This window comes from Esox lucius, chromosome 16 (assembly GCF_011004845.1).
Source record: "Esox lucius isolate fEsoLuc1 chromosome 16, fEsoLuc1.pri, whole genome shotgun sequence".
NCBI classification, from domain to species: domain Eukaryota; kingdom Metazoa; phylum Chordata; class Actinopteri; order Esociformes; family Esocidae; genus Esox; species Esox lucius.
Genome location: NC_047584.1, coordinates 25,435,417 through 25,721,285, shown reverse-complemented (window position 1 = coordinate 25,721,285; position 285,869 = coordinate 25,435,417). Strand labels below are relative to the sequence as shown.

At 43.0% G+C, this 285,869-nt stretch overlaps 10 protein-coding genes and 1 long non-coding RNA gene across 21 annotated transcripts in view; 10 read left to right on the top strand and 1 right to left on the bottom strand.

Annotated features, from left to right (window-relative positions):
- Nucleotides 1-43,159: 43,159 nt before the first annotated feature.
- On the top strand, nucleotides 43,160-44,163 carry LOC117592819 (protein mono-ADP-ribosyltransferase PARP4-like). The gene is made up of 4 exons (XM_034286779.1): nucleotides 43,160-43,188; nucleotides 43,381-43,514; nucleotides 43,638-43,779; nucleotides 43,937-44,163. The coding sequence occupies exons 1-4, from the start codon at nucleotides 43,160-43,162 to the stop codon at nucleotides 44,130-44,132; spliced, it is 501 nt and encodes a 166-aa protein (XP_034142670.1). The 3' UTR covers nucleotides 44,133-44,163.
- Nucleotides 44,164-55,527: 11,364 nt separating this feature from the next.
- Nucleotides 55,528-56,463, top strand: LOC109616711 (zona pellucida-like domain-containing protein 1). Its single transcript, XM_020054634.3, has one exon. It carries the CDS (start codon nucleotides 55,528-55,530, stop codon nucleotides 56,461-56,463), a length of 936 nt encoding a protein of 311 aa, XP_019910193.3.
- A 5,267-nt stretch (nucleotides 56,464-61,730) lies between these two features.
- Nucleotides 61,731-65,391, top strand: vtcn1 (V-set domain containing T cell activation inhibitor 1). The gene is made up of 5 exons (XM_020054573.2): nucleotides 61,731-61,810; nucleotides 61,978-62,042; nucleotides 63,320-63,697; nucleotides 63,781-64,032; nucleotides 64,401-65,391. Exons 1-5 carry the CDS (start codon nucleotides 61,779-61,781, stop codon nucleotides 64,520-64,522), a joined length of 849 nt encoding a protein of 282 aa, XP_019910132.2. The 5' UTR covers nucleotides 61,731-61,778; the 3' UTR covers nucleotides 64,523-65,391.
- A 136-nt stretch (nucleotides 65,392-65,527) lies between these two features.
- On the top strand, nucleotides 65,528-70,595 carry trim45 (tripartite motif containing 45). Of its 2 annotated transcripts, XM_010880302.4 has the most exons (7): nucleotides 65,528-66,320; nucleotides 66,562-67,313; nucleotides 68,505-68,634; nucleotides 69,184-69,298; nucleotides 69,400-69,526; nucleotides 69,657-69,698; nucleotides 69,992-70,595. In XM_010880302.4, the coding sequence occupies exons 1-7, from the start codon at nucleotides 65,824-65,826 to the stop codon at nucleotides 70,183-70,185; spliced, it is 1,857 nt and encodes a 618-aa protein (XP_010878604.2). In that variant the 5' UTR covers nucleotides 65,528-65,823; the 3' UTR covers nucleotides 70,186-70,595. The 2 variants fall into 2 exon arrangements, with proteins under 2 accessions (XP_010878604.2, XP_010878605.2); XM_010880303.4 differs by lacking the exon at nucleotides 69,657-69,698 and having other exon boundaries at nucleotides 65,531-66,320; nucleotides 69,992-70,593.
- A 5,362-nt stretch (nucleotides 70,596-75,957) lies between these two features.
- Nucleotides 75,958-149,738, top strand: man1a2 (mannosidase, alpha, class 1A, member 2). The gene is made up of 14 exons (XM_010880301.5): nucleotides 75,958-76,940; nucleotides 79,080-79,551; nucleotides 96,433-96,691; nucleotides 108,012-108,108; nucleotides 120,980-121,098; nucleotides 127,324-127,404; nucleotides 136,154-136,248; nucleotides 136,386-136,509; nucleotides 136,776-136,869; nucleotides 140,387-140,502; nucleotides 140,809-141,028; nucleotides 142,381-142,553; nucleotides 146,864-146,979; nucleotides 147,276-149,738. Exons 2-14 carry the CDS (start codon nucleotides 79,238-79,240, stop codon nucleotides 147,406-147,408), a joined length of 1,941 nt encoding a protein of 646 aa, XP_010878603.1. The 5' UTR covers nucleotides 75,958-76,940; nucleotides 79,080-79,237; the 3' UTR covers nucleotides 147,409-149,738.
- Nucleotides 149,739-160,288: 10,550 nt separating this feature from the next.
- tent5c (terminal nucleotidyltransferase 5C) lies at nucleotides 160,289-167,367 on the top strand. 2 transcript variants are annotated; one of them, XM_010880300.3, is made up of 2 exons: nucleotides 160,289-160,350; nucleotides 161,859-167,367. In XM_010880300.3, the coding sequence occupies exon 2, from the start codon at nucleotides 161,876-161,878 to the stop codon at nucleotides 163,046-163,048; it is 1,173 nt and encodes a 390-aa protein (XP_010878602.1). In that variant the 5' UTR covers nucleotides 160,289-160,350; nucleotides 161,859-161,875; the 3' UTR covers nucleotides 163,049-167,367. The 2 variants fall into 2 exon arrangements, with proteins under 2 accessions (XP_010878602.1, XP_010878601.1); XM_010880299.5 differs by lacking the exon at nucleotides 160,289-160,350 and adding an exon at nucleotides 160,508-160,621.
- Nucleotides 167,368-180,769: 13,402 nt separating this feature from the next.
- gdap2 (ganglioside induced differentiation associated protein 2) lies at nucleotides 180,770-194,807 on the bottom strand. 4 transcript variants are annotated; one of them, XM_010880295.5, is made up of 15 exons: nucleotides 194,703-194,807; nucleotides 192,130-192,330; nucleotides 190,696-190,835; nucleotides 190,368-190,521; nucleotides 189,604-189,692; nucleotides 189,308-189,384; nucleotides 188,888-189,047; nucleotides 187,915-188,065; nucleotides 187,738-187,814; nucleotides 187,213-187,289; nucleotides 186,957-187,096; nucleotides 185,255-185,309; nucleotides 184,483-184,626; nucleotides 182,786-182,827; nucleotides 180,770-182,297 (listed from the first exon to the last, which is right to left on the bottom strand). In XM_010880295.5, exons 2-15 carry the CDS (start codon nucleotides 192,306-192,308, stop codon nucleotides 182,292-182,294), a joined length of 1,491 nt encoding a protein of 496 aa, XP_010878597.1. In that variant the 5' UTR covers nucleotides 192,309-192,330; nucleotides 194,703-194,807; the 3' UTR covers nucleotides 180,770-182,291. The 4 variants fall into 4 exon arrangements, with proteins under 4 accessions (XP_010878597.1, XP_010878596.1, XP_010878598.1 ...); XM_010880294.5 differs by lacking the exon at nucleotides 194,703-194,807 and adding an exon at nucleotides 193,469-193,627; XM_010880296.5 differs by lacking the exons at nucleotides 182,786-182,827; nucleotides 194,703-194,807 and adding an exon at nucleotides 193,469-193,626.
- Nucleotides 194,808-195,208: 401 nt separating this feature from the next.
- On the top strand, nucleotides 195,209-204,308 carry wdr3 (WD repeat domain 3). 6 transcript variants are annotated; one of them, XM_010880285.3, is made up of 24 exons: nucleotides 195,209-195,314; nucleotides 196,127-196,328; nucleotides 196,593-196,802; nucleotides 196,927-197,045; nucleotides 197,221-197,299; nucleotides 197,448-197,543; nucleotides 197,683-197,784; nucleotides 197,953-198,054; nucleotides 198,161-198,258; nucleotides 198,466-198,570; nucleotides 198,974-199,204; nucleotides 199,293-199,386; nucleotides 199,477-199,578; nucleotides 199,692-199,774; nucleotides 200,034-200,229; nucleotides 200,381-200,481; nucleotides 201,279-201,390; nucleotides 201,624-201,758; nucleotides 201,876-201,926; nucleotides 202,004-202,072; nucleotides 202,202-202,345; nucleotides 202,639-202,811; nucleotides 203,779-203,872; nucleotides 203,965-204,308. In XM_010880285.3, exons 2-24 carry the CDS (start codon nucleotides 196,155-196,157, stop codon nucleotides 204,118-204,120), a joined length of 2,826 nt encoding a protein of 941 aa, XP_010878587.2. In that variant the 5' UTR covers nucleotides 195,209-195,314; nucleotides 196,127-196,154; the 3' UTR covers nucleotides 204,121-204,308. The 6 variants fall into 6 exon arrangements, with proteins under 6 accessions (XP_010878587.2, XP_010878594.2, XP_019910650.2 ...); XM_010880292.4 differs by having other exon boundaries at nucleotides 195,236-195,254; XM_020055091.3 differs by having other exon boundaries at nucleotides 195,297-195,314; nucleotides 196,146-196,328.
- Nucleotides 204,309-242,612: 38,304 nt separating this feature from the next.
- LOC105016462 (zona pellucida-like domain-containing protein 1) lies at nucleotides 242,613-243,635 on the top strand. Its single transcript, XM_010880331.2, has one exon. It carries the CDS (start codon nucleotides 242,613-242,615, stop codon nucleotides 243,633-243,635), a length of 1,023 nt encoding a protein of 340 aa, XP_010878633.2.
- Nucleotides 243,636-249,060: 5,425 nt separating this feature from the next.
- Nucleotides 249,061-250,236, top strand: LOC105016461 (zona pellucida-like domain-containing protein 1). The gene has a single exon (XM_029113661.2). It carries the CDS (start codon nucleotides 249,218-249,220, stop codon nucleotides 250,175-250,177), a length of 960 nt encoding a protein of 319 aa, XP_028969494.2. The 5' UTR covers nucleotides 249,061-249,217; the 3' UTR covers nucleotides 250,178-250,236.
- Nucleotides 250,237-283,967: 33,731 nt separating this feature from the next.
- The window catches only part of LOC109616728, an 8,828-nt gene continuing 6,926 nt past the window's right edge, over nucleotides 283,968-285,869 (top strand). Inside the window, exon 1 of the long non-coding RNA XR_002197967.2 lies at nucleotides 283,968-284,407. This is a non-coding gene — a long non-coding RNA (uncharacterized LOC109616728). The remainder of the gene's footprint in view (nucleotides 284,408-285,869) is intronic.

Sequence of the window (285,869 nt, the reverse complement as noted above, 5' to 3'; positions counted from 1 at the left end):
CCGTGTAAGCGGAGTCGGCCTAGAAGAACGACCAACTGACCCCTTGTTAAATAGCTTAGTGGTTGGCGACGCTGTCTACAAAACAACAGGACCGGTCAAAACACATTAGCCTTAGCATTTCTTCAGTACAGACAAAAACCTTCAGTAGCTACGTAATAGGAAGCCTAGAATAAAACAGTTCTGGTGGATATTAGGATTTGTTCAGGATAGGCAAACATTTCGCTGGCTACACGATTCTCTCTCTCACTTTAGGATGACCGTGTTTTCAAACCCCCAAAACTGGGACCCTTGAGTAACTGCACGTCAATGCACGCACACATGCATGTGCTTATGCATGCATGTTGGTCATCATGCGTGCTTCTGGTTGGTAGAGCTGGGGGTCGTTTTGAGCTTTGATGAGAATTGTTGCTTTGCTATGCAGTTCTACATAGTTGTTTGTTTGACTCCGACTCGTATGTGGAAACATTACTGTATTATTCTTTTAATTGTGCTGAAAACCGGGACAGTTTGGTTGTGAATGTCGGAAACCGGGACATTTTGTTGTTTTGCACATATTCGTCGATAAAGTCAGGTATCGTCACCTACATTGATAGATACTGTATCAATGTCATTCACGAATGGCTAATAAGCTGTCAAAACTGCCAGTGGCAAAAGCCATACAGTTCGTAGATGCTATTTCTGGTGGAGGTAAACTTAATAAGAAACATTAGTCAGTTTAACAGAATGTGTAATGGTGTCTAGTGAAATATTACTGGCTAATAAGCTTTTAAAATGGCCAGTGGCAAAAGTCATACAGTTGATTGATGCTATTTGTAGTGGAGGTAAACTTAATAAGAAACGTTACTCAGTTTAACATAATGCTTAATGGTGTCTAGCGATGTAAAGAAACTTGGCGTGATGTTAATGATCTAATGTTGAAATGCTATACCAACTCTTAAATCTACATAGCTCTGATGTGTAGTGGTTAAAGACACTTAGGTCTCTTAGGTGTGAGTCTCGGGTTTGAATCCAGAGAGAGTAAAAGTGATCATCACTTTTAATTGCTGTTCAAAGTTCAAAGGTTTATTTGTCATTTGCAATAACAAGTTACAGCAATGAAATGCTTGGTTTTCCTACTCCTGATAGAGCAGTTAAAAGTAGAAAAATAACAGTAATTATAATAAAAAAGACAACACAATCAGTAATCAGTAATAACACTATACAAAAACATGCATCAGTAATAATAACTATACAACTATACAACCGTAGTGTAATGTAAAAGTGACAGGGGTGCTTGATATAAGTGACAGATCTGTAATGATCCATTTGCTCCTCCTCCTACACCTCTCTGTGTAGAGATCTTGCAGGGATGGCAGGTCAGAACTTGTGATGCACTCTGCTGAACTGATGTGGCCCGGCTGAACTAGGCTTGCCTAGTTTCTTATTATCGTTCTGCATTCAATTCTTTGGCCAAATTTGTCCATGAAATCCCCCAAAATATAGATAAGATCTGCTTAGCACCAAGGATCTCACTTCCGGATTTTATAACGTGCCACCACACGATGAAGTCCAGGACACATTCTTGACATGCTTTTGCAACAACAGCAGCTCTGGAAAGTTACGTGAAACAAATGTATGCTTTTCAGAGTGAAGGGTATTAAAAGCCTAATCTCAAGAGACCATCTGAAGGACTGCCATTCTCTTTCTTGGACTTTAAAGAAATCAACATAAGTATTGCTCAGGCATTCAGAGAATCACAAACGACTATTTTGAAAGCATTTTCATTTTTTATATTTTTTTAATTGCCACCATGACGAATTTTCATGATTTTCCTCAGAAACTTTTATCGCTGCTGAGCAAAGCTGCAAGTTTTTTTGTTATCCTGTCTGTCTTTATTCTTGAGTACATATTAAACTTGAACTTTCTATGCTTCTGCAGGCCTGCATACAAAACAAATGCCATAGGATATCATGGCATACTGTACTTTGTTTGTCCACCTATTATAACAACTTGTGTTATTATGGTGATTGATAAAACCTACCAGAAGAAATCAACTGGCTGCTACAGATGTTGCAAATGGATCGGTTCCAAATGCTGCAAATGGATCGATTCCACATGCTGCACATGCAGCAGATTGAACGATTCCAGTTGCTTAAATTGCTTTTCTAACATTAGCAAATATCTGATGACATTGCTGTCTGTATCACTGTACTGGGTAGGGGCTGTTTTCATTCATGGAGACTGGTATGTGTGTTTTAAAACCAACAATCACCCCAAACATGTGGGTATTCCCTGTAAAACCAACCTGACCGATGAGGAAAGACTTGTCATCACTGACTACAAGACTGACTCAGTTGTAAGTAACAGTAATATCATGTTCATATTATGGTTTTTATCAAACATAATAAACAAATGGTTAATTGCTGTTAAAATGTTCAAAAATATCCAATGGTTGACGCAAAATGCTAATAAATCTCACTGGCATTTATTTACAATGTGAACGTCTTTCTAACAGCTATTTATTGCTCTTGTCAATATTAGTCTGTCTTTCTTTTTCCAGATTTTTGGCTTATTGCTAGTTTCCGGGGGCCTTATTCTCTGGCTCATTGGTGATAGTTGTTTTACCTGCATAAATAGATGGAACTGTACCCATCTTTTTGAACCATATTATCAAAGGTTGTATGAGGAAATTCTGGAAAAGGAGGTGAACAATCATTTGAGCCAAGAACTGTTGAACATGGCGCAAGAGAGAGCCGTTAAAATCTGTGGCCCATATCTTCAGGCCATCAAGGATCAGAAGACGAGCAGCACCCCAGTGGCAAGGACTGAAAATTATTTGGATGGTGTTGATGCATGGACAGCTATTTCATACTCTGATTTCCCAATCTCAGAGGTTGTTGATGCTCTTCCTACTCCTCCAACTCCTTCAACCAGTTCCCTTGGTGTGTAGAAATAACCAGAAATACACAGATGAGCCAAAACATTATGACCAGGTCTGACTAGGTCTGGGTTTTCTTTTAGAAAGGGGTGCCACTTAATTTGGATATATTTAAAATATTCTTTAGGGTTGACAATACTTTTGAAAACTATGTTTGCAGAACAAAATCGTACTCCTTAATAAAATGTTTAGTGTTTTAGAAATAATTGTGTTGATTTAGAAGTATTCGTGTGCCCCCTAATATTTGAGGCAAAATAGGAATCGTTGTTGTGTTTTTTGTTTTTATCATGAAGGGTTATAACTCTTCTTGAGTTGACTGTGTATTTCTTTTCTTTTCAACAGTTCCTAAGAACATGGTTTCACTTTGCCATTATGGAGCCCTGTCTGTAGATTGATGGCAAAGAAATTATTTGAATAAATAATGAAATATATTCATAAATCAGGCAAAATGTGGCCAAAGTGATGGGCCCTAAATAATTGTATAAGGCATGGAACATCATACCTTGTTCTCTCCTCATGGAACTGGGGTTATAAACATATAAATAAAGTGTGTGTGTGAGTGTGTATAAATATATAGATTTCCATCCACAGAAATTTGAACGTAACATGTAAACAGCATGTCTTCCAATGTGTAACGTTGTAGTAGTGCAGGACACAGGCGCAGCGGTTCAGGACAAATGTTCTTTAATCCAAGTTGTATTCCAAGACATAAACGTCACACGAGACAGAGGCGTTTCATGAAACAATGACAAACAAACACTGGGGCAGGAGAAACTTAAATAGGGACATAACAAGGGGCAAATGAGGAACAGGTGACCAGATTAAACGACACAGGTGAAACCAAAAAAACAAAGGCAACCAAATTGAACATAGAAACCAAGAAAATAGAACCGAAAGATATAGAACATAGAAATATAACGACAAGCAACTTGTGCGTCAGCCCCGTTGTTGCTTGCTCCTTGGGGTTTTAGGCCAGGGGTTTTGTAAAATCACTTTGAGACAACAGCTGATATAAAAGGGGCTTTTTAAAATAAATGTAATTGATTGATTGAACAGTGACTTATTACAATCCATTTTGGGATGCATTTTGCTTTCTAAAAGAAAATTATATCCATGCTGTGGCTTTCCTGCTTTCTGCTACCGAATCAGTTGTTCTTCAATGTTAATGTTGTGTGGTTCTGTTTTGTTCCATTTTGATTTCCTTTGTTTTTGAATGTAGCCTGTCTGTTTTCTTCTGATTGTTTTCACCTGTTTGTTGTTAATGCTCATTAGCACCCTATTTAGTTTGCCCAGTTCTTAATTGTCCTTTTGCTCTTTGCCTGGCATCCTGCGTACCAAAACATTAAAGTTATTTTAAAAGCCTGAAACTATAAATCAATTTCATAAGGTGACATTGGTTTTATGTTGAGAAATATTTGTTAGAAAAACACAAAACATTAAATATATTTCTTGCCTAAGCATTAAAGCTGCAACTATAATTTTTGCCACATATTGATAGGCTTTTAAATTAATTTCTATGCAATAAGATGTTGCTCTAAATCCACCTAGACTGACCTTACTGGTCTGCAGTATACCCATTATATACAATGTCTTATAAATGTATTTATTCATTATCTGCTTTTTTTTTGTAATTTCTTTGCTTTATTTGACATGAAAGTTTAAAAACGTATATGTTTTGCATAAAGTGCAGTGTTTCTTTATATCTCTCAATGCTACACCTCCTATTTTTTCCAAATTACTTTGTTCAACTTGTTCATACAAATGTTTGAATGGTACTCTTGAGCTTAATTAAAGTTATGATTTTTTTTCTCAATAGATTTGTATCCATTTCTCATACATGTGTATGTGTGCAAGTGTATTTTGGCCAGACCATATCCCTTTTTAACCATTTCCCTTGCCACTAGAGGCGGGTTGCCTTGCCACTAGTGGCGGGTTGGGGCACCTGCAAGCTGAATTCAGTTTTTTAGCCAAATTAGCTTTTCTCATCCAAACCTGTTTTTTTACACAGTATATATGATATTATATAATAACAATAATAGGAAAAGGAAAAGATGCATAACAAAAATAAAGCGTAGCTTCCATGTGACAACGAAATAGATGTCGATCTCATTTGCAAATATTTTTGGCTCTCCATCATTCTCCATATTGGTCATATAGCTCTTACACAGTTTGTTTTAGGTCAAATGTTCTGTTGAAAAACAAATTAGACCCCCACTTAAGCGCAAACTAGAGGGACTGGTCTATTGCTGCCGAATGCTGTAGTAGTCATGCTGGTTATGTGTGCCTTGAATTCTAAATAAAGTACCCCCACACCTTCACACCACCTCCTCCATGCTTCATTATTGGAACAAAATATCCAGAGATCATCTTCACCAGCTCTGCGTCTAACAAAGACAGCGCTTGGAACCAAAAATATCAAATTTTGACTCTTCAGGCCAAAGGACAGATTTCCACCGGTCTAAAATCAGTTTTTTTAATTAAAAACCCAAACATACACCAACATAGTCAAGGACACTTGTGAGAAGGAATTAAGAATTATATAACCTACTGAAAATGTTTACGTTTAGAGCCAAACAGCTCTGTTTTTAAATACAAGCAAACACAAGCATAATGTCTTGATTGAGTAACATCCTACATTTTTGGGAAATTTCCCAACTCTGTTTCATTTATTATTTTTAGAAGAACAGTGGCAGTTGTCCTAAATTCCCACATTTGTGCATATTTTGGCCACTTCTGTGGTCCTGTTGGCATTAAAACTGCTCTATTAACAACATGGGAAATTACTTAGGTCTCTACTCTCTCTTTATTGGTCTAATAAAGGAATGAGAATTCAAGGAAATCGCCTTGTTTGTCATGTTTTATGTAAACCTGAGCTGGACGCATTTACTGCGGCGACAATGTCTGTTCATTGCAAATGGTGAATAAACAGACATTCTCTTTAAGGGGAGAGTGATAAGTTCTTCCCGACAAGGAGAAAAAACGTGATTTGATAGGATACATTTTTGGAAACAAACTTTAAAACTCCTAATCAATTATTACAAAAGCCCATAATTCCTATCATTGTCCATGAATCGTCCTTTTAGGATTTCTGGATCTCATGATGAGAATGGACACCTTTGACTGCGGTTGTGGACAAAAAATGCTTTGTTGTCCATTTTGACTTTCCTCTCTCTCCACTCGGCCATCTTGATTTTCCTATGTTTTTACTCGGCCAAAAAATCTACCTTCCATCTGTCCCAAGTTCTACTTGTTGTCCACATGCGCAACATCCTCAAAATCCATCTTGCATAGCCTTAATATATTTTGGTGACCCACAAGTAAGACTGAAAGAGACATACACTAGGGGACTGTATCTTTAAGGGAGAGGTGTTAGGGGATTGGAGTTCCAGGATAATGTGGGTGGCCACTGTTGTTCTCACTCGCTGTAGTGTGATATAAAACAGGAAGTGGCGAGTAAAGCTCACTCGACGCATCTCCGCCTCTTGTCTCCTCATTTATTCCACTCCACAATTTCTCCTTTCTGCACATTTTAGTTTCAGGATTTGTTCATATTATCCTTTTCTTTCTTGATGGTGTAACTATTTTAGCTCACAAAGGCCCTCTTGGTGAAATATCCTTCTTCTGGCGCTAATAGTGTCATTGGCACTGGATATACGCGCAAGATGCGCCATCAACCGATCATTGTGTCAGCAACACCCTTCCATTCAAATCAAGCATGGGTCAAAATGTCCCCTGAGGGCGCTTCTAGTAGGTGTCGATGGCTCGGCGCTTCTAGTGTTAACTATCAGAAGGTTTTTGAATCTTCTGTTCTCCACTTGTTCTTACATTTCCAACTGATATTTCCATCCATGTCATTTCAACTGCTCGAACACTACAGCCAATAGACATATTCCACAGGCTAATTACATGTCACGCTTCCATAATGTGCATTTGTAGGCAATATCAACATTGTAAGCAAAACATGATATGTTCCATTGATCTTATTTGATATGGTGATGTGTTTAGGATACAATAAGTTAAAGAGGCCGTTTTTGTGATTTCCTCATCAGTTAATATTAGCTTAAACACATCAAATAAGGAGAGAACCAGGCGCAGGACGCAGTATGAATTCTGTGTTTTATTGTTCAAAGGAAAAGGCCGCCTTAACCCTTGGTAGCCTATGGGGCTTTCGGCCGGATTTCACTAGTGGGACATTTTGGGTCCTAGATTCATTTCTGTAACAGATACAACCTATTATGATGTATCCTTTTAATAGCAACCCCTCTGGCTACAATAAAAACACATAAAAACAGACTTCTGGGTCACTATTTATAAAACTCATCTGTTTGACAGGCAAAAAATTTTTTTCGGAAAACATTTCTGCCATTCAGCATCAAGATTTTTTTTTGGAAGCATTATGAGATTTTGTGTCAATGGTATTTCCTCATACTTTCATGCCTTTACTATCAAATTACACTGTAATTGGGTTGAAAATAATGAAAAATAATACAATAGAAGGTAAAAAATATAGGCACCCCCAAAAAATTTGGTTCTTCTACCTAGAAATAAAACATTATGAAATAAATAAGATTGAATGTAAAATCCCATGTAATAGGTGTAATGACTCAAAACGGCCAGCAGATGGCAGCACTAGATCGCTAGTTACGTTTGGACTTATATATTTTATAAACTCAGAAAAATGACCAACTTCTTCCCAAAAACTCAAGAACATCCCCCTACTATTTTGACTAAATATTAATTTTTATATCTTATATATAATACAAACGATGTATTATGGTTCAAAACATCATATATAGTGATGTACACGCTTGTAATATTTATACTGATGTACAAATGAGCCTTTCTAAGATGAATAGGCAATGTCGTTGCCTGGTGAAAAGTTCTCATAGCAACCCAAACTATACAACTATACAACCCATATTATACACGGAAAACCCCAATTATACACGGAATGCTTCAGGAAAGTGGCTACAAATAATATACCGTTGGAATCGGACGATTATGGAGAATCTATTTTTCGAAATATTTATGCAAATTAGCACTGTCCGCGGGATCGCGGACGTCGACCATATTAAGCCCATTAAGAGTGAACTGAGTACAGCAATAATCTCACTCCGGACATAACTCAATGAAAAGGAACACAGCAAACCGTAAAATGTGGCTTAAGGTACAATGCTACTGGAACAGAACGCTTGCAAACAGAATACAAGGAACAACAATGAGCAAAGACAGGGGAGTCAGAGGGAACAATATACACACATATAATGACCAATGGGAACCAGGTGTGTAGATGGGGACAAAACCAAACCAGGAATGGATAATGACTAGGATTGGGGGCTCTGGCAGTTAAAAGGCCGGTGACATCAACCGCTTTTTTTTAATCTGTTTGGTGGAGTTTCTTATTTGAAGTACATGTACCTATTTGCCAGACCGTGTAAGCGGAGTCGGCCTAGAAGAACGACCAACTGACCCCTTGTTAAATAGCTTAGTGGTTGGCGACGCTGTCTACAAAACAACAGGACCGGTCAAAACACATTAGCCTTAGCATTTCTTCAGTACAGACAAAAACCTTCAGTAGCTACGTAATAGGAAGCCTAGAATAAAACAGTTCTGGTGGATATTAGGATTTGTTCAGGATAGGCAAACATTTCGCTGGCTACACGATTCTCTCTCTCACTTTAGGATGACCGTGTTTTCAAACCCCCAAAACTGGGACCCTTGAGTAACTGCACGTCAATGCACGCACACATGCATGTGCTTATGCATGCATGTTGGTCATCATGCGTGCTTCTGGTTGGTAGAGCTGGGGGTCGTTTTGAGCTTTGATGAGAATTGTTGCTTTGCTATGCAGTTCTACATAGTTGTTTGTTTGACTCCGACTCGTATGTGGAAACATTACTGTATTATTCTTTTAATTGTGCTGAAAACCGGGACAGTTTGGTTGTGAATGTCGGAAACCGGGACATTTTGTTGTTTTGCACATATTCGTCGATAAAGTCAGGTATCGTCACCTACATTGATAGATACTGTATCAATGTCATTCACGAATGGCTAATAAGCTGTCAAAACTGCCAGTGGCAAAAGCCATACAGTTCGTAGATGCTATTTCTGGTGGAGGTAAACTTAATAAGAAACATTAGTCAGTTTAACAGAATGTGTAATGGTGTCTAGTGAAATATTACTGGCTAATAAGCTTTTAAAATGGCCAGTGGCAAAAGTCATACAGTTGATTGATGCTATTTGTAGTGGAGGTAAACTTAATAAGAAACGTTACTCAGTTTAACATAATGCTTAATGGTGTCTAGCGATGTAAAGAAACTTGGCGTGATGTTAATGATCTAATGTTGAAATGCTATACCAACTCTTAAATCTACATAGCTCTGATGTGTAGTGGTTAAAGACACTTAGGTCTCTTAGGTGTGAGTCTCGGGTTTGAATCCAGAGAGAGTAAAAGTGATCATCACTTTTAATTGCTGTTCAAAGTTCAAAGGTTTATTTGTCATTTGCAATAACAAGTTACAGCAATGAAATGCTTGGTTTTCCTACTCCTGATAGAGCAGTTAAAAGTAGAAAAATAACAGTAATTATAATAAAAAAGACAACACAATCAGTAATCAGTAATAACACTATACAAAAACATGCATCAGTAATAATAACTATACAACTATACAACCGTAGTGTAATGTAAAAGTGACAGGGGTGCTTGATATAAGTGACAGATCTGTAATGATCCATTTGCTCCTCCTCCTACACCTCTCTGTGTAGAGATCTTGCAGGGATGGCAGGTCAGAACTTGTGATGCACTCTGCTGAACTGATGTGGCCCGGCTGAACTAGGCTTGCCTAGTTTCTTATTATCGTTCTGCATTCAATTCTTTGGCCAAATTTGTCCATGAAATCCCCCAAAATATAGATAAGATCTGCTTAGCACCAAGGATCTCACTTCCGGATTTTATAACGTGCCACCACACGATGAAGTCCAGGACACATTCTTGACATGCTTTTGCAACAACAGCAGCTCTGGAAAGTTACGTGAAACAAATGTATGCTTTTCAGAGTGAAGGGTATTAAAAGCCTAATCTCAAGAGACCATCTGAAGGACTGCCATTCTCTTTCTTGGACTTTAAAGAAATCAACATAAGTATTGCTCAGGCATTCAGAGAATCACAAACGACTATTTTGAAAGCATTTTCATTTTTTATATTTTTTTAATTGCCACCATGACGAATTTTCATGATTTTCCTCAGAAACTTTTATCGCTGCTGAGCAAAGCTGCAAGTTTTTTTGTTATCCTGTCTGTCTTTATTCTTGAGTACATATTAAACTTGAACTTTCTATGCTTCTGCAGGCCTGCATACAAAACAAATGCCATAGGATATCATGGCATACTGTACTTTGTTTGTCCACCTATTATAACAACTTGTGTTATTATGGTGATTGATAAAACCTACCAGAAGAAATCAACTGGCTGCTACAGATGTTGCAAATGGATCGGTTCCAAATGCTGCAAATGGATCGATTCCACATGCTGCACATGCAGCAGATTGAACGATTCCAGTTGCTTAAATTGCTTTTCTAACATTAGCAAATATCTGATGACATTGCTGTCTGTATCACTGTACTGGGTAGGGGCTGTTTTCATTCATGGAGACTGGTATGTGTGTTTTAAAACCAACAATCACCCCAAACATGTGGGTATTCCCTGTAAAACCAACCTGACCGATGAGGAAAGACTTGTCATCACTGACTACAAGACTGACTCAGTTGTAAGTAACAGTAATATCATGTTCATATTATGGTTTTTATCAAACATAATAAACAAATGGTTAATTGCTGTTAAAATGTTCAAAAATATCCAATGGTTGACGCAAAATGCTAATAAATCTCACTGGCATTTATTTACAATGTGAACGTCTTTCTAACAGCTATTTATTGCTCTTGTCAATATTAGTCTGTCTTTCTTTTTCCAGATTTTTGGCTTATTGCTAGTTTCCGGGGGCCTTATTCTCTGGCTCATTGGTGATAGTTGTTTTACCTGCATAAATAGATGGAACTGTACCCATCTTTTTGAACCATATTATCAAAGGTTGTATGAGGAAATTCTGGAAAAGGAGGTGAACAATCATTTGAGCCAAGAACTGTTGAACATGGATCCAAGGGAGAGCCGTTAAAATCTGTGGCCCATATCTTCAGGCCATCAAGGATCAGAAGACGAGCAGCACCCCAGTGGCAAGGACTGAAAATTATTTGGATGGTGTTGATGCATGGACAGCTATTTCATACTCTGATTTCCCAATCTCAGAGGTTGTTGATGCTCTTCCTACTCCTCCAACTCCTTCAACCAGTTCCCTTGGTGTGTAGAAATAACCAGAAATACACAGATGAGCCAAAACATTATGACCAGGTCTGACTAGGTCTGGGTTTTCTTTTAGAAAGGGGTGCCACTTAATTTGGATATATTTAAAATATTCTTTAGGGTTGACAATACTTTTGAAAACTATGTTTGCAGAACAAAATCGTACTCCTTAATAAAATGTTTAGTGTTTTAGAAATAATTGTGTTGATTTAGAAGTATTCGTGTGCCCCCTAATATTTGAGGCAAAATAGGAATCGTTGTTGTGTTTTTTGTTTTTATCATGAAGGGTTATAACTCTTCTTGAGTTGACTGTGTATTTCTTTTCTTTTCAACAGTTCCTAAGAACATGGTTTCACTTTGCCATTATGGAGCCCTGTCTGTAGATTGATGGCAAAGAAATTATTTGAATAAATAATGAAATATATTCATAAATCAGGCAAAATGTGGCCAAAGTGATGGGCCCTAAATAATTGTATAAGGCATGGAACATCATACCTTGTTCTCTCCTCATGGAACTGGGGTTATAAACATATAAATAAAGTGTGTGTGTGAGTGTGTATAAATATATAGATTTCCATCCACAGAAATTTGAACGTAACATGTAAACAGCATGTCTTCCAATGTGTAACGTTGTAGTAGTGCAGGACACAGGCGCAGCGGTTCAGGACAAATGTTCTTTAATCCAAGTTGTATTCCAAGACATAAACGTCACACGAGACAGAGGCGTTTCATGAAACAATGACAAACAAACACTGGGGCAGGAGAAACTTAAATAGGGACATAACAAGGGGCAAATGAGGAACAGGTGACCAGATTAAACGACACAGGTGAAACCAAAAAAACAAAGGCAACCAAATTGAACATAGAAACCAAGAAAATAGAACCGAAAGATATAGAACATAGAAATATAACGACAAGCAACTTGTGCGTCAGCCCCGTTGTTGCTTGCTCCTTGGGGTTTTAGGCCAGGGGTTTTGTAAAATCACTTTGAGACAACAGCTGATATAAAAGGGGCTTTTTAAAATAAATGTAATTGATTGATTGAACAGTGACTTATTACAATCCATTTTGGGATGCATTTTGCTTTCTAAAAGAAAATTATATCCATGCTGTGGCTTTCCTGCTTTCTGCTACCGAATCAGTTGTTCTTCAATGTTAATGTTGTGTGGTTCTGTTTTGTTCCATTTTGATTTCCTTTGTTTTTGAATGTAGCCTGTCTGTTTTCTTCTGATTGTTTTCACCTGTTTGTTGTTAATGCTCATTAGCACCCTATTTAGTTTGCCCAGTTCTTAATTGTCCTTTTGCTCTTTGCCTGGCATCCTGCGTACCAAAACATTAAAGTTATTTTAAAAGCCTGAAACTATAAATCAATTTCATAAGGTGACATTGGTTTTATGTTGAGAAATATTTGTTAGAAAAACACAAAACATTAAATATATTTCTTGCCTAAGCATTAAAGCTGCAACTATAATTTTTGCCACATATTGATAGGCTTTTAAATTAATTTCTATGCAATAAGATGTTGCTCTAAATCCACCTAGACTGACCTTACTGGTCTGCAGTATACCCATTATATACAATGTCTTATAAATGTATTTATTCATTATCTGCTTTTTTTTTGTAATTTCTTTGCTTTATTTGACATGAAAGTTTAAAAACGTATATGTTTTGCATAAAGTGCAGTGTTTCTTTATATCTCTCAATGCTACACCTCCTATTTTTTCCAAATTACTTTGTTCAACTTGTTCATACAAATGTTTGAATGGTACTCTTGAGCTTAATTAAAGTTATGATTTTTTTCTCAATAGATTTGTATCCATTTCTCATACATGTGTATGTGTGCAAGTGTATTTTGGCCAGACCATATCCCTTTTTAACCATTTCCCTTGCCACTAGAGGCGGGTTGCCTTGCCACTAGTGGCGGGTTGGGGCACCTGCAAGCTGAATTCAGTTTTTTAGCCAAATTAGCTTTTCTCATCCAAACCTGTTTTTTTACACAGTATATATGATATTATATAATAACAATAATAGGAAAAGGAAAAGATGCATAACAAAAATAAAGCGTAGCTTCCATGTGACAACGAAATAGATGTCGATCTCATTTGCAAATATTTTTGGCTCTCCATCATTCTCCATATTGGTCATATAGCTCTTACACAGTTTGTTTTAGGTCAAATGTTCTGTTGAAAAACAAATTAGACCCCCACTTAAGCGCAAACTAGAGGGACTGGTCTATTGCTGCCGAATGCTGTAGTAGTCATGCTGGTTATGTGTGCCTTGAATTCTAAATAAAGTACCCCCACACCTTCACACCACCTCCTCCATGCTTCATTATTGGAACAAAATATCCAGAGATCATCTTCACCAGCTCTGCGTCTAACAAAGACAGCGCTTGGAACCAAAAATATCAAATTTTGACTCTTCAGGCCAAAGGACAGATTTCCACCGGTCTAAAATCAGTTTTTTTAATTAAAAACCCAAACATACACCAACATAGTCAAGGACACTTGTGAGAAGGAATTAAGAATTATATAACCTACTGAAAATGTTTACGTTTAGAGCCAAACAGCTCTGTTTTTAAATACAAGCAAACACAAGCATAATGTCTTGATTGAGTAACATCCTACATTTTTGGGAAATTTCCCAACTCTGTTTCATTTATTATTTTTAGAAGAACAGTGGCAGTTGTCCTAAATTCCCACATTTGTGCATATTTTGGCCACTTCTGTGGTCCTGTTGGCATTAAAACTGCTCTATTAACAACATGGGAAATTACTTAGGTCTCTACTCTCTCTTTATTGGTCTAATAAAGGAATGAGAATTCAAGGAAATCGCCTTGTTTGTCATGTTTTATGTAAACCTGAGCTGGACGCATTTACTGCGGCGACAATGTCTGTTCATTGCAAATGGTGAATAAACAGACATTCTCTTTAAGGGGAGAGTGATAAGTTCTTCCCGACAAGGAGAAAAAACGTGATTTGATAGGATACATTTTTGGAAACAAACTTTAAAACTCCTAATCAATTATTACAAAAGCCCATAATTCCTATCATTGTCCATGAATCGTCCTTTTAGGATTTCTGGATCTCATGATGAGAATGGACACCTTTGACTGCGGTTGTGGACAAAAAATGCTTTGTTGTCCATTTTGACTTTCCTCTCTCTCCACTCGGCCATCTTGATTTTCCTATGTTTTTACTCGGCCAAAAAATCTACCTTCCATCTGTCCCAAGTTCTACTTGTTGTCCACATGCGCAACATCCTCAAAATCCATCTTGCATAGCCTTAATATATTTTGGTGACCCACAAGTAAGACTGAAAGAGACATACACTAGGGGACTGTATCTTTAAGGGAGAGGTGTTAGGGGATTGGAGTTCCAGGATAATGTGGGTGGCCACTGTTGTTCTCACTCGCTGTAGTGTGATATAAAACAGGAAGTGGCGAGTAAAGCTCACTCGACGCATCTCCGCCTCTTGTCTCCTCATTTATTCCACTCCACAATTTCTCCTTTCTGCACATTTTAGTTTCAGGATTTGTTCATATTATCCTTTTCTTTCTTGATGGTGTAACTATTTTAGCTCACAAAGGCCCTCTTGGTGAAATATCCTTCTTCTGGCGCTAATAGTGTCATTGGCACTGGATATACGCGCAAGATGCGCCATCAACCGATCATTGTGTCAGCAACACCCTTCCATTCAAATCAAGCATGGGTCAAAATGTCCCCTGAGGGCGCTTCTAGTAGGTGTCGATGGCTCGGCGCTTCTAGTGTTAACTATCAGAAGGTTTTTGAATCTTCTGTTCTCCACTTGTTCTTACATTTCCAACTGATATTTCCATCCATGTCATTTCAACTGCTCGAACACTACAGCCAATAGACATATTCCACAGGCTAATTACATGTCACGCTTCCATAATGTGCATTTGTAGGCAATATCAACATTGTAAGCAAAACATGATATGTTCCATTGATCTTATTTGATATGGTGATGTGTTTAGGATACAATAAGTTAAAGAGGCCGTTTTTGTGATTTCCTCATCAGTTAATATTAGCTTAAACACATCAAATAAGGAGAGAACCAGGCGCAGGACGCAGTATGAATTCTGTGTTTTATTGTTCAAAGGAAAAGGCCGCCTTAACCCTTGGTAGCCTATGGGGCTTTCGGCCGGATTTCACTAGTGGGACATTTTGGGTCCTAGATTCATTTCTGTAACAGATACAACCTATTATGATGTATCCTTTTAATAGCAACCCCTCTGGCTACAATAAAAACACATAAAAACAGACTTCTGGGTCACTATTTATAAAACTCATCTGTTTGACAGGCAAAAAATTTTTTTCGGAAAACATTTCTGCCATTCAGCATCAAGATTTTTTTTTGGAAGCATTATGAGATTTTGTGTCAATGGTATTTCCTCATACTTTCATGCCTTTACTATCAAATTACACTGTAATTGGGTTGAAAATAATGAAAAATAATACAATAGAAGGTAAAAAATATAGGCACCCCCAAAAAATTTGGTTCTTCTACCTAGAAATAAAACATTATGAAATAAATAAGATTGAATGTAAAATCCCATGTAATAGGTGTAATGACTCAAAACGGCCAGCAGATGGCAGCACTAGATCGCTAGTTACGTTTGGACTTATATATTTTATAAACTCAGAAAAATGACCAACTTCTTCCCAAAAACTCAAGAACATCCCCCTACTATTTTGACTAAATATTAATTTTTATATCTTATATATAATACAAACGATGTATTATGGTTCAAAACATCATATATAGTGATGTACACGCTTGTAATATTTATACTGATGTACAAATGAGCCTTTCTAAGATGAATAGGCAATGTCGTTGCCTGGTGAAAAGTTCTCATAGCAACCCAAACTATACAACTATACAACCCATATTATACACGGAAAACCCCAATTATACACGGAATGCTTCAGGAAAGTGGCTACAAATAATATACCGTTGGAATCGGACGATTATGGAGAATCTATTTTTCGAAATATTTATGCAAATTAGCACTGTCCGCGGGATCGCGGACGTCGACCATATTAAGCCCATTAAGAGTGAACTGAGTACAGCAATAATCTCACTCCGGACATAACTCAATGAAAAGGAACACAGCAAACCGTAAAATGTGGCTTAAGGTACAATGCTACTGGAACAGAACGCTTGCAAACAGAATACAAGGAACAACAATGAGCAAAGACAGGGGAGTCAGAGGGAACAATATACACACATATAATGACCAATGGGAACCAGGTGTGTAGATGGGGACAAAACCAAACCAGGAATGGATAATGACTAGGATTGGGGGCTCTGGCAGTTAAAAGGCCGGTGACATCAACCGCTTTTTTTTAATCTGTTTGGTGGAGTTTCTTATTTGAAGTACATGTACCTATTTGCCAGACCGTGTAAGCGGAGTCGGCCTAGAAGAACGACCAACTGACCCCTTGTTAAATAGCTTAGTGGTTGGCGACGCTGTCTACAAAACAACAGGACCGGTCAAAACACATTAGCCTTAGCATTTCTTCAGTACAGACAAAAACCTTCAGTAGCTACGTAATAGGAAGCCTAGAATAAAACAGTTCTGGTGGATATTAGGATTTGTTCAGGATAGGCAAACATTTCGCTGGCTACACGATTCTCTCTCTCACTTTAGGATGACCGTGTTTTCAAACCCCCAAAACTGGGACCCTTGAGTAACTGCACGTCAATGCACGCACACATGCATGTGCTTATGCATGCATGTTGGTCATCATGCGTGCTTCTGGTTGGTAGAGCTGGGGGTCGTTTTGAGCTTTGATGAGAATTGTTGCTTTGCTATGCAGTTCTACATAGTTGTTTGTTTGACTCCGACTCGTATGTGGAAACATTACTGTATTATTCTTTTAATTGTGCTGAAAACCGGGACAGTTTGGTTGTGAATGTCGGAAACCGGGACATTTTGTTGTTTTGCACATATTCGTCGATAAAGTCAGGTATCGTCACCTACATTGATAGATACTGTATCAATGTCATTCACGAATGGCTAATAAGCTGTCAAAACTGCCAGTGGCAAAAGCCATACAGTTCGTAGATGCTATTTCTGGTGGAGGTAAACTTAATAAGAAACATTAGTCAGTTTAACAGAATGTGTAATGGTGTCTAGTGAAATATTACTGGCTAATAAGCTTTTAAAATGGCCAGTGGCAAAAGTCATACAGTTGATTGATGCTATTTGTAGTGGAGGTAAACTTAATAAGAAACGTTACTCAGTTTAACATAATGCTTAATGGTGTCTAGCGATGTAAAGAAACTTGGCGTGATGTTAATGATCTAATGTTGAAATGCTATACCAACTCTTAAATCTACATAGCTCTGATGTGTAGTGGTTAAAGACACTTAGGTCTCTTAGGTGTGAGTCTCGGGTTTGAATCCAGAGAGAGTAAAAGTGATCATCACTTTTAATTGCTGTTCAAAGTTCAAAGGTTTATTTGTCATTTGCAATAACAAGTTACAGCAATGAAATGCTTGGTTTTCCTACTCCTGATAGAGCAGTTAAAAGTAGAAAAATAACAGTAATTATAATAAAAAAGACAACACAATCAGTAATCAGTAATAACACTATACAAAAACATGCATCAGTAATAATAACTATACAACTATACAACCGTAGTGTAATGTAAAAGTGACAGGGGTGCTTGATATAAGTGACAGATCTGTAATGATCCATTTGCTCCTCCTCCTACACCTCTCTGTGTAGAGATCTTGCAGGGATGGCAGGTCAGAACTTGTGATGCACTCTGCTGAACTGATGTGGCCCGGCTGAACTAGGCTTGCCTAGTTTCTTATTATCGTTCTGCATTCAATTCTTTGGCCAAATTTGTCCATGAAATCCCCCAAAATATAGATAAGATCTGCTTAGCACCAAGGATCTCACTTCCGGATTTTATAACGTGCCACCACACGATGAAGTCCAGGACACATTCTTGACATGCTTTTGCAACAACAGCAGCTCTGGAAAGTTACGTGAAACAAATGTATGCTTTTCAGAGTGAAGGGTATTAAAAGCCTAATCTCAAGAGACCATCTGAAGGACTGCCATTCTCTTTCTTGGACTTTAAAGAAATCAACATAAGTATTGCTCAGGCATTCAGAGAATCACAAACGACTATTTTGAAAGCATTTTCATTTTTTATATTTTTTTAATTGCCACCATGACGAATTTTCATGATTTTCCTCAGAAACTTTTATCGCTGCTGAGCAAAGCTGCAAGTTTTTTTGTTATCCTGTCTGTCTTTATTCTTGAGTACATATTAAACTTGAACTTTCTATGCTTCTGCAGGCCTGCATACAAAACAAATGCCATAGGATATCATGGCATACTGTACTTTGTTTGTCCACCTATTATAACAACTTGTGTTATTATGGTGATTGATAAAACCTACCAGAAGAAATCAACTGGCTGCTACAGATGTTGCAAATGGATCGGTTCCAAATGCTGCAAATGGATCGATTCCACATGCTGCACATGCAGCAGATTGAACGATTCCAGTTGCTTAAATTGCTTTTCTAACATTAGCAAATATCTGATGACATTGCTGTCTGTATCACTGTACTGGGTAGGGGCTGTTTTCATTCATGGAGACTGGTATGTGTGTTTTAAAACCAACAATCACCCCAAACATGTTGGTATTCCCTGTAAAACCAACCTGACCGATGAGGAAAGACTTGTCATCACTGACTACAAGACTGACTCAGTTGTAAGTAACAGTAATATCATGTTCATATTATGGTTTTTATCAAACATAATAAACAAATGGTTAATTGCTGTTAAAATGTTCAAAAATATCCAATGGTTGACGCAAAATGCTAATAAATCTCACTGGCATTTATTTACAATGTGAACGTCTTTCTAACAGCTATTTATTGCTCTTGTCAATATTAGTCTGTCTTTCTTTTTCCAGATTTTTGGCTTATTGCTAGTTTCCGGGGGCCTTATTCTCTGGCTCATTGGTGATAGTTGTTTTACCTGCATAAATAGATGGAACTGTACCCATCTTTTTGAACCATATTATCAAAGGTTGTATGAGGAAATTCTGGAAAAGGAGGTGAACAATCATTTGAGCCAAGAACTGTTGAACATGGCGCAAGAGAGAGCCGTTAAAATCTGTGGCCCATATCTTCAGGCCATCAAGGATCAGAAGACGAGCAGCACCCCAGTGGCAAGGACTGAAAATTATTTGGATGGTGTTGATGCATGGACAGCTATTTCATACTCTGATTTCCCAATCTCAGAGGTTGTTGATGCTCTTCCTACTCCTCCAACTCCTTCAACCAGTTCCCTTGGTGTGTAGAAATAACCAGAAATACACAGATGAGCCAAAACATTATGACCAGGTCTGACTAGGTCTGGGTTTTCTTTTAGAAAGGGGTGCCACTTAATTTGGATATATTTAAAATATTCTTTAGGGTTGACAATACTTTTGAAAACTATGTTTGCAGAACAAAATCGTACTCCTTAATAAAATGTTTAGTGTTTTAGAAATAATTGTGTTGATTTAGAAGTATTCGTGTGCCCCCTAATATTTGAGGCAAAATAGGAATCGTTGTTGTGTTTTTTGTTTTTATCATGAAGGGTTATAACTCTTCTTGAGTTGACTGTGTATTTCTTTTCTTTTCAACAGTTCCTAAGAACATGGTTTCACTTTGCCATTATGGAGCCCTGTCTGTAGATTGATGGCAAAGAAATTATTTGAATAAATAATGAAATATATTCATAAATCAGGCAAAATGTGGCCAAAGTGATGGGCCCTAAATAATTGTATAAGGCATGGAACATCATACCTTGTTCTCTCCTCATGGAACTGGGGTTATAAACATATAAATAAAGTGTGTGTGTGAGTGTGTATAAATATATAGATTTCCATCCACAGAAATTTGAACGTAACATGTAAACAGCATGTCTTCCAATGTGTAACGTTGTAGTAGTGCAGGACACAGGCGCAGCGGTTCAGGACAAATGTTCTTTAATCCAAGTTGTATTCCAAGACATAAACGTCACACGAGACAGAGGCGTTTCATGAAACAATGACAAACAAACACTGGGGCAGGAGAAACTTAAATAGGGACATAACAAGGGGCAAATGAGGAACAGGTGACCAGATTAAACGACACAGGTGAAACCAAAAAAACAAAGGCAACCAAATTGAACATAGAAACCAAGAAAATAGAACCGAAAGATATAGAACATAGAAATATAACGACAAGCAACTTGTGCGTCAGCCCCGTTGTTGCTTGCTCCTTGGGGTTTTAGGCCAGGGGTTTTGTAAAATCACTTTGAGACAACAGCTGATATAAAAGGGGCTTTTTAAAATAAATGTAATTGATTGATTGAACAGTGACTTATTACAATCCATTTTGGGATGCATTTTGCTTTCTAAAAGAAAATTATATCCATGCTGTGGCTTTCCTGCTTTCTGCTACCGAATCAGTTGTTCTTCAATGTTAATGTTGTGTGGTTCTGTTTTGTTCCATTTTGATTTCCTTTGTTTTTGAATGTAGCCTGTCTGTTTTCTTCTGATTGTTTTCACCTGTTTGTTGTTAGTGCTCATTAGCACCCTATTTAGTTTGCCCAGTTCTTAATTGTCCTTTTGCTCTTTGCCTGGCATCCTGCGTACCAAAACATTAAAGTTATTTTAAAAGCCTGAAACTATAAATCAATTTCATAAGGTGACATTGGTTTTATGTTGAGAAATATTTGTTAGAAAAACACAAAACATTAAATATATTTCTTGCCTAAGCATTAAAGCTGCAACTATAATTTTTGCCACATATTGATAGGCTTTTAAATTAATTTCTATGCAATAAGATGTTGCTCTAAATCCACCTAGACTGACCTTACTGGTCTGCAGTATACCCATTATATACAATGTCTTATAAATGTATTTATTCATTATCTGCTTTTTTTTGTAATTTCTTTGCTTTATTTGACATGAAAGTTTAAAAACGTATATGTTTTGCATAAAGTGCAGTGTTTCTTTATATCTCTCAATGCTACACCTCCTATTTTTTCCAAATTACTTTGTTCAACTTGTTCATACAAATGTTTGAATGGTACTCTTGAGCTTAATTAAAGTTATGATTTTTTTTCTCAATAGATTTGTATCCATTTCTCATACATGTGTATGTGTGCAAGTGTATTTTGGCCAGACCATATCCCTTTTTAACCATTTCCCTTGCCACTAGAGGCGGGTTGCCTTGCCACTAGTGGCGGGTTGGGGCACCTGCAAGCTGAATTCAGTTTTTTAGCCAAATTAGCTTTTCTCATCCAAACCTGTTTTTTTACACAGTATATATGATATTATATAATAACAATAATAGGAAAAGGAAAAGATGCATAACAAAAATAAAGCGTAGCTTCCATGTGACAACGAAATAGATGTCGATCTCATTTGCAAATATTTTTGGCTCTCCATCATTCTCCATATTGGTCATATAGCTCTTACACAGTTTGTTTTAGGTCAAATGTTCTGTTGAAAAACAAATTAGACCCCCACTTAAGCGCAAACCAGAGGGACTGGTCTATTGCTGCCGAATGCTGTAGTAGTCATGCTGGTTATGTGTGCCTTGAATTCTAAATAAAGTACCCCCACACCTTCACACCACCTCCTCCATGCTTCATTATTGGAACAAAATATGCAGAGATCATCTTCACCAGCTCTGCGTCTAACAAAGACAGCGCTTGGAACCAAAAATATCAAATTTGGACTCTTCAGGCCAAAGGACAGATTTCCACCGGTCTAAAATCAGTTTTTTTAATTAAAAACCCAAACATACACCAACATAGTCAAGGACACTTGTGAGAAGGAATTAAGAATTATATAACCTACTGAAAATGTTTACGTTTAGAGCCAAACAGCTCTGTTTTTAAATACAAGCAAACACAAGCATAATGTCTTGATTGAGTAACATCCTACATTTTTGGGAAATTTCCCAACTCTGTTTCATTTATTATTTTTAGAAGAACAGTGGCAGTTGTCCTAAATTCCCACATTTGTGCATATTTTGGCCACTTCTGTGGTCCTGTTGGCATTAAAACTGCTCTATTAACAACATGGGAAATTACTTAGGTCTCTACTCTCTCTTTATTGGTCTAATAAAGGAATGAGAATTCAAGGAAATCGCCTTGTTTGTCATGTTTTATGTAAACCTGAGCTGGACGCATTTACTGCGGCGACAATGTCTGTTCATTGCAAATGGTGAATAAACAGACATTCTCTTTAAGGGGAGAGTGATAAGTTCTTCCCGACAAGGAGAAAAAACGTGATTTGATAGGATACATTTTTGGAAACAAACTTTAAAACTCCTAATCAATTATTACAAAAGCCCATAATTCCTATCATTGTCCATGAATCGTCCTTTTAGGATTTCTGGATCTCATGATGAGAATGGACACCTTTGACTGCGGTTGTGGACAAAAAATGCTTTGTTGTCCATTTTGACTTTCCTCTCTCTCCACTCGGCCATCTTGATTTTCCTATGTTTTTACTCGGCCAAAAAATCTACCTTCCATCTGTCCCAAGTTCTACTTGTTGTCCACATGCGCAACATCCTCAAAATCCATCTTGCATAGCCTTAATATATTTTGGTGACCCACAAGTAAGACTGAAAGAGACATACACTAGGGGACTGTATCTTTAAGGGAGAGGTGTTAGGGGATTGGAGTTCCAGGATAATGTGGGTGGCCACTGTTGTTCTCACTCGCTGTAGTGTGATATAAAACAGGAAGTGGCGAGTAAAGCTCACTCGACGCATCTCCGCCTCTTGTCTCCTCATTTATTCCACTCCACAATTTCTCCTTTCTGCACATTTTAGTTTCAGGATTTGTTCATATTATCCTTTTCTTTCTTGATGGTGTAACTATTTTAGCTCACAAAGGCCCTCTTGGTGAAATATCCTTCTTCTGGCGCTAATAGTGTCATTGGCACTGGATATACGCGCAAGATGCGCCATCAACCGATCATTGTGTCAGCAACACCCTTCCATTCAAATCAAGCATGGGTTAATGTCCCCTGAGGATGCTTCTAGTAGGTGTCGGTGGCTCTGCGCTTCTAGTGTTAACTATCAAAAGGTTTTTGAATCTTCTGTTCTCCACTCGTTCGTACATTTCCAACTGATATTTCCATCCATGTCATTTCAACTGCTCGAACAATACAGCCAATAGACATATTCCACAGGCTAATTACATGTCACGCTTCCATAATGTGCATTTGTAGGCAATATCAACATTGTAAGCAAAACATGATATGTTCCATTGATCTTATTTGATATGGTGACGTGTTTAGGATACAATAAGTTAAAGAGGCCGTTTTTGTGATTTCCTCATCAGTTAATATTAGCTTAAACACATCAAATAAGGAGAGAACCAGGCGCAGGATGCAGTATGAATTCTGTGTTTTATTGTTCAAAGGAAAAGGCCGCCTTAAGCCCATGAAGAGTGAACTGAGTACAGCAATAATCTAACTCCGGACATAACTCAATGAAAAGGAACACAGCAAACAGTGAAATGTGGCTTAAGGTACAATGCTACTGGAACAGAACGCTTGCAAACAGAATACAAGGAACAACAATGAGCAAAGACGGGAGTCAGAGGGAACAATATACACACATATAATGACCAATGGGAACCAGGTGTGTAGATGGGGACAAAACCTAACCAGGAATGGATAATGACTAGGATTGGGGGCTCTGGCAGTTAAAAGGCCGGTGACATCAACCGCTTTTTTTTAATCTGTTTGGTGGAGTTTCTTATTTGAAGTACATGTACCTATTTGCCAGACCGTGTAAGCGGAGTCGGCCTAGAAGAACGACCAACTGACCCCTTGTTAAATAGCATAGTGGTTGGCGACGCTGTCTACAAAACAACAAGACCGGTGTTTGACTCCCGTCACAGTCAAAACACATTAGCCTTAGCATTTCTTCAGGACAGACAAAAACCTTCAGTAGCTACATAATAGGAAGCCTAAAATAAAACAGTTCTGGTGGATATTAGGATTTGTTCAGGATAGACAACAATTTCGCGGGCTACACGATTCTCTCTCTCACTTTAGGATGACCGTGTTTTCAAACCCCCAAACTGGGACCCTTGAGTAACTGCACGTCAATGCACGCGCACATGCATGTGCTTATGCATGCATGTTGGTCATCATGCGTGCTTCTGGTTGGTAGAGCTGGGGGTCGCTTGGAGCTTTGATGAGAATTGTTGCTTTGCTATGCAGTTCTACATAGTTGTTTGACTCCGACTCGTATGTGGAAACATTACTGTATTATTATTTTAATTGTGCTGAAATCCGGGACAGTTTGGTTGTGAATGTCGGAAACCGGGACATTTTGTTGTAAAGAAACTTGGCGTGATGTTAATGATCTAGTGGTTAAAGACACTTAGGTCTCTTAGGTGTGAGTCTTGGGTTTGAATCCAGAGAGAGTAAAAGTGATCATCACTTTTAATTGCTGTTAAAAGTTCAAGTTCAAAGGTTTATTTGTAATTTGCAATAACAAGTTACAGCAATGAAATGCTTGGTTTTCCTACTCCCAACAGAACAGTTCAAAGTAGAAAAATAACAGTAATTATAATAAAAAAAACAAGATAACACAATCAGTAATCAGTAATAACAATATACAAAAACATGCATCAGTAATAATAACTATACAACTATACAACCATAGTGCAATGTAAAAGTAACAGGTGTGCTTGATATATGTGACGGATCTGTAATGATCCATTTGCTCCTCCTCCTACACCTCTCTGTGTAGAGATCTTGCAGGGGTGGCAGGTCAGAACTTGTGATGCACTCTGCTGAACTGATGTGGCCCGGCTGAACTAGCCTTGCCTGGTTTCTTATTATCGTTCTGCATTCAATTCTTGTCCATGAAATCCATGAAATGTCCATGAAATCCCCCAAAATGTAGATAAGATCTGCTTAGCACCAAGGATCTCACTTCTGGATTTTATTACATGCCACCACACGATGAAGTCCAAGACACATTCTTGACATGCTTTTGCAACAACAGCAGCTCTGTAAAGTTACATGAAACAAATGTATGCTCTTCAGAGTGAAGGTAATTAAAATCTCAAGAGACCATCTAAAGGACTGCCATTCTCTTTCTTGGACTTCATCATAATTATTGCTCAGGCATTCAGAGAATCACAAAAGACTATTTTGAAAGCGGTGGTGAAGAAAGAGCTGAGCCGCAAGGCGAAGCTCTCGATTTACCGGTCAATCTACGTTCCTACTCTCACCTATGGTCATGAGCTTTGGGTCATGACCGAAAGGACAAGATCCCGGATACAGGCGGCCGAAATGAGCTTTCTCTGCAGGGTGGCTGGGCGATCCCTTAGAGATAGGGTGAGAAGCTCGGTCACCCAGGAGGAGCTCAGAGTAGAGCCGCTGCTCCTCCACATCGAGAGGGGTCAGTTGAGGTGGCTTGGGCATCTGTTTCGGATGCCTCCGGAAGGTGTTCCGGTCCCTTCCGGTTCCTGGGAATCTGTTTCGGATGCCTCGGGAAGGTGTTCCGGTCCCGTCCCACCAGGAGGAAACCCTGGGGAAGACCTAGGACACGCTGGAGGGACTATGTCTCCCGGCTGGCCTGGGAATGCCTCTGTGTCCCTCCGGAAGAGCTGGAGGAAGTGTCTGGGGAGAGGGAAGTCTGGGCATCTCTGCTTAGACTGCTGCCCCCACGACCCGGCCCCGGATGAAGCGGAAGAAGATGATGATGACAAACGACTATTTTGAAAGCATTTTCATTTTTTATATTTTTTTAAGTGCCACCATGACGGATCTTCATGATTTTTGTGGATATACTGATTGTATAAAAGTTGTTAAACTGTTTTGAGCTTTCAGGCAACATATTAAATGTCTGTGGCATGCTGAAACTGAAAGTTGCAAGTAGAAGAACAGGAAATCTAATTTAGACTGTTGCTGGGGAGAGAGACGATTTAGCTTGTGTCTTAGATGAACAGGAAACAGGAAACAGATTGACAACGCACACACATATTGGGGGAATTCAAGCATAAAGGGCAAAGATGATGCTTGTGCTGTATTTACACATATAAGGTATAGAACATAAATTGGACCAATGGCCCACATGCTTGGCATATTCAACCCCCCACTTTTTAGGCGTGTTTGAAGTATAAATAATGCTGTTATGACTGTTCATGTTCAGACATTGTGCGGCAACACTTTTGTCTCCAAAAGCTTTTGTAATAAAATGAAATATGCGGTATGGTAATTGACCTGACTCCTGGTGTGTTATTCTCCTTTCCAATAAACCAACTCGGGGAAGTGTTAGACTTCAACATTTTCCTCAGAAACTTTTATCGCTGCTGACCAAAGCTGCAAGTTTTTTTGTTATCCTGTCTGTCTTTATTCTTGAGTACATATTAAACTTGAACTTTCTATGCTTCTGCAGGCCGGCATACAAAACAAATGCCATAGGATTTCATGGCTTACTGTACTTTGTTTGTCCATCTATTATAACAACTTGCTGCTTCAGACGCTGCAGAAGGAAGTTTTCCAAATGCTTAAATTGCTTGACCAAATATCTGATGACATTGCTGTCTGTATCACTGTACTGGATAGGGGCTGTTTTCATTCATGGAGACTGGTATGTATGCTTTAAAACCAACAATCATCCCAAACATGTGGGTATTCCCTGTAAAACCAACCTGACTGATGAGGAAAGACTTGTCATCACTGACTACAACACTGACTCTGTTGTAAGTAACAGTAATATTATGTTCATATTATGGTTTTTATCAAACATAATAAAAAAATTGTTAATTGCTGTTAAAATGTTCGACAACATCCAATGGTTGACGCAAAATGCTAATAAATCTCACTGGCATTTATTTACAATGTAAATGTCTGTCTAACAGCTATTTATTGATTTTGTCAATATTTAGTCTGTCTTTCTTTTCCTAGATTTTTGCCTTATTGCTAGTTTCTGGGGGCCTTATTCTCTGGCTCATTGTGATAGTTGTTTTACCTGCATTAATAGATGGAACTGTACCCATCTTTGTGAACCATATTATCAAAGGTTGTATGAGGAAATTCTGGAAAAGGAGGTGACCAATCATTTGAGCCAAGAACTGTTGAACATGGCACAAGAGAGAGCTGTTAAAATCTGCCGCCCATACCTTCAGGCCATCAAGGATCAGAAGTCGAGTAGCACCACAGAAGAAAAGACGGCAAAGTATTTGGTTGATGTTGGTGCATGGACAGCTATTTCATACATTGATTTCCCAATCTTAGAGGTTGTTGATGTTCTTCCAACTCCTTCAACCAGTTCTCATGGTGTGGCTGAACATAGAAAATAGACCCCGAAAGATATAGAACAGAGAAATATAACGACCAGCATCTTATGCGTCAGCCCTGTTGTTGCTTGGGGTTTTAGGTTTGGGGTTTGTAAAATCACTTTGAGACAACAGCTGATGTAAAAGGGGCTTTTTAAAATAAATTTGATTGATAGATTCAACAGTGATTTATTACAATCCATTTTGGGATGTATTTTGCTTTCTAAAAGAAAATGATGTCCATGCTGTGGCTAATCGTCCTGCTTTCCGCTACCGAATCAGTTGTTCTTCAATGTTAATGTTATTGTGTGATTCTGTTATGTTCCGTTTTGATTTCCTTTGTTCTTGAATGAAGCCTGTCTGTTTTCTTCTGATTGTTTTCACCTGTTTGTTGTTAGTGCTCGTTAGCACCATATTTAATTTGCCCAGTTCTTAGTTGTCCTTTTACTCTTTGCCTGGCATCCTACGTACCAAAAAATTTAAGTTATTTTAAAACCATGAAACTCTAAATCAATTTCATGAGGTGACATATGTTTTATGTTGAGAAATATTTGTTAGAAAAATAGCAAACATTAAATATGTTTCTTTCTGAAGTATTAAAACTGCAACTATTATTTCTGCCACATATTGATAGGCTTTTAAATTAATTTCTATACAATAAGATGTTGCTCTAAATCCACCTGGACTTTAGCCACTGACCTTACTGGTCTGCCGTATACCCATTATATACAATGTCTTATAAATGTATTTATTTATTATCTGCTTTTTTTGTAATTTCTTCGCTTTGTTTGACATGAAAGTTTAAAAATGTATATGTTTTGCTTAAAGTGCAGTTTTATATCTTTTTATCTCAATGCTACACCTCATAATTTTTTCAAATTACTTTGTTCAACTTGTTCATACAATATTTTTAATGGTACACTTGCACTTAATTAAAGTAATGATTTCCCCCCCCCATTTCTCATAAATGTGTATGTGTGCGAGTGTATTTTGGCCAGACCTTATCCTTTTTTAACCATTTCCCTTTTTTTTACAATGTTTTCCCTCTCGTTCAACAGCTGTGGTAATCATAGACATCATATTTAAAGGCTAGACGTCTCATGGCGCAGTCACTTCCGGCATCACCGGTGGCCATCTTGTCACAGGCAGGCTTCCTGTCGGGCTCTGTGGTACCTAATATAAGGTGAGGGATCAGCACTAACACAAATACTCTTATCTCGCTGAAACCTTGACGGATTTACAAACGGTTTGGTTTCTTACAAACGTTATTAACGTGGCTGTAATTCTGAATGCTTGAAAATGTTGAAATTGCAGCTTTTCTTTTCTAAAAACGTCTAAATCGTGCAGCATAGTTGGATCACAGCTACTTGCGCAAGTTATCAAGGCAGATATCACAAACGAGCTGTTCGATTATAAAGGTTTTACTGACACCAATAACGATTTTATGACAACTAATCTTTTGTCTAAATTACAATATTTGTGGATGTGATTGTAGTTATTTGCTGGCTAATAACAATAATCTTTGATTGAGACCTATGGCAGCTAACGTTACAGCAAAGTGGCACATGATTTACAATCCGGTTGGTTCCTGTGCTGCTTGAAGGACAGCAATATGTCCTGACCTATAGGTTCAGCCAGGACCACTTGGAGCTTCTCTTCAACTCCATCAGAGCATCTGGTAGGGTTCATTATTTATATTTACCGTGTCCGCAGTGTCCGCAAATGCTTGTATTGTTTTCAGTTTGTCGGTCCATATGTTTTTTTTTTTACTTTTGGTAACATGTTTTCTGAAGACACACCCTAACCCTAATACACAATACCTGGAAGTGTCACAAACCATTTTGAGTATTTAGAAAAATGTCTGTTTGACTATTTGTTTGCAGAACTTATCATCACTGATACAGTCTGAATTGTATGATAATGTCATTCAACCTATTTTATGTGGAAAGATCATTCAGGGGTGGCTAGTTCTAATTAGTCTTTTTTTGTAAAAACGTTTTAAGCATAAAACATTTTAAAGCATGTATTGAATATCTGTGTACTATACTTGTATATCTTTTTTAAAATGTATTATTATTCATTTTTTTTAAACGATGGCTGGAATAACAACCCTAATGCCAGCCAGTTCAAGTACATATTTAGGATGTAAAGCTGATGGCCCAGTGTGGGGTTGTTAAACCATACAGAGGCAATGTGATGGCACAGGATGACACAGAGTCCCAACCAGCTGTCATCGACACCTCTACAAGCCTGTCAGCTGTAGATGTGTCCTCTGCAGCAGGAGGAGAAGATCTTCCATCCCCATTTGTTGACATTCCTGCCCTAGTACATGATCACAGCTACCTTCCCGTCCACTTCGATGGTCTTGTGGACAACGCTCATGTACATTTCAGGTGAAGGCTAACTGAAAGTAGATTTTTCCCTATAACCAAAAGTGCCAATAGTCACAATCTGGGGAAAAACAATCTCACGATTGTCCAAAAAGAGAAGTGTTCCCTTAATTTCCCCATGCTTATTAATGATTATTGTTATAAGTTATGATATTACTAACTCAAATGTCAGGATTTGTTGTGCGACAGGCTCTGAAGAAGCTGATGTCTGCCGTGCCAGCCTGGTGACACCGCAGGCTGCATCTGCCATCAAGGACCAGAGCTACCACCTGCTGACTTTAAAAAACATTGGAGGTCTGGTGATTCCATCAGAGGGAACCATGAGGGTCATCAGGGCAGCCCAGTGGGTCATTCGGCAGTCATCAGGCAGTTCAAAGACGATCACAGCCCATCAAACTGCTTGAGGTTGTTTACATTGTCTGAAAAAGGATCGGTTCAGAGGATGTTTGTGTTGGGATAGACAGTATGGGATAGACAGCCACCACTATAGGCTGTTAAATATAATTCTGTCCCTGTTTTTTAAGTTAAGGCTGCACCACATCGCCAGAATTACAATCCTCAGCTTACAGAGCAACAACATTCAACAGAAACCTAATAAAACTGTCCTTTTCAAAGGGCATTAGCCCAAGGTATGTGTTTTCAAGGTACTGTCCTCTTTTACTTCAACAGTAGTGTAGTTCTCTCTACAGCATTTCTTTTTTGGATATTTGTAAAGGGGAATCATGTACCTATTTTTTTTTTTGTGCAAATAAATGTCACTTTTATAATAGTTTAAAAATAGAGACTTGTGTAATGATTCCATATTTTTTGTTGTCATTCTATATCAGAACCCCTGACATACAATCCAAATAGTCTACAAGTAACATCAGTGTTACCTTTCATTTTCATTTCATTATGCTTCTACACGAAGAGGTTGCCACACAGTAAGCATTTTATTGTCAGCATTTTGTCTGACAAAGTCCTATGGGGAGTTTCCATAGGGCATTTTACTATACGCATGACCATACCTTGGCAAATAATGGTCTAAAGTACTCAATTTCATTCTATATTGATCTGCTTTTGCACACAGCTTCACAAGACCTGGTGCTAGGGCTCAGTTGTGTTTCTAAAGTCATATCAAGTGACCTAGAGGGCTGAAATGTGGTCAGTTCAGAGATGCTTGTAGTAATTAAAATTATTTTATAATAGTAATTATAATAGTACAAAAGTTTATATGTCTTGTTGCCATTCTGTAGCCTATTTATTGATTTAACTAAATACCTTGTGTTTGTATATTCATTAAACCTATCTGTTTCTGTTCAAGGATAATTTCATATGGAAGTCCGTGGTTTTAATGGTTCATATGTATGCAGTGTCATAACTTCATCTCTGACGTTTAAAGCAAACCAAACCGTTTGAAAATCGGTAGAAATATTTGAAAGTTATGATTATTTAAAAAGTACATGCACCATAAAGCGCAATGTTACGAGTGGGCGAGCGGCCTGTGGCAAGATGGCCGCCATGTGCGGACGTCGACCTCCATTGGCCAACAGCGCAGACAAGGTATCTAGCCTTTATACATGATGTCTATGGTGGTAATAACTAAGCCCATGTCTGGCCTTAGTGTGGTCACTGCAATGCTTTCTGGGAAGTAGAGCTGCTTCCAGGCTTAGTCAGGGGACCTCTGCACTTCTGCTGACTTAACGGCATGTTCATGGCTAGGGCGAACAGGATCACTGAAATGGTGCATCATGTAATTATCCCCTTTTCTAACCGATGCCATGCTGATGTTATGGTTCTGGATGTGGAATTTTCTTTACGAGAAGAAGAAGCTGAAGCTGGCAATAAAAGAGAATGGGGGCATGATTCCTAATGTCGTCAGGAAGCAGGTCAGGAGACAAAAAACACTTCAGTGTCACAGGCATGAGTTACATTAGGAATAAAAAATCTCCATTAATATCCTGGTTGAAGCATAACTGCCATCCTGGGAATACCAGTTGTACAATGTGTCTCAGTACTGTCTGAGCAGGGGGAAGAATGGCCAGACAAAGGTTGCCTTGCCACTTTGCAGTCTAGTTATGGGTTGAGGCACCTGCAAGCTGAATTCTGTTTATTAGACAAATAAACTTTTTTCTCATCCTAACCTGTTTTTTACACAGTATTTATGATATTATATAATAACAATAATAGGAGAAGGAAAAGATGCATAGCAAAAATAAAGCGTAGCTTCCATGTGACAACGACATAGATGTCGATCTCATTTGCAAACGTTTTTGGCTACATATTTAATGAATGTAATCAATTAATGAAAGTCTTCATTTACTTTAAAGGGATGGATATGTTTTGTGAACTGTAATTGCAATAGGCTATGAAGGATTAAATGTGCCACATTATAAAATGAAACAATATAGAAATTAAAAGAATAATTTATACACATTAGTATTTCCATTGGGTATGTACATTGTAAATAAATGTATTGAAGGGGTTCTTAGATATGCTGAGCACTTGTTGGCTGCTTTATCTTCACTCCACAGTCCAACTCATCCCAAACCATCTCAGTAGGGTTGAGATCAGGTGATCGTGGAGGCTAGTTCATCTGATGCAGCTCTCCATCTTTCTCCATATTGGTCATATAGGTCTTACACAGCCTGAAGTTTTGTTTTATAAAAAATGTTCTGTTGAAAAACAAATTAGACCCCCATTTAAGCGCAAACCAGATGGACTGGCATATTGCTGCCTAATGCTGTAGTAGTCATGCTGGTCATGTGTGCCTTGAATTCTAAATAAATCACCAACTGTGTCACCAGCAAAGTACCCCCACACCTTTACACCACCTCCTCCATGCTTCATTATTGGAACAAAATATGCAGAGATCATCTTCACCAGCTCTGCGTCTAACAAAGAAGGTGCTTAGAACTCTTATAATAATAATAATACATTTTATTTATATAGCGCTTTTCTTAGACTCAAAGTCACTTTACAATGAAGGTAGATTATAAAAACAAAACAAACAAAACAAGACAAGATTCAGACACAGATGAGAAGGGAGGGGGGCGTGGGGCTACGGATAGGCAGAGGTGAAGAGATGGGTCTTGAGGTAGGACTGGAAGATGGTGAGGGACTCAGAGGTGTGGATCTCTTGGGGGAGGGAGTTCCAGAGCCTGGGAGCTGCCCTGGAGAAGGCTCTGTCCCCAAAACTGTGGAGGTTGGATTTATGGATGGAGAGGAGACCAGCTGAGGAGGATCTGAGGGACCGTGAGGGTTGGTACGGGGAGAGGTGGTCAGTGAGGTATGAGGGGGCCAGACGGTGGAGGGCTTTGTAGGTGAGGACCAGGATTTTGTAGGTGATCCAGCGGGAGATAGGAAGCCAGTGGAGTTGTTTTAGGACTGGAGAGATGTGGTGCCAGGATTTGGAGCAGGTGATGAGTCGGGCTGCTGCGTTTTGGACCAGTTGGAGTTGGTTGATGTTGGTAGAGCTGATGCTGAGGAGAAGTGAGTTGCAGTAGTCCAGTCGGGAGGAGATGAAAGCGTGAATGAGTCTTTCAGCAGCGGGAGGTGTGAGAGAGGGTCTGATTTTGGCGATGTTGCAGAGGTGAAAGAAGGAGGTTTTAATGACTTGACGGATGTGAGTCTCAAGGGAGAGGGTAGAATCAAAGATAACGCAGAGGATGCGGGCCTGGGGAGATGGGGAGACAATGGTGCCATCGATGGTGAGAGTGCGGTTATTGGTTTGGCTGAGTGTGGATTTGGAGGCTATGAGGAGAAATTCTGTTTTGAGGCTGTTGAGTTTGAGGAAGTTGTGTTGCATCCAGGTTTTAATAGCTGACAGACAGGAGTTGATGTGGGAGAGGGGAGGATTGTGGGGGGATTTGGTGCTGAGGTAGATTTGGGTGTCATCGGCATAGCAGTGGAAGTTCAGGTTAAAGTGGCGGAGTATCTGACCAAGAGGGAGGATGTAGATGATGAAGAGGAGTGGGCCGAGTACGGAGCCTTGGGGAACACCTTGAGTGACTGTGGCTGTGGCAGAGGTGTGGTTATGGAGAGAGATGAAATTGGATCTGTTGGATAGGTAGGAGTGGAGCCAGCTGAGTGCAGTACCTTCGATACCGAGGTCTTTGAGTCTGGTGAGCAGGATGTTATGGCTAACGGTATCGGAGGCTGCACTCAGGTCGAGGAGGATGAGGATGTTGAGGGAACCGGTGTCAGCAGAGGTGAGGAGGTTGTTTAGGACTTTGGGGAGAGTGGTTTCAGTGCTGTGGAGGTGGCAAAAGCCAAATTGGGGGGGATCTAATTGGTTATTAGCATGAAGATGGGTTTGTAGTTGTGTGGCGACTATGCGTTCCAGGGTTTTAGACAGAAATGGGAGGTTGGATATAGTTGTTGAGGGAGGTGGGATCCAGACCGGGTTTTTTAAGGATTGGGGTGACAGCGCCAGTTTTGAAGGCTGAGGGGACAGTTCCAAGGGACAGTGAGGAGTTGAAGAGGTTAGTGAGGTAGGGGCATAGGACTGGGAGGCAGGACTTCATGAGTGGAGTAGGGAGGGGGTCAAGGGAGCAGGTAGTGGGTTTGGAAGAGCTGATGAGTTTGGAGATTTCAGGAGTGACCGGGTCAAACTGGGAGAGGAGGCAGTGAAGAGGAGGGGTCGAGAGGTCAGGAGAGATGGGGAGTGGAGGGTCCATGGTGGGTGCTGGAGTAGATACTGAGAGGTGAGATACAGGGGATAGAGATTGGTAGATTATGTAGATTTTGTCAGCAAGAAAGTGGAGGAATGAGTTGCAGAGATCCGGAGTAGAGGTCATTAGGGTGTCCGAGGCTTGATGAGGTTGTTCATTATGGAGAAGAGGGTTCTGGGGGTTTGGCAAGGGTCGGTGAAGATGGTGGAAAGGTAGGCAGATTTGGCAGCAATGAGGGCGTCTTTGTAGGCAGTGAGACGGAGTTTATAGGCTTCATGATGGAGTGTGAGGGATGATTTCTTTGTCAGACATTCAAGTTGGCGGCCAGTTTGTTTCATTTTCCGGAGTGCAGGTGTGTACCAGGGTGAAGAGGTGTTAAAAGTGACAGTTTTTTGTTTTGATGGGGGCCAGTGTGTTGAGGGAGGTAGACAAGGTGGAGTTGAGGTGGTTCATGAGATCATCAGGTGAGGTGAGGGTTGAGTCCAGGTGGAGAGTGGTGGAGAGCAGGTCAGAGAGATGGAGGGGATCAATTGATTTAAGGTTGTGGAAGGTGATTTCTCTGAGGAGGCGGGGGCGTGGGTTGGAGAAGGGATGGTGAAACGTATCAGTTTGTGATCAGAGAGAGGAAAGAGGCATGGATGGAGGTCGAGCACCGGTTGGTTACTGGAGCAGACCAGGTCGAGGATGTGTCCTTTTTCATGGGTGGGGAATGTGACATGTTGGGTGAGAGAGAAGTTATCCAGTAAAATGGGGAATCCTGATGAGAGCTTACAGGTGAGGGAGTCACTGAGGAGCAGCAGATGAGGAGAGAAAGATGAGGCTAGTGTGAGGAGTTCAGTAACATCAGAGAGGAAGGAGGGATTTGGTTTAGGTGGCCGGTAGATGAGGATGACTGTCATGGAGGAAAGAGCTTTGAAGGCTAGATATTTAAATGATAATACTGAGGGGAGGGTGAGTTCTGTGATCCGAAAGTTTTGATTGATGATAACAGCGAGGCCACTTCCACGGCAGGAGGGGCGGGGTTTACAGATGTAGTTGTAGCCAGGAGGGGATGCTTGGTTGAGGGAGAAGAAGTCATTGGGTTGTTGCCAGGTTTCAGTGAGCAGAAGGAAGTCCAGAGTATTGTCTAGGATTAGTTCATGGAGGGCAGGGGCTTTATTGTTGAGCGATCGGGTGTTGAGGAGGGCAAAGTTGGCATGGTGAGAGGGTGGTGAGAAGGGGGCAGGCTGGAGAGATCTGAGGTTGTCCTGGTTAGCAGTGCGTGTGGTCGGTGGGGTGTGGGGGTATTGCGTTTGCTGGGGGACAGTGAGCGGATTTAGGATTAGCCGCCACGCGTTTGGTGAACGGGGGCAGCCAGCTATCGGCTAACCGACGAGGCGACGGTCCGGTCGAGGAGCACAGGTGGCTTCGGTAACCAGCTGAGAAGCTGTCCAGAGGTAACGAGGCTGTCCAGAGGTAGGGGTACAGCGAACACAAACAAACAGGAACAAGAGAGTAGAGAGTAGCAGACGGAGGAGCGGCGAATAAGCTGCGCCAGCGTCCTCTCATGTCCTCTTCAGGCCAAAGGACAGATTTCCACCGGTCTAAAATCTGTTTCTCGTGTCTCTTGGCCTAGGCAAGTCTCTTCTTATTGGTGTCCTTCAGTAGTGGTTTTCTTTGCAGCAATTTGACCATGAAGGCCTGATTCCTGCTTCCTGCTCTAAACAGTTGATGTTGATATGTATCTATTACTAGAACTATGTGCTGCATTTATTTTGAATGCAATCTGAGGTGCAGTTCATTGCTGATTTCTGAGGCCGGTAAATTAAAAGAACTAATTCTCTGCAGAGGTAATTCAGGATCTTCCGTTCCAGTGGCAGTCCTCATGAAAGCTAATTTAATCAAAAGGCATGATTGCTTTTTGCGACTGCACTTGAAGAAACTTTTAAAGTTCTAAAATATTTCCAGTCTGACCTTCATCTCTAAAAGTAATAGCAGTCTGTAATTTCTCTTTGTTTATTTGAGCTGTTCTTGCCAAAATATGGCCTATTACAGTGCAGATTCAATAATGGTCTTCTGTAAACCCACCCTATCTGGTAACAACACAACTGATTGACTGAAATGCAGTAGGAAGGAAGTAAATGCCACAAATTAAGGTGCCCCTCTTAATTCAAATGCATTTCAGGTGACTACCTCATGAAGCTGGTTGAGAGAATGTAAAGTGTGAAAAGCTGTCATCAAGGCAAACGGCAGCTAGTGATGGCGAGGTGAGGCTTCATGTTGGTATCTTGAGAAACACAAATAAACTGTACCAACAGTTTGTATCCATGTTTGGCACAGTTTCTTAAAACAATAAAACAATGATTTAGTATGTCTAGAAATCCCCCAAAATGTAGACAAGATCTGTTTAGCACCAAGGATCTCACCCTCGGATTCTATAACATGCTACCACACAATGATAACAATATGCATTCTTGACATGCTTATGCCACAACAGCAACTTTGGTTGAAGTGAAGTGAAACAAATGTATGCTTTTCAATGTTAGGTTGGGCTTTTTTGCTGGAAAAAGATATCCCCAAAAAAGAGCTGGCTGTCAGTGAACTTGCAGTCTGTGTAGAGCCGGCCAAGAAGAGCGAGTGTCTCTGAGTGAATGAGTAACTGACTACTCATTGGTAAATAGCGTAGTTGTTAGAGATGCAATCTGCCACAGTGGAGTCTCTGTATTTTATCCCGCCAGGAACCAAACAAATTAGTATTAGTTGAGGATAAACTAAAACTTCACTGGTTACGAGCTTCAGAAACAACATATAGCAAGCCAAAAGCAAAACAGTTTATAGTTATGTTGTGATGGATGAACTGCAACCGAAAATAAGGATGTGACACCATTTAGCTACTGGGTGGCTTAGTGGTCAAAGCAGGCTTTGAGTTTGCTGCCAGCCGAGTCTCTATTAGGGATATCTTTGTGCCAGACCGATTGCACTATGTCTCCTGTTGCGATGGACAAACTGCAATCAACAAATCTAACATCATAAATCGCATGAAGTGTTTGGGTCTGAGAAGGGTCTAGCTGCAGACGAGCAATGTTAGCCTGGGCATTGTGGGCTGGTGGGTGGGGCTTGGGCAAATAAATGAAAACCAATCCTGTGAATAGAAAATATAAGCCATAACAAATGTTAATGTAGTTTTAACTATGCAAAAATGTTGAGCTCTGAGCTCGGCTCTTTTAATCATAATTAATGAATCATCAAATCATATCATATATTCCCTCCTGCTTGAACTTCATTATAGTATGTCAGTGCAAAATTACACAACGAGAGAAAGCAGAACAACGACAAATGAAGCCCCAGGACGGCGGCCATAAGTCCAGGACAGACAAAGAAATAAACATTGGTACTAGGGATTGACCTGGAATACTTTTGATAATGTGTTGCATAATGTATTTATAAAAAAATCCAAAGTTAACATGTTAAGCACTCAAACATACACCAACATAGTCAAAGAGACTTGTGAGAAGGAATTAAAAATCATATAACCTTCTGACAAATTTTCCATTTAGAGCCAAACAGCTCTCAAATGTGTTTTTAAATCAGTACCTTCCTACAGTTTTGGGAAATTTCCTTTAATGTATTTATAAACTCCTGTAGTTTTGTGGCACTTTCCTAACTAAATAATTGGTTTCCCTGTAGGGCAGTGTTTCTCATCCCTGCTCCTGGACACCCGACTGCCCTGCATGTTTTAAATCGCTCCCTGCTCTGTCACACCTAATTCAAATGATCTGCTCATTAAGTCCTTCATGTGCTTCATCAGGTTTGTTTGGGCAGGGAGAGACCTAAAACATGCAGGGCAGGGGGGCATCCAGGAGCAGGGTTGAGAAACATTGGGGGAAAACTGAAACTGTTTGACCTATTTGTAAAGGAGAAGAACTCCTACCCAGGTTGCAGTCTTTTACCTGCTGCAACCACATGAGTGATTGTATTATCATGTCCACAGCACCCAATATTAGCATTTTCAAAGGCAATGGCCAAACCACCTTGTGAAAAATACAACCATAATGTCTTGATTGAGTAACATCAAAAATTTTGGGGAAATTTCCCAACTCTGTTTCATTTATTATGTTTTAGAAGAACAGTCCTAAATCCTAAATTCCCACATTTGTGCATATTTTGGCCACTTCTGTGGTCCTTTTGCTATTAAAACTGCTCTATTAACAACATGGGAAATGACTTAGGTCTTCTCTCTCTCTTTATTGGTTTAATAAAGGAATGAGAATTCAAGGAAATCGCCTTGTTTGCCATGTTTTATGTAAACCTGAGCTGGACGCATTTACTGCGGTGACAATGTCTGTTCATTGCAAATGGTGAATAAACAGACATTGTCTTTAAGGGGAGAGTGATCAGTTCTTCCCGACAAGGAGAAAAAACGTGATTTGATAGGATACATTTTTGGTAACAAACTCCTAATCAATTATTACAAAAGCCCACAATTCCTATCATTGTCCATGAATCGTCCTTCTAGGATTTCTGGATCTCATGATGAGAATGGACACCTTTGACTGCGGTTGCTCGGCATGTGGACAAAAATGCTTTGTTGTCCATTTTGACTTATCTTTCTCTCCACTCGGCCATCTTGATTTTCCTATGTTTTTACTCGGCCAAAAAATCAACCTTCCGTCTGTCCCAACTCCTTCTTGTTGTCCACATGCGCAACATCCTCAAAATCCACCTTGCTTAGCCTTAACATATTGTGGTGACCCACAAGTAAGAGTGAAAGAGACATTCACCAGGGGACTGTACCTTTAAGGGAGAGGTGTTAAGGGAGAGATTCGAGTTCCAGGTTAACATGGGTGGCCGCTGTTGTTCTCACTCGCTGTACAGTGTGATATAAAAAAGGAAGTGGAGAGTAAAGCTGACTGATTCTGATAATTTGGAAACAAGAAAGGAAATGTTTCCCTCTGAAAACCTCAAATCAAAGCATCACTTCCTCATTAACTACCCATCAATGATTCGAAAACTCATTCGGCTGTGGACAATGAGGTTTGAAAGCAAACACTCCTACTTTGTCTAAGGAGGATGTGTGAGGAGGACACAAAACTATAAGAACGTTTGTCAGATACTGGCAAACCACCACCAACTCCTCCAAACATAGAAATGCTTTTCTCCTTCAACATTTGGTAGGTTTGGTCAAAGATTTCTCATACACATATAATAAACGCACAAACACACACACACAGCCAGTAGTCTCTCTGGCACACACTAAAGCAATTCTCTGTCTTTCCTTCTTTACAGGATTGATAGGTGTCTGCGACTGGCGTTCCAGCTTTTCTTGGAGCTGGCGTTCCAGCTTTTCTTGGAGCTGGCGTTCCAGTATTTATTTATACTAGAAAAATAAATACATTCATTTTCTATCCTTGTCATCCTTGACCTTACATCATTTACTGTTGGTCAATTCTGTTCTTATCTAGTTTTGGTTCAATTGATGTAATTCTGCATCATGAATGTCCTCTAAAAAGGAACAGACAATTTATGATTATTGATTATTGGATGTACATTATGACTACTTGACAGGTGAAGTGAAAAACACTGATAATCTTGTTATCATGGCACTTGGGTGAGATATATTGTGCAGCAAGTAAACATTCTGCCCTCAAAGTTGATATGTTAGAAGCAGGAAAAATGGGCAAAGGATCTGAACGACTTTGACAGGGGCCAAATTGAGATGATAACTGGGTCAGAGCATTTCCAAAACTGCAGCCCTTGTGGGTTGTTCCCGGTTTGCAGTAGTCAGTACCTATCAAAGTGGTCCAAAGAAGGAAAAGCGGTGAACCGGCGACAGGGTCATGGGCGGCCAAGGCTCATTAATGCATTGGAACGAAGGCTGGCCCGTGTGGTCCGATCCAACAGACGAGCTCCTGAAGCTCAAATTGTTGAAAAAGTTAATGCTGGTACTGATAGATAGGTGTCAGAACACCTAGGCACGTGAGCATCAGAACTGCACCACGGAGCAATGGAAGCAGGTGGCCTGGTCTGATTAATCACGTTTTCTTTTACATCAAATGGATGGCTGGGTGTGTGTGCGTCTCTTACCTGGAGAACATATGGCACAAGGAAGCACTATGGGAAGGACGCAAGCCGGCAGAGATGCTTTGGGCAATGTTCTGCTGGGAAACCTTGGGTCCTTCCATTCATGTGGATGTTATTTTTACATGTACCACCCACCTGAGCATTGTTTCAGACCATGTGCACCCTTTCATGGCAACGGTATTCCCTGATGACATTGGCCTCTTTCAGCAGGATAATGCACCATGCCACAAAACAAAAATGGTTCAGGAATGGTTTAACTTTTTTACTGTGTTGCAATTAACTAGCCATCTACAGTAATTGGGTTCTGATTTAACGTGTTAAATGTTAATTTTTGATATGCACATTGCGTGCTATATACTACGTTTCTGGTTAGCACAAAAACAGAATTGGCCACTTCTCACAACAAAGCTTGCGCTGGCCCATAAATCTCTGCTTTTCAAACCCTCCCTTTTTCACCACAATCACTTCTACTTGTGGCCCGGCCAACTTAGGCTTGCCAAGTTTTTCTTTCTTGTTTCTACAGCAAAGCTTTCAGGCCAAATTATTGTTTCATTTTTCTGACCTTCTGAAGAGACCATCTGAAGGACTGCCATTCTCTTTCTTGGACTTTAAAGAAATCATTGTAATTATTGCTCAGGCATTCAGAGAATCACAAACGACTATTTTGAAAGCATTTTTATTTTTTATATTTTTTTAAGTGCCACCATGACGAATTTTCATGATTTTCCTCAGAAACTTTTATCCCTGCTGACCAAAGCTGCAAGTGTTTTTGTTATCCTGTCTGTCTTTATTCTTGAGTACATATTAAACTTGAACTTTCTATGCTTCTGCAGGCATGCATACAAAACAAATGCCATAGGATTTCATGGCATACTGTACTTTGTTTGTCCACCTATTATAACAACTTGCGTTATTTTGGTGATTGATAAAACCTACCAGAAGAAAGCAACTGGCTGCTGCAGATGGATCGGTTCCAGATACTTAAATTGCTTTTCTAACATTACCAAATCTCTGATGACATTGCTGTCTGTATCACTGTACTGGATAGGGGCTGTTTTCATTCATGGAGACTGGTATGTATGCTTTAAAACCAACAATCATCCCAAACATGTGGGTATTCCCTGTAAAACCAACCTGACCGATGAGGAAAGACTTGTCATCACTGACTACAAGACTGACTCAGTTGTAAGTAACAGTAATAATATATTCATATTATGGTTTTTATCAAACATAATTAAAAAATTGTTAATTGCTGTTAAAATGTTGACACAAAATGCTAATTAATCTCACTGGCATTTATTTACGATGTGAACGTCTGTCTAATAGCTATTTATTGTTCTGGTCAATATTTAATCTGTCTTTCTTTTCCCAGATTTATGGCTTATTGCTAGTTTCTGGGGGCCTTATTCTCTGGCTCATTGGTGATAGTTGTTTTACCTGCATGAATAAAAGGAACTGTACCCATCTTTGTGAACCATATTATCAAAAGTTGTATGAGGAAATTCTGGAAAAGGAGGTGAACAATCATTTGAGCCAAGAACTGTTGAACATGGCGCAAGAGAGAGCCGTTAAAATCTGTCGCCCATACCTTCAGGCCATCAAGGATCAGATGTCGAGCAGCACCCCAGTGGCAAGGACTGAAGATTATTTGGATGGTGTTGATGCATGGACAGCTATTTCATACATTGATTTCCCAATGTTAGAGGGTCAGACCCGATCTGAATCGGTTGTTGATGTTCTTTCTACTCCTCCAACTCCTCCAACTCCTTCAACCAGTTCTCTTGGTGTGGTGAAATGGCCAGAAATCTTCGCCCTCCAGCACTTAGTAAGTACATTGGCATTTTACTTTATTCAAGCTTAATTTGCACAGAAACATACACTGATGAGCCAAAACATTATGACCAGGTCTGACTAGGTCTGAGTTAATTAGATGGTAAGCGAACAATCAGTTCTCATTGTCAATGTGTTGGATGCTGGAGAAATGGGCAGAAGTAAAGACCTGAGCGACTTTGACATGATTCAAATGATCCCTGTCCACCGTAGAAAGCACCTTCAATGGGTGTCGGAACTGGACCTTGCAACAGTGGAAGAAGGTTGCCTGGTCCGATGAGTCGTGTACGTGTGCACCTACCAAAACATAGTTTCAGACCAGGTATACCCCATTCATGGAAATGGTATTCCCTGAAGGCAGTGGCCTCTTTCAGCAGGATAATGCGCCCTCCACACTGCACACATGAAGATGAAGAGTTGAAGGTGTTGCCCTGACCTCCAAATTCCCCAGGTCTGTGGGATTTGCTGGACCAACAAGTCTGATCCCCAACGGCTTCACCTCGCAACCCATAGGACTTGAAGGATCTCCTGCTAATGTATTGGTGCTAGATACCACAGGACACCTTCAGGAGTTCATGCCTTGGCAGTTTGGCACTGTTTTGGCAACATGCCGAGGACTTACAGCATATTAGGAAGGTGATCAAAATTTTTTGGCTCATCAGCTTATGTTTATATTACAATATATTTATATTTGTGTATGTTCAGATGACAAGCAGGTCAATAAATGCATGTGGGCTGTGCCTAGAGTCTTTAAACAGAATCCAGATCAGCCGACATTTCATTCCATTATTTTTGCTTGTGGGTTCTACCAATCTGCCGTACCAACAGCGGGGAGAGGGGTTTGTTACATTTCTTCCAGGAAGGTTACTGGGAGTGTTCTGCCAGCTTGGGTTCCCTCATCGGTGTGGATTTGGATTACTTTGCAAACGTCTTCTTGAAGGAGAAAGGCATCGAATCTCTAGGTAAGCTACTGTGGAGGCTAATTATAGAGGACACCAGGTCTGAGACCCGGTTTCAGGTTCTCTGAGAAAAATGACCAAAACATTTGGTGTGCTTGCGGCGTGTCGTCCGTGTGTGTGTGCCAGGGGTGAGGGCCCATGCTGACATCCTCAGGCTCGTGGCCAGCCTGCTGGTACTGCAGCTGATGAGGGTGAGGGGGCACGAGGTGGGGAAGCTGCTCCTAAGCCTGTTCCGTGTGGACCTGGATCACTCACCACCTCAGCCCAGGTGCGTCTCAATGGTCCTCCACATGTGGTGACTCAGTCTCACCTGTCCACAGTGGAGGACATGTCAGTGTTGTTCAAGTGTCTGGTTTTGTTTGGTCCATTGATCTGTGTGTTTCCCGTTTGTGCCTACGCAATGTTTCCTGTGTGTGTTCTTCCAGGAATGACCACTGGGAGGCAGTAAAGAGGGCTGTGGACTGGGTGAGTTGGGCAGACAGGGAGTATCCGTGTGTGTGCAGCAGGCTGGAATTTGGCTTGGATTGGGAGTCGTCCACACGCCAGCTGCTGGGCATCGACCCCCCCAGATTCCCTCATATCCTGGGGTGTGACAGCCCAATGATAACCTCAATGTCATGATAACCAATGTCAGACTTTTAGAAAGGGGTGCCACTTTATTTGGATATATTTAAAATATTCTTTAGGGTTGCCAATACTTTTGAAAACTATGTTTTGCAGAACAAAATCGTACTCCTTAATAAAATGTTTAGTGTTTTAGAAATAATTGTGTTGATTTAGAAGTATTCGTGTGCCCCCTAATATTTGAGGCAAAAATCGGAATCGTTGTTGTGTTTTTTGTTTTTATCATGAAGGGTTTTAATTCTTCTTGAGTTGACTGTGTATTTTCTTTATTTTCAACAGTTCCTAAGAACATGTTTTCACTGTGAGCACTGTCTGTAGATTGATGGCAAATCAATTAAGGGTTTTAATTCTTCTTGAGTTGACTGTGTATTTTCTTTATTTTCAACAGTTCCTAATAACATGTTTTCACTGTGAGCACTGTCTGTAGATTGATGGCAAAGAAATTATTTGAATAAATAATGAAATATATACATAAATCAGGCAAAATGTGGACAAAGTGATGGGGCCTAAATAATTTTATAAGGCATGGAACATCATACCTTGTTCTCTCCTCATGGAACAGGGGTTATAAACACAAAAATAAAGTGTGTGAGTGTGTATAAATATTTAGGTTTCCATCAAAACAAATTGGAACGTAACATGTAAACAGCATGTCTTCCAATGTGTAACGTTGTAGTAGTGCAGGACACAGGCGCAGCGGTTCAGGACAAATGTTCTTTAATCCAAGTTGTATTCCAAGACATAAACGTCACACGAGACAGAGGTGTTTCATGAAACAATGACAAACAAACACTGGGGCAGGAGAAACTTAAATAGGGACATAACAAGGGGCAAATGAGGAACAGGTGACCAGATTAAACGACACAGGTAAAACCAAAAATCCAAAGAAAACCAAGAAAATAGAACCGAATAAAACAAGGACAACTATGCATGCCTGCATACAAAACAAATGCCATGGGATTTCATGGCATACTGTACTTTGTAACCCTGAAAAAACCATGAAACTCTAAATCAATTTCATAAGGTGACATTGGTTTGTATACAAAACATGAAATATGTTTCTTGCCAAAGTATTTAAGCTGCAACTATTATTTTTGCCACATATTGATAGGCTTTTAAATTCATTTCTATACAATAAGATGTTGCTCAAAATCCACCTGGACTTTATCCACTGACCTTACTGGTCTGCAGTATACCCATTATATACAATGCTTTATAAATGTATTTATTTATTATCTGCTTTTTTTTATTTAATTGCTTTGCTTTATTTGATATGAAAGTTTAAAAACGTATATGTTTTGCTTAAAGTGCAGTGTTTCTTTATATCTCTCAATGCTACACCTCATATTTTTTCAACTTGTTCATACACATTTTTAATGGTACTCTTGCACTTAAATAAACTTTTTTTCTTTTTTTATTCTCATAAATGTGTATGTGTGCGAGTGTATTTTGGCCAGACCATATCCTTTTTTAACCATTTCCCTTTTTTCCCCCTCGTTCAACAGCTGTGACTTAATGGCATGTTCATGGCCAGGGCGAACAGGATCACTGAAATGGTGCATCCTGTAATTATCCCCTTTTCTAACCGACGCCATGCTGATGTTATGGTTCCAGAGCTAGAATTTTCCTTACAAGAAGAAGAAGAAGCTGAAGCTGGCAGTAAGAGAGAATGGGGGCATGATTCCTTAAGTCGTCAGAAAGCAGGTCAGGAGACAAAAAACACTTCAGTGTCACAGGCATGAGTTACATTAGGAATAAAAAATCTCCATTAATATCCTGGTTGTAGTATAACTGCCATCCTGGGAATACCAGTTGTACAATGTGTCTCAGTACTGTCTGGGCAGGGGGAAGAATGGCCAGACAAAGGTTGCCTTGCCACTTTGCAGTCTAGTTGCGGGTTGAGGCAACTGCAAGCTGAATTCAGTTTTTTTAGCCAAATAAGCTTTTCTCATCCAAGCCGTTTTTAATGTATAAATACGGTGTAGAATGAATTCAGGTTTACAAATTCTTGTTTCTGTGCAGTGTGGAGACCCCAATCCTTCAACCTCTCTCTTCCCCTTCAGACCTCCTTCTCAGTCTGGTATGAAGCAAACCTTTCCTGTTTCCGTCAGGTACAACCCAAACCTTTCCCGTTTCAGTGAGGTACAACCCTGCCACACAACTGTGCTTCATGTTGAAAATATATACGACCTTATACAATAATTTAAGCCAAAACAATTTAGAACTGAGGCAGGTCAATAGGCTGAGTAACAACCTATTTCATATTTCATAATATACGGTAGCTTTAAAACTGGATTTCTTTATTGTCCATTTCAGACACTTTCTTTCTGTGCAGTCTTGTAAGTGTGTATATTTTGCATAGAAAGATTTTTATCTACACAAAATCCGAACAAGGCATCATCATCTTTGAGCTTTCTCCTCTGACTCAAACACAATAGGGGGTGTCTCCTTAATTGAAGAACGTGATATGCTGTTTATTCAGTTCATATCTATTTTATTTCCTGGAAGGGAGTGTTTGTATGGAGATTAATTGTACATACATGATACTTAATAACATCAAACACAAAAACAAGTTGGCTACAGTATAAAGGAACAGAAGTGATTCCCATGGGAGGCCAGTACCAAAAAATATGAACATTTATGAACTCACAAATGTAAGTTGTTCTGTGTATGAGCATCTGCTAAATGTCTTCAGTGGCTTGCACATTTACAATTTAAGTCATTTAGCAGGTTTGTAAGTGCATACATTCATATTCTTTTTCGTACCACTAAGCGATTTAAATGAAGGAGAGCTTGTTGTTAATGGTGGTTGTGATGTATTTTTAGACCTTTCCTTGCTCAATGATCTTAATTAATCTCCAGAGTGAGAAAAAATTATCTTATCTCATAAAACCCTCTGTGATCACATTCCAGTCTGTACAGATCAATCTGTGTAGGCAGATTTGATTTGGTGAGCACACTGTTGTCACATCTGTTGATGAATTCTTGTCACGCACATGAGGTTTCTGCAGGGCTCGATATAGACAATTGCTACAGTAAGCTGGCAAATGGGAGGATATTGATGTTTGAATGCAAATATCCCTGGATCAGGTGAATGACAGACACCTGATTTTTGGGTGTCTCCCTCATGTAGAAACCAAACCTATCCTGTTTCAGTTGGGTAAAAATCTAACCGTCCCCATTTCAGTTAGGTAAAAACCAAACCGTCCCCATTTCAGTTAGGTAAAAACCAAACCGTCCCCATTTCATTTAGGTAAAAACCAAACTGTCCCCATTTCTGTTAGGTAAAAACCAAACTGTCCCCATTTCAGACAGGTAAAAACCAAACCGTCCCCATTTCAGACAGGTAAAAACCAAACCGTCCCCATTTCAGTCAGGTAAAAACCAAACCATCCCCATTTCAGTCAGGTAAAAACCATCCCCATTTCAGTTAGGCAAAAACCAAACCGTCCCCATTTCAGTCAAGAACAAACCAAACCGTCTCCAATTCAGTCAAGAACAAACCAAACCGTCCCCATTTCAGTCAAGAACAAACCAAACCGTCTCCAATTCAGTCAGGTAAAAACCAAACCGTCCCCAATTCAGTCAAGAACAAACCAAACCTTTCCCATCTCATTCAAGTAAAAACCAAACCCTTCCCGTTTCAGTCAGGTAAAAACCAAACATTTTTCAAATTGAAATATTCTATTACACAATAATATTTCTAGGCACCGTAAGGACATGTTTTTTCTTCGTAATCTATATTTATATTTAATCTATAATGAATTACTTAGTAGGGATAATACAACTACTTCATCACTGTGAGTTTTAGACTCAACGCTATATACAGCTCTGGCAAAAATTAAGAGACCACTGCACCTTTTTCTTTTCTTTCCAAAATTTTTGAAAAGGAAAGTTTTGAGTGAGGAACAGAAGTGTTCAATTTGCAGTGGTCTCTTAAATTTAGCCCTTGTGTTCCTCACTCAAAACCTTCCTTTTTGACCTTTTTGGAAAGGAAAGAGAAAGGTGCCATGGTCGCTTAATATTTTCAGACCTGTATGTGTGCTTTTAAGTGTGTCTTTTAGTTGTGTATATTTCCCATGGAAAGCTTCTTAGCTTCAAATACAACAAACAGACAAAAGTCTTTATCATCTTTAAGAGTCTTCTGACACAATCACAATAGGGCTGTTCAATTAATATAAGAACCTGATATGTTGGCTATGGGTGTCTCCATCTGTTCCCACCACGTTGACTTATTTGTGCCTTTATCACCTGAAAGATATTCTAAGAGATATTGTCACCCCGCTGAGCTGCAACAGCATCTCACAGGAAGTGGGGGTGTTTGTGGAGGTTCCGATCACCAGCCTCACTCTCAATGACATAGGTGTTCTGTGTGGGGGTCTGTGTGTTTGACTGTGTGTGTCTGTGTTGGGGTCTGTGTGGGGTCTGTGTGGGGGTCTGTGTGTGTGTGTATCTGTGTAGTGGTCTGTTTATTCACTACAGTTGTTGTATAGGTGAGCAGAGCTTAAGGACTGCTGCGGCAGGTCGTGGGGGGGAACCAGACACTGAGGTTGCCTCTTTCATGGAGGAGATCTACACACTCCTGCCACTTAAAACTGATTTATCGCTCACCTCCGTTCAAACTAAACTCATATCATCATACAAGCCAAACACACATCAGTGATTGAAATATTGAGCCTGACTGACATGATATGTTACCATTTGTCTGTCTCGGGGGTCTGTTGCTGCCCAGGGTTGGAGTGGAGCATCATGGTATTGAGACAGTGCCGGATTATGGACAGGGCAAATGGGGTCTGGGCCCAAGGACATCTGACCATTAGGGGCCTTGGGCTACAAGGCACACAGAGGGCACTAATGTTCAGAAGCCCCTGGGACAAGATACTATGAATGCAAAATGTTGAGTGATAGACCAATAGCCCTTGAATATGGGGATCCTTCAGCCCACCAAGTGGCCCCTGACTACCAGGGTTCCACCTCAACCCATTTCAGACCAGGGCCCCGAGCTCTGACTCAAATCTTACCAGTACTCCTCCATAAACCATACTAAGGCCCCTGCTCCACAACCCCTACCAGGGTCCCTCCACAAGCCTATACAGGGGCCCCTCAGTCCCACCACAACCAATACCAGGGCCTCTAACTACCAGCGTGTCTTAGATATTAGCTTTATTCAATATTGTGTATTTTATATTATATGCAGTATATTTATATTAGATACTTCCATGAATGTCAGCCAATAATAATAATCAGCCAGAAAAGGAACCAGGTAAGCCTAGATCAGGCGGCCCGCGATTTGAAGGGATAAATGTTGTTGGGCCTGGCTGGTTTTGATCTGCGGTTTGTATGTGGCTTTAACCATTACGCTATTTAAACAGCAGGTAGTATTGGACGTGATAATTGTCTACTGCCATAGTGTTGTAGTGGTGGTTTTTACAAACATTACATCTAGCTTTTAAGAATGAACCCATTGATCTCAAACGAAAATGTTGGTGGAGATAGTTTTAAAATGCAGACACCAAGATCAGTATAAGAAAGATTAGGCTAGAACATAGGCAATATGCTAAAATGACTTTTTAGCTAGCTTAGGCTTGTTGTGCAACGGATGTAAAAGTATCGAGTGGATAAATATTTCTGAGGGACAAAAATTGTCTGAGAGGGGAATTGAACCGGGGTCAAAACATTAATAATAAGTAAAAATGTCAGTGACAATCCCACAAAACCACAGAGCTCTAGATAGTCCCTAAATACAACTTTTATGGCAATAAAGCTGATTCAGATTTTACCTCAGCCATTACATTTTTGCTGAAATAACATGGACAACAGAACATTTATTAATGGAACTAAAGTGTACCCTTGTACAAAGATTACTGTACAGTTGCGTCTCAAAAAATTTGAATATTTTGGAAAAATGATCTTTTTCTTCAGTAATTCAAATCAAAAAGTGACACTCTTTTGGGACCTGGATTTCCAAATGAAATGCAAACTGTATTTTCATCTAAAAATAGGACTTTGGAACACTGCGCAATGGTCCAGTTATTTTTCTCCTTCGCACAGTTAAGATGCCTCTGACATTGTCTCTGGTTCAGGAGTGGCTTGACACCATTTCCTGGACACGTCTGTGTGTGGTGGCTCTTGATGCACTGACTCAAGCCTCAGTCCACTCTTCGTGAATCTCCCCAAAATTCTTGAATCGGCTTTGCTTGACAATTTTCTCAAGGCTGCAGTCATCCCTGTTGCTTGTGCAACTTGTCCTACCACACTTCTTCCTTACAGTCAAATTTCCATGAATATGCTTTACGGAAAAAAAATCCACGATATTCTACTTTTTTTAGATGCACCTGTATAACGACTGTCATGGCACATGCTGTGAGCGGCCGTTACAGTTAGGTAATTCCATATGTTTTTAATTTTCTTTTAAATTATTTGAACTAGTATAAAGTTAACATCAAAATTGTTTTAAGATACACTTTTCATTGATAATTTTCCATATTGATATTGTCTTTTAGGACCTATGTAGTTTTCCCCAAACAATTAGGGAAATTTATTTTAAATTGCAATAATTGCCTTCAGTCTTTTCCAAAAGATGAGAGTGTTGTTTTAAGTGTTATGAAAGGACCGAAGCACGGCCCTTCGAAACTGAGTGGGACGGTGGAAAGGAACAAGTCCAAAGTCAAATCTCCATCCTCTCAGGTTTATTTATGTGTTGCCGGCAATCATTCAAAACTCAAAAACACTTCCCCAAATGGGGATGGCTCATATAAGGGCAAACAAAAAATGACACCCTGCCACAGCACTTCCGGCTCAGGGGGCCAAACGAGCTGAGTCCCGGCGTGCCTTACTCATCCATTGGGCATTCTCCACCAGCTCACTGACTGCACCTGATTTATAGTGGCAAGGAGACAGGTAATAACTTCCCCAGGTGTCCCCCATTTGCCCTGATGTCCCTTCACTACTACTTTCGGAGAAGCCACTGCTGGGTCTTAAGCCCCGTCCCATGCCTGTCCTGTCACAGTATATAAGCATTGCTAATTTTGTGTTTGTGTGTGTAATATATTTTCTTTTTGTTTACAAAAAAATATATATATTCTTATTTTCCAACATATGCTTACCTTTACCTTTGGTGCTTGGCTTGTAGATGTCAGAGTAAAAGTCCAACCTGTCAGGGACATACACGTTGCTATCTGAAAGCATAAACATTGTACAGTGGGGAGAACAAGTATTTGATACACTGCCGATTTTGCAGGTTTTCCCACTTACAAAGCATGTAGAAGTCTGTAATTTTTATCATAGGTACTCTTCAACTGTGAGTGACGGAATCTAAAACAAAAATCCCGAAAATCACATTGTATGATTTTTAAGTAATTAATTTGCATTTTATTGCATGACATAAGTATTTGATACATCAGAAAAGGAGAACTTAATATTTGGTACAGAAACATTTGTTTGCAATTACAGAGATCATACGTTTCCTGTAGTTCTTGACCAGGTTTGCAAACACTGCAGCAGGGATTTTGGCCTACTTCTCCATACAGACCTTCTGCAGATCCTTCAGGTTTCGAGGCTGTCGCTGGACAATATGGACTTTCAGCTCCCTCCAAAGATTTTCTAATGGGTTCAGGTCTGGAGACTGGCTAGGCCACTCCAGGACCTTGAAATGCTTCTTAGGGAGCCCCTCCTTAGTTGCCCTGGCTGTGTGTTTCGGGTCGTTGTCATGCTGGAAGACCCAGCCAGGACCCATCTTCAATGCTCTTACTGAGGGAAGGAGGTTGTTGGCCAAGATCTCGCGATACATGGCCCCATCCATCCTTCCCTCAATACGGTGCAGTCGTCCTGTCCCCTCTGCAGAAAAGCATCCCCATATAATGAAGTTTCCATATCATGCTTCACGGTTGGGATGGTGTTCTTGGGGTTGTACTCATCCTTCTTCTTCCTCCAAACACGTCAAGTGGAGTTTAGACCAAAAAGCTCTATTTTTGTCTCATCAGACCACATCACCTTCTCCCATTCTTACTCTGGAACATCCGGATGGTCATTAGTAAACTTCAGACGGGCCTGGTCATGCGGTGGCTTGAGCAGGGGGACCTTGCGTGCACTGCAGGATTTTAATCCATGACGGCGTAGTGTGTTACTAATGGTTTTCTTTGAGACTGTGGTCCCAGCTCTCTTCAGGTCATTGACCAGGTCCTGGCGTTTAATTCTGGGCTGATCCCTCACCTTCCTCATGATCATTGATGCCCCACGAGGTCAGATCTTGCATGGAGCCCCAGACCGAGGGAGGTTGACCGTCATCTTGAACTTCTTCCATTTTCTAATAATTGTGCCAACAGTTGTTGCCTTCTCACCAAGCTGCTTGCCTATTGTCCTGTAGCCCATCCCAGCCTTGTGCAGGTCTACAATTTTATCCCTGATATCCTTACACAGCTCTCTGGTCTTGGCCATTGTGGAGAGGTTGGAGACTGTTTGATTGAGTGTGTGGACAGGTGTCTTTTATACAGATAACGAGTTCATACAGGTGCAGTTAATAAAGGTAATGAGTGGAGAACAGGAGGGCTTCTTAAAGAAAAACTAACAGGTCTGTGAGAGCCGGAATTCTTACTGGTTGGTAGGTGATCAAATACTTATGTCATGCAATAAAATGCAAATTCATTATTTAAAAATCATACAATATGATTTTCTGGATTTTTGTTTTAGATTCCGTCTCTCACAGTTGAAGTGTACCTATTATAAAAATTATAGACCTCTATATGCTTTGTAAGTAGGAAAACCTGCAAAATAGGCAGTGCATCAAATACTTGTTCTCCCCACTGTATATATCCATTTAGATAGAATTATTTTAAATATCTCTCTCTGAAAGGAAAATCAGTTGTGAGGAGCCTTTGTTAGGATGGGGAGGCATTGAGTCAAAAAAAAATGTATGTTGCCTTTGACAATTCCGTTATTTGTACTTGCTTAAATGACAGGAGGTTTGGCAATAAATGATACTAACATTCTTGAATCTTTGTAAATATACTATGTATAATGAGTGTACAGATTACTAAATGTTACATCTATCAGCCAGGAGATTGCAATCCATTGTTCAGATACAAACAAAGCCAAATCTTCAACCTACCTTAGCAATTACTAAGTTAACATCATTGGAAGCAACGTTAAAAGTTTTAAATGAACTGAGATTAACTAACATTCTAATGAAAATTGAAATAATGATACCTACATTCCCATTCACGCTTGGTTAGCGTTTACTTGCAGGTCAGGACATAAACAACTGTAAATCATCTTACAAACAAAGCAGATGACCTTTCCTTTATTTGATTATCATTAATTGATGAATGACTGCTATTTTATGTTCTCATGAAAAACATCAGCAAGCATTTGTTTGGAGTAATGAGGGCATCTAAGGTTGATACTACAAAGGATTCAGCATTTACTTCATGAAACATTATATTAGCAGGACATTGAAACCGATATTTTAAAGAACATTGACAAAAGAAATGGGTCATTTCCCTTGCTTTATTTGTAAAGAAAAGGTGTATTGGGTTTCATGATTTGACCTTAGAATTGGTTGGGGAACCCTCAACACAATATACAGCAGTTGTTTGTCAATGTAGGGTGACATTGACATTTTCTCTTTTCTTTTCCTTATGATGTTCATGAGTTCTCTCTATATAAGACTCCTCGCTTCTAACGCTTCCTGACTAGAAAGTCACACTATTTAACATAGTAACTAGTTTTCTGGTACCCCCATCCCCAATACACTATATAATTATCTTCTTCATATCCAAAGATTATCCTTGCCATTATGAGTCCATAGTCCATTTTTGGATGTGTGTTTCCAAAATTACTTAATCAATATAACAATTCTGTAGTTTTGGTGTAAACTGTCTGTGTGGTGTATAAAGTCCATCCCTGAGAGGACGTCATCCCTCCCCCCTCTTGAGAAGTTCTCCCAAGAATGAGACTTCTTACACATTCTTTAAGATTGTGATGTTTTTCTGTATTCCCATCAGACAGATCTCTGTATTAAGAAAGTAATTCCTTCATTCCTTCCGGGTGTTCTGCTTGCTTAAAGGACTGAGGTCATCTTTGGACATGTTTTAGGAATTAAAAAATTTGATCATACGGTCACTCTCAAATTTTACGCAGCTGTTTGTCACCAATCTCAAAATATGTATGTTTTTTACAGAGAAAAGTTAGTATGCAATACAGTTACACCTCAAGCTTACTTTAGCCAACACCATTTCAACATTAATGGGAGAGGTAGCTGCAACCTTGCAATGTTGAAGGTTTTTAATAAAGTGAGATCAGCTGAAGGACTGTTTGTAAAAGGTCCCTGAAAATTGGGTAAAATGTTATAAAATGTCATATGCTATGTGCAGATACCCTGTGTCATCAAAATCATGTTTTTGATGATATGAAATTATACAATGTGGCAAAAACGATATGAAATAATATGAGAAAATAAAATAAGCAACGTTAATGTTACTAATTCTACTCACAGGTTCTCCATATGCAGATACTGTATAAAAATCATGTTACATATACTGCTCAGAATGAGGGGTTTAAAAAATATTGGTTATTCAAGTCCCAGACTGCAACTTTAAGCAGTTTATTGCCGACATATTCATTAACTTTTTGTTAGCATTCATGTGCAAACCATGACAATGGCAACGGTAAGTTACCATACAAACAAAGCTGTTGACCTTTTCCATTGTTAATCATAATTACATGATTTACAATTGGGCCATTTTGTGCTCTCTTAGGACCACATTTAAGTCATGAAAAACCTCAGAAGGGAGTGTTGTGGGGAAGAATGAGGCCACCAAAGGTTACGTTTACAAAGGACTCAGCACTTTATGAAACATCACACTAGCAGTCCAAGTCCTTTTAAAAACACATTTTAAAGGACATCCACAAAAGAAATAGGTCATTTTGACAGCTTTATTTTTTAAACAAAAGGCGTGCTGGGTTTCATGATATGCCCTTAGCTTTGGTGTGCGGCATCCTCAACACAATGTACAGGAATTGTTTGAATCTGCAGAATGACATTAACCCTCTTTCTATCCAATCTATAGCAGGCGTCCAAGCAATAAAAGCACCTAAACACACCTGAAGTGAATCAAAAGGAGACAAACCAGCAAAGGAAACATTTGCATGTGACAGTCAAGATATGAACACAGGAAGCAATGAAAAAATGCATCTTCTCACCTTTTTCCTTCTGGCCATGATGGTCACAGAGACTAGTCAACTAACATTAAGCGACTGCGGACAAAATGCAAGACTTCCACAATACACTGACATCTCAGTAAATTGTGGGAGTTACTACATTGACCTGGCTATCCTCATCTGTCCTGCTATATACAGTGGCTACAACGAGTCACTACTTATCCTCAACAACATCATGAATGACCCAACCTGCAAGGGAACCGTGGATGTGAGTGTGACACCGCCTGTCTTGAGGTTCAAACTGTCCCTCAACAATACCAATTCTTGTGGCAGCATCGTCAGAACATTCAGCGCTCCGGGTACAGGGGTGTTCTCTGACTTCTCCAATATCCAGACTGTCAACATCAGCGGTATTGTCCGATCATCTGACCCCACCATAGGGACAGTAACCTACAACGCTGACCTGAAGTATTTCTATTCCTGCGCCTATCCTTTAGAATACCTGATCAACAACACCCAGATCTCTGTGTCGGCGGCCTCCATTGCAGTCAAAGACAACAATGGTAGTTTCATCAGCACTTTGAGCCTTGCACTCTACGGTGATGTCAACTACACTTCACCCTTGGCAATTCCGGCAAAGGGTCTTGATCTGAGGACCCCAATTTATACGCAAGTCCAGGCTACCAACCTGACCTCCCAGTACTATGTGTTGTTGGACAGATGCTACGCCTCAGTTTCTGCTTTACCTGCTAACTCCACTTACTTCAACCTGTTTGTGCCTTGCAACGTTAATCCAATGACCACTATACTTGAAAATGGACAGAGTCAACATGCCCGCTTCTACTTCCCGGCCTTTCGCTTCATGGAGCAACAGAATCAGCTGATATCGACCTACTACATCCACTGCATTGTTCGTCTCTGTGAGGTGAGCACGTGCAGTGCATTCAAGCAATGTAGCAGAAGAAGAAGAAGTGTTGATCCTTCTATCCAAGCTGGAGCGACAGACTACCAAACCATCTCCTCCCCTCCCATTACCACCAAAACGGAGAGTCTTGTAGCATCGAAAGAACTCGCTGACAGCAACAGCTCTAACTCCACCTCAGGTCTTGGGGTGGCTGTGGGCGTCCTGGGTATCTTTGCTTCTTTTTTCTCTCAAATGATTAACAAATGATATGCATTTTGCAGGGCTTTCAATTCATTTGGATATTCTCATTTCAATTTCATTTAGGTTTTTACTAGTTTAATCTAAGTGAGTGTGCAATTACTGTCTAAGGCTGTAAACTGCAGGCATGTAGAATAACAACGCTTAAATGTCCTTATCCTTCCTGCTGAGATAACCCTATGCAGTCTAGGCCTAATACTCAGTTTACACTATAAGCTCCTGAAAGAGGAATGACCAGAGGTGTATTTCCAGAAAGATGGCTCAACAAATTCAGGGTTCCCTGAACACACAACTTCTCTCAAACAGGTGATGCAGTTCCAAAATATTGGTTCCAGAATGGCTGGTTCTTGTTCAAATCATTAGGCTGGTTCTTGTTCGGATTTTCTGTGAAGGGGCAGGCCATAGTGACAAAAGAAAATCTGATTAGTGGATAAGCTGCGTGTTTTATTTAAGATCAATTTAATGTGTACTGTAGAAGGTTTGGTTAAGGACATTTGTTGCCAAGGTTTCTGATAAGCCTGTATTTCAGGATTTATTTATGAGCTGAACATACACCTCAAATTCTGGTTTGACAGTGCTTGCTAATATATTAATCCACCTTTCTGGAATAGACCTCTGGCGTTAATTTTGCTGAAAAAAAACCTTCAAAAAACTGTCATTGGTTGTCAGTGTTTAATCGGCTGTTGGAGAAGGCAAAGAAAACGCTCCAAATATTCCAAACAGTGTATTTATGGCTGAGGGGAAATTAGGTAAGTGGAGTCAAAGGGTTAGTTAAGCATCCCTCCATTTCCTAGATGACTGAGATAAAATGCATATTTAGGTAGATTGGCTGGGGCTTTGGGTCAGTTTATCATAAGTGTATTTACTAGTGTTCAGATGCATGCATTGCCGGCTTTGCCACTGCAGGCTTTCTTTGTGTGTTACAAGTGTAATTGTGAGGGCAACAAATATTTTCCCTTTAAAGTAGACATTATAAAGACATTAAAGCATTTACCACATTTTTGTTTTGCTTATTTCTTTAAGCCCTTTGTCTAGATTGAACAGTTACAGTATGTACAATCTGGCAATCTTACACCTAGAAATGTGATATTCCTCTATGTTTTTAAACATTTTTGAACAATCACAAACAATTACATGTAGTTTTATTTTCAATCCATCTGTGATTGTTTTAAACTGTATTGTTAATACTGTATATATAATGTGTTTACCAATTTTCAACGTAATTCATATTTTATTTACAACCCCATTTCAAAAAAGGTTGGGATGCTGGGTAAAATACAAAACAAAAACAGTAGAATGCAATGATGTGCAAAACATTTATCCCTGTATTTAATTGAAAAATATTACAAAGACAACATACAAATGTTGAAACTGAGAAATGTTATTGGTTTTAGAAGAATACACCTCTTCATTTAACAATACTCTGTAAGCATTTGGGAACTGATGGGACCAATTGTAGTGAAAAGTGAAATGTTGTCCCATTCTTGCTTGATACAGGATTGCAGCTGCTCAACTGTTCGGTGTCTCCTTTGTCATATTTTTCATTTCATAATTAACTTCATGTTTTCAATGGGTGACAGATCAGTTTAGCACCCAGACTATTTTACTACAGAGCCATGCTGTTGTAATATGTGCAGAATGAGGTTTGGCATTGTCTTGCTGAAATAAGCAATCCCTTCCCTGAAAAGATATTGTCTGGATGCTGGTTGCTCTGAAACCTGTATATTGCTTAGCATTAAAGGTGCCTTCACAGATGTGCAAGTCACCCATATGATCACGGATGTTGGCTTTTGAACTGTGAGCTGACCAGACGGATGGTCCCCCTCTTCTTTAGCCTGGATTACGTGCTGTCCTTGATTCCCAAAAATAATTTAAGATTTTTGATTTATCAGACCACAGGACTGTTTTCCACTTACTGCCTCAGTCCATCTTTAATTAGCTCAGGCCCAGAGAAGGTGGCTGCTTGTTTATATATGGTTTCTTTTTTGAATGGTAAAGTTTTAACTTGGATTTGTGGACGCAACAATGTACTGAGCCCATGCAGTGATGTTCACTACAGAATTGTGTCTGTTTTTAATGCTGCCTGAGGGCCCGAAGATCACAGAAATCCAATATTGGTTTTTGGCCTTATGCCTTGTGTACAGCGATTTTTCTGAATCTTTAAATTATATTATGGACCAAAGATTATGAGATCCCCAAATTCTTTGGAATTTTACATGGAGAAACGTTATTTTTAAATTAAACGTTATTTTACGTTACACTATATGCCTGTGAAGTCTTTCACAGTGGTGAACCCCTCCCCATCTTTACTTCTGAAAGACTCATTGGGATGCTCTTTTTTTACCCAATCATGTTACTGACCTGTTGCGTTGCCAATTAACCTATTAGTTGTGAGATGTTCCACCATGTTTTTTTAGCATTACACAACTTTTCTAGTCTGGGGTTGCCCCTGTTCCAGCTTTTGTGAAACGTGTTGCTGGCATCAAATTTAAAGTGGGCATATTTTTTTCAAGAAACAATAACATATCTCAGTTTCAACATTTGATATATTGTCTTTGTACTATTTTCTATTGAATATATGGTTTAAATTAATTGCACATCATTACATTATTTTTTTCTTTTTTACATTTTACACAGCATCCCAACTTTTTGGGAAATGGAGTTGTACAGAGTATCCAGACCCCTTTCTCCACATTTTGTTTGGTTATACACTTAATTTATAATTAAAATAATTGCTTCCTACACACCATTCCCCATAAAAAAATATATGTTTTTAGATTTATATGTAAATATATTGAAAATAAAAAACTTTAATATCTCATGTACGTAAGTATTCAGATCCTTTTTTCAGTACTTTGTAGAATTGCCTTTGGCAGTGATCACAGCTTTGATTCTTCATGAGTTTGCCTCTACCAGCTTCACACATCAGCAAGGGCAGTTTCTACCATTCTATCTGGTAGATTCTCTCAAAATCTGTCAAACTGGATGGTGAGCGTCTGTGAAATGCCATCTTCAGGTCTCAGCACAAATGTTCCAGGGGCTTAAAGTCCAGGTTTTGGACTGGGCCACTCTAGTACATTAGAATTATTCCACTCCAGCATTATCTTGGCTGTGTGCTTCAGGTCGCTGTCCTTCTGAAAATTTAATTTTGCTCCATTTGTGGTCCAGTGCGCTCTGAGTCCGGTTTTCCTCAGGGAGCTCTGTATTCAGCTCCATTCATCCTTCCTTCAATCCTGACCAGTTTCTCAGTCCTTGCTGCTGATAAACATCTCCATAGCCTGATGCTCCCACCTCCATGTTTCACAGAAACTGGATTAGGCAGGTGATGAGTGGTATCTTGTCATTGTTTTGAACTTGGACTTCAGGCCTAATAATTAGATTTTGGTCTCATCAGACCAGATCATATTTATCCTCATGCCATTAAGGCCTGATTGATGGGGTTCTGCAGAGATAGTTGTCCTTCTGGTAGGTTCTCCTACATTCACAACTTTTAAGTTCTGTTAGAGTGGCCATTGGGTTCTTGGTTACCTACCTGATGCATGCCCTTCTTGCCTGACGGCCAGCTCTAGGGAAGAGTCTTGGTATTTCCAAACTTTTCCCATTTCACAAGTATAGAGCCTCCTGGGACCTTTCAGTCCTTTAGCAATTTTTCTACAATGCCTAACAATTCTATCTTGGAAGTCTACAGTTTTTGTTGGACTTAGTTTTTGCTCTGACCTTATATAGACAGATGGGAGCCTATTTAAATCCAATCAATTGAATTTGCCACAGGTGGACTCCAGTCAGTAATTAGAGACATATCAAGGATGATCATTTTCAAAGGGATCTGAATACTTTCTGAAAGCACTGTATGTTCATGTTTATTTATATATTTATTAACTGGGTGTTTTGAATCCTGAATGCTGATTGGCTGATAGCTGTGGTAGTGTACATGTAAGCAAACAGGCAGGAGGGGTGTGGTAAATGGCCAATATACCATGGCTTAGTGCTGTCATCAGGCACTCTGCAAAGCATTGTGCCTAAGAACACCTCTTAGCGGTTGTATGTCGGGCATGCCCCACACCCCCTCGTGCCTTATTGGTTATGTATATAAAGTATCAGTCAAAACTTTGGCACATATACTTATTCTAGGGTATCTATTTATTTTTACTATTTTACACATTATAGAATAATAGTGAAGACATCAAAACTATGAAATAACACATCATCATACAATTATACAGTAACCAAAACATTTTTAAACAAAATCAAAATACATTTCTTACTGCAGATTCTTCAAAGTAGACACCCTTTCCCTTGATGACAGGTTTGAGCACTGTGCATTCCTTCAGTCGACTTCATGAGTCATTCAGGACGTTTAGGCTGCTTCCTTAATGGGCTGAATTTAAATAATTTGAACTTAAATGTGAAACAACCAAACATATGATGTTGTACGAATCAGTCTAAAGCCAAGCACAAAACAATTAGAGACCAGTTGAGGGAGGTAAACAGCAGTTGGGCCAAGATTTAGGAGTCCCCTGTTAATGGCATGATTCAAGGGGAGCCTGTTTATTTCATGAAAGTGGTCTTTGCTCAATAGCAAAACCGATCTGTTAACACCTTCGAACCTGCCAGACCCTGCGAACCCAGAACAAATGTCTAAAGTAGGCCCATCACATGTACTATGCATGTATGACATCCTACTGACAGTCACATTCCCCTTTAACATGTTACCCGACCAAACCTTTAAACTTCTCCAAGGGAACAAGGTTGTGGGGTTTCAAGCTGGTCCATGAAGGACTCCAAGATCATGGGGCTAAATAATTAATATACCTATTTTCATGATCTAGTATTTTTCTAGGAGTGAAACCCGCAACTGGTATTTATTTTCGGTCCTCAAAACAACAGCAATACGGTGGTAGCTGGCCCAGTAGATCACAGTATACCAACATTGTAGCTGACCTTGTCCGTTCCTCATTAAGTCAAAAGACATAAGACATGAGTAAAAAGTTTTTTGCAGTTCTTGTGGTTCTTTCAAATCAAACCAAGTGGTGCCTTCAGAGATTAATTTGTGTTAACAACCAAATAAAATAATTCAGAAATGAATAATAATCAGTCATTGTAATTAATAGGCATCATTTCCAGTGAATAAGTGAGTATAAGTGCAATGTAAACACCCCCCCAGTGACAATATTGACACACCTAGTGCTCCTCCCTCTCTTGGGTTCGGGTTAAAAGGCATGAGTGGGTAGACAACACATGTAGATACTACTAGTGGACTCTGGTCAGGAAGGCCACTGGGACTATCTTAACAATCTTCAGTAAGACTAAGATATCAAAGAGCTATGGCATCCCTCGGGCAGATAATCTTTTGGTGGTGAGGTTCAGTTGATTTAAAAAGAAAAACTGGTGGTTGTTTCTTGAGGCCCTCAACAGCTGTGCTCTGTATCAACAATGATATGAATTTGTCTTTGTATATTGTAAAGTTCAATTGACTTGGAACTTTTTTGCTAGATAGTGCTTCTTTCCCCTCTCCATTTGCAGCTTGATGGTCAGTATTTTTGTTACTGCTGGACTCCTCGTCTTCATTTTGTCAGTGTCATTTTCAGGTAAGTACTGAGCATAACAGTCGCTGGTGCCATCATCACTCACAAGGGCAAGACATGTCTTTGTAAACATGTAACATGTTAATCCTATGTGAGAGTGTGGGTGTTCATTTCTGTGTGCTGCTGCGTGTGTGTCCTTATAACGCATCTGGGGGTGAGTAATGTATGGACAGTACAACACTGTTTCCAAAAAAGTTGGGATGCAGCACAAAATGCAAACAAAAACAGAATGCAATGAGGTGCAAATCATTCATCCCTATTTTTAGTTGAAAATAGTACAAAGACAACATATCAAATGTTGAATCTGAGAAATGTTATAATTTTTGGAAAAATAAATGCCCATTTTTTATTTGATGCCAGCGACATGTTCCAAAGAAATTGGGACAGGGGCATGTTTACCACTGTGTTGCATCACCTCTTCTTTTAGAAATACTCTGTAAGCTTTTGGAACTGAGAAGACCAACTGCTGTAGTTTTGAAAGTGAAATGTTTTCCTATTCTTGCTTGATACAGGATTTCAGTTGCTCAACAGTTTGGGGTCTCCTTTATTGTATTTTTCAGTTCACAATGCGCATTTATGTTTTCAATTGGTGTTTTTAATGCAGTTTTTAATGCAGAGGGCCCGAAGGTCACAGACATCCAATATTGGTTTTTGGCTTTGTCCTTGTGTACAGAGATTTCTCTGAATCTCTTAATGGTATTATGTACCGTAAATGATGAGATCTCCAAACTCAAAATTTTATGTTGAGAAAAGTTATTCTTAAATTGTTGCACCATTTGCCCATGCAGTCTCTCCTCACTTCTGACAGACCCATCCTCTCTGGAATGATCTCTTCATACCAAATCATGTTACTGAACTGTTGCCAATTTACCTAATTTGTTGTGTGATATTCCTCCAGGTTTATTTTTTTGAATCACACAACTTTTCCAGTCTTTTGTTGCCTCTGTCCCACCTTTTTTTAAACATGTTGCTGGCATTAAATTCAAAGTGGACATATATTTTTAAAGATGAAATAAAATAAAAATACTATTTTCTATATAATATAGGGTTTAAATGAGTTGCACATCATTGCATTCTGTTTTTATTGACATTTTAGGCAGTGTCCCAACTTTTTTTGGAAACAGGGTTATATAAGGAGCAACCAGTATTTGGTTTATCTACAATTTTTTCACCACATTACTGTGTGTAAGAATTGTCTGCATGAAATGCTCATAATATCTCAATGTATGATAACCAATAGCACAGTTTGTTGCTTTGTTTTACCATGTGCTGCCCTCTAGTTAAGGGTTCCCAGGTATCCCAGGACATTGTGGACAGCAGTGACAAATGGCCCATCGGGAACCTGGGAGAGGATGTCATTCTAAGCTGTAGATTCAGGACTTCCACTAGCGACATGGAATTGACCAGTCGTGTCTCAATCATCTGGAATATGGAGGGGCGAAGTGAGGTGGTTTATGAATATGATAAAGGGACAGTCCAGCTGACAGGGCAGGACCCCCGGTTTAAAAAGAGAACACTGCTGTTCTCAGACGCCATAGGTAGCGGTAATGCCTCCCTGTTGCTGAGAAACGTGAACCTGAGAGACAGTGGGGTGTACCAATGCAGTGTGACTGCCCCCAGAGGCTCAGGGACTGCCATTGTTAACCTCAGAGTTGCAGGTAAGGAGCTCCCTCTTAATCGTTTTATGTATTTGTAGAACTATATGTAAAGTTGCCTACTCTGAAAATGTATTTTACTTTAGCTTACTCCGCCCCAACGTTGGAGCTGATGAACACCACCCTGACTGCAGTGGCTGCCAGATGGTTCCCCAAACCAAATGTCACCTGGTTGAATGCCAATGACACAGTCCTGAACAAAAGTATCACTAGTTTCTTCAACGACTCCATCGGGATAAACAAACTAATCAGCTCGCTGCAAGTCACACAGTTGGGAAATTACACCTGCATCATCCAAAACCAGTTGGTGAAGGCTGTCTCCCTAGCAACCATCACAGGTCCTGTAAACACCTTTCAGGGCAAATATACTATTCATACTGAACAAATACAAAGTTGAGAACTGGATGTTAACTGACTCTCAGTTTTAAAAAAAAGTTTACATACAGTAACCAGTCAAAAGTTTGGACACACATTAACCCGGGTGTGTTCAAACCTTTGACTGGTACTGTAAATTTAAATCAATCTGGACACACCCTCAGCAACCTATATTACCATGACGACGCAGTGAACCATGACAGCTAAATACAAAGACTCAACTGAAAAGGCATTTAACCCTACCAGAGATTAGGAACGTTGGTAATGTGTGACAGACAGCATGCATACTGTGTGGTCTGGAACGTAAATGTGTGTTTCCTTTTTAATGCAGATAATGAGACATCCTCCAGGACATCCTTCTCTTTTGTTGCCGCTGTGGCACCACGTGTGCTACTTCCTGAATGGCATGTGATTGGTGCTACCGCTAGTGTCTCTCTCTGGATCTACCTGTGAACCTGATGAACACGCATGCAGTCCACAGAAAATGCTCCCAACATAGTTTCCATTTTTACTCACATTATCGCGGTTTGCGTGAACTGGCATGGAGACTCCTCACTAGCCTTGGGCTCCCTGGAGTCTGATGTGTTGGATTAAGAAGTGGCAACAAACTGTGTGTGTGTGTGTGTGTGTGTGAGAGAGAGAGAGCTCCAGGACAGTGTGTACCAATGGGTCACCACAAAAATTGTGAAACCAGACAAATCTGTCTCTGGTTCACACTAGGAAAAATGTGATGTCCGGCATCAAGTTTCAGTTTAGGGTCAAACTTAGGGTTTCATTTTGAACCTTTATTTATACAGATAAACAACTGAGATCCAGGTATCTTTCACTGTTGAGCTCTGTAATACAGCAATAAAAACACATATTCAAGGAAAATATCAAGTACACACGCTAGATAAATGATCATACTTGTGAGTAAATAATGAATTTATCTGACATTTAAATAACACTGGAAGTGTTCCATGAGAGTGCGGTATGGTATTCAAAAGCAGTTTTACCCAGTTCAGATTAAGCCCCTGGTATCCCCAAGACTAGCCCGCCTTGAGTGTGTTTGATTATTGCTGTTTTTTCCATACATTTTCCAGGGTCAGGTGGTTATATAAAAACACTGACCAATGCCTGACCCTTCTCGAGGTCAGAGAGACCCAGCCAACCGAAGTATATACGAGACAACATTGTGTGAGAAAAGAACAATCGGAGTAAGTTTCTTGCTCAAGGCAACGATAACCGATTGACCATTCGACTGCCCACATTTCTTTTTTATGTGTTCACCAAGAATATATTAAACTTGGAATTATTTACAATGAAAATGTGGGAATTTGAGCCTACTCGGTCTTTGAAATTGTTTGGGGCTGCATATATTCTATCTGTAGTCGGGCTTGGGGGGCGTTCTCGGGATAAAATCAGCTTAGACCACGCCTGGGGAACCATAGGGTGTTTTTCATTGGACTGAAGAAGAGGGTTTCATGTTTCCATGAAAGAGAGAAACGAAGCGTTTTCCCGAAAAGTTGAGGGCGTAAGAACTGTCTGAAGTTAAAGAACTATAGTCTAGGCATACATGCAGTTGTATTTTCAAGTTATATATGACGAGGCTTCCTGTTGCCTGTAACGAATACGGTATTTGCACATTGGAGTAAGTTACGTTTTATCGATTTCGAAAACCGGAGTCGTTTGTTCTGTAGATTGTCGGTGAATCCTTCAACAGGAACTATCAACGAAGTGTTTTTAAACAAAGTAACAAGACTGTAAAAAATAGCATGTCAGTCTGTGCCAAAAAGTTGGATAAGGACGATTTAGAGTCCTCACCAACTCCGACCACAAACTCAATGTCTAAAAACGGAGATAACGGGGACATCGTGGTTAATACCAGGGCGGAGTGCAGCGTTTGTAAACGTTTATATCGCGATCCTAAGATTCTGCCATGTTTACACACCTTCTGCGCAGACTGCGTCCGGCAACTGGAACCGTTTTCCGTGTTGTCACGCGTGAACAATAGCAAAGCTGCTCCTTCAGAACGCGAGCCGCGCTCTTCTGCGGTCACCGTGCTCTGTCCGGAGTGTGACTCCGAGGTGGATATCCCGTTATCCGGGGTGGACGGTCTGACCACTGACCACTTGGCCCTGGATGAAGTTTTCTTTCAGACGTTGATGACCGAGAACAATGTGTTATGCGACCTGTGCAGCGACGGGGACGCAGAGAAGCGTTGCGAGGTGTGCTGTGTCAACCTCTGCGAGTTTTGTTGCCAAGCACACAGGTGAGTGTCAAAAAACCAATTTGTAACCCATGACCTGTCTTTCAACTTCGTTACAATTTAAATAACATTATGGTGGGATCCCGTTAAAAGAAGCATATCCCAGTCACAAATAGACTGTATTCTTACATTTGTACCATATAAGGACAAAATCAAGACGATGGACGGACATAAAGAAAGGCAGGTAGGCCACATGTTATATAATTACATGGGACCTATGACCATCACCTTATTTCGTCCCCAGGAGACAGAAGAGGACGTCGTCTCATACCGTCCAGTGTTTGGAAAGCCTGAAGACCCAGGGTCGTCTCTCTCGGCCCGTTCTCTGCTCCCTCCACCCAGGCCAGGAGCTGCGTCTGTTCTGTGAGTCCTGCGACCTGCCCATCTGTCTGGAGTGTGCCGCCACTTACCACCGCGACCACCGCTGCCGTTCGACACGTGACGTGATTGCCCGCCACGGGGACCGTATCCGGGAGATGGTTACCGGGCGCCTGCGGCCAAGGCTGGTCCGACTGGAGGAGTCGCTGCGAAAGGTCGACCAATCCCAGGACGCGTTGCAGGCCAGGGTGGACGCGGTGGCGGACGAGGTGCGCTCCTTTGCACGGGGCTACGCCTGCGCTGTGGAGTCCCACTGCTTGTCGCTGCTACGGCGCCTAGAGGAGCTACGCGTTCAGCGCAGGAACCAACTCCACCTACAGGGGGCGCAGCTGCAGCAGGCCCTGACGGACGCCCGTGGCGGGGTGGAGTTTGCCGAGCGGCTGCTGACGCGCGGGTCAGACGCGGAAATCCTCAGCGCAAAGGGCGTGACCCTCCGCAGGCTGACCGCCTTGGTGGAGAGCGGCTATGACCCCAACCTAGCAACCGTTGCACCTGACGACGGGAGCAGTATCTGCTTCCTGCCACAGGAGGGTGCGGGGGAGTTGGGGGGCTACCCCGTGGTGGGAGTGATTCACTTCAAGAGCCTGGAGCTCAGCAGGTGCACCATCGAGGGGGAAGGTGAGAACAAAGCTCCATCCCGGGAAAAGCCTTTGGCCTCCTGGGCCTTTTCTTCCAACCAGTCCCTGTTTCAGAGGCCCTCCTCTTGTCTCTTAAGAGACCATGTAGTCTGTCTTTGACCATCTGGGGTCATAGTAACATCCTAAAAAGTATTTTTATAGCTTGACTTGACCCCCACCCTCAAACAGTCCTTAGGCCATGCAACCATACAAGGGATAACGATCAGGTAGCATTCCTGGTTACTATGGAAACATTTGAAGTGGCAGGTATTTTGCTGGCGCCTGTCTTTCGGTTGTGGGATAAACACACTTCTCTGTGGCAGCAGTCCATCAACAGTGACAGTCCATAGGGATATTCCCCTGGTGGCACATTTACCTGTTGATCAGGCTGAGCCGGACATCAGCAGATGGAGGCTTTGAGGAAACCATCTGTCTCTGTGTCAATGTAAACTGCCCCTAGTCTTATTTGTTTACAGGTATTGATGGATGTCAATCCATTGTGTGGGTAAGTGTGCTTAGGCATTAGGTGTATTCATTCAGCCAAACCAAAAAGTAAAACATGTCACCAAACGGTTTGAAACGGGGAGCTTACCTGAATTTGTCCGATAGAACATCTATTTATAGAAAAAAAATATATTTAAACATTTTGTTTGGTGGGAATGAATGCACATCTGTTCTTGCAGAGTGTTTGTGATAATGGTGGAGAAAGAAACCCTGCAGCCCGTGGCGTATATATATTTTATACTTTCTCAGTTTTTTAGCCTGAGGATTAGGCTGTTGTAGGATCAGTGTCCATGTCTAACATCTATATACAAAGCTGGAGATTACACAAGTCTTTATCCCCATTAGGAAATAAAAGATTGAACCATCCTTTTGAGACGCATTTGGAAATGTGTACCCATGTTCCTGTGTCTGAAAACAACATAGGCTTTGGTCCACTGTATCAGAGGACAGGTGAAACAGTGAACGGAGTGTTAACTGCAACATCTGCAGTGTCACAGCCCTTATGCTGTGCTTTAACTGAACCACACACACACTTAACCTAGGGTATATGTGTTTATGTAAAGATGGTGTAAAGTGTTACCTTAAATGGTCTTTCACACTAAGCAAACCATTTGTGCCAGCTCTGAGAGTGCGTGTGTGTGTATGAGGGAGAGATAAAGGTTGACACTGACCTCTGACCTGTCCCCAGGCCTGCAGCAAGGCCGGGAGGGCCAGAGAGGGGAGTTCAACCTGGTGTGTAGAGACTCCGCGGGCGAGCCGATGGGTCGAGGAGGGGAAGCTGTCCTGGTCAGCATGGTCCACAAGGAGAAGAAAGACTGGTGAGGAACCATCCGATCTGGAGCACATACATCTACCACGTTGTCTTTGGACATGGTTCCATTCCCAGTACCAAAAAATCAGATGAAGCTTTTCATGCTACTGGTGATTTGTTATTTAGTCAGGATCAGCTGAGGTGATGCTATTGTGAGTCATAACTTCGGCTGAACTACATCATAATACATCTATAAGAAAGCAGTCATAAGTTCTGTCGTGCTTTGTTTTAAATGTATCATAATCTCTTATGTTGTAACTAAAAATATACTTGCGTTGTGGCAAGGTACAACAGGCCTAAATGAAAGATGTTAATCTGCTTTTGCTATTTAGGCGTCCTCAAATATAACCATTTTACTAATGTATATATAATTGAACGTACTACCATCACAACGTCATGAATTCGAATCGCCTCGGGAAAGTTACATCCATATTTTCAAAGCACTGTTTCAGGACGTTATGAATGCAAAGAGTCATATTTGTGTTTCTATTCAACTGGTGAGAATTGACGGTGCTATGAGCGAGAAACGGGCCTTGATTCCTCTTGTCATCTGCAGCAGAGTGGAGGCGACGGTGGTGGATAACGGCGATGGCTCCTACGCTGTGTCTTTCACTCCCGTGGAGCCAGGGCTCTACTCTGTGTGGGTGTGCATCAAGGCCCAACATGTTAAGGTGCTGCGCCGTGTTTTACCGCGACAGTCGTGATACGTTCGCCATACCAGCACGCGCGCGCTTGCTTAGCTAATGGCCTGGCAATCCCTTTAAACCTGTAGGGTTCCCCGTTCGTCCTGAATGTGAAGAGGAAGGTCCGGCGGCACCGCGGAACTTTCCACTGTTGTTCCTTCTGTTCCAGTGGGGGTTCTAAAGAGGCCCGCTGTGGCTGCCCCGGTTCCATGCCAGGTGGGTACAGCAGCAGAGAAAATACTTGACTGGGTGTGTTGGACAGGGGAGGTAGATTAAACTGTAATTATTATACAATTAACGGTGAGATCTCATCTGCTACTGAGGCACTGCTTGGTATGTCCTCCAGGTGGGGTTGTAGAGTTAACCAGACCACACGGCCAGTCTTTAGGTTGGTGCAGAATACAAGCTTTTTCTGGTTACACTTACTGTACAGTTCTGTGTCTGTTACCCTTGTATAAGTATTTGTGTTGGCTTTCCACTGTGACATCAGGATATTGGCTCCTGAAATGTTTTCCCAAATGAAATGAAAGACACACGTTCATGGTAGATATGCTTTACACCTTGTAGTCCTTTCTGAAAATATCTGGTTGAAATAGTAATGCTCTTGTTGTGTGTGTGTGTGTGTGTGTGTGTGTGTGTGTGTGTGTGTGTGTGTGTGTGTGTGTGTGTGTGTGTGTGTAGGAGGCTTCCAGGGTTGTGGTCACGGCCATAAGGGCCACCCAGGTAAGCCCCACTGGTCGTGCTGTGGAAGCGTGGAGGAGGCCTCAGAGTGCCTGCCCCAGAGTGTGATAACTGCAGTGGGGGGAACGGTAACAACAGCCGGAGGGAGAGGGTCAAGCTCGCCCAGGGGCCATCTCAGGACAGTGGAGATCTGAGGGACTGGAGGCGGATACTCCTATACATCACTGTCATATAGGGGTCTATGACTATCAACCCTTTTCTGGTAATTAACAAAGTAATTACCAGAAAAGCGGGGCCGTAAGGAATTTATCACAAAAACAAAACTTTGAAGGGAGCAATATTACCTAAAACCGTTACTGATCTGTAATTTCTGTTGTTTTGCCTGTACATGTTCATTGGCATCACCAAGTAAACACCTGTGCCTTAATGTATTTGAAACATCAATGTCTTAAATCATAAATAAATAACACAAGTGTCACCTTATTCTGTATCCGAACCATGTCAAAAGTTTTGAGTGTCTTTAAAAAAAAATAAAAAAATATGTTAAAGCATTTCCTATTTTACTGGAAATGGAAGTGGTGAAAGACAGTGGGCCCAACTTGAACCCATACTGCTGCAGTACATGAGCACCAGTACACAAGCTTAAGAGATCTGGGCCACACTTTAGAGGCTCACATCCTGAGTGCGACGATTACATGCATAGATCGTAATACCATAAGTAATTTCTTTGGGCTACACAAAAGATACTGTGGACAGGAGGGTTTGAGGGCTGCCCCAAAGGGACTGTGTTGTCTGTGATTGACCAGCTGATGTTAGGTCGGGTGCCTGTGAGCTAAATCAGGGATGTTTGTTGGGGAGATGCGCTCTATCGCATGTCTGTGAATGCTTTTGATGTTAAGTGAGCATTGTGAGGAGAGCAAGGCTTGTAATCAGTTCTGTTCCCCTCTTAGCCACTTGATGGCAGGAGTGGGCTAATTATCTCCCCTTCAGCCCATACGTACATACTTTAAACAGTGATCAGCAATGGACTATTCACATCCTTGTCAGCCTGTACATACAGACTTTTTTAGTTACTGTACCACAGATTGAATATTGCTCTGCCCAAAAAATGCTTGTCTTGCTCAAGAATGGATTGTTCACTTTGTTTCCCAGGCTTGGCGGCCATGAGGGTTGTGAACACTTAGCTGTAATCAATGAACTGCATTCTCACCCAGGTATTCTTCTCATCCAGGCAGGCCCTGCTCCAGGATGGAATGACTGAGGGGGCATTTTTCTTTATAAAGGAGGGGGCATGTCTAATTCATGTCTAATAAATTTTTTATAAAGGGGGGGCATGGATTCTATCTGGTGGGGGGGGGGGGGCAATGCCCCCTTTTACCCCCTGGTGGAGCCGGGCCTGCATCCAGGTGGGTGAGTGCAGTGTGTGGAGTGCAAGAGGGTTATGTCATCTGTGGATGTTAAAGTGGTATGCTAATCGGAGTGGGTCCGGCATGCTAGATGATGGCGTCACTGTGAACCAGGCCTTTCAAGGATTATGTGACTACAGACATGAGTGTAGCCCTGGTTGGAAACCACTGCATTACACAGCAGCTCCTTGGACAATCGTTATTAGTGGGCAGAATGCCTAATGGAGCGCAATTCCTATTTAATTACACTGTATTGGAAATTACCGTTCACCAGATATCCTGTTAAAGATGCAGTCTGGGACTTTTGCGATTAACCAAATCATTTTTTAAAGTTCCCTGTTTTGGGCTGGATGTTAAATATGTTGTTTGTGTGTGCATAATCTATAAAGATTGTTAAAGATGACGACAAGGCTGAAAGAGAAGCACCTCCGCTACCTGATCTGTCTGAACAACTGCCGGGACTTAACAACAGATGACACACGCATTGCCTTTTCAAACCACAGTTAACCTGAACCACCATAGTCTCAGGACTGGCAACGTGGACCAATGAGAGAAGAGGTTAAACCCATTATTGAGAAGATAAGCTACGTGTCTTACAAGCTTAAGAACATTGACAACATGATTGAAACATAATGCAAAATAAACTCTGTTGGTCACTCATTTCTCTCCCTTGTCTTTATCCTTGTTTTTATATTTCTCTCACAGGAAGACTACTGTACCTGCATCATTTACTGACTCTCTCTTTTTCTTAGTGTACTGAGTTGTGACCATCCCTCTTGCCTTTCATCAATCCTCGGTGTGGTGAAGACTTCATCGCTACCCTTCACCTGTCATCAACAGGTAAAATCCTTTTGTGACTAGCTGACATTTTACCCGGGTAGGCTCCCATTTTCAGGTCTCCAAGAGGTAAGCTGCAATGTCATCCATCATGGCAGAGGTTGAAAAACAGCAGTGGCTCCCAACCTTTTTCAGTTACTGTACCCCCAAAAAGATTTTGCACTGCTTGGAGTACCCCTGAAGTACCCCCTCATGTTCATTTCACTAGTAAGTCTATGGTGTCATGAGTGTTTTCATGTACCCCCTGTGGAGGGGCTAAGTACCCCCAGGGGTCCTAGTACCCCTGGTTGGGAACCACTGAAATACAGGGTAGGTTTAAAGAACATCAACCCAGACTTCTTTGGTAGTATTAATGTGTAGCTACAGAATCTGTGTCATCTGTTCATGTCCATGAGAAACTTTGAGTAATTCAGTTTCATTTGTTTAAAGTAGTTCAGTCTCAATCATTAATGTTATTTGCAGAATCCAATTTCATGGCCAACTTGCATTCATGCATTCCTTTTAGACAAAACAGATCCAGGACTCAGCCCTGTAGAGGTAACTGAGCTAGGGGAATCCACTGCATTGTAACAATTCTTCTCCACTGCGCTGAGATTCTTTTCTCTCTCTCTGTGTGTGTGTGTGTGTGTGTGTGTGTCCGTCCCTGTCGGCATGTGTGACCGTAATTGTGACTCCGGCTTGCCATCAGTCTGAACACATTGCAACATGATTTCAGACAGGAGCCAGGGCCATATCCATTACACCAGTGTAGTCACATCACTCTTAATGAACCCTACATTGCACATTAGAAGTCAATAATGTGAACTTTGGACATACAGGACTGAATCCTGGTCTTGTCCACATTGATATTGCGCTCACACTTTTTTGACTGTTGTTGACGATCAAAAGATTAATTGTGATCTGTTTGTGATCAAGATCTCCAGTACTGTCTGTAGTACAGTAATTAACTATTGTTAATCTAGTCATGTTCAGTTAGTACACCCACCCGTCCTGTCAAGTTAGTACACCTGCCTGTCAAGTTAGTACACCTGCCTGTCAAGTTGGTGCACCCGCCCGTCATGTCTAGTTGGTGCACCCGCCCGTCATGTCAAGTTGGTGCACCCGCCCGTCATGTCAAGTTGGTGCACCCGCCCGTCATGTCAAGTTGGTGCACCCGCCCGTCATGTCAAGTTGGTGCACCCGCCCGTCATGTCTAGTTGGTGCACCCGCCCGTCATGTCTAGTTGGTGCACCCGCCCGTCATGTCTAGTTGGTGCACCCGCCCGTCATGTCTAGTTGGTGCACCCGCCCGTCATGTCTAGTTGGTGCACCCGCCCGTCATGTCTAGTTGGTGCACCCGCCCGTCATGTCTAGTTGGTGCACCCGCCCGTCATGTCTAGTTGGTGCACCCGCCCGTCATGTCTAGTTGGTGCACCCGCCCGTCATGTCTAGTTGGTGCACCCGCCCGTCATGTCTAGTTGGTACACCTGCATACGATTGACAGACCCACTCTGTCGCAGTACGGCAGCTCCTCTTGCCCTTGTCCCAGCCCTTATCCCCACGGTGGTGTGTTTCTGCCGTCGTAATTCACCCTCCTGTTCACGCAGCGCTCCAAAGACAGATGCTGTTTCATTATGTTACCTGCTGGAGTATAGCGTTTCATTTGCTGCACCAAGGCCTCATCTTTCTAAACCTCAATCCTCCTTACCACTAACTTTCTCTCATTTGTTCTCTCAAGATTTCATTTCTCCCAATCTTTTTCTCTCTTGAAGTGTTTGTAATGAGCACTTTGTCTTTGCTGCATTGTTCTATGGGGCTTGAAGTTCACCATGATTCCTCTCCTGGCCAACGAACCGTACCCCTGTTACATTGATAACCAGAGGTGCGGTGAAGTAACCCCCCCCCGGCTCAGTATAAACACGTAAGCTCGTCTATGTTAACTCACCTTTTTCATTCCTGTGTCTTTGTAGGCAGGTAGCCACCCGCACAGACTGTCAAATGTACAGCTTGAGAGCCAGAATGACACGTTGTGTCTCTGAAGAGGACACCAAAGTGTTCACGGCACAGTCTGTGCCACAGCACTGCACCATTAAATCACTGAGGTGTGACATAAGTCTGCCCAGCGGTCCAGCAGTGCAGACTGTTGAGTGGGCCCTGAGCTAATGGCAGCTCACAGACCCATTGTCAGACAGAATGGTGCTCCGTCCCCCTTTCTAGACGGGTTCACTTTATGATGTGCCAAGAAGCGCTCACTCTGGCTACTCTCCAACTTACTGTAAAAAGGACAGACAAGAAAATCCCATTACCAAAAATGTATACACCAACTAGACAGTGTTTTATGTGGAACACTGAAGGTATACTTTTGGTCATAGAAAACATTGGTCCTAAAATATATTTTGTAAAAAGTAACACGTTGATTGTAAGCTGCCAGAAGATTATTAATTGTGCATTTTCTCCCCATGCATGGCAAATAGAGTGCCCTAGATTAAAAAACAGTGCATTTTAATGATCAATGATGTTGCGTTCTCTAAATGTCTGTCATTTACATTTGACATTTTAGTAATTTAGCCGACACTTTTATCCATAGGGACTTACAGTAAATGCATTAATCTTTTAAATAGCTAGATGGGACAACCAGACAACCCAATAATAGTAAGTACACCTTACCCAATGAAGCTGGTGGCAAAGAGCTTGACGGAAACACATAAATAATTGCAAGCATTAGTTCACAAGGCAAAGTTGTGTGGGGGGGGGGGGTTTATGTAAATGATGGTTTACATCAAAAAACTGCCACGTGGCCATAATTCTTCGTGAACCTCATGTTGCAGGCCCTGTGTAGCTCAGTTGACAGAGCATGGCACTTACAATGCTGAGGCATTGGGGGGGGGAGTATTCAGTCATTGTTGTACGTCGCTCTGTATAGGAACGTCTGCTAAATTACTTAAATGTGAATGTAATACGTTAACAACCAAGTAACAATGTGGCAGAAGATACAGCTGGGAAATTCACCTATTGTTCTATCACCTTGGAATTTACTACTATTTTTGTTTGCAGTCAAAGATCTTCCGGTACAACTTGATTATACTTCCTGTCTAGATGTTGTGAAGGATATGTATTCATGTCATGGGAACCATCCCATGAGATTTAGCATGCTATCAATGAATTGGGGCAATGAAATGGGGCAATATGTGGAATTATTGCATTGTAATATCAGACAGGCCTAATAATAACTGCAGTAAGGTGTGTTTGTCTTTTTATATTTAGTGTACTTTGATGTTTATTGTATTAAATGTAGCCAATTAATGCTTATAGTCTATTCCCTTGTAGAGGTATTTGTTTATATTTATTACATTGTTTATATTGGTTTGTGTGTTGTCTTCTAATCCAGCAAATTAATGTCTTTGGCTAGGTTGTCATTGAAAATGAGAATTGGTTCGCTAATCAATTACCATGATTCCATGATACTTTTTACATTTGTGCCACTGAAACATCATGTCGTGAGGAGCAGTTTTGTTTGTATATTTCAGGAGTATTCAACTCTTACCCTAGGAGTGCAGAAGCCTCCGGGTTTTCTGTACCTGAAGTCCCTGATTAGAGGGTTGCATGTTTTTTCTTATTCACTACACCGTTCAGCAGATGGCGGCAAATTACCAATAGGCGTAGTCTGCCATTAAACCTCAGAGGAGGAAGAAGAAGAAGAGTCTGGAGATTTAGGGGAGGAGCCATGGTTTGTTCGTTGCACCAGCATCAACCATAGAAATAGAGTCCAATCCGTTCTGTGTTTATGGTATATCCAAGCCACTCTATTTCTATGGTATCTATCAACATCCCTGGACGCAGGGCTAGCTGTCTAGTTATAGCTGTCCACAACTAGATGTATTGAGACGAAAGAATGAAGACATGAGATTTCAAAACCCGTCTATGTGGAAACGATTTAATAGAACGCCTGTCTGTCACGGATTTACTCAGACATTATTAAGGCGATGCAGCAGCGGCGTAACAGCATCGGAGCGGAGCGCCTCAGCCAGTAGCTAGCTGGCTGGCTGGCTATTCAACTTGCTAACAACAGTAGCTAGCCAGATGCCTTTACAGAAAAGGCGCCGTCTTTTAGCACGCGAACTCATTTCCAGACCTCAAACACTCGGAGACGTCGTTAATGTTACAATATTGCGGTTGCGCGTTTAGTTTCGTGTTTAATCGGCAACTGGTAGGTAGTTCGTTTCGCAATTTAGCCAGTTAGCTAATTGTGCTAGTCAAGCCAGTCAATTCAGCGGATGAACTTGGTATTCTGAGGAGACGCTGCGCGACATAAGGCGCAGGCCCGGTCGAGGAAGCTGAGAAAATATACCATATACATCCAGTAGATAGCAAAATACCGATTTTAACCACGGAACAAAACATTACACCAACGCCTTTGCTACTGATATGGTCACCGGGAATGTAACCTAGATCATAATGTCTTAGCCGCAGTTACAGTACAACCACACAGATGCGACAATCTTGGATTTTCATTTGTCACTGAAAGCCTGCGCGTCCTGCTTATTTAACATATATACTATTAGTTAGCTTTTTAACTACGAAGGTAGTATTAACACACGATTGACTGTATTCGTTGTTATTTTGTCGAGTTTGGTACTGTCGTTTTCCCCCCCATCTGATCGTATAGTGTAACTGTCCGGATCACAACCAAAGAACATGATGGATCAACATGCCAAAAGGTTTTGCACGGTAAGACTGAGGTTTCTTCAACCATACGACTTATAGCCTGGCTAACACCTGACTGAGTGTAAGTTGTAACATGGTTACGCTAATAAACTACATGTATAGGTGTGACTATGCTTGCAATTATTGACATTAGTACCTACATCAGTTAGATACTGTAAAACAATGTGTCTGGCACTAGGTTTTTGGTAGCCAACTTATGTGGCCGTATCACTAACAAGTGGAGGTGAAGTGTGTGCGTGCAATGAGGTTATTGGCGTGGTGTGATGGTATCACGCGCTCAAGCAGGTGTTTTTGCGATCTACGTTGCTAGCCCTGTGATGACCACATTTTGGTAGCTAACCCATGTTAGCCATCTTACCCGGGAGATTATTTTTCCAGGCTGATTTGATATGCATGGCATTAGTTACGTTTACACAGGCAGCCCTGTTCTGGTGTTTTGTCCACGAATCGCTAATTTGAACATAACATTAAATCTACATCATCGGCTCCTTTTCAGGACTGAGCTGATAGAAAAAAATCAATTAGTGAAAAAGATCAGAATTGGGCTGCCTGTGTAAACGCCGTTTTCCCCGTCACACATTGCGAAGCATTTCCTTCCCGTAATTGCTTTCAATCTGCATTCTGTAGGATAATCCTTTAGTCAAGGATCTCAAATAGAGATCCGCAACTTGTAATCCTTGGTACTGAGTTGCCTTATCGGTAGTAAGAGTCAAGCAGGTGTCTAGGTTTTATACATTTTATTTCTTGTTGATATACATATGTATTTTTTTTATCTGTCTTTATATGACTGACTGTTAAATGGAATATCGTGGAAAGAATATTAATAAAGGAGTGTGCCTGCCATTAAGTTAATGGTTCTTAAACAAGTTCTGGTAGAAATAGTGAATAACTACTGGAAAAGGTATGCTCATCATTTGATTAGGTCGCATAGCTTTAGCTGTGTTGGAGTTGTCTTAGTATCTCCAGATGGAATGGTTCAATAGTTACTGTTGTTTTTTTTAAATATTTTTTAATGCTAATTAATTTCATTATAGTTAATACATGTTTTTGTTAAGCGACAGAACCTTTGAAAATCTGTTTATCTTAAGATTCAATAATGCAAATTATACCATCTGTTGTACATTTATCTAGATATTGTGGATGAACGTTTTAATGGATAGCCTTAACATATGAAAATATGTTGGTTTAAAGAATTGAACGTTGGCTGCACGTGTACTGTACGGGCTCATTCAGCAAAAACTCTTACCTCAAATGCAGCATTAATGCATGAAAATATTATTGCCGACCTTTTTGCCTTTTGCAAAGAATGTGCTTTGTTTCGACGTTAAATGGTAAAACTGAAAGGAAGCTAGTAGTTTTGATCAGAAATATTCCCATTTAACTCTAACGTCATTGGAATGCGTTGGGATTATGAGTGTTTAGGATTGGATGGGTAAAATCATTAAAATAAGGCTTGAAAAAAGTTTTGTAAAATTGTTTCTACAATACATTTCTACAAGCCTGCTGGCATTCAAGAAAATTTTAACTTTTGCATAGCTCAAACATTTAAAACATTGTCAAGAATGGCAGACACGTGTGTTATGAAGCATTGATCTCCGATTTGCACCTCCCATGGTGGAAGGTTGATGATCATTGGGGGAAACTGAACTGTTATGAGCATGTTGAAGTTGGCTTCCCAAGCACAATACGTCTCATTTTCCATTAGCCTATGATAAGGAATGGTAACTGTTCCACTGACACACATTAGCTAACCTGGGACAAATGTAATAAACAGAAAAGTTTAGTTTTATTTTAGGCTGAAGACATGGTATTATTGGCATAATCTAGATTTGCCCATAGTTACAGCCAAACTTGGCTGTCTAATATTTTCCCTCTCCCCCAACGCAGTAATGGGCGCTTTCTCAATGTGCTTTCTCTAACTTAATGATTGCCTGGCAAGTTGGCCGGCTGTAATAATACAATCTGAAAAGTATTTTTTTTTTTTCTTCAATGTGTGCTACTCAAATTAGCTAATATGAGTAGCGCACATTGAAGCTAGCTCAGCAGCAGTTCATTATTATGAAGGATTTGGTTGCTTTCAACAAAGACCCACTAACAATGTGTTCTCTGCTCTTTCTTAATTACTCTCTCCTTGAATTTCAGAATAAAAGTCACTCAGTTGCCGTCACCCCGTCACTTCACTGAGGGTCCCCCGATACTTCATTTCTGGAAACGTGCCGGCTGCAGGGATGAGATAATAAAGCGGCAGACAACGCAGCCGTGACATTTGTCCGACCCCGAGTAACCTTCCACAGTCCGCCATGACCACGCCGGCTCTACTGCCGCTGTCTGGCCGCCGGATCCCCAACCTGTCGCCCGGCGCCTCCTCTTTCCCGCACCACAGAGCCACCCTGAGGCTCTCGGAGAAGTTCATCCTGCTCCTCATCCTCAGTGCCTTTATCACCTTGTGCTTCGGGGCTTTCTTCTTCCTCCCGGACAACTCGAAGCACAAGCGCTTCGACCTGGGCCTGGAGGATGTGCTCATCCCCCACATCGAGGCGCCCAAGGGGGCTAAGCATCCCGGTGGACAGGTGGTCATTCACGGTCAGGGGGGCCACGACGAGCACCGGCACAGGTGAGAGGCTGAGGCCGGCACACCTGTCTGAGGGATAATGCCTCTGGTTTACACTGGATTTAAATGCACTGGATGACAGTTCACGCCGAATCAGTTTGCTCTCGGCCACATTTTTACTTTTTATCTAAACATGCAACCTCTTTTCCCCTCTGCTCCATTGTGTAGACCTCAACCACTTAGTGGGGTTTATGGAATATTAACCCCTTCTCTTTAATGTAACCTTTCTTATACAGGTGAGAAACACTTAGGGGTTAGGGATGATCACTAAAACCTGCACTCTGAGAGCTTCCTCTAACCTTTATTTTAATTCACCATTCTTAATTTCATAGACCATGCATCTTCTCTCCTCATTTCCTCTTCAAAATGTGTTTCTTGGAGAAGGTCAGAGGGGATGGGACCAGAAGTGTGCTATTGAGATCTTTCCATTGATTCTCATGCCTGGCCTTTGGTTAATAGCTTTGTGGGCAGTTGGTATATCCCTGACATTTTACTGGAGTTGATGTGATCCTGGTTTTCTTGGGGAGGAAAAACTGGAGCACATTGTAAAAAGATGTTGCAATCGCGGCCTGACTTCAGCTGTCTACGGACTGGGCTCAACTCATAGAACTGGTGAATACACCACACGCACACATGCACACACTCACTTACTCTCAGCATGAAGAGCAGAAGCGTGGTGTTTATTCCTAATTCTTTCAGTGGGCTCTGCAGGGAACCTGCTAGGGTGGATAAGTGTCTCACACAGAATTAAAGTAGGGCATTACTAGCATTATACGATTTTAGTAACTGGCTTGCCTCTTATGTAATGTGTGTCACCCATTTTAGACCGCTAATGATTCGTTTAACCTGTATGTTACCACAGAAAGCCGTCCCTGTTTGCTGCAGGTTGTCTAATGGAGAGGTGGGTCAGGTGGATTTGTCCCTACAGGTGCAAACATCAGTGGAAACAGTCATTAGTTGTGGAGCCCAATAAGTGCTAAACGCTTTTTTTCCCCCCTCTTCCTCTCGCTCAGCTGGAACCTCTCAGTGCTCACCCCCCCCCCCCCCCCCCCTCCCTGTTCTGTTTGTCAGAACTTGCCAAAGATTGTGGTGGAGTGCCCCAAATAATGTTTATTGTTGTTTGATGTCTGTGATGAGAAATAAGTGGTGCAAGTCAGTGTGACAAACTGCGGGAGTCTGTCACCATTTTGGATTTCTTAAATTGAAAGTTTTTAGCAATGTTTCCGTTTCTGACAGTAGATGGGTGAGTTTGCAACCGAAGAGGGTGAATGGAGGTCTCAGAATGAATTGGTACTTTTGGGACTTACTTGGTCCCTGGGACATGCCTAGGGGAGTTTGATCATTGGAGGGGGTGGGATATGTGTTCATCTTCATCTACGTGAAGATTATTGCACGAATACTCCCATAACCACGTTTTGCTGTTTAGCTAGACATCTGGCTTGGCACTCCATGTTCTCTACTCTGTTGGATGTCTTTTTTCTTTCTGAGGGGTGTCTGATTTTGTGCCAGCAATATTGAATTGAAAAAGTCCTTGGATGAGTTAAATGTAATTTACTTACCGCTTGAAATGATTTCAGTATACTTTAATCATACTCATGAATCGATACCTCTATTTGTATTTATTTCAGTCAGTGAGCTTGTTCGTGATTTATTTATTACAAGGATTGAGTTGAATGTTATAAAGATGAGTTGAGGAATCATGTCGGCCTTGATGCGTTTTCAGACAGCCAGCATAAAACTGCAATTCCCTGCCGGGGACTAATTTGCCAGCTGTGTGGTCCTTCTGTTTTGGGCTACATTGTGACAATTCACCACGCAGGCTACATTTTCCAGTGCGGTCAACAGCGATGGCGTCACTCCAATAATGGGACAGATTTCTATTTTCTCATCTTAGACTGAGGCTGGTTGAGCGGTTGTCAGGTGGCCGAGAACCACTGACATCACCACGTTGTCCCACCTGTCGAGGCTTTATTGAAAAACTGGGCAAGCTGCCCGTCATGCGCTGCCAATGAACATCTGTACTGACGCATTTTACATTGTTTAGATGTGCTGCTCGGTACCGTATGTTTTCAGGCAGTTTGTTTTTATATCCGTCGACACATCTAGTCATCTGCCCTATTCTGTGTTCAGTAAATTACTTTGAGAGAGTAATAATGTGTTTCTGAGTAGCCCTCAAGTTGTTCATAACATCGAGGTCAAACCATTGCACAAGACAACAATTATTCAGTTATTGGAATAAGCAACATATTCTTCTCCCATGTCAAGTGTCATCATGCATGAGTCACTCTTTCCAGGGTTTTGAATCAATTTCACGATTTGAAAATGTCCCTCCAAACCGAGTCTGTGTGCTGCTCTCCTGTAGTCGATGCATCAGTCTCTGCCAGAGGAAACCCAATGACTGGGCTGCGGTTGAAATAAGCCACAGGTAAAATGTAATCACATAAACTGCCTCATCCCCCAGAATGGATCGCCAATGATCAGGTTATTACCATGGCACTAGTTAACCCCTTCACGTGTTCTGGTCTGGTCATTTGGACGTAGAGGCTTTCCACGCTGATCGTTTTACCTGGACGTTTGTGCTGGTGTGGAATGAGTGGTGTCATGACATACTTAAGTCCATGTATGAACAGAGTCAGAAAACTGTTGATGGGAAGCAATTTAAATGCCTTTTTGAGGCACTGGTGCCATAACAATTTTACAGGCCCCAGCAACAGCACTTATTCATTGGAGAGGGCCATGTTAGCTACCAGGTAAACAACATGGTGAGTTATACCATGTCAACAGGCGAAAGGGCGTGTGTGTTGAGCGTCACGGCATACCTCTGGCCCAGGGAGAGTCTCGTTTTATAGTGGGAATGGAAAGGTGTTTACACATTATGTAAATGTTATTTAAATGAAGTACAGTTGTTGTAGTCTAAACACGTTCTTAGTCTGTTAGCTGAGTAGATGAGGCATTGTCCTCCCTCTCATTTGGCATTGCAGGCTAGGGCCTCTGAATCATAGTTAAGGCTGACACACCAGTTTGCTGATTTATCATATTTAGTGTGTGTGAACACTTTAATACACATGCATACTCATGAACACTGGATGTAATGATTCACAAATAGGTATTGATCCATGGTTCCAGTCTTTAAGATATGGGAGCATTGCTCTACAGGGGCACCAATCAATCCAAATCTACAGTGAATTGGTCCTAAAATCAATTTATATAGTTGTATGAATTATTTTTTTTTAAATACCTTTAATCTTTTAACTTAACTGCCTCTTCTGTCAGTAGGCAAATATCCATTTAAACAAATATCCATTTATTGATCTCCAAGTCAGATAACAATTGTGGCAATGAAAGCCTATTCCCCTGATCAATTATATTTGTTCCTGGGCGCCAACAGCATTCCAGTGCTTGTAAATGGATTTCCCAATTTAAAAACATAGGCTAAAGTCATTAAGGTGTTGTGAAGACTACAGCCTTTTGGGAGCCTTACTTCCTAGTCCCATTGTGTTCCCACTCCTGAAGGTGGGCTTGCCGAACAATGGCAGCTTCTGATAATTCCAAGATACAAGAGCAGGATGACAAACGTGTTTGGTCTTTAACATGGGGTCATACAGCCCTATTAACTTAAGTGAAAAATCACAGGAGATGATTTGAGGCAGCGAGACTGGCGAGCAATGGGCGCTGAAAGACTTCGCTCCTGTTCCAGCCAACTGAGTGCAGAAGGGGAATGTTTGTGCTACAATACATTCAACTTTGTACAATTCTTACTGGAGAGGGAAATTGAAATTCCTATTGATTCTGGGTATTGCGGTTTGCTTACAACGACAAGATTTTGAAGGCACGTGACAAATTAATGGACTTTTAATATGAGCATTAGCAGAATTTCCCTTTTAACATGTTGTTTTCATCCGATCAGCTACCAATGTGTCATTTCCCCTTTTGTTTTGTCTCTAAGCTGTGCCGGATGTCTTTGCTCCTCGTGCAGTGCACAGCTGCACGCTCGCAGACAGTTTGAACGCTGGCGGCGCTACGTGTTGTGCCAAGGCAGCTTAGTCACTGGGTTGCATCCATGGTGAGAGGCTGTCGTTTCTCAGGGATCTCTCATGGTGAGCACGGCAGGCCTCTACAGCGGACATTACTTGTTATTATTTTAAAATAATATAACCGTCAGTAATAATCATCAATAATGATATATTAAGTTGTGATCATGATTTATTCAGCGTCTGTTGCATTTTCCGTAGCTTTTTTTTTAATGCTCTGAGTTTACATATGTGTATATGTGAACTGACTTATTAATAACAACATTATGACCTTATTTACACTACGTTAGTTGGCTATGGATGAATGAGACTTGCAGACAGATTTGCGATGAAGATAAATATTGTGTGAAAAGGTTGAAATCGTGATTGTCGCGCGCTACCTTCCCGAGGTTCTGTTACTCTTTCCAGACAGACACTCCCCACGGCAACTGAGGTCCATAGACATGGTCTCGCGTAGTGTGTATAAGAGTGGAATGATCAGTGACATATGAACTCCTGCTCAGAAAATTACCTGATCAGAAATGGGTAACTTTTGTTGTTGGGAAGCCACAAAAAAATAAATAAAAACACATCTGGACAAGTGTTGTTTAAACAATGTCTAAACGCGCTCTATGTAAATGTTCAGCTTGAGTGGAGCGTTTTGGGTCCTTCCAACAGATGGAGCGACAGTCCAGTGGGATCCATATAGTTTGAGAGCCGAGGGGGCCCCTCTGATGTTGTCAAACTTCAGAGATTCCAATCGCTGATGTGCAGAACTTCTTTGGTGGATGTAAAATGGCACAAATAACGTTTGCTCTTCAAAATAATTTCCACCTTGTTTACATTGTTTCATATTAGCTTTTCTCCTTCATTTGTTTGTGTGTGGTCCTTTAGATGGCTCCACATCGATGGGGACAATGTAAATGTTAACATATTGTTTTCAGATTCAATACTTCAACATTCCTGCAGTTCCTATCTGAAAGTGATATGTTAGTAAATGCTAGCTGGCATTAAGTTTTTGCCTGGAATGTAATGGTGATGCCTTGTAAACATGGTGATCTTCACACTGATCTTGTGAATTACTGCTAAGATTGTTTTCTGCAGATTTAGGTAGACTAGCTTATTAGCTAGTCCAAGTTAGTAGCTATTTTGGTCAGGAACCTAATTCACTACAGTTAACCGCAATGCATTTATCTGTGTTATAATTGAGCACCACAGTGTTTCCAAAAGTTTTGAATTGACTATTAACCTTTATAGCTTGCCAGCTGCCTAGGTGTGTTTACAAAACAGAGAGCATGATGAATAAACAGTGTGTGCAATGTTATTATGTCTGTGAGTGCATGGAAACTGCTGATAGTGACAGCTTTGTAGTAGCATTGGTTTAGTTGTATTAGGTACAGTAGCTAGGTGTGCACATGATCATTATAAAATGCGTTCATGTTATTTGGAAAGTATTCAGCACCAGTCACTTTCTCCACATTTTGTTACATTCCAGCCATATTCTAAATTAGATTCAATATTTTTCATCAATGTATACACAACAACCCATAATGATAAATCAAGAACAGGTTTTCAATTTCTTTTGTCTAATGTATAAAAATAAAAAAAATCCACATTAACTTAGTCAGATGCCCTTTGCTATGCCACACCGTGAGGTACGGTGAATCCACCGATCAGGCCTTTATGGTAGAGTGGCCAGACTTGAGCCACTCCTCAGTAAAGGAAAAACACCCCACTTCAAGCTTACAGTTTGCCTAAATGCACCCTCAGACCATGATTAAAGAGATTCTCTGGTCTGATGAAACCAAGATTGAACTATTTGGCCTGAAAGCCAAGTGTCACGTCTGGAGAAAACCAAGCAGTGCTCATCACCTGGCCACTACCATCTATACGTTGAAGCATGGGGTGGCAGCATAATGCTGTGGGGATTTTTTTCAGCACCAGGGTCTGGGATACTAATCAGGATTGATGGAAAAATGAACCGTGCAAATTACATACAGATCCTTGATTGAAAACCTGCTCCAGGGTGCTCTGGACCTAAGACTGGAGTGAAGGTTCACCTTCCAACAGTACAACAACCTTAAGCGCACAGCCAAGACATCGCAGGAGTGGCTTCTGGACAACTCTGAATATCCTTCAGTAGTCCAGCCAGAGCCCGGGATTGAAACCGATCAAACATCTCTGGAGAGACATGAAAATGGCTGTGAAGTGATGTCCCCCATCCAACCTGACAGTTTGAGAGGACCTGCGGAGAAGAATAGGAGATAATCCTCAAGTACAGGTGTGCTCAGCTTGTAGCGTCACACCTAAGGACTGAAGGCCATAATCGCTACCAAAGGTGCTTTATGCTAAATACTTATACTCTTATATAATAATGTAAAAAGTATTTTCTTCTTAATATAATGTATTTTTATTTTATAAAGGTTTTCTTTTTCATTATGGGGTATTGTGTGCAGATTAAATGTAGTAGCCCCCCCCCCATTAATTTTAGAATAAGGCTGTAATGTAACAAAATATGGAAGTGTCGGGGTCTGAATAATTTCCGAATGCCCTGTAGGAGGTTTAGTCTAGCTGGCTGTCCATGAATAATGTACATGGTGTGGGAACAGCTGGGCATCTGCTTTCACTTATGACCCAAAAAGATCTCATGATCCTAGTTGTCCTTACTCTCCTCCGGGCTCCTAAGGCTCTGGAGTCAAACATAAGCTCTGTCTATACAACTGGTGTTTGCGATCAGTTAGCTACTTTATTACACATTTGATGCAATTCTACTCATCCCCATTGGGATGACCGTAGACATTCTTTTTAGTCTTGCTGGCATTTTCCAATGCCATGTTTGTATTGTGTCTACGGGTCATAAAACAAATTTATTTAAAGGTAACAAATGAATCTTCATGGCATTTCAATGGGTAAACCAACCCCAGACACACGTGATTACATTTGGGGAAAGCCTATTGTGTATTGGTAAAGTATGTTGTCTCACCAGGATTTTGCTTTCCAAGTAGTCTACAAAACCTAAAAATCTTAATGGTGATTGGGGTTAACACTCACGTTTCATAATGCTTTTAAAACAATGACTTGCTCTCCAGATTGCAGAATCAGCAAGTACTTACCTGGAACACATTCATCCATCCATTGTCATAAAGTATATATTTTGTTAACTTGTGCATATTGAGACGAGCTCGTCGCTCAATGGATATTCATGTACAATTTTTTTTTTTACCAGAGGCAAATTCCCGTGGACAAGCAGCGTTGGTGTTGAGTTACTTAAATATCTACAGAGATAGCAAAATTTTGCCGTCTTTGATAGCATATTACTTTGATATTCTAGCGCGTTATCTAGCAGAATGAAATGATGTGATAACTGGAAAACCTGTGCAGTTAGCTTTTCATCATGATCTACCAAAGCTCTGCATTTACTGATAACTGGCTGCCATTAGTCAAACAAATTAGACTGGAGTCCTAATGTCACTTGTACTTTAAATGGGACTTGGCCATCCTGATATATTTGGTTGTAAACATGTTTGAAAGAGGTTGACTACTAGACAAAGCCCTAGAGAAAAACATGCCTCGAACACAAGAAGCCATTAATACTGGGCACATTGCTGAAAAGCCACACACACACGCACCACATACACCGTCCCAGACCGGGTCTGGTCAGCTCAGATCCCCTTGAAGAGGAGGGGCGAATGCGGGAGGTGGTACTCCAGGTTTCTGCTCATTGCTTAGAGTGATGACAGCGTGTCAGAGCAGAGCTGGGTACTGTAGGGTGGGTGAGTGACGCCATTCGGTACGTCAGCGCCTGTTTGAGTTTGTCTCTGTCAGCGTACGGCGGTCTCCGCTCCCTAATGGCCATGACCAGGCTCACTTGAGAGAGACTCGTTTTGTGTGTCTGACTGGAACGCAAGGCTCTCTCGAACACGTGGTCGGGAAAGCGGTGGATACCGCGGCTGGCAGGGGCAGCACTTAAGCCTGGCAATCCGACAGGAGCTGCAGTCTACAGTCCATTAGTGCTAGGCAAGAAAACAAAGCAAATGATTACAGAGCTTGATTTTGATTTGATAACACAACGGGTTATTTTGTTTTTGTCCAAATAAGCGCTATAAAGTCAGCAAAATGGAGGAGGAGGTTTGAATCACGGAATCCAGGAATTTTGCTAGTAAACCAACTCAATGATTGGTTCATGATATTGACATATTATTCACTAATGATTCTTTTTTTTTTTTACTAGCTTACAGATCTTGACAAAGCATTATGGTCCACATAAAAAAATACTTGTGTCTAGTAATACTTTGATCAAGTTGTCAATGTTTAGTGATCATTAGTGACATGCAGATGTTAACTGGCATGTCATTAATTAGCATTTCAGAAATGTCAGTGGAGATATTAATGTTTTCCGACATTTGGTTAGCGACGTGGCTAAGAAATACGACCCCTAATATCGGCCACCTTACTCTTTTGTTCAAAAACGTTTTATTTCCTTTTTATTTGTGTTACAAATCATAGTCTTCTCTCAAGTGTTTACTATGACGCTTTTCTACAGCATGGTACCGGCTGACCTGTACTCGCCTCGCTTTGGGAGCTTTTCCACCGCTTAGTACCAGCTCGACTCGGCTCTACACACTTCGCCTTTTTTCTTTTCCACTGGCCAAAAATTAGGATATTACCTAGTACCAAATACTTGTTCTATCCCCTGCTCCGTCGAAGTTCCAAGCGAACTGAGGCAAAACCTTAAAGGTGACGTGAAAACACAGAAGACTTCTGATTGGACAGGGGTGACTCAAACCGTTCAGCAAAACAAGCTAGCAAACGAACGAATGGTACCTTTGGTCGTGCGTTCCTTAGGCGACTCCTCGCCGAATAGGCACACTCTGGAAGAGTTGTTTCGCGCCTGGTCGGAATGTTATGACTTCTTTTGCGCGTGGCGAGGACGTCTGTAGAATAATACTCGTTCAGATCGTCTGCATAGAACGTTATTGTTGGCTACGATTACAGTGCTACAGTGATTACGAGCTAAATACCCTTACGAACGGTGTTGTGTGGCGGGGAGGATTTCTTTCGGTAAATTGAACGCAGCGGAAACAGCGGTCAGATGTAAACTGTTTTAGTAGTGGAATGTTTCGTAGGGATATCAAGTTGTCGATATGTTGCTAACTAGCAGCAAGATCATGTTAAGAGTTGGATGTTGTAATCTGGCTGATGATTAGTCCAATGTGAACGATTCTGCCCAGTCCTTATTCTGCATCGGTTAGGCTCCAGGGATTGATAGGCCTAATGCCTGTTGTTAAATATCACACCTGCCTGCATTAATTTACCGATATGTTATTGGGCTCATTTCTTGGAGAGGAATTTGTTTGAGATGGATGTCTGGCAGCGTTTTATTTTAATTTCTTTTGAGTAATTTTAGTTGTTTAAGCCTCGACACAAATTAAGTGAAAGCCTTGGGCCTTTATGTTTAAACAAGAATAGTCACTCAACTGCAATGCCATTAAATACCTCCCTGCCGTGCAGTGTATTAATTAAGAGGGTAGGCTGTGATGTGTTCTTAAATATAGGCTAGTACTGTTCCTAAATGGCACAACTGACTGATGGCATCGACCGATATGCCGTTGTGCTGCTTTTCTTTGGGAGGTACATCCTTTGTATGCGACGTGAGGGCCTTAACGTCGGGTGCTCAGATGACCAGCTGGAACAGTGGCTGAGCAGCCAGGGGAGGATGTCATTACACACCCGGTGACTGCGGAGCCGAGAGGGCATCAGCTCGTTACACTGTGGCTTGCTCTACGGCACGCCAAGTGGGTCATGGGGGAAATGGGGTCAGGAAGTCTACGGCCGGAAGCGGCTTTGAGGAACACACGGTGAAGCAGGAGAAAAGCGAAGTGGAGGGTGGGGAGGTGTCGCACGACGACGGGTGAAAACCGCTTTGCCTCACGACCACGTTATTCACGATCTCTGTCAGACCTTTCTACTTAAAGGCAAGAGAAAGCGAGGCTTGTGCTTCAGTCAGTGCTGTTGTTCTCAGGAGGGCCCTTTCTCTTGAGTGCAGTTTGACACGGAGCAAATTCCAACCAATGACTTGCCACTGTTCTGGCCTAGATCAATGGGTTTCATCAGAGAGCTGTGTGGAAACAACGATTTTTCTGAGCACCAAGATGCGAAATTTGAGTTGTCACTTGGATGAAGGATTTTTCTTTGTGTATTATCTTAATGCCATTGGTTTGGGCTCCTCCGGATTGTAAAGCCATTATGTCATCTTAATCTTGTTTGACACACCAAAGTGGACTTGATAACCTTGAACACAGTGGACATTCTCCACCTTGTGGTATTTTTAACAGCTCCTCCATCTGCTTGGAATTCATGTATTCCTCAGTGAGGAGGAAACTGTTCCAAATGAGTGGAGCGTGGGCGTGATTTCCTGAGCAAATGACTTGTTCTCAAAGTAAACATGATCAGGAACCAGAGAAGATGGCTGCACTCCCAAGACCCCGGCGCAATGAGAGGGGTAGATGTGTGATGGGGGGGTGGTAGGTGTGAATCAGCCATCAAACCCTCGGAGCCGCCAGACATCATTGATGCTGTGGCGCGGGTGATTTTAAGCGGCGCAGGACATCAATGGACAATGTAATTTCCGCGGGTGAGGCTCACCTGTGTGGCAGGGGAAGCGTTTCATGGCGTTACGTTGTTCGTGTCAACCTCCAAAACCAGCGCCTCTGCGTTTGGAGATGGTGCTGCCTTTCACTCTCTCAGCGTCTTCCTGTACCTCCGTCCCTCCCTCCCTCCCTCCCTCCCTCTGCTTGTTGGTTTTGTCAACGCCAGCTCGACACGCCGCTGTGAAATAAATCTCTGTTTGTCGATTTTACTCCCCGCCACCTTGGAAATGCTGAAGAGGAAAGTGGGAGGAGAGGGGGAGAGAACTGTAGGCTTAACCGTTCGTCCCCAATCCTCATTTATAGACCATATGGCTGGTCGAGGGCTGGATGACCACGAGGAAACATTCTAAACCCACCGTGCATCCGGGCTGATGTCATCTGGGCCTTGACAGATGGAAGGATGGAACATGACCAAATAACACTGTGGGATGAGGGCACAAAGGATCATACGGGCCATTATTGGGGTGGGGTGGGGGGCTGGTTGGAGGATATGGGGATTAAGGACTCAAATTACTTAGTCCTAATGAGGTGCTGTAGTACTGCATACTGTTTTCTTCTTCTGTTTGTTTGTTTTCTAATAGCACAAATTCATGATGTTGTTAAATTGCTTTTCCGGGCGTCTTTTTAGGTTCCAGGAAATGGAAGCTGGAGAATGTGAGACTTCCATCCGTGGCTGTTTTTTTTATTTTTTTGAAAGGATCCATGTTATCGCATCTCTGGCTCATCTGCTAAATACTGCATTGGAACCTCAGGCTCTTATGAGACCCTTCTCACTTCCTCTGGTTGGCTTTCGTCTGCCAGAGAATGAGCACTGATCAAAGCCTAATGGTCATGCTGAGTAGTGCCATAGAGGATGCTCTCACTCTCTCTCTCACTCTCTCTCACTCTCTCATTCTCACTAGGGCAGCTAAGTAGTCTGCTGTTCTCCACAGTAAGTCATACTGCCGTGGGCGTCTGTACCACAGACCTCAGAGAGGCAGAGAAATAGTGCCATCCCGGGGAATGAGTGCTCCCCCCCTGTCTAAAAAGTTATTTGGCCTTGGGGAATAGAACCAGTGGCCCAGCTCTCCTGACTACCGTGTTTAGATTTGGGGAAATATACGATTTTGACCAACAAAGATGGTAAAACCTGGAAAATAGGATTTCTTCATATTAAGGGATTAGGTTGAGTGGAAAAAAAAAACTTTAGTTTAGCTGGCATAATTAGGATTTTATTACTTTTTATTGCTGTTTAGGGGTTAGGACTAGGTGAAGTTTAGACAATGTTTAGGTTATTGAGGTTCGTTTTAGGGCTAAGGGATAGGGAACACAGATTTCTGGGTTAGAGTTCAGGTTTGAAGTTTCTCAAGATTAGAAGAACGTGTGTCAACTGATTAGGTAAAGCTGGAGAACTAAGGACCTACATGAACTTACTGAAGCTGTGGAGAAGCCACCAGTTCCTCGTTGCCTCTTCTCTCCCTATTGTTTTTGTTGAAACATCCTCTCTGAAACGCAGCTGGGTTTTTTTGGCCAGCGTTATTAGGCAATTTTATTGAGGGTGTAGACTTGACAAACTTGTCTCGTGGACCGGTTTCAAGTGTTCTTGCGTTACCATGGATACACTCTGCCTCTGTGAGTCCAGTCACTGTTTCCATGGTTAGGGTTATTTTCAGAAGAACGTTCAGCGTTCCAATGTTGCCATTGCTGATGATGGCTGTTTTCACAGATCGAGCACCAGGCGCCCCTGGAACGTGTGATGCTATTGGAATAGGCTAATGATGAAACCAGGAAGTGATTATGATGTTGCACATGACTGGAGGCACTAATCAGGAAGGTGGGCGCAATTTCTCTGGTCTCATGTAGGGAAGGAAATGTTGGGGTGGGGGGGCATTACTTGGGCTTGGGCTCACGTCTTTGTCAAGATAATTGAGTCAGGCAGTTGTTGACATGCTCTTAATTGCCTGTTTGACATTATGAGCCTCGCATGAAATCGCTGTGACGCTGGAGCGACTTTGAGAATGGCTCTGAGGAGGAGAGAGGGGGAGAGAAAGTAGCGAGCCAGAGAGAGAGTAGCAAATAGAAAGTGTTGAAAGAGAGAGAGAGAGAGAGAGGGAAAGAAAAAGAGCGCAAGAAAGAGCTAGGTAGCAGCAGATTTTAGGATGATTCCATTACTGCAATGGTGTTTGTGCAGCCATTAGGCCCGGTGCTGTGTGTTAACATGTTGCAGTAATATTGGTGTAGTCTATCGTCATCCTGGTCTTCTCATGGGTCCGTCCCCAAGATACTTGAGAGAACGTTGTGGGCTGAAAATACCCTCTCTCGTTTCACGCTGCCTGACGTGATACACACAAAAACACAATCCACTACTAAATATCATGTTTTACTGCCTATTTGTGAGGCCGTTCTTAAAGATGAATATGATTCAAGCCCACGTTTTTTTCCCACAAAGAAAACGCAGTAACAAAATACCCTAAAGCCCAAATAGACTAAACATTTAGGTATACACGTGCAGATCTCGTTGTTGTTTAAAATACATTTCAATCGGGTGAAGTCTACAGACAGACACACGCGTTGTTTGTGTATGAATGTTTTAATACCGGCGTTATGTAAGTAGTGATATAAGACCTGTTATTTTAGGGATTCGTGTGGTTATAGACGATTATGGGGCAACAGATGGCCTTAGGGTTGGAGTTTTGGGCAGGTAGAAAAAAAGTTTCTGGTTCAGATCCTTGACCCAACTAGGTGGAAAATCTCTCATTGTGCTCTTGAGTAAGGTGCTTAACGCTAACTGCTCGTGTAAGTTGCTCTGACAGCATCTGCTTAGTGAGTGTAATGCAAACATTGAGATCGAGCGTCTGTTGGTCCAAATGCCTGTCCGTCTAGTTCACCTTGACGTATCGGGGAATTGAACCAGCGACCTTTCATGTCCTGACAACCGTATAGGTTCCACAATGTGGGTCTTTCCCCTCTCCATGTCCTAAATATCAGCAGCACACTTCTTATGTAACGCTGGCATCAAAAGATTCATGCATATTCATGTCAGCGCTTGCGTCCGTTTGCAGACTTTAATTGATAGGAAATGTTTTTACACGATAGTGAGGATTGTGTGTGTGTGTTTAGAACTGACTCCACTGCGAGAGCAGACAGGTGTGGTGCGGTTGTATCGGCTGTTACCGGTGCGGTTGTATCGGCTGTTACCGGTGCGGTTGTATCGGCTGTTACCGGTGCGGTTGTATCGGCTGTTACCGGTGCGGTTGTATCGGCTGTTACCGGTGCGGTTGTATCGGCTGTTACCGGTGCGGTTGTATCGGCTGTTACCGGTGCGGTTGTATCGGCTGTTACCGTGATCACTGAGTCCGTCCTCATGGTCTCATTCTCCTTGTTCCCATCTTAGGGGCCAATTCTAATATTCCATCCAAAACCCAATGCAGCTTATCTATTGACCCAGACTTACCAACTGGCGTATGTGTTTTCTTCATTACAGCATAGGCGATCGTAGCAGATATCATAGCCGATATTACCCCAAAGAGTGCTTAGCAAATGCTCTGTGTGATGAGCATACCCTCTTCATCCCCTCACTTAGATTGGACATTTTAAGCCATTACGTTAACCGTGTCAGGCCTCTAACTGTACGACAGTGATGAGCCGGGGTGGGGATTGTCTTTGTCTTTTAGGCGCGCTACACGTCATCGTTGGACCTTCATATAGACCTTTTGAGCAGTGTCAGGGCACCCATCTGCACTGTGTGGAGAGGGTGTATGAAGCCAGAAGGGTCGGTTGCCACTCAACCAGGATGTCCCGCTCTTCATTTCAATTCAGTTCGACATGTCATGAATCCAGCATTTAAACTGTGTAATATTTATAACTCCAACTGTTCCTACTGTATTGTTGAGTATCAGTTAAGTCTTTGGCATTTCTACATTCTATTGAAAACATTCCTAAAGCAAATTAGTTCCTTTGGGTTTTTTCTTATTTTTTTTTACACATTTTAATCAAAATAGAGAGCAGAGTATTCAACAATTTATAGGAGGAACACTTTAGTTCCGAGAGATACTCAAATATATTCTTACTTGTCTGTTTAGTTAGACCTCAGTTTTAAAAAAAATTCAGGGTTTCTTCCTGGTATGTAAATTTCCTGTTATGGGTGTCGGGAAGACTTTCACAGTGATGACGTTTTAGCTGGCGATTAACAACAATAAGGTGACTGAAAGTTGTTTGTCTATTAACAAATAATGTTGCAATATCACAACACTCCATTGCAAAACAAATCTAAAATGGGTTTAAACAATCTGAAATTAAGAAGCAAATTACTTTCTGTAAATTATCTGCACCTGTAACTTTCCACAGAGCTGTCAACCGCTCCGCTGAACTCCTGGTTTATAACTGATTGAAACTGACTTCATTCGCATGGTTTTCCTTGACTGTTCTAAAAAGTGTCATATAACCCCCTTATTCATATAGGAAACATGATTTTGCAATCTAAATATTATGCAAAAAGATTGTCATAAAGATAATTGCGATCTGGCTCAAATAATTGCGATCAGGCAATTATGTAATAATTGTGACAGCAATAGGCGCCGGTATGTAAATGTCCCGGTATGTAAATGTCCCGGTATGGGCGCCGGTATGTAAATGTCCCGGTATGGGCGCCGGTATGTAAATGTCCCGGTATGGGCGCCGGTATGTAAATGTCCCGGTATGGTCGCCGGTATGTAAATGTCCCGGTATGGGCGCCGGTATGTAAATGTCCCGGTATGGGCGCCGGTATGTAAAGGTCCCGGTATGGGCGCCGGTATGTAAATGTATGCCTTCACTACTGTAAGTCTCTCTGAATAACAATGTCTGACATTGATGTTAAATGTACATTACAATGTAATGTGCATATTGCTGAACTCCCCAATCCCCTCTCTAGTCACACCATCCCCTCTTCATCCCCTCTTCTTCCCCCATCTACTCTTCATCCCCTCTTCTTCCCCCATCTACTCTTCATCCCCTCTTCTTCCCCCATCTACTCTTCATCCCCTCTTCTTCCCCCATCTACTCTTCATCCCCTCTTCTTCCCCCATCTACTCTTCATCCCCTCTTCTTCCCCCATCTACTCTTCATCGCCCTTCCTCTGCATCCTTCTATCTGGGTTGTACAGCTGTCTGCTCTGTTCTGACCCGAGGGCTCATTGTGAGGGAATTAAGCCGTAATGGTGAATGTCGTCAAAGCACGTTTCCATTCCCTCATTCAATTCCTGACCCCGTTTTGGTTATCTTTCATCTCTCTCACCCTTTATCTCCCTTTTGCTTTCTACCCTGTCTTCTGTCATGACACCCCTGGGTCTGTTAGTCCCTAACCCTCCCTCCTGTTCTCGCTCTTTCCCTCTCCTCCCCCATCTCTCCTCTTTTTCCATCTCTTCCCTCTCCTCCTCTCTCTCTTCCTCTCCTCCCCCTCCTGTTCTCTCCCTCTCTCTCTTTCCCTCTCCTCCCTCCTTCTCCTACCCCCCGTCTCTTGATGCTGTAGGGTCAGGTTGTACTCTCTATTGTTTGTCTGTATGGCAGCTGTTCTAATGCACATTGACATGGCTGGCGTCTGTCCTGTTCACTCTATCTCTCTCCCTTTTATCTCTCTATCTCTCTCACACACACACACACACACACACACACACACACACACACACACCCCTGGCTCTCATGGTTCAGCCGTCAGGTACACAGGCTATATCTCCAGAGTCCCTACAGCTAAGCCAACACGCACACAACACGGGTCATTTGGTCCTAGAAAGCTGGTCTCTGTCCATAGTTGTTGGCTTATTTCACATGATTATTTTTTTTTCTTCTGATGGCACCGTTTGTGATTTTAGAATTGATAAGGATCAGGGATCGGCAAGGAGATTCAGGTTCCACTACCCCAGGTTCCACTAGATGGATGTTCCTAATAAACTGGCCACTGGTTGTAGAGACACTGTTTTGAGAACCAGAGAAAAGAGATGTTTTCTCATGCAAGAGAACAGTGGTTGAAAGATGTAATTGTCATGGTTGCAGCTGCCTGTCTGGAAGAAAGTCCTGCAGACAATGTTTCAATCCTTTTAATTGGCACATCACATCGCTCCTCTGCCATTTTAATTAACTTTGTCGTACAGTGGCATTGTTTGGTTATTCCTGCCTGGTGTCTGTTAACTTCCTACTTCCTGTCTGAGGCTATTCAGTTCCTGGTGATTTCCTGACGTGCGTGCTGACCTCCCGACTGTGCCCCGTTAGGGAGGAGGAGGAGAGCTTGCGGCATAAAATCCGTGCTGACCACGAGCGTGCCCTGCAGGAGGCCAAGGAGAAGCTGAAGAAGTCCCGGGACGAGCTGCGGGCCGAGATCCAAACGGAGAAGAGCAAGGTGGTGCAGGAGCTGAAGAAGAAGGACGGGCCCAAGCCGCTGCCCCCGGTCCCTATGCCCAAGGTGGTCGGGGTCAACGATGGGGACCCTGGGGAGCCGGACGTCAAGGAGAAACGGGACAAGATCCGAGAGGTGAGACGGTGTGGTGGTGGTGGTGGTGGTGGTGGTGGGGGGGGGGGGGTGCATTTGGGTTGATAAGACATCAGTATAAGGGCAGCGTCCAAAACATATGCTGCACCCCTTAACACGGCCCGCGGGCCTTGTGGTGAGGGAGACCGGTTGGGGAGACGCGTCCGGTGACGTCCGGAATCTCTGTCTGATAGTTCAGCCGCTACGTCCGTGGTGCCGGATGACAACTTACAATTCAAGGTGATAGATCAGAGATCCCCTCCCGGATGAGGGGATCTCATAGGTGTACAGCGGCAGCCGCCTGATTGCTTTGTGATTGTGAGCGCGAGCGTCGTATCTCTCTAAACGCCCCCGCGACCGCCACCGAGCGCAGTGTTTTCTTCACGCTACGTGTGTTGTGCTGCTGCGGAATGCGTTGGTGAAATGTGGCGAGACGCGTCGTCAATCTCCTCAGTCGGTGCTTGTGTGTGTTGCACTCACGACCGGTTTAACCCATCCTGGCCAATTTCCTCCATGGGTCTCTCCTCCATTTGTTTTATTGGGTGTCATTTTCGTGGCCCTCCACTGAGCAGCCCGTCTGCCTGTATTTTGTCATGTTGGTTCTTCTACTGTGGTGTCTCACTAGGTTCTTGAACCTCCTGAACACCATCGGGTCCCAAGAGCATGTCGATGTTATACATTGCCTGACCTTGGAGCCCAGGTCCCCCAGGGGTACAGACTGCTGGTCAAGTCGTACACTCGTACTATGATTGTAGAGTCATTGCTATACTTGACTCCAGAAATAAGCCCGAACGTCACGCCGCACCAGAAGAAGTGATTGACTGACTTGTTTCTTTGTGGTGGTCTGCACTGTGCTGACAGTTTCAATATCACATAAGCTGAGCGGTCTTTGTGTGTCAGTATTCTATAGAATAACTTTAGTTTAACTTCACGTTTGTATCTGAATATTGCTACAGGGCCTTCAGAAGGTAGGGAGGCACTGTGTTTCAGATCAGATGCAATGCAATTAAATCAGCCAGCTGATTTGAATTGTACACACCATAGCTGTCAAACCCTGCTGACCTTAAATGAATGGTATATTTTATGGTTTATTTTAGTCGTTTTGCACAATGCTTGGTTTTTGATTGCTAGCAGACCGAACAACTCAATCCTGTATCCAGTGTTGCTGTCGGACTGCAATGAGTTGACCATACTTTTGCCCAGAGCAGACGTTTCCGTAAGCATTTGTTAATTGCCTGTGTGACATTTCACAATGTTATTTTAATTTTTTTTCTCGGGTATTTAATCTGGCCAGGGACAAAGATTAGCTGAGGACAAGCTGGCTTTTAGCATCAGTAGCTACATACAGTGAACCAAGCAAACAAGCCAGGAGGAGGATACAGCAGTGTTGCCTGAACTGCCTGCAGAAGCAGGAGACTCACCACTGTTTACAGGCCTTTAAAATGCTATTTTCTCTGTACTACCCTAACTGTAAATCGAGCCGCACAAGCGCATTAAAAAATTACCTAATTCGGGAGAAAATCTCCCAATCTGGCAACACTTCGAATATGGAAAAGGTTTCTTCCAACCACAATATGTCTCTCGCCAAAACCGCTACAGTATTTCACTGATCATTTCTGTATAAGTACAATCATGTTTTACCATGCCGACATACAGAAACGGGGTTTTGGAATTTCTGATTTTTCTTCCACTGAATAGATGTGGACCATATATTTGGCAGCATGTTGTCACTACATCTGTTATTTATAGTTTTGTAGTTTACAATTTTTGCGATTGCCTGCCACATATAGTTCATATGGACTATAAAAATAAATTGGAATGCATTGCGTTCTCTTGATTAATCACCCAGCCTTAGACGATCACCTGAATGCTAGCCCTTTATCCCCTTTTGGCTGGAAACAAGGGCATTATTAAATGCAGTGGTCCTTTCACAAAAATAAATGATAGTTGATATTGAAAGGTCTTTAAATGGTAATTGCCATAGCAATTCAGTGTTTTATAAGAAACATTTAAAAGGAGAATTGAAAAGGTAAATAAAAACCATGAAATAAGTATGGCATTTCATTTTTCGGAATGATTTGTTACCAAAATAATTCCTTGATCAGAAATTCTGTAGTTATAAGAGTTGAGCAAGCTCTGATACTGTAGCTCTGCTTGTAGCTCTGTGTTCCCCATGGAGCTAGCTGGGTACTGTGACAGTAAAGCAAAGATAAATCAATAGCCAAAGCAGGGCTTTAAAATGGGATCTAAATTGTGGCTTGTACAGAGATGGATGGGCCCATAAAGACAGCACTCGGATGGAGATGTGGAATCTGTGGCGATGAGGATGAGGGCCCCCTCCTTCCTTCCTTTCCTCTTTCCTGCCCCCCCCCACCCCCCCCCCCCCACCCCCCGTGCAGGGCAGATGGCCTGGGGTGATCTTAATGGGATCCATACCACATGCACACAGCAAGAGAGAGGGAGTCTGTACGTGTGTGTTTGTGCACATGCGCATGTGTGTAAATATCCCACCTGTCCTCTGACTGGGTTAAGCTCCCTCTCTCAGCATGGCCGTCTGCCGTGCACCCCACGCTGGTTATAGCACCGGGATAATGACACTGATGGGGAACGGGGCTTATTAATATACCGTGTAGATCTGTCCTTGAGGAGGACCGTTCCTCGTTCCAGAGAACCCCTTTGTTATTGGTGAAACTGAGAATTAGGCGTCTGCACGCGGTAAACGTGAGCGGCTAGGCCCGTTTCCTCCATCAAGCACAACTCCGCTGTGCCACAGCTCCATCGTTTCAGAATATGTCCAAGGTTCTGCTTCTGTTCTCCTGGTACTGGCATACATCTTGTTCTACCCTACGTCCTCATAAGAGGAGTGCTGTCCGGTGACGAGTATCCATGATTCAGGACGGTGTATGGTTTTATCTGTCGTCGCCATGGTGGTCCCAGATCGGTTTCGCAACAGCGTCCTCTTCAAGGGCCTCATGATTTAGAGAGAAGATTTTAAATACTGCCATTACGATTGAGTTGTTCAGTCACTTGGGTGTGAACTGGATATACATGTGGATAACAGGGTAAAATTAGGCTGAGTGAGTAAAACTAGGTAAACAATGAGGTGCTTTTGTAACGTGTGCCACTTTCTGATGGTTTGGAGGTGCAGCCCGTGTCTGAAACAGTGTAGTCGGGTGTTTTTTACTATGCAAAGGCTTTTGCTGTTTGCTTCGTTGCCAGCCAGCCCGGTTCCGGTGCCCTCGGATCGGACCCTCCTCTGAATATGTACAGCTTGTCCAAGTGTGGACTTGGTTGGCTGCGTGATTCCATGGCCGTTTTGCTGGCGCCGAGCGCGTCTCTGAACGGGCTGAGAAGACTTGTCATATAATCAGTCTGGTTGGTGCTGGGTTTGATTAGCGCTGGGTTGGAGAGTGTGACAGGAACTGGCACAGGACAAGACAGACCCCACAATGCCGCTCACCTCGGGGCTGCTGCCTCGCTCGAGTGCCTCGGTGTCGTTGTCTCTGTGTGATGACACGGTGTTCAAACAGATTTGATTTTCTTTTTAAAAAAGGAGCCAGGGAAATAATTTCTCCTGGCCGGATTAGAGAGGTGAACGGCAAAAACCGAGTGAGATTTTCTTCAGTTCCATGTCGTCATCTTCCTGGCTTACCGCGCTGTGTGCCTGCAGCACTGCCTGCATCCAGGGGTTTGACTGCTTCACGAGGGTTTTTCTAAAAACGACTCTGTGTGATGCTAATGAGGGCGTTTGATCGGCGGCTGCACACACGAGAGAACGCCTTTGTAACGTTGTGTATATTGTACTTCTGTTTTCCTAACCTAGGCAATCTGGTTATTGTAATATAGTGATACAGGCACTGTCTTTTCACAGAAATGTGATTATTCTGTGGGAATAGGATTGGGCACCGTGCCTGGTGTGTGAGGGGATGCCTTTCAATGACAGGTCTGTCCAACGCGGTTATTCGAAATTATCTCCCAGGAACCATCTGCAACCGGCCCGGCCTCTGATCCATGGTCCTCGTGCCCCGCGTTAGGAGTTGTTTAGTTTTGGCATGAAGAGACAGGAGAGGAGTGTCTCTGTTCCGGGTGTTGGCCGGGCTCTGAGATCTATAGAGGTCAGAATGGGGATGTGGTGTGTTGGCCAGCGCTACTGGGACCCTGGGGGGGGGGTAAGACCGGGGGCAGCACAGGTCCAGTGCCAAAATTGTGGCTGAGCATATGCCCAGCATGGGGAGAGAGGAAGATGGGGTCCAGGGAGGGCTATAGTGGTATACACCCACAGTAGCCAAGGTCAGGGAGACGCTGAGATAAGGAGGTAGAGGGAGGCAAGGAGATGAACACAGAATACCAAAGAAAAGTCAGTGTTCAGTAAAGACATAATGCCATGGGTAATGGGCCCTGAGAGCATTAGAGGATGGCCATCCTTCTGAAAGCAAACGATTCTCAACCGAGATATATCTCCTTAATTTTACATATCAACTACAATATTATACAAGACTGCTACCGCAATGTGTTGACCTGGCTGTTGGCGTTCTGACAGACGGGTGACCTTTGAACTCCCTAGTCACTGGGCATCCGTGTCCTAACAATGTGACTGGCTCTGAGACCATGAGGAGGATGTGAGAGGCAGCAGCTGTATCACTGTCAGAACTCCAAGCTAAGAGCTTTCAAAGGCGCCCATCTGAGCCACTGTACTGTCTTCTTTTAAAAAGGTTCTGTCACTTGGTCCGACCATAAATGCATTTTGATGTTGAAATTTCACTGCCGCCGTGCGTCTTGTGACGAGCCCCATCCGTCCATCTTGGAGCCCCCCCCCCCCCGCCTCTCAAGCTAGGCTGATTTCCCCCACGATGGCTGCAGCCGGTGTCATGGTCCGTCCCACTCCCTCAGCAGCCCGTCTGTTTCGTTCGGTAACGCGGCAGGTTGGTGAGGTTTCTCTTCACAAATCACCCAGGGGTGGTGGTTTAAGGCAGGCTGTGCGTCCCGACACCCTGGGAGCTGTGCGGGTCTCGGGTGCCTGGGGCCTCGGGGTCTGGCTGCCGTTGTGTCAGGACAGAGGTCGTCGTGTGCTAGATTGCCCCAGACAGTGGACCGAGGCAGAGGACCTCCTGATGTTATAGGACCTCCTGATGTTATAGGACCTCCTGATGTTATAGGACCTCCTGATGTTATAGGACCTCCTGATGTTATAGGACCTCCTGATGTTATAGGACCTCCTGATGTTATAGGCTTGACCATCCCTGTCCTCGTCCTATGCTCTGCAGGATCAGGAAGTACTCCCATAAACAACAGTCTGACCTGTATGTGTGGGTGTTATTCATATTGGTAGGCATCATTCAGCTGGTTCAGGCAAGGTCCTGTTCAGTCACAATGAGTCATGCATGCCCCCGTCACTCACTATCTCCCTGCTCTTGTTTCTCTTTGTCTTGCTGTTGCATACAATCCCCTCCTTTTAGTTTTCTCCTGCTCTATCTGCTTAGATACTCTATTTGAGTGCTTGGCATTCTCTCTCGCTGTCTCTCATAATTTCCCTATTACTTTGCCTCTGCTTCGTTCCCGGCCCATTTTGCTCCTCCAGGAAGTGGTCCAAGAGAAGTGATTTACCCTAAAAGGATGTAACCCTCACGGTTCTCTGCGAGGCACGTTGTGGAAATGTCATCCGCCGAAATGTCTTCATGTTAACGCGGCCAAGAACTGAACACAGAGCAGACAACGTCACGCTTCTCCACCACCTCCTCCCCAAAGAATGTTTTTAAACTGAAATGAGATTCACAACACCGTGATTATGAAATGACAAGGTCCTTATAAGCACATGATGAAACCCATTTTCCTTCCACATCAGTGTGTGCATACATCAGGAGAACTGGGGATGGATATCTTGTCAGGCATTCAGCAGCAATCTTAATATAATGTGCTGTTGGTAAGATGCACACATTTCAAGCCTTGTTTATATCTTGTTCCAATATGTGTCTTTTGTCCTGATTGTACCCACATTTTCAGACGGTTGTATATGATGAAATGATGCTTTTGGCTCTGATCTCAAGTGTAAATGGACAAGACCAGGAAGGAGGATACATTTAAGAGACAGGTATCAACCGGTTTTGTGTGGAGAATAGACAGAGACCGAGCTGTAGGGCAGGGTGGGCCGTATAATGTGATATGATTAATAAATCTACAGAGGTGATATCTACATCGCTCCATATTGAAATGTAGAGAGAGGGGCTAATCCACAATCTGCCATGATTCTAGGAAGATAGAGATAGCTAATATTAACCTCTTCTGTATTAAAGGCGAGTGTCGGTCCATACCACAGATAGTGGGTAGAAATGTCCTTGTGTGGATATGAATTATTTCAACATGAGCCTCGGCAGCTCATGATCTCCGCTTGTGAGACAAAAATAATGATTTCTGTCGAAGGTTTTTTTCCGGACCGCATAAGCGGAGATGGCAAAGAGGAGCGAATGTCTCTCACTGAGTGACTGACTGACTGACTACCCATTGTTAAATAGCGTAGTGGTTAGAGACGCCATCTGGGCGACCGGTATTCGATCCTCACCTCTGACCGAACATGTATTTGTTCAGGATAGACAAAAACTTTGCTGGATACACGCTTCAGTGGCTACGTTATAGTAAGCCTAAAATAAAACTATTTAGGGTTATATTGTGACTATTTCTGGTGGCTTTTCGAAGTTAGCGTTCATGCATGCTTTTTGGGGTAATATGGACCACAACCCCTTGCACAGTGAAAGAAGAGGGGTTTCCACAATGCTCGTGCCTTTTCACTAGACGGAAAAATCTGTTATCGTCACCTATATAGATAGTTATTTTATCAATGTCATCCACGAATGAAAGAAAAACAAACGTTCTTGTGCCATGAAATGAAATGGCTTTGGCAGTGTAAAGTTAATCGTCAGTCTCGCTAGTAATTCCTCAGTTCTTATGACTATTCCAAGTAATAAGTTTGTAGATACTTTTACTGGCTAAAGCTGTTAAAACAGCCAGTGGCAAAAGCCATACAGTTCATATTTGTGGTGGATGTAAACTTAATAAGAAACATTGGTCTGTTTAACACAATGTTTAATTGTGTCTAGCTAAATATTTAAATTTGGTGTGATTATTAATGCATGACAAAATGATTTAATGTCCAGCTGCAATTTTATGTTGAAGGTAGTATGTCCTCATTGGTCCCTACAGTAATCTCTTTATAATTTAATGCATTGAATGAATCAACCCTGTTATACCTGTTGGTTTGGTTGTAAGCTAATGTAGGGAACTAGTTTAGATAACCGTAGAGTTTCGACTAATTGGTTTAATAATGCAGAACACTGTGCACATGTCTAGCTTAGTGGCCTAGTGCACACAGCCTGTCACATAGGTGACCCTGGTTCAAATCCAATGAGGGCAACTACATTTATTCCTGGTTAATCGCAGGCCGGGCCGACCTAGGCTTGACTCTTTCCTTTTCTTGTTTGTCCATTACAACTTAAAGATACAATCTGGGATTTTTGACCACTGGTTTTAAAAGTGCTGGTGTTGAGCCAGAACAGGTCCTTGATTGTGTACTGTCATGTTCTCATGTCATGTCAAAGTGCATCAATACCACTCGCATTCAAACTTGGAATTTCATGGCTAACCTGGTCCTACACATCTACTTATAGAGAATGTGCATGAACAACATATTACACTTCCAAAATGGGAGTTTAAAAGAAATAATGAATCAGGAAAAGCGTCCGACTGCATGTTTTACTGTAAACCCGCTGTCATGTTGCTGGAGCCTAACTCATCGTCTTCAGTTCAACAGCGCTAGAACCGTCAGGTTGGCCATAGGTCAGAGCTTGATCAACAGAGAAGTCTGTCTTATGGTTGGTCTCCATCTCTGAGTAGCCTGGCTTTCGTTTTACGGACCCTGGGAAGCCCACCGCAAGCTGTCTTTTGGTGCTTGCCTCGCCCAGCCCGGGCAGCAGTAGGACAGACAGGATGGCTGCTAACGGCCGAGAAATGCCAACAGTGGAGAGAACCAATGAAGCGCAAAATGAACATTTGGGAGGGTGAGACAGATGCTGACAGAGGAGGTGGGGGGGGGGGGGGGTCGATATGGGCTCTGTAGCTACTAGACTATTGGAGCAGCACTCCTCAGGACGTCTTTTACTGCAGCGTTCTGAACAATTTGGGAGCAGGCTGGAAATTAGCTGTTGAGAATGTTATCATGTAAACAGGTAGGACACGCATTACTGGCTGGATATTTAAGTGCTAATGTGAGCTTGCCAAAGGCAACAATCAGTGGTTCACAGGTCTCCAATCGACGTGCGTTGATTGTGATGGTGACTAATCCGGATAAAGACAACAGGCATTAAAAGGTTGTTCGACTTGACACAGCAGGCAGAACGGCTGTATCATTGCAGTGTGCCGATTTCCACTCGTTTTGCTGATGCGCGTTGTTCCTTTTCTGTCGCGGTGTGACCTGTGAATCCCTCCTCAGGGCTCCCCTGAGCCAAGGCTTAGCTAAGCTGGTGAAGAATGTGGACGTCTGAGAGCTGAAACCAGACGGCACCAGAGCCAACCCAAACCCCTTCTCCCTTTTCAAAGCTTTTAAATGCTTGCCATGCCAATAAACACACAACCCTCTGGCCCACGTCCTAAACGGCGACCTTTTCTCTTAACGGCGCACTTCATTCGACCAGGGGCCCATTGGCAGTAATGTTCCAGGATAGGGAATAGGGCTACATTTGGGACATATCGGTTGTGTGCTGAGGGAGGCAATGTTACCTGTGGAAGCGGAGCCTGCTGGGACGTAGCATCCCGTCACCTGTCTTGGGTCCCCGAATCAGCCGATGACAGCCAGTTCGTTCACGGCTGTGGGACAGCAGGGTGTTTATAGACACGACGCGGCTTGGCGTCCTGCATGTAGCAAGAAGCTGTCAGTGAGTCATGTTGTGCGCCATGAAATGACCAATTAGTGTACACAGGGAAATGTAAATGTGTACTTTGTTTGTGTGTGTCCTATATTCCAACACGTACGGTCCTGTCGGCATTAACAAAAGAAACGTCCGGTTGGAGGTCATCCCCCATCCTTAGGGAGCAAATGGTTAACTAATGCTTATTTTGGGTTCCTGTGTTTGGAGAGTTTGTCATGGTGGAACCCCACAAAGCCAACAACACAATGAAAAGCCTAGCTCTCTGTTAAATTGGCTTGGCCCTTCCCTTTCCTCGGTGCAGCTGTGAGAAGTTAGGGAGTGGAGGGGAGGCTGGGAAAAGAACGGAGAGCAGAAAAAAAGGTGGCGGCTCTGGGTCCTACTTGGGAGGAAAATCCAGTCTCCCGTTTTTTATGATGTACTCCGACAGGGTGAGGAAATGTCGTCTTCTGGGAAAGCTAATCCCACCCGACTGGGGTATGATTTAGGATGAGAACAAGGAAATGGGGCCTGACAGAGATCGTTGCAGCTTGTTTGGGGCAGGCGTTAAGACAGACAATTTAGGAATTAAAATATAGTTTATACTGTACCTTTTACAAGAACAAATTTAGCTGAACAGTTTATGTTGTATGTTAGAGTATTATTCTACCTATATTGTCTTATATTCTAATGAGCCAAATCTCCCCCTTTGATAAAAGGGGACTGCTCTCTCTCAAACTACTGTCTTCAGACTACATTTAGCCTAGAGAGGCCCAGCCTATAGACTATATTTGTTCCAGAATTTAAATGGGTTTCGGGATAGTAGTATTCTGATAGTATTGTTATTGAATGTATGTATGTTTTGTTACCATTTAACTCAGTTAAGGAACAAGAGAACATCTGTGTTTAGATTCTCTGTCAGGAAGTCACGCTCTGTCAACCTCAGGAATGTGTTATCGATCATTGGGCATGGGGTTTGTCGTGGACGAGTGGTCTCTGAGTCACAGGATGAATGGGTTGTTCTAGATAGACACAGCTATCTTACATATATCAATGAGAACAACCATCTAATAACAATGATGTACAGAACATTCACGAAGACAACTATACTGTAATTCCAGTGAATAACTGAATCTATCGCTCCCTTGACACCAACTGGTACTCTATTTTTCCACTATATTAAACTTACAGGACGTTTGTCAAAAATATGTCAAAGATTAACAGGCTTAGCAGATCTTGTTTTGTTTTACGAAATAGTATCAGTCTTACTGTTTTGATAAAATAGTAAGCCTTTTTGTGATTTCTTTTTGAAGTTGCTAGCGACTTAAGATAAATGGAACTACATTGCAATCCCAAATTCTAAACATTCAATAATAAAAAGAAAATCACATGTGAACCCAGATTTCGCCTACAAAAACACCATTAATATTGCTATTGGCTGATACAGCCTACTAGGACTGATGGTCAAATATAACCTCTGGTAAGTAACATTTTCTTGTATTATGTCAGAAAACCGTTATATTGCTTTTCGATCACAAAATGTGTGGTGCCATGGCTGGCCGGTGCTATGACACGTCTGTCTAAAATTACATTGCAAGACTGAGGTTGGGGATTTTGTGGTGTCCGGTGGGGGTTTGACAGAAAACTGCAGGAACGTGAGGAGGACCTTTTAGATGAGGTATTGGGGAAGCATCTCTGCCTGTCCTGCTTGGGGTTTCTCTTGGATCTGGGTCACCTCCCCTTTCCCTCAACGCCAACGTGTTCACGTCAAAGCTTGTCTCACAATCTGGCCTTGCCCTCGTTTATTTTCCTCTCCCTCACTTCGTTTTATCCCTTCATTCTCAGTACAGCTCTCGAGGCTTCTGGAAAGGTCAGGTTCAGAACGCGGCCTCGTTTTCGTCCACGAGATGACAGTCTAGTGAGCGCCACTGGATTGTCGAGGAAAACCGTGATGGGAAAAACATTAGAGAAGGAGCCCCGATGGCTGGAGTTTTACAACACTGGCTGAATTGACATGGTCACACGTCACCTGTAAACACAAACTCTCTGTCACGTCCTGTCCGCTACGCCGTGGGGAGATGTGCGGTCAGGGACCTGCTGGCCTTTGACCCGGAACCCAAGTGCTGGAGGACCAGATGTGGTTATGGCCACACCAGGGTCTGGGGCTTGGTGGTGTTTGTGGCTGGGGTATAGGTTGCCGCGGGGATGTCACTCCGTAGCGTTGTTTGCCCAGGAAAACGGGTGCTGTGTCCTCAGCATCTTACAAGAAGGGAAAATAACAAATTAGACATGGTTTTGTGCGATTGTTAGTTTGTGGGCGTGGGAATCTTTGCGCTCGTCTTTGTTCTGTCGTATGCTGTGCATGCATGACGTTTTTTATGGGCCAAATGATGTTTTGTGTTTGAGACTAAACAGCGCTGTGTGTTTTGTAGATGATGAAGCATGCATGGGACAGCTACAGGCAGTACGGATGGGGACACAATGAGCTGAAACCTCTGGCCAAGAAAGGACATTCCACCAATATCTTTGGTAAGTGTGACATCCTTATTCATGACACACACGCGCGCACACACTCACCTATCCTTTTTATATACACAACCACTCAGAAATACACCGTCATAACATCCATGATCACGTAGTCGTAACCTGTCAAAGCCCATGTCTCTGGCGTTCTGTAGCCGTTGATGTGTCCTTTCTGAGCAGCTTGCTGAGAACTTGGACTGCGGCTTATTTGCGGTTCGTGTGCTTGACTGTGTGATACTGTCGCATTCATTCTGCATTGACCACGACCGCTGGAGCGAATTGTCCATAAGCCTGTGGCGCTTTTTTGGACAAGGTTGCACTGCCGCGGCCGGTCTTCCTTCTCCGGTGGGTCTCTGTGGCTGGATTACCACCGCGGGACACTCCGTCGTCTGCCCGCTTCGTCGTCTGCCGCTTCTCTCCAACCGCTGGCGTTATTTCGTTATGCTTCAGAGGAACATGTTGGAAGAGCCTTTCAGACTCCCTGAGTCTCCCCCCCCCCCCCCGTCCCCCTCCCAATCATCGTCTCCTCCCCACAATGAGTCATGTCCCCGCAGAACAGGCGGTCTGCATATCGTCTCTGCCTCTCTCTGCAGGGCCTTTGTCTGCCAAACAAAGAGCAGAGATACGTTTGTTTTGTCTACACTACACCCACTATGGTAATGCTCCAGGCCTGGATTGGTAACAGGAGACGTGTGTGTCCATTGTCCTCGTGGCACCACCAGTCTTTGTCCCAGGACCTGTTATACGGTTCAAAGAAACCCTGGGAAATGATTCTGCTCTGACGGTGAAATTGCTATAGGGAGCCTATCGCCCACCTTCCGTTAACCTGCGCCCGCCAGAGCAGCTAGCCAACTGGTTGCCCGAATGTACAACCTCAGGGGCGCTAGTAATGGGGAACTGGGATTTGTTAACTCTGTGGCAAATTTGGGATTACCTTCATTTGTCCCAGCGGATGACGAAGCACACATGGACACATTTTAAAGTCTTTGCTTGAATAAGTACAACAGAGAAATATATTACTAGTCATGTTTTTTTTTCCCCTTGTGGATTTTAGTGACACTTTTTTTTGTTTTTTTTCTGTGTCATGAATGTGATTCATCATGATAAGCCCTGCCTGATCACAAAGAGAATACGATTTTATATATATAGAGATATCTCTATCTCCCAGGAATGCCTCAACCTGATTTTGTGTAAATGCTACTGGAATGAAAGAGGCTTGGAGAATAGACACAGAGGAAAGCCTCCTGATTAGCAGTAGACTGATTTGGGTCAGTTAATAAACCTAGCCTATATTAATAATCGTAATCCATGCTCGCACGCGAGGGGGTCTAGCAGTGGAACAGTTAACAGTAGAGGTTGACACAGGATAGAAAATTTGATATAGTATTTTTCCTCCAGTTCTTTCCCTGGTACTGTTCAGTGCTCATCTGATCATCGGTGACCGCCCCCACTTCGGTCATCTGCTCTTTCAAAGATGTCAGTGCACAGTACAGGTCAGTCATGACCAAACCATCCCGCCATCTGAACACTTTCTGTCCACGTACTGTGGCTCATAGCAACTGGCCATCTGTCCCACTGAGTCTAATGAGACCATGTCCCCAAAATCAGTCCACCCTCCAAACTGTTGACTGAATAGCTTCACTGTAGTGCCATCAACCTCTGCTCGTTTCCATGCATACTGTCCAGAAAGCTCACTCAAATCCCGTTATCTTATGCTCGCCACTCGTTATGTTTAATTACATTTCCACTTAGTTCCTATTTTCTGTGTTCTGTGACGTCATGTTGCCGTCCATGGGCGGCGCTAGTAAACCAGGTAACCTTCTGGAGATTTTAATGTACTTTATTGATGCAATTGATTCTGATGCCACAGATTTCCTATATCCTTATACCTTTTCTCTCCTATTCCAATCAAAATCACGCCGTCCCACTTATTTTAGAGCACCAAAATACAACCCCCCCCCCCCCCCCTCCCCATAGCTATGGTTCTGTGTAAAAGCGCCCCTGCGAGTTACCATAGCAACAGATCCGTTGAGGGTTGCTTTTGGGAAAACGGAGAGCGGAAGGATACGTCCGTTTTTCGGGGGAGCAGGGCAAACATTTTCAATAGTGTCCTCCTAAAGGGGGGGGGGGACGACAACCACGACGACATGTTGTCAACCACTACTTTACAGTGTTTCCAGCCAAGATGGCTGATCAGTACTACCCGGCCGGAACCACTCCTTGCATCACAGCAGATTCATTGTCTGTGGTCCTAAGACAGAGGGCCAGGTGAGGACGAGTCCCAACACCCACCGGGCCTGTATCGGGTTTCTGTGGGCTTGGTGTTTACCTCGCTGGGGTCCCAGTGGTTTGGCCCTCCTACACACTCTCAGGGGCATGACTGAAGCATGGACGCTAACAGGAGCTCACGGCTCAGTCCCGTAAACCGAGCGTAGTTTTGAGGGAAACATTTGACCTGCAACGGGGGTCAGACGTTGGGTAGTGCCGGGCAGTGGCGACATGGTGGTCCTGTTCGCTGAGACGGAACGGAGAGCTGGTTGCTCTGAGCTGTGTACACACGGACTCTCTGCCGTTCACAGGGAACGGCTCTCTGGGGGAGACGGCATCGGCATGCGTTGATCAGCTCTGTAAACTAGACGGAAAATCACACCGATGCCCAGGCCGTCCCACGGGAGGGTTAGACCAGGAGAACATGATACTCAATACGATATCAACATTCTCGTCACGTTTCGAACCGTTTGCGGCATTGATGTGGCCATAAAAGCGATTGTTAATTGATGTTGTTGGTGACCTTTGGTTGACTCTGGTGCGAGTGGGATTGTTTGCAGTGTTTCAAGTGTACTTTGCATTTGCCAACTCAATAATGCACTGACAGCCTTTCTTTCATTGGCGTACAGTACATGTCTTCTTGTGTTGCCCTCTCCAGAGGATATTATGCAACTGAACTACATCTCATTCCAAAAACGATGCAGCCTCTCTTTACCTTCCATTCACTCTGCTTTGTAGACCTGATAGGCTGATGTGTGACATGACCTCACATTGAGCGATACCCTTGTTGCATTGTGGGATGGGATGAGTGCGGATACCTGATATGGACACCTGCCTGCCCTTCCTATAACCCCAGGCAGCACAGCAGGGCTCCCATTGTGTTATGGTCCCACAGTGGGATTCGGGATATCTTCCAGCGCCCCCGCCCTCTGCGACTGGCTCCCTGCTCTCTGCTCGGGTCAGCTCCCAGAGCTGTTGCCATAGCGATTAAAAGGGCAGCTGAGTTCAGGTTTGTTTGGGCGCTTGATCGTCCCTCAGACCCGAGCTGCAGATTAAACGGGCTTTGATTGCCATGCCTGCTAATCAATTGCTACACCACAGACCTGCTGGCCGTCAGTCCCTTTTCCTGCTTAATATATAACTGCAACGGTTTGCCTAACTCACAGTGATCTGTGGTGGTTTGGGGGTCACAGTATGGTGATTCGTGGTGTTTTGGGGGTCACAGTATAGTGATCCTTGGTGGTTTGGGGGTCACAGTATGGTGATCCGTGGTGGTTTGGGGGTCACAGTATAGTGATCCTTGGTGGTTTGGGGTCACAGTATGGTGATCCGTGGTGGTTTGGGGGTCACAGTATGGTGATCCGTGGTGGTTTGGGGGTCACAGTATGGTGAGCCGTGGTGGTTTGGGGGTCACAGTATGGTGATCCGTGGTGGTTTGGGGGTCACAGTATGGTGATCCGTGGTGGTTTGGGGGTCACAGTATGGTGATCTGTGGTGGTTTGGGGGTCACTGTACGGTGATCCGTGGTGGTTTGGGGGTCACTGTACGGTGATCCGTGGTGGTTTGGGGGTCACGGTTTGTTCCGGTTTTGGTTCCGCGCAAAAAAAGTAATTGTTTTTTATAGCAAAATGTAATTCAGGGAAGAATATGTAATGCCTGATGAGAACACAAAGTACAATATCTAAACATGGCACCAACAGTGTTTTACAGGCATATAATGTGGTTACTGTCTGTTTGCTGAAATGGGTAGCGGCGGGACATTCATAATGGGTCTTGAGCACCTTAGAAACCTCTACTCTCAACCATAGAACGCGGGTGCGTATACGCGGCTCTATCGCCCACCCGTTGCTCTTGTAATTCCTTTAGCCCAATCAGACTGCTTCAGGGCTGTTGATATTTTTATTAGCCCTTTTGGGTGGGAAATCATCACAGTGTAGCTAGCCATTTGTCTGTAAAAATATATGCATTCGTGTTCACGTGTGAACCTTAAAGAGAGTGCCCTGTACCTCACGGTTCTACGTTTATGTACCATCACGGCCCTATCTGCCTGTTAGCACTTGGTTCTCCTACATCAACAGTCCTTTGGAGTAGGGCGACTTAATTGATTATTAATGCTTATTTTTTTAATGTTATTCTTTAAACCTTTGGGGGGCCATCTCGTGGTGGACAGCTTCCCTTTCCTGTTCCTCAGGTTGCAGTCTGTTTGTTAGTTAGTTGGTTGTGTTTCAGCATGTTGGTTGTGTCTTCGTGTGATCGGTTCCCCCGATTGGTATAGCCCACTGGTGCATTCTGGGAAGCGCTGTGGATCGGGGCCATGGCAACGTGCCCATGGGAGAGGTCTGATTCACTCCCACAGCATGGCGGGGAGAAGAGCCTGACAATATACATACCATCGCTTTCCAGAGGGATCGAGTGGGGGAAACATGGAGGGGAGCAGAGCAGGGAGAGATGTGGAGGGATTATGAAGCAATATGAGATGGATGGATGGAGGAAATAAACTGAGGTGTGTCTGTCTGTGGTCAGACGGACTATAAAATGGGAGTATAATTCCCCTGTGTCCACTACAGAGAGGATTGTTCATCATACGCTATGAGTCAACTTGACAACATATTTCCAGATAGGTCAAACAGCTGGTTTGGGGGAACCTTGGGTTACATTTGAACCATAAGCAACGAGAACTGCATGTATTGTAGAGTTGCAGAAAAAATTCCATATGCAGAAAAAATATATGGAGCTCAACTTTTATTTCTAATTTTTTTTAAAGGATCATCTTAAATAACCTAATTCACGAAAATAAAACATGAATGCCTCATGGCAAAATATGTAGAATTGCATGAAATTATGCCCTCCATTTTCCTAAACAATCCTAGGAAGATCTGTAGGTTATGAAAGACTTGAGTGTCCTAAACCATTTCTCCCGTGGCTGGAAACACGAGCAGCTGTTAAAATTGACCAGCAAGGATTCCTCCAATCGTGACTCCGGGGATGTGCGATTGACACAGCTAAGCCCCTCCCCCAGGGCTATATCCTCCTCTCTTCCTCAATATTCATAAGTTCATTACAATGTTCCGTTTTCCATCAGGCCCCCACCCTCCGAAGCACTGATAACATCTCCAATTACATATATACTCTTCTGCTGATTGTCGAATTGTGTTCCCCGGGAGGGTAATATCCTCCTAATGAACAAAGTCATTTCCTTGTTGGATGGCCGTGTTATGTCGCTGCTCTTGGCGGAAATCACTCCGCAATGAAGACGTCCGCCGTTTCAGTCTTCCGGCTTCCAAGGCCTGCCGTGCCTGTCTGACCAGCGCTGCGCTGGGCTCGGCTGGGCTCTGTGGTGCTACGAAAGATCTCTGGGCCGGATTTCTTTAATAACTGGTTTTGACTTTGTAATGGGGACTGGAGGGTCTGGAGACAGTCATCTCTGGTGGGGGGGGTGAGGAAGCAGGTTGAAGCCCATCCTGGTGGTGGTGAAACTGGTTTGGGCAGGTGCCAGCCTGCATCACATTCTCTAAGTGCAGGGAAACTCCCCAAGTCAATACCAGGCACTCAGAAATGAGCAGACACCTCCAGTAAGCCTGCGCTCCCATGACTCTACACCCCAGGGAGTCGACTGTGTGATGCACTTCTCATTTATTCATGTCTTGGTTTGTTTGTGCATTTGTGTGAGCATGTTTGGGAGATTTCCTATTAGGCAGTTCAGAAAGCCTGTGGCGCCCCTAGTCCCTGTGTCACTGATTCTCAACTCCAGGCCTTGGGGTTCAGAGAACCTCTAATTAGGGAGTGATTTCGACCTGGGACACCCAGGTGAATGCGGTTACCTACCAGGTAGAATGGGAAAACCTGCAGTACTCTGAGTCCCTTGGTGGTGAATGGTGTGAATGAACCCTGTAGTGTATCCCTGGTTTTGGGCGCTGATTGAAAGCGATACAGTAGATAGGGAATAAGGGCCTTGGATATCACTTCAGACACAGCAGGGAGATGTCGCATTTCACTCTGTCTCACTTCATTCCTTCCTCCCTATTCCAAGCCTTTCACTCAGATTAAACTTTTAACAGCCAGACCGATGCCAGATTGGAACGGCAGGCAGAAGAGCAGATAGGTTTGCCTGTTGCAAAGTCCATGAGGAATGCATACTAGCCCTTCAAAACAACCACGGGAAAGGGTTGAGAACAGTTTCAAACAATCCACTTTAATGGGAGCCTAAAACTGAGCACAAAACATTTGTCCCCTTGAGGTTTGTGACAACATAGATATTTACCACTAATCCGAGAAGGACCACATCCAGGCTTTTCCAGTGGGGGCTAGTCAAGCCAAGTAGGCAGAAGTGGGCAGAGCCAATCATGTGTTAGCGAGGTCCTTCAGTTGCATTCTTGCATTGTTTTGCCATATGTCTGCTAGTGAACACCTACTCTGACGTGCGTGTGTGCAGTTACACAGTGGTACTGGTGATTGATGAGAAGCCTGTATGCTTACAGGATCAAACACCTGTAATGAAAGGAGGGCCCAGACGAAAATGTTTTTTTTCTGAGATTATACTGCTCTTTTGACCAATCACTTTACTCATTTTTCCAAAGGCACACCCAATGTGTTTTAATAAAACCATCAAAATGCACTGAGCTTGGCAAAGCCCCCTGTTGGATACAGCCTCTCTGAGAAACACACATGACTTGAGGGAGCCTAAGATCCTTTTACAGGAAGAAAAGCTGTTTCCGACCCCATTCAGAATCTGCGGTAATGATCCCAAAGTTGCTGTTCATGGCACTCGAGCACGCAATTGTTGCGGTTAACAGGATATTTATTTTCCAAACACAACATACAGAAACAAACCCAGTTTTACATTAGAATTCTTAGCTAAAGGTTCCTTATTTTAAGCCCTTAATGTCAGTAAAAGCTGGAGGGCGCACCAAGCAGGATCATATGGCCTACATGTGGCAGATGTTCCGGGATCAAAACCCATATCCTAACCTGCATTTGCGCTGCACGCTATCTCTTTGGAGGTAAGTGTCTGTTCCCAGCTGGGCCTACGCTGCTCTTCCTCGCAAATATCATGAGAAACCTCAGAGATTTGAGTGACGTCTTCATCCCGGGAATATTGATGGCAGTGCAATTTTCCTGGCATCTATAGATGTGTACAGTCTGTAAACGCAACAGTCCTGTCTAACATTTTGAAATGACCCATGCATTTGTGTAGCCTGTTATTGTTGTGGCAAAGATTTGTCTGTAGCAGATTGCTGGAATGTATTTTATATGGATAATGTAAACCGGCGTCTAATCCGGTTTTGCCAGGAACGTTCGGGTCACTAATCTGAACATGCACACCTTTGCCAATGCAGATGGCTAGTATGTCTTTGGTTCTGAACAGGCACAGCATATCCAATCATATATATACACTGCACTGCTACAGAAATATGGTCAACCAAGAGCCTATAAACCAAACAACCTGCTAGTTTGAATAAATGGGATCAGCCCTTATTGAGATTAAAGTTTAATCTGTAAGACAATCTGCATAATGTCAATCCAGATCCGCTTTCTCTCTGCTGGCCATAATGCATCGTTTGATCAGCGTGTTTGAAAGAGTGGACGTTTCAGATTTATTCATCTGTTGAGCAATATGGATCCTTATGGAGCCTAATACTATGAGCTACTGAACCGGCCACTTGGAGTCAGTTCCTCCCAACACGAGGTAGCTTTGAAATCCTTAGCATTTTCTTTTTAAATATTTATATGAGTGGAAACTACTGCAGGGCGCCCCTTGAGGATGGTCCAGGACTTATTGTACAGGAGGGAGGGATTTTAGGGAGTGGAACAAGGAGCTGCTCCCCACAGTGTACGCGTCCCTAACACGATGCCTCCCTCACATTCCCCCATCCAGCAATTCATCAAAGTGCTGCAGCTCAGCAAATATTCATCAGGCCACTTATAGTGACTGGCAGGTCTCACAACACAGCCCACAGTCCCATCGCTAACTCCAACTGTCTGGAGATGGGCCATGTCGGGGGGTGGGGGGGATTGAGGGAGTGTAGCACGAATTGTCTGTAAACCAAGAAAACTAATTGTTTTATGTAGGGGGGCCGACAGAGCTGGGGGAGGCGTGTCTCACCTTTTATAACCCTGAGAACTGTGTGTATTACTTGGCTGAACAGCGAGCGGAGATGACCATAAACATGAAGTCCAGTTAACGGACTAGTTGTCTGGGTGTGAATGAAAAGTCAGTGTGTCAGCAACTGTGTCATCTAACACACACACACACACATGCACCTTTCTGTCGTTTCACATACGGGCGCACACACACCGTTAATTCCAAATCTCGAAGTTCAGCCCACACACTCCAGTGAGTTCAGGGTTAAACTCAACACATATAAGTAATGGGTTGCACTGTAAAGTGAGAGAGATGAAAGGGTTTTTGTGACTAAAGCTCTGCACTAGTGCGAAGGATGTATGGCTTACTCAAAGTATAGGCTCAGTCTTTCTGATTTAACCTGTCCACCTGTGAATTGATTAGCCTATGTTCAAACACGACTGGCAAATATAGGTGAAAAGGTCACTGCCCATTATTTTTCCAAATAAATCTGAATTTCCGTAGCAGGCTCTTGGAAGGCAATTCCATTAAGCGAAACGACTGATCTAGCCTGGTTTCACCTTTCCCAAGTCCTTGAGCTTGAAGTTAGGCACTGATAAATTGACATAATCACTTTTTATGATTAGACTACACACTGCATACAGTGCCAGTCTACTGGTGTTTGAAGAATCTGGTGACCTTTCCTTTCTTCAGCTAGGCTGTCCTGAAGTCTCTACACGCAGTTCTCGTTGTCTGACTTTGTCAACGCCCTTTTGTGTATTCCCTAAACTTTTCCTATATTTTGCCACTCTGGCCCAGGAGGCGTGAAGTAATCTGTTGAAACGTTACACAAGATATGTTAATCTGAAAGGAGCCTGATGCAGTTAAAGGAACAGAAATTGGGCATTACAAAGGCTTCTGTTGAGAGATGTAGCGTGCAAAAGAAAGCCAGAAGGCAATTAGTCCCCCTGGTTAGCAGTTCAAAGCACACATGATCCCCGCTTTAGTCATGCATATCAGTAATTGGGAGTTTCTTTTTTCTACTTCTTTACAAAGATATAGAGCATATGCAGTGACTTCGATTTAAGTCACTCCAGCCCTCTTAAGAGTTATCAGATGACTTATCAGAAATGATGTCCTGAGACGTGGGCAGAAAAGGCAAACGGCAAACGCTTTTCACTGTTGATATTTTTGACTCTGGGTACAGCAAAAGACAGTAGCTGTCTGTAAATCCTATTTGGGCTTCCCAGTCCTACTGCGACGTTAGGGAACTTCTGGTTCGTCCGTTGACAGCGCCTGGTGTGTTAGCCCTGTGGGGTTCGTGTAAGTCGCTCCGGATAAGAGCGTCAGCTAAATTACTGAAATGTGAAAATGGCCATTTGGACGGTGGACCGATTTTGATAAGCAAGCTCTAAGACTTGCAGCTCAGCTCAGTCAGTATGGTGACTAAGACCCGTTTGCCGGTCAGAATACACGTAGAGCCGGGTCCTCAGCAGAAGGCCCGGTCGGTACCTCCACCTCGGCTAACCGTCTGCCATGGGACGGGCTGCCCCAACCCCCCTTCATCCTGACCGACGTGCTGTTCGCTGAGGAGAGGGAGGGGTCATGACGTGGGTGATGGAGTGAGGGGATGGATGGAGAAGGGAAAGATGGCGGAAAGGAATGATGGAAGAGGGGAAAGGGAAAATACCAATACCCCCCGCCCCCCCCACGCATACTGTACATCAGCCAATTGATGACATGAAGTGTGAATAATGAATCCATCAGGCTCGGTGCCATGTGTGGATTCATACTGTAGCACTAGGAAGTCTGTCCCCTGATGTAACTGGCAGAGGGCGGGGGGGGGGGGGTGGGGTGGGTGGTGAGAGAGTGTGGGTGATTATTCCTTAAATAATCTGAATTCTGTTCAGTTTGTTTCACATGTCTTTGAAGGGGTAGGCAGCATTCATTTGTACTCACATTGCAAGTAACACTGCTGTTTGGTCATATGTTTTGTAATTTAGTAGTGTCACAGCCTGGTTCCCTATTAAGTCCCAAAATATGTTTGGGGGTTTTGTTCAGATGGTACTTACTTTGGTACATCTTCAGAACTACCCACAATGCAGAAATGTCACATGAATCAGGGAACTCGTTAAGCGAAGCACTACACAGCTGGCTAATATTAGCCTTTTTGCCACATCCAATGTTGTTCAGCAAACTCCACACATTTACCTTTGCGCGATGGCGTCAGCATGGATCACTTTGACTTTAAAAACCGGTAGTAATCCTGGATTTGATTTGAGAATGCGTGAGCAGAAACCCCATACCTACCTACTGTAAAATATGCTAGTGGTTCTTTAGTGTCTTGTATTTGAATCCACTGGTCTTGCTGAGGCAGTTAAGCATTATGACTTTCATCTAGTACTGAGATATTCTGATTGTGTCAGCCATCTTCCCGCTACAGTTGAAAACGGGATTCATCCACGAGGACATTTCTCCAGAGGACCAGCGGCCATCCAAGGCTGTTAGGACCCCTAACTGCAGGCCGGTCAAGACGTGTTTCTGACAGTGTATGCAGAGATTCTTCAGTTCTAACCCTCAGTTCTATCAGTAGTAGGACTGTCACGATTCATAGAGTAAAAATTCCATTAGAAAACTCCCATGGTTCCTTGCGCGTGCACATAACTGATCTTCACAGCGTTCGCTGCTGAGAAAAGCCAGTGGGAATGCGACCATCGTTAATCGGACTTGTCTGAGAGCGGTTTCTTTTGCTCTTGGGTTTGAGCTTGACCCTTATCTCTGGTGGACAGTCCAGCAGTCTGGATGTCGGTTACATATTTGAGGCATCCGTGTAACTTAAGATGTGTGGTGTGTTGTGTTCTGTGCCAACTGTTGGGACAATGGCAATGTGTGCTTCATACAAAATGCCTTGGAATAACCTATGATCGTCTCTTGTCGAATGTCTCCTTAATCTAATATTTTTGTGTGGCTTGTCGCATACAACAGATTGCATGTGTCTGAGTTTCAGAATTCCAAAGCATCCAGGGCATGATGGCTTGTCTGTAGGACTCCTGGGGTTAAAATAGTATCCTGTTTAAATGCCAATCTTGCTCCATTGATTTGTGGGGCCTTTTAAAATCATCTCTGTGGGGAACTGAATCAGAAATCCAGACATTAAAGCGCTGTTGATATACAGGCTTGATTTGATCTCTGTAAAAAAAATCAACTTAATATATTGAACTTGGTAGAACATTTATTAATTTGACAGAGTTATCGTAAGTCATTAACAAGTTGTATCAGTGATTCATGTTTTCTGGCTTTTTGAAAAGTCTCTGTCAGAAATGAAAACAGCTTTCCCAAAGAATGTTTGAATGAAATGGAGTTGTAATGGTGATCTTCAGCAGACTGCAGTCACACAACCGCTACTGAAATGCCCCTAACCAGCCAAATGCAGGATTACAACACCCAAAATAACTCCTGGTGGGATTTTAAATGTTGTTTTGGACTTACAGCGTTTTATTTTCTGAATGAAGAAATCTTGGAAAATACTTCACTTGAAAAATAAAAAGGAGTGAACAGAATTTATGATCAAAAAGACATCAGCATCAAGCAAAAAAAAAAAAAAAAAAAGACAATCGTTCTGTATATATTCAATATAGAGACTTAGCAGGGCTTAGATTTTGGGATGTAGGGAGTGGAGGGTGTGGTGACAGGCTGGATTCTCTACTGCTCCTGGTTTTTCTGATACCAGCTGGGTCAATGGGTCCAGATCTCAGTCGGGCCGGAGTCTCAGCCAACCTCGTCAGTGTATTTTTAGAGTGATTTAGGGCCCCTGTCAACAATGATAACAACACCGCAGCAGAACCATGGTCTGGCTGATCCTCATGCCGTTGTCACAGAAATACTGAGAAGACCCGACCTGGACTCGACGCCTACTGAATGTGAACACCAACATCTAATGAGCCCAATAATCAGCCTAGTTAAGGCCGTCTTATTAACCAGAGGTATGAACTCAACACTAGTATCAAAGAGTGTTCACTAATAAACAGAACTTCAGTGTTGGAGCTGAGCTCTTTAGTGTTAGAGTGTAGTGCTAGATAGAACCTGCAGTTAAGAAGCTCTGCTGTCGGTTAAAGGGATTTCTAATGGCCTGCGTCAGCCCGTTGGCCTGTGCTGCCCTTGACGGTGAGTGGGGAGGCCAGGGACTGATTTTGTTTGTCAGTCATGTTTTAATCAAGATCCTGCTGGCCGTAGATGCGGTGTACTGTAGTGAAGGTGATCTGGTGATCTAGTGATCTCCCCCTGACTGGAAAATGGCGAAACCCCCTCAGTGCAGTTACCCTGTCCACACTGGAGCGGGTTACATCCATCTAAAGCTTCATCTCTGCACGGTGCCGAATCTCCAGGTCTTGCATTGACAGACCAGCACAGTGGTCGTGTGACCCCGACAGGGACATGCAGGAGTGTTTCACGCCCACGCGGGTCATTTCCTGTCCAGATGGCAAGAGGTCTGTTTGGTGGCGCCACTGGTAATACAGCGAGAGCCTAACCCAGCGTGTCTCTGTCTAGGTAATTCCCAGATGGGGGCCACCATCGTGGACGCCTTGGACACTCTCTACATGATGGGCCTCCACGACGAGTTCAAGGACGGACAGGAGTGGATCGAGCACAACCTGGACTTCAGTGTGGTGAGTACAGCACAAAGATGTTTAGTTAATGTACTCCTGTAGTAACAAGCACTATGCACTTGGCCACCTTGCATTCGTTGGCAGTCTTCAGTGCCATAATAAACCCACCTCCAGAGAACGTTGAACCTGCAGACAGCATGCTTGATCCCAACGGCACCTAGAAATCTAATAACAGCCACACAGCCCCAGGGAGGGAGGGGGAGGGGGGGGGGGGGGGGGGGGGGTGGGGAGGGGGAGGGGGAGGGGGGCGCCTAGAGAGTATTTTTCTTCCTTGCAGCAGATAGGAGCTGCACTTTGCAGACTGTCGAGGCTAGAGACAGAATGGTGTTTTATCTCTGTCCATTAGTGTAGCCTGTTGATACATCAGAGAACAGGCGTTGTTTAGCGTTGCTGTGATGGGAGGCAGGCAGAAATGGACACATACTGGTAACCAGGAGACAGGAGTGGGAGTCATGGTAACGATGTGGGCAGGGCAAGCGTTGCTGACTGTGCTGATGAGGAACACTGAACCATGCAGGCAGAGAAAATGGCCCAGAAACCAGACGGGAGACTGGGCTGATCGTGTTGCCATTAAGATGCTCTACACAGACACCAGGCAGCTTCTCTGCCAGAGCGTCTCCACGTCGGTGTTGGTTCTCTGCTTTACCAAACCATAACCCAGGTTAGGGTTCTGACGCCCCAGTTTAGGGTACCGACTTGCCAGGTTTGGGTGCTGACAGCCCAGGGAGTGGACATTGGGCAATATGTGTGTTTCTGACAGGCCGACGCTGTGACCGATCTGGTCACCTCTGGGGAGAGGAGGACAAGACATGGATGAGGGGAGATGGATGAGGAGTGACATGATGGGAGAGGATGAGAGACATGCAAGGATGCGAGATGGAATGACAAGAAGATGAGAGATGGAGAGATTGATGAGGGGATGCGGGGAGGGAGGATGAGAGAGGCCAAGATAATTTTAGTGATCTGCTGAGTGGGCAATGAGTGCTGTTTAAGGCATGACTTGTTTGTGTGGTATCGGTAACACTTCAACTTTCACTAGATAACATACGAAGATTTAGGTATTTGCGATTAAGCCCATAAGCTGTCATGGATGTTAAGCCCGTCTCTCAGTATTCCCTGATCTCCCTCCCTTTCTCACGCCTCTGATAAAAATAGCATTTCCCAAATGACATAGAAATTGTTTCACGTTTCTCAAAATAGTTATGAAGTGGTGTTTTGTAGCTTGCAGTGGCTCCAAACTATGTAATTTGAATCTCCCTTACTTAGGCTTCACTTAAAATGAAAGGATTGTTTGAGCTATATGTTTACATCAAACCCATGGCTGCTCTCTATTATTGCTTCTTTCTTCCAGGCTAAAATGAGAGTATAGTTACTGACTATATTAAAGACATCACTCTATGTCAAACTTAATCATGGGCTTATGGTTTAGAGAGGGAGAGGTTGTGTCTGTGAGAAAGATTGTGTGCTCATGTACGTGCAATGTATGTGCACGATGTGTGCGCACGTGCCGGCGCGCGTGCATGCACTCATGCTTGTGTTAAAGCCTCCACTAATGAATGATTAAATAGCTGCCATGTTGGCTTGTCCTTTGTAGTTAGTCAGTGTTAGTTGGATTGCTCCTGGAAGGCCTGTACTAAAGCGTTCTGCAATGATGGATGACTCTCAATGCAGTCAAAATTAATTGTCACACTTTAAGGACGGCTGAATTAATGGAGTCTGTTAACCAATGCTGGGATCGGAATTAATAAACCTTAGTTTTAAGTAAGATTTGATCTGAATCGATAGCAAGTTTGGACATGAATGAGTACATGATTTCCCCCTCAGATGAGATTAACCTGATTTAATGTGGAAGAACATATCCCATTTCACAATTTCAAATGGTTTCAAAAGAAAAATTCTGACAGGTTTTAAATGTTAAATTAAGTATTTTATGTATAAAACATGAAAAGCCAAAAGTAAAAGTAGTGGAAACATCGCTGGGGTGAGGAAAGGACATTCTGACTATTTAAGTAGGAAAGTATTCAGCCCCCTTAATTTACAGTTGATTAAATATCATATGTTGTCATAAATCTACACACACTTATCCCATAATGTAAAAGTGAAAGCATGTGTGTGTTTCTTTTAAAATATAATTTTGAAAAAGAGCCTCCAAATTCAATAGATTGCACATGATTTAGAAATCCACTTGTCTATATGAGGTTGGTCAGTGCAGGTCAGAAAAACAACAAGCTTGCTTCTAGTGCAGAGTAGGTCCATCATTGTGAAATCGCGAATTTTGTCATCCCTGATCTTTAGTGCTGTGCCAATACAACGATTTAATGGAGTTTCTTTTTCCTTACCTTTATTGTATCGATATTCTGATGTCTAGAATTGATGTTAATTTTTTATGCTGTCGACTGCCGTCTTTTAAGTGCTGTAGCTATCGCTGAACGGGCGTTTCTTTAACAATAATAGTTGTGTATATATCACAATCTACCTAATAAAAGCCTGTTACTGTATTCCCATGGATGTCGTCATGAATAAGAAACCAGAAAAGGGTATGCTGTTATGTAACTTTTTTTAAATTAATAGCCTTACTCAAAATGCTAGTGCTAAAGCGGCCTCGACTTTTTGCGTTTAAAGAGATTGTTTCTGTGTTGTTTGGTGATACGAGGTTAGAAACCTCCTTGCTCTTTGAAAGTGTAGAGAAATTTGATAAAAACAAAAACATAGAAATACATGGTTATTATATCAGCATTATTTAAACTTCATTTATCTCAACAAAAGTGATAATGATGTTGACGTCAATAAGAAATAAACTGTGGCTTTAAGTTTTGTTGTCTATATTTTATGCTGTGAAATGTTGGTAATAACTTTTAGATGACAACAGCAACCCTGTCGCGATAACTTGATAGACAAGCACATCAGCTGTGGAGTTTGAATGGTTGCTTGCTCAGTCTTGTAATGGAAAGCATTGTAGTAGCTGAGTAGCCGGCTGACTAGCAGGTTGTTTTCTCACATTTCTTCCAATTTAATTCAAATGTGGAAAATGCCGTTGCTAACTAGACAACTAATTGTCCGGTTTGTTTCCTCTGTCAGACTAAAACAAAGTTGTCTGCCCGCAAATGTTTAGCTTGTGCAGCAACAAGCTATCACTTTCATTAACTAGCCAAGAAGCAGTAATGTTGTGCTTCGCTGACAACTTGATCACAATGATTTCCTCATCTGCCACATACTTCCCTTATTTATAAAAAATCATATGTCTTGAGATTTGCCATGTGCTAGCTCAATCTCGTTGCAGTATATTGTTTTTATGCTAACGCAGACGGTTCTTTCATTTGATTGTAAATGGGAGATAAAATATTATTCCAAGTTACATTAATGGGTTGTCAAATTAAAGAAGAGTATGTGCTCTTTAAAACAAAGTTAACTTGTAATTGTAATTTAGTTTTGGTTTTTGTGCTATGTCAGTGATCATCAGCTGCATTCTAGAATTCTATTGGGGTCTAAAGGGGGACTACATTTAGAAGTTAGGGATTCATTAGGAGTTGCTAATGGGGATTAGTTAAAGATTGTCCTTTCAAGTATATAGCCCAATAATATTTAAGGTTTTCTTTAGCACTTCAATAAGTATCATGATTCAGTTGGTGATATTGTGATGAATCGGTATGTATTGAATCGTGACATGTGTATGTTGATATAAATCGTATCACAAGGTATTTGCCAATACCCACCCCTACTGATTCTAGAGCTGGTTACCTGGTCGAACTGAGAAAACTGACATGAATCACCATGGTCAGGGAGGTGATGAAGAACCCAATGACCAACAAATGTTGTGCTGTTTGTGTGGGTCGCCCATATATACCCTTCAGCAATTTTACCATCACCTAAACGTGTTCCCATGTGCCCCCAAGTTAGTATTTATGTTCATGAGTACAACTGGGAAACTGCCTTTTTAATAGCTGCGGTCTTTTTTTTAACTGGCACCTACATTTCACTGCAGGCTTTAAAATGGGTGTTTTATGGCAGTTTAAACCGGTAGTGGATGCTGGGGGGGGTGGATGGATGCAGACGGGGGCGAGATGGATGCTGATGAGGGCACGGCATAAGCTCAAAAAACTCCTACAATCATAATTCTGAGCTGGACATCCGAGGTGCACCAAAATGCCCCCCAACTCTCTCTCCCCTCCTCTGTTTCCACCATTTCTCCTCTCCCCCCCTCCTCTGTTTCCACCATTTCTCCTCTCCCCCCCTCCTCTGTTTCCACCATTTCTCCTCTCTCCCCTCCTCCGTTTCCACCATTTCTCCTCTCTCCCCTCCTCCGTTTCCACCCTTTCTCCTCTCTCCCCTCCTCCGTTTCCACCCTTTCTCCTCTCTCCCCTCCTCTGTTTCCACCATTTCTCCTCTCCCCCCCTCCTCTGTTTCCACCATTTCTCCTCTCCCCCCCTCCTCTGTTTCCACCATTTCTCCTCTCCCCCCCTCCTCTGTTTCCACCATTTCTCCTCCCTCCATTTCTCCTCTCCCCGGTAGACAGTGTAATTTACAGCTCATTGAGGTTGTTACAGGGAGAACATGGAAGTTATTACACAGGCAACAAGGCAGTGTCTGCTGTGGTCCTGGGGAAAGGACATTGTTTCTCTGTATCCGTCAGACTCATGAATTTGATGTCACAGTGTGGGTCCGAATGATAGGCTTGTTAAATTCAAGAATGTACATTGATAGACTGGAACTGTCGCACCAGTGGACAATCTGACTGAATGCATATATTTTGCCTATGTTTTTCCCCATTTTTGAAAGTATCCGAATATTTTTTTACTGCTGGACGGTACACCAGGGCCTTAACAACTAGTAGAGCCTATCTGTGTGTCAAATATGCAGAACGTCTTTTTTTAACAGACATTCATCCACTGATCAGCCATAACATTATGACCACCTGGCTAATATTGTGTAGATCCCCCTGTTGCCGCCAAAACAGTCCTGACTCGTCGAGGCATGGACTCCACTATTTCTCTGAAGATGTGCTGTGGTATCTCGCACCAAGACGTTAGCAGCAGATCCTTTGAGTCCTGTAAGTTGCGAGGTGGGGCCTCCATGGATCGGACCTGTTTGTCCAGCACATCCCACAGATGCTCGATTGGATTGAGATCTGGGGATCTTCGGACGCCAAGTCAACACCTTGAACTCGTTGTTGTGTTCCTCAAACCATTCCTGAACCATTTTTGCTGTGTGGCACGGCACATTATCCTGCTGAAAGAGGCCAATGCCATCAGGGAATAGCGTTGCCATGAAAGGGTGCACATGGTCTGCTACAATGCTCAGGTAGGTGGTACATGTCAAAATAACATCCAAGGACCCAAGGTTTCCCAGCAGGACATTGCCCAAACCACCACTCTGCCTCCGTCGGCTTGCTTTATTGCCATAGTGCATTCTGGTGCCGTGTGTTCTCCAGGTAAGCAATGCACACGCACCTGGCCATCCATTTGATGTGAAAGGAAACATGATTCATCAGACCAGGCCACCTTCTTCCATTGCTCCGTGGCCCAGTTCTGATGCTCACGTGTCCATTGTAGTTGGTTTCAGCAGTGGACGGGTCAGCATGGGCACCCTGACTGGTCTGCGGCTACGCAGCCTCATATGCAACAAACTATGATCCACTGTGTGTTCTGAAACATTTCTATCTGTACCAGCATTAACTTTTTCCGTAATTTGAGCTACAGTAGCTCGTCTGTTGGATCGGACCACACGGGCCAGCCTTTGCTCCCAAAGTGCATCAATTCAACTAGGCCACCCATGACCCTGTCGCCAGTTCACCGCTTTTCCTTCCTTGGACCACTTTTTGATAGGTACTGACCACTACAGACTGGGAACACCCCACAATGGCTGCAGTTCTGGAGATGATCTGACCCAGTCATCTAGCAATCACAATTTGGCCCTTGTCAAAGTCTCTCAGATACTTATGCTTGCCCATTTTTCCTGCTTCTAACACATCAACTTTGAGGACAGAATGTTCACTCGCTGCGTAATATATTCCACCCACTGACAGGTGCCACGGTAATGAGATTATCAGTGTTATTCACTTAACCTGTCAGTGGTCATAATGTTATGGCCGATCGGTGTACGTCCACACACTAGAGTTCCGTGTTGGTGGTATATCTGTTGTGGTTTTGGCAGTGGCAGCCCGGTGTAGACCCCCTCTGTCTCCATCTCCCCCTTTTCTGAGTCCCCTCTCTTCTCCTGTTTCTTCAGAACGCTGAGGTGTCGGTCTTCGAGGTCAACATCCGCTTCATCGGAGGACTGCTGGCCGCCTATTACCTCTCTGGACAGGAGGTAACTACTCACCTGGGATTTGTGTGTGTGTGTGTGTGTGTGTGTGTGTGTGTGTGTGTGTGTGAGACGCTGGGGATGTTTTAATCCTTCAGTGTGTGTGTGTGTGTGAGACGCTGGGGATATTTCTGTGCATGCGTGTTTGCGTGCGTGTTTGCGTGCGTGCTCATGCACAGGTATTTGACAGGGTCCTGATGAAGCACCAGTTTGGTCTGCCCGACAGAATGCCAAAGAGGTAGAGAGGCTGAGTGAAATAACAAATGGGGTCAGATTACGAATTCAGAGATGGTGAAGGAGAGGAGAGGAGAGGGGGATGGAGTGGTTACAGATCCATCTTTCATTAGCCAGGCTTGGGGAATGATGAGGCCCACAGGTCAGAGAAGGTCTCCCAGGAAATGACACTCCATTCAGGTGCACCATGTTAATGACACGCGCAGACACACACACACGCTCCCATGAACATTTTCTACCATCTAGCTGTAATAAAAACCACCACAAATCCTGTGGCCATTCCTCTCTTTCTCCCCCCCTCCACCCTGTAGTATCAGACCCCCCCCCCTCCACCCTGTAGTATCAGACACCCCCCCCTCCACCCTGTAGTATCAGACACCCCCCCCCCTCCACCCTGTAGTATCAGACACCCCCCCCCCCTCCACCCTGTAGTATCAGACACCCCCCCTCCACCCTGTAGTATCAGACACCCCCACCCCCCCTTCACCCTGTAGTATCAGACACCCCCCCCCCTCCACCCTGTAGTATCAGACACCACCCCCCCCCTCCACCCTGTAGTATCAGACACCACCCCCCCCCTCCACCCTGTAGTATCAGACACCCCCCCCCCCTCCACCCTGTAGTATCAGACCCCCCCCCCCCTCCACCCTGTAGTATCAGACACCCCCCCCCCTCCACCCTGTAGTATCAGACACCCCCCCCCCCTCCACCCTGTAGTATCAGACACCCCCCCCCCCTCCACCCTGTAGTATCAGACACCCCCCCCCCTCCACCCCGTAGTATCAGACACCACCCCCCCCCCTCCACCCTGTAGTATCAGACACCCCCCCCCCCCTCCACCCTGTAGTATCAGACACCCCCCCCCCCCTCCACCCTGTAGTATCAGACACCCCCCCCCTCCACCCTGTAGTATCAGACACCACCCCCCCCTCCACCCTGTAGTATCAGACACCCCCCCCTCCACCCTGTAGTATCAGACACCCCCCCCCCTCCACCCTGTAGTATCAGACACCCCCCCCCTCCACCCTGTAGTATCAGACACCCCCCCCCCCTCCACCCTGTAGTATCAGACACCCCCCCCCCTCCACCCTGTAGTATCAGACACCCCCCCCCCCTCCACCCTGTAGTATCAGACACCCCCCCCCCCTCCACCCTGTAGTATCAGACACCCCCCCCCCCCTCCACCCTGTAGTATCAGACACCCCCCCCCCCTCCACCCTGTAGTATCAGACACCCCCCCCCCCCCCCCTCCACCCTGTAGTATCAGACACCACCCCCCCCCTCCACCCTGTAGTATCAGACACCACCCCCCCCCTCCACCCTGTAGTATCAGACACCCCCCCCCCCTCCACCCTGTAGTATCAGACACCACCCCCCCCCTCCACCCTGTAGTATCAGACACCCCCCCCCCTCCACCCTGTAGTATCAGACACCCCCCCCCCTCCACCCTGTAGTATCAGACACCCCCCCCCCCTCCACCCTGTAGTATCAGACACCCCCCCCCCCTCCACCCTGTAGTATCAGACACCCCCCCCCCCCTCCACCCCGTAGTATCAGACACCACCCCCCCCCCTCCACCCCGTAGTATCAGACACCACCCCCCCCCCTCCACCCTGTAGTATCAGACACCACCCCCCCCCCTCCACCCTGTAGTATCAGACACCACCCCCCCCCTCCACCCTGTAGTATCAGACACCACCCCCCCCCTCCACCCTGTAGTATCAGACACCCCCCCCCCCCCTCCACCCTGTAGTATCAGACACCCCCCCCCCTCCACCCTGTAGTATCAGACACCACCCCCCCCCTCCACCCTGTAGTATCAGACACCCCCCCCCCTCCACCCTGTAGTATCAGACACCACCACCACCCCCCCCCCACCCTGAACTGTCAGACACCCCCCTGTCCCTGCTCCTATTAAGAGTGTATGTGGTGGAATTGAACTCCAGCCATGCGTCTCAGCCTCTCTGTCAGCCCCAAACTCATCTAATGGGAATATATCCCTGGTCGTGGTCTCTGCTCCCTCTTAATGTTCATCTCTCCTCCTTTACTTCAATCGCTTAACTTTCACTGTTCTGGTAGCCTCTCTGACATCATTCTCACCTCAACATCTCTGAATGAACAGGGCTAATGTTACCCCGGCTGGAGGAGTGTTGGGATGAGGAATCAGAGCTGCTGAGGAGTTGGGGATGAGGAAACAGATTTGGGGAGTGGGAGATGAATCAAATATTGAGTGGCGGATGAGGAATCGGTCTTGTCGGGGATGAGGAGTCAGGGATGAGGAATCAGACATGTCGCGGAGTGGGGGATGGGAGGGCTCAGAACGTTTCTTCCATTGTTATTTCCTCTATGAGAGCCCTATATTGCCTGTCCTATGGCGTGCACGTGCACGCACGCTTTCGTGCGTGCGCGTCAGTCTGAGGAGAACTAGCCCTGCCACACTGATGGATGATGTTTACTTCTCTGTCCCTTTATCCCTCCACTCTGTCCCTGTCCTCTTTCTCATTTTCCCTCTACTCTCTTTTCCTCCATTGCCAATTTTACCACTTTATTTTTTATATCGCAATATCCCCCACACTGCTCCTCTAATTCTTCTTCAACTACTCCGTTCCCTTGCTTTTTACAACCTCTTCTACCCCTCTCCTTTTATTTCTCTTCGAAAAGGTGCTAGGGCCTCTGGGATATGTATTTTAAAGGAAAGGTGTTACTAGTGCCGTTGGGATATGTAGTTTAGGTGAAGGGTGTTAGTGCCTCTGGGATTTGTATTTCTGGTGAAAGGGTGTTAGTGCCTCTGGGATATGTATTTCAGGTGCAGGGTATTAGTGCCTCTGGGATATGTATTTCAGGTGCAGGGTGTTAGTGCCTCTGGGATATGTATTTCAGGTGAAGTGTGTTACTGCCTATCGGATATATAGTTGAGGTGAAGGGTACTTGTGCCTCTGGGATATGTAGTTAAGATGAAAGCAGCTGGAGCTCTGCTGTTGTGAGACCAGCAGTACAATAGAGCCAACAGCCTTTACAGAGTAATAACCTCTCCTCAGGGAGAGAGAGAATCCTTGAAGGGGGAGAGAAAGAGGGACAAGAGAGAATATATGAAGGAGAGGGAGACGGAATGAGAGAGAGTGAGAGAGAACAAGAGACTTAACAAGGCAGAGCAAGGGATAGAGGAAACGAGGTAGAGCAAGAGAACGTGAGACAAACGCAGAGGAAGCTTATTGCAGAGACGGGCGAGGGGTTTTTAATGTTAGATAATGAGCTGAGTTTGGGAGAGCTGCAGATGCTGGCACACTGGACACGGTCTGCTGGAGTCACCCTGCAGGGAGAGAACGGAGGGAGCCGTGGATGTCATGATACACAGCAAATGACCCAGACCACTATGCCGTCATTCTTGCTGGTCTCTAACCTGTGTCCGCGGTACATGTCTTTTCTCCCTCCCTCCAGCCTTTTCTGACTGGTTTACGTAGTCTGCTGTGCTCTACTTTTGCTGTGTGTTTTCTATTGAAGTGCTGTGGTCCGAGGCTCTGTCTGTCTCGCAGGGCAGTGCTTGACTCACTCTCATGTTGTCAAACATGGAGACCATCAAAGGCAGAACACTACTCCCTCTGTTACACTGACTGACTGTCACTGCACCTGCAGGCCAAGAGAGATAGCGGACGATGTTGGAGGCAGTGTGAGGGGAGAGCTGGTTGAGATAGGGGAAGAGGAGTGGCGCATTGAAAATGTAAAAGCACTGAACGGTACAAATATGGATATTTCTGACACATTTTGGTACAATAGTAGCAGTATAACGGTTTGGGGATTTATGGTGTTCAATCAGTAACATTTTGAGAACATCTACACACTCACTTTTGGTACTCTCAAAACCAATATGAAGGCAAAATAACTTTCTGTAGACCTCCGAATTTAATTGAAGCCAAGTTCTGGGCAAGGTTATAAAAAGTTCCCAGAAAAGCAGTGGGCTCCATCATCCTGAAAGGAACTCAAAGGCCAATCTCGATTGAGCTTCTGGGTTTCTCTGTAGAGATTGGAGAACCTGCCAGAGGGACAACCATCTCTGCAGCACTCTATCAGTCATGCCTTTATGGTAGTGGCTAGACAAAAGCTACTCCTTAGAAAAAGGCATACGACAAACCATCTGGAGGATTTGGGTGTTCTCAGGTCTGATGAGACAGAAATCATACTATTAGTGCCAAGCACTATGTCTCACAAAAACAAGGTAGCGCTCATTACTTGTCTAATACCATCCCTACAGTGAAGCATGGTGGCGGGAGCTTCATACCATCCCTACAGTGAAGCTTGGTGGCGGGAGCTTCATACCGTCCCTACAGTGAAGCGTGGTGGCGGGAGCTTCATACCGTCCCTACAGTGAAGCGTGGTGGCGGGAGCTTCATACCGTCCCTACAGTGAAGCGTGGTGGCGGGAGCTTCATACCGTCCCTACAGTGAAGCGTGGTGGCGGGAGCTTCATACCGTCCCTACAGTGAAGCGTGGTGGCGGGAGCTTCATACCGTCCCTACAGTGAAGCGTGGTGGCGGGAGCTTCATACCGTCCCTACAGTGGAGCATGGTGGCGGGAGCTTCATACCGTCCCTACAGTGAAGCGTGGTGGCGGGAGCTTCATACCATCCCTACAGTGAAGCATGGTGTTGAAAGCCTCATGCCATCCCTACAGTGAAGCATGGTGGTTGGAGCCTCATGCTATGGGGATACTGCTATGCAGCAGGGACTGGGAGACTGGTCGAAATTGAGGAAAGGACAAATGGAGCCAGATACACAGGTCCTTGAATAACCACCCAAAGCACGCAACCAAGAAAATGCTGGAGCGGGTTTGGGACAAGCCTGTGAATGTCCTTGAGTGGCCCAATCATAATCCGGAACTTGAACCCCATTGAAAAACTGTGGGGAGGCCTGAAGATCAATGTTCAGCAACACTCCCCATTCAATCTGATAGTTAGAGAGGACCTGCAAGGAAAAATGTGCGAAACTGACCAAATTTGCCTTTGGAATTCTCTAGAAAATTGCTAGTATCAATCATAAAGATAGTGGTGACCAAAATATTGTTTGTTAGAACTATTAATAACTAATGATTTACCTAAATAAATGTGACTCCATTTGTATCAATTAATATGTTCATACCATAACATGATTTGGTGTAGCACGAGATGCACTCTTGATGTCAGGATTTGTGCATTGTAATGTAAATCTATGAGTAATGTACATCTATAAGATCTATTAAAAATTGTGACTAAAGAAATAAATGGCTGAACCTGGCAAATATCTAGCTTCAGAATCACATTTTTGGGGTAAAACGACCGGAAGCATAGCGGGCAAAATTTGCTCATACATTTGCCGTAGACAATTAAGTTATATTGGAGTGGACTGCACCAATATTACGAGGAATGCATGTCTCTATATTTCAAAGTAATTCCATTCATTACTGTTACACAATCAAGTTTCAGTTCATCACACTGAGTTTAATGGACCAATTCCTCATCAATCTAAACCAACAAATTGTCCAAGGTTAAAACACTGCAGTAGTGTGCGCACATTGCCAGGAGTTACAGAAAATCGTAGCAACCATAGCAACAAATTGACATTACTTCATCTTGGCCAACACAATGGGGAAAAAAGGACTGGCTCTCAAATTTGTGAGTACAATTAGCACATCTTCATGCTATTTGATCTTGTGCTTAAAAGTAGTCTTGCCCTCCGGTAGAGATTTACCTGTGTCATGTACGATATAATGAAACACATGGATTAATTACTACCTTTTTGGGACATAACATCCAAACTACAACCTAATTACCTCAGTAACTGTGAACAATGGTCCAGATGTACTGGTGCCGTGATACATATTACCGCACAGGTTGGATTAGCCAGACGCCTATTCAGGATATCTTACATCTGTTTGTCACCTCGTTATTCAAGATGTCATTCATCGGTTTGTTACCTCGTTATTCAGGGTGTCTTTCATCTGTGTTCGTTACTTAGTTATTCAGGGTGTCTTTCGCCTGTGTTTGTAACCTTGTTATTCAGGGTGTCTTTCGCCTGTGTTTGTAACCTTGTTATTCAGGGTGTCTTTCGCCTGTGTTTGTAACCTTGTTATTCAGGGTGTCTTTCGCCTGTGTTTGTAACCTTGTTATTCAGGGTGTCTTTCGCCTGTGTTTGTAACCTTGTTATTCAGGGTGTCTTTCGCCTGTGTTTGTAACCTTGTTATTCAGGGTGTCTTTCGCCTGTGTTTGTAACCTTGTTATTCAGGGTGTCTTTCGCCTGGGTTTGTAACCTTGTTATTCAGGGTGTCTTTCGCCTGGGTTTGTAACCTTGTTACTCAGGGTGTCTTTCGCCTGGGTTTGTAACCTTGTTACTCAGGGTGTCTTTCGCCTGTGTTTGTAACCTTGTTATTCAGGGTGTCTTTCGCCTGTGTTTGTAACCTTGTTATTCAGGGTGTCTTTCGCCTGTGTTTGTAACCTTGTTATTCAGGGTGTCTTTCGCCTGTGTTTGTAACCTTGTTATTCAGGGTGTCTTTCGCCTGTGTTTGTAACCTTGTTATTCAGGGTGTCTTTCGCCTGTGTTTGTAACCTTGTTATTCAGGGTGTCTTTCGCCTGTGTTTGTAACCTTGTTATTCAGGGTGTCTTTCGCCTGTGTTTGTAACCTTGTTATTCACACTTTTACACCTCAGGTAAAATGGCAGCTCGATTGTTTTATTTTTCAATGCCCTTGTGGTTACATCCCAGAGGACAAGTGGCTTTCATGAACTCACTGAGGACTGATACAATAAAATATAATAGATGATAAGTAACAAAGGACTGACAAAGGAACAGCAAGTCAAACGGATGACTAGCAGGGTGAAGTAGAAAACCGCGTAAACCCCACAGACAAACGCCGTGAATTGACTAAATCCCGTCTCTGTCTCGGGTCCTTGAGGGCCTTCTTCTTAAACAGTCCCATTCACCAGATTTCACAGTGTACCTCCTAATCCTGTTATGGTGCTCTTACACATAAACAGTCGCGTGCTCTGGGGAAGGGGGAGATGAAAGTGCGTGTGCGTGCGCGTGTGAGATCCTGTGGGCGTGTCCCAGTGAGAGCAGGGCTCATATCCTCATATGTGTAATAACAGGATCAGCCCCTGATTTAGAGGATCGGTTGGAGCGGCAGCAGATTACAGTACCACAAGCAGGCCAGGGCCACCACTTCCAATCTGCAGTCTGGGAATACTGCCGACCCGCCTGGCCCGTTGACCTGGCCTCACATCTACTCCTGATGGAGAGACTGAGAGCCTGTTCATCCCCAAATTGCCCCGGTTCCTCCCTTGCTTGCTTGGTCTATAGGACGGAGGGAGCGATCGAGAGAGTGAAAGACACAGGAGGATTTGAGTGTGAGGTGGTGTGTGCTGTCTTTGTTGAACTCCAACTTTGCCCCTCTCCAAGGCTGGAGTACATGTGGAGTAAAAGAGGCATTCAGGCAGTAAGTGCCGTTGAACACCAGCTCTGCTCCAAGGAACTATTTTCTAGGTCCTTTGAACCGTAGCCCCTTAAAAAAATAAAAATAAAAAGGAAGCGAGTATCAGGCTGTGCCTTGGTTTTGAAAAGATCTATTTGTTATGATAGGTAGTTGAAATATGAGCAGAGAGACAAAAATGGGTGTGTGTGTGTGTGCGTTGAAATGTTCCCTCAGTCTCTGATTGGCGTGTACAGTAATGCATATTAATGGCCTCGGGCTGAAGCTGTCTTGGGGCAGGCTGGATGCGATGGAAACATCAGCAGTACAACAATGAATCAGTGGCTGTTTCTCAATATGCTAACTATCCTGCTCCAAGCATGCACATTTGAGTGTGGCTGGGTCGGGGTACCAGTCTAAAGAGCACGGAGGGCACTTCCCAGATACATACTGCACTTGTACACATCTCAGAGCACTGTTTGATGCAGGCTTCAATTGAAATATTTCCAGAATTGTTGATGTAATGTGAGGCAACCACAGCTGCACATAGCACTCATTTACATGTTGAATATAATTTGGACATATTTACCAGTCTGGAGTACGCGCTGTGGTGTTTTTTTTAAATACTGGTTAACTGTCGCGGTGCTAACACAGTGGGGGGGGGGGGGGGGGGGGGGTGGGATTGCTTCTTGAAGATGGTCCTGGGAGAACTCACTTGGAGCGTTCAAGCAAGGTTGGAGCAATGTAGGGGGAGATACAACCACAGACTTCCAGAGGGTGGGGGAGGGAGAGAGGGCTATGGAAGAGATACAAAAGAAAGCGATGGAAGGAGTAAGAGGTCGTGTGTGTGTGTGTGTGTGTGTGTGTGTGTGTGTGTGTGTGTGTGTGTGTGTCCACCACCTCAGTATTCTCAACCACACCCGTCATCCTGCTCAGATGCTTTGCACACACGTTCACGTGACCACCGTCTCTGTACTGTGTAAACCGTTCTTGTCTTCCCTGTTTTCTGATCAAGCCCCCGGTAAATCCATTTTCTCCGCGTTACCCCGTGACGCTGTCATTCTCCCCTCTCTCTCTCTGTCCCTTAGGTGTTTAAGGTGAAGGCGGTCCAGCTGGCCGAGAAGCTGCTGCCGGCCTTTAACACCCCCACCGGCATCCCCTGGGCCATGGTCAACCTCAAGAGGTCAGACCACATTACATCCACTCTAACCCCCCACCCCATCGCCATCCCTTTCCCTGTCCACGCCTGCGGCGATGGGTTGTCAGCACCGTTCTCTCCTGATCGATTCTAAAGTGTCTCCTTTCCCTCCCTGTGTGTAGCGGCGTCGGCCGTAACTGGGGCTGGGCGTCGGCTGGCAGTAGCATCCTGGCGGAGTTCGGAACCCTCCACATGGAGTTTGTCCACCTCACCTACCTCACCGGGAACCCTGCTTACTACCAGAAGGTGGGGGGCGCCGATTGGCTCTTGGATAGGAAATGACTGTCCTTTTTTTGATTGAAACTGTACAGGATTGGTTCGTTCGGGGACAAGCCCCCCCTAATAGGAATCCAACTGGATTGGTTCCTGTGCCAAATGTTACGCCGAAAATCTCACCGGATGTTTTCTAAATCATGGCGTTTTGACCAGGGTGGGCCTACGATAGGAAAGGAGGGAAACTCGAGATGATTTGCTTCCTAACCCCGCGCGTCTTCCTTTTTTAACCCCGTAAGGTGATGCACATACGGAAGCTCCTGGCCAAAATGGACCGGCCCAACGGGCTGTACCCCAACTACCTGAACCCACGCACCGGGCGCTGGGGCCAACGTAAGTTTCTGCCGTCTGTCTCATAGGCAGATACGCTGAAATGTGTGTGTGTGTGTGTGTGTGTGTGTGTGTGTGTGAGGTCTGTGGGCTGCTACGCTGCATGAATGATCGGGTGTTTGGTGGGTGTTATTTGAAGCTTTAATAAATATGTATAATTAAAAGCTGTTGGCGGGGCGTCTTAACGAATTACCCTGAAAAAGAGAGAGGCCAAATTACTGTCTCCGTCTGTTACTGCTCAGTCGGACCATACACACGCTAAAGAGAAACACAAAGAAATTGTAACTGTAACGACGATAGAAGGTCATTTGGTACCTGCTCTGCTGTAGAAGTGAGTTCCTCATATCTAGTCCAGGCCAGCGTGTGCGTGGGGTTGCGTCTTCCTGCCTAATGAGGAGGGAAGCCGCTCAGCTCTCCACACACACTGAGAACAAGGAGGAAGACCGAGGGGGACGGCTGTTGTTACCACACTATATAAAGTGTTTGTTCTGCTTTGGTGAATGCGTTTTGATTGAAGAGGCGTTGCAAGGGATTGGATACCACCTGCACCTTGTTGTATTATTTTTTTTTTAAACCAACTATTTTGGATTTGATGTGTGGCACTTATGGTACATGAGTAATCAGCCATCTGTAGTCTTCCCAGTGGAAAAGGAATCTTAAAATTTTTAAAAGACAATTCACTACACAAGATGACTGTTGTCAGCCCCATCGGAACACACTGTGCTAAGTGGTTGTTGTATTCTTTCTGTTTTTGGGGTGTAAGTCTGAAGGATTCACAAGGTGTGCTGGGATCCATGTGTCCTTCCGAACCGCAACACTACTTTTAAACACCGTTTGGCTTTTATTCTTGTTCATTACGGAAACATCAGCATACCTCTGAGCTTGACCCAGTGTGACGTCATTTCATTCTGTTATAAATGTGAGTTTTTGCTAGATGTCCTGGTTATTTTTGTTTAGTTTTACAGTGTAAAACTGATCTGATCTGCCAGTATAAGCCATTCATGTAGATGGATCCACAATCCAGAATGTATTAAATGGTTTATAGTACCCATACCTTTTGATATAAGAATTAGCTGGTTAAATGTCCTGTAAGTAGTCACATTTGTGGTTTTTGTCTGTGAAAGTTTTTTGTGTGAGTGATTGCTTAAATAAGTAACTATGAAACAAGCCATGTTGCAAGCTAGGTGTTTTTTTTGGGTGAAGTTAATGTTATGGTTGTTCTGCAAAGCACGCTTTTGTCATTCTACGATCACCGATAGGTGTAAGGGGATATTGGTCATTTTTAATGAGGTCTGCCATTGTGACTAAACATCGGATTTTTTTGGGGGGGGGGGGGGGGGGTGTCGTGAATGGAATTGAAAGGGACATTCTGTATTGATAAACAGGCCAGATCTTGCCCGGGGGCCACCAGTTTAATAACTCCTGTCTAGAGCCCCACCCCTTTGCCTAACTGAACGATTATTGGACAGTTGTTATCAAATCAGCCTTTTGACATTATGCAGTTGGCCGGTACCATCCCACTCAAACAGACTGAAATTACAGGTGTTTTATTGTTTTTTTCAAGCAGCTTTTACACAAGAAGGGCGTTGTTGTCGTTTGAGCTATTGAAGGGTGTTATTTCGACATCAGATCTATATAAGAGTGTCTTTGTTTACATATTTCATGCGCACGTTCTCTCCTGTGTGCTGTATTTCGGTACTCCCCTGTTCCCCATTCAAACTGAAGTTCTCTTGTGTGTTAAAACGCATGTTAATTCTAGCGAAACACACCTCTCTCCTCCTCTACAGTGCAAATGTCATATAATGTATTCCCGGCGCACACACTCGGCCACTTATGTATGTATGTGTGTGTGTACGTACGCACACACATACTCTATGACCTCTACAATGTCTACCCCCCAACCAGCTTTTTGTTATTTCTTCTATTCTCGACCTCTCCATCCCACCATATGAGAATGAATTATTCATTGCAACTTCTCCCTCTCTCCTTCCCTCCATTTTGCCAGGGGCATGCCAATCCCACACAGCCATTTGCATAGAAAACATCTTTTACTTTGTGTCTGTGAAAGTCTCCTCAGCTCATCTGTCTCGCACTCTGTCTCTCGCTCCGGGCACACCTTTGAGTGTGTGTGTGTGTGTGTGTGTGTGTGGAAGAGAAGATGGGAAGTTTCAGTAACAGCCGTGATCCGTGTGTGTGTGACCGTACGTGGAGTACACGGTAGTGTTGGTGGTTGACCATTGTAGAACATGTGAAAGGTGTCTCTTGGTATTAAAAATCAACTTGTGGACGGTGACAAACGCACTGTCTATTGAAGTCTTAAATCCCAGCCGCCAACCGTACCTCAGCTCTCCCCGGACTAACGTGTAACGCACCACTAAACACTGGCTAAAGACATGCCCGTTTCTTTCAGTCATCCATCCAGTGCTGGACAGGACACGCTGCGCTAATGAGCCCAGCTGGCACATTCGATCGCTATTAGCCATATGCATTTAGCGGTTAGCTGCAGCTATGGACTGGCCTCGGGAGCGGTGTTCTGCACAGCGTTGCTGGCCCCTGGTGGCGGTCGGCGTGGCCTGTGACGTGTCCTCCCATGCATTAAGGATTGCGTTCTTCTGTCTCGTGGTGTTAACAACTGAAGTGGGCCCCATTGGAAAGGTAGTGCGGAATGCCGGGATAATGACGGGAGACCTGCTGCTGTCACTGATCATCGGACACATGGGGAAAAGTTTCCTGGGACACCTGAAACCTGTGCGGTAGCTACCTGAATGTGCGCAAAAGAAACTTGACTAAACGATTCGAGCCAAAACGTTGAATTTGGCAGAATGAATACACCCAAGCGTTGGTTGGGTTCAGTGTTGGTTGAAGCTGTTTACTGAGATATAGGATAACTAGCAAGCTCTCTTGGCCTCAGAGCCAAATAGCCAAAGGGAGGCTGCAACACCATATAATGCCTTAAGCCCCTTCTGGCTTAATCACTGAAGCTAAACAGGGTCAGGTCTCGTGGGGAGAAAACAATAGTCTTTCTGAGAGTTTTTACTTAAACTAGCACATTGTTTAACTCTCTGGCTAGTCTGAGAGATTGCGCAAGTGTGTTTGTGTGTTTGTGTGTGTGTCTCCATCTGTGTCCAATCGCTGAGTGGGAATTGGCGGCCCCTGCTCGTGTCGCCTTAAATAGGCCAACTATAAAGGCTGAATCAACTTTTACTGGGATATTGGGGGGTATTAAGGAGTACATGAGGAGAGGATGAACAAAACCAAATTCATCCTGTCTCTGCCACAGTACTATAAGGGGGGAGAAATCCTCTCTATTGTTGTTCCTTCCAGTACCTTGAAATCCCACTCTGAAGTGTTGGCTCTAGTTGGGGTTTTGAAGAAAAAAAAACACGATCCAATGAATAATTCTGTACCCCCCTCCCTTTTGTCCCGCTTTCTTTTTCCCCTCTCCGTCTGTGTCTCATCTCCCCGCCTCTGTCTCCCCTCAATCCTCCTTCCCTCGTTCTCTGCCTCTCTCACCGTCTAGACCATACATCAGTCGGAGGTCTGGGGGACAGTTTCTACGAATACCTGCTGAAGGCCTGGCTGATGTCAGACCGGACCGACACAGAGGCCCGGAAGACGTACGATGACGCTATCGAGGTGTGGGCCGGCTTTATGAGTTCTCCATGGAGACTGCTGTGATTGACACCCCCCCCCCCCCCCTTAAATATAAACAGCGTAGCTGTATACCCCTGAGACTTAACAAGACTCGTTCTGTACATCCATCACTACTGATTTCAATATTTTCCACTTAGTCAGTGAGGGATTTATTTACCAGGAGGCTGACTGGCTGGTTATTGTTGGTGATTGATCATCTGCAGTTGGAACCCGGTTCCCTCTTCAGGGACTAACGTCCTGTCCCGTCTCTCCTCTCTATACACACCATGTCGTGGTCGTCGTCCCCAGGCTATCGAGCGCCACCTGATCCGAAAGTCCAACGGAGGCCTGACGTTCATCGGTGAGTGGAAGAACGGCCACCTGGAGAGGAAGATGGGTCACCTGACCTGCTTCGCCGGGGGGATGTTTGCTCTGGGCGCCGACGGCTCGCCAGACGACAAGGCCGGACACTATTTGCAGCTTGGGGCCGAGATCGCGCACACCTGTCATGAGTCCTACGACCGCACTGGTGAGACCGACTCGCACGCACACACCTTGGCATCTGAGAAAGCGAGGGTGTACATCGGAACTGTGGTTATTTGGTTGTCATAGTTTTTATTTGTCCCTCAGTATATCTCAGTGGTGAGTCAGATTTTGCGTGAGTTCAGGATATTGTGTTGGTGTTTTTAAGAGCGATGTTACTATGGAAACTGACAGAACTTCCTGGAGTAAAGTTTGACAGCAGTAACATTTGATGATTTTATCCAGCCGTCTGAGTTTGAGGTTGTTCAGTTTCCACACATACTGACGAGGCGTGCAGAACAAATTGGTCTGTTACTTGATCACTGGGGTCTGTCACTACAGCGCTTATTACATTCCAACTGTTATGGAGCCAACCAGACAGCCAGCTGTTAACACATTTCTGGCCATGTCTAAAGGTCCTAGTCTGGCCTAATTCTTCTCTAACCGTGGAAACTAAGAGTAGCCTTCTTGGTCCACCAGCCCAAGTAGATTCATGTTAACGCTGGTGAACATTATACATGTATACACAAAACTAAAAAACAATGCCGAAAATATTTCTCAATCTAAACAAAAGGCCTCATGGACAACCAACAACCCAGCAGGCGTACGACTCCCCCGGTTAGAACGATGAATCACCACTTAATTGGTAACACCTGTCCTTATCAAGGTTCGGCGGCTCAGTTCTTAGACCTGGTGTCTACTGCCCCCTGGGGGAACGGAGGGTGGAAGCGTTGCGGTGAGGTGTCTGAACTAGGGTGTGCTGACCTTGTCATCTCTTATTGTGCCTTATCTTTTGTCACATTTGATGCTCGTAATTGGATTTACTCTTGATCAGAATTATTGTGCTCAGTGCACTTTGAGTGCTGGCCAAGCCTGTCACCCAAAAACAAGTTGCTGTTCCTTCACTCCTTCACTCAGCTTTTAAAGTGAAAAAATTGTTGACAGAAAACGGAAGTAAAACAAAATCTGTGAACTTTGTCTTTATGTCCTTACTGTTTGAGGTGTATGCATCTGTTCCCAGGTAAAATTGGTCGTGGGTTTTAAAATGCCGAATAAAATGAGTGAATCATTGTGAAGAATGATGGGGGAACGTTTTTTTTTATTGTAATCCAATCTTGGAAGCAGGCTAAACCTGCCTTTCTGACAGACAGCTAATCTAGGGAAGAACAAACACATCTGGAAGATTCTCTATGTCCCTTTTAGTCCTTTACTCAGAATACACAGCGTGTCCAAATCTGTCTAAACTGTTCTTGGTGGTATTGCCAAAAATCTTTATTTGGCATTGAATGGACTGTTTATCTTCTGCGAAACCAGGCAAATGTACAGATATTGAATATTGCCCCCCCCCCCTCTCCACAGTGTTGAAGCTGGGTCCGGAGGCCTTTAAGTTTGACAGTGGTCTGGAGGCTGTGGCGGTCCGTCAGAATGAGAAGTACTACATCCTGAGGCCAGAGGTCATCGAGACCTACTGGTACATGTGGAGGTTCACCCACGACCCCAAATACAGGCAGTGGGGCTGGGAGGCAGCACAGGTGAGCCCCTGGGATACCTAACCTCAGCACATCCAAAAAGTGTTTCACCCAATGATCCGTACCCATCTCTGTTCACATCTGAATGACTTGAACAGTGTCTGGGCCCATTCTGACAAAGGAACGTGTGAACGCACAACTGTCTAGTGCCCTTCTGAAGAACAAAGAACCGTTTTCTCATTATTTCTCCAGTTACCATTCTCTGTTTGCCTGATCTGTTCTGCAATGGCCAAGTTGCAGAGGCTTTCTGGGTTGCTAAAATTGAGGAATGTTAGCCTAATTTTAGTAAGTGACAAAACAAGCAGTGTATAGTCTAGAGAATCACTGCACCATCCAAACCGCTTTGAAGTTTATTGGTAATAGTGACATTCTTATTTTTTTTGGGCTGTTTGAAGCTGATATGCAGAATAACACCAAAAATGAATCTCATGGATGGGAAACATTAAAGCCTACAGAGCAGGTCTACCACTTATGAGACAAGCTTTCAATGAGAATGATAGATCTGTAAGCATGGGTTTGTTTGGGCAGCCCATGTCTAATAAATAAAATATGCAATGCCGAGGAAATCCTGTAATCCAGACAAATGGAAGTTAACTTAGTAATAAATCAACTAATTCTATTTCATTAAAGCACATTAACAAAACAAATTAGTGATTTATTTTCTTTTAACTTTGTAAAGTGATAATGTGGAAACACCCTGTACTCTTTAGTCATTAGTATTTATACTAATTATAAATCCCTCTTCTGGTAGGTCAAAAGGCTTTCCTTAAAAACCTTCCCATTAAAGATTTAACTACCTATGCCTACCTGGTAGAATTATGTGACGGTCATCGATTTATTTGTGATTCATCACATGCCCCGGTGAAACATTTTCTCAAGACAGTTTTTATTTTGTTGGAAGTGATTCCCAAGAGGAAAATGAGCATGTTGGCACTCTGAAGGACATTTCAGGCAGTCACTCAGAGTACCTACAAACTTTAAATAATGCACTACCTCTGCAAGTAAAGGAGCGAAACTTAACTCGTGTCAAACGCGTTCGCCTGAACCAGGCACAGGGCGTGAAGTCCCGCCAAGGAGAACAAGCACTTACTAGCCCTGTTTCTCTCAAAAGGTCACTCCCTTCCCAGAACAAAATGAACAAATTGAAATGGTCTCTGATGGGCACTGAACATGACACAGCAGTTTCATCTGAGGCGTGGTTTCAGAACAGGATCACCCGTAATGCTTAACGTTGTGACCTTTGTGACATTCTCACACTGGCGTCAGGATGGACGGGGTGGTGCGAGGGCTGTCCTGTTCAATAACGGTGTACCAGCAAAAGTCGTGTTCAGTCCCACCAGAACGGCTGAGATTCGCAAGCGGGCTGGAGTGGGTTTCCAACATTGCCATATAAGCAGGGTACTCCCACTAGACCCCCCCACCGTGCTGATTCCCCCGTTGATTACTAGGTGGAGAATATTGATGCACTCATAGTGAAACTCTGTTACATTGATTTGGGCATCAGAGTTGATTTCAACTGGGCAGATGCAGGGAGGCGATGTAAAAGTCACACTACATCGGTGTAAAAGTCACACTACATCGGTGTAAAAGCCACACTACATCGGTGTAAAAGTCACACTACATCGGTTGGTTAACCCACCAGTGAGGAGATGCAGTCCTCGGCCTTAAATAGATGAATAACTCACTCCGTCATCCATAACCCTCGTCACATCGTCCGATGTTCCGTCCAGACTATCTTCAGCCATTGGAGTATATATGACAAGTTGTTGAATCCCCCAAAACCAACTGGCCCCGACGGGTTCTTGGCAGGCTCAGAAAAAACACCATAAGTGCCTGTCTTGGCCAAGGTGTGGCTCCTAAAGCTGCTGCCGTGATCCCCTTCGAGACTACACCACCGAGCCACGAAACCAAACCCCCCTCCATTCTAGGCAAGGCAGCCGGTGGCTTCATCTCCCCATGGACAGTGTCCTTCCTCAAATGAATCTGTTAATCAATTGGGCTGCATATGGGCCATTCCACCGGCCAGTGTCTCCAAGGGGTTCCGAAAAAACTGGCCCCGACTGGTCACCGGTCAGCGTTGAGTTATTGCAAGGCCTTTGATGGGGTCTCCCGCAATGTGGCCCTACCCAGGCTTCCGGAAAGGAGGCTTGGACCAGACTGGTTAGGTGGATTGTGGAAGTGTGATCTAACAGGCACCAGACAGTGAAGTGTTGTGTGTAAGTCTGTGGTGTCGCACGCGAAGCAACGCACTGTGCCTTTCAGGCTTTTATTTTCAAAGGTCAGACTGAAACGGTCTTCTGGTGCCTCCACCTTCTCTCGCTCCTTTCAACTGCACGCTCACTTTGCTTTTCTCTCAGTTTCTTTGACAACCCCCACCACCACCCCCCCCACCACCACCTATCTTATCTGTCCCTTATTTCCTCTGTCTCCATCTATCCGTGTGTGTGTGTGTGTGTGTGTGTGTGTGTGTGTGTGTGTGTTGCCCTCTGGCTGATGGTAATGTCTGTTTATGTTGGTGCTCCAGGGAGCTGTTCTTGTTGTTCTGAATGCAGCCTGAGTGGCTGTAAGGGGATGGAGGGAGCTCCCCTTGTTCTACTGCTCCTCTGCTCCACACACCTCCACCTCTCCTTTCCTTCTTTCCCCACACACCTCTCCTTTCCTTCTTTCCCCACACACCTCCACCTCTCCTTTCCTTCTTTCCCCACACACCTCCTCCTTTCCTTTCTCTGCCCCACACACCTCTCCTTTCCTTCTTTCACTGCACCTTTCTCTTCTGTCATCTTTTCTATTTCTCACATGCTCTTGTTTTCTCTTTGCTCTGTCTCTCTCCTTCTTCATCTCGCTGTCTTTGATCAGTAACTAGGCTGTGCTTTTCACTCCCTCACTCTCTCTACAGTGCTTTCACCCATTGTCATGCCCCTGCTCCCCCTCACTTCTCTCCCCCTCACTTGTCCCCCCCCCCCTCTTCTCCCCTCTTCTCTCCCCCCCTCTTCTCCCCTCCCCTCTCCCCCCCCCCCTCTTCTCTCCCCCCCACCCCCCCCCCTCTCTTCTCTCCTCCCCTCTTCTCTCCTCCCCTCTTCTCTCCTCCCCTCTCTTCTCTCCTCCCCTCTCTTCTCTCTCCCCCCCTCTCTCTCCTCCCCTCTCTTCTCTCTCCTCCCCTCTCTTCTCTCTCCCCCCCTCTCTCTCCTCCCCTCTCTTCTCTCTCCCCCCCTCTCTTCTCTCTCCTCCCCTCTCTTCTCTCTCCTCCCCTCTCTTCTCTCTCCCTCCCTCTCTTCTCCCCCCCTCTCTTCTCTCTCTCCCAATGTGATAAAAAGCACCAGACAGGTTCCATAGAGTTTGATCTTCCTACCTTTTTCTAATGAGTCTGCACCATCACATCGGCTTATGTTTATACACACACTCACTCTCTCTCTCACACACACACTTTCTCACACACACAAACACATACTTATTCTTCTACATAAGGCGTCTGTATTTAGCCCCTAGGCAGCTCACCAACGTCCTAAATCCTAAGATTGACCATTAGTGAGAGTAAACATCTAAGATCTTGTGTGTGTTGGAAGTGCGTTGTGCCCAGCTGGTGTTCAGCCCTGTGTACACAGAACACAGCTGTGTATACACACATCCTGATCCAACTGGGGACAGTCACACAGCTCTTATGGATGACATGGGTGCGTGTTTGTTTTAATGTGGTTTGAGAATTTGGCTGGCCCTCGCACAAAAATCGGCTTCATCAGATCTGGGTTTTAGTCTGGTGTTAGTGTTTGGTACTTAACTGCCTCACAAAGATCGTAAAACCCAACGCAATACACATGCGTGCACAAGAAAGAGCAAAAAGTTTGAACTCCTTTGGAGGGATTCAGCTGACTTGCGACGGGGACAATAATAGGGGACAATGACAGATAAGAGGAGAGAGGAGAAGGCCCTCAGTCATTAAGGAAACTCATACTGTCAAACCGTATCAGTGGCCAGACCAGTTACAATCCTTGGGTTAGCCCTGATGAGGGCAGATGGAGTGACGGAGATAAGTCACATGTGCCCGAATAAATGCCTTAGAGGTACGTAATGCAGCTGTGTGTGAAACACTGCCAAATGCATGCGGAACTGTGTGTTCCAGATCAGTCATAGAATGCAACATGAGCATGAAGTCCTGATGAAGTGTTTGATTTTACATGGTTACAAGTCTGAAGCTGTGATGTTTTGGAGCGTTGTACTGGAATGGTCTCCTGTACTGGGTTTTTGTGTTACTGCACTATACATGGCTGCAATGTAAGTATGTGGTAATTAACTGTTTGACTCTGTCTCCCCTCTAGGCCATAGATAAGTACTGCAGGGTAAGCGGGGGGTTCTCTGGGGTCAAGGATGTCTACTCATCTAATCCAACCTATGACGATGTCCAGCAGAGCTTCTTCCTGGCCGAGACACTCAAGTAAGTTGTCTGCCATGTTGGTTTCAAAACTGCACCGCCGAGTAGCTTTCACTGGTGGCTGTTTTAGACTGTTCTGGGGTGAGTTGAAGTGGAAGCGTCCCCATGTCCTGTTGGTTCACTCTGAGTTGCTTGTAGATGGCTGTGTACTGGCAGCCCCCCCCCCCCCCCTCAGAATGCATTGGAACTGTGTGATCTGCTACCCTCTGCTGGTGACTTATCTCCCCTGTGCCAATCAAATGGCTCGGATGACCAGAGTGTAGTGGCTGAATGTTGTCTCCGGACTCTCTCCTGTCCAGGTATCTGTACCTGTTGTTCTCCAGCGATGACCTGATGCCTCTGGAGAGCTGGGTGTTCAACACGGAGGCCCACCCCCTGCCGGTGTTGCGACTGGCCAACATCACCCTCCCAGGGAGCCAGGCCCAGCGGTAGAGACCAGGGGGTCTCCAGGGAGTCATGTCGCCCTGCCTGTCCGCCTCCACCGCTCCTCTCACTGCTCCTGGCTGCCGGAGGAGAGAGCTCAGACCACCACGGAGACCAGAGGACTGAAACAATAGCGTCTCTCTCTGTCCTTCGCTCCTTCTTATTCTTTCATTCTCTAGCCCACTCTCTCTTTTGTTAGCACTTTCTGCTCATCAGAAGGACAGAGGGTGCTTTTGGGATTGGCTTTGAAAGCCCTCATCCTTGTCATGTGACTTTTGTTGAAACACTGAGCTCAAGTCTGGAGGTTTGATTTGTTTTCATCAAACCCTAGCTCATAACTGACAGACACAGGAGCGAGAGAGAGTGTACAGAGTCTGAACTGCCAGACTCTCTTCTGAAGGGTTGCGCATCTGACCGACAGAACATTTAGGACTTGGGGTTTGATGGTTTCTTTTTTTTTTCAGTTCTGACTTCTGGACGTTGATTGGCGGGGACAAGACAGACTGTAACCCTCCTGATCCGTCGGCCATTTCTGTTTACTGTCTTAATCTGAACTTTGACCTGGAACTGTATCAGAGTCACTTTATGGACCGGAGCAACGGCTTAATGCCTCCCCTTTTCTGGAACCACTCAACAGTAGACTGTGGATATAGAACTCTACGCTGCATTCTGCCATTTCTCTACACTTTGTTCTCACACTGTTACTTTTTTTCCCTGTCTTATTCTCTCTCTCTCTCTCTCTCTCTCTCTCTCTCTCTCTCTCTCTCTCTCTCTCTCTCTCTCGATTAGCAGGTGACATACGTAGCTCAGCCTGGCTTCAAATATGTTTTGCTGCTAATCGCCCATTGCTGTTTCTTTCCCCTCTCAACTTCGCCACATCTCTCCAATCCACTTCTTTCCTCAGGCATTTCGTTCTTGTCATGTCTCTTCGCTCCCCCAGTCAGTCCTCCAGTCTGGTAAATTTCCGTTCCTTGTCGTTTCCATAAATCACTAACACTCCACAGGCAGACAGGGAACCGGCCGTGTTTGGCAGTGTTTCCCATCTGCTGATAAAATGCCCCCCCCCCCTCCCCCATGGTTACATTGTTCTGCACTTTGTTGTTTGGAATTCTGTGAGGGAGAGGAGAAGTTGAGCTGCGGCCCCGTAGGAGCTGAAGACACAAAGCTCTCCGTTTATCCGTCACTGAATGCTTTTAAAATGACTGACATGGACCCATATTGATGCATTACCACTGGAGTTTTTCCTGATAGGAAGGGGCCAGGCGTTTTTCCTGATAGGAAGGGGCCAGGCGTTTTTCCTGATAGGAAGGGGCCAGGCGTTTTTCCTGATGGGAAGGGGCCCTACTCATAGGATTTCTACCTAAATTGTTTGGGGTTTTTTTGTTTTCATTCCAATTACCACATGCTAATGTGGGCTCATCCACCTGTACATTGAGTCTGTGTGGAGTGTTCTGACATTCATTCTCTATGGGGTTGTTGTCTTAAAGAACCTTTCTGCATATTAGTCTTGTTTCTGCCACAGTAGATGAAATGGAGCACACTGCTGTGTCCAATAAGATGTCTTATTGGTGTCATGGGTGGAATACAGTACAGTAGGTTAAGGTGCTGAAGGAGGATATTCTGAATGAAATGACAATTATGTTGAACGTATCAATTAATTTAAAGCCTTATCAAGTATTGCTATGTGACGCCTTTGGCCAATACTGTTTTATTTTATTTTTTTCTCAGTTTCACGAAATGTTATTCGTACAAGTTCATACAGCTGTTAATTTTCTAAGAATCACCCGGACCCGTGATGAAGGAATGCATGACGATGGCCCCCGACCACCGTCATAGAAAGCCATACCAACTCTTTCACTGTTTTGATCATCTGTCATTTTACTTAAACGAGTACCACCTACCTATATAGCACCTGTCACACTGAGCATATATTCCTTTTGTCTTTTTTTTTTTTAATTCACTGTCACACCCTCTCCCACTAGTTCATATCCCTCCTGGGGTCTTTTCCCGTCTCACATCTCCCTGCAACCATACTCCTTGTCCCCCTCTTGCTCAGTCTCTCCCTCTCATGGTGGTAACAGCAACAGCCTGCTGCTGTATTACAGTATCCAGTCTGTTTATCCCTGTCAGTCCTCATCTCACTGACTTCGTCACTGCTCACAAAGCCCAGGCTTTCTTTGGCGCCGTTTGTCGCAAGGAGGATGTTCATTTTGGGGAGGGGGAAAGTGTTCTGTATTTGTATTTTTACCGAACAAAAAAAAAAAAGATGTGTAAATATGTTTAAAATGAGACACAAATTAATTAAAGATGTTACAAAAAGTGAACAGAATAACTCAAAAGATGTCCTTGTATTGTTTGTTCCCGGTCCTTAAATCGGCTCACCTACACGACGGCATTCCCTTGTGGTGCTCAGCACCTTTTTCCTGTGCCTTTTAATAGGTCAAGTCTTTCAACTCCTGACCAGAGGGGGGCAGTCATGGTTAACAATGAATGTCAATGCATCAACTCAGCACTAAAGGTACCACAATGCCGCTTCATTCATTTAACAGATATTGAGATTGCATTGAGCACATTTTTTCACACCTACTGGTGATCATAGTCGATGTTCGTGAAACATGAAAGTTCACAATGCCTACCGTAGTACTACTGCCTGCGAATTATCAAAAATTGTGACTTTGTCAAACCACATCATTAATGATATATATTTTTTTTGTTGCTATTTTAAAGTTTGTTTTGCACTGTAACTGGCTAAATCTGAAACATACATTTTCTTTGGTAACACAAATGTCAACACAGCCCTGACTCGGCCATTGATTGATTGGTTCAACATTTTACAGAATGACAATGGGAACACCTGGCATCGTGGAAGATATGTTTTTGTTTTTTTTTCAACCTCAAGATACGATAGCCTCGCATCTTCCCCTTATTTCTCCAATTATGACAACAGGCAGAAAGTTCTGTTTGAATTAGCAGGTGGCAGGGCCTGACCCTGTGACATCTGTCTGACCTGACTGCACGTGTCGGGGCTTCCAGGTGAGGATATTTGGACACAACGGATGCTCCTGAAATGGCTTATTTTGCCCTTCATCTGCGCTGGTTGAAGTGCACAGGATGGGTGAAACTTTTTCCTGGGGGGAAACTTGGTAGTACATGAAGTATGGAATAGTTGTAATCATGTTTATTTCTTTTAGGTTTCAGCTTTAAGATAATAATGTATTCTCACTTAAAACATAACATTTGGTGAATAAAACAAAACTATCACATTTGCATTCTGGCTGAAATTTCACAGGGCCCCGAAAATGATGGTGGCTGATGAGATGATGACTGACGGCTGAGCTCTGCTGCTTGTCAATGCTCTACGTCACATCATGCTGGTGTATCAGCTGGAGGTCTGACCGATAGGTGATATTTTAAAAGTAGTCTGGCCGCATTGCCAGACCCCATGTTTGGCAAAAATTAAACACTGCCTTTGAACAGAAGAGCCTCACGCTAACTGTAAAGCATGGAGGCAGTGGCACAAGTTACAGCAGAATGTCTCAAAAAGAAGAGATGCAGGCTAACAGAAAGGACTGAGATCTGGGCTTTGCTCCAACCAATCGACATGCTGTGGGGGGACAAAGTAGGTGTTCCTAATTGATCGTTTGATCAACCATTTTGTAAATATACTGTATGTATTTCTTTAAAAATTGCCTACCATGTGCAGATTGAAAAGTACATCATCACTATACTAAGGCAGTATGTTTGTATATGACCTCAGTGGCATTCAAACCCATTTCCCCAGTAACCACGCCTTGCCTAAGTACTGTAAAATACTGTCAAATGAATGACTTGAGTGCCATCCATAGTAGTAACCACAACTGGTATCTACATAACCATCTGAACACTGGTAATGTCTTTAAGAATGGAGCAGGATAGTCAGCAAGGTGGATGAGTAAATCAGATGGGGATCTGGACAGGGTCAAAAATTTAAACGGAGCTGCTGCGAACCATCACAAGTCCTTTTTTGTTGTTAAATCAGGCTTCTACCTGGGCAAAACTCGACACATGGCCAATGAGAAATTGCCCATAGGCCTGGACAACGTGGGGGGGCCATATCTATGTGTGCAGCCATATCTGAAGATGGGGTCCCTAGACATAAGCCCCTTCTTGGGGCCTCCAATGCTGAAGTTCCTCAAATAAATTGTGTGATAATGTTGGGTTCCACCATTCAGAGGTGATTGAGGGATGGTTTTGTGCCAATCCCTGATTCCTGAGCCTAGACCTGGCCCCATTATCTCTTTTCATGATGGCGGTGGAAGGTCTATGACCGCCGTCCCCATGAGCATGTCACCCTCCTACAGCTCATGGATAAGACATGGCATGACATCACTAGTGACCAATGTCAAGTTTAGATTTTCCATGCCAAAAGATATTTCCCGCAGTGCATGAAGTATTAGGATGTTTATTGTGACGTGGGCTATATATCATGGCCAAATGCCGAAGACAAAATTGACACAGTGTAGTGGGTGCTAAACGTTGATATTTCTCTCATTTCTTTCCGATAGTATTTGTTATCATTGATTAGACAAACATGTTGCAGTGAACATGTTGTTTATTTGCATCAATGATTGTAGAAGATGTCTTACTTTTGTTTATGGGAAGGAAATTATTTTCAGTCAGTTGTGATGGGTTGTATGCAGAAATAGTTTTACCTAATGTGAAAAGTGAAATAAACTTTTAACAGATTTGTTAAAGGCACTTCAAAGACTCATTTTGAAACATGTCTTACATTGTTTGATGAGTTATGTCATTGGAACTGATTGTTAAACAGAGATTTTCCAATGTATTTCACCAAAAGCATGGTGGTTAAATCCTTGATCTTGTGGTGAAAAATGTTAACAAACAAAATGAAAGCAAAATCAATAGTTTTGAATCCAATATTTAATGGATTCAATTTGATCAGTTTGGAGTTTGTATTTCCAAAGTAATGATGCATTCTGGGATTTTTGACCACTGGTTGTAAAAGCAGTTCTGTTGAGCCAAAACAAGTCCCTGAAATGTGGGTACTGTGTCATGTATGTGCACCATGTCATCCAAACCAATACAACAGCTTTCAAGCTTGGTCCTTCATAGAATGTTAGTGGTATTTAATTAAGCACATTTAAACATATTTCACATCCAGCATAAATTGTGAGGTAAAAAGGTTTTCACAAAGCTCTTACATCTTTAACTTCCTAAACATGAATATGCTTTATTTTTCTTCTACATTGCCTGGAAATACATTGATCACTGGCAACATTTTTGTCTGGAAAAGTTCTTGCTACTAAAAGGTTTAAACTTGCTGACTGCATACCTCAGATATTATATCACATCACTTTTTTACTGCTCTGATTTGCCTTGGTAACCAGTTTAAATTAGCAAGAATACTTCTCAAGGGTTTGGGATATATTGCCAATATAGTACGGCTAATCTGTGCATCACGCATAAGAACTTAGCCTAGCATATTGGCCATACACCACACAGCGCCTTAATGCTGAAACGTTCCAACACTGGCTGGGTGCAGAACCAGTTTTTGTGACACTTAATGTGTCCGACAAAGCCAGCTTGTACAAAAAGCTGTCTGTGCACTAGGGAGCCATGTATAAGAAAATCTGTCCTGCACAGATCTCTTTTTCAGGGCATTAGTTGCTATGTTTTCTGATCAGCCTATGAAAATATTTATACACTATTGATTTCTATTGCAGGCAATTTGCCTACTGACCACTCCTTAACATTTCCTTACTGACTGCAAATATTTGTGTTGTTGGTTATCATCACCATGACCTGCTTTATCCAAACACACCCCGGAGTGTAACAGTGATGTATATTTGTGCGTGTCCGCATAGACGATATACAACAGGACAGGTATGTTCAGGATGGGACTCCACCAAGGTCACAGTGATCTGAATGGGTAAATACGGACTCGATGTCCCTAGCAAACAACTATCTTTTACTTAACATCCTAGAGTTTTATCCCGTAAACAAATTTTCAGACACATTTCCCCCAACTGCACTCATCCCTGGGGGAACTTCAGATTGAGTTGTTAATATCCTTGAAGATCACACTATCACCCGTTTTACTTAATGAAACACCTCGGAAAGGGAGGGTGGTGTTACTTTCTCATTCGATATACTACTGCATGACAGACCGCTAGAATGCTGAATTCGGTAGATCTGCGCTCTGATATGCAAGGGCCACATTGATTATCGAAAGGTCAGTAAGGTTTGTTATCCTGCTATGCTGAGATTGTTTCGACATGTTAACCACCCATAGCATGCAGACATTCATGTCATTCATGTGTGGGACAAGTTATTTTTGTCATTCCTGCTGTGTTTATATCTTACTGGCCTTGGTCTTTTACAATGGGCTCTGTATGTTGGGTTCTGTTGCGATTTAACTATTGGTGAGGGAAGGAGAGCAGGAGGGAGAGAAGAAGCGAGTACATAGATGCAATGGAAAGGGGCATGGATAGAGAGGGAGGTCAAGGGTTCAGTAGCAGAGGAAAATAAATTAAAGAGATCTTGAGTGAGAGGACTGAGAATCTTTCGGGATGAAATTGACATTTGGAGCACAGCTTGGACGGATTTCACTGGAAAAACTGAGGGTGAATATGAGGTACTTTGATGGGCCTGGTAACACAGTCCACGTCCCCATAAAGCTGGCAACTCCTACAGAAAAAGTTTATGGGAATATGCTTCCTCTGTGATTATCATTTAGAACGTGTCAACCTCTGCTCTCTCAATTGAAGGGTGACTGATCCCTTTTTGGTTGTGGCTGAATTTAAGTTAAAACATTGGTTTTGTTAGGAAGACTGATTTTGTTAACCTCATTGGTCAGAAAAAAAGAACTCCAAAATATTTACATTGGTCCCTCCCAATGGAAGACGGATTGGAAACTACTTCAATCGCTGAGAAAATCACATTGAAGCTTATATTAGACAAGGTGACTTTTGAGACCTTTAAACAACAATTACGGTAAATCTTGTTGAAAGGCAACATTTTCTGTCAAACAAATGCAACACTCTCATCTCAGCTCCCTCTTAACCAGCACACATTGGCCCAGACTAGCCCTGACATGGGCACAGACTAGCCCACACGATCACATCGGCCAATTCTTTAGCCTGTGTTGGTCTCAAATCGGGCCAATGTTGTATTCACTGGGAACAGAACCACAAACCTCTTTCAATTCAGCCCCATCATTTTCACTTAGCACCACATAAAGTTCAGTTTAGGGTAAAGCCTTGTGCTCCACGCTCGGCCCAGCCCTGCAGTCAGGGTCCCGGTGGCGTCTGCGCCCCGCTGTAAGTATGTTGACGCCTGGATTACTTCACGGCTCTGTAACCTCAGCCTCTGCACCTTCTTAACGTGGCTCCGTCTTAACAGAGAGTGACACCCACATTTATTTTCAGCTGTGCTCTATTAAATAGTAATTGCTGAGCTAGGAAAAGGGCCTTTGGCAGTCAGAGAGCACCACAGCGTGGACTGTCTGTGGCTCAGTCAGTGTGGAATGTCACAGAGGGATCCCACTATAGGATGTCCTGTATTCTGTGTTCCATTAAAGCCACTGCAGAGTGTTGTTATTAACACAACTGACTGGTTCTGGAGCAACTAATTCTACATTTACTGTGCTTCCTCAACTGGTGGCGATTTATTTCAAGCACTTTGTCTATAATCACTGTGCTTAGCGAAGGAGAAAGCACAACATAATAACCTTTCAACGGCGACCCGTTCAGAATCCCTGGCCTATTAGCGTCAAACACTTGTGACGCTTTGGGACGCAGCTCGGTGCTTTCTCCGTTACGCAGTTTGGAGTCGTGGGCGAGTGGCCTCCTACGTCACGCCAGTGTATTTGTGGGAGGATTCTCTCCAGGCTTGTTTACTTGGGGAAGGATTCCCTCCCGGGGCGCCAGGGTAGCCTAGTGGTGAATGAAAGGTTCTAATCCCCGAACTGACAAGGTGAAAAACCCTGTCCGTGAGCAAGAGGGTTAACCCTAAGGTGGTTGTTGTAAATAAGAAATCCTTGGCATTACTCTGTGAGCTTGTGTTTGTTCTAATTACAACAAATAAAGGGGGCTACCTGATGTTTTTGTTGAGTCTCGCTGCCACTGAGAATGAATAAAGGACCCCTGAGGACGGATGATGATGTCAGAGGAAGAGCAGGGTTATGATTACAGACACGTCAAATTGTGGAGAGAGACTAAATTTGCATGGATGTCAACAAACATATTAGACTGTTTCGTGTGTTGCCAGGAGCTGCCTGACTGGGGGGGGGGGGGGGGGGTTGATACAATATACCAATGTACCAGACTGTTTTGGTGAGCACTGTTTGAGAGTTTAAAGGCTTCCCTGCATATGTGTGTGTGTGTGTGTGTGTGTGTGTGTGTGTGTTTAATGCGTTAATGGCCCACAGCCTTCCCATATGTGGCATTGAGTGACTCACATCCACTTGGCACAGGGCCGAACAGCAGCAGGTGGAACTGCTTCTACCTCTACACACCGTGATCTCCACAGGATGAACAGCGCCCCTCGGGAAAACACACTGAGAGTACTTATTTCTCTTCCACACACATACAGACACACACACTCCTGCCACACACTCCTTGTGCCATCCACACACTCCAGTATACACACACTTCAGCTGCTTGCACAGTGAATCTGCTGAATACACTTCTGCCTCTCCTGTCCGCCCACTCACAAAAACCTCATTACAAAAAAGCTCTGTGCACCTGTTCCTCTGAAAACAGTTTCAAGTTGAATAATAGATATAACAACTACTGATGATAGGTCAACTTTCGATTTACAGACGACATGAACTGGAAGTCTTTTGTTATCCTCATAATGACCATGATTAAATAACATGACTAAATCAGGACAAAAACCCTGGAGATGGATTTAAAATTCCCAGACGATTCTGCCCTTCTTTGCCCTTGATTTCGGAAATGTTTTACATATGGAATTTATTTAATATGGAGATGGATTACCATGGATAATTTTATCAATTTGATTTTATGTTTTATGACTTACATGGTTATTCCTAAAATAAATGTAAATCGTATATATTTCCTTTTAGAAAATGTAAGTACAACAAATATCTTTGTGACTTCTGTGTTTTCCAGAACCTTTTAATTTTGCAAAAAAAACTTTTAAAATTGCAAACACTGAAATCTGTGCAATGAAATGTATTAATGCTTTATATTGGAGGATTCAGACAAACACAATATGTTTATTTCTACAACAAGCACGCAGGGCTACTATTTTTTATAGAATGTCATATAATTTCATCCCACGGGCGAAACCATCAACTTGAGTGATGAACTGACCATCTCACCGTGAGGCATTGTATTTTCACAGTTAATGCACTGCCGGGAGAGTTTGGTTTTCAGCAAGTGTGTGTTTGTGTGTGTGAGCATAGTGAGAGAGTGAAAGAACCAGGTGTGGAATGGCTGTGAAACTACAGAGAAGAACGAAACACAAACCTCCATAAGCTGTTACAAATAACATATTTCACCATCACTTTGTCCACACAAGGTGATAATGTCACTTTTATTCGCCAAGTAAATTTACAAATAGCCAGAATGTAACTCCATAAAATTGTGCTGCTGTCAAAATACAAAGAGTAGTTTACACAAAGACTGAATACAAAATATATACAAAAAATAACTTAAGGGTTTCTAGGCATTATGGAAATGTACTGTGGTCTTACCTCCTAGAAAATAACGCATGCTTTCCACACAGGACACATGAAACATTAAATCTAGGCCCTATTCAGCACAGAAAAAAGGTCATCTGGAGTCACATTGATCATCTGGTGTCACATAGATCATCTGGAGTCACATAGATCAATTGGAGTCACATACACTCACCTAAAGGATTATTAGGAACACCATAATAATACTGTGTTTGACCCCCTTTCGCCTTCAGAATTGCCTTAATTCTACGTGGCATTGATTCAACAAGGTGCTGAAAGCATTCTTTAGAAATGTTAGCCCATATTGATAGGATAGCATCTTGCAGTTGATGGAGATTTGTGGGATGCACATCTAGGGCACGAAGCTCCCGTTCCACCACATCCCAAAGATGCTCTATTGGGTTGAGATCTGGTGACTGTGGGGGCCATTTCAGTACAGTGAACTCATTGTCATGTTCAAGAAACCAATTTGAAATGATTCGAGCTTTGTGACATGGTGCATTATCCTGCTGGAAGTAGCCATCAGAGGATGGGTACATGGTGGTCATAAAGGGATGGACATGGTCAGAAACAATGCTCAGGTAGGCCGTGGCATTTAAACAATGCCCAATTGGCACTAAGGGGCCTAAAGTGTACCAAAAAAACATCCCCCACACCATTACACCACCACCACCACAGTGGTAACAAGGCATGATGGATCCATGTTCTCTTTCTGTTTACGCCAAATTCTGACTCTACCATCTGAATGTCTCAACAGAAATCGAGACTCATCAGACCAGGCAACATTCTTCCAGTCTTCAACTGTCCAATTTTGGTGAGCTCCTGCTAATTGTAGCCTCTTTTCCTATTTGTAGTGGAGATGAGTGGTACCCGGTGGGGTCTTCTGCTGTTGTAGCCCATCCGCCTCAAGGTTGTGCGTGTTGTGGCTTCACAAATGCTTTGCTGTATACCTCGGTTGTAACGAGTGGTTATTTCAGTCAAAGTTGCTCTTCTATCAGCTTGAATCAGTCGGCCCATTCTCCTCTGACCTCTAGCATCAACAAGGCATTTTCGCCCACAGGACTGCCGCATACTGAATGTTTTTCCCTTTTCACACCATTCTTTGTAAACCCTAGAAATGGTTGTGCGTGAAAATCCCAGTAACTGAGCAGATTGTGAAATACTCAGACCAGCCCGTCTGGCACCAACAACCATGCCACGCTCAAAAACTTTTTTTTTTAACTTAAATCACCTTTCTTTCCCATTCTGACATTCAGTTTGGAGTTCAGGAGATTGTCATGACCAGGACCACACCCCTAAATGCATTGAAGCAACTGCCATGTGATTGGTTGATTAGATAATTGCATTAATGAGAAATTGAACAGGTGTTCCTAATAATCCTTTAGGTGAGTGTAGATCAACTGCTAAACCACAACTGCTGTCACTTCTGTGTCTTTTCTAGACTTCCTTGACTTAGTCAATTGATCTGGTAGGTTTATTGGAAATCAGAAATTTTAATTATAGCTTTAAAAAAAAAAAGTTTTACCTTTATTTAACCAGGTTTGCCATATTGAGATTTTCAATCTATTTTTCAAGAGGGACCTGCCTATCCTATCATTGTTTTCTGTTCTGTCTAATAAAAATGTAAATAATATATTTCTTTTTTGTGATCTATAGCTGTCATCTTATGTAATTTTCTTACACACTTGCCTGAGGTTTGATGGTTCAGTCAGTGGTAACATTAATATTTACTCAATATCTGTTATGCTAAAAAAAACGATATGACGTCTCTGTCAGTCTCATTCCTTCCCCTTCTGCCCTGGAACTCTCTGTGAGCGCATAGAGGCGATGTAAAAAATTAATATCAGCAGCAGACCGCATCATATGGACAGTGGATGGGTACTGGACGGTAAACAACTGAGGTTTGTAGACAGAGATGAGTGAGATGAAAAAGGGACTGAGAAAAAGAGAGAGAGGCAGAGAAATATACAGACTGGAATTCCCCTGGTTTCATGTTATTGCTCATCAGTTCTTCTTCTTGGCTGTGAGTCAACTGATTCACCAGATAATGGGGACTGTTCTGTTCCATTTGGTAATGTTTTACCACGTTTTACACCCCCAAGGGTAACCCCTATAGCAGCTCATTCTCAACACACACCCCCCCCCACGCACACACACACACACACACACACAGACACACAAACTACTACTACTATGTTCAGATACGTTGTTTCCTTTCTTTGAATTTCCCCTCCCTGTCCCACATTCAGATCTATTGACAGTTACATGGAAAGTTCATCATGAGAGGTTGAGTTGGAACCTTCCCTGAAACAGGCTACTGAATACAGCTTTCAGAGGTCTTTCTATTGACCCAGAAGGGGCAATCGCCTATCAAGTTTCCTCAGAAAGACTCAAAATTTTTCTTTGTGTCCTAAAGTTGAGTATTTTTGACCCAAATGTAACTGTTCTATGTGTTGTGAAAGATCATGTGCAGGTTTTCATGTGGCTATTGGTGGATGGATTGTAGATACCTCATTGAAAGCTCATGCCACCCATTTACAACAGCTTCCTGTCTTCTAATAGTCAGTATACAGTCATAGGATATATCCATTTTGCTTACGATGATGTCAACCTACATAAACCCATCATGTGCACCAAAATTGAAAGGTTTAAATTAGGTAACGCTTACACATGGACATCTGTGTGTGTGTGTGGGTGTGTGTGTATATGTGTGTGTGTTCGTGTATGACTGAATTGCCAAATAATATCCAAGGTGCATATGATAACTTACAATTTCATGAAGGAATAAATTGATGTTTTGAATTACCGACATTCATTTGCGGGGCCTTCCCGGTTTCTACTTTAAAAACAATTAACCAGGATAATGTCTACACAGATAACCAAGGCCAGAAGGTTTTTTAAAGTTTACAAAAACAATTGCAAATCCATGCCCTCCTAACCATTTCTGTAAATAACACTCGGTTGTATTTTTGAACCTAGAAATAACAGCTTAACATTGTAGGTACTGAGTTACATTCTAGTATTTAGAGGGCAGCACAAACTGTCAGGTAATGTGTGAAGTCTAATGAGAAACCATCCGGAGTTTGGAATGAACGCAGCAGACGCTTCTGGTAACCTGGCAACACAAAAACCTCTCTGACCAATCAAGGGCTTTGCTCAGCGCATTAATATCATCAAATAGAAAGCCTGGTTATTTTAAAATTCCAACGCTACCAAAGCTGTGGATGTGCCAAGTACGATTCTAGGTAAATATGTGATAGTTATTTTTATAAATTTCTCTGAAATTGGCTAGGTTTCTGTTTGTATGGAACTCGTTTCGAATGTGGGGAAGATGTAGTGCGAATTTGGGGAGGGATGGGTTCACTATTTACCCAGTTGCTCTTCGGCTTATAAGAAGGCGTTCCTTTAGTTGATGCACGCTACAAGCTCTGACATTTTAGTGTGCGTGTCAGTACGAATGCTCAACTAACATCTCATTTTGCTATTTAAATGCCTTGAGAGAATACTTTTCTAACCGTATGTATACTTCTCATATCCGTAAAAACTGTCTGTGTGTGTACGTTTTGCAGCGGTTTAAGGTACTATGCTCATCTAACAAACGTATGTTGAGTGAAAATAGACATTTAGATGACTGAACTGTTGGTGTGGGTCGCCGAAAGTACATTTATGTTGCTGCCCACACATTTATAGCATTTGTTTTCTAATGAAGTTGGGAACTGTCAAACAAAACAGGCGCCTTTGTTAACTGCGTTTACTTGCCTTTTACCCTCCTACGCACAAACACTACTATACCTACGGTCACTGCTCTTCTAGCTAGCTAGTTGATGCGATGTACCAAAAGGTTTGACATACTCCTGTACATTATAGCTTACATCGCGTGCAGTGAACTTTTACCTGTTTTCTTGCTAGTTTACACGCTACAGTTTTGTATTATGTAACTGTCGTATTGTTTGCATGTGACTATCGTGTTATAGATAAGACATTGTAGCTGGTTCGTTCGGTTGCACGAGCTGCAGTAGTCGTATTTGTTAGCTTGCTATTTTCGCCGATTTCCATATTGAACTAGCAAGCTAGCAAACGTTACTATAGTGCGTGTTGTGAATTGTAGAATTAGCCAGCGTCCACCTGAAAGTTACTAGAACGATACAGTACGTATAATTGTCTTTTTTTGATGCCTTTTATTTCCAAAAACGTAGTTAATTTAAGTAATATTTGAAGAAATAAATGTCAGTCGTTGACGTTGGTTACCTACAATCTTAACATTTTTAACACAGAATTTGACCATTTGTTTTGTTGCTGGAGCACGATGTGTGCGACATCCGAATCATTTCGAGTAACATCTTTTATTTTCAACCTACTGCTAAGCTAACTACCGTAGCTAGTTCTGGAATAAAAGCATAATTGTCTGACACATTTCTAGAAGCTCAGGGAAGTATAGTTCTAGAAGCTCAGGCATGCGTTCCTTTTCATTGTTTTGTAGAGTAGGTGTTAAATTGGTATATAATAAAGTGGTCGTTCTGCATTTGAATACTGCGGTTTGTGATCTAAGTTGTAAATGGCCGTCATTGTCGGGTCGTTCTTAGGGCAAGCCATCTGTTTGGTTGAAGTAAACTTGTTCAGTGATCTCATAAAGGCAGTAATTCCATTGCATTCTGTTTTGGCACCTCCTCTCAGACAAACGTGTGTTCTTTGGAACGGGGTTTGAGAAACGACATGGCAAGTCATTAACACATTCTCTCCTCTTCTGTTGCAGTTTAAGACACTTAAAAGATGGCTAACAAGGGAGAGGCCATTACCACCAGTGAGAGTGTGTCCCACAGTGTGCTGAGCTGGGACCAGGTGAGTCGTCTCAATGAGGTCCTGACAGAGGTTGTACCTGTGCACGGCCGAGGGAACTTCCCCACTCTGGAGGTGCGACTGAAGGACATTGTGCAAATGGTGCGCACGCGGCTGGAGCTAAGGGGAATCGAAGTGAAAGATGTCCGCCTGAACGGCTCCACGGCCAGCCATGTGCTGGTGCAGGACATTGGCTGGAGCTATAAGGACCTGGATGTCATCTTCAGGGTGGATCTGCCCCGTGAGTCAGGGTTCCAGCTGGTTAAAGATGTGGTGCTGGGCACCCTGCTGGACTTCCTCCCTGATGGGGTGAACAAGGAGAAGATCACCCCAATGACCCTGAAGGAGGCTTATGTTCAGAAGCTGGTCAAAGTGTACACAGAGCAGGATCGCTGGAGCCTCATCTCTCTCTCCAACAACAACGGACGAAATGTGGAGCTTAAGTTTGTGGACTCTATTCGTCGGCAGTTTGAGTTCAGTGTTGACTCATTCCAGATCTTACTTGACACACTGCTCTCCTACTATAACTCCTCACCCAAGAAACCCCTGTCTCGCCACTTCCACCCCATCGTGGTGGGTGAGAGTGTGTATGGGGACTTTGGCGTGGCTCTGGACCACCTCAGGAATAAGCTGATCGCTACCAAACGGCCCGAGGAGATCCGCGGCGGCGGCCTCCTCAAGTACTGCAACCTGCTGGTGCGAGACTTCCGTCCCACGTCGGAGGAGGAGTTCAAGGGCCTGGAGCGCTACATGTGCTCCCGCTTCTTCATCGACTTCCCTGACATCGGTGAGCAGCAGCGCAAGCTCGAGGCCTACCTGCAGAGCCACTTTGTGGGCGAGGAGAAGAGTAAGTACGACTACCTCATGATCCTGCGGCGCGTGGTCAACGAGAGCACGGTGTGCCTCATGGGCCACGAGAGGCGGCAGACCCTCAATCTCATCTCGCTGACGGCCTTCAGGGTGTTGGCCGAGCAGAACGCCATCCCGGATGCCTCCAGCGTCACCTGCTACTACCAGCCGGCGCCCTACGTCCGAGACCACAACTTCAGCAACTACTACGTGGCCTCGTGTAACCACAACATTCCAACATGGCAGCCATGTAACTGACGCACAACGCGACTCGACAGGCAAGGAGACCGCTGCTTTGAGAGAGACTAAATAAAGGAGAAAGATATGTGCCAAAGAAAAGAGAAATTAGGCCATAACCGGTATTTCCCTCTGTAGGCATAAAGGATTATTTAAATGGACAAGTGTTTCATTTTTGTTTCTTCTTTCTCATTCCTCAGCTACAGAGGTGTTAAGATCATTGGATCCAAAGTGATATTTTTTTAAGTGTTATTTGGATTATTTGCCTTTTCTTAGATTGTAATGTTTGGTTTTTGTTGCCCCCTTTTCCCTTAATCTGAGTTTCAAATGAATGTCTTTATTGTAGAATGAGTTGTATTTGGTGCCTTACCTCTTATTTCTCCCTGATGTGTTAGTACATTTGGTCCATCTTTAAAAGAAAGGGAAAAAAACTATTGAGGAGTTTATTTTGATGTTGCTCCTGTGTGTATTGAAGAAATGTCGGGAAAAATAGAAAAAAAGCAGAAAAAATTCAAATTGTCTAGTTAAAAACAGTTAAAAATATATTTAAAAAATGTGACGCTTAAAGTGTAAAAGGTAGTAATCTGGAGATTCATTGGATGTTTAGTTCATTGTTTGGCACTATGGGATATACTCTTCAGTCTTTGGAGAATTTCCTGTTAGTGAGTTGGGGATTGTTTCTCCTTTAGAAGGCATCCAAAGTAAAAGGAAGAGCCGCTCATTTGTTTTAAATAAGGCATAAATAGGAAAAATTACCTATGACTGGCCGTCACTAGCACAGTAGTCTTCTAAAGTGCCAGCTGATTTAAACTCCACTCTGAATACCAAAGGCATAGGGCCGCGATCACTGTTGTCAAACTGAAGATTTGATGTCACATACAATGGATTTCTAAAAATATTATGGATTTTGGATTACACAAAGAATGGCTTGGATTTACCCGACTGTAAATGCAGGCTTTTCTTTGGATGTTTTAGTAAATTATTTTACAACTCAATTGTAGGGTAAGTCGGGTATTTAGTCTACAAACACTAATAGCTGCTCAACTTCATTGGAATTTGTGGAGTTTAGTTTCTTTTGGCTCCCGGTGTGTCTGTGCTGTGTACACTGTGTAGAAAATATTTTATTTTTTCACTGAATGTTGGTGACCGCCTCCCTCGATTCTCTGGTGCCAAGTCATTTCATTCGGACTGACAACCTCCCTTCTAATTCTGTTCTGCCTTGTCATCGTTCAGTCGGACAGAAATGCGTCTGTACTGCGTAAAGGTTGCATCTCAGCCGTGTTAAGGGACTCCCTCTCCATAATGTCTCATGTAACAGGTCAAGTAAATGAAGAAGCCCTATCCAAGCATTTTGCCTGTTTGTGGTAATGCTTGAAAACCGACTAGGAGAGGAATCCTTTAATGAGTATTGAGAGGCACTCCATTGTGACTGTTTGGGTCTTTATTAGCCCATCTATGGCCAAACGTATGTTTTGGGGAGTTGTTTTTCCTTCACACCTCAAATCTTTTTGTAGATTATAGACCTATCAGATGTTAACGGTCAATGTGGCACCGTCCTGGGATGGCAGTTCCAACTAATGCCGCCGAGGTTGCAAAGGAAGGCCGGCAAAGGGCTCCGCTAAGTGGGGCTCCTTTTAAGGGAAAGGCCAGTCTGTTCTAGGCTCCGGGAAGAGAGGAAAACCTTGTCCTAGCTGTACTGTACTGCCACTGAATTCAAAGGTCAGGAAGAGGCCTTCCCCTCTTCTGACTGACCCTTAAAAGGAGCTACCCGTGGTTGGGTCCAGAAATCCTTGGCAGGCCTTCCTTTGCGATCTTGGCAGGTGCCTGAAATGGTATCCCAGTCTGGTGCTGGCCAACCAATAGCTGCACCAGCAGTCTATAATTAAAGTGGGGAGGGTCTGTGGGGGATAGTGTGTCTGTGTGCCACCTTACATGTGTGAAGGCTGAATTACAATCCTCTCCAAGGGTTGGTGAAGGGGCATGCGTGAACCCTTTTCTGGTAGGGGTGGGGGGACTGCTGCCTGCCTGGCACATTCTACCAAATGTAAAGTGTCTGGAATTCCCTTCCCATTTAGATCCCTTCACGCTTTGATTTACATGGCAGAAGTTGCACTTAGATCTGCTGTAGGTATCTCGGCTCCCCCATCCAACTTTAAACCTCCATTTAGAAATTTCCCCCACCTGCCTCCATCTCTCTTTCTACTGACCTGTCAGTTTACATTTCTAGTCTACTGAGCCAAATGTTCCCCTTTAAGTATTTCTGTCCAAGCAAACCCTGGGAACATCTCTCGCAGACCTAGAAGGCAATGCGGCTCACACTGATGGCTGGGCCGCACTCCTGCCCCCTCCTCCCTCGGTTGACTCCCAGACACGTGCCAATCCTGCTCTTGAACTCCTCCTTGCGTAAGTGCCAGCAGCTGCCTCATCATGCCCCCCCCACCCTCCACCCCACTGTGACACTTTCCAGCTGCTGCTGGTGGAACTTGTGCAAGCTAACATGCACATACAGATAACCCATGTCCTAGGTCTTATCTAGCCTGTTCACAGGCTGGTTGCTGTGGGAGGTGGGTCAGCATGGTCTCCACTGGAGCGGGTCACACCCCTGGGTCAGGGCAGGTTGAGCTGGCTCAGCAGCCCAAATTAACGTGGACACTGCTTTTAACCTGGTTTAGCTTAGCTTCCATTTATGTGGTCACATTTCAGTGTGGACCAAAGTCTGAACCAGCAACTAGCCCTTAAAAGTGCCTTCAATTTGGATGGGTTTCTTTTTCTTAAGGGTGGGAGAATATAGGGAAAGGGGTTAGAAGTTTGCTATTTATTGTGTGCTTTATTTAATGGATGAGATGTTTTTCCGCCCTCACCATCAGTACCACACATTTGTGGGAGAAAAATTGGTAGCGTCATTTTGCATTTAGTAATTTAAAAATTATAATTATGGGTTGAGATGCTGGAATTGAATTATGGATCAAGCCTTTTTGTATCCTGGGAAATGTTAGCTTTTTTCCTAAGCCTGATCCCAAACAAACCTTCCTGTGAAACCTAGCTGTCTAGTCATTCCAGTAGTTCTTGTTCACCTTCTGTCTAAATTTTGTAAATTTTAATTTAGACCCCTCCCCTGACTTTCAGCTTATCCTAACCGCAGTAACACCCACCCAGCAAGAGCACTGAAAGCCATACATAACGTCTGAGGTCAAAGGACATCCCACTCCTGTGGAAGTACTTTAGAGGCTGTCTGTCTTACTCCAAGCCCAGCTAGCGGAGTGTACATGCACATAAGCTATGGAGGAACCTGTATGTGGGAGGTGAGCTGGTTCTCAGGGAAATGTGTTGAAGGGCTCTTCTAGACTTGGTGGATGAGATGTGAGCTTTTTTCATCTGATTCCTATAGTTGCAATTTGTGTGTGAGCGACTCTTCAACCATGGTACTGATGAGTTACTTTTTTTAGGGGGGGGTGCATCACTTTTTGATTCACTTGTTCATTCAGCTGGAAAGACCTTGTCTCAGCTGATAATGTATTTCTGATGCATTTCTAGAGAGGCTGTCAGTCATTCCCAGATACTGTGTGTTTGCCTAGTTTATCACCATATGGTGGTGTGATGAATCAGTGAATCTTTGTGCCAGAATCAGTAGCTCTATAAAACCCGGATGGAAGACTTACTGAATTCTGGTAAATCCTGTGTCTTCACCAGCTGTCTCTTACCCAGCCTTCATTTGTCATGGTTATTGTAGTCTTTGTCCTGAGAACATTTGTGCCTTTTATGAATGGTGACCAGCAACGTGTTATGTATGTTACCCCAGAAAAGGCTGGGTGTGAGATGCCTTGGCTATGTGATAGTATGTTGGTGGTATAAGTATGGATGTTTTTGGGAAGTGATGGACCCCTCCCCCCTTATTTTTTATTTTTTGTTCATTTATTTGTCCCCCTCGGTCTGTTGTAATTCCATGTGGTGATCTACAGTGTTACATCTTTCCTCTCCTTTTCTCTAATGTTTAAAGCACCTTTAGCGGTTTTCGGAAAGGGTTTGGGTGTGCTTTTTGGAAAATGGAGGCCTTTTCGACGCTCTTATTGCCTATTTTTGTATTAAGAGTTGTGGTGTTTGCAGCGTGTGTGTGCGTGTGCGCCAGGATGCCTGTGTGGATGTGAGTTAACTAAAGAGTATGAATTTCTCACACTAAATTGAAATAGTTAATGCAAAAGGGCTATGTCAGCTTTCTGATTATGATGACGGATCATTATACTATTTCATTTTTCAGCACTTTTACCTCTCAAGTTTTCCATAGGATGGAAATGTATATCAGGAAAATGTGTTTGAAGAGAAAAATAAAGTATTGAACCCCATATCTGTTGTCTGAGTAATGGTGTTGCTGTTGAGTTTTGTTCATTCTTATCGTTTCACTTTAAGGTTTTGAACACTTGACTTTGAAGTCATATCAGTGGTTGCATTGTGTTCACATGCCATGGGTTTGCTAGTGCTCATTCAGTGGCAATTCAGTTTTTGTGAATGTTTGCCTTTCCGATGTGTGGCATAACAGATCTTGATTATTAGGTATCTTAAGAGCTCTAAATACACGATTGCTTTCCTCTCTTTTAGCACTGATTGGAAAATAAAAATTAAATGGATTGACCCTTTTACGCAAAATATTGCATTTGTGATTTGCTCACCTCTCACTTTGACCATGCTAGCATTGCCCAACTGTCCCTCCACTCACTTTGCTGCCTTCTGCTAAAAAGATTTCTGCAACTTGTACCAGGTGACTCAAGTGTTAATGTTGTGTGGTCTGGTTCCATAATGATTTTAAACAGGATTATAGCGTATTAGGCCAATAACATCTAGACTCATGAATATTTACTGGAGGAGTAGTTGTCTTAAGTCTTTTTTTGTTTCCACATGCTTCCTGTCAGTGAGTTTCACCAGACGTTGTCATTTCAACTTCAGTAAGGACGTTTTTACCTTCGGTTCAGGAATTACAATTTAGGTTTCATCCCCAATTCTTCGCAAGAATCCCTTCTTAATAGTTCCTCAAATGTTTGAAGAACAATTGTTTTTCCAATTTGAGGAATTGTTGAAATTAGTTCACTTTGAAATGCCTCAATCTAAATAGGTTACCACCCCCATTTTAATGTTAGATCCTAAAGGATCTTCCAAGGATGGTTATTTTTAGATTTAGTGTTGTGCAAAATTTTAGAGGGCGAGAGAGTCAAATGTACATGTTCAAACTATCCATCCATATGTAATGCTGTTCATAACGACCACTCATTTTCCACTCTAACTGGAAACCTCAAGTGTAGAGTCACTGAATCACATCATGCTGCCATTCATAAAACGTTGACTCATCTGCTGGGTATGACTCAGACAAACCTAAGGGACGTGGCTGAGTCCCATCACGTCAACTGGGACATGTTGTGCTGTATAAATGAAACATGTCGTCTTGGTTCTGACTATTGAATTGGTAAAATAACGACCTCGCTTTTGTCTTTCCGTGGCGAGTGTCAATTGAACTCTAGCAGAGGCTTGTGTACTATGAACACCTGTCAATGCGCAGATGTCGTTGTGACATCCCTGCAGTGCTGTTGGAGCTTTACCAAATAGACATGCTTAGCCATTAAAGCCGTGGGGTGGACTCAATCTTTCAAATCCTTAAATAGGCCACACTGTAGCCTAGCTACTATCACAGTATGCTAAAACACGCTTCACTAGAGTCCTCGAGATAACATCATGCCTGTCATGCTCGGAAGGTTTCCCCCGACTAGAGGTGGTCAATTTCATTTCCTCCGTGCGTCAGTGGCTTGCGTGGAAAGGGAGGGGAGTGAGGGGTGACAGGTTTCCAGGGGGAGGGAGGGAGGGGACGGGAAGGGGCACAATGCGTCCCTCGCAGGTCTCTGCGCGGTGCAATGGACAATCAGCATCGGAAAAACACACACAAAAACACGGCTGGTGAATGTCCAAGCCGAACAATGCACGACTTCTGGAATACTGCAGATAGAAATATGCACGTAGGGACAATGAAAAGGCAGCACACAGCAGAATGCTTAGAGAGGGAGGAGAGAGGCAGTGAGGAAAAACCCCACCAGGACAGGGTCACAATGAACCTGAGTGTCCTCTCTGGTTACTCGCACACACAACCGAGGGTGGGGTAGTTCATCCCGAAAGCCGCTGTGTTTGTATCGGAGGTCTCTAGGTCTAAGGTCACTAATTAGCTCTGTTGTTGATTGAGGTTGATGTAACTGACATGAAGCATAACCCATTACTGCTTGATAACGGTAAAAATAATAATTCCAGGCCTGTCCATGTGCCGTAGTAGTTTCGACGTTAGGTCCAGGAAGGAGTAGAGGGAAGAGTTTCTAGGTAACACAGCGATCAGCTGTTGAGTGTAAAGATGTGTGTGTTGGAGTGTGTATAGATAATCATTTGGCGGTCTTGGTCAACGCTCTTATTGCTTGGGGGTAGAAACTGTACAGGGTCCTGCTGGTCGTAGACCAGAGACATCAGTATCACGTCATGCATGCCTTGTGATAGCATAGAGAGCGTTCTGTGGTTTGAATGGCCTCTCTGAGGTGCGTTGCGATGGAGGGCAGTGTGGTTGTCACACCAAGCGGTGATGTACCCTGTCCAGAGGCTCTCACCAGTACCGCTGTAAACCTTTTTGAGGACCCGAGGGCCCGTGCCCATTACTGTCAGGGCATGTGTGTGGACCATGTCAGGTTACTGGTAATGTTAACGCAGAGGAACTACCCGCCCTACCCGCCATAGTTCAGTAGTTGTCTTGCAACACACTGCCAGGTGTTATCTTGGTTCTGTATTCCAATCCTTGGGATTTGAAATGACACACTGACAATGGGGAAGGTGTCATTCCCCCCCCCCCCCCAAATTTTTTTTTTAGGTTAGCCAGTCAATATCATTTTGGCTGTGTAAAGAAAACCCTTTGGTAGCTATGGCAGTGTGTTTGGGAAATATATCCTGTTGCTGCTGTCAGCTGTTACATCATCAATGAAGACAAGTGAGCCAGTTCCATTGGTGGCCATACATTCACAAACAATACCCTCACCTCCTGCATACAGCATTATATTGATAAGGTACTCCTGTTATCTGTCAGCTGGTCAGCCCATGCTCTGAGTACGTTCCTTGGAATTCTGTCTGGCCCTGTGGCCTTGTGAATGTTAACCCGTTTAAGTCACATCAGCTACAGACTATTAGATGACAGTTGTTGGGACCAAAAGATGCTCTCAGGTGTGTTGCAGCATGTTGCCTTTAGTACAAGGTTTCCAAATCAGGGGACAATGTCATCGATACTGCACTTATGAATGAATCCAATGATTGCTCTAATGAACTTGTTAGGTTTATTGGATGAATCCAGGAACACAATACCCTCTGTTCACATAATAGCATTTTAGATCAGCTTCCACATCAACTAACCACTTCTGTATTGACTGGCAACACTGGTAATTCCTGTTTGAGTTTCTACAGAAGTAAAAAGAGTTCTGGTAAGAGGGATGGGATGTGGGAGGGGCTTGTATACATTTTTGTGTATTGGAAAAAAGTGGTACCGAGTTCTGTGGCTTGTAGCTGCACTGTAGACGTTTTGGTAAAATTGATTTGAGTTTCCCTGCATTGCAGTCGCTGGCCACCAGGTGGGATTTTCTTTATTGTGTTCTCCGGTGTAGTCTCAACTCTCTGTCTTGCGTCGCCTGGTAAACAGATTATGTTTGGCTCCTGAGTTGTCAATGTAATGCTCACAGTTCACATCATTGTCAGTGTTCGCTTTAAAACCCTACGAATCCTCCTGACTCAGCAGGTCTGAGTTCTGGCCTTTGACACTAACTTCTGAGACTCTAGCAGCTTAAGCAAACTGGCCCTCCCATTCAGGAAATGGACAAGCTGCGCAAACATGACCCATTCCCCCCCCCCAGCAACAACAACAACCCTAAAGCAAGGATTGCTATTTATAACAGGAGACATACTCAAGGTCCTGAGAAACAGGTAATTGGGTGGTGTAGAGAGAAGTGGGGAGCTGGGGGCAGATGCTACTGTGGTCGGAACAGATAGAGACAATTACCCCTTTTATACACAACAACATCTAATTAATTTACAATGCCTTTTTATTTTTTTTAAAGGGGAATCATTTTCAGGACACACACCTGATTGGCTGGTCCAGAACCCTGCCTCTTAGCCAGCTGAACAGTCATTGGTCTATTTCAATGTTTTGACTAGTTGACCAAAAGTACCATTCCACAAAAACAAGTTAGAATTCTAGGCTTTTTTCTAACAGCCATGATAAACAGAAAGGGAACTATGATCTTTGTAATGATTAAAGTTTTTTTTAGACCATATAGTGTAGATCTATCATCCAAAAAATTAATCAAATCAAATTACTGACTAGACTGGGCCTGACAAGTCCTCACCTCCCTTCCCAAAACATATTTGCATACTTGGGATAATACGTCATCTGTTATATTCTGTAATTGTAAGTGATTTTGGTACCTTCAAATAAATGGATATGATCAATAAGGGGTCTTCTGAAGACCAACACCGCCGTGTGTGTACATCGATATCCATAAGACTGGTGTATTCCTGACTGTGCACGTGTACAAACCTTCAAGCGTGCATGTGTCTCCATTTGTCTCTGAGGGCATTTGAGGTTGTATGTGAGCAACGCCAACCTCTATCATTCATTCTCCAGCATCCTGTTTGCATTACACGCTTAGAAATGAGTTTGAAACAGGCTCCTATCAACACACTTCTCTAACAAGCAAATAAAAAAATTCGGTGTCTGCTTTCTTTTCTTTCATCCAGTTGATTTATTTTCCAGGATTAAGCCAGCAAACCAGATTGGTAAAACGCGATAGGCCTAATGGATGTACCGTACTGGACCACCGAGGTCCAACGAGTGGCACAGCTCTGCTTCACATTATAGCTGGGGTAACTGCGGCCAGGAGTTCGAATCCTGGTCACGGAATACCAACAGTGCCCAGAGGGCGGAGCAAACATGTCTTAGACCCGCCCTGGGTGGATGGGTGGATGTTGGGCTGTGACACTCGTGATTGGTCGGGCACCCGCAAGCCCAATCATTCATGTACCTAACCAGCAATGTCAGTTAAGAACCAGTTGTCATTTTCCAAGACAATCTGGTCAAAGGCATTCAGTTGCTAGAGGACACGACAACACACAAACAACATAACATAAATAATCTAAAAAATAAAATCAGCCGCATAAGCACTACAATATATACATGGGAATAAACAATAAAACTACAAAGAGCAAGACACATACAGTGACTCTCAAGAAGTATTCAGCCCCCATGGATTTTACCATATTTTATTGTATTACACCATGAAATCAAAATGGATTTCACTAGTTTGTTTTGCCACTGATCAGCACCTTTGGCAGCACCTTTGGCATCAATCCATTTGGATAACCCTGTACCAGATTTGCACATCTGCACCATTTCTCAAGCAGCGTCAAGTTGGATGGGGATTGGGGACCTTGGGTGAACAGCAATTTTCGTCTCTTTCCACGTATTTTCAATTGGACCGTGGTCAGAACTTTGACTGGGCTACTCCTTTCATTTTGCCCCTCTCCCATAAAGATCACCTTCGTTAAGCCCCTGGACAATGCTGCTGTGTGCACAGTGCCTCCAAAAAGACCGTAACTCCTTTAAGGTAGCCATAGTCCTTCTGGTGGCCTCCAAGTTGTGTCTTTCTCACCTGGATATACCTAGAAGTGTTGCATTGTCCAAGGAATAACGTTGAATTACGGCCTTAACAACTTTGGAAGAAAAACACCTAAAGGGCGCTGAGCAGTACCTCTCAGTTTGTGCCCCTGATGCTTCCTTACATACGCCCCTTTTAATACAGAAACCCCATAAGCGCTTGTGGAGAAACAGGACAGACAGATCTAATCAACTGGAAATATGCTTTTTTTGAAAGTGCGAACACAGTTGATGTACTGCTTGAGCATGACTGTAAACACTGGATGATTTGATCATGTTTAAGCTGCCAAATGAGACTATAATCACTTGGCGGGGGTATTGTATTAACAGTCAAGATGTGCTGATCCCACAGAGGCTTATTTCAGGGAACTCCAGGCGTTGAACATTCATTTTCTCTATTTCACTCTTTCTTTGAATAGCGGGCAATCTTTGAAAGAATGGGTAGTTAATTACAGCAAGGCTGAGATTCATTGAGATTTTTGTTGAATCTGCTTATCATGCAATTTCCATGCAGCATATTCACTGTTAACTTTGGCTTTGAAAGGAGCATAGGTAAAAAGGGGTGAATGGGTCTAGACTGTAAGTAATTTACTAAGATAGACATTAGCTATTTAGGGTCATCTTGAAGTCAGGACTACTCTTTCTGTGGAGTCCCTATTCATTCAACATCAAAGATATGTGAAATGTAATTGACTGAGGCACATGAACCTTCTCATACCTGGTTCCTAACCTGCATCCACTGTAGTTACTATTTAGATTCTGATTGTGCCCACAGTGAGACGACTGGACATATCAACGTCAGATCTTCCTCTTCAGACACAATGGGTCCCTCACTTCCTGTGTACGTGGAGATCTTAATTTACTGACTTATGGCCTCAATGTGTCTTGATGAAAAATATTAAAAGAAATCAGTCAAATAACTTTGAGGGACCAGGATATCGGATCACTGTATTAATAGTTGGAAAACACAGATGCTAATTAATCACTCAGTGTGTCAAGGTGAAGTGACAGAATCGTTTTAACCGAAAGCCAAAAACAAAACACTGTTCCTGTGATCAGAAACTTCAGAGTATGTCGCGTCAGTCTCTTAATCCCTGTTAGCCTAGTAATGCTGATCCTGCTGCCTCAGCGCACACACCCACTTTACCAAGGAAAGCAGAACAAAAGGTGGACAGGTGTAGTCACTGTGTCCACAACTAATCCCTCCTTCACCGTGTCTACGACTAATCCCTCCTTCACAGACAGAGGTCTGTGGATGATGGATTCACTATCTCTTCTCTCCACCTCTCCATCTGTATAACCAACCAACCAACCACCAGCTATAATCCGTCTCGTATCATAAAATGGGCAAACATTAAAAAAAAATAAAAACATTGATGGATGTAGGGTTACAAACAGGGCAGGTGGAAGGCCAGAGGGAGTACGAGAGATCAGAGGAGAGGGAAAAATGAGGAAAAGACAGGAGGTTTTAATCAGAAGAAGACTACTTCATATCCTCCTGGAAGACATAGCTGTCCCTGGTAAGACAGCTGGAAACAGTGATTGTTTCCAGCATCTGCCGTTTCTTTGCTTCTTTCAGTTCCCCTGGTTTTAGAGGGATGATGGACCACAGAACAGTTGGATGCAAGCCACATCGTTGTAATTAATGCACAAGTGTATTGGACCCACCAAACCTACAATGAACAATAATCATGACAGTGTAAATGTTCCTTGTTAAATGATGCGTGTGATTAGTTTGTGCACTGACAAGTCATGGGGGCCACAGGGGGGTCTTATCCTTGGCTTAAGATTTGAAAGAACTGCCTCAACAGTCTCTGTGGTCAAAGTGCACAAAAACAATGTGTATGTGTATGTCCCTGACGGACGCGCCCCATCACAGTATGGGAAAATATACGTACCAGGGTTCAGCTCAAATCTCAGATCAACACTTCGTCTTTCTAGGGTCCTGTAAAACAGGATTTGAAAACTGCTTTTGCATTGGCACCCAAATTCAACTGGCCTACAAGATGCAACCCAATATTTGCATTGTGAATTTCTGCTATGTTGACAGTAGATCTATCAGGTATATTTGACAAGGGAGTAACACCTCTACTGTTTTCACTGCTGATAATTCAATTTTCCTCTTATCCTTAATAAAACATTTAGGCAAACCCAATCGTCTGAGACTACAAAATCTGCAATATTCTACAGAATGTAGGATGTGACCCACCAGTTAAGAACCACTGATCTAGTTTAGAGTTTAAGCAATGTGGAGATCTCAATATGGTCGGTCACTTCCATTTCTCACGAATGAGTGTGTGTATATTGACTGAAGACTGGCATACAGTGAGATAATGGTGCTATAAAAGATGCATTAATCTGCAAAAACTGTGATTGTCAACAAAGCCCCAACAGTCCCACTTAAATTGGACACTCAGAATGATTAAGTGTAAAAAGTGTAATTTATAGGAAAGAATTTCACAAATTGATCTTTTATCAGCCTAATCTGCATAGCAGTGTTAGCGACAGATTAACTGGTGTCATGATTGGCTGAAAACTGTGGTATAGTAAAAGAGACCAAATACCACAGGTATATCCACAAAAAAATTTACTTTTGTTATTTTGCTTGTAACCGACACTCACCTAAAGGATTATTAGGAACACCTGTTCAATTTCTCATTAATGCAATTATCTAATCAACCAATCACATGGTAGTTGCTTCAATGCATTTAGGGGTGTGGTCCTGGTCAAGACAATCTCCTGAACTCCAAACTGAATGTCAGAATGGGAAAGAAAGGTGATATAAGCAATTTTGAGCGTGGCATGGTTGTTGGTGCCAGACGGCCGGTCTGAGAATTTCAGTCACCAGATCTCAACCCAATAGAGCATCTTTGGGATGTGGTGGAACGGGAGCTCCGTGCCCTGGATGTGCATCCCACAAATCTCCATCAACTGCAAGATGCTATCCTATCAATATGGGCCCACATTTCTAAAGAATGCTTTCAGCACCTTGTTGAATCAATGCCACATAGAATTAAGGCAGTTCTGAAGGCGAAAGGGGGTCAAACACAGTATTATTATGGTGTTCCTAATAATCCTTTAGTTGAGTGTATATCAATAAGCAAACTCTGGGTCTTGTGGTGTATGACCAATATACCACAGCTAAGGGCTCTATCTAGGCCTGTGGTGTTCAACAAAAAGAGCCCTTAGCTATTGGATGTTGAGCATATACCACACCTCCCTGTACCACATAGGGCTGCATGGGGATTTTACTGCTCTCTTTAGGGCAGTTTCACCTCAGACATCGCCAATACCACTGTTACACAAATTTCAGCTGAAGCGGATGTGAATGAATTGGAATACAATTAAACTTCTGAACAAACTGAATGGATAGTGAACACAATCTTTGGTATTCAAAGAGCCTTGAGACCAAAACATCATGCCTTGATGTTGCTAGGACAATTTGGAGAAGTTTGTTTTAAAACACCAACCATTTTGGATTGATGTGCAATATGTTGTTTATGAGCAGAATCAATGAGTAGAATCACTATTGTACCTTAGCTGTGAAATTTAAAATGTAGTGTTTTTGATGACACAAACCAGCAGATACATGATGTAGTACACAATTTTCAGGGAGAGTTTTTGGTTGAATAATGCCACTTTTCACTTTCAAGTGGGCAGAAATAAGACTGCGTCTTTAAGTAAACTCCAGAAACCACATCAAACTACCTATCAGGTAACCACTGTGTAAACCAACCCATTGTGTTAACCAATCCTGTTGACATCTTTGGGGTATTCCAAAAAGATGGTGTAACAAATTTGCACAATGAAGTTTCACTTACTGAAAGTAAGTCTTGAAGGCCAACATTTTTTGGTTGACTCAATCGAGAGGACAGAGCTTATATTTGAAACAAGTTACAGTAGTGCTTATAAATTTGCATACCCTGGCAGAAATTGTGAAATTTTGGCATTGATTTTGCAAGTATGACTGACAAAGAAAACTGTCTTTTATTTAAGAATAGTGATCGTATGAAGCCATTTATTATTACATACAGCTCTGGAAAAAATATTGACCACCAGCATCTCTACATGTATGGCAGCCATTCCATTCCAGTGTCTGTTAAATTCCAACACAGACACACCTTATTTTACTTAATGAGGTACTGATTAGGTGATTACCTGAACCAAATCTAATTTAACAAGGAAAAGTATAAAAACCACTGCGGTGGTCTTCACTATCCTCTTGCAATAGGACCAGCTGGATGGCAAAAACAGTGCAAGTAGTATTTCAAAGTTAATTTGAATTAAAAAAAATACTATTCGGCATGACAAAAGAGTTAAAAAGAAAAGCTTTGAGTGAGGAAAAGAAGGGTTCAATTCTGGCTTTACTCAATCAATCAATCAATCAAATGTATTTATAAAGCCCGTTTTACAACAGCAGTTGTCACAAAGTGCTTTACAGAGACACCCGGCCTTAAACCCCAAGGAGCAAACAACAGTAGAGTTGAATTTCAGTGGCTAGGAAAAACTCCCTAAGGTCGAATTTTAGGAAGAAACCTAGAAAGGACCCAGGCTCAGAGGGGTGACCAGTCCTCTTCTGGCTGTGCCGGGTGAGATATTAAGAGTCCAATTGGAATAATAAATAAATTTCTCTGGGCTAAATCCAGAGTCTATTTGAATTTAGACTAGGTCAGAAGTATGACCAGGTGGACAAGGACAGGGACAGCAACGGGCCCCCCAAACCAGGTAATCCGCAGGTGTGGACCAGGACCTCATCTCCTTCTAAAATTAAAAACTGGAGGAAACTGAGAAAAGTTAGTATTACATCCCTCATATCCCCCAGCACAATAATATAGCAGTGTAACACCTTGGAACTGAGACGGGGGGGTCCGGTGACACTGTGGCCCTACCCGGGGGAGGCCCCGGACAGGGCCCAACAGGCAGAAAATCAATCCAACCACATTGCCAGGCATCAACCAAAGGGACACCCACCAACCGCAACCCCCCTGAATGAGGGCCGAGTATTGCTAGCGGCGTACAGCCCAATTGCAAAAGTGCGCAACAGAGAGTCAACAACAAGCCAGTGACTCTTCCCCCGAAAGGCATTGGAGGGAGGGCATCCCAGTGGCGACGAGAGCCCACCTGGCAAGACAGCAAGGGTGGACAGTATCAAGCCTACTTTACTGGCAGAGGGATACAGTAAGCGTCAGGTTGCTTCCATCTCGAAAATGTAAAAGACGGCGGTTCATGAGAACAAGGTCAAGCAACAGACAACATTGGGGACAAAAAAGCTACAGACTAGCAGAGGGCGAAAACGACTATCCACTGACCGAGATGACTGTCAACTCATTCAAAATGTCACTCAACAACCGTAGGGTGACCAACAAAAAGAATGACAAACAACAGTTGGGGTGAAGTGCACGGTGAGGACGGTTCGAAACAGGCTCCTACAGGCAGGGCTGAAGTTGTGCAAAGCTAGAAAAAAGTCCTTCATCAATGAGAAGCAAAGAAGAGACAGGCTGAAGTTTGCAAAAGACCATAAGGATTGGACCTTAGAGGAATGGAGTAAGGTCATCTTCTCTGACAAGTCAAATGTTCAGCTTTGCCCAACACCTGGTCATCTAATGTTACCCCATTGAACCCCACTGAACCCCATTGAAAACCTCTTGAATTTGATCAAGAGGAAGATGAATGGTCTCAAGCCATCAAACAAAGTCGAGCTACTTACATTTTTGTGCCAAGAGTGGCATAAAGTCACCCAAAAGCGCTGTGTTTCAGACTGGTGGAGAGCATGCCAAGACGCATGAAAGCTGTGATAAAGAATCTGGGTTATTCCACCAAAAATCTATTTCTGAACTCTTCCTAGGTTAAAACATTAGAATTTTGTTGTTGAAAAATGAATATGAATTAGTTTTCTTTGCATTATTTGAGGTCTGAAAACAATGCATCTTTTTTTTTTTTTTTTACTAGTAGTTATTTTATACAAATAAATATTCTAAATAATGAAATATTTATTTGGAATATGGGAGTAATGTTGTCAGTAGTTTATAGAATTAAACAAAACTGTTCATTTTACTCAAACACATACCTATGAATAGTAAAACCAGAGAAACTGATAATTTTTCAGAGCTGTAGTTGTTTGGCTCCTTTTTAAGGATCATAATGATGACAGAAATCACCCAAATGGCCCTGATCAAAAGTTTACATAAATTGCAGCATTTTATCAGTAAATACTGGCAGACAATTTGCATTCTTCTGCACGAAATCTTCACATGGGACTCTCTTGGACTTTCCAGCACAACAATGACCCTAAGCCAGAGGTCTCAAACTGGTTCCACAGAGGGCCATGTGTCTGCAGGTTTTTGGGTTTTCCTTTAAATTGGTTCCCAGTTCAGACCTAAACAACCAGGTGGGGGTAGAAACGAACCAATTAGTGACCTAATTAGTCAATTAAGTACAAGGTGAGAGTGAAAACCTCTGCCCTAAGCAAAAGGCCAAGTTGACCCTCCATTGGTTACAGCAGAAACATTTGAAGGTTCTGGAGTGGCCATCACAGTCTCCTGACCTTAATATAATTGAGCCACTCTAGGGAGATCTCAAACGTGCGGTTCATGCAAGACGACCAGAGACTTTGCATGACCTGGAGGCATTTTGCCAAGACCAATGGGCAGCTACACCACCTGCAAGAATTCGGGGCCTCATAGACAACTATTACAAAAGACTGCACACTGTCATTGATGCTAAAGGGGGCAATACACATTATTAAGAACTAAGGGTATGCAGACTTTTGAACAGGGGTCAGTTAATTTTTTTTCTTTGTTGCCATGTTTTGTTTTATGATATTGCCATTCTGTTATGACCTACTGTTGAATGTGAATCCCATAAGAAATAAGAGATGTTTTGCCTGCTCACCCGTGATTTCTTTACAAATGGTACATATATTACCGATTCTCCAAGGGTATGTCAACTTTTGAGCTCAACTGTATATGCTTTAAGTTGACATCTGACCTAGGTGAATACTTCTCCCTACCCTAAATGATTTTAAACTCCACCCCTCCTGAGTCAACAAATAACACATTTCTGCTCTCAGGGCCGATCTGCCACAAAGATGTATTTGAGTAAGTGTTTTTACACTACAATAGTATTATTCAGATCGAGATCTGTTGCCAGATTTGCGTTTTGTTTTTTATAGTTTCAACCACAGTGTCAAACCAGTTCCATGGAGGTTTGTCTGTAGGTTTTCCCTCTCATCTTGTAATTGATTAGGTCTCAAATTGGTTAGGTTCTACCCTCACCTGGTTGTTTAGGTTTGAAGTGGGAACCAATTTATGTGAAGAACCAAAAACCAGCATACAGTAAGCCCACCAAGGAATCGGCTTGACACCAGCGGTGTGAACGGTTGAAAATGTCAACTGTCCCAATTTTCAGACAGGTACTCCACTTGGCCTTAGAGTTCTGAAGACAAGTCTTGCTCAATGTGTACTGGACTGGAAAGAGCGGTGATCTAGAAAGTTTGGTTCTGTATGTTTCTCCAGCTCCATAAACAGGAAACCGAAAGAAATCTAAATAAAAATGTTAACATTGAGAAACAAATACTACATCCATCAACACCACTTGTATGACAGAGCACCATGTTACCAGGTGAACATTGTCTTGTGTCAAGCCACTTGACAATGTGGCTTGACAGACTGTCTGTTATTTTTCTAGTAGGTCGCAAGTTTGTTTCAGAGCATTTGTTGCTACGTTTCAAAACTCTCCTTCTGGAAGCTGAAAACAGAGTTTGCTCAAGCTCAAGTTTGACAGAGCTCATTAATTCAGCGTTCTCGAATCCGTCTCTGGTGGAAAGAACTCAAAATAAAAAGACAACATAAAATAAACAGGAATTTTTATTAATTTGAAAATGAGAAAACATCAACAGAATGTAACTTAAAAAGATCGACTTTCTTTAATCAACTCTGTAAGTATAATCTAATTATAATTTATAGACAGGAAATTAGGTTGAAATAAAACAAACAATAGATATTTGCAGTGATTGAAATTTGGCTCATGTTTAAAAACATTCCAACCCCCAAACCTTTTGAACAATAACTTATATTAATCAAAGTACTTAAATCATGTTCACAAATCAGAGTGTTACTCAATTACTTTAAGGCGCAAACTACCTAAAGTGACATTATTATAGGGTAAAACAGTGAGGTCAATCTAAGAAAAATGCAGGTATTCAATTCTTTATCAAATCAGTTGTAAACTGGATTCAGAACATTTATGTGCCATTTATTGAACGCTCCTTAATAAAGACAGTTTTAAGCGTAGTAGAAATGTGTTTATGGTCTCATTGTTTTTTATGTTTAGTCTTCATAATCTTGATAAATGATTGCAATCGCTTATGCTCAGTAAGAAAACCAAGTTGAAAAGGTTTAGTGTGGATACTGTGTTCTGGGACACCTAAAAACAACTGCACAATTACACAGCTTGTGGCAATAACATTTGGTATAGATGTGCAAAATGAAAACATGAAACACAACAGGAATGACATATAACACACATACAAACTACTAAGGGCAGGTTAAGATGGGCCCATGACACGTCCTGGGATGAACAGGAGATGTCACCCAGGCTCGGTTACAGACAGATCCATTTTTACCATGTTTCTTTGTCATCTGATTGTATCACACTTTTAATAAAAAAGAAAAAAAACATCAATATCCATCCTAGTGTCAATATCCATCCTATTGTCCTTCTGAGGTCCCAGGCAGAGTAAAATCCACTTACAGTCCAACCAGGTCTGCTGAAGCCCAACGGCTTATGGTCTGATCAAGGAGATTATCCAGACAGGTCCTGCTGGTCAGAACCAGGTTGCAGAGTAATTGATGTGCAGTTGGATGTATTCACCTGCTTTGAACCGTGGAATGGCGAGTGGCTAATGGCAAACAAACTGCATAACTATAGTATAGTAACAGAAGAGCCTGAGAAGATGGCCAACCTCCAGTTTCTAGGCGGAAATGGAAGCTAGGTTGTAGTTGACCGTATCCCTGAACCACAGATGTTTCCTGGGGACCACGAAAAGGCTGCATGAACTTCAAACTAAAAGTACAGCTACAATTATAATCATTATTCAAAAAAAACATATACATGGATCGCTTTTATTTTGTTAAAACTTTTTTTTCTCATTGCATTTAAACGCAGATAACGCTGTTGTCACTGTCCATTGCCTTAACAGATAACATCAGAGGTCAGCATGTGTCAGAGGTCGGCGCTCCGGGATGACAGATGAGTTTCACATAATTCTTCTTATGGTCCCCCATAACGACCAGTCTCTGTCCATATGCTAATCAAACATGTTCAGGGTTGACATACATTTCCACTGTTCTCAATCTGCCCGAGGGTGCTTCATCTGTGGCGGGGTACGAAATATTTCCTGCTGCTTTGTTGCCAGTTGACTCGGCATTAAAGTGGAGTGGACCCCCCCCCCCAGTCATAAGTGGTAAATAACACCATCCCACTTGGTTTGGAACCCGGCTAGTCTCTTAGAGAGGACTTGGCCTTAGACCGCTGTCAGAGTTTTGATTGGTCCATTCACACCTAAAACACACAAGAGACAAATGCAGACATGTTATAGTAAGTAAGGATAGAAACACTGCTTGTCTAGATGTTTTTAGTTTAACTATCAGGTAACCAACTGCACTGTGTGTGAAGTAGTCATCAGTGTACGGCGTTTTAACGGAGAAACTCTAGAGATGTTACTGTAAAGACATACAAGCCAAAGTATTCATATAGAGATGAGACAGGTTTCAGCATGTTAGCCGCTACTCATTAGCACAGCAATAGAGCGCCTGGCCCAAGCCATTAGACCACATGCACTAATACATGACTATAACATATCTCCATATGCATAGGGCCACTGTTCCAGAACATTCCCATACCCTTTACAAAAATGATTACAGTATGAGTCGTAAAAGGAAAAATGATTTTCTTTTACAACTTTGACGTCAGAGTGTTTGAGAGGTCCTCATACAGGCAGGCCATTTGTCACAGTGCTTTATTCTGCGGTCTCACAGCTGCTGTCTCACCTGGCTGGGTTTACGGTAATTCCTCAAGCGCTGCATTTCCAGCTGCATAATTTAAAAATACAATTTTAGTGAGCCCTTTCAAAATAACTTCCTGTCTGTTTTTAACCATCATCACATATTTATTAAGAAGAAAAAGCCTCAGTTTAAAAAGCACTTCATCGTCTGTCATTTAGACCCAGAATAAATAACTAAATGTACATTTAACAATTTACAGTTATGAATCACACTTTTAACAAACTGACCCAACTGCAATTACCATTAGGTTTTTTAGAACTTGGGTAAACTAAAAGCTATTTGGAGAACAGTTTGCCGGTTATCTGTCCATCTCCAGATGACAGATACTGAAGATTATTTTATTATATTATTTTCCAATAGAAAGGTATCATATTTAATTTTGGATCAACGTTTATAGTAAATATTAAAATGGACGCTACACTAAACAAATAATCCTTAGATTAGACTTAACTTTGTCATTGAACAGTACAAGTACGCTACAATGAAATGCATCCTGAACAAATAGTGGTTCATGACAAATGAGAAAGTAAGTTATTTGCTAAGTCATAGGAAACAAAGGGATGAGTTACACCTCCACTTATCTGCCAATCCAGAGATGGTTTAACCAAATAGCCTAGTCCGGGTAGTCCCTGGAGTACTGATCATTTGTCAATTAAATTCACAGGTGGGAATGTTAACATTACATTTCAGTGTCTACTGTGCGCGCACACACACACACACACACACACACACACACACACACACACACACACACACACACACACACACACACACACACACACAATAAAGTAACATTTAATGCCTAACCGTAACCCTAAACTTAACCAACAACGCCTGGACCTTAAAGAAACCCCAATTCTAACTATAAAATCAATTGTAAGTTTGACCCTAAACCTAAACCCTAAGGCAGAAATTGACTTTTGCCTCATGGGGACCAGCAAAAGGTCCCAATGAGGTATATTTTTTCTGGTTTTACTATACTCATTGGGACATTTGGTCCCCATTCGTTCAGTAAGACCTAACACCTAACACCCCCACACACACCCCCCCACACACCTTCTCTGCCCTTGCCATAAAAGGGGTCAGTTTCATAGTCATTGATCTCATTTGTATACATGACAATACTTTTGACAATTAAAGTATAAAAAGCTATGAAAATGTTACAATTAACAAATGATCTGTGTTGAGGGAATTATACGGCAGAAACTAGATACAGGCTGAGACCACACAGGGTGTGACAGTGTTTGTCCTCTGTGTGAAATGAGAGACGTCAGAGGAAATAGCAAGGGAAATAACCCAAGATCAATAAGCGCCGTAACCACAATGCAGCTGATGTGATTTGCAACACACATTTTTCCTCCTGAACTTATTGAGGCTTGCCGTCACAAACCCACCTAATGGTGAAATACTTATTGACATAATTAGAACTGGTGATTCATCATTAAATTATATGTCATGAATGACAAGAAATTTTATATTCATTTTAAATTAAGCCTATATGGTTCACATGAAACTGTGGATAAACAAGAAAGGAGGTAGAACACTTTCCGGAAGCACTGTACAAAATCATAATGCGTAGTGTTCTCAATGCTAACGCTAGTGTGCACGCACACGCTGCAGCCTGGCAGATGTAGGTCACCAAGGTTAGTAAGGTAAACAGGCTGGTGTATGTAGAGACTCACCCGTGCGTCATAATCCAAGACAAAGGGAGGGATGTCTATCTGTTCAGGCAGGATGCAGGAGAAGAGCTGCCGGAGGTTCTCTATATGATGGACCTTCTCCTTCAGCCCCGACACACTGAACGTCGTGAAGAACCAGGTGGACACCTGACAGGATAATAATAGGATGGATAAGAACTCAGGTAGCTAACTCAGAGACGACAAACAAACGGCAAAGAATATCAGGTTCCCAGACACAGGATAAACCACTTTCTACACAGAAAGTGCTCTGTTGGCCTTGTGTCAGGGGATGGAATTCTGCAGCAAAGGTTTAATAATAGTTTACTTCCTATGCACGGATGCGTTGGGAAGGAATGTGTTCAGGCTAAAATTCACTATGATGGAATAAGGTGATTAGACTTCCATTCTCCTATTCAGCATGTTAGTATTGGCTCTGCTTCCCATTACAAATCATTTAAACCCACTTATAGCATTTATTCTAATGATCCCACCGCAATTCCTGGCCGTTTTCCATAGCTACGAGTGATATCGGACAAGCAACGTATGCATTCACGATTCCCTTTTTATAAGCCATCCCCCTTTAGAAGGGCTGAATCACAACACTAACTACACAGATGAGACCAGTTTAAAAGTCAAATGTTTCAGTGCCTCACAACTAAAACCTGTCAAAGTAGACCTGCAATGGGGTGGTATGTGTGTATAGCCTAATATCCTTTGTAGACACAGTAATACATATACACGTATGACAACGCTATAACAGGATGGTAGACCTCACCTTGGAACGAAACGAAGGGTGGACAAAGTAGAACGCCTTCAAGTTATTTTTAAACCTGCAATACAAAACACAGAATGCATTCACTGTCACATTGGCTAGGGTGAAACGAAAGTGGAAGTGTTTCTATAATAATGATAAGACTTATTATGTCAAAGCATTTCCATTAATCTGCAACTACTCTAGGAGTTTCTTCAGGCCAAGGTACACCCACCCCCCATGAAAACAGTACACATTTGCTAATGCAAATACATGGTTTTAGTCAGACTTTATTTCACACAGAACTAACCCATCATCTCTTTGAGATCGTGTGGAATAACCACCCATAGCATTACAGCTTTACAGTGCAAACAATGCTTCATCAGTTCAGAGAACACCAGAGGGCCCGGTATGTAAGTGGAGCAGGGCCAAAATCATTCATCTCCCCAGCCAGACAGGTTCTTGAATCCGTCTCTTCCTGGTCTAGGCCTAGGGGTGGAGTAGCCATTTCCAAACCACTCCAAGAGCCAACTCTAAAGCAATACCTTCTCACCAAAACAGTGTTCCTGATGTAGCAGAGCCATTGATTAGTCTAGAGCTACACTGGGTAGATAGGAGCACAGGTGTTCAGTCAATACACGCGAGGTCACTGAGTTTCCCGTGAGGACCCTAGATTATCTCCACATGTGGTTCTAGGGGGAAACCGGTTAATTCTGGCTTAACATACTGCAGCCTATCATTACACTGGCTACGATGGAAACTCCGTGGACGCCCAAGTAAGTATTCAAAAGCAACACTCGATAAAAACCCCTGACAGGTACAGTTGCGCACCGAATATCTCAACAAACACAATGACTCATTTCAAACACTGTAATCGGACATTGTCCGTTAAGGGGGAAGTTGTGTTTGGCATGTCCAGAGACGCACACCGTCACAGAACGACTGGCTAAAACGGCCCCCGGCTGAGGACAGGAACAGTGTGTCAAGGGAAGGGTTTCTGCCTTCTGCAGGGCTGCGGGGTGGAGGGTGAGAAAATGTCTGGTTTTCATTTGCATGTTGCGGTTTTAAGCTCGACTACACAGTGTGATGGTGTGAATAGATTGGAGTACAAGAGTTTAGTAGTCAAACTCTTCTTAGCCTTTAATACACTGCTCTGTCCTGCAGGACTGAAACATTCGTTTTTTTACATTCTTACATCAGGTGAGCGCAATAACTACCTTGTGGAAACAAAAGACTGAAATGTTTCGGCCCTTCGGGACCAGAGTAGGCTACTCCTGCTCTAACAGATGTACTAAACCTGAGAGACGGGTTAGTGAGTATAATGTTGACATTGGCACTGCTATGTTAAGGTGTTGCAACTTGCTTCACATGAAGTTCATTCATGGCGAATCGCTATCTGTCACAAGGTGTGAGTTTTCGGTGAAGGTTACAGAGCTGGCCAAAAATTCAAATGTTTATTGAAATTTTAGCTTCTAGTATTTGGGGCACCCTCCCCTCCCTCCCCAATACATCCCTCTTTGTGAACCTTTGACCAGCTTTGGTGAACTATTCCAATATGGACTCCAGGTTTCCAAAACCTATGTGAACTCAAATGCACTCTGGTTAAATCTTTCAAAGCTGGCAATGTCTTCTTGGCCTCAGCAGTAGGTCTAAATAGTCTTCAGTTAATCGCTCTCTCCCACTTCACCAGATCAATAAAATGTGTGTGTTTGTGTGTGCGTCTTACTTGGCATCTACGATCTCATAGAGCTTCTTGAGGAATTCCGAATCCAGATGGTTTCGTTCTTCAGTCAGAGTGTGGAAGTAAACCATGACATATTCCTTGACTGTGATGTGATCCATGACGTGGATGAAGTACAGCAGGGCCTGCAGTGTTCAGACAAACACAAGCCAGGTCAAAGTTGGCTCACAGAGAAACAACATTCAGGTATTACTACTGAACCGCTAATACAGTGATGTTGCCTCAGAATTAAACCTGCTACCTTTTCCATGTCAATGAGGTTGACGGGAACATTTCTGCCCACAAGAACCATCACTGTCCTGCCATATATGTCAACACCTGTAAACAAAAACACACACACACACGCACTTAACTGAAAGCTTCACAGACAACACTTAACCAAAAGCCTCATAACACTGCCTCCTAGAGGAGACCTGGAAGTATTACACTCACAGAAACAGGGTGCCATGAGCAACACTATGGCACTGAATGAAAACAAAGAATTAAAGATTTAACCAAATACCTAAACTAAACCAAGTGAGTGAGTGTGAGGAGAGAAGAAAATTAGGCAAAAGACCGAAAGAAAAAAAACAAGAAAAAAAGAAAACACTGAACAGGAAGGAGAAAGGGGGAGTGAAAGAAAGCTGTCCAGCCTTTACCACAGAGGCTGTTTCATAAATGGCCATTTTTAATCCTGAGAACGAAAAATGAGAGAACGGATTATCGCACCCCCTGATGCGGTATTCAATGAGCTGGAAAAAGGATTTCACACACACACACACCTTACCAGTTTGATATAAGGCTTTCAGTGCTGCTATGTCTGACAAGTCCTCTGCTCTGGCTCGACACAACCAGCGGTTATAACTGTAATGACAGGAGAGGTTATAACACCATTAAGTCAACAGGGTGCAGCAGTGTAAACGGAAGACTAGGGTACCGGCTGCACGGTTGCTATGGAACTGACTTCCTCTGGTGTTGTTTCTGCATGGTAGCGTCAGAGAGCTGGCCCTGAAGGATGAGTTTGCGCTGTTTGTCCACATCTCCCTCCATCCGGGCAAAAGCATGAGTCCCGACCTGACCCAGATGTGAGTCCAGAGTGTCTTCCTCAGAATCGTCTACTCAGAGACAAACAGGTGCACATCATTCCAAATGGGGGGGAGAGAGAGAGAGAGAGAGAGAGAGAATATCTCCCTTAATATTGCAAACAAATCTTTCAAACCATTGCAGTGAAAAAAACACACAAAAACAAACATGAGTTATCACACTTCACACTCACTGGTCGTGATGCAGAGCTATTCTCACTGGTTTGTGTGTGCGTGCGTGCGTGCATGCGTGTAGACCTCAGAACCACTGAACCATCCAGCCGAAGGCATTAGAAGCAGCTCGTCCATGGTCCCTCTGGATCATGCAGAGTGTGTGTGTGTGTGTGTGTTTTAACTTAGCTGTTATTGTTTTTAGCAGTGCACCTGTCAGCATAGCTGGGTGCTGCTGTGTGGAAAAGATGAACCAACTGAAAGACACGGACCATTTAACAATTCAGACTGCTCCTAATAGTTTCCACCCTGACGTAAGGTCCATCACTTGGTCGGTCTGCGTGCCCCAGTACATTTTGCCACCGGCCGATATGACAGAGATGTTCCACTGACTCCGTGACAGATCACCCAGCACCCATGTCCACTGTGTCTTCATGGACACAGACCACCTGGTTTAACAGGAGGTACACCAGCCAACACAGCGTTGTCCGTCCTCCAGGAAATACAGCCCCAGCTTAGAGACAATCACTGGCGGCAACAGTCTAATGATGGCCGTGAATTTGTGACAGTCTTTCAACAACATTCAATGGAAGTCATTGCTATGGTTGCCGTATGGAAGAGGCTTCGTGCATTACAGCTCTGAGACAAGTCGTGCCTAGGGTGTTGTGGGAAATGCAGTCTTACCCTCCAGACTGCCTGGTTTTTCAGCAATGCGAATCTGTCTCTCTGGGACTACAGGCTCCCCCTCTGAGTTCCCGATGTCGGCTGGGATTAGTGGCAGGCTAACCCGCTCCTCTACCTCCGAACGGGGGTAGTAGAGAGGCAGCAGCTTCCTGTATGTGGGCTAAGAAACAGACAACGCTCAAAACCTCTGTAAAGGTTTGTCTGTTAAGTTTGCCTTTTTTAACATAATAAAGCTCTCGATAAACTGGAGACCTCATGTTAGTCTTGACATTTTATGTTCTCTATTAAGAACAAAGTAGCGTGTAATCGCAATGAAACATAACCATCAAAACAAAGCTTATTAAATATTATTTAATCCAGGTCAGGTACGTGCATCCCGGGAATGTAACTCCTGACTGTGCAGAGTAGAGGGGAACAAACCTCTTCGACGTCTGTCACAGCGAACACCACGGTCTCTATGCTTTCACCATGGTTCTCCAGAAACCTGCGGACCGTTCCTGCAGCGACACACAGGCAGACATACAGCTACTGACACACCATGAATGTTTCCCCCGAAGGTCAGGGGTCACGGAGAACCTACGGGGAACACTATGCCAGTGTGACATTTGACCTGCATGAGAGCTACTTAAAATGGTATGACAGAGTGTGCCGTTCTCCACTGTATAAGCGGTCATAGTCGGGGTTATCTGTGTGTACGGGAGTTGTGCGAGTCTTACTGAAGGCAATGTGTGTGGCATCCTCCAGAGGGTATCCTCTCTTGCCTGTGCTGACGACACAGAAGGCCACGGAGACCATGGCCTGCTCTCTGTAGGGACAAAGGAACGACAACTCGGACAACAGCAAAAGGGCTGACTGATCGCTCGCACGTGCGCACCCACGAACACCTGAACATGAATCTGTTTGGCCCTCTTTCTGAAATGATGGGAGAACTAAGGAAGTGACAGGTCAAATAATATATATTTTATCCTAGCTGTTTCTACAACATGCAGTTCATCATTGTTCTGTATGTTGAATAGGTACATAGATCTCGGGTGAACAGTATGAATTACTAGATATGCGTGAGGTAGCTTTAAGTGAATTATAGAACATTGTTCTCTTGTGTGTAAAGAAGGTGCCACCGAATCCAGGGGTTCTAAAACTGGAGGTGTTGAAAAGAAAGGTGTTGCATACTATAAAGATAATAAAAAAATTAATAAAAAAGTCTTATAGGTTGATAAGAAAACAACAAAAATAATATATAAAATGGAGGTTATTACAGTGCAATTAGGTGTTACTAAAGCACAAAAAGTTTTCAATACTGTTGGTTCCTGTCGTGGTCTCAACAAGCCCCTGATCTAATCCACAGGGCTGTCGCCCCAGGCATACGAAGGACCATGTGGAACAGGCTTCTTAGGACAATATGTTGTACCACTGCAAACAACACGCACAGACGACATGCACAGACAACCTGATGTAGTAGACTAAGGAGTTATTGTCTTACTTGGCGAGCTGCATGACATTCCTATAGCAGCTGTACAGAGAACTTTCAGCAGCCGTCCTGTACTTGGCTTTGTACTTGGGGCCCACGGTGTGGATAATGAAGCGGGCCGCTAGGCTAAAGCCTTTGGTCATCTTCGCCTCGCCTGTCCGACATCCTATGATAGACATGCAATAGCAGTAATACAAAACGATACTCATTACACACAGCAAAAACAGCACACAAAACATGATGCACATAAAAAAAATTGCAATCCTGTGTCATGCCTACATAATGCAAGGATCTATTCTGTCAAAATATTTCATAAAGATGAATCAGCTACGCCCCCTACCTTTCAGTTTGAGCAGCTCGTCTCGGAGCTCAGGCCCAGCGTGTTTGTGGATGCTCTCAGAGATTGGGTTCTTGTCCGTTAGAGTCTCGTTGCTTGTGTTTACGATGGCGGTGCAGTTCAGTAGGGCCACATCACCGTTACTGAAGACACAGAGGAAAGGGTCAGATATGGTAACAGAGACCACTGTGTCGACCTGTACTCAATAATACAAGGAACGACTCATCTCGTTGCCATCCACATATGAACACCAACGTTTGAGCCTGCGTGCGTTCAATGTTGTGATCCTGCCCAGAGCGCTTTGTGCAACTATGAAAGGGGAAGCTCTCTTAACAGTTTGATGGAGGCGCTGAGTTGTATGAAATCCTAGTATTTTCCCCCCCAGTGACTATCATGAAGACTTGAGTTGAGACCAGTACACAGTTGAGCAATAGAGGTTTATGACACCACAGTACATTATTTGGAAATGGCAAAGCCAACATGAGATGAAGTTTCAGAGTTGGGTTAATTTCAAGTGATTTTAAGACGCACACTGAAATTCCAACACCAGTTCAATTCTATTCCAATTGTTATTCAAGGAATAAGGACATTCGGAAATGGAATTTGGTTTACTTTTGGAATTCACAGGAAATGTAATAAAATTGACACCAACCCTGGTCTGTTTCACCTAATAAAATGTTTCAGCAAGCAAAATGGCCAATTGACCAATCGTAATTTAGTCACTACGTCATCTCCATTTTACAGCATTGCTACCTCAGTAAGGCAGAGCTGATCTACCTCAAAAAGGTTGAGCAATGTTTCGTCAGCCTTGTTGCACACATTTGTGATGATCCTCAGTGATCCTTGCACCAAGGAAGGGCATGCAGTTTGCTCGCTGAGTCTTAACCTGGTTAAATATAGTTCAAATAAAGCAATCAAGACACAACTCCTTAGGCTGGTAAAACAGGAGCAGAAAAATCATTTACCAAGACCTGTGCAAAAAGGCATTAGTTCAGTCCTGAGGTCTGTTCCTTTAACTGCAGCAGGAATGTGAAGAGGGCTTGGAGTGGCCTGGGTACTAAAGGTTTACTGAGCCTCCTACCAATAGAACCTCTGGACACATCATGTGCTCGGCCTTCCTTTACCACAAAGAGGATTTATAAAGTGGAGGGTAGAATGCCCACGTGGTGGTGGTGGAGTGGGGTTTAAATTAGAGAGAAAGAGAGAGAGAGGTGATTCAACACCCTGCAAGGCCCAGGAACTGAGTCACAAGGCACACGATTCCAGGGCACCTTGAGCAGCCGTCAACAGGGCATTTGATTTGAATTTAAAAGGTGGTGACTGTGACAAAAGGGAAGATCACGAGTGAATATACACAAAATAAACTTTTCTGGGCTCTGAGTTACTGGTAACGGAGAGACAGGTTTGGGAGGCAGGGGTCCAGTGTGCATGACTCACTATAGCACTATCTTCCTGTTGATGTCTTCTCTGTAGGGGAAGGGTGAGGGGAAGGCCTGCTGGCTGTCCAAACAGTCATTGCACTCATCCGTGTCCTTTCCCTCCAGGTCCGGCTGCCTCTCCCAGGTGGACAGAGTCTGGACATCCACAAACTGGGAGCGTGCTCCCAGAGGATCCATTCCAGCACCTCAAGGCCACACACTGCAAACAACGCCAGAGAAAGAGCATAACATGTATTCTGAGTGTCCAAATCCAAAAGACCAGTAGACGGTCAAGTATTGACTGACTGTGTGTTCACGCATTATCGGCTAGTCTCAGTGTTCATTGTTAAGCGAGGCTGGCATTGACAACCCATTCGGTAATGGAAAATCATTCTGGCACAGTCAAAGAAAGCCTCAACTTCTAGTGTCTAGACGATAAGTAATCAACCGAATGAAACCTCAGTTCCATAGCAGAATCACGACACACGGCACGCATAGAGATAACTTTGTTGTCAATAGAACATTGGATTAGGTTTTGATTGCATTTTTTGGCAGCAGTTAAAATAAATTGAGAGAATCAGGCAGGCAAGGTCTGACAGTCTTTCTTTCCCAGACCCTGCAGATAACTACATACCATGTATGAATGAGGGCCTGTCTTAAAGGGATAGCTCAATTAAATTGCAAAATGCTTACTGAAATTGGTTTCCTTACTATGGTTAAGGTCTGACAGCAATCCATGCTTTGGTCAGAATTGCTTTTATTCCAGTACATACATTTTACACATACAATTCACCTGTTGTAGAGCTGCTAGTGGGATACAACATACACATTTCCTTTTTTCCAGGTCCGGTTTTGATCTAACCTTTTAATTTGAGTGAACTAAGCCTTTAAAATTAGGTCGCTTTTTAGGAACTGTACTGGCGCATACAGCAATGGCACACGAGGGGAGGACAGAGGGAAATAACTGTTACAGCGCATTTGTCACCCTAAACACGGTATTCAAAAGACCAATGACAAAAATGAAGAGAAAGATTTTATAGCAAGTAAAATTTTAATCACTTTGGAAAATAGCCTATATTTATTGACAGTGAAAAATAATTTGAGTGTTTTTGCTTGTACGATTTTTTTAATCAGGCCCTGTCAGTGTCATTATCACCACCAAACATGAAGCTCGAGCTCAGCTGAGTCTCAGCATATTACGGTAGTAAAGCAGCGTTTGCCTTCGTTTTTCTTTCTTCGCCAACAACTGTATAGTACTGCAACGAATAGCATACTAAAATAGGAAGGAAATTAGATTAATGTAGCTAGCTAGCTAGCTAATCAGAACGCTAATCAGTAAAAATGAATTTCAGCTATACCCGTTCTCGGTCGTCCACTCTGTCGTCGACTCCGAGCAGAACTGAATTACAAAAAGCAAGTCATGATCTTCATGTCATGGCAAACTTGATTTCACGAAGCCCATTCCCAATCCCATCGCACTGTCACGTTTACTACAGTTGTTCGAGTTCCTGATCAGCTGATTCACGAGAAAGAACATTCCATAGAGAACGATAGAGGCCTCGATAAAAATAAAGTGTTTGCATATGGGTTTTTCAACATCTCTAAGAAGCGTAGTCAGATTAGAAACCCTGTTGACCATTGGTTTGTTACCTATGTTGTCAGTGGGTATTCCTGGGATAAGGCAAGCTCAGGTCATCTTGAAGGAGTTAATGGGAGTCAATAGATCATTCAGAATAATTTACATGATTTATTTTCGAACATGCACACAGTCAATCATTAATCTAGACAATTTACTCAACCATACATATCCAGTGTAACCCTAAGCAATTTTTGACTACACGAATTGTGTGTATTGCTTTAGGATTTTTCCCAAGCAATAATTTAGGTATCACCACCACTGTTGCAAAGCCAGATTGGAAGCCTGGTAGAAAATAAGTGACAGAGTAACTTCATTAGTAACATGGAATTCTTTAATTATCAAATACCTACACACAAATGGGTGTTTTTAAATCACAGAGCACTTTTATTGCAATTCTTATGATATTGTCATGCCTATAACCTAATTGTTGTACAGCACAATTGTACTGGTAGTAACACTAACTGACTAGCTATTTCACACCTGGTACACTGACACCCTTTGACCTCCTCCTCTGCAGCAACTCCAGCAGCAGGGTAAAACCAAACTCAGTGATCCCGGTCACAGCACAAATGTCACCGTTTTGCCGTGGCTCTAACTCACTTGCCATTTCAAACCTGTTACATATAGTTGTAACCCTTTGGAGCAAAAAGATCCTGCCAGCAGATAAAACTTAAAGGAAAAAAACAAACATACATAATTGTTGTAAGTGGTAGTAAATATGTATTATACCAATCTACTCAAATATAATTTGATACCATGAGGTCGATCACATTTTCACTTTGGAGTAGCTAATACTATTCTGGTCTCGTTCGGTAAGGAAAGAGGATGAAGAAACAAGTTCTGTTATGTTCAGTCTTGTAAACATTCCACACAAAAAGCCCTTTTACTGTTTTCTGCATGCAGTTAATTATTTAAAGGAGAACCAGCCATTCTAGAACCAAAAACTCCCTCACCTGGTTAAGAGGAGCCGGATATGTTTAGTTGAGCCATTTTTCTGGAATGCCCTTTAGGTGGCATTTTGAAGTTTCAGTGGTGATATCGATGCGCTCAGAGACGCCACAACGAGACGAACACACAGCCAGTCTTAAATATATCTATCTCTATGCTATGAACACACGTTTACCATTTCCGGAATTATTCCCAGAGATGTACGATGAATTACGTTTGTGTAAAAAAAACTAAATTTATGTTTAAATCCTCGCGATTCTTTCCTAGCAGGTGAATGTAGATATAAAAAAATTGGTCAATGTTATTAAACAAAAATAAACAATACATCGTTATGCAACCCTATAATACAGTCTAAAGTAATGGATACCAAACAAGTAAATATTATTGATCATTAATTATATTTATTATAATCGAACAAGACCAGTACTCATACAAAATTTAGATACGTATATTTTATTGGTCTCTCAAACTATACATGAATGTACATTTATCTTTTCCTTATGTTGGTTGACGACTCTATCTGGGATTGATCAGTAGGGTCTTCCTCGTGTGGCTAGGTAAGTCAGAAAACATCACTGGCTGGATGCTTCAATCAAGGAATTAGCAACATCGTTCTAGTAAGATAACCAATTGGGAAAGATATACTTCATTTTTATATTACGAAATGAGTATAAAGGAGACTCAAAACAGGTTTTTGTTTGTGTTATTTTCTAATTTAGCTGATTAGCGATGCATTGCAACACCACGTGGACCATGATACTACCAACCTAGCTAGCTAACATAGCTAACCAAGTAGTGAGACCTACCAAATCACATAATTCCACCCAAGTCATCTAACTAATGTTATTTACACTATAAAATGTATTTACCTAGTTATATGTTAAAGTACTGTTTCCATATAGTAATGTGTGTTATAGTTATACTTTCATGTAGCCTGGGCAGAGATGTTTGTGCTTTACGGAGTACAGCAGCTACTCCTTTTGCAGCCCTGTCCAAGCCAATCCAAATTAACTGAGTTGAGAAGGCAGCAGAAACCAACTGGAACCAACAGGACGACTTTAATGCATATTATTGCACACGTTTGCCCTTTGCGGCTTTGCTGATGCACAAAAGTTTATTTGTGTAGTGGAGTAAACTGATAATTTGGCCCCGGGTTGCGGTAACCTCTTTCTGAAGAGCTAGCGCCTGTACAGGTTTTTATCTCCAAGGCTGAGCTCAAACTATGTGGGCAGCGCTGCGCTAGGCACCTGTAATGCATTGAAGTCAGGGAGCGAGCTAATTCCTTGTCTGTTCACCCTATCACATTTATTTTACAAAGCCGTTTTTACATCAGCAGTTGCTATATATGGCTTTAACAAAACAAAAAAAACACTTTGTTCTTCAGTCAGGCATTATAATAACATTCATGTCACTATCTCATGTCCCCTAGCCTGTGATATCCCTCTTAGGTGGAGACCATGGGGTTGACCAAGCAGTACCTGCGCTATGCTGCCAGCGCTGTGTTTGGAGTAATAGGAAGCCAGAAGGCCAACATTGCATTCGTCACCATACAAGGAGGAGAAAAGGGACGCTTTGTGGCGGTTGCTGCATGCGAGCATGTGTTCATATGGGACACACGTAAGGCAGAGAAGGTGAGAGATTTTTTTTGTGAGACGTGTGTACGTTTCGTTGGCTGGCTACTGGCGTAGCGGATGTCGGGAGCGTTGTTGTTGCGCGTAGTGCCCTTCTAACGGGCCCCGAAGTATTTCAGCCCGTGGCTGTGCGCTAACGTATTAGATCACCTGGCCAGTGGCACCAAATTGTAACCCTATTAGTTTACTAGTTTTTCCCGATCGGTCGAGGTGACATTAAGGCAATTGTCTTGCCTTGTAACCACCTTCCCCTCTGTCCTCTAGGTTCTTATCCTCAAGGGGAACAAGCACGAGGTAACGTGCCTCTGTCCCTCCCCTGATGGCGTCCACGTTGCCGTGGGTTATGAGGACGGTGTTGTGCGAATCTTCAGCCTAGTCAGCGGCGAGAGCAGCGTGTCCTTCAACGGGCACAAGTCCGCGGTCACCGTCATTCGCTATGACGCTCTGGGTGCTGGGCTGGTGACCGGCTCCAGGGTGAGGCCATTTCTTGCCGTAGAGAGGCTTTCATCCATAGTGGAGCTAATGTCATGGTAACCCAAGGCTTGTGTGTTTGAAGTATCATTAGCGAGGTGGTCAACAATATCATCTCTCCCTTTAGGACACGGATGTGATAGTGTGGGATGTCATTAACGAGTGTGGTCTGTACCGACTGAAAGGACACAAAGACGCCATCACGCAAGCCCTGTTCATCAAAGACAAGAATCTTCTCCTCACATGGTAGTTCTAAATTCAAATGAAAGGCTTGACGTTTCGGGGGTGGGTTTGATTCTGCTAGCGTGTCAGGTGCTGAGAGATTAGGTTTGTGTGTTAGATGCCAACTTGACAAAGTTACTCACAGAGTTTGCTGGTATTCTGTGGTTGTCAATCTGGTATTCTGTGTTGTGTTCTCCAGCTCCAAGGACAGCTTTGTGAAATGGTGGGACCTGGACACCCAGCACTGCTTTAAGACCATAGTTGGACATCGCAGTGAGGTAAGAGATCCCTGTCTACCACTTGATTGCATCACACGTTTGGTTGACAATTGTTTAGTGTTTGAGGAGGTGATTGAATCACTTGTCTGATCAGATAACTGCCTCTCAGAAATGACTGGTTGGAACTCTTTGGTTGTGTGTTTGTCAGGTTTGGGGGATGGCACTGCTGAACCAAGAGAGTAGACTGATTACAGGCTCAGCTGACAGTGAGCTCCGAGCCTGGGACATCAGCTACCTACAGGAGGTACATGCACACGAGTTACAATGATCCTTCCACACATATCAATACATGGCCTGATCATGTATTATTGGAAAATTATTTTAAATGAAATACTGGTATAAAATGCTAGTCCTTTAACATTGTTGATTTGTGCATTGTTTAGGGCAAAGAGGCTGGAGAACCAAAAGAAAAAAAAGGGAAAAGCCTACTTGGCGAGGAGGGGGATGAGGAGGATGAAGAAGGTTTGGATGAGAGCCCTGTGGAGGTATGATGGACAGTGATCCTCTGCAGGGCAAACATGCTCTGTAATATGCAGCACTAAATAACCTGGGAAATAACTAAAGTATATGAACTAATAATTCATGTTATGACTGCATATCTAATAGCATATCTATCTGAAATGAATGTTTTACCCCTCTCCTCTCTCCCGCAGAGGATCTTGAGTTGTAATAAAGCTGGCTCTCTGCTGAGGGAGGCCAGGGACCGGGTGGTCTCCATGACCACTGATGCAGAGGCCAGGATTCTCGCGTGCCATGTACGTGTCTACTTACCCTCTAGTCTTATTGGTTTATTGACATTTCTCAGATCATGAATGTTCGTTCTTCCTTTCTCTGGTCTTCCCACCTTGCTACTCTTGTCAGGGCACAGAAGCGGTGCTGGAGGTGTTCAGTGTGCTCCCAGAGGACGAGGTGGAAAGGGTGATGGCCAAGAAGCTGAAGAAAGCCAAGAAGAAGGCCAGGTACGTTCGACCACGATTACTGATCACACGGTCAACACAGCCTTGGCAGAGAGAACAGATGTTGGTTAAGTTGCAAATCCTTCAGATATGATTAACACTAGGAAAGCCAGATCTCAAGAGACCCCAGTCATGAAAACGTCCGCTGTTTGTGTACAGCCATGCTAATGAATGTGGTGACATGTGAAGTGTTACTGCCCTCTGGTGTAGGGATGCACAAGCTGCAGGGGAGGATGTGCAAGATCCAGTGGTGGAGAGGAAACTGGCAAATGAGATCGTCAGACTGACCAACATCAAGGCGTCTGCCAAGATCAGGTAAATGCGCGCACATGTGCTAACTCTGACCCTCAGCGGCTCAGTCAAACCACCAACCAGCCAATACTGTGATGCGTCCAGATTTGTCATACTGTCTGTAGCGTATCTTTAGATGTGTTGACATACTGTGTGGCGGATATCTTTAGATGTGTTGACATCATACTGTGTGGCAGATATCTTTAGATGTGTCGACGTCATACTTTGTGGCGCGTATCTTTAGATGTCGCCTGCTTACTATGTGGCGCGTATCTTTAGATATGTAGACTTCATACTGTGTGGCGCGTATCTTTAGATGTGTCAACTTCATACTGTGTGGCGCGTATCTTTAGATGTGTCGACTTCATACTGTGTGGCGCGTATCTTTAGATGTGTCAACTTCATTCTGTGTGGCGTGTATCTTTAGATGGGTCGACTGCATAATGTGTGCTGGCGGGGAATTGAAGATAGCCATGCTGCTTCAGAACAACACAGTGGAAACCTACAGCCTCAAGACATGGAACAAGAATCCCACTGGCACTAAGACGTCTCGCCTGACGCTGGGGGGGCACCGCACCGATGCCCGCACGCTGGCCTTCAGCTCAGACAACATCGGCATCCTGTCTGCCTCTGGGGAGACTGTCAAAGTCTGGAACAGGTGACATGTCATGAACACGACAACGCATGAGAAAGTTTTCATGGTTTCCGATTGGCCGTCTAACGGGAAGTCCCTCCCTCTGTTCCAGGTCTACCCTGCAGGTGATTCGTACTATGGAGTGTGAGTACGCCCTCTGCTCCCTGTTTGTCCCTGGAGACCGGCAGATCATCTTAGGGACCAAGGTAACATGAAGATGCCGACATACACCCAGCCACAGATAATATTCAGTACGGGACTTATGCATGTGAACTAAAACCAATGTCTCCTGTCAGAGTGGCAAGCTTCAGATCTTTGACCTTGCGTCCGGAACCCTCCTGCAGACAGTTGACGCCCATAGTGGAGCGCTGTGGTCCCTCTGTCTGTCTCCCGATCAGGTACCGATTTTCTATCTGCCTTTTTTGTCCATCTTATTACGGAATGCATGTAGCGTTTCCAGTGCCATACTCCATTACAACCCAATACTTCTTTTTGTTATTGTTCTAAACAGAGGGGGATAGTGACTGGCGCTGCAGACAAGACTGTTAAGACGTGGGAGTTTGAGCTGATTAAAGATGGAGAGACTGCGCAGAAGTAAGCCAGTCTATCTACTTGACACTCTTTCATTAAAGAGACACGGTGTAGAAACGTGCTTCTAAACAATAAGATGACTTGTCTCCTCTTGTACCTTACCGAAGGAGACCGCTATAGAATTAGCTAGTTCAGGGTGGTTTAGCTTGAGAAGGAGATTATAAGTCAATGCAAACTGATAGACGAACCAGCGAGAAAATTACAATCGGGAATATGTAATTCACTCATTAATTAACTGTAACATCTTTTTTGTGGTTTGCAGGAGGCTGACAGTTAAACACTTGCGTACACTGCAGCTGGAAGAGGATGTGTTGTGTGTTAAGTATTCACCTGACCAGAGACTGTTGGCGGTCTCTCTGCTGGACTGTACCGTCAAGGTCTTCTACACAGACACGCTCAAGTTTTTCTTGTCTCTTTATGGACACAAGCTCCCAGTGCTCTGCTTGGACATCTCTCATGTGAGTACCGTGTGATCTTGCAATCCTAAACTAAAATCAAATAAAGGGGACAGACAATAGATCAATAGGGAGTGGGTTGGTGAACGTTTCTTTGTGTGTGTCTATTTAATCTGTCTTGGCTGTAAATAGAACTTTGTCCTCTGCCTTTCAGGACAGTGCCTTGATAGCGACTGGCTCTGCAGACAGGAATGTCAAGATCTGGGGTCTGGACTTTGGGGACTGTCACCGGTCTATGTTTGCCCACGATGACAGGTACAGGAAATACGATTCCAGAGCCAGGCCAAGAACAGTTGAAGTATGTTCAGCATCTAATAGGCTTTTTTGTTTGTTTGTATTAATTACACAGTTAAATTCCATTTGACAGAATAAGTAATTGGTTCATTTCTTTGATTTATATTCTGGTGCAATGGTCTAAACCGCTACCTCTGGTCATGTACTGCTGCAACATGGGCTTAAATGCAGACCACTTCCCTTTCACCAACAGCTCTCCATCTGTCCTTAACCACTGTATAGCAGAACAAAGCAGGAACATTACATATATTATGAAATTACAAAGATATGGTTGGTGTTAAAGAATATATCATAAAATATGATGCTGACCCTTTTCTGACAGGTTCTTTTCAAAATAGATTGGGTGTTGATCTGGCTACATTAGCCATAACAAATGCTGAGTGTCAACAGGAGACCAAGAACCAACATTTGAAATTTATATTTTTTTAATCATTAGTACTTTTTTTTAAACAATAATGTCTGAAAACTGCTACTCTATGTGCACCATATGTTTAATATGAATATATATGCTGCCAGAACACATCCTAAATTAGCCAGGTGGCAGATGGATGGTTCACCAACAGTCTTAAATTATAACTGAAATGAGTTTGGCGCTACTCCACGTTTCCAGTAAAATATTTAAGCTAATCTCCAATTTCGGAAACAATGTCCTTGTTAGCCACCTTTGACCGATGACATCACCCCATCTGCTCTTTCACGTTGCTGTTTTGTCCTTTCTCATGTGTTTTATTTCTCTCTGTCCCTGTTTGTTTTCTTAGTGTCATGTTTCTTCAGTTTGTCCCCAAAACCCATCTGTTCTTCACAGCGGGGAAGGACAAGAAGATCAAACAGTGGGATGCCGACAAGTTTGAGCACATCCAGACTCTAGAGGTGACATTCATTCCCGTGTCAATACCTCTCCCATGTGGATAGGTCTACATTTCCATGATTACATTCTGAATATTGATTAACGACAGCCACGTATGCAACCTAAATAATCTTTTGCATATGAGGAATTACATTTGCATTCCTTAACTGACAGAATTTTGAAATGGATTTTCAAAATCCCATCTGTGGTGTTTTTAACTTTAACCTCCGATCCCTACATGTTGTGCGTTGCTCAGGGTCACCATCGGGAGGTATGGTGTCTGGCCATAAGCCCTAATGGAGACCACATTGTGTCGTCGTCACATGACAAGTCCCTCAGGCTCTGGGAGAGGACCAGAGAACCCATCATCCTGGAGGAGGAGAGGGAGATGGTTAGTATAAGCGCCCCAGAAAAAGGGCCCTAGCTTTGGGTAAAACCGAACGGAGCTAGTGGATACAAATAAGATTTATTTGAACTGGTGTAATTTTCCATTCTCAAATGTCTTCAGGAAAGAGAGGCTGAGTTTGAGGAAAGCCTGGCCAAAGGGGACGAACCTGTGGTAAGTGCTGACATAATTTAAAACCTTTGGGAGGTAACATGTTTTTCTGTCTAACTAATATCTCGTGTGTCTCACAGGTTCCTGGAGAGAACAAAGAAACAGAGGCAGCACCTGCAGCAAAGAAGACGATAGAGACTGTCAAAGCTGTGAGTCTTTTTGTCAAATTAGTAGAGTGCAGGTGGTGTGTGTGTGTGTGTGTGTGTGTGTGTGTGTGTGTGTGTGTGTGTGTGTGTGTGTGTGTGTTACATCTAATTTGTGATGGCTGGTGTCTTCAGGCAGAACGTATTATGGAGGCTCTGGAGCTGTATAGATCAGAGAGCAGGAAGATGGAGGAGCATCAGATAGCCTGTGAGTCAGCTGGAAAACAGTTGCCTCCACCCAAGGCCGATCCTATCCTTATGGCGTTCGGAAATGTTTCCGTAAGTATTTTTTTTAAAGCTTTTTTTTATAAGATTGAAAGGCTTCTGATAATTTCCATATTGACCCTGTAAATCTTTTAGATTGTCATTTATATGTGAACTCCTTGGTTTTCCTCAGCATCGTTAGCAAAGAGGTTGTCTTTTATTTTATTTTTTGTCAATCTGAAGTGCTCTGAATGGGCAACTAGACCTGTGATGATAGATTACATAAAATACCTGAAAGATGTTTCTGTTCCATGCTAACATTCATCGTGTTACGATAATAAGCACATTGTCGCCTGGCTTCTTTACAGGCGTCTCGCTACGTCTTGGATGTGATTAAAAAGGTTCGATCCAGTGAGTTGGAGGTCTCTCTGCTGGTCCTACCATTCCCCTACATACCAGACTTGCTCTCTCTCTTCAACCTCTATGTCCAGGACGGCCTGGAGGTGGAGCTAGTGTGTCGCTGCCTCTTCTTCCTGCTCAGGTATGCTAGCCTCTAAATCAAGCTCTCCTCTGGAAGATAATGTAGCGGCGAGGCGGAGTCGAGTTACAAAGTATTTGTAAGCCATAAGCCATGCATAACCTGCAGACTATATAAATACTGTGACAATCTGAAGCCTGCACCTGACACTGAACCCGCAAATATAGAAAATGCAGCAGGAACATGCAGTGGGCACAGGTGTTGTTTTGATCAAGCGCTTCACCTCACATTGTTGGACAGACAGAGAGGCGTAAGTTGGCAGCTGAAAAGTAGCTTACATTTGAGAAGCTATGAGTTTATCTAACAGATATTATATGAGCCTAAACCTGCCCGCAGTGTGCATATCACCATGGGGACTGGGTTATGATATCAACCGTAGTATCACTAGCTTACTAGGCAGGTAAACTGTTGGGGGGGGGGGGCTCTTAGTTTCTGGTGGTGTGTCGGCATTTGTGTCTAAAGGCAGCCTCTGCACATACCAAAAATAGATCAATCTGGATTCAATGAAAGGGCACTTCTGTATTTTTCCCCAACAGAAACAGTGTCACGGGCAGTTAATGGCATGTTCCTCATGACACCGACCACACAACCATTAAAACAGGAACGACACACACTGCTCTACCCTCTTGAAGATTTGTGCACTCTTAGAGAAAGGGCGAAACGCGGCAGTAGTAACTATAAAGATTTTGGACTGTAGTATAAAAAAATATTTTATTTATTTCGTTGAATTCCGAGATGCCATCCGCGAACTCGGGAGGGAGGAATTCACAGGGACCTAGATGAGGAACTGAGTTCTGCACACTAGTGACGCGTCGCCATACAAGTAGTTAGTTATTCGGTTGTTTATTTATCGTTCTCATGCGCTATAAACATCCAGCAGACACTTCTCTGGCGTCTCTTGAGCTGTGATGAGCCTTATATCTCCCGGTCTGTCGTCACCACTGGTCCTTTCTTTTTGGTGTTTCTCCAGGATCCACTTTGGCCAGATTTCCAGTAACCAGATGCTGCTGACCATCATAGATGAGCTGAGAACCAACACCATCTCTCAAGTCAGAGGGATCCGGGTGTGTGAATTCAGACAATACAGAAACAAATTGACTCAAAAGGCAGATGGTCCACAACTATCCTAACATTGACTTTGTCTCCTCGGTGCCAGGACGTTCTGGGGTTCAACAGTGCTGGTCTCCAGTTCCTCCAGAGGGAGTTGGAGAGCAAAGAGGATGTGATGTTCTTTGCCGACGCCACTGGCCAGCTTGAACAGAAGAGGAGAAAGAGGAAGAAGAAAGAGAGGGCTGTACTTACCATCACCTAGATCGCCACAGAAATCAGAGGAATCAGAAACTCTTTTTATACGTACCGTCTTCCCCACATCACGCCCAGTAGGCTGCTGCCAGCGTGGCTTCAAACAGAGTTACTCTGTTTTATATCCCAACTGTTATCTGATTCTGATAGGACATAACAATGACATGCTTGGTTTCCCAAATAAACTGTCTAAGTTAATCATGTGGAGCCTCACTCCCTTGGGTTTTACACAAAGCCTGTGAATGAATAAATCCACTGAGGCCCAGTCAGAGTCCAGAGGACATGGTGTATGTATACATTGCAGGTCCCTGTGCAACCATTGGCTTGTAGAAAAGACATTGATATGAAACTCAGTCCTGAACAGATACATTTCATGTTGGACCCGGTCTGTCTTTGCTGCCGGTCACATGTGGTTTGGACAGGGATGATTTAGGTCTGTTTCTCTGGGTTTTCCTGTACTGCAGCCTTGGGGAGCAATTCATAGCTGGGAGAGAGCCAAACTGACCCGAAGCGGGATTCAGGCTCTGAGGTATGAAAAGTACAAAGTACTCGGCTGGGTTCAGCTTTGTTCACTGCTCTAGGGAGGTTTGTAATTAAAATGGAGAATGAAAAATGACCAGTTTAGCTGGGTAGTTAACAACTACAGGTACCTGGTAATGGTGGTCTTAACTAGGAACCTCCCAAAACTGAACACTACCAAGTGCTTTTGCTTTGTGCTTTTACGTCTGCGCAGGACGTTTCACTAGAGTTTCAGATCTGTCACCGATTACTAGTCCCAGAACACCAAGACTATCACTATCAAAGGGAACACAGGACAGAACTAGATTCTGTCAGCCACAGGAAATGCCTGCTTCCCTCTTGCCACAATTATGCTATACTGCCATCAGCTGGATAAAGAGGCAGATTCAGCTTAATTTTACTGCTACTCAGCCTGAATTTACAGTGATTATACCTCTTACAGTACATGGACTACATACAGTATTGCAACCACAGTCCAAGATACAGTGTTGTACCCATGGATGTAGCACAAAATTCTGGGCCCTGTACATAGGCGGTCTCTGAGGGCCCCTCCCCACTTTATTCAAGATTCAAACATTTTTGAGGGCCCCTCTACACATTAGGGCCCTATATACTTAGTACCCCTTTTCCCCCCAGTCCAACGCCCCTGGTTGTACCCATTGTTGACATAGCTCCCATCTTAGTTTACTGGGCCAAAGTTGGTTTAAAATGTACTGCTTGCATTTTGTTTCCATCCAACGTTAATCCTGCAATGATGAGCAATGTTTCATATCCCCATTAACATGTACATTTCCACCAGTGTGTTTGTATCCTGACAGCAGCGCACTGAATTAATGAAATTGACGCCTAAAAACACCGCTGTTCAATTTTTCTCTCGTGACAGACAAAGAAAACATTGACCCTGCGTCTATAAATGTTTAATAAAGACCGCAAACGTTTGAAGGGACTGGATTTGGCTCGTTAAGCCATACATATCACACCCCACAACCAGGGCTTCCTTAAGTCGAATAACAAAATGTAAAGCCGGGGAAATGATGCTACTGGCCAAATTGTCCGGAAGAAAAAAATCAACAAAAGATGCGCATAGCAAGCTGCTGCGAAGTCCCTTTTGATGCAACAGTAGTAGCTCACTTCGAGCGTGGCTAAATCTTTTGCGTTCTTGTGCCGCTGATATGCCAAACAACCCAATGCAATTAATACGCGCCCCAAGAAAACGGCACTCATCGTTTAGCGCGCGTAAAACCAGTCGCGTTAAATGTCCGCCAGCAAAACAATTTGGCCTAACCAAAAAACCTCTTGAGCTAGAGCCCAAAAGCACAGGTATGGTGAAGCCCCTAGTTTTGAGACAATTCTAGAGGTTGTTTTTCAACTGGCAAAAATAACGGTCTCAGCGGTTCTGTTTTGTAATTTTTTAAGCTGATTTAAAATGTTTAATGCCTGTTTTTATTACTGTATATTCTATAGATGTAGGCTATTTCTCTATTCAAACATTATTTAGCAGTGAAGACGCGTCAGAGAAACCTGTCATGTTAAGAACATCGTTTTGTACTTTATTTTGTCATATGAACATCTTGTCTAACATTTGAAAACAATGACAATAATGGCGTTTTCATTAGTTAATAGTACAAACGTCTGGGAAAAGGCTGCGAGTCACATTGTCCAGCGAGAAATGGATGCCCTGAGAACAACAATTACAATTCCTCAGTTGACCCAGACACATTCTGTACCAACCCAACAGCAAATCATTACAAAAACATCTGAACTGTAAATGTCACAATAATGCATCTTTTATTACTAAAACATGTATACTGCATATACATTTATATAAATGTTCAGATATTGGGCTAGATTTATTTCCCCTCAAAATGTATTCAAACATATTAAACTAAAAGTATGACCTAAATTAAAACTTGCCTTGTGCAGTATAGGCTCTTGAACACCTTTTCGGTTGCATGTGTGTAATCTTCTCTGCCCTTGCACAGTTTCTAAAAGTGAACGTTTTAACAGGCTGTACCGTTTAATGCAGCTTCTATGTGTAGAAATAGGTGTGGGTGCTGGGAGCATGTGGGTACCCTTTCATCTCACCTTGTGTAAGAGGACTGACTTAACAGATTTCTATTCACCTATACTGACATCTAATGTGCCCAGTTTCGAGACTGCAGTGTTATAACTTAGAGAATTTAAAGACAATGAAAATCAAGATGTGCATAGTTCAGGAGAAAGCAGAGAAGACCTTTGGACATATAGGAGAGGTTCCCTGCATTGGAATGGCATTTACAATACATAATATGTATCTGTGGTAGTCAATGTATGTACTATGTATCGAAGTTGTACTATAGACAACAGATACATAAAACGTGTAGATTGTATTTTCTGTATTTATGCAGGTGACCACTGGCCTAACTTGTCATCGAGTGCAATGAGTTGAATGCAGGCTAAAGGCTGACAGGGTAGAGCAGGGGTTTCCAGACAGTTCCATGGAGGGCCGAGTGTCTGCGGGTTTTTTGTTTTTCCTATAAATTGGTTTCAAGTTCACACCTAAACAACCAGGTGTGGGTAGAAACTAACCAATTAGTGACCTAATTTGTCAATCAAGTACAAGGTGAGAGCAAAAACCCGCAGACACTCGGCCCTCCGTGGAACCGGTTTGGACCCCCCTGGGACAGAGGAACCCTCCTTCAAGTACAAAGGTCTTAGCAGGCTCTGTTGACAAGACGGCGTCATATCCGGTGTGCCATGTACAAGGTTTTTCTGAAATAGTCAACTGTGACACCCTTGTAGACTGGAGGAAGGGACCAAGTGCATGACAGGGCACTACTGGACATGGCCACTGGGTGGCAGCCTTGCCGTTCTCATGGCTCTTGGCAGAAGCCACATATGGCATCCATGTGAATCAAAAGACCCCTATTCAAGCCTGTGTCGAGTAGATTACAGCCTTAGCACCTGTTCTGCTGTTCAGCCCATAATGGTTAAGGTTAGGCCTGGGTCCAACAGGGACAGGCCCCTGATCCCAACCCCACATCAGTACAACATTGTCATCGCATTAGTGGCGTACCAGAGCATGGAGGCGACGGACCCCAAATAATCCATTACCTACAATGTTGAAGTTCAAACAGCACATGACCCACATTTCTCACATTGAAGTACTGGACGTCTAGTGTTACCGTGGCATTTCTGAATCAGAGGACGTTTTCTGAACCAGAGGACGTTTTCTGAACCAGAGGATAGTAAGTAAACAAGGAGTCACTAAGCCATACCACCAGTACTTCCTCAGCGGGCCATATGGAACAGTACGTTAATTCTGCATGCAGCCCTCCAGCCAAATAGGTCTTTGGCTATCTGAGTAAGAAAATAAAATGATGGATTAGTCGAAGGAGAAACTGAGTCGCTCCTTGGTTGTTGCGTGAACGTGGTTGGAGACGTCCAGTCTGAGAGATGGGGTGGTAGAACTCTGCCATGCCAATCGTTCTTTCTTTTTTCTTCCTGTTTGAATTTTAAATTCAAGGTGGTATTGTTTTTATAAACTGCTCTTTAGGTATTTAATGTATGCACATATACACTAGCCATTTAGATCCTTTATGTATTCTTTGGGAAAACCAACTATTCTGACCATATTTTGGCTTTCGATGTTACATGTGACAATCCGCACCAATTAAAATGTTGATTATGTGTAAAAAGTACACTGAAAAAGGTGATTTGGATCTGGATGTGGTTTGTATCCTGCGGCCTTTCTGCTTCACCCCCCAGGACGTTCCCAATGCTCCGGCAGTCATGTGGATAAACCATTATCTGAATCTCATTATCTGTAGACTATCCCTTCCTTTTCATTTCCACTTTCAACGCTGAGAAGAATATATGGAAACCTTTCATAATAGGATTCCCATTTCCTCATTACACATTCCCGCGGTGCGTTCCTTGGAGAGGGTAATGACTGTTATACGCAGCGGTCAGGGATGTGAGTGGAGGTGTTCCCTCCTCAGCACCAGTCACTCCCACATGTTGAGTAGGTCAACAGCACGCCTATACTCATCTGGCCGGAAGAGAGAAACATGTTTTAATAACGGGAGTCTGTAGAGAGGGGAGAGGAAACCTTTTCTCCCCCTGTCACACACCAGGGTCAGCCTTCTCTGGTGCCTTATGAAGCCACACACACACAGATATGCCTGGGCACAAGCATGCAAGTGTACACACACACACACACACACTGACACACACTTCTTTTAAGAGCTCTCCCCAGAAATCCATGTGGCTGATGTAATTAGTCATTTTAGAGCCCCTGCACTTCATATTACTACCCATAAACAGACATTCAATACTTTCCTTTGAGAGCCCTGTTTATCCTAGGGTTTTATAGTCCATGCAGGCCCTCTCCTTGTTTATTCTCTAGAACAATACTGCCACTATGGTCCCCTGCTGGAATGCCATTCATTTGTCCAATTAAACACAGAAAATAAATACAAATCTATTAGACCAACTCTGGTCCGGTTTATTTCAAGAACGCTTGAACAACAGCACTCTGCCTGAGGATTTATGGAGTAGGCTTTAACGTAGCGGGACTGATCGGTGAAATGACATGTAATGGGATGTTTGTTAAAGATTTAATCTACAGTATGTTATTATCTAAATATATACTAGGACATAAATCTGGATTACACCCCAGCAATGGTATCTTTGTTTGTGACAAAAAAATAAAACTTTTGGAAACTAATCAAATGCATACACTTCCATAAAGTAGCTACTGAGCACAACATCTTGGTCCAATGGAAGAATGGATATAGCAGGCTGAGTTCTAGACCAGAACGTAACCAACAGAGCAAACATTTGTTTGGTGCTTTTTGTGTGTTTGAAAGTAAATGGTAACAACCAACGATACAATTTGTACAGTACTGTTTTGAACATAATGCAAACCATTTTTGTGCTAGAAACTTTCAAGAATTTTAACACTAACTATCTATGTATGCGGTAAAAACACAAAGAAATGTGGGGGGGTGTCTTACTGGGATGTGGGGGGTGTCTTACTGGGACGTGGGGGGTGTCTTACTGGGACGTGGGGGGTGTCTTACTGGGACGTGGGGGGTGTCTTACTGGGACGTGGGGGGTGTCTTACTGGGACGTGGGGTGCAGAGTGCAGTGCATCTGTCGTTATGATGAAGTTCCTACAGCCACCATGGGAGTGATGACATATGAGGGCGGATGGAGGGTCCAGAATCCCTAGACAGCCAACCAATATCCTGTGTTAGAAAAGCCAGACTGGATCTATAAATACCGCGCGCCAGAAACACAGGAACCAACGCACATAGGAGCATTACCCAAGACCAAAGCCACTAGTTCCTTATTGAGTTTAACACAAAGGATCCCAAATACCTGGAAACATATTGTGTGTATTGTTCAGGGCTCACTCACACCAACGAACACACTGTTGGGCATTGTGCACCATGCTGACCTCACCAGATGGGTCAAAATGTTCATTGTCAGCCGCATGATAGAGTCAGCTTGACTAGTTAATGTTTCTCTGTAACTGTACAGTATATACAGGCATCCCAGTACATTTTGAAGTTTGAATGGTGTATGGAACAAATTGTATGGACTTTGAGAATATAAACCAATAATATCAGTTTTATTTCAACACTGGAGAATTTATTTTAATACAGATCAACTTTTCCTGCACCAAACGAAGTACCACATTCATGTTATAGGCAAGTATTCTCTGTTCACTTAAAAAAATAAAAATAAACGTTGACTTTCATCTCTGGGCTGCTACTCTGTAGGTTTCATAGTTTGACAGTGGCCTTTTGAGGGGTAGATTGGCAATAGACAGGCAATAACATTTAGGGGTGAAAAGCAGCAACTAGCCATCTTTGTTAAGCATGTACAAATATTAAATCCATGTGAAGTAATCTGTACATTTGCAGAAAGGGATAAATTATACAATTTTAAAACTCCTCAAGCTACCAAGTACCATAATTGGGTACTAAAGTAAGCTTTAATACACCACTGTATTTGTGTGATTCAGAGAAATCCGGTTGATGTCTGTAGGTCGTGACGCTAGCCTCCTAAATATTCGTGTGTTTGTCTGAAAGGAACACCCAAGGACCCACCTACATTTCATCAGCTGAAGGCTGTGTTGTTGGTTTATGTTTACAGTGAGTTTAGAGTGAAGTGAGTTTTGATTTATTTGTGTATAATTACTAATTTCCTCATAACACTTTTTAATGGTAAAGGACAAATCATCCTCCATACTAATACTTTTTCTAATACTGTTTGTAATAAGTATTCAAATGGTGTACAGCCTTATTTAATCACAAGAATTAATAATATATTTATACTATATACTTTTTTATTATGTATTATAATTCTAAATATATAAAAACAATGTGTTGTTGAACATGCCAAATCAATAAGTCTCATAGCCTATAAAACATGGACCAGTCCACTGATTTCTAGTTTTGTACTCTGTGTGAATATAAAGGTTCACTACTCTATTAATCATGTCCTTCTATACTTTCATGTATTGGATTTGCAAATGCAGACCAACACTGCTCCAAGGCTGAAAAGTAAAATGTTCCGGGATAAAAACTCTTCTACCAAACATTGTATAGGCAATGGGAATATACTAGAAATGCAATTCAGTGATCTCAGAGGGTCATGACCCTGTGGCTGACTAAAGTGCTAAAATACAGTAGCAGCTGCACTAAAAGGCCTTGTAAACAGCAATGTACCCATGGGTATGTTGCCTTTTAGTTAAGGATGGCCATCCAGCTAACTGATATAATTTGTGGTCCAGTCTTTGCAATCTCATTGTTTTGCCACAGCTCCAAAGCCATTTCAGCTGGTCTCCTTTAAGTCTCCTGAGTAGACCAGCCAATTACAACCACCACAGAGCCAATTGTTTTAGTCTATCCCTCACCACACAACCAATTATAATACAATGACAAAGTCAAACCACTCTACTACCCAAACATCCTGCAGGGGACAGGAAGATGTTATAGATACTTTATTTCAGTGGGCATTTCTGTGTTTGTTCCACCATTAAATCAAGATGTCAAAACTATCTCCAAAGTCGAGGAAACATGGAATTATCGGACAGAATCAGAAGCTATTCCAAAAATGCCTGTGAAGTCTTAGTGGCAGAATAACCCCCCACATGCAAATCCCCAAGTCACTCCCAGAGTCTGTAATGAGGGCAAAGTGAGCCATGACAAAATGTGTCAGAATACCCCAAGAGGGAGAAGGGGTTGAATCTTTAGAGGGCAAGAGTGGTTCTTTTACAGAGGAACATGTGGAATCTGTGTCAAACATGTCAGGATAGCCTTTGGGGATGAGAAATTGAAGCCTGACGTGGGCTGGCTATTCCCTTTAAAGCTTTTTTTTTAAGATAGGAAAATAAAAGTAATTTCTTAAAGGAGGGTATGAACAATCTGTCCAAGATCCCATCTCCCAGACCACCCAGAAAGTGTGTATCTGTCAATCACCCTGGAAAAAACATGCTCTATAGTCTTTTATTACCACCTTGAAACTGATAAATGTAATGTAGTAATGCTCTGTGAATTCTATGTACTGATTATATGTGTCTTATGTGGTTCATTTAGTAGACCTTGGCCAGTGCTCTCTAGGGGTGTGGGAGGCTAGTACCAAAAAGGGGAAACCGACATGATTTGACTCCTGATTAACATTTTGTTTTACTAATTATCTGCAGACAAGTTAAACAAATAAATTCACCATATATTGGGTGTCCTCACTGCAGATAAAATAAATGATGGGTAGAGTTGTTCGTGGCTATTTCTTCCAGTGACATTACTCTGAGAAAAAAAAGAAAATATTCTCCTGGGCTAGTAAAACACAAAGATTCAAATAAAAAACAGTATTAAAGCAATAGAATCAAGGCATCATGAGATCATTGAAATGAAGCCCAGCCATAGTTGTTCAAGAACATCTGCCCAATGTTATACTAGCAGCTCTGTCACGAAAGACACGCCTAAGCAGATTATACATGGATAGGACACTAAAGCTAGTACAGTATATTCACACTCCCCATTATTTATAGTTGTGTGGTCAATTTCCATCCTGTGGAATAGTGCTGCCTGCTCACTACGATCACTAATGTAAACAAACACAAATACAAATGCACACGCACACACACATACACGACACACATTCAGACATGCTTATACGTAGAGGTCAAATGAGGGCGAAGAGAGTTGGTCCCCTGGGCTTCTGTGGCCTCTGAAGGGCCAGTTGTCTGTCAGCAGGCAGGCCTCCGAGCTCAGGGTAAATCCCCCTTTCAGCGGACAGACCTCTGGCTGGACAATCCAGCCAACACCACCACTGCACACTTGCCCACCCCAACACCACCCCCACAACCATCACACACTGGACACCAGGTATCACAGAGGCAGATGAGGAGAGCCCCATTCGTCCCGAAGACCCCCCTCCCAGAACAAAGGGAGGATCACGGACTGCTTCACATTAGTGTTTAATTAAGTTAAAAGACCTCTCCTCTCTCTGCCGCTGGTCTCTCCACCAATAACCCCAGCTGAAGTCATCTGTTCTTCCATGTCTCTGAGCTGGGATCGCCCACACCCCCCCCCCCCACCCCCCAACTCCGACCGCCTGCAGGGCTCTGGAGTAAGAGACACACAGCCAGGGTCCTCTGGTGGCCTCTGGCCATGGCTGATCTTTCACTCCTGCGATTAATTCAATAAAACCATTAAGCGTCTCGCTCCCTCCCTTCCTCACTGTCTCATCCTCTTCCCTTATCTCACCCCCCGGAGCTCCCTCCTTCCCTAACCTCACCCTCCGGAGCTCCCTCTTCCCTAACCTCACCCTCCGGAGTTCCCTCTTCCCTAACCTCACCCTCCGGAGCTCCCTCTTCCCTAACCTCACCCTCCGGAGCTCCCTCTTCCCTAACCTCACCCTCCGGAGCTCCCTCTTCCCTAACCTCACCCTCCGGAGCTCCCTCTTCCCTAACCTCACCCTCCACAGCTCCCTCTTCCCTAACCTCACCCTCCGGAGCTCCCTCTTCCCTAACCTCACCCTCCGGAGCTCCCTCTTCCCTAACCTCACCCTCCGGAGCTCCCTCTTCCCTAACCTCACCCTCCACAGCTCCCTCTTCTCTAACCTCACCCTCCACAGCTCCCTCCTTCCCTAACCTCACCCTTTCAGTTGTTGGGACGAATTGCAGTATGTCTGACATCATGAGACGTTTGTGTTCCTGGGTCTATAATGAAATATATATAAATACAGAGGATTTACACACCGCTTTTTTAGGACCCGAAGTTACATTACAGCAACGGCAGTGTCGGCAACGGCAACGGCTGGCATTACAACAACAACAAAAATACATTCAGTGCAAAGTCAGTGTAACATAAGATAAGCAAACATGAACCAGAAAGAAGGGGATGTGCCTAAGGGAAGGCCTTTTCCAACAGATGGACTTCAAGATGTTCCTGAAAGATGCTGATTGACACCGCAACAATCAACGATGATTGCATGTATGGAGTACCGGCATACCTCTCTTTTGCTTTTGCCTTTTTTCTCTTTCTCTATCTTCCTCTGTATTTTTGAGCGCCTCTTTGGAGCACTAGCCAGAACATTCTGTCTGTCTTGCAGCAAGGAGTAAATGTGACACAGTGACAATAAAGTCAATAAACCTGCATAGCCCATTGAAGATGGGTTGACTTAAGCTGTCCGTATTTCACCTGGGTTTATCTGAGACATTAAAAAATACATTTAAGGTAATGATTCTCTTCTATTCGATAAAGGTTAAAGGAAGAGTTAGAAATGAAATGATTGCAGATTAGATAGATAATGGATAGGGTTGGTCTTGGGTGTTGAGTGCGTTAAGGACTGCTCTCAAATAAGGTTCTCGGAGGGCTGGAGAAGTGAGACCAGAGTTCCCCAAAGCAGTGGGGGTCCTCATTCTGAAGCTGCCTTACGTACTGCCTGAGTAGAATATAAATTACACCCGAGGCGATTAGCCGCTCATATCATATAAGAGGGTCATGTATCCGAATTGTAAAAATAAAGTGTGTGTGACACCGCTGCTGTTTTTGCTTCCTCTCGTCGCACATTTGCGGCCCTCTTTTCCATTGGGTAAGGGTATCTTTTAACACCCAATGGAAACATCCATCCGCTGGTCACCCCAGCTACAGAGGCAGGGGGAGAGAGACAAAAACAAGACGCAGTAAGAGAGAATGCGAGCGGGAGTAGGTTGTCCAGCCATAATGTGCGACAGTAACTCATGTCAGAGCTAGGCAGTGATTCATCACCTTTCCAGCCAGGATGGGGTTAATGTTTTTTTCCCTCCAACTGCCTGACACTCTACCTAGCGCGTGTGAGGACAGCTTGATGTGTCTGCGGCATAATTTATGACCACTATCATTGCCTTTGTTATTTTGGCCCTCTGAACTGTCATTATCGCACCCTGGTACTCATCTGCCCGTGAAGCCATCTCTCTTGCCGGCGTACTCCGTGGAACATGAGTGGTGGAGAGGGAGGAGGTGGGAGGACATTAGGGGAGACAGGGAGGATGTGTGATCAGCGGGTGAGAGCAGGACGAAATGGGGGAAATGCCGCAGGGAGATGGGGTGACGTTGCAAGACAGGGTGACCCTGGCCAGGCCTTGGCTGACATTTGGGCTTTGAGTGGCAGAGCACCCTTCTGGTCTTGTCAACAGGTGTGAGTTTCTGCGTTTCATTTGTGGAGCTGGAATAGTGATTCGTTTTAGCTTTGACTGACAATTTGCCTGCGTGTCCTTTTTGGACTTGTCACAGGTCGACGTGCGACGAACATAGGATGTTTTGTTTCAGAGACCTTCTCCGTGAGTTGCCAAAATCTGAACATGGTTTGGAGAATCTCCCCAAAAGTGTGATCCCGTTGTCCATGTTGTGACGAGACGTTTAAAAATGCTTAGGTTCTCAGTGCGAGGCCAAGCTCCCGGTGTAGTGTGTCGAGGTGTTTTTTGTTGCTGTTGCTGTGGTCTCACCGTGTGGATGGTTCCCTCAGGGCCGCTAAACTCACAGAACCTAGCAGGTCCAGCGCCAACACATGTTCGGCCCCGAGCCTGTAAAACACATATTAATCACCTGATAATTCAGAAGGAAGCGATGAAAAAGGGACGGAATGCGTATCGAGGCCTCAGACTTGTTTATACATTCCAATTTACAAGAACCCTGCCGCTGCTGCTGTAAAGCTGGCAAACTGAGAGGGGTACTTTGAGGTAAAAATTGTAAAGGAGATTACCTTTTGGCATGAATTTTTTTCAACCCTCTCTTCTTTTTTTAATCGCTGAAGTGAGCAAGGGCTGCCCTTAAAGTGTCCGCTGGTCCTATGCATCCAGTTTGTCCAAGTTATTTTTGTAACCCGAAAATGCATCAACAAATGTTTTTCAGCCATCTCCTGTGTTTGAGGTGTACATCAGCCAGTCAAATCTCCCTGGATGAATTGCTTTATTCTTACTTTAAAATTTCCATCTGTTTGTAATGACCTATCAAACACACTGGCAATGACTGAAACAGGCTCAAAATTATTTCATGCATGAATCTTTTACCTGGTAGTTGATCTTGATGCATTTGTCAGCAATTTATGGCTAGACTCAACACTTGCATCACAAAAACAATAAAAAATTACTTTGATTTGGATGGCCATTGATTTCTTATGATCTTTAAAGATGTTTTTAATGAATAATTTAATATTGTTTACTTTCCATTTCAGTTAAATGGGTTGAAATAATGGCAACTTCCAAATATCTATGTAAGGATAATATATATATATATATATATATATATATATATATATATATATATATATATATTATGAGAGAAAGTGACCTTTTAAAATGACCAAAATGCAGGAATTCCATGCAACATTTCTCTGTGCCAGTACAATGATTTATATGCTATAATTCAGTCAATACCTTAAACATTTTTAAAATCCCCAAAGCTTAGAGAACCTTTATACACTGACGGTTGCATTTATACATATATACATATACAGATAGTATGTATGTATATATATATGTATCTATTGATATATGTTTATGTGGATGGTTGTTTCTAAAAGTAGACATGAGCTTGGAATAGAGGAGGGGGAGGAGTGGAGAAGTGAGAGGAGGCAAAAAATATGATCAAGGGATTGTGGTGTGTTGGACTGATTTTGAGAGGCGAGAAAAAAAGACTTGGAAAGCCACAGACAAGATTAATATGCAGTTGATGGGAAGGTTTTCACGACAGGGTGCCAACAAATAAACACAATTCAGGGATGCCATCCCCCTGGTGGGACGGGCCCCCTGAATGAACACCGCCATTCTCCAAATTCTAAAGAAGGTATCCAGTGTCTGGGGGGGGGCCCGGCCGCTGGCCCTCACCCTCAGGGGACGGAAACGTTATCCCGTGATCCGAGAAACCGGGAAATCTCCGCACGATAAGGTTCGCCGAGGCAGCTGTGGACTAATCTCCAATCCATGCCAGCTGTAACATGGCACAGATCACACTCTGCCATCTGATAGCAGTGTGAAAATGAGCCAAGTCATTTAAGATAAGTTTCAATCAATTTGCTTCCCGCAACTTGCGTGTTACTACAACACAAGTTTTTCTCACCCAGAACCACTAGGTCGGAAACAGACACGAGCACATTTTTGCACATTGCGATTTGACCCTCTGAGGTTTCCGTGTCACGAAATATGGTGGGGCTCGTGCGGACCATGGAGCCTGCGTCTCTGTTGCTGATCCGGTTGATGTTTTGGATGGGCATAAAGCACTGGTGTCTCTTTAATGATGTGTTAGTCATCGCAGGACTTGGTGGGAAGGCCCATGGTCATAAGTTGGCTCTACGAAGAGTCACGAATGGGATCATTCCTGAGCCGTGTTTTATTATCCAGGAGCTACCAGACTGGCTGCGTTGTGTTCCGCCCCACATCCCCAGCTGAGACTCTTTTACAACCTGGTACCCACCGAGCCGGCTCAACCCGGCAGAGCCACAAAGCCAGGTACACAAACTGAACTAGCCACGGATAACACTGTGAAATCGTCAGTGAGCGATGACATCACAATGTGACACCACGATTCCCCAAAGTGGTCTTCCTGTGGCGGATGACAGCAGATCTCTAACGGCGCTGTTGGTGAGAACTAAAGCAGCAAACGGTCCCTGCCTTTTACGGGACTTCGATTGAGTGGGATATTTTAGGGGGGTTCAAAACCAACTGGAGGCTCTAATTGGAGAAACAGAGGTAGCAGAACCTGACCCTGGTAAAGTATGTTCCCTCCAGAGACCTTGAGTGCCCTGCTGGATCAGCTTGTGTCACTCTCTGCATCGGAAATGTCTACCCTCCTCCCCTCCTGGCTATTAAAGTCTCCGCATGGACTGGGCTCACTCGGAATCCATAATTGAAATAATTTTCTATGTAACAGACGGTGAGTAACGTGAAACAAATAACTTACAACATGTAACAACATGTTGATAACGTAGACATTTAAATCTCTTTTTATCTTGCTCAGGTCAGGCCATAGTGTCGGCCTCATAGCCGTGCTCTGCGAATCTCAACACTGTCCAACATTGTCCTTGGCAAACAAAGCCTCTCAAACACCCACTTAGGGGGCAAGTGGGGCACCCGCCCTGCCACCCGGCCTCGCAGTTTGCCCAGCGATCCAGTGTGTGTACACTATGTGATTTACAGTATGTGCCACTTGAAACTGGTCAGCAGAGGGAGGTATGGAGGGCTGAATCTTCCTGTGGGGAAGTGGTTTGTGGTTCCGCCAGGGCTGCTTGCGGCTTGATCCGCCATCCGGCCTGGTGGTGCGGTAGCGCCGGTGCTCTCTGATGGGCAGTGGCGCGCCGTTCTTCCAGATCCAGACAAAACGGCGACGAGCAGACCTGGGACCTCATCACTTTCTCAAGCCCAGTCTGAGCTCCTGGTGACACGTATCCAAGTGCACACCCAATCCCCGGGTTTAAATGTAACACTGGAGTCTGGAGTAGCATGAGGGCCTGGGGCTGTCAGGCTTGTCACCAAGCTCCCGGCTCTATGTTGTCCCTCCCCCTTGTTCTTAATGTTGTCTATTATTTTTCGTCTTCTTCCTCTTCTTCACCTCTTCCTCTTTTACCTCGTCTTCTTCTCAGAGTCCTCACAGAGCATCTTCCCTCGACTCCTTTATTTTCTCACTATCTCTTCTGTCTTCTATGCAAAAGCCTTTTCAAAGAGGGATCTAGATTAATAAACATGGCAGATGCATATTGGATTCATGTATTGTACATGTAATGACAGCACAGTTCCCTGTTTTACTTATATACAGTATTCGCACGATTTGACAGTAATTACTTCCACTAGTGACCAAAGAACATGTATGTATGTAGCTTTAAATTAAGCAAAATTTGGCTAGGGATTCTAGTTGGGCATGGTGGTTGGGATGGTGACAGGGCGTGAACACTACTGTTTCAGAGAAACCTTACTCTTTAGTCCTGATCTTATTTGAACCTTAACCTTAATCCTAACCACACTGAAGTATTAGAAAACCCTAAACCATTGTGTGTGGTGCAGTGCTTCCATCTGCCTTTGTGACGGACTATTGACAAATAACTTACACACGTGAACCGGAACACGTAATTGCCCGTCAATATTATTGTGTATAAGTTAATATTATTGTGTACATGTTAATATTTTGGAGGCTGTGTTGATATTCGAGGGATACTTTAGATGTTTGAGGGATTTAGAGATTTTGGGGTAATTTACTCTTAACCCAAAGATAGATGATCTGATGGACACCATATATTTTCTCTGCTCTCACAGTTTGAAGAAGGTTAATGTACAGCATATCATTAGCTTAGCGCATCTGCTGGTTGTCAATTAATAGATACTAGCCAGTTTTCCTGCTTTTGACAAAAGCTGGCTAGTATCTATTCATTGACAACCAGCAGTTGCGCTAAGCTAATGATATGCTGTATAAAAAATAGATTCCATCAACTTCCTCATTTACAGACTGTGGAATACTTTGGGTTGTCTGCCCTTTCTTCAAGTGAAACTTATAGTGGGTTCGTAAACAAAACGACCTGGGAAGGAAGACAGTTATTTCTCATTCTGATCAACATTTCTTTATCAAACAACTGCAAACAACACACAGAAAATCATGTTGGACTTGGATGTAGAAGAACTCAGGCCTACCCCCCGGCCCACGGCCCCCGGCCCTCTCCAAAGCCAAGGACTCCTGTGCTTAGTTGAAACGTGTTGCGTTTCTCAGAACCCAGGAGGACACACCTGCTGCAGCAGATAGCTACTAGCTGCTAACCGAAGACACACTGGCAGGTCACAGAGGCCCTTTACCCCACAGAGAGATGAACACGGACAATCACGAGTTAGAGACCCATTGTAACATTGGCCTGTGGTCCTCCATTGGGTATCGCACGGTAACGCACTCGCTTATGTATGGGGGTACTTAGGCTAATTAGTACAACTTAGGGCAGCGCAGTGCTAATGCTACATTGGTTTTGACATTCCAACGTTGTGTGGAAAATATGTTTGTTGTCAAAAGCAACTGGACTATCAGCCAGAGTAGCTCAATTCAACTTGTTAATTCATGCCATGAAATAACTCATTTATGTAGACACATTCAAATTCTGAATGGGTGTGTCTCTGTGTTTGTGTGTGTGTGTGTGTGTGTGTGTGTGTGTATGGCAGGAGGTGGGGGGCGGCTGGGTTGAGGATAATGTTCAGCGCTGGTTTCAAGGTCACAGGCCGATGTGTCTCTCCCCCCTGCCCCTTTTGGGGGGTATTGTAATAGCTATGCTGACAGACACGCTGCACCAGCTGGGCCAGAGTTTACCCACTGAGCAAAACAGGACCCTCTCAGACATACACGCAGAGTAAATAGAGATGCCAGGGGCCTTGGGAAAAAAGTCAAGAAAATAAAGATATGTATTGTTGAATATGTGCTCTCTGGTCCCAATAAAGTTTTAGATCAGTCTTATCCTGAAATATGGACAGAGACACAGAGCGGGCCTCTTCCTTCGTTTGTTCAGAATTTATCTGAATACATGAACGGTGTCTCTTACGTTGTAAGACGAGTGTCCGATTTAGTCACGGTCATGTGCTAAATTCCGCTTGACCCACAGCACCTGGCTGTTGACAGTCCGAGCTTTCGACATTTTAATTGGACACGCCTCTGGGCAGATCAAAGAAAATCTCTGCCACATGACGCACATACACTGATTAATCTGGCTAAACAATGTGCTGCAACCTGATGTCCTTATTTCTAACGTGTCTATGTGAGAGGACATGGGTGGTAAGGGGCTTGTTGTCATCACCACCACTGGTGTTCAGAGAAAAATCTGTCTCCTCTCCCTCGTCTTTCTCCTTGGCAAGGTGCGGCTCTCCTTGGTGCAAGCCATCCATCGGAGCTGTGACTTCCTGTTAGCTTGCCCATGCAGACAAACCTTTTTCGGCTGGGAAAAGCGTCGAGGAATCCCTCTAAAATGTCCTTTGTGGAACCTCTGTGTAAAGATTTTGTCATTTTCGAGGGTCTATGATAAGATTGGAGGCACAGTTAATTGGATTAGTGGCAGCTTCAAACATTTATTTTTGAAGGCCGTCATTCCTGTTCGTCATGTTACATCATATTACATTCATACAGTGTATTTTATTCTAAGACCTAGTCTTAGACCTAATGGACCCCTGGCTCAGTAACAGGCTGTGGTAGTGTAGCCGAAGACCTAATGGACCCCTGGCTCAGTAACAGGCTGTGGTAGTGTAGCCGAAGACCTAATGGACCCCTGGCTCAGTAACAGGCTGTGGTAGTGTAGCCGAAGACCTAATGGACCCCTGGCTCAGTAACAGGCTGTGGTAGTGTAGTCTAAGACCTAATGGACACCTGGCTCAGTAACAGGCTGTGGTAGTGTAGCCGAAGACCTAATGGACCCCTGGCTCAGTAACAGGCTGTGGTAGTGTATTCTAAGACGTAATGGACCCCTGGCTCAGTAACAGGAAGTGGTAGTGTAGCCGAAGACACAGTGAACCCCAGGCCCAGTGTAACAGGCTGCGGACATCTGAGGCCCAAAGGGTCCTACTGGAAAAGCAGACCAGATAAGAGCCCGGGGCTCTGGTGGCGCTGATCCAGGAACAGCTGGAGAAACACAGGTCACATGGGAGCCTTTCCCTCCAAACAGCTGGGATAATAAACCTGGTCAACCCAGCAGCCACCCAAGCAATACAAACAGCCACCCAGGCAAGCCAACGCACACAGCCTCTGGACCACGCATCATAGATTCTACATGGTCTGTAGAGGTGAAAGCAGTCATTATCAAGTAGGTGTTCATGAAATATTCCTCAGTTGGCATCGGGACGAATCCAAACCAGGTTACTGTTGACTGGAAACTCACTGGGTACTACAAATCAACGCTGTTCAAACATAATCGGTCAAGCCATTGTGTTGGCAAAGTTATATTTGAAAATCGTATATAGATTTTTAAATGGTGAATGTAATGGCTACAGGACAATTGAGAGCAGAATTGAGAAGTGGTAGCACACATTTTTTTTTTAAGTGTGTGAACAAAGGTTTAAATGACATTGATCTCAACCAATTGACCTAAATGTCAACATGGAAATGATTAGGTCTGCCTAGAGGGATAAATTCTCTCTCTCTCGCTCTCTTTCTCTCTCTCACACACACACACACACACACACACACACAGACACTTGCAGGAGCAAGGGCAGCTGACCTGGTCCTCTCCATGGGAAGAGCTCCTTGTTTGATCCTCCATCCATCTGCCTTGCCTGTCTACACTCTGACGACCCTGAGTTATGGCCTACTGTGGGTTTGTATGTGCGTGTGTGTGTGCGTGTGTTTGCGCAAGAGGCAGAAATAACTCCTCCAGCACGATTTGACTTATTGATGTGATTATGTGCGCAAGCATTTAAATGTTGACGTGCAGCGAAAATGACCTCAGTCCCAACGTAATGCCAACCACAGCCCAGACAAAGAACAAGTGTCAGACAAAGAACAGACTGGAGGGTAACCCGCCAGCAGCCGGTCAGGTGGTGCTCTGACGGGTGGAGGAGGAGAAAGAGGAAGAAAGGGTGGAGGGATTAAAGCGTCCTGTTTCCAGGGAGTAATCATTAGTGTGCAACAAGATTGTTCACAGCTTATCAGAAAATTCATCTCTCACCCAGGGATGTCCACAAGTTCACCAGCCTGACAGAACCTCCTGTCTGACAGGCCAACCAACCAGAACCCCGGAAACTACATTTAGGGAATGGCGAGGGGGCGCGGGGTTGGCACATGTGTGGGGTTGTTAGAGAAAACACACTGCTATTTTCTCTTTTCTCTCCCTCTGCTGTCAGAGAGCTGTTATTCATGGCATGCAGGCTGAATGTTTTCTCGAGGATGAATGTTAACTGAGCGTGATGGTGAGTGTGTTTCCACACACCAGATAAGAGGAGATAAGTGGAAGTTCAGGAATGGGCAAGTATCATTCTCCTTAAAAAGGGAAACTTAAGAGCCCCACTGTCAGTATGGCCAGTCAGTTTATAGCTTCCCTCCTGCCGGCTCTGGCAAGTGATTCACTGTGTAACCTTATCTGTTCAATCCAGACCCCCCTCTCTGCTCTAACTCCCACTTTCAACAATATCCTCCATAACACATCCACCTGCACATGTATGTAAGCTCACACCTGCTCAGGACATCCCAGCTGGAATATCCTCTGTAGGCTTCCCCATTTAAACCATCTCCATTCAACCAGATTCTCCTGCCACGTTGACTAGACCACATGGTACCTGTGATACCTGTGATACCTGTGGGGGGGGGGGGGGGGGGGGGTTGTATCCACATTTAATGAGGGGTTTTATGAGGGGTTGTATCCACATTTAATAACCTACGGACTGTGTTCTATATTTTTATTATCGTTCTGTGTGGACTAAAAGTAAAAATTATATTTAAAAAGTATATATTTATGAATATTTGTACATATTTTATATTAATTGTGTTAATAGTTTTATCCAACGTTGCTGGCCTGGGTTGAAACTCCAACAGAACTTCTGCCTTCTGCCAACATTCCAGAATACTCCTTTCTCCAGAAGCACAGAGCTTTCATCAGCTTTAAATGATTTACATTTTTACTGAGCGGTGAGACGTTGTTTTCTGTCAGCCTCTTTAGCTAAACACTCCATATCACAAGGACACAATTTGGAGGTCAAAGGACAAATCAGTTAAAACCCATTACAAGCTAAAAACAAGTGCTATAAGTATGTTCAAGTAATAACAAGATATAGAGTGTCCAACCACTCTCTCAGAGTAAGTGAAATCACGCTTTGGTGATGAAATATCACTTCCTAATTATATAAAAAATGTTAAGGCATGATGTTTCATGTTCTAAATCATTCTGTGGGGTCTTTCTCTTATATATCATGAGAAAAAGAAAAGTGTATTCAAGCTGACTGATTCATTTGCTGCAAAAGCCTTTTGTGAATGTATTTGTATGTGTTCATAAACTAATTGAGGATTCACTTTGCATGGCTATAAGCAGTCTTCAAACACAACAGCAAGAATGGTCATTGTCAGACAGTGTAACTCCACTAACTTTTGCATATATAGTAGTTGAGTCTTGTAGATACAAGATTGCCGGCTCAATAACATGCCAAAAATGTGCACCAGCTTTCAATCGTGTCATGGTAGGATGATATGTGATGTAACTAACACAGGATGCAATGTAAAGTGAGTGCTGTCCTTAGAATGTTTAACTTTAGAACCTGGCACAAATAGAACAGGGAACTATATAGGTATTCGGTTGTGATTTCACCCCACATGGTAGTGAAAGCCCAGCGTTGCAACCAGGTTTTATTGGAATACGTAGACTATTTTACGTAAATCCATGGCACCGATTTCATATGATATGTTACATTATATTAGGTTACATTACAGTACGCTACCAAAACGTTAAAAACATTATGGATTGGCTAAAATGTAAAATATTTTACGAATGCTATTAAAATGTATTATTTGTTATGAATGCTAGACAAACGTATCATATGTTGCAAACTGTACAAATACGTATGATGTTACGAATGCTACTAAAAGGTATCATGCATTACAAATTTGCACAAAGCATCCAAGCCATGTTTCAAACCAGCGACGTATAGGTCAGCAGACGGGCGTCCAAACCATTGCATACAGGGATAACAGATTTGGGGGAAGAATAAGTCACTACAATAAGTAATAAATGCATTTTAACATTACAGTTAATGTTAGCTATCACAGCACTGGGATTCATTTTGGGTTAAGGTAAAGTATCACAGCACTGGGGTTAAGGTTTGGGTTAAGGTAAAGTATCACAGCACTGGGGTTAAGGTTAGGGTTAAGGTTTGGGGTAAGGTTAGAAAACGAAAAAGGTTAGGTTAAGATTTGTTTATGGTTAGGTGTCACAGCACTGGGGTTAAGGTTAAGGTTAGGTATCACAGCACTGGGGTTAAGTTTAGGGTTTGGGTTAATTGCTAGATATCACCGCACTGGGGTCAAGGTTAGGGTTAAGGTTTGGGTTATGGTTAGAAAGCAAATCATGGAACATATTGACCTTGAAACACCACTACTCGCCTCCTCAAACAGGAAGTTCCTATTTAGAGCAAGTTGTCTGTGGAGCTGAAGGACGGAGGGTTCAAAACATGGCCTGCCAATTGTTATTTCTTTTCTGGATTATTACTCTAACGTTACTTCAGATACCATAATACATTTTATGAAATATTTACGTAAAAGAGTCTACGTATTCCAATGAGATCAGGTTGCGCGCAGAAGGGCAGGGAAGCGTACCCCTTATTCACATATGAGCGGTAAAATCGCTTAGTGACAACGGGAGGTAGGTGAAATCTAATTTAAAGAAAACGCAGGAGATTTGACTGGATTTCTCTGCTATAGCCTACTGGCAATTCAAGAGAAGCGTGACAGCCCCCGTAGAAACGGTTCATTAGTGGAAATAGGCGCATGCCATTTGTTTACAAAAATACATAGCAGATAGTATATCGTTTTGGTTGATAGCAAAAGCTAGTACTACTAAACACGTATTACGTATTAACCTATCAAGGGCAACTGTTTGTCTGAGACTCTAAGCAGTCCTTGACCATGCTACACGTTTCTAATATTATATTGTCTCGATAGACCTTGAGTGTGATGTTACATATTTCCTCCTGTTTTACTAGTAAAATTAGCTTAGGTTAGGTTATGGACTATTCAGTATTTTAGTACCACATAAAACCTTTCCTATTGGTTTTCCGCTGTGCTCCGATTGGCTTTTCTCAAATGGGTGGGGGGAAGAGATCTGGGCTGACGTTCTGATGTTCGTCTCATTGACGAAGCACATTTGCTGTTCCCAAAAGTAGAATGTTAGGAGCTGAGTGGACTGTGTTTTGTAGATGTAGTCAAAGTGTCTAAACACTGTTTTGTATTGTATTTAGTATTGTGCGCGAATCAAAAATCTGCGCAGATGTGGCATGCTAGAATGCTCACGCACTATAGTCATCTTTCTTAGGTTGTGCCTACATGGGCTTCACTAAACTCCCAATGGAAAAAAAAGTTGTGGTCTATCTTGGGTTGGTTGTATCCCTCTTTGGAAACGATCTTTTGAAATATGGTGTGCTACTGTTGCTCTTTGTGAAGATATTCTTTGTTTTTCAGACACATGAACAGAACGTAGCAGGTTACATATTAACTACTTTGTAACTACATTTACAATGTATGGGTTGTCAGATACTAGGTTTTGGCAAATCAATTTCCATAAGTCCATAGCGCTGTTCATTGAGGCAATGCTTGGAGACTTAAAGCACCTCTAGCAGCAGATTTGAAGATTTATGATTTCCCTGTCAACTAATAGAATTCAGTTGCTACAGCTCTACAATCGATGAACACATAGCCAAATACCAACTAATTGTTAATGTTCACAGCTTGTGTTTGTCCAGCTCTTTGCCACGAGGCAAGTCTTCAGGGCCAAGGTAAATGTTTTAGCTGGAAGCAGTGCCGTGGTAGCCTCCGTTCACTAGATTAACACCCCGTTTTTCTTGTAAAACTATCGCTTTCTGGTGCTCCAAAATGTATTGTGGTATTGTTTATTCATGTCCTACTGATGTTTATTTTGTTTACAATATGAAATGAAGGCCACATTCAAAACTAGTGTGGGTGGTTTAACATCAAGAATGTACTTAAAACCAATGATGTTCATATTAATCATCTTTCTAACTTTCTGTGGGGGCTTTTTTAAAGTACAATCCATACAGTTAAAGGACAGTTTTTCATTCCAACACTAGTGACCAAAGTATTTCACTCCAAAATCAAAATGTTGGGTTTTGTAAACTAATCCATCCAATAGTTAGCAATTACCTCTTTTTACAATGCAGTGCTCTTTTGTCACAGCCACTTTTGAACATTGAATATTTTGTAGCTGTAGCGTTCCAAGTTATTTCTGTAGGTAACTAAAAGCTAAGTCAGCATGACACAAGTTGTATTAAATGTTAGTCTTGGAAAATCCGAAATATGTATATTTATGTTAAGTATTTCATTAACATTTAACAGAGATATGCAGTCCTTGGGGAAAAAAAAAAGATTTTGAATTAAGATGAAAAGGGTTTCATATTAAAACACTACTTGTCCTTCAAACATTCACATGTATTACATTTTATTGCTATTCAGAAGTAAGCAACATAGCCAGGAAAAATGTAAAACGGTTTCATGGTCTGAAATAATCATTGAACTTTTTACTGTGATGATGCTGTCCAGATTTCCAACCACTTCTCATGCTTCCATTTATTTATTCACACTAATGTTAGAAAATTGCAATTTTTCTCCATGTAGACAGATAATGTTGACAAGATGTTGGACATTCACAAGTGTTACCTAGACCACTGCAAGTTTTAAAGTGCCGTAACTGGGTAATTTTAAAGTTTAAATTTTAAAGTGAGGATTATTTTCTGTTTATTATTAGGTAAAACCTAAAAAACTAAACAGGAGTTGATTCATAAGACACTGGTCCAGAAACCAAATTAGTTGAACAGGCTTTTGGTGGACTTGATGCCTTTGGATGAGGAGCTCATGTATGAGTAGTGTGTTGTAGTGATGGTGTGGCGTGATCTGGCCGTGAACACAGGAATGCTGCGGGCCAGATGTGCTGTTGAAGGACGGCTTCATGGCCTGAGCCCTGGACAGACGCACCTCTCTGCTGTCTGAGGAGTGACATGGGCCCTGGCAGGAAACCGGCTGTCAGGCAAACGCACAGATACACACAGACACACACACACACATGCACACGTACAATATAGAATAATGAAAGTGAGGCAGTGTTTGAATTAGAAAGTACGACTGTGCGTGGACATTCAATTTCTTCACACCAAATAGTACTTCTTTAAATAGTGAGAAGATCTGACCATCTGATGAAGCGTGGCAGAGCGTTGAAGGCATGACAGGGTGGGCGGGGTGTTCTGGTTGGCTAGCACCCCTCCCCCAGAAACAGAGATCCCACTAACCCCTCAAGCACGTACCTTCCACACTGAATGGTAAACCTGTGGACAGCACATCCTTCAGCCTCCAATATTCTGTAGCTTAACATTAAATAACAAAAAATCTGATTTTTTAGATGGATTAGGTAAAGAAAGGGAACGATTAATAATATTAATAATATCTTGTCATTCGTGTTAGGCTACCCGCAACATATGAATAATTAATCACATAGATGTAATTCACAAATATACATCTATGTGATTAATTATTCATATGTTGTGGTAACTAGCTTAAGCTTATTGTCCACATCCTGTCTCAAACCTAACCCTTACATCATCTCCACATGCAGACCTAAACCTGACCCAAACCCTAACTTCCTGGCTTAAACCTAACCCTAACTTCAATGTCAACATCCAGACTTAAACCTAACCCTAACCATAGAATCGTGTCCACATCCTGGCTTAAACCTAACCCTAACTTCAATGTCAACATCCAGACTTAAACCTAACCCTAACCATAGAATCGTGTCCACATCCTGGCTTAAACCTAACCCTAACTTCAATGTCAACATCCAGACTTAAACCTAACCCTAACCATAGAATCGTGTCCACATCCTGGCTTAAACCTAACCCACTAACCCTAGCTTCAGGGCCACATCCCAGCTCAAAACTAACCCTAGCTTCATGATAACATGCTGGCTTAAACCTAACCCTAACCCTAGTTTCATGATGAAGCTTAAACCTAACCCTAACCCTAGTTTCATGATGAAGCTTAAACCTAACCCTAACCCTAGTTTCATGATGACATGCTGGCTTAAACCTAACCCTAACCCTAGTTTCATGATGACATGCTGGCTTAAACCTAACCCTAACCCTAGCTTCATGATGACATGCTGGCTTAAACCTAACCCTAACCCTAGTTTCATGATGAAGCTTAAACCTAACCCTAACCCTAGTTTCATGATGAAGCTTAAACCTAACCCTAACCCTAGTTTCATGATGAAGCTTAAACCTAACCCTAACCCTAGTTTCATGATGACATGCTGGCTTAAACCTAACCCTAACCCTAGCTTCATGATGACATGCTGGCTTAAACCTAACCCTAACCCTAGTTTCATGATGAAGCTTAAACCTAACCCTAACCCTAGTTTCATGTCCACCTCCTCGCTTAAACAGAATCACTTCTGACTAATAGACAGATGGAGGAGGAAGGGCCTGGGTTGGAGAGCAAGCTCTCTTTCTTTCTTTCTCTCTTTCTTTCTCTCCCTTCATTTTATTTTTTCTCTCTGTAAGTTGCTGTGGTCTGAACTTGTCCACAAAGGGCCAGCGGGAATATTTACAGCATGTAGACATGTGAAGGTCGGATGCGTAAAGTGGCCCTGATGACTTCCACAAATGGCAGCTCTTGTGGCCCCAGACCCAATGCAAGCGTGTCAATTAACGGTCGCCAGCAAGCGTCCCAAAACGCCACAGTGAGAATTCTGTAGTAAATCGGGGGCCTGCGAATTGGCTTTGTTGACATCTCTGAGCGATAATGAAAGAGTGGAGGCGATCGTGCGTAAATCTATGTGTGTGTGTTTGGGGAAGGGAGGGAGTGTAGACGGTTCCCTGACGTCGGAAAAATGGGACGGAAACCCATTCTGAACCTGGCAGTCAGAGCTGTAAAGGGAAGTCTGGGGCACAGAATTTGTGTCCAGAGAATAATTCACTTAGAAAAGTTTTTTCCTCCTTAATTTCTGATCTGGCAGGCCTTTCCCCTCTGGATAATTTAGTGGCTGTTCCTGGGGCGCGGTGGGCATGGGAATGAATCAACTACAGACTGAGCCCTGAATGCAGCTTCAACACTTGGAGAACATGTTTAACATGATTGTCTATCACTGACCTCTTTCTGTATTTAAGAGCAGATATGACACCACTTGTTTCAGATGGAAAAACTGTAAATACATCTGTTCTTCACACACAGAATCCATTTCCATATTAGGTCCATGCCAGACCTAGGTTCAATTACATGATAATTTAAGTAACTTTATAGAGTATCTCTATCCTCCCACATATATGCAGATGGCCCTTTGGGGTTCCATGGTGAATTTATACATGGGGCCCTCCAACTCATACATAAAAAAAATAAAAAAAGTTAAAAAAAAAGTTTTAGTGGAAAACCTCTTGATGGTGTAGAAAAAAAAAGTGCACTTTAAAGTTAATTTCCTGCTTCTGTTCTGCAATTTTACACATTCTGCTGGGACTACTAGAAATTATGGGGTAAAGCGTCAGCATATTTCTTGTCTATTAATTTTGCCATAGATCTGTTAGCTTACAACTGATTGATCAGTGACTGACCAGAGGCAAACTGCCAAAGCACAACCACAAACAGAAGTCAGTGTACTCTACTTCTAGCCCTCAATAGTAAGTTGTGTCCCTAATTTACAAAAAAATATAAATACAAATTTGATTTGGGTCGGGGATCCACCTCGCAGCCTGAAGGGCCTAAGTGGCAGCTTGGTTTACCTTATACAGTTGATGAGATGCCTTTTCTTATCTTCACCTGGTTTTATAACCGGTGGAACTGTTTGACCCTAATCCGTCAGTGTCAAAGGTCAGAGCATCCCCAGACAGGCTGCCAGTAACGTGAATGAGAGAAAATATCCTGAAAGGTTTTGGAACTTCATGTGGTTTGTTGCAAAAATGCTTTATCAATTGGTGTGTGTTTAACACTTTGCCAGAGACTGGGAGCATAACAGTAAAAGTTTAAAAGCAATAATTCCAGGTCTTGAAACATGGCCAATGTCAGAGTGGCTTGGATTATTTTTAAATGTATGTATCAGATAATTAGCAAATGCCGTCCTTTACATGTGTATCCCAATCCAAATGGTTAAGCTGAGGTGACTCAGAATGTGCACTTCAGAATCCTGTAAATCATAAAACTGATGTCATATACAGTTTCAACCTCCCTGCACCATTGTTCAATCATGTAACGTGCAAAGAGATTCAAACCAGACGTCCAACTGAGGTTAATCACTAAATCTTTGTATATCCTTGCACGTTGAGTGACATTATCACACTAAGGGATCTCAAGCACACTAAATCCTTGTGATATGTCACAAATTGGATTTGTGATTTGATGAAAAATAAAGTGTTTCAAAGTGCAGTGCAGTGAGGCAGGATGAAATGCAGGACGGTAAAGAGACAGAAGGAGAATTGAAAGAGAGAGAGGGATTAGTAGGCTAGTATAGTGTGGGGACCCCTGAAAACATGGTCTCTGGATAGAACCTTTAATCATATCATGAGATAACATCGTGAAGGTGATTAGAAACATATAACATTCCAATATAAACATCTACACATCCTAATCCTCAAGTCTTTTCTATTGCCCATTTCGTATGAACCATTTTAGAAATTAAGAGGGATGGTCCTGAATTTTTTTTAATTTGTAAGCACAGAAATGGCATTAGGCATTTCCAATAGATCTTGGGTGAGGTGCATTTGACATCCAGGGACCCAGTGAGCTTTAATCCGGCCCACTCACATTTCCTCCAATTCCCCGGTAAAAAGTTCTAGTCATTTTATCAGAAGAGGGAATAAGAAGGATGGAATGTCGGGGCTTTACACCTCAGCTCTACCTCTTCCTCTCTGAGCTGAGGATTTTCTGGAGTATATGCAACAGGCAATGGCATGCACGCATGCATGAAGGAAGACACACACACCCACACACACAGCTGATTGCTATAACATATCAAATCCGGCTTTGGGTTTTACAGTCCTGGCCTTCCAGCAGGACTCCTGAAATAGATATCGCAGAGAACCAAAGTTGGTGAAACCGTGCTGTCAAAGACAATCTCTCAGCCGCTCTATTTCACTCAAATTCTTGAAGCGCATTTTATCACCGGTGACGTGCGTGAGACACTGACACGTTACTGTAAATATGTTCCCTTGTCTTTCAGTGAACGGTGTGTAGAACCATGGACGCACACGGACATCATTTACACTCCTCTTTCCTCAGTTCTTGGAATAGAGCTTGTATCTATAAAACAGTTGGTTTTGTATTCCTAGTGGGACCCGGAAACGAACGACCTGTCCATCACCTACTGACCAGCCGGCTGGGCGGGCCAGTACAATAAGCCTGTCTTCTGTCAACAACCTGACAACATCACAACATCACACTGCTCAGTGTCACGGAGCGACCGCGCAAGTCTGGTTAACAATATGTCAGTGCCGGTCACAGCGTCGCACCCGGGCTCGTTTCAATACGGGAGCCACAGTGACACCATATCGCCTTGTGTGTTTGATATCACAGCCACTGCGACAACATAGCGCCTAGCCTGTGCATTCAGCAGGTGTGGGAGCATGGCTCTCCTGGCTGTTGCAACTATGACAACATCACACCCCTCAGTATGTGACAGTTGTCACCACACCCCAGATATCATACATTGCACTGTGTGTTGGTGTTTGTTTACAGTGTGTGTGCCGTTTTGACTAGTCTTGTTGAGCCCGGGCAGGACGGACCTCGTCCATTTAAATGTACAGTAAAAGGCTCTTCCCTCTAAACGGCAACCATGTTATGCAAATCGATGAGTATCATTTCCGATGAACATGTTCGTTCTCTCTCTGTCAGTCTTTCTGTTTGTCCGCTATGCCAAGCTAGCATACTGGCGTCTCTGTTGTCTTTTTGTCCACAGGGATACAACACAGCTGTGGACAGGCAAAGTCTCTCCATTGGTTATGTCATAGAAACACACACACACACATACACACACACACACACACACACTGATCCACTCCCCCTTCCACGGGCTGTTCGCTTCACAGCTGTGGCCTTTAGCATTAAACAAACACATACTTCCCTTTAGCTGAACCATGTAAAGTGTTCAAGTATTACCAGCAAGGTGCTAAAACTAACAGATATAAAACCTGAAAAACAAGAGTATGCATGAGCAGAGAAACATGCAAAAACCCACACCCCTATACATGCATGTACACACACACTCACTCACACACACTCACACACACACTCAGACTGTAATCAACCATACAATACACACACACTAAAACACTAACTTATACACCATGTTACATTGATTACCTCAGCACTAAGCCCAGACATTAAACTGGACACAAAGTCCAGAAGTGACACCTTAGTCCAGGACTTAATTCTGTGCAATGGCGGGTGTTAGAAAAACACATGATGTAGCCAGTTGTTTTGGGGGCAAACGGAGCAGCCATCATAAAAGCAGGTTTTATTAGCTGTTGCTTGATTTGTTCCTGCAGCCCGTAGAGTGAGCTGCTAAATCAATGCGTCCAGCTGTTCTCTGGGCCAGTTCTCCGGGCCGGCTCTCTGGGCGCGCAGCAGGTGTATGGCCCACTAGGCCTGGCTGTCACACACACCCGCTCACATAACAAATAATAATGTCCTCCATACACAGCCCATCCATCACCCGTATGGTCAGGCCCAGAGAGGCCGTCACTGGCACGCTCACACAATGGTCCCCCCAAGTGCACACACACACACACACACACACACACAAATTCACACAGACAGATAGAAGAAAGGAGGCTTGTCGGTTGGAATAGCTGTATGCCTAAAAGTACACTTTCATACAGTAGAGAACACACAGTAACCTGCACAGGGAAACTAGACACAAACACACAACCATACATTCACACGCACAATACACACTTAGAGAATCACACAAACATACACACATGCTAGCCTTAAAACCTAACCTTAATATTAACCTCCATATCCTAACTTTCATGCCTAAAATTAACCTTGCCCTAATGCCAGATTGGTAATGCTTAAACTTAAAAGCAACTCCAACTCTAACACTATGCCCGATTGAATGTTTTCCCCAAAAACTAACTCCTAAGCCAGAAATCCAATTTTCCCTAGTGGGTACCTGTCAAAAAACCTAGGGTAGATCTTTTTTTATTTAAAAAAATAAATAATTGTGTGTGTGTGTGTGGGGGGGTTATACTGTCTTTTTGGGGACTTGCACACTTGTGTGAACATGGGTCAAACACACACACTCACACACACGGCCTGACACAAGGGGGCCATCTATCATAGTTATGGTCCAGCTCCACTCAGAACTCTGCCTTACAACAGGGCCCTAAATGACTTAAGCCAATGGAGAAACATTTTCCATTTACTAGGTGCACCAAATGGGAATAAAAAAAACGTCTCCCTATCCCCTGCGCTGTGACCATTACATAGGATATCTGGCGTTCTGGACAGAGAGGGGAAAAAGAGATCTAATTCACATATTTATCCGGGCTTTCCAAACACAATAGTTAAATTGTGGTGGGGCAAAATCAATTAGTCTTACAAACAGCGAGGGTCCACATCTGCTGTAACTCTAAACGAGGGGTCAGGGAGTGGTGGGGGGATCAAGGAGGGAGGTTAAGGATTTGGCAGGTGACGGCTGCGTACTCCGCAATAGACTGGAGAACAGAGAGAGGAGGACAAGGAGGAGGGGGCAAGGAGGAGGAGAGTGGGGAAGTTGAAGGAGGAGGAGAAGGAGTACGGGTAAGGAGCAAGGAGAGGAAGAGGGTGGCTATGTGATGTGCAGTACAATACCTTCTTAGCTGTCCAGATATAACCATGATCCAACATTCAACACCACCCGCCCTCATCCTGTGTGTGTGTGTGTGTGTGTGTGTGCGTGCGTGGGTGTGTGTGTGTGTGTGTAAGACCTGCAGGCTACTTTAATATTGGGACAGTGGCAGGGAGAGGGACATGTCTTGCTACAGGTTCAAACAGCTGCTGCCCAGTTGCCCTGTTTCACAGATGAAAGGAACACAGCGGAGGGCGTAGTGTGTTTGTGTTCATGAAAGTGTGTGTGTGTGTGTGTGTGTGGGTGGGTGTGTGTGTGTGTCTGTGTGTGCGTGTGTGTTTGTGTGTATACGTTTGACACATGAAAGAGTGAGGCAGCAAAAGGCATCACTAAGAAATATGCTGTGCCTCATAAATCAGAGCAGTACTGGTGCATAACTTTAACAGAACCAGACAAACGGACAACTGTGTGTGTTTCTGTGTTCACATGCATGTCTGTGTGCTTGTGTTTAACTCTGGCCGAGAAGGTCTGTCTCAGGCACAATCTTTACCCACTTTTTTTTTTATCCCTTAAGGACAGTCACATAAGAGTTGTGTTCGAGAGCAACAGAACGACTGCAGACAACTCAGGGGATTGATCTTAAAATCACCTTGCAGCAAAAATACGACTAATAGTTATTGTTTCTGATCTGTAAGTCCTTAAGGATTTCCCCATGATATGTTGTTGCTTTCATCCTCTTGAACGCGGCCAGTGATACATAATTGTGATCTGATAGTATTGACATGTCATTATCATTCATCAAAAGCCATGTTCCAGTCTCTGATTGGTTGTTGGATGGCTGTTGAATGGTGTAGATTATTCCACAGTCCAGTGTGACCATGTTGAATGGTATAGACTAATCCACAGTCCAGTGTGACCATGTTGAATGGTGTAGATTATTCCACAATCCAGTGTAACCTTGTTGAATGGTATAGACTATTCCACAGTCCAGTGTGACCATGTTGAATGGTGTAGACTATTCCACAGTCCAGTGTGACCATGTTGAATGGTGTAGACTATTCCACAGTCCTGTGTGTCCATGTTGAATGCAAAACCAAGGACTGTAGCTAACTAGAAAATTCTTCCATTGATCAGTGTTTAAGACATCCATTTAGGAGTGCAGATTTTGTTCAATACAATGTGAGCCTGACTGTAAGAAAACAACTGAGATGTCAGGGAAACAATTAGGAAGTAATAAGTTGCTGTTAATTCACTTACCTGGTAAAATAATTAATACAAAAAATGAATGAAAGAAAACAGATTTGAGGTGTAAAAGTCTGAGAACGAAGATGTTCCTATTCCTGGAGTGAACCATATTTGGTTACTCCTCTGCTGCTCAACATTTCATCACTCAAGACTTCCTCTTTCTAGGGGAATCACTGTCTGGACCTTTGTAACACATCCCAGTGGGTTTTAAATAATGTATGTATATTAAAATATCCCCCCCACTACTTAACATACTGCATGATGTACTCCTGAGGGCTAACACATTTTATACGGGACATTTAATTTCCTGAACACTACTTACAACAGGGGCTCAGTTTACACCCCTGTCACATTATCTGCCGTGAACCAGGTCAGCTGGTCTAATTACACTACTGTTCTGGAGGACAAGAAATGGTGAAAGAATGAAACAAATGACTACTCAATTAACATGGCCTCATGAGAGAACTAACCGGTCTGAGATGACTCTCTTTATGACATTAGGTTGTACATACAAAACACTACGGGAACAAGCCTTCATGCAGTTAATGCATAACTTCAGCACTGTATAGAGTTTCAATTACAGACATGATTTACAACATATATGAATGATAGGTTAGTGGTGCTTTCCACAGGTTGTTCAGGCCCCAGTTCAACATCTCAGTGTGCATGGCTGTTCCTTCACTGATTCACTCAAAGTAAAGAAATCATCCAGACCACAATAAGTCTTATTATAATTCCTCAATTAACATGATATATAATACATAATACAGTAGCCAAAACAATGCATGGCAAGTTGTGGCTGCATACGTTTACACTAGAGCAACTATCAATATTGATTGCTGCAGTAATGATTTTGTAATGAATGCACTCAGAGAAACAGTGAGGTGGTTGGATCCAAGCACAGAGCGCAGGATGTTTATTCAAAATCCAACAGAATCCAAGGAGCAGGCTGGTAGGTCATCGACGGGCCGGCAGAAGGTCAGTACATGGGAGCCGTATAGCGAGGAGCTGAAGTACCGGATGGATGCTCCCAAATGGTGGTGAGATGAAAGGCAGGCACAGGTCAGGACACTAGGAAGGTAGTCAGAAAACCTACACCGAGGACAACAAGGGATTAGTACGGGCTTAGTAAAGATACTCGCGAGACAAACAATACCTCACAACTGAAAGGAGACACGGACCTGAACTAAAAAGGGAACACAGAACAAACACGGGTGGTTAGAATTCAGGTGATTGCTAACCTGAGGGGAGAGCGCCATGGCGTTGTCTAGGGCTGGAACCGGAGAACGACTTCCCAGATTTAGAAAATTGTGTCAAGTTTATTTATGTTTACTGTATTTTATATAAGTTTGCTAAGCCCTGATAAATACTACATTCTGTATATATTTTTAAAAATGTACTTATATATACAGTATATCACAAAAGTGAGTACACCTCGCACATCTTTTCATGTGACAACACTGAACAAATTACACTTTGCAACAATGTAAAGTAGTGAGTGTACAGCTTTTATAACAGTGTACATTTGCTGTCCCCTCAAAATAACACAACACACAGCCATTAATGTCTAAACCGCTGGCAACAAAAGTGGGTACACCCCTAAGTGAAAATTTCCAAATTGGGCCCAATTAGCCATTTTCCCTCCCCGGTGTCATGTGACTCGTTAGTGTTACAAGGTCTCAGGTGTGAATGGGGAGCAGATGTGTTAAATTTGGTGCAATCGCTCTCACACTCCCTCATACTGGTCACTGGAAGTTCAACATGGCACCTCATGGCAAAGAACTGTCAGAGGATCTGAAAAAAGAATTGTTGCTCTACATAAAGATGGCCTAGGCTATAAGAAGAGACCCTTGATAATCCAAGGGATAAAATACAGGAATCTGTATTTAAAACAGGATACCGTATACAGGAGCTCTCTGGTCGCTCACAGCAGCATGGCAACCACAGAACCAAAAGGGTAAAAGAGGTAAAAAAAATGTATTGTTTGATACTGCGTCCTCTTTTGTTCAACTTGCATATGAATAATGTGAAATACTGGATCATTCCTTCTTATGCTGACGTCTACACTAAAAACATACAATGCTGTCTTTCCGCGAGCCTTTCAAATTTCCTCAGATGACAGGTTTAGGAATTGTCATTGTATTTTGTTTCTAAGGGTGGGATGGGTCCTTCAGTATGTAAGACGAGAGAAACCCTCTCTTTTGTTTATTTACAAAGCTTTCTTCTGGAAACTTCCAGAATCTCTTACGTCACTTGTCAAACAATTAATTGACTATATTGCTGGATTTATTTAACTTATTGTTAATAACTAGTCTGTCTAATGTTTCAGGAATTAGCCACAGCTAATTGTAATGACACTGAATACTATTGATAAAATGAAGTAATTATACTTCTATATAACATTTTGAAGCTAATATGGCATATTGACCTATTTGTTTGACTATTTAAAACAGCATAATGTTTTACTATATTTTGGTAAACCACAGTTGTTGGGCTTTTTATGTAAAGGTTATGATAAAGATTCCATATCTTAATTTGAGCAAGTTTCTAACATCATGCAAATCATCCTGCTGCAACACCACATCAAACAGTAGCACTTTTATATTGTTCACATTAACTTAGACTGGTTTTCGGTACTGAATAAAAATCTGAAAATACAACAAGGGCAACCCCCCTCATAGATATAGTTGAACTTTATAGAATACAAAGTTTGTGGATACAGAATGAAGACTGTAAAAACACTGTAAACATTGCTAGGGCAGTTTAAAATAAATCCCAGACAAAATTTAGATACAGCCTTTGCATAGTACTTTGCTTTGTAAGACTATCTTCCTGAGACATGTGAGACAGTTTGACATAAAAGAGACCAAAGAATAGGCCTTTTCATGATCTAGTTATTCACAATAACACGTTTCCTAAACAACAGAAAGTAGCACAAACGTGTAATATGATACAGTAACAAACATTTTGAATTACATGTAACTACCCTCTCAGAAAATATCACGGATTTTACACTCTAAAATGAAAACGAAAGTCTTTTAATTAATCTGAAACCAGTTATTTATTTTCTGTATTTTTGGATTCCAGACTCTTTCAGTTCTTAAGTGTACCATAAACTAGTGGGAAAAAATAAAACAAGAAACCTTCAGTGGGTAATCAAGATAGGACAGGCACTGCTATAAAAAACATACCCTTGTAGCTAAATTGGTAAAGCATGTTGCCTTCAATGCCAAGGTTGTGGTTAAATTCACAGGGGGGTGGGGGATTTAACCACACTACTGTAAGTCAATCTGGATAGCAGTGCCTGCTAAATGACTTAAATGTAAACATTACAGTTTTAGAAATGTAGTGTTTGCATTTCTATGTAGGTCGGTAGAAAAAGCCTAATGTCATTTTATGTATTTAGAAATTTCCAAAATGCTCTCTCTCACCATATTCTGTTTTCAACTACATTCCAGCTCCCTCTGCCTCAACACAGTCTATACATAGATTCATATACATACATGATCATTTTAAATGGTCTCAATATCACATGTAATCCCAATTTACAATAATATGATTGTTATTTTGGATGCTCTTCGAAAAGGTAAGATTTCAGATGTTTTCTGAAAATGGGCAGGGACTCATTTTGTGTCCTTTTGCCCTCTGCATCATTGCGGACTGCCCTTTTATTAGTTCTGTTGTACAAAACATGCAATGCACTGCTCAAGCAGCATCTGACGTGTGAAGAACAATATACCCAACCACTTACCAAGCAAAGCCACCAGGGGGCCCCTGACAAAAAATCTCTTAACTTACCATTGATTTTAACTTGTTAAAATGGGGCTCCCATTGATTAAGCTAGTCACTCTTGCCCTTGTTATGATGGTATGTCATTACACATTTTGCAGGAAATTTGCTTCATACCTACAAAAGAAATTCTCCACCCAATGTCAAAAATGTATAAAATTACCACAAACGTTAACAATGCAACATGTTATCTACACATAATGGCGAAACGCGTAGAACTCTCATATGGGCCTGAAAAGACCACAGACAAGAGGTTATGAATACACAGAGGTGACAGTTGAGCCTATACACTGAGCCTGAAGTTTCACTAGGGATCAGAGGGGTGCAGGATCATCGCCCTTGATCCTACATCAACTGTCAGGAAGTAGGTTATGGCTTCTGTGAGATAGAGGTCAATTGTAGGAAACAGTATAAATACCTCTGAAGTCCCAGTTTGGAATCATTGTGTGCCATGTGTCAGAATGGGCATGTGTTTTATTTTGAATGATGGCCATATACTGTTTAACTACGGATATTCCCCCGGTTTGATCAAGGTACAGATTATGTTCAGAGTAACGCTCTTTTAACAGAATCTCTTGGACGTTCAAAAGGAACACAGATATTTATATTCCTCGCGGTGCATTTTTAATGGATCCTTTGTATTTGTCTGCCTCTGAAAAAGTTTAGACTTCCCCGGCCTCTTGACTTCCCTGTCCCGGTATTTATTTTGCTGTATGTGCTGCCTGTGGTGATGAACGGGAGAGGGCCATAGCTACAAACTGACTAAGGCCTCCAGACTCTCCCTCCTTTTGGATTGGGACAAGGGGAGATTTATGGGGATGAGCCCCTCTGCTTCCCTTTTCCTCACCTCTCTAACCCCGTCCCATTCATACCATTCACCTCTTTCTCCATCCTCCACACTTCATAGATTACAGCTGGTCCCATGCCACATCACTAATCAGAGCGCAGGGCTTGCTTTAGCAGCCTGGTCTCAGGGCCATATTAAACATATTTGACATATAGCATTTCTCAGCATAGCCAAGGTGTACATTACCTTTTAATGGTGTATTTGTTTTTGACTGAAATTAAAGTGACTGTGATGTATGTTTCCAAATCTGGGATCTGAGAGAGAGAGAGAGAGAGAGAGAGAGAGAGAGAGAGAGAGAGAGAGAGAGAGAGAGAGAGAGAGAGAGAGAGAGAGAGAGAGAGAGAGAGAGAGAGAGAGAGAGAGAGAGAGAGAGAGAGAGAGAGAGAGAGAGAGAGAGAGAGAGAGAGAGAGAGAGAGGATTCTCACTGGACAAATGCCAGACACAGGTAAGCGAGTGAGACAATGGCATTCCACCGATTTATATCTATTTATATTCAAAAAGTATAATTTTCCTAATCCACAGGGCCAGAGAGCCACTACAAAGCCTGGTTGATAACCAGGCATATCATTCAGGCAAATTACCATAGAAATCAGACATACATTTGCGTCCAAGATCATAGCATCAATGTTCCATTAGAGAACAGGTTTTGCCAAGGGACCCAACAGGGATGTACTTCGTAGCAACCATTTTCTATCAGTATTTTCGTTACAGTGGGGGTAGAATGAAACCCCTTAGTCTTTTGTCTTAAGGCCGGGGTGTACTGTGCCTCGGTCACATGGCGCATTGAAACATTTGTTTCATGAAGTCGAACATGGCGTGCTTGCATCCTTCTAATCTTTCACTTAGAACAAAAAAGGGAGTGGGAGACAGTAATATTATCCCGGAGCAAATGGAGGTGCGCAAACTTCTGAACAATCACAGTGAGCAAACTGAAGGGAAACAAAATAAAGCTAGAAAATTAATCATGTGTGTGAACTGCCAAAATGCCTCCCTGACAAAGCACAACCACCCCTAAAACGAACATCCACAATGCCCTCAGAGTGTTAACCCTAACAAGCCCATGGGTTTATGGGCTATACCGATGTTTGAGATGTTTTTGCTCATTAGTCAATTTACAATTGAGGGTACCAAGTAATAAAACAGATACAATTATGAATATTAGTATGATGATTTTTGGAACATTCCTACACACACCAATATGTTTTTGGGGACCACCTATACCTTTCTTAGAAAGAAACACTCCTTTTTAATAAATGTAATTACCAATGTGATAATATATACACTATTTTACTTTTCTAATGGATGGGTCAACTGAAGAAATGCATATTTTTGTAACTCCTTTTTTCCAACAAATGGGGTACTTTTGTTTTTATAGTGACTTGTTGTAGATGTTTTTCGGCAACGACAATTGGTGAGGTGTGTATAGATGCCACCAGGTTGTGTCTAAAATTAAGGAAATACTTTCAATAGAAATCACCCGCGAATCAAAGAAGAAATGAGAAGTCACCCTCTGTTTAAGGTCAAACTGACATTGATATATGCTGTACACGGACATTGATAAAATGTCACTGCCGGTCATTGTGTGCTATTTTTGATCTCATTCACACCGTAGGAATGTACAGGTCAACAAGATGTTGTAGAGACTCAAAAAAGGAGTCAAGCTATATCATATTATCATGTCAAGGGAGCATCTCCCTTAAAGTAGAGCCACAAAGGAACTAGGCCATTTTCTATGCTTCATTTCTGAAGACGAAAGGTGTCTTGTGTTTATTGAAATGGCCCCAAAAAAAAGTTTTTGGACATGTTTCTGTCCAATAGTAAGGAGCCTTGGATATAAAAGTACCTCCATACAACACGACCGAATTAAGCAGCAGGAGACAAACCAACAAACTACATCTTTAAGCAAACGTGTAGATTTAACTCAGGAAAGATATCAAAAATGCGTTTCAGCATTTTCTTATTTGCCATGTTGGTTGCAAAGACTATTCAACTACAATTAAGTGACTGCGGATCAAATGCAAGACAGCCACTAAACACTGATATCTCTGTAACTTGTGGCACCAGATCTATTGGCCTGGCAATCCTCATCTGTCCTGCTATGTACAGTGGCTACAACGAGTCCCTGCTAATCCTCAACGGCGTTGTGAATGACCCGGCCTGCAAAGGAACCGTGGACACAAGTGTAACACCGCCCGTCTTGAGGTTTGAATTGAACCTCACCAACTCTTGCGAAAGCACGTTCAGGACGGACAGCGCTCCAGGCACAGGCGTGTTCTCGGACTTCTCCAACATCCAGACAGTCAACATCAGTGGTGTTGTCCGATCAAACGACCCCACCATAGGGACAGTCAGTTACAATGTCGACCTGAGGTACTTTTACTCCTGTGCCTATCCCTTAGAATACCTGATCAACAACAACCAGATAAACACATCTGGGTCTTCCATTGCAGTGAGGGACACAAATGGGAGTTTCCTCAGCACGTTGAGCCTGGAACTCTTCAGTGATCCTAACTACACTACGCCCATGATCATTCCGAGACTTGGTATTGAGCTTAAAACCAAAATCTTTGCTCAAGTCAGGGCAATAAACTTGACCACCCAGTACCACGTGTTGCTGGACAGATGCTACGCGTCCATGTCTCCTCTGCCCGCTAACTCCACCTTCTATAACCTGTTCGTCTCTTGCTCACAGGATTTAATGACCACCATTTATGAGAACGGAGACAGTCAGCACGCCCGCTTCTCGTTCACTGCCTTCCGCTTCAAGGAGCAGCAGAATGAGATATTGTCGACCTACTACCTGCACTGCGTTACCCGTCTCTGTGAGAAGAGCACCTGCAGTGCGTTTAAGCAGTGTAGACGCAGGAGAAGTGTTGACCCGGCCACCAATGCTGGAACGACAGATGTCCAAACCATCACCTCCCCTCCTATAACCACTAAATTAGAAGGCTTTGGAGAATCGCAACTCACTCACCAGAAAAACGTTAACTCTTTTGGTCTTTGGGGGGTGGTGGGTTTCCTGTCCTTCCTATGCCTCGTCGCAGTTGTCACGGCAGGTGTCTTCTGCAGGATGCTCAACCGTAAGAAGACTGGGAAAACTGCTCCCGACGCGAGCTGGTAAATGAGGCAACAGCTCAAAGCAGTGTGTCCAGGTGGAGGGTTGACTTACTGTAAATTGTTTTCTTTTAGCAAGAGCAAAAATGTCTGTTTTATAGATGTGCTCCAGTGTAATCTGCGAGATATTAGCAGTAATGTTGTACTAAAAATATGAGCTTTAGGGAAGAGGATAAATGAAGGCACTTTATATCACTGTTTATCACAGGTCATTTATTTGTGTTTCTATTGCAAATGCATGCACTTTATGATTAAAAACATTTTATTCCTTGATAAGATCCAAAAAACATAACATAACATTTACATTGCATTTCTTTTGTATATTATTTCAAAACAAATCCATTGAAAAAATAATATACATAATTCTGAAGTGGTTTTTAACAAAATGTAAATATTTTTTTCAGACCAGAGTTGGTGGAGTGTATAGAGTGTTTCAGACCAGAGTTTGTGGAGTGTATAGAGTGTTTCAGACCAGAGTTTGTGTAGTGTGTAGAGTGTTTCAGACCAGAGTTTGTGGAGTGTATAGAGTGTTTCAGACCAGAGTTTGTGTAGTGTGTAGAGTGTTTCAGACCAGAGTTTGTGTAGTGTGTAGAGTGTTTCAGACCAGAGTTTGTGGAGTGTGTAGAGTGTTTCAGACCAGATTTTGTGTAGTGTGTAGAGTGTTTCAAGAGTAGTGTTACTTTACCCTTCAAAGTAACTTACATATAGATCGCAGGCAGGATGTAAGACAATTCTGTGGATTAAGTATTTCTGCCCAGGAAATGATGTCTCAAATAATGTAATAAATTAAGTAAGTTCCTGTCCCAAACTCTACACACAACTTATTCCTATAAATGTAACGTTTTATTAGAATTTTATTAGAATTACATTTAATTTATTTAGTCAAATGATAATACAGTTAGTTACAGATAGTTTAAATAGTCATTAATGATCTCTAAAACCTGTTTTTATTCATTTAGGAAAGCTATCACATTCACAGATACAATAATTATTTGAGGATTGAGTTTGGAGTTAAATAATGCCCACTATATGCTATTCTAACCACAAACGATGATCATCAGAGGGGCATCTGATTTTCCTGAAGGAGCACTGATTTTTATATAGAATATATACACGATAGATGTGACGATCTAGAAAATGAGCTAATCAATGAGCAAACCATGTCTTCTGCATACGAGCAGCAACTTCGATCTATGTTTGGTTTACGTTTTCAATTTTCAATGTCAACAAACAAATAAGAGAAACCCCTGACTGAATTTTACTGAATGACAATTACAATTATTTTAATGTAACATTCATTTTGTTTTGAAATAAATTGTAAGAAAAAAGTTGAATAAGCAGTTTTGGCTCCCTTCAGTGGTTGGCTGTGTCTTTACAAGCTCATGAGTGACGTCAGAAATGAACTTTTCCAGGGCTGTGCCTTGGTAAGTGCCCGCAATGGATTTGTCTCAAGTACATAGTTCTATGATAGATTATACACTCACCTAAAGGATTATTAGGAACACCTGTTCAATTTCTCATTAATGCAATTATCTAATCAATCAATCACATGGCAGTTGCTTCAATGCATTTAGGGGTGTGGTTCTAGACAAGACAATCTCCTGAACTCCAAACTGAATGTCAGAATGGGAAAGAAAGGTGATTTAAGCAATTTTGAGCGTGGCATGGTTGTTGGTGCCAGACGGGCCGGTCTGAGTATTTCACAATCTGCTCAGTTACTGGGATTTTCACGCACAACCATTTCTAGGGTTTACAAACAATGGTGTGAAAAGGAAAAAACATCCAGTATGCGGCAGTCCTGTGGGCGAAAATGCCTTGTTGATGCTAGAGGTCAGAGGAGAATGGGCCGACTGATTCAAGCTAATAGAAGACAAGCTTTGACTGAAATAACCACTCGTTACAACCGAGGTATGCAGCAAAGCATTTGTGAAGCCACAACACGCACAACCTTGAGGCGGATGGGCTACAACAGCAGAAGACCCCACCGGGTACCACTCATCTCCACTACAAATAGGAAAAGAGTCTACAATTTGCACGAGCTCACCAAAATTGAACAGTTGAAGACTGGAAGAATGTTGCCTGGTCTGATGAGTCTCGATTTCTGTTGAGACATTCAGATGGAAGAGTCAGAATTTGGCGTAAACAGAATGAGAACATGGATCCCTCATGCCTTGTTATCACTGTTCAGGCTGGTGGTGGTGGTGTAATGGTGTGGGGAATGTTTTCTTGGCACACTTTAGGCCCCTTAGTGCCAATTGGGCATCGTTTAAATGCCACGGCCTACCTGAGCATTGTTTCTGACCATGTCCATCCCTTTATGACCACCATGTACCCATCCTCTGATGGCTACTTTCAGCAGGATAATGCACCATGTCACAAAGCTCGAATCATTTCGATTTGGTTTCTTGAACATGACAATGAGTTCACTGTACTGAAATGGCCCCGACAGTCACCAGATCTCAACCCAACAGAGCATCTTTGGGATGTGGTGGAACGGGAGCTTCGTGCCCTGGATGTGCATCCCACAAATCTCCATCAACTGCAAGTTGCTATCCTATCAATATGGGCCAACATTTCTAAAGAATGCTTTCAGCACCTTGTTGAATCAATGCCACATAGAATTAAGGCAGTTCAGAAGGCAAAAGGGGGTCAAACACAGTATTAGTATGGTGTTCCTAATAATCCTTTAGGTGAGTGTAGATCTATGACAGATCTATGATAGAGAAAGTGACAGACTTTCTCTATCAGTGACAGACTTCTTTAAGATTCGGGGACCTTTGCGAACCTCCCATTTTGAGCTGGCTGAGTAATATCTTTTTTAAATATATATGACCCATATGTAGAATATAGATCATATGTCAATGGCCAAAAAAATCCGAGTTTGAAAGTGATGTCTTTTGTTGACAAGGGGAACATACTGGCCCATGCATGACAGTACACCATGTTTCACGATTTTCTCCTGACAGCAGCACTTTTATAACCTGTGAATCAAAAATATTTTTGTAGCCCGTTTAAGACATTTTGATGCTGAGCTAGGTAATGGCAACTGCCCCTGGTTGGTCGAAAGACTACAGCCTGCCGGTCAACAGAATATCCCTTTTTTTTTTGCAGTAAAATAGTTGCGCTTTCATTAGCAGAAACGAGGTCAAAGTGTAAAAACGACTGCATTTCGTGAGGGTATCACCCACCTCTCTGGCAATTTATGAAACTCAAGACACCCTTAGTCTTCATAAATTAAGCATAGACAATAGCCAAGTTGCTTTGTGCATCTTCTGTAACTGATACAGTAGGTTCCTCTGACATGCTAATATGATATACAGTGTTAAAATGTGTTTTCCGCCTCTCAATAATACCCTGAACCTATATATTCATATGTCCCATAATTGTTTATTAGGAAGCAGACAATGCAGTGACCTACATGTGCGCAAGCAGGTCCCTTTGACGATAAACCCCAGGGGATTTAGCTACGCTCCGGTAGAACCAAGAGCACAGTGTCAAGTGTATGGCTGTACGGCCTGAGACTTACAAGGACCCAGCGCCCAAGCTGTCTGAGTCCTAGCTGCAAAGCTTCCCAATTCAGATTTGGTGATTGGAGGGGCAATGGGAGGTGTTTGGCATCATCCAGGGGTTCATAAAACCACTCTTAGAATGAGTTTAGCTGAGTGTAGGGGGGTGTCGCCATGGGTCATTGGAACTTGATTGGGGAACAACGTTGCACCATAGGGTGGATCTGGTCCTGTCAAATGACCTCTTATTCCTTGGGCGTTATTCGACCACGCAGGGTAATCATCAGACTCTGTCACTCCCACGAGATGCCCATTCCGTTATGGACACCCCACTCCGTTTAACAGTTGGCAGCAGACACTGAAATCTCCTAACTCACAGTTTTTGTGAAGACCGGGTCACAGAGGTGCTGATTCAATTCAGTGGTCATTTTTGAGGCTGTACTTTTGGTGCGTTAAGCCGTTATCCTGTTAAGTGTCCATCCCAGTCGGTCAGCTTCCGACTTGCGACCGCTGTTCCAATTTGCTGATGTTATTTGTAATGTTCGGCATATACTGTCATAATATTTCTGACTGTTCCACTTAACACAGTGAATAGTTTCGCCGTTTTTGTGACCGAGGCACATGCGATTTGAGCACTGCAAATTAGGCCCCTTTTGGAACTGCAGTTATCTCGTTGCTTTGTACCCTGTTCATGCAATTATTTTACCTCATCTCTAACTCATCTCTCATCTCTAACTTCTGCTTTTGGTCTTCAATTTCCTTCAGATTTACAGCCTGACCAATGATCCTTCAGCCATTTAGTTTTTACCTACACAATGTGACAGCAAATGGTTGGCTGGTGGAGGCCAATGGTAATGTTCTTCTCGTTGGGGCAATTTAGAGTCTCTTCCGCACAGGGGTTGAATACTTTTGCAAGCAACTTATGTCAGTTTCATATTCCTCATAGAACCAGTGTCACCTTGGAATAATTGATTTTAGGCAAAGCCTATAAACAGCCCCTAGCCATGTTATATTGCCAATATACCACACCCGCTTGAGCTTTACTGCTTCCATGGCAAATGTACTCACTCATCTTGGTAATACTTTATAATAACGTGTAGAATAACAAAGAATGACGTTATAAATAGTGTATTCAGGCTATCATGTGAAAATTACACGGACTGTAATCTATGGTTCAGCCACACCTCACCTTATACACAAACAAATAATTGTCAGTGGGAGAGCTAGAGATAACCTTGAAATATTGAATGTTGTCAATAAACTGAGATCAACTTAATGACTTTGCTTTAAGTAATGTAAAATGAATGTTATATTGCATACATTTCTATTTACTTTTGGTTAATGTTCACAAGCAGGTCAAGACATTTGCAACTGTATATTTTCTTTCAACAAAGCAGTATACCTTCCCTTTCGTTTGTTATCATTGTATGATAAATGACTGTGCCATTTTGTGTTTTCTTACAATTTAAGACCAGCAGTATAGGTCAATGGGGTGTTGTTGGGAGTCAAAATGAGGGCCATCAAAGGTGGAGTTTACAAAGAATTAAACACTTTCTTCATGAAAAATCATCCTAGTATGCCATGTTAACCTATATTTTAAAGAGCATCAACAAAAGAATTAGGTCCTTTTCTTAACCAAAGGCGTACTGAGTTTCATGATTTGCCCTTAGGTCTGGTGTGCGGCATCCTCAACACAATGTACAGGAATCGTTAGAATCTGCAGAATGACATTTTCATTGTTTTGATCCAATCCCGAGCAGGCGTCCAGGCAATAAAAGCACCTCAACACACCTGAAGAGAATCAAAAGAAGACAAGCCAGCAAAGGAAACATTTGAGCGAGACAGTCAAGGTATGAACACAGCAAGAAACAAAAAAATGTATCTTCTCACCTTTTTCCTTCTGGCCATGATGGTCACAGAGACTAGTCAACTAACATTAAGCGACTGCGGACCAAATGCAAGACCTCCACAATACACTGACATCTCTGTCAATTGTGGGAGTTACTGCATTGACCTGGCTATCCTCATCTGTCCTGCTATATACAGTGGCTACAACGAGTCACTACTTATCCTCAACAACATCATGAATGACCCAACCTGCAAGGGAACCGTGGATGTGAGTGTGACACCGCCTGTCTTGAGGTTCAAACTGTCCCTCAACAATACCAATTCTTGTGGCAGCATCGTCAGAACATTCAGCGCTGCAGGCACAGGGGTGTTCTCTGACTTCTCCAATATCCAGACTGTCAACATCAGCGGTATTGTCCGATCATCTGACCCCACCATAGGGACAGTAACCTACAACGCTGACCTGAAGTATTTCTATTCCTGCGCCTATCCTTTAGAATACCTGATCAACAACACCCAGATCTCTGTGTCGGCGGCCTCCATTGCAGTCAAAGACAACAATGGTAGTTTCATCAGCACTTTGAGCCTTGCACTCTACGGTGATGTCAACTACACTTCACCCTTGGCAATTCCGGCAAAGGGTCTTGATCTGAGGACCCCAATTTATACGCAAGTCCAGGCTACCAACCTGACCTCCCAGTACTATGTGTTGTTGGACAGATGCTACGCCTCAGTTTCTGCTTTCCCTGCTAACTCCACTTACTTCAACCTGTTTGTGCCTTGCAACGTTAATCCGATGACCACTATACTTGAAAATGGACAGAGTCAACATGCCCGCTTCTACTTCCCGGCCTTTCGCTTCATGGAGCAACAGAATCAGCTGATATCGACCTACTACATCCACTGCATTGTTCGTCTCTGTGAGGTGAGCACGTGCAGTGCATTCAAGCAATGTAGCAGAAGAAGAAGAAGTGTTGATCCTTCTATCCAAGCTGGAGGGACAGATTACCAAACCATCTCCTCCCCTCCCATTACCACCAGAGTAGAGAACATGTTAGCATCAAAAGAACTACTCTCTGGCAGCCACAGCTCTAACTCCACCTCAGGTCTTGGGGTGGCTCTAGGCATCCTGGCCTTCATCTGTATCATTGCTGTTGTCACGGCAGTAGTCTTCCACAGGAGGCTCAACCGTTAAAGTGGAGACTGTAACCACATATTGTACATGACTTAAAAACTGTTGGCAAGTATCCACATTAGCGGAAATTGTGTTCTCCAACAGTTTACAGTAGTCTACTCCTGTCAATCTACTGCTCAACACATTTCAACTGCATACTTTTATAACAGACTCAATTTGGTGTTTGATATTTTGTTTAAATTACAGAATTCTAGAAACAGAAGAAGGATGGGATTGATTGTCAAAAAAATTGTTCTCTACTCTTTTGTAGTTTTTGCTGTACTGAACTTCCCTGTTCAATTAAAAATAAATTGTTATAATTATGGTTAATGTATAATGAGGTAAGTCGAGTCAAAGGGGTTAGTTGAGCCATCCCGTGTTTCCAGGAAACCATAAAATGTAATCATTTGACCAAATATTTCATGGAGTCTATAAATGAAGAAACCACATTGTTTAAGTCATAAGCAAGTTAAGCCCAAACAAAACCATTGTGTGAGGGGAGCAGACATCCTAGGGGCACAGTATCTGATCGAATCCCTGAGCAGACAAGACAAAGAAGTGTTTTCTGAGTGAGGTAGTTACCCTAAATCCCAGGTTGTTTATATAAACGAGAAGGTTATCAGTTCATTTACCTGGTCAAATACAATGAATGAATAAATAAGGCAAATATGCCTTGGGGTAACTTGACAAGTTGACCCCTTCCCAGTGATATACGCTCCTTTACAGGTATCACTTCACAGGTATCACTCCTTTACAGGTATCACTTCACAGGTATCACTCCTTTGCAGGTATCCTAAAAAAGAATGTTGGATGTAATCCTGTATTTCCCAACGTGTATATGATTTTTAATTGCCCAATTTACGCTTGGCATGGATGTCCCTGTATTGTGATTAGGATTACTTCATATGGTTGTTTTATAGATGTAGTATGAATAGACTGTCTTAAATTAGCAATAATAATAATAAGTATGTGTACTTAAAAGCTTAGGATGAAATGCATATTTTTGATGTTTATCACATGGCTTTTTTGAGTAAAAAAGATTTCTCTAACATATTAAGTAACAAAATAAAATAAAAATGCTTTCAATTTGTTGTTTTGATTTATTTCATATCTGAATTTCTAAGTCCTGCACTTTTTTACCCCACCAACAAATTTGGTATGGATTACACTTTATTTAAAGGGGTGGTTAACCTGATTTTGCAATCCTCTTAATGGGATGATCAACCTAATTCTGCAATCCTCTTAAATATCTAACCAAAGTCTTATCATAAACGTGCACTCATATTTTGATTGATGATGCTCCAATCTTTTTCAATTTCTGAGACTTTCTCGGCAGGATCACTGAAATCTCCTCCTGATGCCAATTATTTCCTTGTGCATCATACCACAAATTCAGTTGACATCTGTTTTACTGGTGTTGATGCATTTGGTGAAAGACTATAGCAATGTATCTTTGTTCAGCATCCCAAAAAACCCAAGGATCAGGCAGAAATGGATTATGGGTCAAATTAAATGTTCTAATACAGCTGTGACCTGGGGAACAGGCTATGTCATCTGTGAATTCATTGCTGTTGGTAACATCTGCGGCAATGTTGTTTTTGCATTCGCCATGTGGGATCAAAATGGTATTCATATTTATGAGCAAAGTGTCCAATGTTATTATGTTCAATGTTAACTTTGCTATTTCTATCAGATACATTTGGTAAACCCAATTTTCTGATTCATGACTTGCCAATTATTACAACCCCATTTTCATTATGTTTCTAAAGGCATGTGATGCATCATTGGACAGAAAATGCTGGAAGATGGTGTGCAGAAGTTGCACAAAGCTGCAGATCTCTTGTTCCAAAAGACTAAGATCCCAGTGACTCGTTCAAATATGGTCGGAAATCCAACCTACAAACATTAAGAATAATTCTGAGGGTGGTTTAATAAAAAAATTATTAACTTTATAAGAACCTTTTTAGAAATGTGTTGCTGGCATCCAATTCAAAATGGGCATGTATTTTTCCAAAAACAATAACATGTCTCACTTTCAACATTTGATATGCTGTCTTTGTACTATTTTCTATTGAACCTAAGGTTTAAATGATTTGCACATCATTGCACTGAGTTCTTCTTTAAATTTTATGCAGCATGCCAACTTTTTTGGAAACGGGGTTGTACACTAAAACAACTTTTGTGATAGCAATTTTAGATGAATAACATTTACATAATGATTAAATAAAACATTCTGTATTTACACTATCAACGTAACGTTGCGCGTGCAACGCTTTGGCCAGACCCCTGATCCTGAAGGTAAAGAAACTCACTGACTTTGTTGTTTAACTACTAATTAATATGGCATTCCCTGTTGAACAACTGCTTTTGCTGGTGAAAGTAGAATTTTTTAGTACCTCAGTACAACAGGCAGTATCTGTCGGTAAAGTGTACCAAGTTACTTCGGAAGGTGACGTGCAAGAATTGACATTTTAACCAGTTTACACTCAGCCTGGTCTCAGGACACTAAGTAGACAATTTTATGTAAATTTTAGCCAGGGAATTTTCGTAAGATATACTACATTCAGTAAAATGATGCTAGTTATGGAAGCCATGTTTTGAACCAGCAACCTTCCATATTCTAGACAAGTGTGCTACTCACTGCTCCAGTGAGGAACCTGTCACTTATAAGGGCGAGTGGTGTTGTCACATAAATATGTTTGAAGTGATTTTCTTGGTAATCCTGACCCAAACCATAACCCTAACCTTAATCCCAGTGCTGTGATACTTAGCCTTAACCATAACCTGAACCCCAGAGCTGTGCGACCTAACCAAATCTTAACCTAATCTTTTTTGTTTCCTAACCGTAGCCCAAACCTTAACCCTAACCTTAACCCCAGTGCTGTGATATCTAACCTTAACCCTAACCCCAGTGATGTGATGCCTTACATTAACCTAACTTTAACGATAAAATGCTTTTATAACATATTCTAGCGACCTTGGTGTTGCTGTTACTCATCCTGAATCTGTATATCTACTGTGGGTCTCATCCAAACATCGGCAGATCGAAACACAGGTTAAACATTTAGTGAAAAATTCATCTTAGCGTTTGTAAATATCATAAGTTTGTCTGGCGTTCATGTGTTATATTATGTTTTAATAGCGTTAGTAACATTTGATATGTTGTAATAGCATTCTTAAGATATGTTACGTTTGAACAATTTCGTTATGCATCATACGTTTTGTTGGCGCATTGTAATGTAACCTAAAGTAACGTCACATATCATACTAAATCAGGTGCCATGGATATATGTAAAATAGTCTACGTAGTGTCCTGAGACCAGGTTGAAGAAAACGTACGTTCGACACAGATGGTGTTCTAATTTAAACCATTGTAATGTAAAATTCCTCTTGAATGCCCATATTGCAGACTCTACCATAAAATATATTATAACAACAATCACTCAAAAGGAGTGAATAATGATACAGTACGACAGTAGATATTATACCCATGGCTTTGCACTATCCAACTCAACATTAGGTATTCTATAAAAAGTTTTTTCTATATCCCCACACAATTTAAGGACAAAAACTCTAAAAGGATGTCAATTTTGCATGAAAGTTATTTTAAACATCATGGAATTGTAGCTTGTTTAGATGAGTACTTGTGACGAAAGAATGTTATGTGGCTGGTTTGTTTTCAATAGACCATTGACTGTGAAGCTGGGTTAAGTGAAGGGGTCTAGACCATCGTTTCAGCCAATCAGGTGTGTACTGAAACAAATGTTACCATATCTTCAAAATTGCATAGAAATGACTTCAAAATCCTTTAAAAAATACTGAACAGTAATTTAAGTAATTAAAACATATTTAAACATACACATTTATTTCACTTTTGAAGTCTGATAGTTTTCATAAGCTTTGTTCATTTTGCATAGTTTTATACAGGTCACTTATGATGTTGTTTTTACATACATTAGACAGAATATCACAAAATCAATTTGACATGTAAACTTATTATGGATATTTTACAGAAGTGAAGGATGTGCCCGAGGATGTTTTAATCTACCCTGATTGTCATGATGCACTAAAGGTTTTTGTCACATGGTAGCATGTAAGATGCCCCAACATCACACCTCTACATTCCAAAATGACTAAAAAGCACAAACGACTTTCAGGGCTGGTTATTTGTTCCCACAGAGTGAGTGGACAGTAATAATATACTCCTTACTCCTTTATTTCGTTTTTTCGTTTGTCACCTGTATGTGTACACCAATCAGCCATAACATTATGACCACTGACAGGTGAAGTGAATAACACTGATAATCTCGTTATCATGGCACCTGTCAGTGGGTGGGATATATTAGGCAGCAAGTGAACATTCTGTCCTCAAAGTTAGAAGCAGGAAAAGTGGACAAGCGTAATGATCTGAGCGACTTTGACAAGGGCCAAATTGTGATGACTAGACGATTGGGTCAGAGCATCTCCAAAACTGCAGCTCTTGTGGGGTGTTCCTGGTCTGCAGTGGTCAGTACCTATCAAAGTGGTCCAAGAAAGGAAATGCGGTGAACCGGCGACAGGGTCATTGGCGGCCAAGGCTCATTGATGAACGTGTGGAGCGAAGGCTGGCCCGTGTGGTCCGATCCAACAGACAAGCTACTGTAGCTCAAATTGCTGAAAAGGTTAATGCTGGTACTGATAGAAAGGTGTCAGAACCCACTGTTGTGTATGGGGCTGTGTAGACACAGACCAGTCAGGGTGCCCACGCTGACCCCTGCCCACTGCCGAAAGTGCCTACAATGGGCACATGAACATCAGAACTGGACCACGGAGCAATGCAAGAAGGTGGCCTGGTCTGATGAATCACACTTTCTTTTACATCACGTGGATGGCTGGGTGTGTGTGCGTCGCTAATTTGGAGAACACATGGCACCAGGATGCACTATGGAAAGATGGCAAACCGGTGGAGGCAGTGTGATGCTTAGGGCAATGTCCTGCTGGGAAACCTTGGGTCCTGCCATTCATGTGGATGCTACATTGACACGTATCACCTACCTAAGCGTTGTTGCAGACCATGTGCACCCTTTCATGGGAATGATATTTTCTGATGGCATTGGCCTCTTTCAGCAGGATAATGCGTCCTGCCACAAAGCAAAAATGGTTCAGGAATGGTTTGAGGAACACAACAACGACTTCAAGTTGTTGACTCCAAATTTCCAAAATATCAATCCAATCGAGCATTTGTGGGATGTGCTGGACAAACAGGTCTGATCCATGGAGGCCCACCTCACAACTTAACCCCTTGACTTAAAGGATGTGCTGCTTCCGTCTTTGTGCCAGATACCACAGCACACCTTCAGAAGTCTAGTGGAGTCCATGCCTCGACGGGTCAGGGCTGTTTTGGCGGCAAAATGGCAAACTACAGTACACAATATTAGGCAGGTGGTCATAATGGCTGATCGGTGTATGTATATGCATGTATGTATGTACATGTATGTATATACAGTAAATGTATATACAGCTATGGAAATAATGATGAGGCTACAGCACCTTTTTCTTTCCTTTCCAAAAAAGTTGAAAAGGAAGGTTTGAGTGAGGAACAGAAGGGTTAGAATTACGAGACCTCTGCAAATTGAACACTTCTGTTCCTCACTCAAAACCTTCCTTTTCAACTTTTATGGAAAGGAAAGAAAAAGGTGCAGTGGTCTCTTAAGTTTTTCCGGAGCTGTATATGTCTGGTACATAGTATTGGTTCAATGTAAATTCTTAACTACTTAACGCAAATGGACCTAAATATTGACCTAGAGAATTATCTGCTGTGATCGGCCTTCCCTCCCCGGCGTATTCATAAATGGGTTGACTGCTGAAACTGGAAAGAGTATGCTTTTGTCCCTCCTGTCTCTTATCACACCTTAGATCTATTGAATAAGGTCGTTTTACAATGCTTCTCTCTAATCCCTGCTTCCATCTGTGGAATAAGTTCATATGAAAAAGCTTTGAATTTAGATGAATTCAAATTTTATCAATGAACCGGATAAGCATGGAACGGGCTATTCCACAATATGCTAACATTGCCAGCTCCTTCATGACAATGCAACAACAATAGAAACAAGAGAATAATTGTCTACGATAAGTCCTTGGCTGTGAACACTGAGGAACCTAAACATACTTATTCTCTACCGTAGTACAGTTGGTATGAATTGGAGCCTGTTCGCTGCTCAGCCTCCTAAAATCAACAGTCTTCTTGTCGTTTTCAAGCCCACAGTTATGGTGTCGACAGCAAACTTGGTGAAGTTGGTGTCATGCAATGCCACACAGCCCTGGGTGCACAGAGAGTGGAGCAGTTGGCTGAAGACATATCCATCCTTCAGGATCCCCATTATTAAGATGCAACATGAGTCAATTTGTGAGTATTCACAATAGCAGGAGAGTCCCTGAAAGTGAATATCTTCAAAATTGTTTTCCAATGCCCACACTATCAGACTGAGCATTTCATGGGCAGAAGTATTTATTTGGTATAGTAATTAATAAAATAATTTTCAGAATACTGCAAAGTAATTTAAGCAATTTAAATAATATTTAAACAAACTTATTTCAGTTTTGAAGTCGCTTAAAGTTTTAATAGGCTTTGTTCATTATTTTGTGTAGTTATAAACGGGTCACTCATGACGCTGATCTCAAGCAACACATTTCTAAATGTTTGGGGCGTGGGCCTGTTTACCACTGTGTTGCATCGCATTTGGGAACTGAGAAGACCAGTGCTGTCGTTTTTTAAAAGTGTTTTTCCATTCTTGCTTGATATGGGAACGCAGCTGCTCAGTTCAGGGTCCGCTTTGTCATATTTGTCATATTTTTTGTTTCATAATGCGCCAAATGTTTCCAATGGATGACAGGTCTGGACTGCAGACAGGCCAGTTTTGAACCCGGACTCTTTTACTACAGAGCTATGTTGTTATAATACATGCAGAATGTGGTTTGGCATTGTCTTGCTGAAATAAGCAATCCCTTCCCTGAAAAAGATGTTGTCTGGATGGCAACATATGTTGCTTCAAAATCTGTATATATTCTTCAGCATTAATTGTGCCTTCACAGATGTGCAAGTCACCCATACGATCACGGATGCTGGCTTTTGAACCAGGCGCTGATAATAAGCCAGATGGTCCCTCTCCTCTTTAGCCCAGAGGAATTGGGCTAAAGAGGAGGAAACAGCGTACAAAACAAAGTTGAAAAGGAAGGTTTTGGAACAGAAAGGTTAAAATTAAGAGACCACTGCAAATTGAACGCGTCTGTTCCTCACTCAAAACTTTCCTTTTCAACTTTTTTGGAAAGGAAAGAAAAAGGTGCAGTGGTCTCTTAATATTTTCCGGAACTGTAACTGGGTAGTGCTGGGAGTTGAGATGAGACTGTCAAAGGTTGTGTTTAAAAATGATTTAATAGGACTGGAACACAGACAAAAGAAATACACCATTGTCTCTGCCTCTTTTCTTTTTGAGCTTAAGGTGTGTTCCATTGCCCCTAGGCATTGTGCTTGAAATCCACGACACAATGTAATATTTTGAATACACAGGACGACCTTGTTTCTGTCCAATCCCATGAAGGATGTCTGTGCATAAAAGCTGCTCCATACATCTCAATCAAAAAGCAGGAGCCAAGACGGCAAAAGACACTTTGGAGCATGACAGTCAAGATATGAAGACAGGAAGGACTGTAACAATGCTCTTTCTCAATTTTTGGGGGGTCATGATAGTCACAAAGACTAGTCAACTACAATTAAGTGCCTGTAAAATGAATTTAAGACCACCAGTGTACACTGATATCTCTGTAACTTGCAGCACCAGATCTATTGACCTGGCTATCCTCATCTGCCCATTTACACAGGTTACAACGGGTTCATGAATGATCCAGCCTGCCAGGGAGCTGTGAATGCAAGTATAACTCCATCTGTCTTGAGGTTTGAATTACCCCTCAACTCAATCAACTCGCGTGGCAGCACCTTCAGGACAGACAGTGCCACATCCAGACATTCCGTGATGTGGTCCGACCGCATGACCCGACCAAAGTGATGTGGTCCGACCGCATAATGTGGTCTCTGTGAGAAGAGCACTTGCATGGCATTCATGCAATGTCCCAACCCTGCCAGGAGGAGAAGAAATGTTGCTTCAGAAACTTTAGATGGAGTGACAGTGTACACATCAGCTCACCTCCAATCACCATCAGAGCAGACAGCATTGCGCCCATAAAAGGACAGCGATCTGCGAGCAACAGCTCACATGCTTCTAGAGGTCTTGGGGTGGCAGTGGGTATCCTGGGCTCCATCGGCATTATTGTCATTAAAGTTGCAGCAGTCTTCTACAGGAGACTCAGAATGAAAGTATAAACTGCTCCAAATTGCATTTAAGTGGTACGGTGTAGAACAACAGGACATTACAGCAGGCCATTATTTGCCTTCACTTGAGTACAGATTTCGTCCTCTTCTCAAGACTTGATCTCACTGTGGTTGAAGACAGATCACAGCTTATAATACTACGTTAACATTAGTTATAGCAATATTTCAGTGTATTAAAGAATAGCACATTTATTTGGATAGACTTCTACAGGTTCAGGCTGAATAGTTTCAGTATATGCAAGTACTGTAACCCAAATGCCTTAATCTCAATTTACAATTGTTTTACAGATTTTTAAACCAAAATTGATTGAACAAAATTGATCTTCATTAAATAATTTATATCTCTGTTTGTCACAATTTCTTTTTTTTAATAAATCTTTATTCTTCTTCAATTTTCACAGGGCTATGTCTCACTAACTGCCCTGGGGCATTACAATTTGATCCATGGACCAGAGGGAAAAGTGTTCCCTATTGGCCCTCAGATGCCACTTTCAGTAGTATCTGGTCTCCTGCCCTGGAACTGAAACGGTCAGGCACTTCTTAGCTTTAGTGTCAAGCCAGCAGTGGGATACGGGGAGCTATACTGCTCATCATCACTTTATAAAACAATCCCACATGTTAACTTAGTACACATTGCAAAGTGAGGGAAAAGGAAGGGTAAAGACACCCAGCTTGAAACCGGGACAATACCGGGCAAACCGGGACATCTGGTCACCCTAAGCTAGAGACAAGGATGACAAACAGCCAGTTCATCACTTGTCTACTACAGCATACACTATGAAAACTGCAAAGAAGCTCTCTATAGCTACCAACCAGGAACCATAAGCTAATGTTATCAACGCTAACAATAACACTGAACTCTGAGGATTTTATTGGAAAAGGTAAATATATTTTTCATATTATTATTCATAACTTTTTTCTCTATCGGGCATTGGTGCAGAACCGCTTTCTGACTGGTGAGTAATTGCAAAAGGCTGTAGTTGTCACAGATGGTGTAGTGGTGGAGAGGAGGAACCAGGCACAGGCAGAGTGGCAGTCGATGTTGAGCGTTTTTATGGAAAAACAAACACTGTGCACTTACACGAACTGAATCGAAAACAAAAGGGCACGAACTAAACCACTCACCACGCGCACAAACGGAGACAAGGAACAATGACCGACAAATGAGGGGAGCGGAGGAACACCATTTAAACACATACTGATGACTTAATTGGGACCTGGTGTGAGTGACAACTGGAGACAAGACAAATGAAGGAGTCCGGGGTGAGATCATGAACCATGGGAAACCGGGAAAAGCGGGAGGAGACGGAGCTGTCCGTCACCTCAACGTCACAGTAATTGTTTTTTTACTGAAAAAATCCTACGTAGTGCAGCTGTAACTACAGTGGCAATGGGCAAAGTTTATAACTTCGTAATACATTAAAAGAAATGTTATGCTTTTTCCAATTTACCGAAATCGTACCAAACCGTGACTTAAAATTTTCGGTAAGTACTGAACCATGAATTACAGATGTACAGTACAGTACAAGAATGCAAAAATTGTCAAAAGCAAGGGTAAAGTGCTAAAAAAACATCTGAAAGACCAATATCTTTCTCCTGCAACAAAACAACAGTATTTCCTCAGGTTTTTTACCTTTTACTTTTTGTAAGATGATTACCTGTCTTTTTGTGAGAACATGTCCAGGAATAAGCAACTAAAAGGCCAATCTTGAACTGAGGTGTCCACTTCATCAAGCCACGATGCCACCATGCTTGGAGGACTGATTGAACCCTCACACACTTCTTACTTGGAAGAGTTCATGCCAGACTGAGATGATAAGAAATCAAATGTGAGAAGTCGCTGTCACTTTCCGCATGTACAGACAGATGGGACATTTTGGCGGAAAGTACAGATTGTTTTGTGAGTTTTTAATTTAGAAAGGTGGACAAAGATCATGCCATTCCAGTGAAATAATTGATCTATTTAATGATCCAGATATCACAATATCAATATCACAGAATGCCGATACCTAGATAAAATACTATAACAGCTTGCATAATTCGGCCGGCTGATTTGGTCCTCATTCCTCCGGATAAGAAAATGAATGACCTAACTATTTATTGCAACATCTAATCCTTTTTGATTGGGGTAATTCAATCAGACCATTTTGGAATAAGCCACGCCATTGTGATCAAAGTGAATTCACTTTCTTGTTCTGTGTGGGTTGGTTACATCTCCTAGAATTGGCTGCATCTCCTAAAATACCTCCAGGATGCAGGATGGGTCAACTCTGCAGCCAAATGAGTGAATGAGTCTGTGAACCGAGTCTGTAAGTCAGTCCGTGAACCCAGTCCATGAGCCCAAGTCTGTGAACCATATTGTGCAAAAAAGTGACGGTATTCAGAGACACCACTAACAACTCTTCTCCATCAAACACCTGTATTAAATATACTGTAAATGTTTTTCTCAATATTCCACTTCTGACTCAGCCTGGGCAGCACATTTTAACACATGACCACCAACATCATCAATACATTAAAGTGTGCATTTGCTGTTAGGAGACAGAGTATCTGCTACTACAAGCCAACAAGCCAACCCTTTGTGGAAAGTTTACCTTCTTTCTGGTACAATAAAGTCCTGAAGGTTTTTCATTCACTACCAGAGTCCCTGGTGGAATATGGCTGACTCCGTGGCCCCTAACGCTAGGCTATATGTCAGAGGATGAAGCTGTCTGCCTGGACACAGGTTGTAGTATATCTCCCGTCCCGCTGGGGCAGAAGTCCCTTGCTTGTCCTCAGCTCAGGGGAGCTGGGGGTGATAGATGAAGGAAGGATGCTGTGCACCCTCAGCAGGGGTAGACAACAGGTCAAACCCCCACCCTCTTCTTCCCCACACACACTCACACACACACACACACACACACCCACAGCACATATGGGGTATGTTATGCATGGGTTTCATTTTTAATCAACTTGCTTCGCTGGGAAGTGAGTAAGTTCTGAATTTGTTTTTGAATTGTGAGCACTTTCATACACTGCAATGTGGAGTGCAGCGAGGGGCGTCCTGGGAACCATGCAACAGGGGGTGCCGGGTCTCCCTTTTCGATTGCTCTCGTGTGTCCAGGCATATATACTGCTCTCATTTATTCTGTGAGGGCTTGCTTTTTTGTTGAGGGCAGATTAGTGCAAGCGGGTTTCCGTCCAGTCTGTGTATTTGTGCGGGCTGCAGACAGACGTGCACTGACCCCAGGCAGCAACTGTTTACAGATCCTGTGTGTGATGGCCTCCATGCGCTAATATGTTAACATGAGCAGCCTTGAAAAGCGGCGGCCCCCGGCCCCTGGGCGTGCTAAAGATATTACATTAGTTTACGACTAAACAACGGGAGGGAAAGTGGAAGACAGGCGAGTCGGATGTCCCGGCCAGCGGATGCCCCACGGGGGGTGGGGGGTGCGTGCATGGGGGCGTTTGGGGGGGGGGGTGTGTTTGGGTGATCCGGGTCACTTTACTTATCTTGTTACTGAGCCAACCACCACAAACTGTCTGTCAAATGATAAGTGGGCCGACTATGGCATTGTGTCATTAAAAGGCTTCATACTGAAAACAAAATTACATTCGGATAGTAAACAACCCGTGTGTGTAATACATTTATTGACCTAAAATCTTTGCTTTGCTTTCTATCTCTATCTCACAGACAAATGTCCAGCTGGCATCCACAAAGCTACAGTGTATATGCAAAAAACAATGAACACTTATTGAAAGGTAACATTGGTAAGTTAAACCCTCTGTCGGCCAGAAGTGGAATTGAAGAAACAAATAAAAACAGAGAAATAACTTGAGCATAGATTAGCTACTGAGACTTGAAAACATGACACCATCTCTGAAAAAAGCAAATCATTTATAGCTAAACTGTTTGTTATAATGTTCATGTCACCAGTGATTTTACATGTAGTAATGTTAGCCAATACTGAGGCTGGTTTATCACATTTTAGTTAGCTAACGTTACTGTCATTCACATTGCATTGTGGGATCGTTGACGTGCTGTGCGCTGCCTGCTGTTACCTACCAGCCAAACTTTTTTCGAATTTACTCTATATAAACTAATTGGTCAAATTCTACTTTAAGAGTTCACCAACGCCATATTTCTTTTAAATCTGTTGACCTCTTACCCAACTTTACTACACTGGGACTCTTTTTGGACATAATTAACAGTACTACTCACCCCTGAACACCCGACGCTAAGTATCATTAAAATGCCTTATCACCAGTGTTGCCAACTCCTCAGTAAGGAAAGTTGCTATTGGCTGTCCTAAAAGTTGCTAGACGTCGCTAAATGATGTCATCACCTAATTTGCATAATTTCCCATCAGCATCATGAATGGATTTATTTTTTAACATACAAAACTCTTGTTGGGGAAAAGAATATACATGCGTATTTACAAATGTTGTCCATGTACAAGAAGTAATCACCTGAGCAAAAAAACAAAGAACAAATCAAAAAAGGGGGTGCAATTTAAGTCAAAATCAAAAGGCTAGAAAAAGAATTAACATTTAGAGCGACACACAAGGGGAGATATCATCGTGGTCATGGATTAAGAGAACTGCACCAACTTCACGTGATGGACGCTGCCTGTAGGAGAGGAATAACGTCGTAGGAGAGACAAAAAGTGAGTAAAAACACCCTAATTATGTTTAGAACTACAAATTAACTTTCTTCTGTCGATTCTTTTCTTGTTTGTTTTTTTTACCAACCCTCCTCCTTTATCCGTGCTTGGGATCGCCAAAAGTTACCCAAAAGAGACACTCTGGCGGAGTGAATTCACATGGATGCGGAGGAGTTAACATCTCCTGCTCAGACTGAGGAACTGCTGTGCGAGGACTGGGCCGCCTGTGAGTGCTTTCAGATGGGGGAGGGGCCCATGGCAGCACCCGCTGCTCATTGAGAAGAGTAAGAACAAGTCTCCAATAAAACCACAAAAAGTCGCTAGATTTGTCGCTAGGGGGTCTGAAAAGTCGCTAAATCTAGCGTCAAAGTCGCTAAGTTGGCAACACTGCTTATCACTGTAATTGTTCTGGCTACAACACAGAGAACTATCGTATTCATGTAAAGATAGCAGAGTTAGAGGCTCGGCTTCAGACACAAATGTCAGGCAAGGATTATGTTAGTGTTGAAATAGAAAAAACTGGGTCTGTGCCACCAGAAAGAAACAACAGTATTGTTAGCCCCCCGGCACAGCTCCTGCAGCCAGGCAAGAACTTTCTCTTGGTCACTGGGAAGAAATGCCTTCGACCAGTTAAACCTGAGTCATTGCTAAATCCAACTGAGACTTTCAACAGGTTTTCCCCACTGGAATCGGAGTCAAGGCCTGAGCCGTCTTCGGAGGCGAATGATTTGCAGGCATGTTCTACCAGTGGCCTTGAAAAACTGAAAATTTTAGTCATCGGCGATTCCATTACCCGCAGTATTAGACTAAAGAATCAGCCGGCGATCATACACTTTTTACCGGGGGGCAGAGCCAATGACGTTGCCGCAAATCTGGGGCTGGTGCTAGCAAAGTCTAAAACTGGCAAGTATAGAGAGTACAGAGATATTGTTATTCACGTTGGCACCAACGACGTTAGGATGAAACAGTCAGAGGTTACAAAGCAGAACGTAGCATCAGTGTGTAAACTAGCTAGAAAGATGTGTCAGCATCAAATAATTGTCTCTGGCCCCCTCCCAGCTAGGGGTGGTGACGAGCTCTACAGCAGACTTGCGCAACTCAATCGCTGGCTGAAAACGGAGTTCTGCCCGTCGCAGGAGGTAGAGTTTGTATATGACTGGCTCTCTTTTTGGGACTCTCCCAGAAATAGGGACAAGCCTGATCTGCTGAGGAGCGACGGACTCCGTTCTAGCTGGAGTGATGCTCTTCTTTTATCTAGGAAAATTGACAGGAGTCTCACTCCTATAGCCTCACCATGAGATAGGGTGCAGGTCAGGCCGCAAGCCAGCCTGCTAGCATAGTGGAGTCTGTCGATAGCATAGCCAGAGTAGTTAGTACAGTTTTACCTATTGCCACTGTAACTCGTTCCAGGCTGAGAAAAGTTAAACAAGGTAGTGCTAACAAAAACAACCTTATTAAGATAAAGCCTTCCTCCACCTCGGTCACAAATAAAATTTTCAATGACTATCAGCTCGCATCTCAAAATGGGACTCCTAAATGTTTGATCCCTTGCTCCAAAGGCAGTTTCAGTAAATTAATTAATCTCTGATCATAAACTAGGTGTTATTGTAACAAACACCAGGACCAGAGTGGTGTGGGTCCAATTGCAGGAGTGCAATGGTAGATTTATTTTTTCGTCGCACAAGGGAGTAGGCTAACACACAAACGATAAAGCCAGGCAGAGAGTCGGGAACCAGAAGATCAGTCCTAGAGGGCGAAGGCACAGGCAGGGATGAGCAGAGACGTGAAACCGAAATGCAGGCCAGCAGGTCAGGAAGCCGGGAGATCATACAGCGGAGACTACAGTACAGCTGGGAGAGACGGTAAGGATATCCAGGGGCAGGCAGAGGTCGGTGATCCGGGAAGGCAGTCCGTACAAGTAACTACACCGGGAGGGTAGGCAGGGAGAGACACGACGGGCAGACGAACAGGTCAGGACGCAGGATACTGAAAACGAGGAGAGAGGACGGGACAAGAGGGTAGAGAACACAACAGGCTGGGAATCAACAACGAAATGAGAGCGCGCGATCGATTGCTTGGCAGGTCCACAGGGAACAATACCTCACGCTGGAGGGGAGGAAGGGCACAGGTTAAATAGAGGGGTAAACAGGGCACAGGTGTTCAATATTCAGGTGATTGGGATCTGGAGTGTTGGGTGCGTTCATGCGTGCTGGGAAGTGGACTGGTGGCAGGTGCAGAGTGTGGCAGGGAGGAATCGGACCGGGAGTGACGGGAAGACCTCACAGTTATTGGTTTATGTGAAATGTGGCTAAAGCCCGATGAATTCACTGCCCTAAATGAGGCCTCTCCTCCTGGCTATACTAGAGGTCAAATCCCTCGTGCATCCCGAAAAGGAGAGGTTGTTGCTAATATTTATGACAGTAAATATAAATTTACTCTCAAACACATCACTAGTTTTCATTATTTTGAAGTTTTACTCATGAAAGTTAACCATGCCAATAAATCGTTTTACATTGCTACTATTTACAGAACATACACAATGTTCCTCAATGAGTTTCCAGAATTCTTGTCTAACCTTGTAGTCATGGCAGATAGTATTACAATTTTTGGCGATTTCAATATTCATATGGAAAAGTCCAATGATCCTCTTCAAAAAGCCTTTGAAGCCATAATTGACTCAATGGGTTTTATCCAACGTGTCTCCAGACCAACACACTGCCACAATCACACCTTAGATTTAGTCCTGTCGTGAAAAATAGATATTGTAGATCTAATAATTTCCCCCCAAGATCCTGGATTATTGGATCACTGTCTTATTACATTTACTGTTAAAACAAGAAATCCACTTGCTCCGCAAACAATGAGTTTCAAAAGCCGTACTATAAATTCTCGGATTCTCTGAATATTCATTGATATTCTTACAAGTTTGCTCATCAACGACAGAGTAAATAAATCTGTAAACGATCAAATCGAGGATCTAAACTCATCACTGTGAAATACTTTAGACACAGTTGCACCACTAAAAACAAAAGAAATACACAACAAGAAACTTGTTCCCTGGCACACAGACAATACTAGAGCACTTAAGCAAGCCAACAGAAAATTGGAGTGAAAGTGGCGCTCCACCAAGTTGGAAGTATTCAGACTAGCCTGGATAGACAATACACTACAATACCGAAAATCACTCACGTCTGCTCGATCAGCTTATTTCTCCAACCTGATTGAGGTGGACAAAAACAATCCAAAATATATCTTCGATACAGTTGCAAAGTTAACAAAAAAGCAAAGCTCAACAAGTGAAGTGGGTCTTCACTTAAGTTGTAATGCATACATTAACTACTTTGATGAAAAGATCATCACCATTAGAAAACAAATAACTGACTCCTCCTTAAATAGATATGGTCCTCAAAATCTCAGTTGTCCTGAGAATGTCCTGAACCTCCCTGACCAGGTGTCAATGTGGACACTTGAATATTTTGATACCGTATCTCTCGACACTTTCACTACATTTGTAATGACTTCTAGACCCACAAACTGTCAGCTAGACCCGATTCCAACTAAATTACTTAAGGAGCTATTTCCTGTGCTAGGTCAGCCAATGTTGAACATAATAAATTGCTCCCTTTCCTCCAGATGTGTACCAAACTCACTAAAAATAGAGGAAATTCATCTGGATCCCGACATATTAAACAATTATAGGCCAATATCGAACCTCCAGTTCCTCTCAAAAATCTTAGAAAAATGTGTTTCCCAAAAACTGAATGCCTTCCTGATGACAAATAACATTTATGAAATGCTCCAGTCCAGTTTCAGACCCCATCATTGCACTGAGACTGCACTCGTGAAGGTAACAAATGACCTTCTAATAGCCTCAGACAAAGGTTCCGCATCTGTCCTGTTGCTTCTTGATTTTAGTGCTGCTTTTGACACTATTGATCACTCCCTTCTCTTAGAGAGACTGGAAACCCATATTGGGCTACATGGACATGTTCTAGCCTGGTTTAAATCTTATTTATCTGAAATATATCAGTTTTAGTGTGGATGGCATATCCTCTGACAAGTCAAAGGTATGTTTTGGTGTTCCTCAAGGCTCGGTTCTGGTCCCATTATTGTTCTCACTATATACAGTGGGGAGAACAAGTATTTGATACACTGCTGATTTTGCAGGTTTCCCACTTACAAAGCATGTAGAAGGCTGTCATTTTTATCATAGGTACTCTTCAACTGTGAGTGACGAAATCTAAAATAAAATCCAGAAAATCACATTGTATGGTTTTTAAGTAATTAATTTGCATTTTATTGCATGACATAAGTATTTCATACATCAGAAAAGCAGAACATAATATTTGGTACAGAAACCTTTGTTTGGAATAACAGAGATCATACGTTTCCTGTAGTTCTTGACCAGGTTTGCACACACCTCCATACAGACCTTCTCCAGATCCTTCAGGTTTCGGGGTTGTCACTGGGCAATACGGACTTTCAGCTCCCTCCAAAGATTTTCTATTAATTCTGGGTTCAGGTCTGGAGACTGGCAAGGCCACTCCAGGACCTTGAGATACTTCTTACGGAGCCACTCCATAGTAGGATGTTGTTGGCCAAGATCTCGCGATACATAGCCCCATCCATCCTCCCCTCAATATGGTGCAGTTGTCCTGTCTCCTTTGTTGGGATGGTGTTCTTGGGGTTGTACTCATCCTTCTTCTTCCTCCAAACACGGCGAGTGGAGTTTATACCAAAAAGTTATATTTCTGTCTCATCAGACCACATGACCTTCTCCCATTCCTCCTCTGGACCATCCAGAGGGTCATTGGCAAACTGCAGATGGGCCTGGACATGCGCTGGCTTGAGCAGGGGGACCTTGCATACGATTTTAATCCATGACGGCGTAGTGTGTTACTAATGGTTTTCTTTGAGAGTGTGGTCCCAGCTCTCTTCAGGATATTGACCAGGTCCTGCCGTGAAGTTCTGGGCTGATCCCTCAGGTGAGATCTTGCATGGAGCCCCAGACCGAGGGAGATTGACGGTCATCTTGAACTTCTTTTGTAATAATTGCGCCAACAGTTGTTGCCTTCTCACCAAGCTGCTTGCCTATTGTCCTGTAGCCCATCCCAGCCTTGTGCAGGTCTACAATTTTATCCCTGATGTCCTTACACAGCTCTCTGGTCTTGGCCATTGGACAGGTGTCTTCTATACAGGTAATGAGTTCAAACAGGTGCAGTTAATACAGGCAATGAGTGGAGAACAGGAGGGCTTCTTAAAGAAAAACTAACAGGTCTGTGAGAGCTGGAATTCTTACTGGTTGGTAGGTGATCAAATATGTATGTCATGCAATAAAATGCAAATTAATTATTTAAATATCATACAATGTGATTTTCTGGATTTTTAGATTCGGCCTCTCACAGTTGAAGTGTACCTATGATAAAAATTACAGACCTCTACATGCTTTGTAAGTAGGAAAACCTGCAAAATCGGCAGTGTATACAATACTTGTTCTCCCCACTATATGCTGCCTCTAGGTTATGTAATCCGAAATCGCAATGTACATTTTCACTGTTATGCTGATGACACACAGTTATATATTTCAATAAAGCATCGAGAAGCCCCAACATTTGCTACTTTGGATGCATGCATTTCAGATATTAGGAAGTGGATGACAGAGAACTTCTTGCTCTTAAACTCAAGAAAAACAGAAATGCTTGTTTTAGGACCCAAAAAACAAAGAGCGTTGTTAGCAGATCTCATTGTGAACCTCGACGGCTGCATGATCGTATCCCAAAAAACTGTAAGAAACCTCAGCGTTACCCTTGACCCTGACCGCTCCTTTGATGAACGTATAAAATATGTCTCTAGATTACTGCAATGCTCTTCTTTCTGGTCACCCTGACAAATCAATAAATGCTGCATACGGTTGCTAGAATCCTAACTAGAACAAAAAAATGTTAACACATTACTCCTGTACTAGTGTCCTTACATTGGATGCCTGTTAGGGTTAGGCCTGTTGTATTGTTAACCTATAAATCAATACATGGACTTGCTCATACTTATCTTGCTGAAATGATCCAGCCATACATACCTACACATAATAATTGCCTTATAATTGTACCTAAATGTTCTCAACAAGCAGCCGGAGGCAGGGCCTTTTCTCATAGAGCTCCACTACTGTGGAATGATCTGCCAATTAAGGTTAGAAATGCAAACTCAGTGCAAACTTTAAAGTGTCTTCTAAAAACTCATCTCTACAGCACGGTTTATGATTAGGTGTAGCCTGGCCCAGGGGCGCGAAGGTGACCAGAAGGCCTGATACTGTTCACCCTTGTGGTCTTGCCAGGTGGGCTCTTGTCACCACTGGGATGCCCTCCCTCCAATGCCTTTTCGGGGGAAGAGTCACTGGCTTGTTGTTGTCTCTCTGTTGCGCACTTGTGCAATTGGGCTGTACTCTGCTGGCAATACTCGGCCCTCATTCAGGGTGGTTGCGGTTGGTGGGTGTCCCTTTGGTTGATGCTTGGCAATGTGGGTGGATTGATTTCCTGCCTTTTGGGCCCTGTCCAGGGCCTCCCCTGGGTAGGGCCACAGTGTCGCCGGACCCCCCCTGTCTCAGTCCCAAGGTCTTACACTGCTATACTATTGTGCTGGGGGAGTAGGGTCAGTTCTCCTTCCCCACTAAGTTCTCCTTCACCACTATAAATCTTTGTTGATATGAGGAATGCATTTTCTGAGTTTTCCCAGTCTCCTCCCGTTTGAAAATTTAGGAGGACATAAGGTCCTGGTCCACACCTGTGGAGTACCTGGTTTGAGGGGCCCATTGCTGTCACTGTCCTTGTCCATCTGGTCATGCTTCTGACCTAGTCTAAATTTAAATAAACTCTGGATTTAGCCCACATGCATTTATTAATTATTCCAATTGGAGTCTTAATATCTCACCCAGCACAGCCAGAAGAGGACAGGTCACCCCTCTGAGCCTGGGTGCTCTCTAGGTTTCTTCCAAAATGTTGGCCGCCTTAGTGAGTTTTTCCTAGCCACTGAAATTCAACACTACTGTTGTTTGCTCCTTGGGGTTTAAGGCTGGGTGTTTCTGTAAAAACACTTTGTGACAACTGCTGTTGTAAAAAGGGCTTTATACTAGCTAGCTGATGTTGTTAGCATTTATTGCTAGCATGAGCTTTTTTTTACTGACTCTGCTAGCTATTCTTATTGATCAAAAACTCAACGTTGTATTACTCTAAATATTTGCATATTTTAGTAAGTGATTGTATTTCCAAGCCCCTACACTGTAATTTAAATAAGAAAGTAATTAGCCCTTCTTCAAAATCATTAGACCCTAACCAACTTGGCAATGGCTGCTCAACTAATCTGCTGATAGCTTGCTGATTATTACTATTAGCTTGCTACAATCCTTAGTATCTTGCTTACCTGTCAAGGAGAAACATGGCCAACTCAGAGTCACTTTTCAAGTCCAGATCAGTCTGTGTATTTCCTCCATCTTTTGAAAGCAGTGCCTGTATTTATTATAGTTTTCTCTTGAGCTTTATTTCAATTTCTTTGAGACTGGTAACGCTTTTTTTCTTTGGTGCACTACAGCTAGACAATGGTGGTGCTGGACGCTTGCATTCCTTGGCTCTTTCCGTTTGAGTTTCGCTAACACAGGAAGTGGGAAGAGTAGAACGAGGTGGCAAAGCTCACCACCAAGATCAGGAAATGGGGGAGCTGCACTACAACTGGAACCAAAACATACAAAACAAAATCATATGGGCGATTAAATATGCCTACAATAACAAATAATTGACGAAGGGCACTATTTTAAATGACATGTTTCCTCAATACCTTCTGAAATATAATTAGAACTTTTCTAGTATTATATGGTGGAAACCTTGGCTTTGAAGCCTATGATTTGATTGGCGTGTGAGCACAGGGTAATAAAGCATGTGCTGAAAAGCGTGTATATAGGCGTACCATTTCAGTTCCGTAAGTCTGCTCCCCATGCAAAGAGAGGTGAAACTTTCTCCTTCATGTCTTGTGTGGAAAAGGAGGAGGCCGATAGATCATCTCATTGCAGAGCTCACAGCAGCACGAGTTCGAGACGTACACCTGGCCCCATCCAGCATGTCAAAAACACGCAGACGTCACTGTGCGGGCCCAATGCCTGGTCTTTAGATGTTCAAGCTGTTTAGGAGGTTGACAAAATGATTCAGCCATAAGCTTGACCTTCCCATACAGTACACAGAGTTTTGAGTACGCATTTAAAAATGAGCATGTGCTGTAAACTTTAACTGCAATAGATTCAATGTAATGTAATAATCTGTTTCACAAACATACACTGAGACTGGGGGGAGAGGGGAGTGATCTGGAGCAGTTATAGATTCATAAAGAACGCCGGGTAACCTTTTACCGCAGGGGATTTTGGTCAGTCACACAGTGACAGTCACATTGTTCATTAGTTTTAAGCAAATTCAGTTTGAAAGAAAAGTATGCACACGTGATAATAGGTTTAAAATATGACGACAGATACCATGACAGATATAAAGTTTGAATTCCAATATTACCCATGCTTTACATTACAGAACACTGAAACAATACAAAAGTAACTAGCACTATAGATGCTTATTGGGTATTTGTTCCTTTTATTGATTCCCCATCCTGTCCCATCAACTTACACCCCAGAAATGCAGTAGATATCTTATATCAATTTGCAATTTAATCCCTGTATACACTACAAAGCCTACAAGTCTCTTATTGAAGTAGTATGCTGCTGTTGATGTATGGCCATGCTGACAAGCTGATTTATGACTCTATGTCAGAATAGAATATCTCAACTGGTGATTAAGAAAGTATCATGAAAAACCCACCGATGGGGCGACAAGGTGGGTACTGTTCTTTCTTGTAAGTAAAGTGGGATTGGTTTAAACACACGAAATGTGCATTTTGATGGCATCATTTTTTGTACACATTATTTTCAACTTGTCACTTTACATCAGATGCACAATACTGCAAATGTTGGTCATCATGGTTTACCTACGAATCACTAGCTTGCTTGAATGTATATTTCAAATATTGCAACTATTTGTTTAACCAACTGTCTTTCTAGCTTTTCTGATCGTACTGTGGATATAAAAAGTCTTAACACCCCTGTTAAAATGCCAGGTTATTGTAATATAAAAGAATGAGACAAAGATAAATCATGTCAGATCTTTTATTTGCCCACTCTTCCTTGCAAAAGTGCTCCAAATCTGTCAGATTGCGAGGACATCTCCGGTGCACAGCCCTCTTGAGATACCCCACAGATGTTCAATTGGATTCAGGTCTGGGCTCTGGCTGGGCCATTCCAAAACGTTAATGTTCTTCTGGTGAAGCCATGCTATTGTGGATTTGGATGTGTGCTTTGGGTCGTTGTCGTGTTGAAAGGTGAACTTCCTCTTCATCTTCAGCTTTCTAATGGACGCCTGAAGGTTTTGTGCCAAAATTGCCTGGTATTTGGAACTGTTCATAATTCCCTCCACCCTGACTAAAGCCCCAGTTCCAGCTGAAGAAAAACAGCCCCAAAGCATGATGCTGCCACCACCATGCTTCACTGTGGGTATGGTGTTCTTTGGGACAAGTACAGGGTTGTTTTTGCGCCAAACATACCTTTTGGAATTATGGCCAAAAATTTCACCCTTGGTTTCATCAGACCATAACACATTTTCCCATGTGCTTTTGGGGGACTTCAGCCGGGCTTGGATGTTTTTCTTTGTAAGAAAAGGCTTCCATCTTGCCACCCTACCCCATAGCCCATTCATATGAAGAATATGGGAGATTGTTGTCACATGTAGCACACAGCCAGTACCCGCTGGAAATGTCTGCAGTTCCTTTAATGTTGCTGTAGGCCACTTGGAAGCATCCCTGACCAGTTTTCTTCTCGTCTTTTCATAAATGTTGGAGGGACGTACAGTTCTTGGTAATGTCTCAAGACACCAATTGATTTCAATATTCAGTCCAATACCATAGCATGTTTTTTAAATAATGTATACTTGGCGTAGGGAAGATTAGGTTGCATGGGTAATTCCTCTGAATTTTCAAAAAAGACCCACTAAAATACCTAGACCATTATGTGATTACCAACACATTCAAATACCACACGCTTTTAATATTGGCATTTTCAGTTAAGCCATCTGCATTACATGTTGTTTTTACCTAATTATACAGTATTTCACAATTTAAGAGGAAACAAAAAACGAACTACCTAATTTTTGTCTGTGCATCAGCTCATTTGACCAGAGTTGTGTATGTATGGACGCGAAAAAAATAGACTTGGTTTCTGTGCAATATGACACCACTGACAGCATTGATGTTCACATTCCAACTGATTTCACTTCCATGCGTTCTAGCCCCAGTGAGAGCACTTTGCGTACATGCATATGCGCAAGTGTGAAAGTCGTGTTTTAGCCTTTGAGCACATGTTGACAACTGGTTGGAGAATTACTAGATGGGAATATTGATCCACTGAGCATTTCTGATTAGTCACGCTTAGGGTACAGCTCAATAAATGTTTAGTAAAATTTTTGTCCTTTATATAAAGTCCAATAATGTGATGTGCACATCAAATAATACAACTTAATTATACATCTTACATAGTAAAGTGTCTTCATTGTTTTAAAACTATATTGTGATGGATTACTCTTTTGCTTCAAACTTGATTGGTTTTGTGATTTAACCAAATGGATATTTCACTGGAATCTCAGGGCCATGTGCGATGGACAGTGAAACTTATATTGTTGTTCTCTCTTCCTGGTTGACTAGGCCAGCTGTGTAAATGTGTTGCAGGATGTGTTAGACAGTGAAGGAAATAAACGATCTGTTGATTATTTGGCTGTTCATCCCTGACATAGCCGTCTATTTTCTCTCCTTCACCCCATGTCATTCTTCCTCTTCTCCGTGAACACAACACACACTCCTGGACACTCAACCCATACTTACAGACACTCACGGACCCTCATCCCTACACTCACAGACACACCCAATCCACACTCTCTGACACACTAAACCCACACTCCCTGACCTACAGTTTCTCACATTGTTTTTGACATACACACACTGTGCCCCTTCAAATAAAGTAATTGCTTCATTCTGTTCATCCTATTAATCCAATCCGATAGGCTGAAACCATAGACAGTCTTTGAAAAAACTGGACCCTGGTTTTTACTGTCCTGTTCTCACAGTTAACATGGCTGAGCTAGGGAGTGAGAGAGGAAGAGAAAGATACAGAGAGAGAGGTAGTAGCAGGAGGAGGTGATGAAAGGGCCATCTGGCCAGGGAGTTGGCGTATATCAGCGTATTAATCCTTAGTCCCGGAGTGACGAGTTGGAGTGAGAGAGAAAAGGGAACAGGGGAGGAGGACCGGAGTCAACAGACTAACAACAGAGTGTATTGCCAAGAAACGGAAATGACCAATAATTTGAGAATGATCACAAAATCTTGGGAAACAGGAATTAAATTAGTCAGACATGGTTCGCTCCCACTGGGACAGCTGACTATAATATGTAGACATATTCTATCTCCATAGAGCAAATTAATCATCAGAAAAGTTTTTATTACGGAGGACATTTTGCACAAAATTAAACTGCACACAAAGCCGAGTCAAATGTTTCCCAGTAATAAATCTGCATAGGACACAAAAATATTGCAGAGGTGTTTTAATCCCAGATTGAGACTCAACAGTACGGTAACTTGCGGAGTCTTTCTGCGGAACTGTTCACCAGAGTCATTCCACAGGGTCAGGGAGCATGGGGAGTGAACGAGGTGTAAGGGAACATCAGTGAGCAGTGTTGTGTCAGGGCTGGGGGTGTTGGTGGAGGGGCTCGAGGAGAGACTTGCTGAGTGAGTATCCATGTTTATCCCTCCACAGGGAGACAGCTGTCGTTGCCAATTCCTGTGAATGAAGAATGGCCACCCAACCTGTGAACTGGACAGTCCCGGAAGTATTTGATGTGGACGATGTTTCACTTCCACCACAACTGTGAGGCTTTAAATTAGGCCAAGGCCTCGTCCAGAGACACCCCTCGACCACTACCCAATAAACACCTGCAGAGCCGAAGAAATACCGTAGTCATGTGGCTTTAGCTCTACCAGGACTTATTGCTGTGAGTTTGACAGTAAAGTCTTCTAAGCTCCTTTCTTAGCTTTACCAAATATTATTTAGGTGAAATTGCCCATATATTGGGATGTCTGAAGTTCCATGGTGTCATAAATAAGTAATGAAACAAAAGGGTGTGATGCCAAATATACTAAGAGCTTCTAAGAATTCTTAGGCACAATGTATCGCATAATGTCTGGATACAGCAATATGCCACAAACCCCCAAGATGCCTAATTGGTATTATGAACTGGTTACCAACGCAATTAAAACAGTAACACATTTTATTGTCATACCCATAGTATTTGGTGCCATATACCATGTCTCAGCCAATCAGCATTGAGTGTGCTGTAAAATGGATGTCTCAAATCTTGAATGCTGATTCATTCATTTTGACAATGCTAATTAGGCTAACTCTAGGCTGAGGCAGAAGTATACAATTACTTAATGTGGATTATGACACCATTGGCCTTCAGACACAACCCAAGATGAGGGGAATTTTTTGCTAAATATGATTTTTTAACAGACTATCCCTTTAAGTGCTTTAACTACCCACAGGGTTAGTGTGAATTCCATTTAAATCACAATTATTTCAGGAAGTACATTTCAATTCAACAAGGAGACCTTTTAAATTAGAAGTTTGTATACTTTTAGATTTGGCTGAAATTGAAATGGAATTTACCCCACTTTTCCAACACAAACCTGAGAGAAAGAAGTAAAAGAAAAAATATATTGCTGGCCAATCAAAGAACTCACAGTATTTACAACCAGCTGACAGCCAAGGTTGTCTGAATGTCACCAAGGCAACCCGTGGGTGCCCGCAACAAACACCTTCCCTGTTTCCGAATGTTGTTGTTACATGAGGTCATACTGTGACCTCTGCCCGGGTCACCATTCTACATTACTACCTGGGGAGTCTATAAGAGTTCCTGTTTCATTATTGGACAGTGAAGCCACTGTTAGAAGGTAATTGCTAAGCACTGTACATCTATACGGTACACAACCATGACTTTCGGTACATATTTGGGTCATTTTCTAACTTGGCATTGAGACATTGTATATCATGTTGAGTTATCTGCTGTTTCATGGATCACATTACTTTTACTGAGAAGGAAGCTGAGTTCCTCCATGCTCCAGCCCCTATGCGGTAGGCCCTGTCCTGCCTCCTCTGTGGCTCCATTCTCCTGCCTTGGCTCTGCCTCTTCGTTCCCCATCTGATTATAAACCTGCTCAGGATTTTACCTGCTGAGGCCATGAAACTCAACCAGGCAGTAAACGCAGTCCTCTCAGCTCCAGTGGTGTTACTGAGCCCGGCACAATACTCTCCAAACCTGGCTCGCTTTTTTCTCACTCCCCTTTTTCAAATTCTGTCCTGTTGTTCGCCGATGGGAGGCTATCTGGAGCGGATGTCAACACAGAAGTTATTTTGCTGTTTGGCGGGAGGTGGTGGCTTTCCCAAGCAATCAATACACGGCAGCCATACCTCTGGAAATCTATCAGGGTTTTTTCTTCTTTTTTTTATGAGGAGAGTGAAGCAGTAAAAGTTATTTTAAAAGGTCTCCCCCTGTCCGTGTCATGTGCGACCTGCACTGGAGCGTGTAATCGTAACAGCATATCCATGGCCGGAGAGGACTCACAGGCCAAATTGTCTATGTCATCGCTTGCGCCTGGCCGTGAAATGCAGAGCCTGACATCATCGCCCCTCGCCGAGGGAGACGGGGAGAGACTTGGTAGGGGTGTGTGTGGGGCAGGGGTTGACGCTGGGAATGTTGTATCTGCTCAGGTCGTTACACTGTAAATCCCATGGTAGACATCTGAAATTATTACCTGGTTTCTTTTCCCCTTAAAATGTTGTTTTCCCATCCCTCCCCTGCACGGCCGTCCTGTGTGTCAGAGCCTGGGAGGATTAGCACAGGACAGAGCCAGCAGGAGACATGGACAGACACCGAATTAGTCCTCCGCAGCTGAAATCAGATCTGTCACCATCTATCTAAATTTCCCAATCCCTGAAAAGCGGCGATAAAACGGGCGGTGGAAATGAACGTCAACGACATCCAATCTGAGACGGTCAGGGGGTTTGATGTGCGGTGTGGAAACCGTGCCCACTCTCCACCACAGTGGCCGACCGATGCTTCTGCAGACAGACGACAGCTGCAGTCCCGAGGGACTCAACACGAGGCCGGCGTTCTTCAGCCGGCTCCTCGGGCCTTTAAGTGTTTGACAAATGACATATGACAGAGCTTATCTTCCTCTGCCCTCTGGGACGCAGCCAGCGGGAAGAACCTTAGCCGTGACCTTGGAGTTTTAGATTGCAAATACATTTCGGAGGAGACGTCCGGGCCACCACCGTTTGACCCCAACACTGACGTCTTGCTGCTGCCCCGACCTCAAGCGCGCTTCAGGCACACTTCTGTACACACAGCCCCCGCCAACCAACACCTGATGATGGGATATCCCCAGAATGCCACGACGGGAGGTTGCGTTTTTGTCCCGGGGTTTGCTAGTGTGACCAGCGTCAATGTGCTGCTGACAGTTTCGCTTCCTCCACAGACAGTTCGTCCGGCCCACACCGGGCACAGACCCGCAGTTCTCTGCATCGCGACGCACGTGACCTCACTACGTGACGTAAACGTTTCAGCCGTAGAAAGAAAACAAAAAAGTACAATTGGACGGCCCGATGAGTGACATTTCAAGCTAGCTATGTAATTAACTAGCTTGAACATTTTGCATTTTAGTCAATAAGCAAATGTTCTTATTCCGAGCAACATACGGTACGCGCATTAAACTAGGAGTAGAAAAACTGTGTGTTCGCACGCCCTCTCCAAAAAAATCCCTGTGGTTACGAACAGAGTGAATAAAAACTCAATTTATATTTATAAAGCCTCGTGTTGTGTATATATTTGAATGGGTATGACTCACTGAGAATCGACTTAGTTTGCCTGCACGGTTACATTTCAGCCGCAGCGTTTGGTGTGGATCTCATGTTGGGAGCATGCGTCACAGCAACATAGCTGTCAAGACGTGTCTATTACATTTTGGATGACCCACTCAGTACCAAATGTACATCTTCCCCTGTTTTTCCCCCACCGCCCTCACCCTGGAAAACTCTCACACTCTCCATCTTTCCTTCCCTCAAGCAGAGGGGCCCTTGAGGTCGTGTTAAGTTTTTTGACAGGACCTCAGGGACACAGAGGTGCCTGGCTGAGGCAGTGGGGGGGCCTGTAAACGCAGTTCCCGTCCCCTCAACCCTGACCCAGTCCATTAAAACACACCGGGTAGGACACAGTCACACTGCCCTGTAAAACTTTCAGTCCATGTTCAGAACATACAGACGATTAACCTACTAACTTCACTTTCAAGAAAGATGCATTTAACATATCTCATTGTGTTTAGCCCCTGACTGAAGGTCCCTGAGATAATGCCTTTGCTTTAGCTCAGCGGGCTAAAACAGTCTTGTGGCACACACACGCGCACACACACGCACACACACAACACGCATTCAGTACCAGTCAGATTAACAGAGAACCCTATTGTAAGGTGTGTGTCTGTGCGCCAAAGCAAAGGCTGTGATTCCTGGTGGGCTGGCTCCTCTGAACAGGTGGCCCACATGTGGTGAGTTCCCCTCACATACATTCTTTACAAGGAGGACATCTCTGTCATCGGACGACTTTTATAAACTGGAGCATTTTGAAGGTTTTTACACATGAGGATAGCAGGGAGTCGCGGAAAGGGGAGGTTTCACTCCCAGCGTTTCTATCCCCTCCATTCCCTCCTCACAAAAACACAGATCTGTCAAGACAAATCTTATAGACACATCCTGTTGGACAGCGGCTCGGCGTCTTATTACTTCTGGTTTTTTCTTCAAAGCCCCAAAATAAAGCTGGATGGGAGTGCTGTTGGAGGGAACCCCGGTATTTTGCAAAGAGCCCGGGAAACGGTAGGGAACACACAGAACCCACCCAGAGCTGTTGCCTGCAGTGTTCTCAGGGGAACTCTCAGCGGTACAGGGAGGTAATTCAGACCATCTGCAGCAGGCGTGCAGTGCAGACGGAACTTTCTCTTTCAGGAGCCTCCATAAAACTGGTCAGGCCAGAGGCAGACAGAGAGATGGAGACATTCACACGGCGTCGTCATACAGCGTGATGCCAGCGGCGGCCACCCACCGCTTCACGGGGGGTCCTGTATGGCTAAATTAATCAATTTTACCAGGATAGAGGCTCCCCAGTCATTTGATACACTCTCTCACACACACGGACACACACGGACACACCAGAATTATAGAGGCAAAGTTGTGTACACTACATGTTCAGTATAGAGTTTCTGTCGCCAGGGTCTAAAGCCACGTCCTGTTTAATCTTCCATGTGGCGTGTGATATCAGAGGAGGAAATTACAGGCACAGTAAATGCATGCTTGTGAAACGCTGGAGAAACGTTAATGTCATTTTTGTGGGCATATTAGTGGTAATGTTACCATGTCGAATTATCAGTCTACTCAATGGGCCAGTGCCTCACTGTAATGGCTTTCGAGAGTGCTGCAGTGCAACAACAACAAAAAACTGGCAATCACACATTGCACTGTGAGCCTCGTGGATGTATGGTTCTGCATCGGGATGTAACTTTACATGTACTCAATACCATAGCTATCGCTGTTCTGCACTTCTCAAAATATATTAGAACATCCACGTTTATTAGAGACCCTATCCAAACATTCTCAGTGTCTTGAGATGTTCGCTATCAAATGTCGTAAAGAATCTTTAATATCATTCAAAATATCACTCAGTCCAACTCCATGCGGTACATTGCGCCCTACCGCCACTCTGATGGATGTTCTCCTTCATTTCTTCAAGCCTGGCAATCAAATGGCTTTTCATGTTATCTTGCTTATAATACTCAGTTTGAAGGATTCCCTTCAGAGAAATTGAAATTTAATTAAAATAATAATAATAAGTTAAGAATTGACTAGAATCCAAGTGCTTTAGCACCTGAACCCTAGCGAGTATAATAAACGTCATTGGGATATTTATAGCATAGTATATGGAGAATGTCCAATTCCCAGCTCCGCAATAACGCCCATGCATCTGTTAACCGCATCAGAGAAGCCCCCTTTGCCCAGAGAAGGATAGGGTGAAAATAGAAAAGTGCAGGCCCTCCATGTGCCACTGTACACTTTCTATTAACTTAAAGCCCCCGGTAACCTAAAGCAGCTTGCCCTATCATGTCCAGACATCCAGCTATAAATACATACATACATATATAACAGGCTCCATCTTTATAAACAGAGCCATACAGCACTGATTGTCATAATATTATAGAGAATATAGTAGCAATCTTGAACACATTTTTTAGTAACCTATTAATTTAACTATATAAACTCACCTAAAGGATTATTAGGAACACCATACAAATACTGTGTTTGACCCCCTTTCGCCTTCAGAACTGCCTTAATTCTATGTGGCATTGATTCAACAAGGTGCTGAAAGCATTCTTTAGAAATGTTGGCCCATATTGATAGGATAGCATCTTGCAGTTGATGGAGATTTGTGGGATGCACATCCAGGGCACGAAGCTCCCGTTCCACCACATCCCAAAGATGCTCTATTGGGTTGAGATCTGGTGACTGTGGGGGCCATTTCAGTACAGTGAACTCATTGTCATGTTCAAGAAACCAATTTGAAATGATTCCAGCTTTGTGACATGGTGCATTATTCTGCTAGAAGTAGCCATCAGAGGATGGGTACATGGTGTTCATAAAGGGATGGACATGGTCAGAAACAATGCTCAGGTAGGCCGTGGCATTTAAACAATGCCCAATTGGCACTAAGGGGCCTAAAGTGTACCAAAAAAACATCCCCCACACCATTACACCACCACCACCACAGTGGTAACAAGGCATGATGGATCCATGTTCTCTTTCTGTTTACGCCAAATTCTGACTCTACCATCTGAATGTCTCAACAGAAATCGAGACTCATCAGACCAGGCAACATTCTTCCAGTCTTCAACTGTTCAATTTTGGTGAGCTCGTGCAAATTGTAGCCTCTTTTTCCTATTTGTAGTGGAGATGAGTGGTACCCGGTGGGGTCTTCTGCTGTTGTAGCCCATCCGCCTCAAGGTTGTGCGTGTTGTGGCTTCACAAATGCTTTGCTGCATACCTCGGTTGTAACGAGTGGTTATTTCAGTCAAAGTTGCTCTTCTATTAGCTTGAATCAGTGGGCCCATTCTCCTCTGACCTCTAGCATCAACAAGGCATTTTCGCCCACAGGACTGCCGCATACTGGATGTTTTTTCCTTTTCACACCATTGTTTGTAAACCCTAGAAATGGTTGTGCGTGAAAATCCCAGTAACTGAGCAGATTGTGAAATACTCAGACCGGCCCGTCTGGCACCAACAACCATGTCACGCTCAAAATTGCTTAAATCACCTTTCTTTCCCATTCTGACATTCAGTTTGGAGTTCAGGAGATTGTCTTGACCAGGACCACACCCCTAAATGCATTGACGCAACTGCCATGTGATTGGTTGATTAGATAATTGCATTAATGAGAAATTTAACAGGTGTTCCTAATAATCCTTTAGGTGAGTGTATGTATAAAACAAAACTTATTTCAGGCTGGATATTCAGTCTCATGACAAAATGAAATTCATGTATCCATGTATAAACAAAGCTGCTGATATTTAATTCTCATATATAAAAATAAATGTTGTATATGTAATTCTCATATGTAATAAAACATACTTTTAATAAGTAATTACCATATAGAAGAAAAAAAAAGATTTGGAATTCTAATCTATAATAAAAAAAACTGTTGATTTGTCATTCTCATGTATAGAAAAATTAACTACTCATTCGTTATTCACAACAGCTCATGTTAATGGAGTTGAGGTGTTAGTTATGACCAGTGGGATTCCAGTCAGGCGGTTATTTGCAGTGTTGTGAACAGGGAGTCGGCGAAAGACTCGGGCGAACGCAGCACTCCAGCGCGGAGCAGTGTGACCTGGTGTGAAGCTGTTGTTGCCCACAGTGACACGTCTATATGTCCACACTGAATTCTATGCTTCATCTGTGGCCACAGACCCCTCTTCTAAGCCAAGGAAACACTCTGGGCAAATAACTACACTCAGTGTAAATAACTACACTCTGTGTAAATAACTATACCGTGACAACCCGACAGCAACTGCCTGACAGTGTTGAGATTCACGCACACCCATCATTTACACAAATATGAACACACATAGGAAATACCTAAAGATGTTGTAATGTGAGCAAATTTGAAAGTATGGGTGTATGTGATTGACATGGATGTTGGTGGTTTTGCTGCATGTTCATCAGTATGTGTGTGTGGGTGTCCGTCAGTGTTCTTATGAAAGTGTGCTCGAGGGATCATGTGTGGGTTTGTTCCAATATAAACCATTTCAGCACAGCTGTGGCCTGTTCCTCAATCTATCGTCAGAGAAGCCTTCTTAAATCTCCCCGACATCATCTGTCCTTGCCCAGTTCACAGGCTGGCCAGCTATCAAACTCCTGAAGTTTTTGTGTGTGTGTTTACCAAACACTTCGTGATAAGTAAGCTCCCTGCCTTTCTCTGTCGCAGCTCCTCTACAGAACGAAAGGGGGTTGATTAGGACACTGATCAGTCGAGACTATCGTTCGTCTGTCGGTTTTTAGGTCAGTCAGAATGAAGCCAGGAACTGAGGTGATAGGGTTTTAGAAGTTCATACCCCTGAATCAATGCGAGCAGGATTATCAATCATTGATTTTACAGAAAGATTAGAAAGGTTGTGAAGATTCTGTGGTTCACGTGACACGACTCAACTGCTGTACATTTGAGAAAACAATCCTTATTTCTCCTTCCTTCGTTGTCTGCTCCTCCCTCTCCCCACTTGGGCTCAGCAATGGGGATCTGCTGGTGAGCCAAGCCAGCCAGGAAACAAAGTGTGAATTTTACAGAAACCTAAATGCACCAGACCCAAGGGGAGGGGGAAGAATAAAGAGAGGGAGAGAGTATTGGAGAGAAAGAGGGCGGACAAGGGTTTGTGAGGGGAAGGGGTGGAGGGATGGAGCGAAGGAGTAGTGAGAGAAGACGAGAGGGGGTAAAGAGGGGACCAGATGGAGGTTGGATTAGACTCCTTCCCGGTGACTGTTCAGTCAAATGTCATATTTCACATCTACTGAGGGTCTTACACGCAGAGAGAAACACAGGAACATATGAATGTAGACACACGCACACAAAGACACACATTCATGCACAGACAGCCCCTCAACCTTATGAGGGCAGTGTGTTGTGAAGCATCTTGATTGACTGAGCTCTTTTCTGACTGCACTGACTTTTGCCCTGAACCAAACCTCCGTTCCACCACCAGCGAAAGTTAACCTAGTATACCTCTGCCAAAATAACTGGTTCATTGAAAGTACCATAAAATCAAATCAAAAAGGATTCACAAAGGTTTATTTTTCTCAAAGCATTATAAGTAGACTGAGAAGGTGAACATAGTCTCATTCTCCAGCCATGTGCTACATATCACACACACACAACACTCACACTGCGATCTGATCTCACAGTCTCATGTCAGTATTCAACATTTGTGAAATCAAAAGTCTATAGGTGAAGTGACAATAAAATGTGTCAAACTGTAATTGTCAAATAAACAGGATACACTAGTTATACAACATTTAATTAAATACTTACTTGCCGGGTCCCTAACAACAGTCCAAAAAATTTGAATTAATTCACTACACATAGAAAAGTAAACACATAAATATATGACAACAGTAAGAAAAAAACACTGATTAGAATACTAAAAGTGGTGAAGCCATAATTTATAGTATTTAAAATGTGTATTGGCTATGTATAAAATATGCATTGGTGTGATGCTGTTAACAGTAACAGAGTCCGAGCATTAAACAGAAGTCATGTAGCAGCAGTTATGAAGTGGGCGTGTAGCAGGAACTAATGTATGTCTGGGTGGGTGTGCTCAGTCAGTTCAGTGTTGAGCAGTCAGCTTGCAAACAGAAACTGTCTGGGCCTGTTGGAACTGGATCCCAGGCCCCTTCTGTTCAGCGGTAAGCGGTCGATCAACATGCTCCCGGGATGTTGTGTGGTCCTTGATGAAGCTGCAGGCCTTCGTCAGACAGAGGTTCGCATACCGAGCAATTCCTAGGTTTTGATGCAGCTGGTTAGGATGACCTCCATGATGGCACCTTAAGTAATATAACCGCTGTTCAACACCTTGACCTGATTGTTTGCATTTTAAGTCAATACGTTTTGTGGTCGGTTGAATGTTGAGGATCTCTTTAGTATAACTCTCTACTGAGTATCTCAAACGCAGCTCCGTTGATATAAACTGGGGCTTGCTCCCTCGAATCCTAGTCAACAATAATATCCTTTGGAAGACGTTGCAGCAGTTAAGTATTGTATGTTAACACATTATTTCGTCCAGCACTGAACTCAAACATGCTACCTTACTGTCCATCTACTGTACCATTCCCAACGCGCTAGCAAACTGCCATTCCCAACGCGCCAGCAAACTGCCATTCCCAACGCGCTAGCAAACTGCCATTCCCAACGCGCTAGCAAACTGCCATTCCCAATTCCAGAGGCGTCGCTAGGATCACAGTACATTCGGTGCTTAGCCCACCCCCCGCGACAGAAAGTACAGGGTTTTGATTTCGATGTACACGCTAGCGGCCTACACGTCTACAATGTCGTAATGCAACATCGAAATTAGAGATGAATAGATCGGGGACTATTTTTTTATTATTATAATTTTTTGGTCAATTTGAGATCCGGGGCTATTCAAGATCCGCGGCTATAGCTCCCAGGCCTAACGACGCCACTGCCCAATGCTTTTGCAAGCTGCCATTCCCATCGCGCTAGCCGTTGCCCCCTATCGGCCAGTTTTCAAGACATTTCTTTAAAAAACACATTTATTTCCCCACATGGAATACGTCTGACATAGAGGCGAATCTGGAGGGATCTCTGTGCACGCGCAGGCTTGACTGCATTCAGCCAGATGGTGTTGGAGGGAAAGGCTTTGCTGAGAGTGACCGGTTTTTGGATGAGGCCGTTTGCATGCGTAATATAGCAGGGTAAGGATACATTAGCCGTTACTTTCTCAGCAGTGAGCGTCTTAATGACCTGTAGAGGCCACAGCATGGAAAGAGAGACTCACATATCCACCCAAGAAATGCAGGGAAGGAGTAAAAAAAAAAGGGGGAAGTAAAAGAAAGAGAGAACGACAGAAGAATTGAATAAGCAGAAATGAGAGACAAATAGTCTATAAGCTGAGAAAATGTGAATACAGCTAGGGTTAGGATCAGTAGGACTGGCTTTAGAGTATACTTCAGTGACTGCGGTTGAAAGAGGGATAGAAAGAAAACCAACTAATGAACGGCTACACCCCTCAAATCCCTCTCCAATAACACAATACTGCTGTTGTGGATGGGATCCTCCCATTCTCTGTGTATGTAATGTGATATTTATGAGATTTTACATACTTTTAAATAGTGTCAGATACAATTCAACGTGTCCCACCATTGTAGTTATTAGTGATGGGCGCCAGTATCATTACTTTGATGTGAACATTATGTAATTGTATC

Excerpts from the sequence above, each read along its gene's own strand:
- trim45 (XM_010880302.4), top strand. The coding sequence starts at position 65,824 with ATGTCAGTCTGTGCCAAAAAGTTGGATAAGGACGATTTAGAGTCCTCA. Across the intron at positions 69,299-69,399 it reads TCAAGGCCCAACATGTTAAG|GGTTCCCCGTTCGTCCTGAA; the intron begins GTGCTGCGCCGT and ends TTAAACCTGTAG. Across the intron at positions 69,699-69,991 it reads ACCACACGGCCAGTCTTTAG|GAGGCTTCCAGGGTTGTGGT; the intron begins GTTGGTGCAGAA and ends GTGTGTGTGTAG.
- LOC109616711 (XM_020054634.3), top strand. The coding sequence starts at position 55,528 with ATGAATGACCCAACCTGCAAGGGAACCGTGGATGTGAGTGTGACACCG.
- man1a2 (XM_010880301.5), top strand. The coding sequence starts at position 79,238 with ATGACCACGCCGGCTCTACTGCCGCTGTCTGGCCGCCGGATCCCCAAC. Across the intron at positions 127,405-136,153 it reads ATTACCTCTCTGGACAGGAG|GTGTTTAAGGTGAAGGCGGT; the intron begins GTAACTACTCAC and ends TCTGTCCCTTAG. Across the intron at positions 140,503-140,808 it reads CGTACGATGACGCTATCGAG|GCTATCGAGCGCCACCTGAT; the intron begins GTGTGGGCCGGC and ends CGTCGTCCCCAG.
- LOC105016462 (XM_010880331.2), top strand. The coding sequence starts at position 242,613 with ATGTACAGTGGCTACAACGAGTCCCTGCTAATCCTCAACGGCGTTGTG.
- wdr3 (XM_010880285.3), top strand. The coding sequence starts at position 196,155 with ATGGGGTTGACCAAGCAGTACCTGCGCTATGCTGCCAGCGCTGTGTTT. Across the intron at positions 202,073-202,201 it reads CGATAGAGACTGTCAAAGCT|GCAGAACGTATTATGGAGGC; the intron begins GTGAGTCTTTTT and ends TGGTGTCTTCAG. Across the intron at positions 203,873-203,964 it reads CTCAAGTCAGAGGGATCCGG|GACGTTCTGGGGTTCAACAG; the intron begins GTGTGTGAATTC and ends CCTCGGTGCCAG.
- LOC105016461 (XM_029113661.2), top strand. The coding sequence starts at position 249,218 with ATGAATGACCCAACCTGCAAGGGAACCGTGGATGTGAGTGTGACACCG.
- vtcn1 (XM_020054573.2), top strand. The coding sequence starts at position 61,779 with ATGGCATCCCTCGGGCAGATAATCTTTTGGTG. Across the intron at positions 61,811-61,977 it reads GGGCAGATAATCTTTTGGTG|CTTGATGGTCAGTATTTTTG; the intron begins GTGAGGTTCAGT and ends CTCCATTTGCAG. Across the intron at positions 62,043-63,319 it reads TTTGTCAGTGTCATTTTCAG|TTAAGGGTTCCCAGGTATCC; the intron begins GTAAGTACTGAG and ends GCTGCCCTCTAG.
- tent5c (XM_010880300.3), top strand. The coding sequence starts at position 161,876 with ATGGCTAACAAGGGAGAGGCCATTACCACCAGTGAGAGTGTGTCCCAC.
- LOC117592819 (XM_034286779.1), top strand. The coding sequence starts at position 43,160 with ATGCCGAGGACTTACAGCATATTAGGAAG. Across the intron at positions 43,515-43,637 it reads GAAAGGCATCGAATCTCTAG|GGGTGAGGGCCCATGCTGAC; the intron begins GTAAGCTACTGT and ends TGTGTGTGCCAG. Across the intron at positions 43,780-43,936 it reads CACTCACCACCTCAGCCCAG|GAATGACCACTGGGAGGCAG; the intron begins GTGCGTCTCAAT and ends GTGTTCTTCCAG.
- gdap2 (XM_010880295.5), bottom strand. The coding sequence starts at position 192,308 with ATGGATCCTCTGGGAGCACGCTCCCAGTTTGTGGATGTCCAGACTCTG. Across the intron at positions 190,836-192,129 it reads AACAGGAAGATAGTGCTATA|TAACGGTGATGTGGCCCTAC; the intron begins GTGAGTCATGCA and ends CTGTGTCTTCAG. Across the intron at positions 189,693-190,367 it reads AATGTCATGCAGCTCGCCAA|AGAGCAGGCCATGGTCTCCG; the intron begins GTAAGACAATAA and ends TTGTCCCTACAG.